A 271,166-nucleotide genomic window follows, 5' to 3' on the forward strand; every position below is an offset into this window, starting at 1 on the left:
AGGGGGGAGATAGTCTTTGTCCCACATGGGAAGAATGTCAATCCGAGTTGTATTATTGAGGTGACTTTTTTTTTTTTTTTTTTGTATCAGGAATTGAACCCAGGGCGCTTAATGACTGAGTGACATCCCCTGCCCTTTTTTTGGCGGCGGAGGGAGGGTACTGGAGATTAAACTCAGGGGCACTTGGCCACTGAGCCACACCCCCAGCCCTACTTTGTATTTTATTTAGAGACAGGGTCTCACTGAGTTGCTTAGGGCCTTGCTAAGTTGCTGAGGTTGGCTTTGAACTTGTGATCCTCCTGCCTCAGCCTCCCCAGTCGCTGGGATTACAGGCATGTGCCACCATGTCCAGCTTTGAAGCAATATTTGAGAAGTGCTGAGAGCTGCCATTAGCTCAGGAAAACATGGCGGTTGTATCTCCTTCTTCTAAGTCTGTCAATCCTCTGCTCTGGGTAGGTAAGGCAGGGAAGGGCCAACTCTCTTTCACAGGGGGCAGCCGCTTAGTCCAGGCATCTCTAGCCCCAGAGAGCTGGGGGTGGAATTTACTAGAAAAACAACATTTGGGAGAGGGACAGGAGAGATGCCCTGCACCACTAAGCCGAGAAAGGACAGGCCAGACTCATGCCAGCCATGACCCCAGCATCTACCTGGGCTTGCCCCTTCTGCCGTCGACTTCTCTGAGGTGGCAACATCCCCAGGGTAAGAGGATGTTTGAGTTACCTAAGGTCCTGGGGGCCTCTGCGGGGTCTTCTGGAGTGGAGCTTCCACCTCCTCCATCCTCCATGATGGGAATGGAGTATATGGCTCCACGGGACTCGCTCTCCATAGCTTCCTGAGGCAGCTGCAGTTCCTCCAGGGTCTCTGTCACTGTGACAATGGCCTCTAGTCCATCAGAGCCTGGGTCAGAGGCTGGGTTGGAGACCTCAGGGATGGCAGAGGGATGGGCAGAGTCTGGCAGGAGGAAAAGTGCCAACAGAAAGTTGAATAGACAGCTGTGCCCTCCAAGGTTATGGTCTGCACGCAAGGGCTCTGGGATAGCCTATCAGAGACCCTGGAATTTTCTCAGTTCTCTCAAAAATTCCCCAAGGAGGGTCCAAGGAGCACCCCAGAACTTTGTCACCAATTTCTCAAGTATTAATGAAGTGCCTACTAGGTGTCATGCTAAGCCTTCTCCTGGGCATGAAGGATACAGTACAGAATCAAATAGCAAACTTTCTGCCCTCAAGGAGTTTTATACTCTAGATACAGATAATAAGCAAACATAATTTATAATTTATACTGATATGATATAAAGAACAATTAAGCAGGATTAGAAGACAATTATGGGAAGTGCTACTCCAGAGGGAACAGGGAAGACTCAGGTGAGAGCTAGTCCCTTGAGTGAGGGAATGGAGTTGGAAGAATGGATAGGATGGTCTCAGCACCTTGAGACCTTGGGCTTCAATCAAGGTGCCAGTCATCCTAAAATGATGATGATGATGATGATTTTTGGTACTGGGGATTTAACCCAGGTGTGCTTTACCACTGAGTCACATTCCCAGCCCTTTCTATTTTTTTTTTTTTTTTTTTTTTTTGTGGTGCTGGGGATTGAACTCAGGACCTTGTACTTGCAAGGCAAGCACTCTACCAACTGAGCTATCTCCCCAGCCCCTCTATTTTTTTTTTTTTTTAATTTTGAGATAGGTTCTCACTAAGTTGCTTAGGGCCTCACTAAGTTTCCAAAGCTGGCCTCAAACTTGCAATCCTCCTGCCTCAGCCTCCTTAGCTTCTGGGATTACAGGTGTGTGCCACCGTGCCTGGCTAGATCTTGAAATGGAAGGGGACAGGCTCCAACCCCCTGGTACAGGAAGAACATTTGAGAGTCACCACCTGAGGATCTGAGCATTGAGAAAAGAGGGCAAAAGAAGAACCATCTCCTTGGGGGATCTGCTGTTTTCAAATATCCAGAGGTGTAGGATATTATCCTCTGGGGCAGGGAACTGAGAGCAAAAAACCAATGAAGCAAAAAGTTAAGAAAAGTCCTGAGGGGTGGTATGTGTCCAGTGAGGTGAAAACAGGACAATGCACCCTCTCCTCATCACCTGCTCCAGTGAGCCTTGTTCCACACCACACCAGAAAACCCAGCCCGTTGGGGTCTGTCCACTTCCCGCTCCCATTGTAGTCTTCATCCCCTTCCTCCCCTGCTCTCCTCCTGCTTGTTCCTGGAGAAAGGTTCTGGCTCATTACCTATACCCAACTGTCCTTGAGGTCCTGCTTCCTGTGGGGGGTGGGGATTGTCTGTCCATCAGTATTTGGTGGTAAAAGATCTGACACCTTTAAGCTGTAGGTTCTAGAAACCTTCCCAGGGCATTTGGTTAATTGGAAGAAAATGAGCAGATTGTTTTCATTGGATTCAGAGAATATCATTCATCTCTGCAGACAGGAAATGAGCATTTATGTAGCAGTCCAGTATGGAGCAGCAACTTTGAAACCGAAAGAGACAGGCATGGACTCCTGGTGGAAAGGCAGGTAAGGCAATACAAAAGGTGACTACTCCCTGAGACCACAAAGCTGAGAGACCCTACCAGGGACATGCCCAGAATTAGAATCCTAACTGACAAGCTAGGCACCACCCAGGACTCCTTCAGGTAAATGATAAAGACCCAAGAGAAACTGTTTTGGCTAAAGGCGAGGCAGGACTTCCAAGGCTAGACCCTGAGGGTGGTCTCACCTGTGCAGGGAGGTGGGCTCACCTCGGAAACAGTAGACGTTGAAGCGGCTGTGCTTGTTGGGGAAGCCAGTCTGGTTGGGGAAGAGGAAGAGGGTCTTGACACCGGGCAGGCCTCCACCACAGCGCTGGCTGGGTGTGACGATGGGGTAGCGCACGCTGCCATCAGCCAGCCAGCCTGGGCTGCAGCGGTCCAGGCCACCATCCCAGGCTGCATATAGCTGGCCCGTGGTAGCAATCTCTGCACCCCTCTCCCGGCAGTATGCCCGTGCCTCCTCTAACGTCAGCTTGTCTGGAGGGGCACCTAGGAACAGTTCTCCTGGGTGGAGAAGAGGAGGCAGGGTCACCAGGCAGTCAGTGGCCAGTTCTACCCTGGGGTCCTACTCCCACGGACCCTGAGCAAGCTTCTCTGGGCTTCAGTCTCCTCATTTGTGGTCAACTACCCTACCTGATAGGATCAAAGTCTGGATAGAACCTCAAGATGGAGATTTGAGCTCAGAGGAACCTGGCTCAATTTCCTCATTCTGCGAAAAGTCATGTGCGAAGTCTGAACAGCAGGTAGCAGAAGTTACAAAGTCAAACTCAGTCTCCTGCCACCTGTCTGAGGTGAACTTGCCTCTACAATGACAGTGTTTACAGAGAAGGACACCCATGCCTGCCTCATGAAATGCATGAGGGACAGTAAGGGCCAGTGGCGGCAACAGGAGGACCTAGGGGCAGTGCTGGAGAAGGGACTCGTCCCCTGGGAACCTCTCACTTCCAATTACCATTTAGGTCTTCAGCATAACAGTAGACATCATAGAGGTCATCTGGGTCCACCACTCCATAGTTCCGGACCCCAGGGAACCCGTCCATGTCTCCATAGCAGGCCTCTCGTGGGGTCTGGATGGGATACCTGGAAAGCAAGGGCAGAGATGCTCCCGGGGCCTTTACCGAGGAGTCATTCGGCATCGGCCCTACTGAACCACGCTGCCCTCTCAATGCAGCCAAGAGTTGATAGCATGGCTGCCACCCCAGCTCTGCAGGGAAGCACGCCCTGGAAGCAGGCTCCTCTACCACCCTCCTCAGACCAGCCTCCTTCCCCAGAGGCCAGGAGCCCCGTGGGCCCAGCCTGATGCAGTAGGTAGTCCCTGGCAGAACTGGAGGCCACAGCCTGGTCCACAGCCCCAGCCCACCTCACGGTCTGGTCCGACAGCCAGCCAGCATCACACTGCTCGTAGCCCCCTAGGTAGGCAGCATAGAGCTGTTCTGGTGTGGCGATGCGAGCTCCAATCCGAGCACAGGCTTCCTGGGCCACCGCAAAGGAGAAAGCATAGCGGGCAGAGCCCTCCCGGTAGAGAAAGACGACCCCTGAGGGCAGAGAGGACTCCTGAGCCAGGTGATCACCTCGTCCACTGACCTCCCCTAGCCTCCTTTTACACAAGGGGTAAAATCCAAATTGCTCTCACTCTACAGCATGAGAGACCTAAGTTAGACTAGGCAGAATTTCCTTCACCTGAAGAGAGAAGGAGGGAACAAAGGTTTGTGTCTTCTGGCTCCTTTTCCAACTCAGGCTGTGCTGCTTCCTGCTCAGACTGCGGGTTCCCCAGAGCAGGGGTCTATTCCCTCCCTCCCTCCCGGAACCTCTACCCCCCTCTTACCTTTGACCTTGACCTCCACAGCATCACTGCTGTCATCGATACCGTGCTGGACCTCGCAGCGGTAGATTCCTGAGTCGTTGGGCCGCAGCTCGCTCAACACCAGGGAGACATCGGTGAGCGACGCGGGGTAGGCAGGCAGCGCCACGCGGAACCGGTAGGCCTCGTTCACCTTGACGCGCAGCCCCCGCGCTACCAGCACCTCCGCCTCCCGGCCCCCGGACAGGAAGGTCCACTTGACCCGCGGAGATCCCAGCACCGCCCTGCGGCTCGGCGGCGGCCGCAGGTAGTGAACGTGGCAAGGGATAGTGAGGTCGCCTCCCAGCACTCCCTGCAGCGGCGCGGCGCCGGCGATACGCACGCGGAAGGCGCGGTCCTCTGTGGGCGGTCGGGACCAGCTGCACCTCCGCTCCGGACCCACCGCGCCCACCGCGGGCTCCCCAGGCCCTGCCCCAAGATCACACCCACACCGCCCCCAGGACCCCAGGCGGCTGGACCAGGATCCTGCAACCCTACCTTTGGGTCCTCCAGGATCCTAGAACCCCCCAATTCCACCCCAGGATTCTCACAGTGCACCCCAGGATCCTCCAGCCTGGACAGCTGGGGCCTCCAGTCTTCCAGACTCCCCCCCTCCCGCCCCCGTCAGGGTCAACTCCAGCTCCTCTTCTTTCTGCCTCCCAGATCCACTCCTCCTAACCCCAGCATCCCTCTCCACCCTCCAACTGGAGGCCCTCAGCCTCACCCCTCCTGCTGCTCCCCAGCCTACCGCCAAGACTTCCCTGCCCGCTGACCAGGGGCCCTTATTTCCAAATGTCCCGACCCACACCCTTCCCCACATGTCTCCCGATTCGATCTCCACCCCAGGTCCCCCAAGACTAAAGCAATGGTTAGGGTTGAAAAAGAAACTATCCTCTACCATAGCAGGAGACAGATAGTGACTCTGAGTTGGGATGCTTACCTGAGCTGTCCCCTTCCAGGACATCAGCGAGGACTGCAGGGACCTGGGTTAGGGCCAGGGCTGTCAGCAGGCCTGCCAGAAGGGGTGAGGCCATGCTGCAGGCTGATGAAGATACTTGAGGAGGAAAGATGAAGTTAGACTTCAGGATGGACTTCCCCTGGCTGCCTGCCACACCCACGTGGGCTCACACATATCCCAGCCTCAGAGGCAGACTGCCACTGCATCACCATTAACTCTGTTTCTGATCCCTGGATCCTTGCCAAGGGATTCCTCCTCAGAGCCAAAGTCTTCCTCCTAGTCAACACACTGTGTGACCTAGGCCAAGTTCCTTACTCTCTCTGGGCTTGTTTTCTTACTTTTAAAAGAGCACTTTTTACTACTACTTCATAAGCTGTAAGGAGTCTACGTACTTTGTAAGAGCTTTATATGAAACGACCAACAACGTTGCCTGTGGTGGTGTGCGCCTATAATCCCAGCAACTTGGGAAGCTGGGGCAGGAGCATCACAAGTTCGAAGCCAGTCTCAGCAATTTAGAGAGGTCCTGTCTCAAAATAATAAATAAACAGGGCTGGGGATGTGACTCAGGGATTAAGTGCCCTTGGGCTCAATCCCCAGTACCAAGAAAAGAAAAGAATCCCTGTACAAATGCACAGCATGAGGCACACAGTAGGAGCTTACTAAATGCTTATAACATGAATGGTGGATGCTAATATACAGTTGGCCTTCCCTATTCAGTTCCACATTCATGTATTCAACCCATTGCGGATCAAAATATTCAGGAAAAAAATTGTGGCTGTACTGAACACATATAGACTTCTTTTTTTTTTTTGTCATTATTTCCTAAACAGTATCGTATAACAACTATTTATACTGTGTTGGGTATTATAAGAAATTTAGAGATGATTTCCAATATACAAGAGGATGTGCACAGGTCATATGCAAACATCGTGCCATTTTACATACGGGACTTGAGCCTCTGCAGAGTGTGGTGGTCATGGGGGGTGGTCCTAGAACCAGTCCTCCATGGATACTGAGCAGCACTGGTACTTAGGACTCCAGCTGCCCTCCCAGTGCCAGATACCTTCCTTGAACCCAGAATCTCCTTTTCCCATGGGACCCTTCCAACCTTTCCTGCCCATTCCTGCCTCCCTGGGTACCATAGCCACCTGGCCTCCTCCAGGAGGGCCTCGTAGGCTGAACCTGGGCAATGCACAAATCCTCCCCCGTCCACTCCCTCCTCTTTGCTGGTGTGCAGTTTTTGTTTTACTTTTTCGGTACTGGGGATTGACTCCAGGGGCACCCTACCACTGAGTTCCATCCTCAGGTCTGTGTAGTTATGTCTGTATACGGGTCTCACTAAGTTGCTGAGGGTCTTGCTAAGCGGTCCAGGCTGGCCTCCAACTTGCAATCCTCTTGCCTCAGCCTCCTTAGCTCCTGGAATTCCAGGTGTGCCCTCGCATGCCCAGCCATCCCTCCTCCAGCGTGCTCGGGAGGAAACTCTTCTCTGTAGGCCCGTCATTCTCTGATCCCCCTTCCTTGGAGACCCCTCCCTTCTTCCTCCTAGCCATTCCTTTCTGCCTGGCACGGGCTTTCCCACCGGATCTCCTGGCTCAGAAACCAGCTGGGACAAAGCCCCTGTCTCTGCCAGTCTGGCCTCCATCCAGCCTCTCCTTCCCCCACCCCACTCAGGCTGGGGGGTAGGTTAAGGGGGAGTGAGAATAAATGGGAGTGATCATCCCTTCCTACCCCTGGCTGTCAGAAGCTCCAGAACTCAGAATATTCTTATAAATATCTCAAATCTCATGAGAGATGGGATGTGACACTGGGAAATGGAGACTGCCTAGCAAGGGACAGGGTTGCCCCTGGGTCCCCAGCAAAGACAAGTCAAGCACCAAACCAATGTGCCCTCAGGAGGGAAGATTGAAGAACTAGTGTCCAATATCAGCTTTAAGGGTCAAGCTAGACTTAGAAGAATATGGGGACCCTGGTTGGCCATGGAATAAGCTGATGATGCAGCAGGAGGGATGAAGGTTAGACTGCTGGCAGGACTTCTAGAGATCAAGCTTATTCCTACTGGCTACTCACTCCAGGTACACTTAATGTTCAACCTCCATCCTCCCTGCACTTTCAGGCTCTGCTTTCATACATGTCCTCTCCTTCCTGAGTCTGAACTGATGGGAAATTTTCCTCTTCTCCTAGATCCTCCCAGACTAGGCTCTCCTGCCTCCCCTCCACTACAACCTCCATTTCCCCAACCTTGCTGGTCAGCATTGGGGCGGGAGTGGCAGGAGCCCCGAGATGCTCAGGGCCTCTGACCTGAGAGGGGGTGAGGTTGCTGATGGGGCCAGACCAGGGGGTGCTGAGACCAGCTCCAAGCAGGGGACTCTTGAGAGGACTGTTGCCTGGACTGGAGTGGGAACGATTCGGCAGGAGCAGCCAGGCCTCATCCAGGGCCAGGAGACCGCCATGCGTCCCAGCTGGGCCGGCCCCTTCCTGGTGCCCTCCTGCCCCTCTTCTCTGGGTTGGAGCTGGAGCTGTCCACAGACCTGGCTCCCAGCTCTCTGACAGTGGCCCAGAAACCCACAGAGTTGAAGCCTTTCTGGGGCCAGCGGCCCGGCCACCCTTTTCACCTCTGTTCCGACAGGCGGATGAGGGAACAGGCTCTGAGGACAGGAGTTCCTGGCTGGTCCTGGAACATGGAGGTCAACACACCCCATCTCTATGAGTGGGAGTCACAGACCAGAGGTCTGGCTCTTAGCCCCATCTCTCCTCTCCCCAAGGTCCCACCGGAGCCTTGGTTCTTCCTGGCAGCAGCCCTGAGGAAACCCAGCTAGTGCAGATTTGCAGATTTGGATGGAGGTGCTCAGGGGCTTGGAGCCACTGGCATCCCTTCCCCCGCCCACGGCATCCCTCTCTGCTCCAGCCTCTGAATCTCTGCCCCTGTCTGAATCTCTCAAGCTGCTCGGGACCTTTCCTCCTGTTACATCATCATCCTGTGGACCATGGACGTCCATCTCCCGCAAAGGCTCCTCGGACCCAGTGCACAGAGAATCAGGAGCAAGCTGCGCACGTGCCAACTTGTGCGTGCGCACGCACACACAGGACACCCACCGGGTGGCAGTCCAAGCTCTGCTCCAGAGGACCTGAGCGCCAGTGCCCATTCAGCAGGGTCAGCGGGAGGCAACAGAGGCCAGAACTTCAGCCTCAGCAGGAGGAAAGCCCTTGGTCACCCCCTTAGTGACTGTGTAAAGAACAATTCGAACCTACACAAAACCAGTGAGGCCTGAGGGCCCGAAGGAATAATTGTACCAATTATAGAACTAGTCCTATTTATTGCAAGAACAACTGATAATAGTATTAGCAACATCCCCAGCTGAGCTGTTGCAGATCCTTATAAAGTCTGAAATGTGAATAATGGGGTTCTCAGAGGCCAAGTGAGCGCTGGGACCCCTGGGGGTGGATCTATTGAGAACACTGCTTCCTCTTCTTTTCTGGGGTGGGGGGTTTACCGGGGATTGAACCCAGGGACTCATAACCCTGAGCCACATCCCCAGCCCTTTTCAGGTTTTATTTAGAGACAGGGTAGGATCTCCCTGAGTTACTTAGGGCCTCACCAAATTGCAGAGGCTGACTTTGAACTTGCGATCCTCCTGCCTCAGCCTCTGGGATTAGGGAACACTGTTTCTTGCCTGGACTGGTATTATCTGCCATCTAAGTGATGCTAACAAAATTAATGTCCATCTCTTGGTGATCCTGTTAGAATCGTGAAGGCTGAGTCCATCTGAGTGGAGGAGGTTGTGGAAACACCTGGGGAGGAAGCTCCCAGCCCCTGGCAGTGTCAGGAAGGGAAGGAGCGGTACCCAATCCCAGCTAACAGCTCCCGAGCATCCACGGGAACCGGCTTCCTACAAGAGCTTCCATGGACACCCTCAACTGTAAGAAAAATACTCTGTGCTTTCTTCCTTAAGTAGACGAGGAGCCCAAGGTTCAGGTCGACTAACTTGCCCAAGGTCACACAGCAAGTAAGTGGCAGAGTCAGGAGTCCAGCTCCAGAGTCGGTGCAGCCACTACCCTGTCCTGCGGGACACTGGGAGGTAGTCCCTGAAGGCTGCGGTTGCTGACCGCTGTTCCTCCAGCGGTGCTGTCCGCCAGGAGGGCACCGAGTCAGGGGCTGAGCCCACCGGCCCGGCCTTGCCCAGGGCAAGGTCAGAAACCTTCACCACCACCCTCGGAGTGCAGCGAGCAACAAGGAAGACTCGGGACTCAAAGGGGTGTTCCCGTTAACTGGCGGACCCAGGGGGCTGCGGACCAGCTGCAAGCAGCAGTGTGCGTGTGTGTGCGTGGCGCACGCCACCAAGGCAGAGCTGAGGATGTAGATCTGAGATGCAGCAGGAGCCAAAAGCGCTCGGGACTGGCCCGCCCCGCACCTCGCCAAGGTGTCCCGGGTCTGCAGCTGGGTGCCTCGGAGGCCAGGGCCACCAGTGCGAGCGTGGGCCACTGGGATGCCGGGGGGCGCTCCCTTCGCTCTCTCCCTCCCAGGACCTGGCGGTCAGGCTCCGGTGGCACTCACCTTCCCAAGGGCTGGGATGAGGGCGGCACTGCCAAGTTTGCCGCCTCTTCCTGGGGTCTCCTCGGGATCCACGGCTTGGTCCTGCTGCTGCAGTTGAGACTGCGGCGGGGACTGCGCGGGCGCGAGGAGAGGCTGGGCCTGCAGGTCGCGCGGAAGAGGGCGCCGGCCCGCCGGGCGCCGCACAAAACCCCCTTTCTTCCGCACCCCCCGCCCGGCCCCGCCCTTCCTTGGGGCCTCCCCCGCCCCCTGTTCGGGAACGCTAGGGGCTCGGGATGGTCACGGGACCGGCTGCCTTCTTTGCGTCGATTCCCCGCGGCAGCGGAGAGGGCAAGGACAAGCGAAGTAGGACATCGTTCCGGGGAAGAGAAGATGAGGACTTGGAGTAGGAAGGGAGGGCAGAAGGGGAGGGGAGGGTGCGCTAAAAGATGATGTTGCAGCTGGAGGGATGGAAGTTAGACAACTGGAGGGACTTCCCATTGGTCCAAGGGGGAAGAGGAGGGACTCAAACTTAGTAGGGAAGAGGGTGGAGGGACAGTAGGAGGCTTTGCTCCTGGAAAGAGTGATACCCCTCCTCCCCACCAAAAAAAATGGATAGCTCTTTTTTGGAGGCAAGGATGAGGTGCAAATGACCGCAGCCACCTCCCTGGAGGAGGTTCTGATTGGATTTTGTCTCCTGCGGTGCTCCCACTCTCTGCACAGGGAGGAGCTGACTTTGCAGTTAGTGGGGATGGAGGTTAGACAGCAGGATCATGGGTTAAGCAAAGCAAGTCGAGAAACCTCTAGGGGTGAGGGGATGCCGGTGGCACTATGGGCAGTGTTACTGGTCATGCAAGCCAATGTGCAAAATTGTCAGCGTTGCTGGGAGCCCAGAGCCTGCTGGCCAGGGCTGGGCTGCTGAACTTGCTGCCAAGGGGTGGGCCTTGAGGGCCGCCCAGCGGTTGTCAGGGACTCCTCAGCGCCCAGCATACCAATGACGCCCGCCACCCCCACCGCCCGCTCCAGGGCCTCTGCTTCCCTCCACTTTCCCAGGCTTTCTCTCTCTTTTTCTCCTCTCTTCCTCCCTCCCTCCCCAGACTTGAGGCACATCCCTGGCACGGACAGTGGGCAAGACAGCCCGATGCCTGGAGTCTCTGCTCTGGTCACAAGTGTCACTTCGTGAGGGTCTTTGATCCCCATAAAATCCAGCAGCATCCTCAAAATGTTGCAAGAAAAGTGGGGTGCCCACACTGCAGACACAGCCTCGGAGCAGGCCCCCGGCTTCATCTGGACAGCACCCCAAGTCCATCCTGGGGATTCCAGACAACTGCCTACCAGGAGCCCCACCCCAGCCCCCATCGCCTGGGCTTAGTTCCAAGAGGCTTCCAGATGTTCCCAAAGGAGCTCCTCCCAAATGCCTGAGGGTCTAAAGAGAAGCTTCTAGCCCTCCCCCAGGCCCATCTGCTGTAGGGACAGAAAGATCTGGGGTGGCGGTGATTAGATTCCCCTTTAGTCTTGCATCTGCGAGTGTCTCACAGTTGCAAGACTAAAGGGGACGGGGCAAGGTGCCTGGGGAAGGAGCCTCGCTCGTTCTTTTCATTAAACAGATAGAAACTGAATGCCAACCATGAACCAGCTGTGCACCAGGCAGTGTTTTAGGCTCCAGGAACACAGTACCTGGTCCATGCTGTACCGGAGAGGTGGCATCTAAGAAGATGGAGAGGTATCTGGGAAGGTTTTAGGGACAGGTCTGAGCAGTGCCTGGGTGTCTGTCTACTCACCTTAGACCTCACATCTTGGAGCTGAAGGAGAGCCCCCTCCCCCAGGACAGTGCCAACCAACATGGGTGCTTACGTCCCTCCTGCCCCCGCGGGCTCAGGACTCACCTCCAGCAGGGCTCCACAGGGCTTCAGGCCAGCCAGGCTGAGCCAGGCCACCATGTGGCTGAAATTCAATCCCAGTGGCTGCTCAGATGTAACCACAATTCTTGCCTCGGGGAAGCCTGAGTGTGACCAGAGAAGGCAGAAGTGACCTTCCTTGCCACCTCCCTACATGACCAGGATGCACACGTCGGTGCCATGGGGGAGTCCAACCGTGACTGAGACCAGCAGCACCTGGGGCGGGGCCAGATTTGGTACCAGACGGTCCGTTCGGAGAAGCAGACTCCTGGCGGGAGAGCAGACACAGGGAGAGGACGCAGCAGCCCTGAAGAGGACGGGCGTCGCAGTTTTGCGGCCGAAATCTCCACCTGCCATCTGCAGTGGCAAAACTCAGCAAGGGTGTCATTCCTCTGAAACGATTGTGTCATCCGTACAACAGTCTGAATGATGCCCCTGTGCCGCTCTGGGGGAGGGACATTCTGGTCCAGGGTTTGGACTCAGCGCATGCCTGTAATCCCAGCCGCTTGGGAGGCTGAGACAGGAGGCTGCCAGCCTCAGCAACTTATTGAGGCACTAAGTAGCTCAGTGAGACCCTGTCTCTGAATAAAATATTAAAAAGGGCTGGGGATGTGGCTCAGTGGTTAAGTGCCCCTGGGTTCAATCCCTAGTACCTCCCCCCAAAAATCTGGATTTCTCTTCTTTTTTCATATTTTCATTGGTGCATTATTTTTCTTAATTTGTTCTTTTTAGTTACACACAACAGTAGAATGTATTTTGACACATCATACATACATGGAGTATACCTTCCCATTCTTGTGGTTGTACATGATGTGGAGTTTCACTGGTCGTGTGTTCATATATGAACATAGGAAAGTTAGTCTCATTCATTCCACTGTCTTTTCTACTCCCATTCCCCCTCCCTGCCCTCATTTCCCTTTGTCTAATCCAAAGAATGTCTATTCTCCCCCCCAATCCCCTACAATTGTGTGCTAGCATCCTCATATCAGAAGAACATTTGACCTTTGATTTTTTTGGATTGGTTTATTTCACTTAGCATGATAGTCTCCAGTTCCATTCATTTACCAGCAAATGCCATCATTTAGTTCTTCTTTATGGCTGAGTACTATTCCATTATGTATATGTACCATATTTTCTTTATCCATTCATCTGTTGAAGGGCACCTAAGTTGGTTCTGGATCTTTTCCTCTGTCAGACAGTGTTCCGCATATGTAACCCTCATCTGCACCAGGTCTCCTGGCCAGGAGCTCAAAGGACCACTTCCCTGTGAATGGAGGGGTGGGCTCTTCATTTGGGAATGGAGTCTTTTCCTAAGGCCTTCTCAAGGAGGCAATAAGCATCTCTCCAAGATTCTTTTCAACCTTTTCTAGCTGGGAAAATTCATACTGAAGTCTACCCTGCACTTTGAGCTGGTAATTCCTGAGCCTTGCATCTTGACCCAAGGCCATAGGACTCTCCCCCATTTCTATTTGCTTTCTGAGGAAAAGCAAGAACAGACCTCCCTCTGGGAAGACCCTCTAGGTCTCAGAAGGTGATCTGCAGGCTCTGGCTGAAAGCAATCCGGACCAATAGAAGCAGGAAGGATGAAAGGCAGATTTCAAGTAGAACTTTCTGTCTCAGAAACAGGGGGAGAAAGTCCTAGGTAACTTTGCCTCAGGGAAACCTGCCTGTGACCAGAAAAGGCAGAGAAAAGTGTCTTTAGTTACCTATCTGGACAAGGAAACTAGGACCTCAGAAAGGTGAAGTGAGGTTCAGGGTCACACAGCATGGAATTGACTGAGACAAGACCAAAAACCCGACTCTTCTGTCTCCCCGGCCAGAGTTCTTGCCAGCTTCCCATCCCCACAACACATCTTTCTCAGAGGAAAGAAAAGGAGGTGGGGAGAAGAGAGAGGGAGAGTGTGGGCAGCTCTTTCTCCTCTTCCACGTGCAGCCCAGCTGGCTGCCTCCCAGCCTCCTGGGCCCTGGGGAGATTTCCAGCCTCTCTGGTTAAGAACAATAAATCTCCTGCCTCCACCCGCAGGCCCCCCCAACATCGCCCAAGCAGGCCAAAGCTGAGGCCATGACCCAAGCTGAAGACACAGACCCTCCCCTCCAAGTTCCTGCCTCCTACTCCCACCCCATCCCCACTGTTAGCCCTGGGCTGTCCTTGCTGGGTTCCCATCCAATGTGGACACTGGGAGAGCCTATCCTTCCAGACTTTTCTATGCTCTCCCACACTAGGAGGTGGAAGCCAGGCAGCTGAGTTCCTCTGAGGTCCTGCATGTCACACAGACACCTGGGTCCTATGCCATGGGGACGTGGGATGCACAGCTAAGAACTGGCACAGCTGTGTTCAGAGAATGGGGGCTTTGATAGCTCCTGAAAGGCGCCAGGAAGCCCCAGCCCAGGCACGCAGCGAGTTAGAGTGCCGGGGTGCAGCCCATAGCGGGTGGGGTGCCAGGGAGAGAGTGGACGGATCTGTGACTGAAGGACAGCATGGGAGACCCCTGCTGCATCTGCAGGAGCTGCCTGTCCCTCTGACCTGTCAGGCTGTCACCAAGGGGGGCAAGTCTATGCGATCAGAGGTGACCCACAGCCTTCTCCTTCCCTAGGGAGCAGCTGAGGAAACCAAATGGAGGGCTGACCCCAAGTCTGTGCCTGTCTACTTCTGGAGCAAAGTCTGTCCCTTCAGCCCCTCTCCCTGCCTGCCCATGGCATGTCTCCATCCTGCTGGGACGGGTGCTGATCTCTTCCAGCTTCAGTATCCTCACCTGTAAGATGGCAAGAACACCTGGTTGAATTTTTTTTTTTGGTATTGGGGATCTAACCTAGGGGTGATTTACCACTGAGTCATGTTCCTAGCCCTTTTTTTAATATTTTTAAAATTTTAAGACAGGCTCTCACTAAGTTGCTGAGGGTCTCACAGAGTGGTCGAGGCTGGCCTTGAACTTGTGATCCTCCTATCTCAGCCTCCCCCAGTACCTGGGACTATAGGCATGTGCCACCACATCCAGCTTCTTGAATGGTTTTGATTTTGGAACCACGTAAATGTTGTATGTAATTAAAATACAAAATTAAATTTAAAATAATTGAAAGAAGAAAAGGGAAGTAATTCCTAAACATGGGAAACGAAGGTACCTACTTCTATGTGAAGTTGAAGAAAAAATTTATTTATTTTTGTTGTCATACTAGGGATTGACCCCAAGGGTGTTCTACCACTGAGCTACCTTCCCAGTCCTTTTTTGGGGTGGGGGGCAGTGCTGGGGATGGAACTCAGGGCCTTGTGCATGTGAGGCAAGCACTCTACCACCTGAGCTATATCCCCAACCCCTCCCAGTCCTTTTAAAATTTTGTTTTGAGACAGGTTCTCACCAAGTTGCTAAGGTTGGCCTCGAATTTGCAATCCTCCTGCCTCAGCCTCCTGAGTAGCTAGAATGATAGGCATGCAGTCACCAAAATCCAATCCAGATAATTTTTTTTTCCAGTGATTAGATGAAGCTTGACATTTTGACTATATACTAAGAACAAAAGGAATCATATAATATATATATATATATATATATATATATGTTTTTTTTTTTAACTGAGGATTGAACCCAGGAGTGCCCTAGGAATCATAAATCTTAATGTTGGCACTATTATCTTGAGCATTGCAATTAAGAGCTACTTATCATGATAAAGAAAATAAGTAATTTCAGTAGTGTTATTAAAACCAAGATTTTCATTGTAGGAGAAGGAAAGTTAGGGGAAATTTTCTAATCTTCTATCCTAATTGGAAACATCGGCATCTACTTGTATTTATATACACAATGTGTACAAATTGGGATATAGATGGTAGACATATTGTCAGTCTACTGAAAAGCCTCAGCAGCAGGGGCTACCAATAACATTAAAAATCCTTTGTAGGGAGTGGGAGAAAATCTTTGCTACTCATACTTCAGATAGAGCACTAATTTCCAGAATATATAAAGAACTCAAAAAACTCTACACCAAGAACACAAATAATCCCATCAACAAATGGGCTAAGGAAATGAACAGACACTTCACAGAAGAAGATGTACAAGCAATCAACAAACATATGAAAAAATGTTCAACATCTGTAGTAATAAGAGAAATGCAAATCAAAACTACCCTAAGATTCCATCTCACCCTAATTAGAATGGCAATTATCAAGAACACAAGCAACAATAGGTGTTGGCGAGGATGTGGGGAAAAAGGTACACTCATACATTGCTGGTGGAGTTGTAAATTAGTGCAGCCACTCTGGAAAGCAGTATGGAGATTCCTCAGAAAGCTTGGAATGGAACCACCATTTGACCCAGCTATCCCACTCCTTGGCCTATACCCAAAGGACTTAAAATCAGCATACTACAGAGATACAGCCACATCAATGTTCATAGCTGCTCAATTCACAATAGCCAGATTGTGGAACCAACCTAGATGTCCTTCAATTGATGAATGGATAAAGAAACTATGGTATATATACACAATGGAATATTACTCAGCCATAAAGAATGATAAAATTATGGCATTTGCAGGCAAATGAATGAAATTGGAGAATATCATGCTAAGTGAGATAAGCCAATCTCAAAAAACCAAAGGACATATGATCTCGCTGATAAGCGGATGATGACACATAATGGGGGGTGGGAGGGGTTGGTGTTAGGGTTAGGGTTAGGGTTAGGGTTAGGGAGGGTAGCAAGAATGGAGGAAGGAAGGACTGTATGGAGGGGAAAGAGGGGTGGGAGGGGTGGGGGCAGGGAAAAAATAGCAATGAATCAAACCACATTACCCTATATAAATTTATGATTACACAAATGGTATGCTTTTACTCCATGTACAAACAGAAAAACAACATGTATCCCATTTGTTTACAATTTTTAAAAAAATCCTTTGTAGGGCTCTGGTTGTGGCTCAGTGGTAGAGCACTTGTCTAGCATGTGTGAGACACTGGGTTTGATTCTCAGCACCACATATAAATAAAATAAAGGTCCATTAATAACTAAAAAAAATATTTAAAAAAACCCAAAACTTTGTAACCAAGTGAGGAGGAGTCACCTACAATCCCAGCGACTGAGGCAGGAGGATCTCAAGTTCAAAGACCGTCTCAGCAACTTAGCGAGACTCTCTGCAACTTGTGAAAGCTTGTCTCAAAATAAAAAGGACTGGGGATGTAGCTCAGTGGTTAAGTGCTCCTGGGTTCAATCCCAGTACTACAATAAATTTTAAAAGTCTTAAAAATATATAAACTGGTGCTGGGGTTGTAGCTCAGTGGTGGAGTGCTTGCCTTGAATGTATGAGGCACTGGGTTCAGTCCTCAGCACCACATAAAAATAAATAAATAAAATAAAGGTATTGTGTTCATCTACAACAAAAAATATTAAAAATAAATAAATAAATAAATAAATAAATAAACAAATAAATAAACCAGGTACGATGGTGCGCGCCTGTAATCCTAGCAGCTCAGGAGGCTGAGGCAGGAGGATTAAGAGTTCAAAGCCAGCCTCAGCAATTCATCAAGGCCCTAAGCAACTCAGGGAGAACCTGTCTCTAAATAAAATATTAAAAAGGGCTGGGGTTGTGGCTCAGTGGCAGAGCACTTACCTAGCATGTGTGAGGCCCAGGGTTTAATCCTTAGCACCACATAAAACATAAACAAATAAAATAAAGGCATACTGTCCATCTACAACTACAAAAATTTTTTTTAAAATAAAATTTTAACAAAAGGGCTAGGGATGTGGCTCAGTGGTTAAGCTCCCCTGGGTTCAATCCCTGGTACCAAATAAACAAACAAACAAACAAACAGGGACTGTCACCAAACTACAGCCCCACCTGTGGAGGGCATGGAAAGACAGGGTGAAGCGACTCCTTCCAGAGAGAGGTTTCTGGCTGCTGTCTCTTTGGTTGCAGGAGAGGCCATTTGAGGGAAGTGGACTTCTGATCTGTGGCAATGACTTGGTAGGTTGATCAGGGACCAGAAAAGAGCAAGATTGGAGGGTTGCAATTAATGAAGTCGGGGACAGAGATATGTGGATGAACTTACAGCAGTGGGCACAAGATATACAGATCTTTGTGTCTTATATCAATGCCATTACAGAACATTCACTACAGAAGAGGCATTGAACAGCTAGGGGGACAGAAGGATTCCAGAGGATGACAGCCAGCCTTTGTCCTCCTCCATGCGAGGGCTTGCATGATAGGACCGTGAATGAGGTAGTTGTGGTGGTGGACATGAGACTACACGAGGACTACCAGCCTGGCTGTGCTCATCAAGGCTGATCTAGCTGCATCCACCCGCCTGTTAGCCGCAGAGACCAATGCCAAGGCCCCAATACCACACCATCCCTGAAGGAGGCCAGGCGGCTGCTCAGTAGTACATTGACTACAGTGTGTCTCTGCAATCTGGAGGGAGCTGCGAGCTGTCCTCGGGGGGATCAGTGCATATTTTGGACATGGATTTGCCTTACCTAACTAAGTGCGTTGGCCAGCACCAATATCCAAGGGCACAAAGTAAATGAGATCCCTTAAGGTATCAAAACTAAGCGAGAGGATCGTCGTTAGCTGCGGGCAGTGGCATACACCTGTAATACGAATAACTCGAGGTTGAGGCAGGAGCATTGCAAGTTTGAGGCCAGTGTGGGCAACTTAGTGAGCCCCTCAGCACCTCAGTGAGACTCTGTCTCAAAAGAAAAAATAGAAAGGACTGGGGATGTGGCTCAGTGGTACAGTGCCCTAGGTCTACTTCCCAGTGCTGTGAAAAAAAAAAAAAAAAAGATTCACTTTATAGTGAAGAAAATGAGACAGTGGGCATGTGACCACTGATCCATTGGCTCTACAGTATACCATATCACCTGTAAATTGCTACATCGATAGTTCATTAGCCTGTTCTTCTTCTTCTTCTTCTTCTTCTTCTTCTTCTTCTTATTATTATTATTATTATTATTATTATTTAAATACCAGGGATTGAACCCAGGGGCACATAACCACTGAGCCACCTCACCAGCCCTTTTTAAATATTTTATTTGGTGACAGGGTCTCACTAAGTTGCTTAGGGCTTCTCTAAGTTGCTGAACCTGGCTTTGAACTTGTGATCCTCCTGCCTCAGCCTCCCAAGCCGCTAGGACCACCATGCCCAGTTTAGCATGCCTCTTTACAGCATATCTAAAACCAGTTTGGGGAAAAGGTCCTCTGGGATTGGGGCACTGCTCCTCAAAATGCAGTATATTATTTTGAACCAATGGTCATTTTATGGTGCTGAATCCTAGATAGCTAGAAATCATGGGTACAGGAATCAAGGTCTGAAAATAGGAACAACCCCCTCACCATCACTCCTAGTGGCCCATTTGGGGAATTAGTGCTTCCAGTTCCTATACAGTCAGGCTCTGCAGAATTAGAAGCCCTGGTTCTGGAGGTGAAGGATGCGTCTACCAGAGGTCGTAGTAGAGGTACTAAACCTAAGGCCATAGCAACCCCTGGGCCAATTTGGACAACTCATGCCAATTGGTCAGTAGGTAAAGAAAGGAATTATACTGGCATAGATATTTGATTTTTTTTTTTTTTTTTTTTTTTTTTTTGGTACTGTGAATTGACCCTAAGGGTGCTCTACCATTGAGCAATCCCACCAGCCCTTTTAATTTTTTATTTTGAGACAGAGTCTTGCTAAGTTGCTGAGGCTGGCCTTGAACTTGCAATCCTCTGGCCTCAGCCTCTTGAGTTGCTGGGGTTATAGGCTGTGCTACCATGCACAGGGAAATATTTGATCTTGATTATCCCATAAACAGGAAGTTGTAGCAACAGTGGCTGGTGAAGGGTTTGGTATTGAAAGCCTAAGGCCTTCAGGGATGAAAGTCTTGGTTTTCCATTGGGAAAGCCCCATAGAAATGGGGAAATATTAAATGTTGATTATAGACTTGGAACTCATGGCAACAGGAGTAACTGTAGTTTGTCCCACTAACCCTTCTGTTGTAAGAATTCCTTTTTAAGAATTAGAAATTGTGAGCTAAGGAGTAGTTCAGTGGCAGAGCACTTGCCTAGCATGCTTGAGGCCCTGGGTTCCGTCCTCAGAACCGAATTAGAAATAGCAATCAGAGGCCGAGGCAGGAGGATCGCTAGTTCAAAGCCAGCCTCAGCAATTCATTGGGGCCCTAAACAAGTCAGTGAGACCCTGTCTTTAAATAAAATACAAAAAAGGGCTGGGGATGCGGCTCAGTGAAAAAGCAATGAAAGAAATCACCTTGAAGCATCAGCATGACAAGACAGGGTGAATCAGTGAATCTAATACAAGGTACAAAGGATCTGAGCAGTGTAAGCGAGTGGATTGCAGCTGTGACCCATTTCTTCCAGCATTCACCTCTACAAGGAGAAGGGATCTCTGTGACATCTGTGACTCTGCCTGAGGGTTTTGTTTTCTTGTTGTGGGAACAGGTTTGGGCTCAGGACAAGCCAGGAATTCTTGAGAGCTAATGCTCTAATGCTCCCAGAGGGGACTCAACCAACAGTCATGGAGGCAACAAATAATGCTAATTTTTTTTTGTCCTGGGGATTGAGCCCAGGGGCATTCTACCACTGAGCTACACCCCGTTCCCCATCCCACTGCTTTTTTTTAAAGAGTCTTGTTAAGTTACAGGGACTGGCCTTAAACTTAGGAGCTTCCTACCTAGGCCTCCAGAATCACTGGTATAACAGATGTGAGCCAAGACGTGTGCCCCCTAGAGTGGAATTTTGATAATGATCAAACTGGATAATGGAGTTCTTCACCATACTATCGTCTCTCCATGTGAGTATTTTTGAAATTCTCTATAATAAAAAAAATTAATGGTAATAGCAACATGCCAGGTAGTGGTATGAATCAATAGTATTGTGTTTCTATGGGCACAGAAATGGAGCACTGCAGCAAATGGAAAGTTCCTCCCATGGCCTTTTTTTGCTTGTTTGGGTGTTTTTTGTTTGTTTTGTGTGCTGGAGATCAAACCCAGGGCCTTGAACGTGGCCCTGGGCCTACCACTAAGTTATACACCCAGCCTGGTGGTCATTTCTCACATGGTCTCTCAACCAACACTGACGGTATTGTACTGAAGAAAAGCCATTTTCCTGCTGCCTAAACTACCGGAGCCCGGGATCTCGGTTTTCTGGGGCTGTAATTTCATCATAGGGTAGAACATAGAAAACCCAGAGAGTGGCAATTATAATCCTGACCTTGTATAGGCTAATGTGTGTGTATCTTAGTTTTTAACAAAAAAAGTTTTAAAAAATGATTAATAGTTAAATGTTCATAGAGTAAGGACATAAAGAAATATTTTTTTGTACAACTGTATAATGTGTTTGTTATCAGCTAAGTGCTATTACAAAAGTAGTGAAAAAGTTTTTAAAGAACTTAAAATCTGGGACTGGCGTTGTGGCTCAGTGGTAGAGGGCTTGCCTCACATGTTGAGGCACTGGGTTCGATTCTCAGCACTGCATATAAGTAAATGAATAAAAATAAGGGTCTATCAACATCTAAAAAAATAGAAAAAATTTAAAAAGATCTCAAAATTTGTGAAATAGAAATGTTACAGTGCCAGGAGTGTGGCTCAGTGGTAGAGAACTCTCTAGCAGGTATGAGGCCTAGGGTTCAATCCCCAGTATCACCCAATCACCCAAAAATAGAACAATCTAACAGAAAAAAAAAAAAAGAAAAGAATGAAAGAAAAGAAAAAGAAGGGAAAAAGTGACAGTAAGCTAAGGTTAATTTATCATTGAAAAAAGAAAAATGTTTTTTATAAATTTGGTGTAGCCTAAGAGTAGAGTGTTTATAAAGTCTACAGTAGTGTACATTAATGCCCTAGGCTTCAGATTCATTCACTACACTTTCACTGACTCACCCAGAGGAACTTCTAGTCCTGCAGACTCCATTCATGGTAAGGGTCCTGTACAAGCATACCATTTTTAAAAATTGTTCATACTACAATTTTTACTGTAACTTTTCTATGTTTAAATACACAAACACCATTGTGTTAAAATTACCTACAGTATTAAGTACAGTAACCTGCTGAACAGTATGGTAGTCTAAAAGCAAGACTCTACCTTACAGCCTAGGTATATAGCAGGATATACCATCTGGCTGTATGTAAGTACACCCTGTGATGTTGGAAAGTTGAGAAAAATCACCTGAGGATCTAAGGATGCAGTTCTTAGAACATTTCCTAGTAGTTAAGCTGTGCATAACTCTGTGTGTGTGTGTGTGTGTGTGTGTGTGTGTGTGTATGTGTGTGTGTGTGTGTGTGTGTGTATGAAATATATACATGAAAAATAAATTAGTAACATTAGTTTGTCTATTCAGTTGGTCATTTTAGCCATATGTTTAGAATGTCATTGTTCTAGTTCCCTTTCGTGGCCTCAAGGTTAGTGTTTGTCTCCTTCTGCAGGATTAATTTCCCATCGATTTTAACAACTGAATAACTTTCTTATCTTTGTAAAAAAATTTTAGCTGTAGATGGACACAATACCTTTCTTTTATTTTATTCACTTTTATGTGGTGCTGAGGGTCAAACCCAGTTCAGTGCCTTACACGTGCCAGGCAAGCGCTCTACCACTGAGCAATAACCCCAGCCCCCTAACTTTCCTGTGTTTCACAGTAGTCCCTGAAAGTGCTTCGGGAGACTGTCAGGATGTAAACACATTTTGAAATATGTTTAAGTCCATCGCGCATTTGTTCTCCAGGGCCCAGAGGGTAGGCCTCGGGTTATGCTGCGCTCCTAACAGATGAGACTACAGTAATTCTAGGTGAGTGTGCGGCGCCCTCGTGTGGCACCTGGTGTAATAACTGTCTGGGTTCTCCGCCTGGGTCAAGCGACTTTCCGGCTCTCTCCCTTGGTCTGTGGGTGCCCTTTTGTCGCAATGCTCTGTCCTCTGATAACGCATCCTATAGAGGCAGTAAATTCCCTCCTCCAACCCTATCTTCTTAGGCGCGCAGTCTGCACGCTGAGTCCAGGGTCATTCCCCTCGCACGCACATACCCCTGCGCTTCCAAGATTTACAGCCTCATCACAGAAGGTTCCCACGTTATTTTATTGCTGTACCAGAGGTCAGTTAATTCCTCCGGGCCTCGAGCGGGGCACCTCTCCCGCCCTCTGTGTGCGTCTGCGTTCTCTGCTAGGGGGATGGGAACCCCGCGGGTCTGCGATTGATGGGTCCAAGGGTCGTATGCATACCCAGCCGCCACCACCTCCGCTCCCCAAAGTTGGGCCAGCCGGAGTCCGTGGCCCGCAGCCCCGAGCTGGGAAGGCAGATCTGGAGAGGCCGCTCCACGTCTGGCATGAGGGGAGGCTCACGGGAAAGGGCGACGATAGACCCTGCCACCACTCCTAAGCTTCGTCACGCGCGCTGATGGGGTGCGATGGGCCCCTACTCCGCGTAGCAATAAGTCCCATAGGCCGCCTGCTGTGGTCTGGGAAACCCAAAGCTGCGCACCCCGGGATCCGGGAGGCCCCCGCAGCGCGGCCGCGGCGTGGTGATGGGGAAGCGCACGCTGCCGTCAGCCAGCCAGCCGCCGTCGCATTGGTCCAGCCCGGAGAATTTCCAGGCGGCGTAGAGGTGCCCGACCTTGGCCACCACCGCTCCACGCCGCCGGCACGCCGCGTGGGCTTCAGACAGCGTCAGTCGCCCAGGCACGAAGAACACCTGGCCTGGGCACCAAAGCAGGGTCACCAACCGCTGGAAGCTGGAAGAGGCGCGGTGGCGCAGGGATACAGGGCAGGGCCAGGACCCAACTCCGGTAGTGGGAGTGAAAGTGTCGCCGCAACCAGACACAGGTGGGTTTCGAGAGTTGGTTTGGAGCCTGAGTGTGCGGGATGGAGGGGCGTTGCCTTGGAAAGGCCAGGACACCCTTCCCTGATCACACACTTTCGGCGTTCCACTTTCCCGCCCCTGTTCCTCAGACCCCGCCCCAAGTCGCGGTTGTGGCCCCGCTCGCTCCAACCCTCACCGGCCAGTGCTGAGGTGAAGCAGAAGGCGTCGTAGCGGTCGCGCTTCCGGTCGCGCGGTCCGTAGCTGCGGATCCCTGGCCGCCCTCGGCCGCCGCACGGAGCGCGCGCGGTAAGCACGGGGTAGCGCACGGAGCCCTCCAGCAGCCAGCCCGCGTTACACCAGTCCAGCCCCTCAGTCCACGCTGGCGGGAGGTGGAGGAGGCGGGGACGAGACGCGTCACCAGCGGGGGCCAGACCCCAAGCTCACCCGGCTTTCTGGTTGGGTCCCCAGGGTGGGGTCTGGACGGTGTCGGGGTTTGGCCGCTCACCCTGGTACAGTTGACCGTAAGTGGCCAGGCGTCCGTCTTGCTCCTCACACGCTTGCTTCGCCTCGTAGTAATTGAACTGGTACCGGCCTCGAATGGGTTGGTACGGAAATACCACACCTGCGGGGTGGCGGAGTCTGGCGAAAGCCGACAGATGGGAGAAGGGGAGAGCAAGGGCGGCGCTGCCTGGGAAAGTGCCTGGGAGGACCCCTCCCGGAGGAAGCGGGGGAGGGATGCTGCGAAGGAGTTCTGGGAGACCCAGACCTTGCGACCCTGTCTAGGGAGGAGCAGGGCTGAAGGGAAGGGCCTCACCCTCCAGGCGCAAGGTCAGCGCCACGCTCTCGTCCTCGATGCCGTTGACGAGCTCGCAGCGGTACCGGCCCTCGTCCTCCAGGCGCACGCCCTCGATGATCAGGGAGGCGTCCAGCCGATGACCCCTACGCATCCTGGCGCGCCCTCCCAGAGGTCCATAGCCCCGGGCGTGCAGTCCGTTGGTGATGAGGATCAGTGTTTCCCGGAGCTCCCCCGGCTCTACTTTGCTCCAGCGTACCTTGTAACTGGGAGGCGAGGCGCCGAGGACGCAGGGTAGCGTGGCCGTGGCCCCACGACGAGAGTGAATGACCTCGTGGATGGGGGGCAGGAGGTAGTGGGGGCCCGGGTGGGATGCTAAGCAGAGGAGGCCACAGTGGCAGGAACCCCCTGATCCTCGCTACCCCAAGTGCCCATCCAGACCCTGACCCCAGAGGCTTTTCCCAGTATCCCTGACCCTCTCCATTGCCTATTGAGCACTGACTCTTGCTCCTGGTACCTCTAACAGCTGCCCTTTTCGCTATCCCCACCTCTGATGCCTCTCCCCCAGTGTGTTTTTTCCAAGTTATGGGCTGGGCTGGGGTCTTACCTGGGTCCCCCAGGGCTTTGTGGAAGATGGCAAAGGCCCAAGGGAGAAGTAATAGGCACAGTGCAGGAAGGGTGAGGCCACCTGGCATGATGGGGACTCAGCACTGTCTGCAGGGCACAAATGGAGCATTCCTTAGGACTGCGGGAATGGGGTGGGGGAAAGAGGAAATCCCTTTGGGAATTCCTGGAGGGAGTTGTCCAGTTGGAAGCAAAGGGGGCAGAAAAAGAAGCTGATGACAAAAGGAAGGTATGAAAGGGGAGGCAGTGACAACCCCACCCACTCTGCCAGAGGTCTGGACCTTCCTTGCTCACATCTCCTCAGTCAGCAGTTCCTGATGTAGCATCTCTCCCTCCCCATCCCAGGTGCTACTTCCTAAACTTGCCTCTTTCAACTGTCATCTTGGTCTGCTCTCCCCACACCCATTCTCCATCCCAAATTCAGAATAAATATAATCTTGACACCTCCTGCTTGAAGCAGTGGCTCCCCGTTGTCCTCAGGAAGAAGTCCAATCTCCTGATCACAGTTTCCAAGGCTCCCTATGATTCAGTCTCCCCTGCATCTCTGAAATCACCCCCACATGCTGTCCCTCACCATCCCCCACTTTTCACTGTACTCCAAACATGTTGGACTTCTGACAGATTCCAAAGCAGTCCAAGTTGAAGGTCACCTCCTTTACATAGGCATCAGTTGGTCTGACCTGTTCTGGGAAACCTTTTCTCACCCCCGCAATTTGCTACACTGTAGTGCACTGTGATCTAATGTACTGGACTGGGGATTGTTTTTTTTTGTCCTTAGAAGTGATTTTTTTTTTTTTTTTTTTTTTTTTTTGCAGTGCTGGGGATTGAACCTGGGGCCTTGTGCCTGTGAGGCAAGCACTTACCAACTGAGCTATCTCCCCAGCTCTAGAAGTAATTTTATTAGCATCTAAAATAGTGGTGTGAATTTAAAAATAATACATATGCATGCGTAGATTATGTGAGTTTTTCCAGAAATTATAAAGTATAAAATTATAAAGCCATAAAAACTATTTCAAATGCAATTGTCTATTTTGTCAGAAGATTCAATTTCTTTATCATACATATTCTAAATTAGACCAGGGACCTCTTGACCTGGTTTTATTTTTCAAATGTGGCTCTTCCACATCCTAACTGCAGGACTTTGCACAAGTTATTTAATCTCTCTCTTCCTCCTGTCTGCATTAGTAAAACATGGATAATAATAGAATACCTACCTCACTGAGTAGTTGTGAGGATTTGACGAATTAATTTTATAAGTGTAAACTGTTTAAAATAGTCCCTGATACAGAATAAGTGATATGTATGTGTGTATGTGTGTGTGTGGGTGTGTATATATATATATATGTATATATATATATATATTCATCTCTATCATCTCCAGTTCTTAGTATAGTTTCTGACACACAGTAGGTGTGATTGTGTGCGGTATGGGGAGACAAAGGAAACTTCCTGAGTAGCCAGAAATCTAAATAACTGAGCTCCATCCTTCTGCAAATAAGGGCCAGACACTAACTTGTAGTAGGTGAAACAGAGGTTAGACACAAGTAATAAGTTCCTAGTGTAAAAGTGAGAGTACCAGGCTGGGGGTGTAGCTTAGAGCACTTGTCTAGTACCTGTGGGGCAACTGGGTTCAATCCTCAGCACTGCATAAAAATAAATAAATAAAATAAAAGTATTGTGTCCATCTATAACTAAAAAAAAAAATTAAAAAAAAATTTTTTTTTAAATCGAGAGTACCTGGGACAGGATCTGAATGAGAGACCTCCCTCCCACTTTTAGGAAAACCTGGTAAATAAGAGCAACCATGAGCAGGTATGGTGGCACACGCCTATAACCCCAGTGGCTTGGAGGCCAAGGCAGGAATATTGCAAGTTCAAAGCTAGCCTCAGCAACTCAGGGAGACACTGTATCTAAATAAAATATTAAAAAGGGCTGGCCACGTGGCTCAGTGATTAAGCGTTCCTGGGTTCAATCCCCAATATCAAAAAACAAAAAAGAGTGACATGAGAATTGACATTGATTCTGTAACCAAAAATAATGACACCTAGCATTAACATGTTGAAAGCTTAAAGTCAAATGTGCCTGACACCATTCCAAGCACTCTATGTATATACTTTTACCTTTCCCCTTCCTAGCAATTCTGTGAGATAGGAACTAATATATACCATGTGACACATGTTGAGACTAAGGTGCACACTGTTTAGGAAACTTCAGTGTGATCACACTGTAAGAGGAAGGATCGGCTAGGGTTTGAATCCAGATCTGACAAGCTCAAGCTCTCTCTTTCTCTCTCTCTTTTTTTCCCCCCGGTGCTGGGGATCAAACCCAGGGCCTTGTGCTTGCAAGGCAAGCACTTTACTGACTGAGCTATTTCCCCAGCCCCAAGCTCAAGCTCTTAATCACCGATCTATATTTCTGTATTTTAAAATGGGTCCACAAAGTGTTTTCATGCACTTACAGAGAATGACACAGTAGCCAGTAGCTCCATTGCCTACCTGTTAGAAGCTGGTCTCTTCCCAGAGATGAAGGGAGCAACACTTAGCCGCTCTCTGTCCTGCTTAAGGAAGTCAAGTAGGTCCTGGTAAAGATGTTTCTGGGTCTCTCTGGAAGTCCAAGCACCTTAAAGCCCCAGGGCTTGAACACTTGATCAATGTGGTTACTCTCTTTATACTTTTGAGAAAGGCTTCTTCCCTGTGCTCAAAGAAGTCAGAGTGCTGGAAGCTTCTCTCAACCATCAGTCCACTAAGCCTGGCTAAGTGTCCTGAATCCCAGCCCTGTCCCTTTATCTGTGGAGCTCACCATCCTGGGACCAGGAGAAGATGATGGGCTTGGGATGAGGGGTGGGAATCCAGGAAGGACGATGGAGTAAAGGGGGCAGCCCAGAAATGGTTACCTGGAGGAGCACAGAAAGCAGGTGCCTTGTTTCTTCTAAAAGCTCTTGAACCAGAAGCGGGTGGATTGACCAATGGGCGTGTGAAGGTGTTGGGCCGATGGGGATGGGAATGAACACCGGATGCAGCTCACAGGTCCATAGCAGTCAAGCTCAGTTGCCTCTGCATGTCCACATGGGTCTCATTTAGGCAGCACCCTCTACCTCCCATCCCCTGCAAGTCCTCACCTCTGCCCGCCGGTGCCTGGGTGTGCATTGCCTTTGGGAAGAGGCTCTCAAGGTGGGCTGCTTCAGGCAAACTGACCCCTTCTGTCCAGCTCTGTCCTCCCCATCTGTCCGTCTGTCTGTCCTTTCCTTCTCTGTTCCCACCCCATCGGAAGCACAATTTCCCATTGTCTCTGTCTTTTCCCCTATTGTTGAATAACAGGGCCCCTTTCTTTATGCCGTGGGTAATGGCAACGAAATGTCAACAGCTGGGGATGTGGGATGCAGGACCGGCTGGCACATACCACCGGAAAAAGAGCCTGGGTGGGGGGCGGGCTCAGGACAGGAATTGACATCAAGGAGAAGAGGATGGGGTGAGGGGGAGAGAACAGGTGGTGGAAAGGTTAAAATGGGGTCTCCCTCAAAATTCCAAGTTGCAAGATTCTGAAGAGATTTTATCTGAGGTCAGGGGAATGGCTTGCTTCCATGGAAGGCACAGGGAATAGCTAGTATTAATGAAGAAATAAATATAGAAGAGATGGAAATTAGATGGAAAGGAGGACTTTTCTCTTTTCTTTTTTTTTTTTTTTTTTTTTTTTTTTTTTTTTTTGGTACCAGGGGTTGTACCCAGGGGCACTTAGTTACAGAGCCACATCCCCTGCACTTTTTACATTTTATTTAGAGACAAGGTCTTGCTAAGTTGCTCAGGGCCTCACTAAATTGCTGAGGCTGGCTATGAATTTGCAATCCTACTGCCTCAGCCTCCTGAGCCACTGGGATTACAGGTGTGTGCCAGTGTGTCTGGCTTAGTCTTTCTATTGAGGGACAATTCACATATTTAAAAAGCACACAGATCTTAAGTGTACAAATCAATTTTTTACCTGTGTACACATCATGTATACAGGTAACCCCCTCCAAATCAAGATATAAAACATTCCCAACCATTCAGAATAAACCCAATTCCTTTTTGTTTGCTATCAAAGCAGGTGAAGGACCTACACTACCAACCCCCATTAATAGTTGTTTAGAAAACTTCAGGGCTTTAAATTGCTTCTTAGCCTTCTTTTTCTCTGCTGTGCAAACCTACAACTGTAGTTTTGGGTTTTTAGGACTATACGGTTCCAGAACTGGAGCCACCTTAGAACAGTGAGCTTCCTCATTTGCCGGATAAAGAAGAGGAGATGTGAAAAAGGGTGACTTGTCCCAGACCACACGGTACATTTGTTGAGTCAAGTCCAGAACTTTCTGCTTTTTTCCACTAATCCCTCTTCCATTACTCTCCAAGTCACAAGAGCTCCAGGTTTTCACTTGGGTTGTACCTAATGACAGGGCAGCCCAGGAGTGGGGGTGGGGTAGGGCACCCTGGTTATACTCTTCAGGGGTCCAATTGGCTTGCTTCTCTCTGCTCACTCCATCCCTGTTCCTAAGCCTTTCCTTCCTCCTCCCTGGACTGTCTGTCATGAAAGAAGACAAATAGCCCCTGTCTCCTCGGACAGGACACCCTGATCCAGTGCATCTGATTGGCTTCTTCCCAATTCAGAGGGGGAGGGAGAGCGAAAGAGAGAGGGAGGAGAGTATAAATGACTCCACAGCCTGGATGGCTGTCTCCTTTCCAGGTTCACCAGATACTGCTCCTCTCCTCCAAGTCACTTCTAACTGTGGTTTGGAAGTCTTTGGTATGTAAACCCTTAAAGGCTGAGCTTGGCCTAAAGGAAGGCCTAGAACTATTTGATAGATGCAAAAGGAACCCTTTGAGGATGTCCAGAAAGAGTCAGTCACTGTTTGAGATCACATAGTTAACTAAGTAACCCAGGTAGTTTATCTCCAAAGCTAGATGAGTTCTTCATTGCCATGAAAAATAATCCCTCCAAATTGTTAAAAATGTTTACTTATTTATTTTGGTGCCAAGGATTGAACCCAGGGCCACTTAACCACTGAGCTACATCCTCAGCCCTTTTTTATTTTATGTTTTGAGATAGGGTCTCACTAAGTTGCTGAGGCTGACCTCCAATTTGTGATCCTCCTGCCTCAGCCTCCCTGGTCTCTGGGATTACAAGTGTGTAATGCCCATCTTTTTTTTTTTTTTTTTTTTTTTTTTTTTTTAATCTTCTTTTAAGATAGGGTCTCACTAAGTTGCCCAGACTGGCCTTGAATCATTAGGGGTAATTTAGTGAGCCAGCCCCCCAAATCTCTGGGATTACAGGTGTGCACAACCCCTCCCAGCTAATTTTAAACAATTTGACAAACATAAAAACATTCGGGCTTGGGTTGGGGATACAGCTCAGTGGTAGAGTGCTTGCATAGCATGAGGGAGGCCCTGTCCCCTGCCCCGCAAAAATTTTTAAAAAGGTTCCAAAAAGTCAGGTGCAGTGCTGGATGCCTAGTAATCCCAACTACTCAAGATACTAGGTAGGAGGACGACAAGTTCCAGACCAGCCTTAGCAACTTAGCAAGAACCTGTCTCGAAATAAAACAAAAAGGGCTGGAGATGTGGCTCAGTGGTAGAGCTCCCTTGGGTTCAATGCCCACAAAAATACATATATAAAATGAAATAAGATAAATTAGGGTTGGGGGTGTAATTTAGTGAAGCCTTAGGTTGGGTTCAATACCAAGAACCGAAATAAAAATTAAAATCCTCCCTTAACATTTTATCTTTGCTTCCAATCCATTTATATATCATACATATACATTTTTATAAATTATACATGTAATTTAAATGGTAACATGCAATACGAAAAAGAGCCAGCAGGTGGGGCAAGAGGGTTGCGTCAGCCGCGCGGAAGGCCTCTGCAGAGTTTTGGGCGCCACACCCAGTTCCTGTCCGATTCACCTTTTTGGAGATCGCCAGATGTTTACCGCACAGGATGCTCAAAGCAAAGACTTCGCATGTCCGGTGGTGTCCTCCAGACTCAGACGCCCTACGGACCCTGTTTTTCTTGTGCTCGGCTAAACTCTAGTTCAGAGAGAGAGAGAGTCCTAATTTCTCAATACTTGGCTTCATGTTTGGGGCAGCTGTGCCAAGAAGAAGTATGAGGCTGGGATTCCTTGGTCTTTCTTGCCATGGTAGTTCCCTTTCCCATCTCTGCTCTCGTTGGTGTTGAGGTCTTTTATACTGCCCCTTTCAGAAAATTTTCACAGCTTTTTTTTCTTCCTTTTTTTTTTTTTTTTTTTTTTTTTTTGTACCTGGGATTGAACGCAGGGGTGCTTAATCACTGAGCCACATCCTCAGCCATTTTTAAAAAATATTTTATCTAGAGACAGGGACTCAGTGAGTTGCTTAGTGCTTTGTTAAATTGCTGAGGCTGACTTTGAACTCGAGATCCTCCTGCCTCAGCCTCCTGAGCCACTGGGATTACAGGTGTGCACCACCATGTCCACAGCATTTTTGCTGTTATTTCTGGAACTATCTTGTTTTGGAGAAAAAAATAAATAAATAAAGCAGGAGGTGCAATGGTGCATGCCTATAATCCCAGCTACTCCAGAAGCTGAGGCAGGAGAATCATAAATTTGACACCAGCCTAGGCAATTTAGCAAGATCCTGTATCAAAATAAAAAGGACTGGGAATGTAGATTCAGTAGCAAAGTACCTCAGGGTTCAATCCCCAATAAGGAGGTGGAGAGAGATAGAAAAAGAAATAAAAGCAACCCAATGGGTGTGTTGAAACCTATAGTCCTCTAGGACAACTCTAGAAGTTTAGCAAGCACTACAAAGGAAGGAGGGCCACCAACGTTTACACACACTGGGAATTCCAAGCCCCTTCAGAGAAGACAGGGTGGCCAGGGAAAGGTGAAACAGAACTAGAGAAACAGGACTGAGGGATCCCAGACAGGTCTTGACTTAGATTGGAGAGAACAATGGCACAGAGGGACAGATAGCAACACTATTTGAAAGAGAATAAATAGTAAGCTGAACCCACACTGATGGCAACAGAGAACAGCAGTACTAATTCTGTTATCCCGTTTTAGCCCACTTCCTTTCTCTGTGCTCTGCCTGGCCCTCAAGTTACTCACCTACTAGAGGCAATTACATAAAATATGGAATAATTATGAGAAACAAATAAATTACCCCACGACATCCACAGGGATTGGTTTCAGGACCACCTGCAGATACCAAAATCTGAATGCCCAAGTCCCTTACATAAAACAGCCTTATATTTGCAAGTAAGCAAGACACATCCTCCCATATACTATATTTATTTTGCTTTTTGTTTTGTTTTTGGTGCTGGGGATTGAACCCAGGGGTACTTTACTGCTGAGCTACATCCCCAACCCTTTTTATTTTTTGACACAGGGTCTCATAAGTAGCTACCAACCTCGATAAGTTGCTGAGGCTGGCCTTAAACTTGCGATTCTTCTGCCTCAGTCTCCTGAGTGGCTGATACTACATGGGCCACCACACCTGGCCCTCCTATATACTTGTTTATTTATTTATTTTAAATTTCACATTTTTTTAGTTGTGAATGGACACAACACATTCATTTTATTTATTTATTGTTATGTGGTGCTGAGAATCGAACCCAGTGTTTCACATGTGCTAGGCAAGTGCTCTACCACTGAGCCACAACCCCAGCCCCCTTCCCATATACTTTAAATCATCCCCAGATAGTTTATAACATAAAATACAATGTAAATATTAAGTAAATAGTTGTTATGCTCTATTTTTAAAAAATTATATTATTTTTAATTGTTGTATTCTTTTAATAAACAATAAGTTTTTTTCCCCAATATTTTTAAAAATATTTTTTTTGTTGGCAATGGACCTTTATTTTCTTTATTTTTATGTGGTGCTGAGAATCGAACCCAGTGCCTTGCATGTGCTAGGCAAGTGCTCTGTCACTAAGCCACAACCCCAGCCCTCCCCAATATTTTTGATCTGTGCTTGGGTTGAATATGTGGTACAGAGGGCCAGCTGTATGTTAATGCTTGTGAAAATGGTATTTTAAACTATAAACCACTATGGAAAAATTTTATTTTATTTATTTAATTTTATTTTCGTATTTGGGATCAAAATCACAGGCACTTTACCACTGAGCCATATCTCAGCCCTTTTTATTTTTTATTTTGACACAGAGTCTTGTTAAGTTGTGCAGGCTGGTCTCAAACTTGCAATCCTCCTGCCTCAGCCTCCCAAATTTCTGGGATTACAGGCATGTGTCACTGTGCCTGGTGAAAATGATTTTTAAATAGCAAAGCACTATATGCTAGGAACTCTAAAATTTTTACTCTCATGAACTCAAATGGTTAATGAGTAGGAAAATTAGAAACTGCTTAGGTTGAGGATTAGGAAAGATCATATGAGATCAGGCACACCTTTTCTTTTCTTCTTTTTTTCTTTTCTGAACAGAAAGAAAAGTAACTAACATTCTCTTAGGTAAATATTACCAGTATTTGTTATATCAGCATTTTAAAAATCTCACACTATATTGCAACCACAGATAGTTTCTTTCTCTGTTTCAGATTTCACTGACAGAAAAAAAATGAGAAGAGGTGGAAGAAAAGAAATGTCCACCCTAGTCCATGAACTATGGAGGTTTTCTGGAATGGAATGGTTTTAATAACATCGTGCATGTAAACTAAGACACAAAAATCATCCAATATCTTAATATTGGATTTATATCTTAATAGGATTTAAGGTGTCCAAAAGTTGGTAGCATCAGAGGTCACACCCATTTTCTCCTAAAGTTCTTCCCCTCTTGCCAACCATATTGTTCCTCACCTTTGGTCCATTTCCCTTGGTACTGAGAAACTCTAATTTGTATCCATTTGCTATTTTGAAATTATTTTTTCGAATGAAAATAATGCATTAATTGAGTTTTTTGATGGTACTGGGATCGAATTCAGGGCCTCCTTCATGTTAGGTAAGTGCTCTAACACTCAGTTAACATTCCCAGCCCTGATGGTTGACATTTTTAATTGCAAGGAAGTCTCTATTAAAGGAAAAATTATTTGTTGACAGCTGTCAAATCACAGTAAAACAGACTTCATTTAGGATCACTGAGACAGGTTTAGAGAGGTCTGCAGTGGGGGAGAGGGATTAGGTCACCTCTGAATACAGTATGGGCGAGTGGAAATTTATAGCCTAGGAGCAGGTTGGGGTTATGAAGAGAGAATATGAGGGGTGAGGGGATTCTGGCTAAACCAGCCTAACAGGATTCAAACTGAAGACAGACAAGGGTGATCAGGCATTACTTGGGGATAGTGAAGGATGAAGAACCTGATCAAATATTGAGAGTAATCAGATATGAAGGGTAGGGGGTTTCTTCCTGAATGGATTTAACAGGGCTCTTTGCTAAAACTGAATTTTATAAAGAAGTGCATAGATTTGCCTATGCGAAGATTCAATAACCTAAGCAATCTTTGTCAATATAAAGAAGGGGAAATGGGGATGGGAGTGTAGCTCAGTGGTGGAGCACATGGTTAGCATGTTCAAGGTCCTGGGTTCAATCCCCAGCACTCTATACCCCCAACCCTCAAAGAAAAGAGGAGGTCAGGTGTGCACATGCCTGTAATTCCAGCAGCTTGGAAGGTTGAGTCAGGAGGATCACAAGTTCAAGGCCAGTCTTAGTAACTTAGCAAGACCCTATGCAACTTAGACTGTTTTAAAATAGAAATGAAAAGGACTTGGGATGTAGCTCAATGGTAAAGATTCCTTTACCTAGGAATTACTATTCATAATACATTACTAATACATTGATGTTCTTCCCTTGTTATTTTTTAGTGTGCTTATTGGGCATGGTGCATGCCTGTGATCCCAACAATTCAGGGGGCTGTGGCAGGAGGATTACAAGTTTGAGGCCAGTTTGGGCAATTTAGTGAGACTGTTTCAAAATAAATAAGCCACACATGTGTGTAATCCCAGTGACTCAAGAGGCTGAAGCAGGAGAATTGCAAATTTCAGGCTGCTTCAGAAATTTAATGAGACCCTGTCTGAAAATAAAAAATAAAAAGGACTGTGGATGTAGCTCAGTGGAAAGCACCCCTGGGTTCAATCCGCAGTACAAGGGGAAAAAAATTCTGTTTGGAAAGGACCCTTCAGGGCTAAATCATTTAGGAGTTTTCAAACCTTTTGATTTTATATATATATAAATGTGTGTGTGTGTGTGTGTGTGTGTGTGTGTGTAATACATACACACATGCACACATGTAATTTTTGTCTTTTTTGTTGGAACTGGGTATCGAACCCAGGGCTTTGCCAATGTGAGGCAAATGCTTTGCCTCTGAGCTACCTACATCCCAGCTCTCACACACATAATATTACACACACACACACACACACACACACACACACACCAGATAAAAGGGGTAGAAATTGGGGGAGGGGTAGAAGAAATTGAAAGCCTGTCTGTGGAATTTTCTGTGATCCCTGAAATACTATAATAAAACTCACTTTGTGAAAATGATTGAACCAGTCCAATACTCAGTACATATCAGGAAAAGGGTGCCCTTGATCCTAAGAAGTGGTTGGTTCAAGGTCACACAGTTAGTAGCAGAGTGCAAAAAGGATTCCCATTCACAGAATGCTCTTCATGGATCCAGCTTGAGGAATGTCTTTGAGGCATTCCAGGTCCCTTCTGGAAGTATCTAAATTTCCAATATCCAAGATCCAAATTACTATATCTATATCTCTATATCTATCTATATATTTTTTTAATTTATTTATTTAGGGGGGTGCTGGTGAATTGAACCCAGGGCCTTTGTGCTTGCAAGGCAAGCACTCTACCAAATGAGCTATATCCCCAGCCCCATAGTTACCATATTTTAAAAGTTAAATTAAAATGGGCACGGTGCTGCATGCCTGTAATCCCAGCAATTTGGGAAGCTGAGGCAGGATGGTCACAAGTTCCAGGCTAGCCTCAGTAATTTAGCGAGATACAGTTTCAAAATAAAACTAAAAAAGGGGCAGAGGATATAGTTCACTGGTAAAGCATCCCTGGGTTCAATCCACAGAATCTCAACCCCAAAAAATTAAATTTTGGAAAAAAATTTTATGGAGGATGAAATGGGTATAGTATACTAAGCATTTGTGATAAGGCCCTACTATGAAATGGCAATTATTAATGTCTGCTTACAAGTTTTTAGGGGGCGTTAAGTGAACGGAAGTACGGATATGTGGAGGTGGGATGAGGGATATTTTTTTCCGCTTTCATTGGGCGGCTTAGGAAACCCAGGAACAACAAAAACAGGCCCAGCTTGTTGAGTGGGGGCACGTGAAGCCCCTTTTGCTGACTCTTTATGGTATCTTCTTTCCCTCTCCTGTTCAACAGAACCTCATAGTCACTAGGAAAGTCCAAACTCCTCAGTCAGGCGTGCATGCGTGCATGCGTGCATTCGGGATCCTGCAGCCCTTCCCATGGACTACCCCCCATCTCCTCCAGTCTCACCCAGTTCGGTCTTTCCCGGGCTCATATTTTATGCATCGTTGTTTCCAGTAACAGGGACACGTCCCAGTACACAGCGGTGGGTCAAAAATGTTTGATGAATCTACCAGAATTTCTAGTCTCATAAATAAATGTTCCCTAAGGCTGTGTATTCATCCCCTAAATTAGAGTAGAGATGCCACCTCCTTCTCCGCCTCTCCACGAACGGCTCAAGCCATCCCGGGTCCTTCCCTGGAGTCTTCCTTCCTGTACTGGTATTAGGGACGGCCTCAGGGTAGGACCCAAAGCTGTACTCGGCATCCTGCGAGGACTCGGTTAAGACTGAGTCCCTTGCCCCTCAGGGGCTGCGAGGAGGAAGCAAATGGAACACCCTTGGCACCCAGGAAAAAGGCACACTCCAGGGCCCAGTTTCTACGGCGACCATGCCTCCAAGTTGGCTTCCACGAGTTTCTCTTGGGAGGACTAGAACTTTAGTTCTCACGGGCGTCTCTATGGTCTTCGCAGCCTAGAAGGACCAGAGCGAAATTTCCGGGAAGATGGCGACGCCCGAGTCAGGGGTGGCACATGTTTCGGCGGAGAACACATCTTAATGACGGTAAGGGGCTCCTTCACCCCGACTGGGAGCAAGTGTGAGGGTAAAGAGTAATTTTGCCTGAGAGACACTGCAGTAGAAGGGCTGAAATCTAGACCTCAACAGGAGGCCTAGGGAAAGGGCAGTCAGCTCTTTAGGACTGCTCTGAGGCCAGTGACCCTGCACCGCCTCTGTAGGCGAGGAGGCAGTGCCGCAAAGTGTGCTTGCAGCCTTCACAAAGATTGCAGCACACAGCCGGACAGACCTAGTTGCTCCTATACACCACTGAAAGTCCGTTTAAAGCTATCCCCATCCATGTCATTCTGTTCAACAAATGACCAAAAGCACTCTCGTTTTCTGGAGAAGCTTTAAGTGTCAGGGAAATAAAACCTGTCTCTGACTTCTAGGACGTGTAGCTTTGAATTACTAAGACTAATTACTGTGGTAAGTCTTATAGCAGAGAGCAGAAAGACCTGTAAGAGACCGAAGAGTGTACAGATTAATAACAACAGTTCTGGAATTGCCCGACTACCGATCCTGAATCCACTACTCGCTATTTGATTTGGGCAATTACTAAACCTCTCAGTGCCTGTTTCCTTTTTTAAAAAATTACTGTTAACACCTCCTAATATTGTTGTCGATAGGATGAAATGAGATAATCCATGCGAAGCAATTAACAACAAGCTGGCACAGAGTAAATGGGCAACATTTGTAAAATAAGATTGTTGAAATCTGAGGATTGACCAGAGATTGCTGGGTTTTGTTTGTTTGTTTGTTTGTTTGTTTGTTTGAACTCTGGATCCTCTCTCCCAGCCCCCGGAGCCGCTGGGATTACAGGTGTGCCGCCACCATGCCCGGCTAGGAGACAGTTTTGAGGTGGCCTAAAAGGCTTCAGCATTTGAATTTTACTTGTCTTAGGGTATTAAGAAGCAAGAGAGAGCAGTTTCTTCACTCAGTACTTTCTTTTGGAGCCCACAAGACAGCAGCTACGGTTTCAGGTTATCATCCTTCACAGTAGAAATGTGGAGCATCCTTCACTTGCACTTCTTTGTACATAAAGACGGCTCACAGTCTTTTTTTTTTTAATGTTTAATGGAAAATACTTAGAGCAATTCATGTTTACATATGGATAAGAAAAAAAATGGCAAAATCCCCAGGGCTCTTCCTGGGGTGGATGTTGGGATAAGAGAGTTCAGGTAAACCCCATTAAATAGAAACTGCCCCTAAAGATTTCCAAGCAAGTGTACAAAACAGGCCAACAGTCCCCTGCCTACCATTCTTAAATCTAATATATAACATTTAGGAGAAGTGACTGTAATGGCGTGTCTCATTTTTTTTTTTTTTTTTAAAGGATACTTACTAGACTTTATTAAACTCAAATGAAAGTTTTCCCTTCAGAGTTGTCACTGTGGGAGTCTATGGATTACCCTGAGTCTATTAGCCTGACAATCATCTGCAATGCCTATAATAAATGAAATGTCAGGCTGGGGTTGTGGAGCGCTTGCTGATCATGTGTGAGGCACTGGGTTTGATCCTCAGCACCACATAAAAAAATAAAGATATTGTGCCCATCTACAGCTAAAAATATTTTTTAAAAAATAGATAAATAAATGAAATGTCTGCAGATCTTAGCACAAGTTAACTGTGAGTCAGCATTGGTAGTCTTAGATTTTAATGTCTTATGTGATAAGCCATTTTAACCATTTCAGAGGCAAATTTGGTGTTTAAGTTGGATAATGCCATTCTGAGTTCAAACGGAAGAACATATGAGTTACTGTAAAGAAATGCTATTAGTTAGTGATATAATAGGGAACCACTTTGGAGTCAGGCAGTTTGGGTTCTTCATTTTCATCAGCTCTGTGTTCTCAGGCAAGAATCCCATTTAAAATAAAATAAGAATAATTTATCTCAGAACTGTCAAGGTTAAATGACAGTATGTGACAATATGGGAAATCTACCCGTTATGCATTAAATGTGTAGTAAGAGTGCCTTTCTAAGCTGGACACAATGGTGCACGCCTGTAATCCCAGCAGCTCAGGAGGCTGAGGCAGGAGGATCACAAATTCAAAGTCAACCTCAGCAATTTAGTGAGGCTGTAAGAAACTCAGTGAGACCCTGTCTTTAAATAAAATATAAGAGCTGCGATATGGCTCAGTGGTTAAGTGCCCCTGGGTTCAATTCCTGTACCAAATAAATAAATAAATAAATAAAGAGGGCCCTTCTACGCTGAACATTTTCAAAGGGGGAGCTCCAACAAGGCAGAAGTACAGCAGCATTGTGGGGAAAGTGTGTGGCCCCACATCAACAGGACTGTTGAAATGCTGAGACATAGGTAGAGAATGTAGGCTTTCTTAACTATTACCTTAAAACTCAGGTTAACAAGCACATTATAGCTTTGTTTTTATAGGGTAATATATTTGGGGAGATGGTATCATACAGTGGTAGAGTATGGACTTGAATTCTATACACATTAGCTATGTGACCTAAAGCAAGTCCCCTAACCTCTTTTAGCCTTAGTTTCCTCACTTGTAAAATAAGATGTTTGTTTTTTGTTTATATTGGTACCAGGATTGAACCCAGGGGTGCTTAACCGCTAAGTCATATCCCCAGCCCATTTTAGTTTTTATTTTGAGACAGGGTCTCACTAAGTTGTTTATGGCCTCACTGAATCACTGAGTCTGGCTTTGAACTTATGATCTTCCCACCTCAGCCTCCTGAGTCACTGGGATTACAAGTGTGAGCCACCATGACCAGCTAAAATAAAGATCATTATAATACATTCCTGAACAGGCTGGGAAGACTGGATGAAATAATCCACATAAAGCCTTAGCATAGCTTTGTGGGGAGCTCTCCATAAATCTAGGCATTAGTGTTAACACCATCCCTCCTTCACTCTGAGATATGTTGGTGTTGACCTGTGTGTAGCCAGACAAGGAACTCCCTAAAGACAAGGCCTCCTTCCTGTCTCTCCTCAGGACTCAGGAAAGAGAATTCTTACAAGAGTAGCCAAGGTGGGATCAGTGGCTACTTTGGGCCCTTTTTTCTTCCATCTTTTTTTTTTTTTTTAGGGGTTGGTACTGGGGATTGAACTCGGGGACACTCGACCAATGAGCCATATCCCCAATCCCCCGCCCTCTCCTTCCCTCTTAAAAGGGTGATGTCATTTCTCCTGTGGTGAAAGCCGAGCCTCTTTGCCCACCATGAGCTTCACCCCAGAGGTCAAGAGTCGTGGGATGAAGTTTGCTGAGGAGCAGCTGCTAAAGCATGGATGGACTCAAGGTTATCCCCATGGAACATCTTCCATAATCCCCAACTCCCTGCCTACCTTCTGCCCTGGGGAGAGGCATCCTGGATTACCCTCAGTAGTCCTTTCAGTCAGAGGAAAAGCTAACTTAAAAATTTTACAGAAGAATAATTTTTCTGACTTGTTCAAAACAGGGAATAATGGGAGAAACTTGACAGTGGATAACAAGGAAGAAGTGGATGGGAGGACTCAGGGAGGGAATTAAAGAACTGGACTCTGTGCCTAAAGAGTCAGGACAGAAAAGAGAGCTCAGGTTCAGACAAAAACAGTGGGACTGCATAGAGTGGCACTAGAAAGAAGGGACTAGAAGGGTTCTAAAAGGGACAAAATATACCCCAATGCTAGGGTGTGCAATGGCATGGAGCGACATGTGTGGAGTGACTGGTGCGGGCTCAAGGCAGATTGCAGAATAAGCCAATTTACTAACTGTTCTCTGCAGGCAAAGGCCTAGGCCGGAAGGAGAATGGCATCACCCAAGCCATCAAGGTGACACTGAAGCAAGACACTCATGGGGTAAGACTGGGCAGGCTGGTCAGGGTGGATAAGAGAGGGGACCCTTGAAGGCTTGAGGGACAGGTACTCAGCGTTCATACTTATTCCCGTGGCAGGTGGGACATGACCCTGCCAAGGAGTTCACAAACAACTGGTGGAATGAACTCTTCAATAAGACTGCAGCCAACTTGGTAGTGGAAACTGGGAAGGTATGAACTCCAATAGGCAGGTATAGGAAACAGAAGGGCCTGGGACATGGTGGGAATGGGGACACATGGTATGTCACCTACTCACTGGTATCTTTCCCTGCAGGACGGAGTTCAGATAAGACGCCTTTCCAAGGAGACCACTCATCATAATCATCCCAAGCCTAACATGCTGTATCAGAAGTTTGTGAAGGTACTAGAGTTGGGTGAGAGAGCCATCCTTTTAGCCTTCTCTGGTCTCCGTTGGAGCCTGAGCAATTGCATTGTGTTCATTACCAGTTCTAAGGACTGTCATAACATAGTATGATCCTGTGTTCAGTCTTGCCCATGCCTGTAATCTCAGCAACTTGGGGGAGTGAGGCAGGAGGATTGCAAGTTGCAGGCTCACTTCAACAACTTAGCAAGACCTGTGTCAGGAATAAAAAGGGCTGAGGATGTAACCTAGAGTACCCCTGAGTACTAACACACACACTAACACACACATACACACACACACGAATACTAGCAATAAAGGTGGTTGGGGGTGTAGCTTGCCTAGAGAGACCCTGGGTTCAATCCCCATTACTGCAAATATACAGATCTTCAGCTCCATGGCTCCCTGCCAGCCAGTGGGGGAGCAGTAACAGGGAATGGGGGATAGGGTGCAGTTCTTTAAGGCAGGAACTGCCTGAGGATGGTGGTGGTGTGGGCTTGATGGGTGGTGATGGTGGCATCTATATCTAATTCAAAGGATTTAGAAGGCAAAGGGGACCTGAGAGATTGTCTGGTCCATCCTTATTTTGCATACGTGACTAAATGAGTGAAGAGTGACTTGCCAAAGAACCCAGGTGGTTAGTAGACAGGACCAAAACCCAGGTGTTTGGTCTATTCTTTTTTTTTTTTTTTTTTTTTTTTTGGTATTGGGGATAGAATCCAGAGGTGCTTTACACTGAGTACACCCCCAGCTCTTTTTCTTTTTTTGAGACAGTGCGTCACTCAGTTGCTTAAGGCCTTGCTAAATTGCTGAGGCTGACCTCAAACTTCTCATTCTCCTGCCGAAGCCTCCTGACTCATTGGGATTAAAGGCACCACTGCACCCAGCTGGTTTGCTTTTACTATACCAATAGAAGGGAGCTAACATTGACTATTATGTGCTGAGGGCTTTATATATCATCTAGCAAATCTTTCTATTTCTCTACATCTCTGTTGTCATACTACTCAAGTTCAGGTCATCATCACTTTTTTTTTTCTTTTTTTGGGTACCAGAGATTGAACCCAGGGGTGCTTAACCACTAAGCCACATCCCCAGCCGTTTTTATATTTTATTTAGAGACAGGGTATCACTAAGTTGCTTAGCGCCTTGCTAAGTTGCTGAGGCTGGCTATGAACTTGTGATCCTCCTGCCTCAGCCTCCCTAGCCGCTGGGATTATAGGATCATCACTTCTTTAACAGCCTCCCTGCCTCTAGTCTCACTCCCCACCCCAATTAATTAACCCTCTACAAAGCATCCAGACTGTTCACTCTGAAACAACTTTCATCATGTTACCAGCTCCTCTTTGACTGGGATGACGCAGTCCAAACTTATCAGACTGCCTTTCTCCAGCCTCATGTCTTGCCAGCTCTTCCCAGGACTATTACACTTTAGCCAAGTAGAATGTTTCTTTTCTTTGAAGGCACTGTGTTCTTCCACCTGCAGCGTTTTTGCACATACTGTTCCCTCTGCCAGGCACATTCTCCTCTTTTTGCCCCTTTACCTGTTGACTTTCTTGTCTTCCAGTCTACATATCAGTTACTTTTAGAAACCACTCCCAAGCCCTGAAGTCTGACTTGGGCCCCCCTCCTCTACCACAGGCAATACTTCCATCATAATTGCCTATGTTAGGCTGTATTTCCTCCCCCTCACCATGTAGTTCCACCTGGGCTGGACCCTTCTCATTTTTATTCAACTTTGTATCCCCAGCTCCTTGGCCCATTGTAGATTCTCAGTTAATCTAGTTTAATGAAGGTGCTGTGAATCGGTGTTGGGTGGGGGTGGGTGGAATGCCTTCTTTATTGTCAGTTATTGGCACCTGTTCTGCTGTGAAGGCTTTATGACCTAGAGCACTCCCTTCCTGTTTGTTCTGCCCACCAGGCAGCTGAGCCAGAGGTTGCTCTACTTCTAGCTGAGTCCACCTTCTGTCCAGGTTGAAATATGCAGGCTCCCACGCCTCTGTGGCTCTGCAAGCAGCAATCTTGGGGGCTGGCAAATTCCTGCCTGGGGCTACGGATTCCTGGGAGGCTTCCACAAAGAAAGAGGGATGGTAGTGGTGTTGAGTGGTCCATGTCCACCCCCTTCGTCCCTCCTAGACAGCCACGCTGACTTCAGGTGAAGAGAAACCAGACAAAAACTTGGAGAACCACAGTGATGATGACAGCCAAGGGCCCATGCCTCCAAAGATGTGAGACTGCATTTCAGCACTGGGGGTGTTGGGGAGATAATGCCCTTGGATCTTAAGAGAAAGGGCAAGAGTCCAATGCTTGACTGGTTTTCTTGGGGGTGGAATTGGGTTATATTAATTGTTATATCCCTAGCACTTCAGAGAGTGCCAAGATTTGAACAAAAAACTCAGTGTTGAAGAAACATTTTAGAGGGAAGGAGAGATCAAGCCTTTACACCAGATCTGTCTGTAACTCCTCATCTACCCCCACAGTCTGACTGATGAGATGCTGCTCCAAGCCTGTGAGGGGCGAACAGCACACAAGTAAGTAGTGGTCATCTCCTGGGCTCCCTTCCTTTCTGCCCACCCTTGAGGATGACCTGTGCTACCTCTTGATTCTTTTCACCCCCAAAGAGATCATTCTTACTGTCTGCCCATCTACTGCTTGAAGATAGGTATTCTCTGTTCCCAGCCCCCAACTTTCCCTGCAGGCCTAAGATTAGGCCCATCTCCCAATACCCTTGCTGACATGGATCCTCTCTATTTCAGGGCTGCACGTCTTGGGATCACAATGAAGGCCAAGCTTGCTCGGCTAGAGGCCCAGGAGCAGGCCTTCCTGGCTCATCTTAAAGGTCAGGACTTAGAGACCTCTCAACCACAGTCTGAAAGTAAGCTCCCCAAAAAAAAGAAAAAGAAAAGGAAACAGAAAGAGGAAGAAGAGTGTAGAGCATCTGAGAGGAATGTGGATGAGGAACACCCAGAACACACTAGGCCCAGCATTAGGAAAAGCAAAAAGAAGAAAAGACAACATCACAAGGAAGAGGTCTCAGATGAGAGAGGGGGAACAACTGTAAGGAGTGAAGAGGAAGAGGCTGCAGGAACAAGTGGACTCGAGGAATTAAAGAGCAGAGAGCAAGCCCATCAGCATCTTAAGAAAAAGAAGAAAAAGAGGAGGCAGCACTGTGAAGGGGAGGAGGTGGAGGAGCAGACCGTGGTGTTGGGTAGAGAAGGAAGCGGTAAGGATCCTGCAAGTGGTGTTGGGAGAAAGGAGGTGGCAAGCAGAGCACACAGTGACCGATGCAGCAGGGACAAGCAAAGGCAGCAGCGTGAGGAGGACTTGAACATGGGTGATGAGGAAGGGGAGGAGGCTGCTCTAGATGGTGAGGCCAGGGAAGCAGAAAGCATAGCACACAGTAAAGGAAGCAGCAGAAGAAAGAAGACAAGACAGCAGTGTAAGGAGGAGGAGGTGGTCTTGGATGTAAGCTGTGAAGACGATGATGGCAGGACCGGGGAAATACGGAGCAGAGGTGAGAAGAGGAGGTGGCAGCAACCAGGGGAGGAAGAAACTAGAGTCAACACTGACAGAAGCACCAAAAAGAAGAAACGGAACAAGAGAGACTGAAGTTGTGTTAAAGGTGGGGCTCAGTTGCTTTTCAGTTGTAGCCTCAGAGACCTGGGGCAAAGTCCTGCATGAGGAGTCCCTCCCAAAGAGGAAACTGAGCTTTCTGGAATAGCAGTCTTCTGCTGGAGACAGCCAAGAGCCATATCTTAGTCAAGGGAGTGGACATAGTCCCCCCTGCAGCCTCTGACCCAGAGATCATGAACTCAAGTGCCTCCAGGAGCCACGCAGCCAAGGAACAAGGTGTATAGGGGGCTATGGGAACAGGAATATAGATAGATGCATCCCTACCAAAAGAAGCCCAAATGTAGACTTTTGAGAAATGTCTTGGTTTTTAAATATCATGAAGGCTAAGAAAATCATAAATTGGGGCCTATGGGCTATATTCAGCTCACAGGTTGCTTGTTTCTAACACTGTACCAATGATTATAAATAAACATGAACTTTAGCCCATTCAGGTAAATCCGAATTGGCATCTCCAATTCCAGCCTTGAAAGGTACTGAATACAGATTAAGAGATTCTCCAGCCAGGAGTGGTTCCTCATCCAATCCCAGTTGAGGTAGAGGATCACAGTTCAAGGCCAGCCTGGGCAACTTAGTCCATCTCAAAAGAAAAAGTGGTGGGGATCTGGCTCAGTAGTAGAACACTGTGTAGCACACTAGAGTCTTTGGGTTCAATTCCCAGTACTGTACAAAAGAAAAAACTTTTTCCTTGAAGTCTTTTGATGAAATTCCTTCTGTTAACGTCCTGGAGTCTTGCCACATTAATGTCAATGAAAGTAGGTTAGAGAGAGCATTCAGCTCACTGTCTCAAATGGATAAGTATTACTTGTGTATGAAAAACAGCACACCTCACTTGACATCAAATACTTAATTTTCATTGTTTCCAAATGCCACAGTGACCTCTCTTGTCGGTTCTATTCACCGAGAGAGGCAATACCACCTCAATGTTGCTGTCTGCCTCCCACCACCCATTAATCTTTATGTTCAGAATAGCTCCCAGGATGACAGTTCTGAGAGAGGCACGGAGTCTTTACTGGGGAGAATGCCCACCCACCTCCCTTACTGCAGACGGTAGATGCAGTCAGTGTCAGGGTAGGATGGCAGGTTCAGCTGATACTTCTTTTCCAGAGCAGGTGGTACAAAACGACCTCCCAAGTAATGGTAGCGACCAGTGAACTGGGTAGCAGACTTTTTAGGTGCTGTCAGAGAGATGAGCAAGTCTGGCTGGATACCTCCAGAATTTCCCTTCTCCACATCCCATCCTGAAAAGAGGATGATACTCAGGACTGTGGAAGAGACCACAGGTCTAGTCCCCTTCTTCACTTTGCTTTACCCTAGTCCTAAAGAAGTGGGAAGCCCCTTCAGTCCCTACTAGAGGAACTGTCACCATAGGAGCTCCATGTACCTTTGGGCTTTGGTTTCCTCATGGGGCCAGCATGTAAAGGAGACTCCTGAATTCTTCCCTAGCCCTAATGCGGGACCTGGAAAACTATGTTCTACCCCGCAGACTCACTGTTTTAGATTGGTCTGAGCCCTGGCTCAATAATTAGAACCCCACGGTACCTACTCTGAAACAGGGTAGGGCTCCAATTCCCCCAACCTTCCGGGTCCCAGCACCTGAGGGAATGTCGATGCTGGCAATTGGCACAGTGAGTCCACTCAGAACACTCAGGATGCTGCGGAATGGCTCCCGAACATCACCCTTGAAGCTGAAGCCAAAGATGGCATCCACCACCAAATCATACAGCTCATCAATCATCATGGGCTGTGGTGGAGCAGGAAAATGCAAAGATGTCAGAGCCAGCAGCTACACAGAGGCCTTAACTGGGAAGGGCTGTCTTCTGTGCCCACATAGCACTCAGAGGTACAGTAACTATATCTCACTCAATTCTGGTTTCAGCTCTGTCATGATCCAATTCTGTAACTTTAGGCAAACCACTTATCTGCAACTCAGTATCCTCATCTGCAAAACGGGTTAAGAATTTTTTTTTTTTTTAATTAAAATCTCATGCATTTGCAGAAAAGGTTTAGAATGAGGCAGTTGCTCCAGCTTCGGAGAGGGGCAGATTATGTTTATAGCATGCTAGGAGAGGAGGACCTGGCTACAGAGTGACTGGGGAAGGAAGTGGTAAAAGTGGTGGCATTGGGGACTCATGAGTACACCTTGTGGAGGAGAGTCTACCACTTCTATTCAAATAGCATCTTCTAGGCACCTTCTGAGCCAAGCACTAGGTAAGTGAGCTCAGCCTGGAAATGGGAAGAAAGCAGAGCCTGGGCAGTGGTTTCTGGTGAGATTGGGCTATTGAATGAAGCCACCTACCTCTGGGGGCATTTCACCAAGGAAAGGGATGTCCATTTTCTGACACTGAGTCACCAGCGCAGTGAAAAGTGGTTTGTTGGGCCTTTTGGGGTAATAGATGGTTGGCTGGTAGCCCTGAATGTAAAGGGAAGTGGTGATTTAACCTCAGATTCCAGAATACTAAGGACCTCCCCCAAGACCCCTCCCCACATACTTACGAAGAGTTTGAGATGTCTAGCGCAGACCAAACCATCTCCTCCGTTATTCCCGGGGCCACAGATGACCAGGACAGTAGGGGTGCTCCTGGCCATGGACGTGGGGGGATATGCCTGAAGTCAGATTCAAAAGGTTTTCAGGCAGTAACAGACTAGGTTGAGCCAGCTTGCATCCTTTATGCTCAGAAACGTACTACTTCCTCGCTCCTCCCAAAGATAGCGACGTGCACCACTGACCTTGGCAATGGCTGTAGCGCAGCTCAGCCCAGCCAGCTCCATAAGTTGGTCCACGCTGAACTGGTACTCGTTAAACAACTCCTCGTCCACGGCCTGGGCCTCCTCCTGGCTGAGGGAAGCCCTAGTCTGAATTCCCGCCCCTCAGGCGTCACGAGGCGCGGGCGGCCAGGATCCAGCCCTGGAGAAGGAGAGGAGTCCACCACGTGCCCGCCCCCGGCCTCGCCTACCTCAGGTATTTCACTGCTGTGCTCGCCATGACCTCTGAGTATGGGCGCCCACCAGAGCTCAGCCGCTCGGTTCCCCACCAGGTGGGTCCGGCGCGGCAAGTGCCGACCTGACTTCTGATTCGGGGCAGGCGCGAACCGGCAACCAGCAGCCCAAACCCCAGCAGCGCCCGCAGACCCGACATCCAGCTCTCAGGGCGCGCCTCCGACCCGGCCCAGTCCCAGCGCATGCGCGGCGCTCGTCCGACCGGGAGAAGCGTAGCCGGCGCGCGCCCGCTCCGGAAGCTGCTCGGCAGCGCGCGGGGGACTCTGCGTCTTGCGGGTGGTGGTGAGATTCCGGTCCGCTGTCTCCCGTGTCCGGCCTCCTGTGCACCTTCTGTCACGGCCTGGATCCCAGCCCTTCCCGGGAGAGTTTATATTGTCTCCTGTTTACACACGTACTGAATCGCTTTGCTCGCAGCCGCCCTTTGGTAATAATCCATCATTTTCTAGCTCTCTGGGGAAGCTGTATAGCAGAGCAGTTATCCTGAGTTCCTGCCTTACCACTTTACTAGCAGAGTGAACTTGGGCCCTCCTGGTCAGCTTCTCAGATGTACACCAGGGGTAGGAGTACATGCGTCATCACAAAGCCATCGCAAAGGGCCCCTCCAGGTTCTACCTGATACATAAATAAGTTAATGTTTATATTTACACAGTTGATGATTTAACATAATTTAGGAACTCTACTACATTAGTTTCTACCTGTTTTTACCAGAATATCATGCTGTACTTCTCTATTATAAATCCTAAGTAGGTTGAGTAAACTATGGTTAAAAACATAATTGAAACCATAGGTTCCCAGTTCACAAAATGTTCCATTAGAAACTTTGATGAGAATAAATTTTATCCAAGTGCTTTTATTTATTTATTTATTTATAATACTGGGGATTGAACCCTGGGCCTTGCACATACTGGGCGAACACTGTATGACTGAGTTACATCCTCAACTCTTTATTTATTTATTTATTTATTGTGGTGCTTGGGATCGAACCCAGGGCCTTGTGCTTGCAAGGCAAGCACTCTACCGACTGAGCTATCTCCCCAGCCCTATTTTTTTCTTAATTTCATTTTGATAGAGTCTTGCTGAATTGCCCAGTCTGGTCTTGAACTTGTGATCCTCCTGTCTCAGTCTGTGGAGTAGCTGGGATTACATATCCAACTACGTGTGCGCTCGCTCCCTGGGGATTGAACCCAGGGGCACTTAGCCACTGAGCCACATTCCCAATTTGGTTTTTGTTGTTGTTTGTTTTGTTTGTTTTAACTTGGAGACAAGATCTTGCTTAGTTGCTCAGGACCTCACTAAATTATTGAGACTGGCTTTGAACTTGTGATCTTCCTGCCTCAGCCTCCTGTGTTGCTGGGATTACAGTCATATGCCACCTAAAATATGCCACTTTGGCATAAGAATTATTTTGAATTGAAGTGTCTTGAAAAACAGTAGGTACAAAAAGGGCACTCTGACCTCCCCTTTTCTTCTTTTAGTACTAGGGATTAAACCTAGTAGTGTTTTACCACCAAGCTACATCCCCAGCCCGTTTTATTTTTTTGAGACAGGGCATTGCTGGGATTACAGGTATGCATCACTGCACACAGTTCTCCTTTCCTTCTTTTTTAAAAATATTTTTAGTTATAGACAAAATACCTTTATTATTTTGTTTATTTTTTATGTGGTGCTGAGGATCAAACCCAGTGCCTCACACCTGGTAGACAAGTGCTCTACCACTGAGCCACAACCCCAGCCCCTCTCCTTTCCTTCTTGAAAGCAAGAAATAAGATTCTAATGTAAAATATGTGCTCCCTGTACTAGGAGGAAAGAAATATTCTTATTACTGAAGACAAGGAGCAGAAGTTAAGAGGAGTCTGTACAAACTATATTAAAATAATTGTTAGTTTCCTTTAGCCTCCATGTATATTTTTTTGGTTGCTTTTCCATAATTGTGTCCCTTTTTCAACCTAAAATATTTAGGTTATGCTGCTTCTTTGGGGTGTTCATTTTGTTATGAGGGGCCCTGTGTCACCAAAACTTGTGTTAAATATATTTGTATGTGTTACTCCTTAGTCTGTTTTATGTCAGTTTAATTCTCAGGCACACTCAGATCCCCTAAGAGAGTAGAGCTTAAATTTTGCCTCCCCTGGACCCTCTTATCTAACATGATCAGGTCTGAATTATCTCATTTCAGCTTAAAACACAAAACATATTCATTGACTCTTGTCAAATCAGGACCAGAGGCTTTTCTCTGAGGTTGGGACCCCTTTTTTCTTGCATAAACCTCACCAGTTACTTATCACCTGCAATTTCCAGTTTTTGTCCTTAAAATGAATCAATTAATGGCATGTCTGAAGCAATCCAATTGCAGAATTCATCTAGAATCTTGTGATTTCCTCCCAATTTGTAATAATCTCCTTGCTCAAGTCTAATTCAACAGCAGCTTTTAAAAGTGACTCACCTTAATCAGGTCTTTTAAAGATCCAACTTAGTTTTTGTAGAAACACCACTTCTTTTCACACTTAGTTCATCAATTTATACAATATTTAACTAAATTATGTATTATAATAACTTAACCATCATGAGAATATTGGAATAAATCACAACAGAGGGCTGGGGATGTAGCTCAGTGATAGAGCACTTACCTAAGATGTACAAACCCAATCCCCAGCACTGCATGCATAAATAAGCAAATAAAATAAATCACACAAGATAGCAAGCACCTAAGTTTGAATCCTGCCTTCTCCACATACTGCTTGTGTGACCTGGCAATTCCCCTCTGAGACCTTTTTCCTTTCCATGAAAGGGGATGATAATAAAAGCACCTCATAAACTTTGTTGTGAGGAGAAATACTTGTAAAACACTTATACTTAATAAATGTTAATAATGTCATTGCTATTGCCCTGGCTGACAGCTGAGTTTGTCCTACAGGCTACTGGCCTGAGAATGCAGTGAGCAGAGGTCTGGGTTGGTTAATGTAATGTCTTCTGTAGCATTACATCTCCATTTCCCATCTGGGAAAAGAAGGTCTGGAGAAAGTCAGTGACTTCAAAACCACCTGACTGGGGCTGGGGAGATAGCTCAGTCGGTAGAGTGCTTGCCTTGTAAGCACAAGGCCCTGGGTTCAATCCCCAGCACCCAAAAAAAAAAAAAAAAACCACCTGACCAAGAAATCATAGTTTTATTTATTTATTTATTTATTTATTTATTTATTTATGGTTCCTGAATTGAATCCATGGGTGCTTTATACTGAGCTATATCCCCAGCCCTTTTATTCTTGTTTTGAGACAGTTTCACCATGTTGCCCAGGCTGGCCTAGAGCTTGTCATCCTCTTGGCTCAGCCTCCTAAGTCTCTGGGATTACAGACGTGTGCTGCTGCACCTAGCAAGAAGTCATAGTTTTTAGAACTGGCAAAGGGCTTTAGCACTCGTGAGGTCTGGACCCAAAAAAAAGGGGGGGTTCACTTCCATTTTCCTTTTTTCTTTTGCCTACTGAGTCCAAAAATTCCAATTAGGAGCAAAGAGAATCTCTTGGAGCTGAGACTACAGAACCCTTAGCCCACCTGTTCAGGAGTCCATTCAGTGACCATGTTGTTTTATTTCCATACAGGGTTGAATGGGAAGAGGCTCAGTCCCAGGAAGTCTATAAAGAATGTGTGTTGGGGAGGTCCTGCAGAGGTGAGGGCTGCAGCTAGCAGGGTGCAAGTCAGATGATTAGGCAGAAACCAGACTGGGTGACTCTCCTCTGAGAGTTCTTGTTGAGGGCTTCCCTGGGCCACCTGGATGACCTGAAGGAGGCAGAGAGGGGCTTGCCAATGGGGTCAGCTAGGGAAAAGAGCAGGAAGCCTGCCCTGGTTCCAGCTCCCTATGCCCTCTCTGGCCCTTACCTCCACTGGTGGGCTCCAGTGCAGGAGGCAGGAGGCTTAAACTTCATGTTCCCTGCTTCTGTAGAATTCTCTCTTTCTTTGATGCCTATAGTCAGGCCATGCAGGAGGCAGGGGATACCCCGAGCCTCCAGAGCTGGGTGAGGGTTGTTCAAATTGCTGAAGTAAGACAAAGATTCAGGGTCCTGTGTCCTAACACCAGAACATATCTTCCCCCAACTTTGACAGTGGTCATGTTCTATTGAAATAATCCCAAGCCACATCTTCTTCCACTTCCTTTGTCCATTCTTCTCCCCTCCTCCAGGACTCACCTGTTGACTTGGGGGCCATTGGGTATCAGGATACCAGGGTACTCTCTAGGGATACCTGAACCTCCAAATGGAAGATGGGTCCTGGGTCCTGGACCTGGAATGGAGAGGGTCAGACATTCATCACGCCAAGGAACATCATTGTGGGAAAGAGAAGCTCTGGGAGAGGAACAAGAAGGGTCGGTGTCAGAAAATGCATTGATCTCTATACAGGTAGGATGCACCAAGGACTGTGCCCTCAGCTGGGCTGGTAGCACATGTCTGTAATCCCAGTGACTTGGGAGGCTGAGGCAAGAGGTTTTGCAAGTTTGAGGCCAGCTTGAGCAACTTAGTACAACCCTGTTTCAAAATAAAAAATAAAAAGGGCTGGGAATAGGGATGTAGCTCGGTGGTAGAGTATCCCTGGGTAATCCCCAGTACAAAAAAAAAAAAAAAAAAAAAAAAACCAGCCAGGTGTGGTGGCATATGCCTGTAATCCCAGTGGCTCCAGAGGCTGGCCAGGAGAATCACAAGTTCAAAGCCAACCTCAGCAATTTAACAAAACCCTCAGAAACTTAGCGAGACCCTGTCTCAAAAAAAAAAAAAAAAAAAAAAAAAAAAAAAAAAAAAGGCTGGGAATGTAGCTTGATAGTTAAGTACTCCTGTGTTCAGTCCACACACACACACAAAGACTGTGCCCTCTACAGGGGCATATGGGTCACCTTAAAGCTGGACAGTCAGTATGATTTGCTATGCTTGAAGGGAAGCACATTGAAAAGAAGACATCAACAAATACACCCCAGCCTAACAAGTAACAAGGATCTCGGCTTCCAGAGTTGGAAGCCTTTGAGGGAGACTAGTGCAGAGTGAGCTGGGATCAGAAAAGCACCCAGCACAGTACCTGGCAGGCAGCAGGCTCTCAACAAACCTTGGTGTTCTAAGAAGCAAACTTCTAGAGGTTAGGAAAGCCAGAAGCATGGTGGGAGAGGAAAATCTGGAAGGGGTTAAGGGTGGGGTGGGGGCATGGAGGAATAGGCCAGGGCCTTGAGAGGGAGGTAGAAGTGTGGGGAGGACTCTTCCAGGGGTTGGCAATCTGGAGAACCAGATCTGGGTGACTCAAGGGCAGATGTAGGGCAGGAGGACCAGGAAGGTGGGAAGAGAGCACCAGTTGAGGGGAGACGGGCACCACCTGCACAACCTACTGGACTCACCCTGTGGTCTCTGAGACCCAGACATGAGAACATCCACCAACCCCTCCTCCTCTTTCTCCTCCTGGCTCTCCTTGAACTCTTCATCTTCCCACCTACTGGAAGATCTGCAGCGGGAGGTAACCAAAGCATGGTGGGGCAGAGAAGAGCCCACCCCCTGCCACACCTCCCAACACCCCAATCTCTGACCCAAGCTCCCTCACCTGCACTGGGCATCCACTGTACTGCTTTGCATCCTGGCTGAGGTCCCCACCACCTGGCCGACCCTGCCTGGAGCCTGGGACCTTCCTGGTGCTGGGGTCTGGAAATAAAGGGGAGTCCAAGGTATCGATTTAAGAAAAACAGCCTCTCCAGCCGCATGTATGTGAGTGTGTCCCTTCATCTGCCTGCAGGGAGACACAATGGCCCCAGAGAGACAGTCTCACCTGATAGAGACAACCCAGGTGTGCCCACATCACTGAGAATAAAATTCCAGGATGAGGTTCTTTATTTCATTAAGTTCCCCACTAATACCTTTCAAGTTAGAACTCGGGCTCCTGGACCTGGCCAGAGCCTGACCACCCCCTCATCTGCTTAGAGCCTCACCCGGCACCACAGACTTGGTGCCTGATTTCAGATGGAGCCCAGGTCTTCTGAGCACCAATCCAATCTCCTTCCTGAACCAGGCTAATTTTTTTTTCAGAATTATTTTTCCCATATTTTCTTATTAGTACACTATTATACAAAATAGTGGGACTCATTGTCACATACCTGCAATACACAATACAACAATATAATTTGGTCAAGTGTTCCCTAGTATTCCCCCCAACATTCCTCTATTCTACTTGTCTTCCCTCTATTTACATGAGATTACCCCCAAACTCTTTTCCCCCCTTTTTTTCTCGATAGCTCATAATACAAGAGAAAACATGACCCTTGACCTTCAGAGTTTGGCTTATTTCACTTAACACAATGCTCTCAAGTTCCTGTATTTTCCTGAAAATGATATGATTTTATTCTTCTTTATGACTGAATAAAACTACACTTTGTATATATTCCACATTTTCTTTATCATTCATCCATTGATGGACACCTAGGCTGGTTCCATAATTTGACTATTGTGAATTGTGCTGCTGTAAGTGTGGATATACATGGATCACTAGAGCATGCTGACTTTAATTCTTTAGGATAAATACCAAGGAATGGTATAGCTGAGTCATTTGGTGCTTCCATTTCTAGTTGAGGAAGCTTCACATTGATTTCCACAGTATTTGTACTAATTTACAATCCCACTAACAGTATAAAAGTGTTCCTTTTCCCCTCACATTGTCTCCAGTATTTATTATTGTATATCCCCCATCTGGAGATGGGCCCATAAGATTTCCTGAGTACAACATCTCCATCCTGTGGCCATTTGGGGAACTGCAGTTAAAGACTAAAACTTTTCATATCTTCACAAATGGCTTAGTATCCTTGCTTGCACCCGTTTACTTGCACCCAATGGGTTTGTTGTGACCACTCAGCCAAAGCCCTGGAGCAGCCCTTGTTTTGCTTTTTCTTTGGTACTGGGGATTGAACCCAGGGGCACTTGACTACTGAGCTACATCCCCAGAACTTTTTATTTTTTATTTTTGATACAGTTTAGTGGCTAAATTAGGGACTTGCTAAATTTGCTGAGGCTGGCCTCGAACTTGCAATCCTCCTGCCTCAGTCTCCCAAGTCACTGGGATTACAGGAGTACACCACCGCTCCTGGCTCCCAGAGCAGCTCTTATGCTGGATGTGTGCCACAATCCCTGCCCACCTCCCAAGCCACGGAGAAAATGATACATATCTCACTTGCAAACCCAGGTGGACACAGATGAGCAGTCAAGCTCAGCATCCCTGAGAACATCAGCCCTACTTACTGCCCCTTCTCCAGGCAACCTCTCCCCCCAACCCCGGCTCCTTGTTTCAGGTGTCATCTCACCGGTGGGTGAACCTGGACCAGCCCCACCTGGGCCAAGTGGGTCCTCATGGCATCTGCCAACTTGGCCACCAGTCGTTCTCGTACAGAATCTGGCTCCTTCTGGGGAGAGAGATAGTGGGGTGGGGTGGGGAGGAAAGCCCTGAACTTTGTAGTCCTCAGGGAACAGGAGGAGAAAGAAATAGGAAAGAGGGGAGGGAAGGGGGCTTTATCTCCCCTCGTCTACCCAAGCCCTCTGTCTTTCTTTCCCAGGATCCTGACACTGACTGACCAGTGGACAGAGACTGCCTCTTCCTCCCAGTAGTATCCAGGACCAAACACTCAGTATATGGAGTGCTTTTTTTTTTTTTTTTTTTTTTTTTTTTTTTTTTTTTTTGGTACTAGGGATTGAGCCCAGGGATGCTTAATCATGGAGCTACATCTCCAGCCCTTTTAATATTTTATTTAGAGACAGGGTCTTGCTAAGTTGCTTAGGGCTCACTAAGTTGCTGAGGCTGGCTTTGAACTCGTGATCACACTGCCTCAGCCTCCTGAGCTGCTGGGATTACAGGTGTGCGCCAAGGCACCCGGCTCCAGTGTATGTCTGATGAGCGAGTGAATAAAGGGAGAAGGAGCAAAGGCTGAAATGTCAGCTGGAGAAGGCTTCTCGGAGGGACAGTAGGGAAGAGGACCTCACCTGACACCGAGCCAGTGCTTCCTTATAGTACTTCAAGGCCTGGTCATATTGCCCCAGTCTGGCTGCAGCAGCCCCAAGACCCTCGCAGGCCTGCCACTGCCCCTTCGTGTCCCCTGGGAAAGAGAGTCTGAAAGGTTCTCTCACCCTGTTCCATCCCACGGACCCTCCACTCCAGAGGGACTCCCCACCCCTATATTCCCCCATTTGCCTCCCCACAGCCTCAAGGATCCTCAATTTTGGGGTACCCCCACCCAAGTCATGTGCTTATCCCCTCAACCCTTACCAGCATCCTGGGCAGCCTGCAGGGCATGCAGGTAGTTGTCTCTGGCAGCCTTGTGGTCCCCCAGCTGGCTCAGTGCAAATGCCAGGCTGCCAAAGCTTCGTCCCTGCTCCCATCGCTGCCCCAAAGAGCCTGATGATAGATTGTACCCCATCCTAAGAGGGGACTTTGGTTGCTGGATCATCAGGACCCTGCCTCCCAGCAAGTAAGGGAGGGTTCCCAGGAGTGCTGGTGCCCAGCCCTGGCACACCTTCAGGTGGACCACAGAGGCCTGAACTCTCTGTGCCAGCTTTCCTGGTCCTGACTTTGGTCCAGTTGCCCTCCCCGCCACCCCCAGCAGCTAGTTTTAGCTATGCAATAACCTTGTGAGATAGGCAAGGAACATGTTTTGTTTTGTTTTGTTGCAGTTGTGGGGATTGAACCCAGGGGCTCTTTACCACTGAGGCACATCACCAGCCCTTTAAACTTAATTGAAATATTTTATTTTTAAGCATTGAGGATTGAACCCAGAGGTGCTTTACCACTGAGCTACATTGCCACTCCTTTCTATTTTTAATTTAAGACAGGTTCTCACTAAGTTGTTCAGGCTGGCCTTGAACTTGCAACCTTCCTGCTTCAGTCACTGGCGTCGCTGGGATTACAGGCATGAACCTCCATACCTGGCAAAGCAGATGTTAATAGCTCCATTTTCAAATGTGTGGAAACTGAAGCCCAGAGAAGGAAAGCATCACACACACAGTCAGAGGAAGGGCTGGGCTCCGCCCCCAGCCTCTTAGCCCAACCAGTGCACTTCCCTGTGTGCATTGCCACCTCCCAACATCCAGGCCCTCTGTCCTATATGGCTATTCTGTTTCCTGCATTCCCAGCCCTCACCCCCTCATTCTGGGCTTCTAGAGTCAATGACCTTCCAAAGGTCCACCTACCTGGAGTCCTGGGGCCCCCACCGAAAACCCCTCTTAGTCCTTTAGACCCAGTCTCCTCCCCCAGCCCCAGGCACTCACCATGGAGATCAGCAGCCTTCTGGTGAAACTGCAGGGCTTCCTGATAGTTGCCAAGTGCATTGTGGGCCATCCCCAGGTTTCTTAGCACAGTGGCCCGCTCTCCTGGCCTCTGGCACAGGGGCAGGGCCTGTAGGAAGGTCTCCACTGCCAGAGGGAACAACTGGAGCTGGGAGTAGCCCAGGCCTAGGTCGTTATAGAGTTGTCCTAGAGGACACAGAGCAGTCATATCTAAAGCTCTATAGGTATAACCTGTCTGTTCCTCTGGAGTTCCCTAGCCCCTTCCCCAATCTCCATAGTATCATCAGCTCAGTGTCTCCCCAGACCCCACATCTTGTCTGCCCAAGGCCTCACCCAGCAGTTCCCACTTGGTGCTCCTCTTGGCAAGCCTCCGGCTCTCCTCCAGCACTTGCACCACCTCGCCCACTCCATGCTGCCCACTCTTCAGCATACACCCAGCCGCAGCCCCCAATGCAAGGGCTGCAGCCCGAGGTTGACCTGCTTCAGCGTAGGCTCGGCTTGCTTCCTTCAAGCAGTGGGCCGCTTCGTCAGGCCATCCCAGGGCTTGGTAGCAGGCTCCCATCTTTGCTTGGGCTTCCCCCTGGTTACCCTGTGGTTGGTAGTGACTCAGGGCCCTGTGGTACCAGTTCAATGCTTGTGGCAGGTCACCAAGGGCATGGTAAGCCAAAGCCACATTGAAACACTGGTCACCATGACACCTGCCCTGTGCCTTCTCTTCAGGTTGAGCTCGAAGGAGCAGCTCAAGGCCTCTGGCTGGGTCCCCGGTCTCCACATAGGCGGCCCCCAGGTTAAAGGCGCAGGCACGAAGCACAGGGGTGTTTCTGGTTCGTGGGGCCTCACGGGCCAGACGGAAAGCCTTCTGGAAGTTGGTCAAGGCCTCGTGGGTCTGACCAGCTTGCAGAGCCCAGTGGCCAGCCCTGGTGAGGGCCTGGATAATGGTCTCTTGCTGTGGCCACTTTCTTTTCTTTTTTTTCTTCTTGCCACTTGAGGGCTCTGGCTCCTGGGGGATATCCTCAGGATCTGGGGAAGACATAGGGCTGACAGTGGGGAACAGAGGGGTCAGTATGTCCACCCTGGCTTCCCCAACAGAAGGATTCCTTCAGGGCAATCCAGCTCTACCCCTGTCCAGGTGCAACCCTCAGGGTTCCAAGGATTTCCCTCTGACATCTCACTTCACTTTGTCCCGTTGTGCAGCAGATTGACACTAATTCTAATGTCCTTATGCTTAGTTCTCCTTCAGCACTCAGGATTCTCATTTTTTTCTTTCAGAAAGCCCCCTTTCCTGCAACCAGTTGGAGACTTCTGTGGTCCTACAGTCCCTTATGCCTATGTCTTTTATGGCATTTATGATACTGGTTTAGAGATGCTAACTTTATCTCCCATTAGTTTTGGAGCAACTTAAAGGCACAGAATAGATTTTTTTCTTTTCTTTTTTTTTTTTTTTTTTTTTTTTTTTTTTTTTTTTTTGGTACCATGGATTGAACCCAGGGGCACTTATACCCCAGCCCTTTTTGTATTTTATTTAGAGACAGGGTCTCACTGAGCTGCTTAGGGCCTCACTAAGTTGCTGAGGCTGGCTTTGAACTCATGATCCTTCTGCCTCAGCCTCCTAAATTACTGGGATTACAGGTGTGCACCTTCTTAATAAAGGTTTATTGAGCTGGGCATGGTGGCGCAATCCTGTAATCCCAGCGGCTCCAGAGGCTGAGAGGGAGGATGGAAACTTCAAAGCCAGCCTCAGCAACTTAGTGAGATCCTGTCTCTAAAAATACACAAAGGACTGGAGATGTGGCTCAGTGGTTAAGTGCCCCTGGGTTTAATCCCTGGTACCAAAAAGTAAAAAGTATTGAATGAGATGAAAAAGTTCTGGAGATGGTTGCTGGTGATAGTTGTATAGTATAAGTGTACTTATTGCCACCAAACTGGACACTTAAAAATGGTGAGAATGCCAGAGCTCACGCCTGTAATCCCAGCAGCTCAGAAGGCTGAGGCAGGATGGTAAGTTCAAGGCCAGACTTAACAATTTAGTGAGACCTTGTCTCAAAGTGAAAAATAAAAAGGACTGGGGCTGAGGATGTGGTTCAGTAGTTAAGTGCCCCTAGGTTTAATCCCTTGTACAAAAAAAAAAGAAAAAAAAAAGGAAAGAAAAGAAAGGAGAAAGAAAAAAAAAAAAAAAAAAAAAAAAAGGAATGCTGAGGCAGGAAGATCACAAGTTTACGGCCAGCCTGGGTGATTTAGTGAGAACCCATCTCAAAATAATAATAAAAAGTGTTAGGGGGCTGGAGTTTGTAGTTCAATGGTAGACTTGCCTAGCATGTGTGAGGCACTGGGTTTGATCCCCAGCACCAAAAAAAATAAAATAAATTTTTTTTTCTTTTCTTTTTTCTTTTTCTTTTTCTTTTTTTTTTTTTTTTTTTTTTTTTTTTAAGAGTTAGGGACATAGCTCAGTGGTAGAGCTCCATTGGGTTCAATCCCCAGTACCGCCACCACTTCCAACCTCAAATATTTCTTTTAATGAAAATGGGGGTGTAGGTCAGTGGTACGGCACTTGCCTAGCATACATAAGGCCCCCGGTTCAATCCCCAACACCAAAATAAGTTTAAAAAGGTTAAAACAAATTTTATGTTGTATCTACTTTACCACAATAAAAAAAAAGCTTATGCAAAAGAAAAAAACTTATGGGATGAACAAAGAAAGAACAACAAACGCAGGCCCCTCCTCAGTCACCTCTATGCCTGCACATACATTAGCCCGGTCATAAGCTAGGCACCCCTGCTGTCTAATCCAAGATGTAGTTCAGGTCAGTGAGCTCCTGTTACGTGTCAGGAACCACACTAGGCATCACAGGCCCAAAACCGAATGTGCTACTGAATTGGCTAGGAGCCAACCTCCAAAAAGAGGCTTCTGTCACTGGATTTACTAAACCTTCCCTACCTCAGGGGGATCTCTGTCTGCTGATCGGCTGCTGTCCCCCAACATCCTGCTCTAGTCTCCAGAGTTCTCTTAAAACCCAATACATTCATCTCATCAGCACGTGTATCCTATTAGTATTTTTCCTGTTGAAAGAAAGGCAAAGCCCATTCCTGAACTCTCTCCCAGTAGACAGGAAAAGGAGTGGAAAAGAGTCAGGCACTGGACTCTTGGCCCCTCCTATCTTCTCCCCAGCCTCCATCTTTTTTAGGAAGGGCTGGCAGAAATGATGCATTCTCTTTTAAATAAAGTCTCTTTGGTCGGTGCACCGTAGTACATGCCTGTAATCCCAGAGACTCAGGAGGCAGAGACAGGAGGATCACAAGTTCAAGGACCAACCTCAGCAACTTAGTGAGACCCTGTCTCAAAATAAAAAGACCTGGGAAAATAGCTCAGTGGTAAAGCATCAACCTCCAGTACCAAAGAGTCCAATTTCCAGTATCAAAAAAACAAACAAAAATATGCCCAGAACTCCTGACTTTTCAAGACCCTGGGGTGTTCCTGACTACCCCCACCCGGTTTTGGGTGCCCCCTGCCGCAGAACACCTTACCTGTTAAGTTTTTCTCTGCAGCTGGCTTTCTGGAATGGTTCCTCGGGCTTGGGTTACTTCCCCTAGCTCTTAGCTCAGAGGCCCCCAGGGTTACCGGACAACGGGGTACCGCCCTAGGGAATTGAGTGACAGCTCAGGTGGCCTATGTTAGTGCTGCGCCCTGATGGTGCTCGGACACAGACACCAAAGGTCTAGTCCCCTTCCTGCCCCCCATCCCTGCAAACACACCCCCTTAAGTCCCTTCCTTCAAGAAATGAATCAAAGCCTTATGGGGCTGGTTACTAATTAAAACTTCAGAGATCATCTGACCCATCCCTTCATTTCATAGAGGACATGACTGAAGCTCAGAAAGCAGATGTGACTTGGAAGAGGTCACGGAGCAGTCATATACCTGGGATTAGACCCCAGGTTTTCTGGTTCAAGATAATTAGCCTAGGGCCCATCCACCATGCTGTGATTACAAGCTTTAATGGGCTTGGGCTGTTCTGGAGGTGAATTCTTTCATAGACACACTCTTACAAACTGTGCCTCTGTGTGGTAGTTTCACATTTGGGAACAGGGTGAAAAAGGTTGATGGTCAGAAAAGGCCTGAAGATCAGAAGAGCTCCCCTGCCCCCGAACTCCTTTTCCTAGCTCCACTGATCTGCAACCTCCAGGTTCTGCTTAATGAGAGGACAGCAGGCCCCAGGACCACAGGGACCTAATGACCCAACTCTCCAAGGGTGGCCTGAATCAGAAAGCAAATGTCCTCATTTACCTTGAGAAAGGTCTCTTTTAAGTAGAGAGGTCTTTGCCAGAAACAAACTTATAAGGAAGTAGCTGGGCTCACCTGCGTTTGCCCTGCAGCCTCTGCTGAGTGTCTGCTGTGGGCAGGCATGGTGCCAGATGTCATAGATGGTGCCCTTGCCCAAGGCAGGCTCCTTGAGGACTTCAGGATCCTACCACAGCCAAGCCCGGGGCTAAATACACAGCTCAGCTGGTCCTTCACTCAGCAGGATTCCCTTAAGGACAGAGGTTGATTTGGGGAGAAGGCAGGGACCCAAACTGCTCTCACCTGGGTTCCTTCCAATGATCCAGTGATCATTTCTGAATTTGATTGATTGATTGATTGTACCAGGGACTGAACCCAGGTGCACTTAACCACTGAGCAACATCCCCAGCCCTTTTTAAATATTTTATTTTGAGACAGGGTCTTGCTAAATTGCTTAGGGCCTTGCTAAGTTGCTGAGGCTGGCTTTGAACTTGAAATCCTCCTGCCTCAGCCTCCTGAGCCACTGGGCTTACAGGCATGTGCCACCGCCCCGGGCTTCTGAATCATTTTTTTGTTTGGTTTAATGCTGTATCTATCACATCTCTCTTCATTTAGTTTCTATGACCCACGTGTCCTGGCTCTGTCTTTCCTTCTCTGACAATTCCTTTTCCATCACCTTTTCTGGGTCCTCTTTCCACCTCCTAAATGCTAATGCTGGTGTTCCCCAACACTTTGCCCTTTGTCCTTTTCTCTTCCAAGAACATTTCGTCCACTCCTTTGATTTTAACATTACTGACAAGCCAATAATTTCTGTAGACTTAACTTGTCCAAATGAAACTCATATTTCTTTATGTTCACATTGTTATTAGTAGATCACTCTACTAGAAACCCAGGAGAAAACCTCAACTCCTTTTTTGGCTCTTAGTCTCAGCCTAATGATTCTACCTTTCTTTTTTGGGGGGGTGGGGTGGGAGTATTGGGGATTGAACCCAGGGGCACTTTACCACTGAGTTACATCCTCAAGCCTTTTTATTCTTTATTTTGAGACAGAAGTGCTTAGAGCCTCACTCAGTTGCTGAGGCTGGCCTCAAACTTGAATTCCTCCTGTCTCAGCCTCCAGAGCTGCTGGAATTACGGGCATGTGCCCAGCTTTTTTTTTTTTTTTTTTCTTTTCTGTTTTTTCACCACTGGAGATTGAACTCAGGGTCTCTACCACTGAGTTACATCTCCAGTCCTTCTTTAAAATTTTGAGACAGGGTCCCACTAAGTTCCTGAGGGTCTCCCTAATTTGCTGAGGCTGGCCTCCAACTTGCAAGCCTCCTGTTTCAGCCTCCCAAGTTGCTGGGTTTACAGGCATGTACCACCTCACCTGGCTAATGATTCTACCTTTGAAATTCCTGTCCAGTGCAGCCTCTTTTCCACAGTCTCATGGCCATGACCTTGGAGGCGAAACCGTATATAGTGGCTAAGAACATAAACTTGGAAGGGGACTATCCAATTTAAATCTTGGTTCTACCGTTTATTAACTATGTAGAGCCTCAGTTTATCATCTATATTGTGAAGATTAAATAAGATGGTTCTTATAAGATGATGCTAAATACAGTATCAAGCATATAAGTGCTCAGTACATATTGCCGTCATGTGTTGGTACGTAACTCTGGTGTGCAAGAAATACATCTCTACTCAGTCCCTGTTTCATGCTGCAGTTCCGCTGGGATTATGCAAACAATGTGAGTCATCAGGGGGTTTGCTATCTTCTTTCTCCCAGGGTGGGGTCCAAAAGGAGATGATATGATGATATGAGCTACCAAGACTTGAGAGGGGAGGCCCATTTAGTCCTCAGCCATTTATTCACAAAGGTGTCCACTGACACCTCCCTTCTTCTTATTCTCCTGACTCTTTTAGGCCCAGAAATTGACCCAAGCAGAAGAGATGGGTAACTCTTTCAGGAACCTCATTTCTTGTTGCTTAGGGAATTTCTGCACAGCTAAGGGTGTATCTGCCTGGCTCATTCTGAAACTCTTCTTCTCAGGATCCTGTACTACAGGAAGCCTTCCCAACCTTTCCAGGAAGTGGGATGTGGAACTCCTATCACCAGGAGCCACCAACATCTGGACTCTTTCTACTTCCCCCAGCTGTTAAGAGACAAGAGGAATGAATCCCTTATGATTTTCAGGGAAATACTATCTTCAAATCTTACTTTTCTGAGTTTTACCTCAGCACTGAATCTTTGTTCCTCTGAAGGCTCTAGGTTTGAATATTTTCTGTTTTCTGCCCATTCACACATCTCCCCTGATGCATAGATGGCCTGGCTGCTGGAGTGGAGTATCAGGGATGGATAAGAGTAAAATGCCAGATGAGGGAACCCCATCAGAAAACATACCAAAAAATATTTCTCAGGATAATTGTTGTTATAATTATCATTTCTTAGTTCAGGTCTTTATTATCTTTCACCAGTACTACTGCCTTAGCCTCTCAGTTGGTCTCTGTGCCTAGCTTCATCTTCCTCCAAGTCCTGTATAAGAGGAATCTTTCTAAAATGTAAATTGGGTCCTGACCTATGTCTAAAGGATTCCCTGACTGATAATTACTCGCCAGACCCCATTCCAACATCTTAGCATGATGCCCATGGTTCTGTGGGACCTGGCTTGACCTCAAAGATCCCATCCTGCCTCTCCCTGACTGAACTGAATTCGGTTTAATTTCTCCAAACCCGCCCCCCCCACACTTTTTTTTTTTTTTTTTTTTTTTTTTTGGTACGGAGGGGAATCGAACCTGGGGTGTTTAACCACTGAGTCACAGCTCCAGCCCTTTTAAAAATTTTTTCTTAATTTTTTATTATGTAGAGACAGGGTCTTACTAAGTTGCTGAGGCTGGCTTCAAACTTGCGATCCTCCTGCGCCAGCCTTCTGAGCTGTTGGAATTACAAGCCTGCGCCACTGCACCGGGCTTTTCCAAATCACCTTTTAAACAAGATGTTTCCACTAACCAGAACGCCTCCCTCCTTCTCTTTTATTTTTCAACCCAGATCGACGGTCAGCTCCAAAAGGAATTCTGCCCTACCCTTCACTGCAAGGACTCCCTCCCTCTTGTGTATCACTGACTTCTAATGTATTTGACTACATGTCTGTTCGTTCTAGAACAGTAGACCTATCTCGAGCATTAACTGCATCCACCCATCTCTGCCTTCACCACCTAGTTTAGCGCATAGCACCTAGTAGGCTCACAAGTTAGCGAGACCCAGGAATACAGTGGAAAACGGGACAGGGGTTAATAGGAACACTAGTGAGGAATGACAGGCAAGACTAGGGGCAGGGCTACCTGAAATAAGACGGTATGGCAACGAAGAAACCCTGGAGGAACAGAAAGCTAAGGGGAGCGCCGCCTCAGGTGGTATGTATCACTCTCCCCTCCTGAATTGCCCGACTCCGCGGCCCAAGACTACAAATCCCACGGTTCCCTGCGGCGTGGGCCGGAAGTGTCCTGTCCCAGAGTGGCAAAGGAGAGGGGCGGTGGCCCAGCGGCGGGAGATTCAAACCTGGAAGGAGGAACATGGAGAGGCGAGGAGCGGCCCGGGGTCGGTTGGCCTGTGAGTGCTGAAGGGGTCGGAGGAGGGTCCAGCAGGGCTGCCGCTCGTGGGGTCTTGGCCATCGCGGGGGAGTTTGGGGCGGGGGCTGGGCGCGGAGCTTGCTAGGCGAGGGGAGTTGGGACTGCTCAGTAGGGAGGACGCACAGTCCCTGCTGCCCGCCGTCCCGAGAACCGTAAGCAGTAGTGAAACGCCCTGACTGCCATGCCGCGCTCCAAAGCTTCCAGAGAACTTTCTGTCTTATTCCCGAATTGTGGGACTCCAGGGTCGGGACAATGTAGGTAATCTAGATGGTTCCTTAACATTTAGCAGTTACTGATGACTGCCATACTTACCAAGCTCTGCCAAGGAACAGGACTCCTAAAGGGGCCTGGGGAACACTTGGATTTTGAGACGGTGTCTTTCAAACTTCAGGGTGCCGAAATTACCTGAGAATCTTGTTTAAACTCAGATTCCTGGCTTCTATCCCAGAGCTTCCGCTCCAGTAGATCTGGATTGGAATCCATAATCAGCATTTATAACAAGCGCCGCAGTGCTTCTTCCCCAAGTGGATTATGCAGATAGTCCTTGGGTTTCACTTTCAAAAATACTGTGTTAGGAACAGAGATGGGTTTGGAAGGATGGAAAGGCAGAAGGTTTCCATCAGATCATCTGAATGAAAAGCAAAACCTGCTAGTTCTTCCTTCACCCCCTCCTTCTCCATTAGGATTCAGAGTAAAGTCCATGTCCACTCATCTCTTGAAGGAAAACTAGTTCCAACCTAAGAAGGGCAGGAAAAATACTTATTTTTTATTAGACACCGTGTGTATGAGAGAGTGTGTGTTGTGCATGCAAAGTCCTTCAGTCCTCATTTCATAACTCTGAGGTGATGTCACTCACTTACTGTTTTATTTTCCATGCTTAACAGCCAACACTTGTTCCTTGTACACCCCCTCAGAGGAACTGATGGATTTCCTGTGGTTGGCCAGTGCTTTCAAATCTGTACTTGGAGATGTGTATGTTTTAACTTTCATAACTGCCAATTCATAACTGCTATTGCCCTGCCCTCTCCTAAATCATATTGGAGACATGCAATATGAGGAAATAGGATAAGGAGTGAGAATGACATTAAATGCTCTGTCTCTGTAAGTCCTCTCTGTTCTTTTCCTGGTGGGTGTGTTTAGCTTTTTCTCACCCTTTGTGTTTGATTTTGTATTATCTTCCCTTAAAAGAATATAGAGTTGGGGGAGAGAAGGAGGAAGAAGCATAAATGGAGGTTGTGGCTAAGGCAAAGTAGGAGTACAGTGTTATTTAAGGGATTCCCACTTCTCAAGTTTAAAGGTCAGAATGTTGTCTACATTTTAAACTTGAAAGTTATTTTGCTCCTTGGTGACCTATAACAAAAGGATAACTAAAGTACCTTTGTGATTTTAAAAAATTCTCTTTGTTCTTCCATTTAATCCCAAGTGAGTGGTGTATTTCCCTCTGTTGGACCACCTTTTACCCCTTTCTGTTTGTTTATTTACTTTTGTAGTACTGGGGATTGAACCCAGGGGGATTCTACCACTGAGCTACATCCCGGCCCTTTATATTTTTTATTTTCAGACAGGGTCTTATTAAGTTGCTGAGGCTGGCCTTGAAATTTTAATCCTCCTGCTTCAACCTTCCACATTGCTGGGATTATAGGCATGTGCTACTATACCTGACATAATCTCCATATTTCTTTAAGAATAAAGTCTGGGGGCTGGGCATATAGCTCAGTGGTAGAGTACTTGCCTAGCATGCATGAGGCCCTAGGTTTGATCCCCAGCACCATTAAAAAAAGAAAAGAAGAAGAAGAATAGAGTCCACTAATGCCCAGGGCCTGGTCAAAAGGAGGTATGAGTGACTGTTGAATGATGAATCCTTGTTGGTTCTGTTAATTGAGCCTTTGAGAAAGCACCTGATGAGGATGACACAGGTCCCTCTCTTAGAGAACTCAGAGTCTAATTAGGAATAAGTTAAGGTGCTAAATTCTCAGCCAGGGAAGGTTCTAGACAGCCCTGCTTGGGCAAGATGGAGGGAAGGCCATGAAGTAGACTTAGGAAGGAGGAGGAGGACAGGAAGATGGCTACAGAGGAAAGGGAAGAAATGCCTCTGGCATATGAGACCCCCCCTGATAAGCAGTGTCCTGGAAGAGAAATGGGGACACATTCAGGACTCTAAGCAGGGCTACCTAGGGAAGTCTGTTAAAGCTTCAATACTGAGGCCTTCACTGATCTTCACCCCTTAGATGAACGTCTCACAGCTGAGGAGATGGATGAGCAGAGGAGGCAGAATGTTGCCTATCAGTACCTGTGTCGGCTGGAAGAAGCCAAGCGGTGAGTGAAGTCCAGAAAGATGGACTCCTCCTGGTCTGCCTTTTTCACTCCCACCCTAGGCACCTGCTCCCAAAGCAGATGCAAGGGGACAAAGTTCTGTTCTGTGGGAAAGGGTGAGTTAAAATAGCATCTTCTGTTTTTTGGGGGGAGTTATTTTGGTACTAGGGGTTGAACTCAGAGGTGCTTTACCACTGATCTACACTCCCAGCCCTTTTTGATTTTTTATTTTGGGATGGAGTCTCGCTAAGTTGCCCAGGCTAGACTTGAGCTTGTGATCCTGTTGCCTTAGTCTCCAAATTGCTGGGATTACTTGCTTGGGTCAGCATGTTCTGTTTTTTTAAGGGAAACCTCAAATATTACATCTTTGTATCCCCCTTCGTGCTTCAATACATATCTCCAAAATCTGTGGACATTTGCTTACATAACCACAGTGCCATTATAATACCCAACTAAATTATCTGTCAGTCCCTGTAAGATCAATGCCCAGGCAATTTTCATATTGTCCTGATTGTCTAAAAAAAAACAACCAGTTTTTTTTCATTCAGTTTATTCAAATATGGTTCTAAAGAAGCTCACATATTACACTTGCCTCTTAAGTCTTCTTTAATCCAGAGCAGCTCACCTCCCCTTTTTCGTTTTTATGTCATTGACTTGTTTAAGAAACTGGATCACTTTTCCTGTAGAACATCCTACATTCTGACTCTATTTGCTTCCTTGTGTCATTCAACTTGTTCCTCTAAATCCCAAATTTCCTATAAATGAATGTTGGCTCTAAAGGCTTGATTAGATTCAGGTTCAACATTTTTGACAAGACTTCATTGGTGGTGGTGTGTGTTTCACATCATACCTCAGGGAAGGAACACAGTGTCTGCTTGTCCCACTTTTAGTGATGGTAAGAGTGATCTGGGGGTTCAGATTATAGCCTTTTCTTTATTTCACAACACTCACCATTAACCTTTCATCTAATGCCTTCCTCCATGGTTGGTCCACCAGAATTTATTAGTTTGTTGGAAATGAAAAATGACTATTTTCTTTTTTTTTTTTTTGAAAAATGACTATTTTCTAATTCTGTTGTTTCTTCTTCATTAATCAGCTGAAAATCTTCTCAGACAAGACCAAACAAAACTTTCCCTCATCATCTTGGGACTGTTTGGTTACTCTACCATCCAGTTTGTCCAGGAAGGACAGGATAAATACTTAATTTTTTCCTTTTAACCAATCTCTTCTTTTTGAATGTGTGTGTGATGGGGGGGGGCCTGCTCAGAAGTGAACCCAGCATGCTTTACTACTAAGCCACACCCCCAGTTCCTTTTATTTTTTATTTTGGGATAGGGTCTCACTGAGTTACTGAGGTTGGCCTTGACTTTGTGGTCCTCCTGCCTCAGCCTCCTGGGACACTGGGTTTATAGGCATGTGCCACTATGCCTGGTTCCAATAGTCTATTTTTTAATGTTCTCCCAATAAGTAGGTAGAATGGAGTTGACAGGAAATCAGGTGTCTGTGATAGGGAGGGCATGAAAAAGAATGTGACTGACTGTCTTTGGAAACATACTCAATACAGAGCAAAATTTGGAGATTTTGGAAATCTGAGGAGCCCTTATTCTCTCTCTCTCTCACAACCACCAATAATAACAATACTTTGCATTCATAGTCAAAGCATTTTCACATTCATTAGCCCATTTGATTCTGGCAGCTGTCCCCTGAATCAGGAAGTACAGGTAGTGTTATCTTCATTTTGCAGATTATGCTCCTGAGGCTCAGAGGTGAAGTGAGGGAGATGGTATGAGAAGTGGGCCTTCTGATTCCAAGATCAATGACCTTTCTGACCACTTCTGCTGCTCCCCTTTCAACAGCCCAGGGTGTCTCCACTCTCCTCCTCATCAAAGCTGGGTTATGAGCCATGTAGATCATTCCAGCCAACATGAACTTTCTGCACCCACGTTCCCAGGGAACAATGCAGTATGAAAGAAGTAGCAGATTCAGTTTGGTTCAATCGCCAGGCCAAATGACAGCTTATGTTATATAACAAGGACAGTCTGTTTAAGCCTCACTGAAGATGGGCAGGTGCAGGATCCCTGAGGGAGGATTTTCTGGGGTCAGTGAGACTGAGGGTTGTTTCGTCCAGGTGTTTGAGACAGCTCTGAAAAAGGTGGGATCAGTCAGGCAATGGGGCAAAATGGGAGGCAGGGGTGGGTGGGGAGGGGGAAGACAGATCCTGCAGTTGGAATAAACCAGTATAGTCCACCAGCGTGGGTGAGAAGGCTGTCTGCTCTCATGCTCATAGCTGGATGGAGGCCTGCCTGAAGGAGGAGCTTCCTTCCCCCGTGCAGCTGGAGGAGAGCCTCCGTAACGGAGTGCTGCTGGCTAAACTGGGCCACTGTTTTGCACCTTCTGTGGTTCCCTTGAAGAAGATCTATGATGTGGAGCAGCTGCGGTACCAGGTGGGTACTTTCTACATTCTTCCTCTCAAGCTACCCGTTCTCCTTGCAGCTGTGAGGGTAGGGTGACCATATAATTTATTATCCAAATCCAGACATGTTGAAGGATGAAAGAGGATGCTATTAATCACTGCACTGTGACAACAGGTATTAATCAGTATCTCCCAGTCAGGTGGGTGTGGATCATTTTTAGCCGCAAGGGCACTTGCTAGGTGTGTTTTAAGATGGCCCTGATGGGCTTGGGGTGTAGCACTTGCGTAGCACGTGCAAGGTCCTGGGTTCCTTCCCCAGCACCACAAAGGGAAAAAAATAATGATGACCCTGAGATTAGAACTGCTTATGGACTTCTCTGCCCACAGGCCACACTCAGTGTCTTGTGGCCTTTGCCACCCTGAGTTCTTCCTGGGCATGTGCCTCTTCTCTATGCTGTAGCCAGCTGAACCCTCCTCTGAGCTCTAGATTCCCCTTTACTGGATTGCTTGTGCTGTCCCTTCCAGATGTCCAACTGGATCATCCATTCCTGGTGGTTTCTCTCTCTCATTTCTATGTTCTGGGAGGGTGGGAAATCTATAGGGCAGGGTCCTCTGGCTTCCACAACCTTTTCCTCTTGACTCTTTGAGTCACTGACTCTTTAACTCTCTGCCCATAAGGAACACTGACAGTTGTGGAAATAAATTCTCCTCTTTCCTTCCCTTTCAGGCAACAGGCTTGCATTTCCGTCACACAGACAACATCAACTTTTGGCTGTCTGCAATAGCCCACATCGGTCTGCCTTCGGTAACACTGGGCCTCAAGATTGTTTTCATGTTGGGCTCTGGGTGTAGCTCAGTGGCAGAGTGCTTGTCTAGCATGTGTGAGACCCTGGGTTCCTTCCAAGTGCTGAAAAAAAAAAAAGATAGTCGTTTTATCTTTACCCTTCATCAGTCCCCAGCCCTATAAGCTTTATCTTCCTGGGCTCTTTAGCCCCCGTCTCCATATAGCTTCTAAATGACTCTAAGAGAACAATTCCTTAGGACTGTGTGTCTTTGAACCAAGTACCTTAGTCTCTGTTCCACTTCCCAATGGACAAAAGGAGGTGAAGGCCCTCTGGCTTGAGTTGCGCTGTTGCCATTATGCAGTGGATCCCCTATGTTAGGCAGGAGATATGACTTGTATCAGCCAGCCGTCTTTCCATAAGAATTTCAATGAAGTAAGGACATCCTTATGGTGGTAGACTTCAAGTTGGAAGCCTAGGCCCAAGATGGATGCACACTGCATGTACTTACTCTGTCAATCTCAATTTGTTTCTCAACTGTACAGTGGATAAAGAACCCTGCCCTGTTTTGTTTTATGATGGTATCACATGCTCTGTGCAAATTCTCTTTGTAAAGAACTCTAAGGCATGATAGGATTCTCTAAGATGTGGTTCCTTTCCATTTTGTTTTCCTTCCCTGTAGAAAGGAATTATAAGATGAGGAAACAGTAGTAAAGAAAGATGTTTTTTTTGTTTGTTTGTATTTGATGGGAGGCAGATGCAATAGAGGGCATGGGCCCTCAGGGGGACTGACACTAAGTCTCTAGATTTGCTCCTTCATCCAAATGTAGCCAAGATGTATTGAGTTTAGGCCTCAATAGTAGGCAGGGAAGACATGCCTGGGGAAGACATGCCATTCTTAGAGGGGCCACTACTGATCAGGGGCCTCTGACATGGAGACAGGGATGATATAACCTGTTGCCTTATAGTCCCTGGCAATGCATGCCTCATTGGGCTCCCTGTGGGAGCATGGCCAGCTCCCCAGCATACCACCTTTCTGGTGAGAGTCCAAGGTGAGGGGCATGGGCTCACTGTGGCTGTGACTGGGGCCTATTTTTCTGGAAGATAGGGCTTGCATCCTATAGCCTCAATGGCATCATCTGAGCTTGAGTTAAACTAGGGTACCCCGTGACTGTGTGGCTATGACTGAGTCTTGGCTTAGTGTGTCCTCAGTGTCTTTCTTTTACACACACACACACACACACACACACACACACACAGGGGATTGAGCCCAGGAACACTTAACCACTGAGCCATATCCCTGGTCCTTTTTTATATTTTATTTAGAGATAGGGTCTTGCTGAGTTGCTTAGGGTCTCACTAAGTTGCTGAGGCTGACTTTGAACTCATGATCCTCCTGCCTTAGCCTGAGCAGCTGGGATTACAGGCGTGCGCGACCATGCCCAGCTGCCTTTCTTTTATATTGAGCTGCCTAGAAATGATTGAGGAGACTAACCTAGAAGCCTCAGGCAACAGGGTAACACACACCTCAGGTTGGAGAGGAAAACCCAATTGCTTGGCTCCTCTGTACATACTTGGTGCTGCTTAGAGGTCCCCAATGGCAATAACTGGCTGGTTTCCCTTCTAGACCTTCTTTCCAGAGACCACAGACATCTATGACAAGAAGAACATGCCCCGGGTGATCTACTGCATTCATGCTCTCAGGTGAGAGATCCCAAATTCTGTCACCCTAGAGATTCCTCTAGGAAGGTGTAACCAACAGTTGTCAAGAAACACGATAGGAAGGAGGGAGGGTAGACAGCAAGCACTTCTCAAGAAAGTTAGACTCGGGGCTGGGGAGATAGCTCAGCTGGTAGGGTGCTTGCCTTGTAAGCACAAGGCCCTGGGTTCGATCCCCAGCACCAAAAAAAAAAAAAAAGAAAGTTAGACTCACATGGGTATGTTTAGATTTATGTGGTGCTTATGTGTGACCCCATGGATGAAGAGAAAGAGCAGTCTTGGAAGATCCTTCAGCTTGTGATGGGTATGAAGGAATCAGAACAGGACCCATGAAGAGTGTCACATGCAAGCCACTTAGTGAGGATGGCAAAAGCCATCATTAGCAATCATTTGACTAAATCATAGACCAGTTCCTGTGGTCACCAGGCTATCTCTTCCTGCCTTCCCATGTCCTTTTGTGCCTCCATTCCTGGGCTCAGCAGGTCTCTGGCTTACTGAGCCCTTCCTGTCCTCTGTCTCCATTCTCTGACCTGCTACTGCAGTGTATCCTTTGTGAAGCCTTCCCAGTCCCCCCAGACCTCCTACAGCATCTTATTGACCTATAGCACTTGCTTTGGGCTGATGTATAACATTTCCCTCTGTGGACTGGGGGTGACTTGAGGGCAGGTACTGAGTGGTCATCTCTGGTCCCCATAGTGTGTCCTACAAACCCGCTGTGGGCAGAGTATTGAAATGAATAGACCCCGATGCCCTCTGTTGTTCCCCAGTCTCTTCCTCTTCCGGCTGGGATTGGCCCCTCAGATACATGATCTATATGGGAAAGTGAAATTCACAGGTAAGTCCAACTCCTTCCCTAAACAACACAAACTGGACAAGGCCTGAGGATTCCTGACCTGATAAAGGGCACCTGTGGTATCATTCCAGCCGAGGAACTCAGCAACATGGCCTCTGAACTGGCCAAATATGGCCTCCATCTGCCTGCCTTCAGCAAGATCGGGGGCATCCTGGCCAATGAACTCTCTGTGGATGAGGCTGCCGGTAGGGTCTAGGCTCTGCCCTGCTAGGAATAGGCCCAGTGAACATGGGAGTTCTCCAAGCCTCACAGTACCTGGCTCTGTCCACCTCTGATGTCCATAGACTTGGGTGATCAGGCTACCTGGTTTGCCTGGCCTTTGGGGATGTAAAGGGGGATGGTGTCAGGGTGGTCCACAACTGGTTGTGCTCTGATCTGGGATTTTTTTCTGGCTTCCTGACCTTGTTTCCATGTCTCCTCCCAGTCCACGCAGCTGTCCTTGCCATCAATGAAGCAGTGGAGCGAGGGGTGGTCCAGGACACCCTGGCTGCCTTGCAGAATCCCAGTGCTCTTCTGGGGAATCTTCGAGAGCCTTTGGCAGCCATCTACCAGGAAATGTTGGCTCTGGCCAAGATGGAGAAGGCTGCCAATGCCAGGAACCAAGTAAGGAGGATACTTTGGGGGCAGAACCAAAATTTGAGAGGCTTGGAGAATATCAAGTGAAACTAGGACTCTTATCTCCTGTCTCTTAAGTCCCAAAGTAGCTTCTTAGAGAAACTGTAACTTGAGTGATCTTAGAGAAATAGGAGAGGAACTTGGGAGAAAGATGTGAATTCACAAGAATCAACTGGAGAAAAGACTCTGGGGGTATGATCTTAAGGGAGGCTCTGGAATGTGGGACAGGATAAGATTAGACTGGTATGTTTGCTTTAATTGCATCAGAGTCAAAGGGTTAGACCCCACACTGTACCCAGAGTCCTGACCTTTGGTCTTCGGAAGGTCTACAGAAGAAGACATCAGTATAGACAGGGAGGGAGGAGAAGGAAAAGACTCCCTTGGTTTCCTCAGACTTTCTACTCAATATGACTTTTGCAGGATGACAGAGAAAGCCAGGATATCTATGACTACTACCTTACCCAGGCCGAAATCCAGGGCAACATCAATCATGTCAATGGTAAGAGACAGGCCTGGAGGGGCTTGAGGGTGCTAACAGGGTAAGCCTCTGTACCACAATGCTTGGGGATGACTTCTCTCAGGCCAGAAAGCCCTTTGGCCTCACTTAGGCCAACTCTTGCCTCAGGGAAAGATCTAGGTTTGAGGAGTGTTGCTCTGCTTTCTTGCCATCAGTTTCTGGAGGAGAAGTCCCTTCCAGAGAGACTTCTGTTTGCTTGGAGGTCCAAGGAGGGGACAGAGGCAAAGGGGCAGGCCTTTCAGGTCTTAGTGCAGGGGGCAATTGGACCTGGAGTCCTTTGGAGAAGGGAATGTGGTGAAGATGAAGGTAGAAGAGATCAGGGTGGGAAGGACAGCTTGAAGGCCCAAGATAGGTGTATTTGCCAGTTAGGGTTAGAATATCCTCCAGGTCCAGGACAGCAAGATGGAAAGGCTGTGAAAACCAAGCCGAAGAATTTGGGCTGGATCAAATGAGCTCAGGGGGCAAAGGTGGAGGTAATTCTGGGTCAGTAGGAAGAGGGCAGATTCCCAGGACTGGGCTGGGCTGGGATGGTGAGAGATGGGCTTTTTTACACTGTCCACATTGGAGTCTTGGTCTTTATCAGTCCGTGGGGCTCTAGAAGTCATTGATGAAGCCCTGGAAAGACAGAGCCCTGAAGCCTTGCTTGAGGCCCTTCAGGACCCTGCTCTGGCCCTGCAAGGGGTAAGAAGAGACTTTGCTGACTGGTACCTGGAACAGCTAAGCTCAGACAGAGAGCAGAAAGCACAGGTGAGGCTCTGTTACCTGCCACTTCTTTCCTGTGAGGTAGGAGAGGGCCTCTTACTCAAGCATCACCACTCTTAGTTCTTTGAATTCAGCAAGTACTGACTACATGCTTAGGATGGTTCAGTCACCCCAAAGCCTAGTGGATGAAACTGACCAGCTTCTGCTCTCTGATGATCCCTCAGACTAACTGGGAGGGACCCAGAAGCTGTCTAGTTGGCAGACTCCTCCATTACTGAATTGAGACCTCAACTTAGCAGTCTTATTTTCAGTGCTCTTGACTTTCTCTCACACTATTGATATTTGTGCGCTCTAGGTTGTTGTTTCAAATTCTTGGATAAGAAAGTTAAAGATGGGTTAATTAGACTGGGCGTCATAGTGCATATCTATAATTCCAGCTCCTTGAGAGATTGAGGCAGGAAGATCATAAGTTCCTGATCATCCTTAGAAACTTAACAAGACCCTGTCTCAAAATAAAATTAAAAGGACTGGGTGTCAGATGCAGTGCATGCCCATCATCCTAATGACTCAGAAGGCTGAGGCAAGAGAATTGCAAGTACGAGACTACTCTGGTTAACTTAGTGAGACCCTGTCTCAAAATTTTAATGATGACTAGGGTTGTGACTCAGTAGTAAAGAACCCATGGGTTCAATCCCCAGTAATGCAGAAAGGAAAAAAAAAAAAAAAAAGGATTTGGCACTTGTAATACAAGCAACTCAAGGCAAAGGCAGGAGGATCGAAAGTTCAAGGCCAACCTAGGCAAGTTAAGGAGACCCTGTCTCAAAAAGAATTTTTTTTAGAGATTGGGGGTGTAACTGAGAGACAGAATGCACCTAGGTTTAATCCCCAATGCCAGAAAAAGCTAATAATAATTAAAAAAAAAAAATAGAAAGGGCTGAGAATGTAGCTTAGTGGTGGAGCACTTATCTAGCATGTGTGAGGTCCTGGGATCATTCCAGTACCAGAAAAGGGGAAAAAAAAAAAAAAAAGATTAATAGGGATGGGTTGACCAGGTTAATTTGCCTAAAGGGGAGAGAGGTAGGATTGAGGGTGGTGGGTGCAACTGGGAGCTCATGCTGGCTGCTCCTGGAGTATGTTCCTGGAGGACTTTTCTTTTACTGGCTCTCTTCCTCTTTCAGGAACTGGGCCTGGTGGAGCTTCTGGAAAAGGAGGAAGTTCAGGCTGCTGTGGCTGCAGCCAATAGCAAGGGTGATCAGGAGCAAGCCAGTAAGTCCTCTCCAGGCCTGAGACCCAGTCTGAGTGGCTCCCAACCTCTTAGAAGAGCATCATCCCTTCACTGGGTTCTGCATTGAGCAAGGCTTACTGCTGCCCAGTTTCCCAGCCCAGCAAGGGATTTCTCCCCTCACATACTCTGCTCCCATTTCTGGCCGGCTGGAGGGACACTACAGATAAGTTAATCAAGGCCTTAGAGATAGTGCCATGTCAGTACTGCACTGGCCTAGACTCCTGGGCAGAGAGTTTCCATCCGGGCAGTTCATCTATAATTTTGACAAGTGTCAACCTGCTTGAATTTCTTTGGTTTATGAAATGTTAGTGATTTCCCAGGTGAGAGCGGAAACTCATATTCTAGCTCAGTTTCCTTTAAAAACATTACTTACAAATATAATTCTTTATTCAAAGAATGTGAATGAGTCATGATTTCCCTCCAAGAGGTCAATTTGTCTAGCAAGAGCGAAGAGAGAGAGAATGTTCAAGGAGGCTACAGTGGCCTGCAGACACTAGATCTATTACGATTGCTTGACTCCGTCTGACTTGCTATCAGGTTGCTTGGTAGCCATTTACCTATGCCTAACAGCTTTCAAACGCCTGCTCACAGTAGCCCCCAGGTCACTCCTGGCTAGCTTGCCTTATCTGCTCCATTGGGACATTCCTGATTGCTGTTGCCAGAGGAATCTCTCAAGCACAGATCAGATCTCATCTCCCTTGTTGAACATCTTCAGATCTTCATGGGTTCTTTCATTATTTATCCTACACTTTGGTCCTATCTCCTTGGCCTGGCAGATAAGACCTTTCCAGAATTCCTCCCCACCTCTTCTGTTCACATTCCATCCAGTTCTGCTGAGCCAGACAACCTGCTCCTTGATTGCCCCCATCCTTTCCCAGCACCAGGCCTCTGGTCTTCTGGCTTACATTTCTCCCACATTTTCACCTGTCAGAAGCAGATGAAAACACCTCCAGAGTTGTCTCAAAGACATGGAGTTTTCCTCCGTGAAATCTTGCTGCTCCCTCCCAGCCAGAATCCCTCCTCCCCTGGGCTGCCATAACTTTTCGCCTGGGGGTAGGGGGAGTATTTCTAACCTGGCGTTGACAGCCATGCATTTTTGTATCCATATTTCTTCCCAGTAGATTGTGTGCTCTTTGATGCCAGTGTCCATATCTGCCCAGGGTTTGTAAACTCAAACAAATGCACCATAGCCCCTTTTGAGTTTATTCCCGCCTGTTAGAGCTGGATTCGTATTCCTCTGCACTGTCACCAAGGTTTGGTCCCTGGAGCCCCTTGACTAAGCTTATCTTAGTTACGCTCCGTAGCCACCTGTCAATCTTGTGCTCAGTACCTTAGGAACTCACCTCTGCCATGACAGCTGCTCCTGTTACTTGCTGAGCTACTCTACTTATAGGCCTGACAAATTGCTTCTTAAGGAGCCTCTTCTTAAAGCAACCCAACCCTTTTTCCTCCTGAACATTTAGAAACACATTTTGAACCTTGAAGAATGGCTTTCTAGAGCTGTTACAAGGCCATTACCCCTCAGAGGTCCCCTGCAGAGCTGAGTTAGCCAGGAAAACAGATCTCAGGGAAGGTTCAGCCTGTGCATCCTCTTGCTTTCCTCCCCTGCAGTGCTCCAGGCTGTGAGGCGGGTCAACAAAGCCATCCAGAGGGGAGTAGCTGCTGACACAGTGAAGGAACTGATGTGCCCTAAAGCCCAGCTGCCTCCAGTGTACCCTTGTGCCGCCACTGTGTACCAGCAGGAGCTGGCAGTGCTCCAGCGACAGCAGCAGGGGGTAAGCCCCAGAAATGCAGCACCAGTGGCTGCAGGCAGAGGGACCAGGGCAGTCAGTCCTCTGAGATGCTGGCAGGAGATTAGGGCCAGGGAAAGTACTGTCATTTTGCTTTACTAAGTGTTACATAGCCAATATCTCTGAGTAAACCCTGCTCTCCGCACTCATTTAGTCCTTAAGGGAACCCCATCGGATAAGTAGTAGTATTTCCATTTTAGAGGTAAAGAAACTGAACTGCAAAGTAACTTGCACAACTGGCAATGCTGGGAGTAAATGCAAAAGGGGATGTGCTAGAAGCATATGCTCTAAACAACTCTGCTGTCCACCTCAGTGCAGTTTGTCCAGTTTCTCAGACAGTGAGATGACAGAGACCTCACTTAGGGACTTTCCCATCTATTGGGGGAGTTACAATACACTTGAGGGTCCAGCCAGAGACAGGGAGAGAAGAATAGATGTTATAATTGGAAGAAGACTTCAGAGCGGGGAAATGAGGGAAGCAGAGCTGGGTGACTCTGGGATGGCTTCCTGGAAGACAGGATGATCGGTAGAGTCCCACCCACAGCAGCATTTACGGAGCAGCTACTCCAGGCACAACCTGCACCTTCGGCAAGAACACAGTCTCCACCTACGACTACCTATAGTAAGGGAGCATAAAATAAGCACTAAGAGGTAAAGCAGGGTGAGTAAGGTTATGGACTTTAGAGGACCCAGTTTAAGTCTGGCTCTGCTAGTTCTTAGCTGAGTGACATTGTGCAACTTGTTTACCTTCTCTGCCCCTCATTTTTTTGTATATAAAAAGGGAACAATCAAGCTGGGCACGGTGGCACACAACTGTAATCCCAACCACGCAGGAGGATCACAAGTTCAAAGCCAGCCTCAGCAACTTTACAAGACTCTGTCTCTTAAAAAAAAAGTACAAAAAAGGGCTAGGGATGTGGATTAGTGGGTAAGCACCCCTGGGTTCAGTCCCCAGTACAAAAAATAAATAAACAAACAAACAAATAAATAAAATAAAAAGGGAACAACCACATATATCTTCATAGGATTGTCATAAGGACTCGATGAGTTAGCATGTGCTTAGAGAAAGAGCCTGGTAAGGAAATTTTAGCTATCATTATTATTTGTTGTTATTTGCACTGTTATATTTATAGAAAGCAGGAAGGGTGCTATAGATAGAGGGAATAGCATAACCAAATTTTTGAAGAGGAGGCGGATGAGAACTGGGCCGAGAAGTGGGTCTGGGGCCTTGTGGTGTGCAGTATAGTGTGAAGGTGACCATTTATTCTCAACTCTGGGTGCCCAGGTCCTACTGCAGTTCTTTTTTTCCCTGGTACTGAAGATTAAAACTAGGGCCTTGCTCAAGCTAGCAGCCTAGTGCAGGGATTGACGTGAGTAAGGAGTAGAAGGTTGCTGGCAGAGATCACTGCTCGAGTGTGCGCTCTGGAATCAGGCAGTTATGTTTACTCTACATTATTGGCCATGGGCTTGGCTGTGAAATGGGACTACAAATGGTGCCCACCTCATTAGCTTGATATGAAAATTAAATGATGCTATGTATGAAGTACTTCAAATTGTACACATAGTAAGCATCCCCAGGTTTTGAGTATGATTGTTGTTAGTGAATGAATCCAAACCCCAGGCTTTGAGGATAGTCTGGGGGATTGTAGAACCCTGGGCAGACCATCAGGATTCCCCCAGGTCCCCAGCTGCCCCTTGGGAACCACCCTCCCTTCTACTGCAGGAACTTTGCCAGGAGGAACTCTTCGTGGCTGTGGAGATGCTGTCAGCCGTGGTCCTGATTAACAGGGCCCTGGAGGCCAGGGATGCCTGTGGCTTTTGGAGCAGCCTGGCGAATCCCGCCACCGGCCTGGCGGAGGTGGAAGGAGAAAATGCTCAGCGGTGAGAAAAGTTCAGCCACATGTTGGGAGCGAGGGGACAGGGAGTGGGGGTAAGACTCAAGATGCCTTCTGCTTGGAGATCAGCCTTTTGCATGATACTCCATTCTTGGGCCCAGGCACCCCTTTGGGTCTGTTCACAGTTCCTGGGACTGTTTCTTCTCCTGTGTGGATGGGTTCAGTCGTTCCCCTTTCTTCCATTGACTCATTCTTTCACAGCAAATGTTTGAGTACCTACAAACATGCCAGGTACTATTCTAGGTGCGAGAAACACAGTGAACAAAACAAATTCCTGCTCTCATCAAACCTACCTGCGAGCGGGAGGGGGCAATTGGAAGAACAGAAGCAAAAGGAAATAGGGCAAAGGGAAACAGGGTGGGCACATGGGAGGGGCAGGTTTTCTGTTCACATTGTTGATTACAGATGACCTTCTGGATAAGGGGGGAGTCACTGAAGAGGGACCTAAAGGGCCTAATGAGGCAAAGGCTTGAGAAAGAAATATTCTGGGTGCATTCAAAGAACACCAGGAAGGACTGGGGCTGTTAGCTCAATGGTAGAGCATGTGCTTAGCCTGTGCAAGGCCCTGGGTTTGATCCCATCCCTAGCACCACAAAAAAGTGAAAACAGAACACCAGGAAGGGGCTGGGGAGATAGCTCAGCTGGTAAAAGTGCTTGCCTCACAAGCACAAGGCCCTGAGTTCGATCCCCAGTACTGCAAAAAAAAAAAGAATACCAGGAAGCCAGGCTAGCAGGGTGGACTGAGGCAGAGATAAGAGTGGGAGGTGAAGATAGAATAGTAGAAACCAGACCATGTGGGCCTCTGGATTTTATTCCAAGTGAGGAAGGAAGCCACAGGTGGTGGGGAGGGTTGAGCAAGGAGGGAGACAGTATGACCTACTTTAACAGGGTCATTCTGGCTGCTGGGCTGAGAAGTGATCACAGGGATGCAAGGGGAGAGACAAGAAGACTTTCGAGGCAGCTATCAGAGTAATGCAGACACTAGTCGACTGGGCTGTGGCCTAGGGCAGTAGCAGTGAAGGGGAAAGAAGGCGGCAGCTTGTGGCTGTGTTCTGAAAACAGAACTGGCAGGGTTTGGTGGTAGATATGGGTGTGACTCCAAGGTTTTTGGCAAGAAGGAGAGACTATGGGACACAAAGTTTAATGGGGAAATTAGGAGTCCAGAAGTGAGCTTTAGGGTTTCAGGTGCTTTTTTTTTTTTCTTTCTTTTTTTGGTACCAGGGATTGAACCTGGGGCACTTAACCACTAAGCCACATCCTCAACCCTTTTTTATATTTTATTTAGAGACAGAGTCTCGCTGAGTTGCTTAGGACCTTGCTAAATTTCTAAGGCTGACAGGGAGGCTCCTGTCTCAGCCTCCCCAGGCGCTGGGATTACAGGTTATGCGCCACCACACCTGGACTCAAGTGCTTGTACATTCACGTGGAGGTTCTGAAGAGGCTGCTGAGACTTTGGCAGCTGAACTTGTGCTTTGGGGAACCATTAGCATATGGCATTTAAAGTCCTGAGTTTAGGTGTGAGTATTCAGGGAGAAGCAGTCTAAAGACAAAAAATTATACTCCTGTTTATAGGTCAGGGAGGAACCTGCAGAGGAGTCTTAGAAAGAACTGCCTATTGGGGGAGGAGCAGACCCAAAGAGTGTGCTGTCCTGGAGGCCACATGAGGAATTGGCTCAAACATTTCCTGACTGGCTGATGATGCACACACCACTCACCTTGCTCCCCATCTCCCTGTTATCAGTTACTTCGATGCCTTGGTGAAGCTGCGACAGGTGCGTGGAGTGGATGGGACCTTCCTGAGCTGGAATGATCTGCAGGCCACTGTGAGCCAGGTCAATGTCCAGGTCCAAGAAGAGACTGATCGTGAGTATAGTCCAGGCCAGTGGGGAGACGTCCCACTGAAGCAGTCCCTTCCCCCAGCTGTAGTTCTGGGACCTCTGCCCATCTAGGTCTCTCTTTCTCAGAAGTCCTTGCGGTCAGCCTTATCAATGAGGCTCTGGACCAGGGCAGCTCTAAGAAGACTCTGTCTGCCCTGCTGCTTCCTGCAGCTGGCCTGGAAGATGTCAGCCTTCCTGTTGCTCCTCGATATCATCTCCTCCTTGTGGCAGCCAAAAGGCAGAAGGCCCAGGTGAGGTTAGGGCTAGCTGGGTTGGTCAGCCCTTGGGTAGAGCTGTGCCCAGCATGCACCCAGGCTGGGCTGCAGCCTGATGGACACACTCTGAGGTGTGGGGCACAGGCAGGGTTCTGATCTCATGGAGGAAAGCATGCTCCTGTTGCCAGCACACTGGACAGCTTGGGAAGAGCACAGGCCTGGGAATCAGAGAACCTAGGTTGAATTTCCCACTCTGATGCCTTGTGACCACCTGGCCTTGAACAAATCCCTTAAAGTCTCTGAGTTCTTATGTATTCATCTGTAAAATTCTGCATACCTCACTCCCACAGAATGTGGGTGAAAATCAAGTGAATTGACAAACAGTGCCCTGAGTATGTGGCTGTAGAGAGAGTGGCTGAGGACTAGGGCTCCTGGGCCAGACTCTTTGAGTTTGTATCCCACAGTGTGACTCTGCAGTGTCACTCAATCTCCCTGTGCCTGTTTCCTCGTCTACATACTTGTGACGATAACGAGCTTAGCTCACAATTGTAGGACTTAGGTGAGGTGATATGACAGTAGTATTGGCTAACACTAAGCTCTCATTTTGTGCCAAGCATTGTTTTGTGTTCCTTATAAACATGCATAAAAGTACTTTAGCAGGACACAGTGGCACTTTCCTATAATCCCAGTGACTTGGAAGATTGAGGCTGGAGTCACAAATTCTAGGCCAGCCTGGGCAACTTAGTGAGACCCTGGGCTGGGAATATAGCTCAGTGGTAGAGCACTCTTGGGTTCAATCCCCAGTACTGATAAATAAGATCTTCCCTTCCCTCCCCTCCCCTTTTCTCTTTCTTCTTCCCTTCCCTTTTCCCTTCTCTCTCTGTGCCTGTCACATATTTGTTAATAAAATGTTAGTTTCCAAAGTTTGTTACTTATGAGGAGAGTTGGGAGGGAGCAGACTCTGAGGTTGGGTGTCAGACTGACCCTGTCACAGGCACAGGCTGTGTTGTCTTGTGGTCTCTAATCTTCCTTCTACATTGTGGGATTTGTGGGATTGAGGAGTGTGGAGCAAGAACAAAAAGGAGAAGGTGAAGGTTAGGGCCATAATCAGCCTGAGAAGGTGTGAATTCAGGCTTTGAGAAGTGGGGAGTGGGGCTGGTAGGTGGAGACTCCAGGGTGGGCTGTCCCTGGATGTAACTGAGACACAAGGGCAGAGAATGGAGCTGTTGAGAAAGTGGTAGATACTGAGATGTTGGGTGCAGTGGTGCACACCTGTAATCCTAGCTACTCAGGAGGTGGAAGCAGAAGGATCACAAGTTCAAGACCAGCCTGAGCAACTTAGCATGACCTTGGCTCAAAATACAAAGGGTTGAGAATGTAGCTCAGTGATAGAGCTCCCGTGAGTTCAGTCCCTAGTACTGAGGGGAAAAAAACCGCAGATATTAAGGGTATGAGAAGATAGGTAGTTAGAGCCTCATGGACAAGCAGAGTCAATGCTTGGGACAGCCTGGATAGAAAAAGAACCTTCTGAAGCTGGGCATGGTGGTGCATGCCTGTAACCCTGGTGGCTTGGGAAGCTGAGGCAGGAGGATCGCAGGTTCAAAACCAGCCTCAGCAATTTAGCAAGGCTGTAAGCAAACTAGTAAGAGACCCTGCCTCAAAATAAAAAACAAAAAGGGCTGCCAATGTGGCTCAGAGGTTAAGCACCCCTGGGTTCAGTCCCTAGTACAAAAAAAAAAAAAAAAAAAAAATGAAAGGAAGAAGAAAAAAAGCCTTCTGTGCCTGGGTGCCTGGTGGCAATCCAAGGGAGCCACAGGCCATGCCTACGCAGGAAAGAAGAGAATGTGTGACTCCCAATGTCTGCCTGCAATTTGATTCTCTGGGCTACTTAGTCTGAGAACCTGGGGAGATCGGCCTCGGGTCTTGTCTTTTTTTGTCCCTCCCAATTTTCCAGGTGACAGGGGATCCTGGAGCTGTGCTGTGGCTGGAGGAGATCCGCCAGGGAGTGGTCAGAGCCAACCAGGACACAAGCACTGCTCAGAGAAGTAAAAGGGCTGGGCGGGGGCACTGGGTGGGCAGAGGAGAAGACACGGACTCAGCACAACCCAGATAGGCAGCCCCCAGCCCCTGTAGCCGCCTCTCCCTGCAACCTCTGAGAAGAGGCAGGCCAAAATCAGAACAGGAGACTTTCTGCCTGGACCATAGGGTGGATTTCCTGGCAAACATCAGGGCAGGAAATTCTTAGGAATGGAGAGCCTAGTCCATTGCTGCTTCCTCCTGTGCCTTCCCATGGGTGCTTTCCCTGCAATATGAGCCTGTGAGATCATGTGGTGGCCAAAAACCCTTCCCATTTCTGCTGGTAGGTTGAATTCGCTTCCAACATTGAGCTCTGGCCTGGCTAGAGAATATTTAGTCTTGGGTAGGAGAAGGGTTGGCTGGAGTTGGAGGGAAATAGGCAGGATCAGTGCAAGCAGCCTCTGGTGTGCTGGTGCTGGTGCTGAGGGTGCCAGTTCGAGACTGGAGGGCAGGTGCACATTAGCCTTCCCCACTTCTTGCACTCTCGTCTAAGAAATTGTCCCAGAGTTCTTTGCCCATATCCTGCCTTTGACCTTTGGAATGAGCCGCCTTTGCTTTTACTGAACCCCTGCCTGCCTAGCCCCAGCCTGCTTCCCTTAGAAACCTTCCACGCTGCCACCTCTTCCTTCAAGTACAGCTGTTTACTATTGCTCTTCATGTATGTCTGTCCATCTTGGGATGTTCTCCATCTCCTTTGTCAGATAGGGTGATCTCGTGTCCTTCTCTTTTGAATTCTGCCCCACTGAATAGGACAGGGCCCATGGGAGGGACTTAGAGGGAAGGACTAACTGCTCTCTCCTGGTGCCTCTGTCAGTGGCCCTTGGTGTGGCTGCCATCAATCAGGCCATCAAGGAGGGAAAGGCAGCCCAGACAGAACGGGTATTGAGAAACCCCGCCGTGGCCCTACGAGGGGTAGTTCCTGACTGTGCTGATGGCTACCAGCGGGCCCTGGAAGGTGCTGTGGCAAAGAAACAGTGTCCAGGTAATGGCCCCACCTGACCCTGACTTGTCTGCTTACCTCAGCCAACTCTGGCCTTCTTAAACCTTCTTTGCTTATTTGGTTTCTGCTCAGGGGACACAGCTTTCTGGGTTCAACATGACATGAGGGATGGCACCGTCTACTCTTTCCATCTGAAAACCTTCCAGGGGACCTGGGAGAAACCCCCCAACTGCCATCTTAACACCTCCCACCTGACTCGTGAAGAGATCCAGGTTGGCAGGGACCCTACCAGGACAAGGGATCGTGGATGGGGTTACCTGACAGGAGAGGCTTCTACCCATCAAAGGACCACAGGCTCTCTCTCCTGCCTCCACAGTCAGCCATCACCAAAGTCACTGCTGCCCATGACCGCCAGCAGCTCTGGAAGGCCAATGTCGGCTTCATCATCCAGTTCCAGGCCCGCCTCCGTGGCTTCCTGGTCCGCCAGAAGTTTGCTGAGCATTCACACTTTCTGAGGACCTGGGTTCCAGCAGTCATCAAGATCCAGGTGGCATCTCAGGCTTTCTAAGTGTTTTGGGCCCAGGCTTACATGAATTCTCCTTTCTCTTGACTGAGGGGGGTTGGGATGATCCTTGGGCTTGCAGATAGTAGTGGTGGAGCTTGGACTCTGGGACAGGCAGCCGAGGTTTGAAGTCCAGCTCTACCCCTATTAACTGTGTGACCTTGAAAGTTACTCTCTCTGCCTGTTTACTCCTCAGAAAAATAAGAGATAATGGCAAGGTTGTTACAAGAGTTTAGTGAGGTAATATTTAGTGTTTATAAGCAGTGCCTGGCAAGCAGGTAAGAACATGATGTAAGCTCTAGTTATTAGCTTCATCGTCACTGTCCAGAGAACGTAAGAGGTGCTTTTTAGCCTTCCCAAAGGAAGAATAAAATAAGATTTAGTCCAACACCAGGACGACATCCTCACAAGAAAAGGAGGTGTGAGGAGGTGCTAGTGGCTAAACAGAAAAGGGTGAACTGTGCCTTGGGGAGAGGAGAGTCTTCTACCTTTCTTCTGAAACCAGCCAGCCCTTCTGTTTCATTCCTCCAGCCTGTGGGTGGTCCAGTGTGGTCTCTGTGGCTGGCCCTCATGTAACTGGGATGTAAGGCCAGCTGGGAAGATAGCCAGGGGCACTGTGCAAGCTGAGAATGATGGGAGAGCTTCCCAGGCAGGTATAGTCTGGAGGACCTTTTGGAGATGTTAGCTGTGTAAAGATGCTTTCTCTAATAAATGCCTCTGAATGCCCAGTATCTGCACAAGGCAAGCATCAGAGATGGGTTTGAGACCCTCAGGTGAGTGTTCACATCTCTCCCCTCACAGGAATTGCAGGTGATGTTAAATGTTGTAATAGTAGGGATACAAAGACAATACCAGAGAATGCCAAGGGAGACAGATGTGTAGCCTGAGACTGGCAGATGGCCCTTGATTATGACCTAGGGCCTGCAGGGTAGTAATTGAGAACTCAGGCTTTGAAGTCAGAGGCTGGAGTTTGCCTCCTGGACCTACCACTTCCAGGCCAGATGACCCTGTGCACCTTACCTGCACCCTTCTGGCGTTGGGTTTTCTCATTCATAATGATGGTACTCACCTCCTATGTTGATTGTGAGGAGTAAGTAGGAAAATTACATGTAACGCTCAGTATGCTCCATTAGTGGTCGCCATTATGAGATGTTGCTAGTAGGGCATTGATCCCAGAACTCAATACAGGGCTTTATAATCTGCAGATAGTGGTCTGGGGATCTAGCTCAGTTGGTAGAGTGCTTGCCTCACAAGTACAAGGCCCTGGGTTCAATCCCCAGCACCACAAAAAAAAAAAAAAAAAAAAAAAATCTGCAGATAGTGTTCTGAATCATGGGGACTCCCCTCCTGAGCCTAGACTGGAATTTCATACTAAGGAGATGAAAAGCCACACGACAGTGGGAGAGGAGATGGTGTTTGTGTGTGTGGCAGTGTATGGGGGGACATCTGTCACTCATTCTAGAACTGTGTGGTTCCTGGGTCAGAGAGGTAGCTGGGACCCTCGAGGCCACCTGCCCTCCAACCTCGAAAATGAGGCTGACTGGGCATGCTGAGACTTTTAATCTTTCCTGAAACTTCCCATCCAGCTGGAACCGCAACCAGGGTTCCAAATTCTGACTAATCCAGATTAGGAGGCTATCGTTTTTTGTGTATTATTGGTTGTTTTGTGATACTGGGAATCAAAGTGGGTCCTGGCATATGAGAAGCAAGTTCTCTGCTACTGAGTTATGCCTCAGCCAGGAGGCATATTTTTAAGGAAGAGCTTTGTGGAAGCTGGGTAGGGACTGAGCAGAGAGAAAGCCCCTTTGATGCCAAGTATGGTGGCTCACACCTGCAATCCCAGCAACTTGGGAGACTGAAGCAGAAAGATCGCAAGTTCGAGGCCAGCCTTGGCAATTTAGTGAGACACTGTCTCCAAATTAAAAAAAAAAAAAAAAATGCCAGTCGCGGTGGCACACGCTTATAATCCCAATGACTCAGGAGGCTAAGGCAGGAGGATTGCAAGTTCAAGACAAGCCTCAGCACTCAGCAACTTAGCAAGACCCTGTCTCAAAAAATAAAAAGGGGTTGGGGGTGTAGCTCCGTGGTTAAGTACCCTGAGTTCAATTTTTAGTACCAAAAAAAAAAAGGTAAGAAGACCCCTTTGCCTTTCCCTACAGTGCTTTCTAGTGGATACGTCAAGCAGTAGCTGAAGTGGGAGGGAAAGGAGTACAGAGGGCAGGCATCAGTTTCCTGGCCTCTAGGCTCCAGCGTGGACAGCTGGTGTATGGGCCAAGCTGCCTCTTTTATATCCTAGCTTAACAGAGGGTCTGTGTAAGCCTGAAGGAGAAACCTAGCCAGAAGTGGCTTTTGGCAGGCTGGGAAGACAACTGGGTGAAGGGATGCTCTTAAATCCCACCCAACCACAGCAGTATCAGTAATAGAGGACCACCCAGGGCTTGCATACTGAGAAACGCTTGGCACTGGCCCTACAAGATGGGAAGGATTTCAGTGAGTGGAGGTAGAGCTGGGGATAAGGGTGGGCACAAACAAAAGGTTTAAGGCCAGAACATCATAAGGCATGTTTAAAACAAAGTCAATTGTCTAATGAGGCTGGCATCCGTAAGATGGTAGAAGACCAGTAGAAAGTCAGATAGGGAGTGTGGGCCAGAGGGTCGACAACTTCTGTCCAAGTACTATCCAAGGGGCACTTTAGAAAGATTAATCTCACACAAGCCTAGGGTGAAAGGGAAGAGGCTCCTCAGAAAGACTGAAACAGAAAGGAGCTATGAGGTTTGCATTTGAGAGAAGAGACGGGGCATGATTTAGGGAGGAGTTGATCAGGTGAACCCTTTGCAGCAGACCAGCCCTTGGAGAGGCCAACAGAATGACAGCTATTCAGAAACCTTGGCAGGAAGATTTGCTGAGTGCTGGGGTCAATTGCTGGATGGTGTCATTATAGAGAAAAGTGTGACTTATCCGAACAATAGGAACCTGCTGCCCAGGTGGCCCCTGGTGGAGCTGGGCACATGGCTCTGCCTGTACCCGCTTCCCATCCGCAGCCGCATGCTGCTCCAGAATGCTCTACCCACTTTCTGTGCATGTGAGGGAGGTGGAGTGTGTGATAGGGTGTGGGAGGCCTGCATATGAGTGTCTTGAGTGTATTTTGGGGGGATATGGTATATGCTTGGGTGAAGTTGGTGAGTAGGTGTATGCTCTATTAATATCTCTTAGGCCTGTTTCTTACAGTTGAGTTTCCATGAGGGGGTGTTAATTTGGGGGGGTGGTGTCTGTGTATCTGTGTCTGTTCTCTCAGGCCAGGGAGTGTGACAGGGGACATGGTTGGCTACATGTAGCCATTCAGTCTTCCCCATAAAGTTGGAAGTTCTTTGAGAACAGGACCAGTTTCCCCTCCTCACTTTCTCCCACCCTCTCTGCGAACCCTAGGACAAGGCTATTCCTGCAGGTCTCTTGAGCCAAAGGAGACCTGCTATGGTTACCTCTTTTTCTCTCCTGCTCCGCAGGCTCATTGGCGGGGTTATAGACAGCGCAAAATTTACCTGGAACAGTTGCAGTACTTTAAAGCAAACCTGGATGCCATAATCAAGGTAGCTATAATGATTTTGGTGGGTTTCTATATTTTAAGGGCCCCTCTGAGAACAACAACCTTATGACCACTGGAGTTGGCCAAATTGGCCTGGATCTGTGGGTGGGTCCCCAGCCTTGTGCTCTGAGTCAGTGTCTCCTCCCAGATCCAGGCCTGGGCCCGGATGTGTGCAGCTCGAAGGCAGTACCTGAGGCGCCTGCGCTACTTCCAGAAGAATGTGAGTGTCACTCTACTCCCCTGGCCCTATGTCCAACCTTTGCCCATGAGACCAGAGCAATGACAGCCAGCCACCTTGTTGCCATTTGTGTTCATGGCAGGTTGACTCCGTTGTGAAGATCCAGGCATTTTTCCGAGCCAGGAAAGCCCGGGATGACTACAGGATGTTAGGTGAGCTGCCTGGCCTACCCTTTCCCCATCTGATGAGGAGACAGGATCCCCAGAACCAGAAAGGTCTAGGTGGTCCCTCTTGGGGATGCACAGTAGGTAAGGGACAAGCATTCACAAATTGCCTGTACTGGAGTGTGGAGCAGGGGTGGTGACATAGTAACAGATAGCCTGTCACAGGCAAAGGTCCTCTCACCAGTTCCTCTCTGCACCCGGCTTATCTACCTTTGCTTCAGAAGACCAAAAAGACAAAAGATCTTTCTCCTCTCCCTAGGGTTCCAACCTTCTCCAACTCTGTCCCCTTGCCTGCTGGCCCCTGACTCTTGCACCACCTCACCTTTGTGGTCCAGCACACACAAGGCCTTGGCAGGCAGGCAGTGTTTCTACCATGCAGGGGAACTTGAAAAGCACTGGAGGGGGCGCCATCTTCCTGTCCCTTATTTAACAAGAACTCCCTTCTAGGCTGCTCTTGGCTCCTGTCCCTCAAATCCAGAAACCTAGCCTCGAGGGTCCCTTTCTTTTTTTCTTTTCTTTTTTTTTTAAGGGTAAATGTTACTTTTATTTAAATCTGAGGCAGCTGAATTAAGTATTCTTGATTTAGTGATTCCTTTAAGAAACACTTGTTTTAAATAACACTGTCCAACTTTTTTTTGGTGGGGTGGGGAGGAGGGGTGGGAAACGGGGATTGAACTCAGGGCCATTCAACCACCGAGCCACATCCTCAGCCCTATTTTGTATTTTATTTAGAGACAGGGTCTCACTGAGTTGCTGAGCACCTTGCCATTCCTGAGGCTGGCTTTGAACTTGCGATCCTCCTGCCTCAGCCTCCCAACCCACTGGCATTACAGGCGTGCGCCACCGCACCTGGTTGAGGGTCCCTTTCTTTTCTGTGGAATTGACTAGTATCCATCTCCATGTTTGCCTCTAGCCCCTGGGTTCCTGAAGCCCCCTTCCTTTCTGGGCTGGAGGTTACTGTACTCTTGGGCTTCAGGTTAAATGTACTGATCCCCAGTCATCTCCTTCACTCCTCAGTTCTTCCCCCGTCCTTCCCCTTCTCCAGCCAGGGACCTCAGGGCATCTTTCAGGGCAGCCAAGTTCCTCCCCTTCCCACCTCTCCCCAGCCTGACCCTTTTTATCTTCTCTCTTGCTGTTGCACTAATGTAAGACCGTCCTTTATCTTTTCAGCTCATGATTTTTCTAGAAAAACTTGTTCTTCCCAGTCCTGTTTCCTAACTTCATCAGCCCCCCAGACTCTCCCCAGAGCTCTGTCACTTACTCATTGTGTGACCCAGGCAAGTTTCCTAACCTCTTTACAAAGTTGGAGATTATGGTACCCATCTCATAGGGTCATCAGTAAGATGGATGGTTATAGTGTCTGGACCTTACAGAATTATTTTAAAACACTTAGAACTGCCAGGCATGGTGGTACATGCCTGTAATCGGGAGGCTGAGGCAGGAGAATCACAAGTCCAAAACCAGCCTTAGCAACTAAGCGAGACCCTAAGCAACTCGGTGAGACCCTGCCTCTAATAAAATATAAAGGACTGGGGATGTAGCTCAGTGGTTAAGTGCCCCTGGGTTCAATCCCCTAGTACCTCCTAAAAATACCCAAAAAACACTTAGCACAGCGTCCATCCTATAGTAAATATTATATGTGTTGGTTTGATGGCTCAGAGGCTGCTGCTACTTCTTCCTCTTCTTTTGCTCCTCCTTTCCTTCTTTTCTCTCAAATACCAAATCATTATCTTTCTCTGACCTCCCCATATTATGAAACCTGTCGACTACCCCATCGCCCTGGGCTCCCCCGCCATGCATGGACACTCCTGACAAGAGCATTGTGCCAAGCTGGCAGGGCTGAGAGGAGGCTGATGGTGAGAGGAGAAGCAGGCTGACCCAGTAGGACAGCGGAGTGGACAGAGAGGAGCAGGGAGGCCTCCAAGGAAACCCAGAGGGAGCAGGGCTCTGGGTCTGGTATGGCAGGTCACCTAGAGAGTAGGGGGACATCAGGGGCAGAAGAACAGCTCCATTTCAACCCCGATTATAAGACAAGGAGCTCGGGGACAGTCCTGACTGGGAGGTTATAAGAAGGTCCAGTTAGAGCAGGTCTGAGGTTGAGGACCTATTGGCCTCAAGCAGTGGTCAACAGAGGGGCCTGAGGGTGGGCAAATTCTGGAGTAGAGGGCTGGAGGAGGCCTAATCTGATGGCCCTTCCCTTCCTGACAGTGCACGCAGCCCACCCTCCCCTCAGTGTAGTGCGCAGGTTTGCCCACCTCCTGAACCAAAGCCAGCAGGACTTCTCGGCCGAGGCCGAGCTACTGAAGCTCCAGGAAGAGGTGGTCCGGAAGATTCGCTCCAATCAGCAGCTGGAGCAGGACCTCAACCTCATGGACATCAAGATTGGCCTGCTGGTGAAGAACCGGATAACCCTGCAGGTGAGGGGCCCACAGGCCAAACCCACCACCACCAAATCCAGCTGCCTCTGAGAGGTCATGTTGGCCATTCATTCTCTGGTTGTTAATGAAATCTTTTTTTTTTGCCGTGCTGGGGATCGAACCCAGGGTCTTATGCATGCAAAGCAAGCACTCTACCAATTGAGCAATATCCCCCGCCCTTGAAATCTTTTTAAAATGTGTGGATTTTAAATGTGTGAATCACCTAGCTTGGGTCCTTGTTCCAGTGGCCCTCTGACCTTTCAGTGAACTGTTGGCTGGGGATATGGGCAATATGATAGAAAGAACCAGGAGGCAGAATTGGAATGCCTGGCTCTGCTGACTGCTAGTGATAGAACTGTGGGGGTTCCTTTAACCTCTAAACCTGTTCCTTATTTAGGAAACTGAAATAATTAGTGTTTACCAGCCCCGCCCCCAGACCAAATTAGAGGTAGATATGGAAGCTCCTTAAATTATAAATGACATATAAACATGCAGTGAGAAGATGGTAGTGACATTGTGATATCACCCTCAAATTTGTATAGTAGTCTAATAAGAAATAATAGCAAGCAGGGCATAGTGGCACACACTTGTAATCCCAACCACTAGGGAAGCTGTAGCAGGAGCCACTAAGTTTGAGGCCAGCCTGGGCAAAAAAGGGAACCACAACCGAGGTTGTGCACATCTATAATCCCAGAGGCTCAGAAGGCTGAGGCAGGAGGTTCTCAAGTTCCAAGTCATCCTAAAACTTAGTGAGACCCTAAGCAACTTAGTGGGGCCCTGTCTCTAAATAAAACATAAAAAGGGTTGAGGATGTGGCTTGGTGGTTGAGAGCCCCTGGGTTCAATCCCTGGTGCCAAAAAATAATAGATAGATAGATAGATAGATAGATAGATAGATAGATAGATAGGACTGGGTTGTAGCTCAGTGGTGGAGTGCTTGCCTAGCATGTGTGAGGCACTGGGTTCTATTCTCAGCACTGCATATAAATAAATAAATAAAAAAGGTCCATCAACAACTAAAAAAATGTTTTTAAATAATAAATAAAATAAAGGTATTGTGTCCAACTACAACTAAACAAAAATATTTAAGTAAACAAATATAAATAAATAAGGGCTGGAAATGTAGTTCAGTAGTAAAGTGTCCCTGGGTTCAATCCCCAGTCCTGAAGTGGGGGTGGGGGGGAGAATAACAAAACACAAGTAGACACAATGCCTCCAGCCTGGCAACCCAGTCCTCTTTGGGGACTCACTCCTGTGAAAGCAGAGGTGCCAGATGGAGTCTCAGGGCAGTGGGAGGGGCCCTCCCTCGCCCCAGAACCGCTGATCTTTCCTGGCTCATGCTTATTCCCTGAACAGCAGAAAGCCCTGGCTCTTCCAGGCGCTGATTCTAGACCATATGTTCCATGCTCGGTGCTGGCCTGGGCTGGTTATATTGCCTCTCTCCTGTGCCTGCAGGAAGTGGTCTCCCACTGCAAGAAGCTGACCAAGAAGAATAAGGAGCAGCTGTCAGATATGATGGTTCTGGACAAGCAGAAGGGATTAAAGTCGCTGAGCAAAGAGAAACGGCAGAAACTAGAAGCTTACCAGCACCTCTTCTACCTGCTCCAGGTGAGCAGAGGACTTTGGAAGGATAAGTCTCTACTATCCCCTGAGGGCCCAAGACCTTTCTGTGCCTTTTCCCCCTTGCAAGGTGTCCTTTCCCATAATCCTAATGCCCCATCCCCAGGGGAAGTGATTCTTGTCTCTTCCACTGTTTAGAATGTTTCCATTTCCCTGAGAAGGTGTGACTGCTTTCTCCAGGAGTTTCCATTATCAGCACTTCCTGTCTCCCTGATTGTTTGCAGACTCAACCCATCTACCTGGCCAAGTTGATCTTTCAAATGCCACAGAATAGAACCACCAGATTCATGGAGGCAGTGATTTTCAGTTTGTACAATTATGCCTCCAACCGCCGGGAGGCCTACCTGCTGCTCCAGCTGTTCAAGACCGCCCTGCAGGAGGAAATTGAGTGGGTTCTCCAGATGCAGAGGAGGGGAGAGGGTGGGCTGAGATGCCCCTGGGAGTCCCTCACAAGGTGATGGCTTAGTTGGGCACAGTGGCACACACCTGTAATCCCAGTGGCTCAGGAAACAGGCAGGAGGATCACAAGTTCAAAGCCAGCCTCAACAATTTAGCAAGGCCCCAAGCAACTCAAGGAGACCCTGTCTGTAAAAAAGGACTGGGGATGTGGCTCAGTGGTTGAGAGCCCCTGGGTTCAATCCCAGTAGCGACTCCCACCACACCCCAAAAAAAAAAAAAAAAAAAAAAAAAACCAAGGTGATGACTTGTAGGGTAGATTGGTAGCAGAAGACCATTCTTCTCTGCCTCCATGGAGAGACTAAGACATTTCTGGGATAGCCCAGTGGAAGGACATGGGCTGACATATTAGCAGAAAGGTTGAAACAGAGATAGCAGGACATTCCTTAAGATGATGAGGACACAATTTGGGCATGGTGGTGCATGCCTGTAACCCCAGTGACACAGGAGGCTGAGGCAGGAAGATTGCAAGTTTGAGACAGCCTCAGCAACTTAGCGAGACCCTATCTGGAAATGAAAAATAAAAAGGGCTGGGAATGTTACTCATGTAGCTCAGTGGTAAAGTACCCCTGGGTTTAATCCCCAGTACCAAAAAAAAAAAGACAGGGACACCAGAGCAGACTTCAAAGAACCAAAATCTCAAAAGGAAAAACAACTGTTCTACACAGAAGCATGAGACCAGCTGCACTGATCTTTTGACCCACAGGTCAAAGGTGGAACAGCCCCAGGACATAGTGACAGGCAACCCAACAGTGGTGAGGTTGGTGGTAAGATTCTACCGTAATGAGCGGGGACAGAGCGCCCTGCAGGAGATCCTGGGCAAGGTTATCCAGGACGTGCTGGAGGACAAGGTGCTTAGCGTTCACACAGACCCTGTCCACATCTATAAGAGCTGGATCAACCAGACTGAGGCCCAGACAGGGCAGCGCAGGTAAGCGATGGGCAGAGGGAGAGCTCTCTTTGATCAGCTTCAGCCCGAACCTCACTGGGGAAGCTTGGGTGTGTTTGAGGGTGACATATGAATTGAATGAGCATGCTGATTTATGCAATATGACACCACCCCTATAGGAGTATATAAGGTAGCCTTTCAGACCCGCTCTGGTCATTAACAAGGAACTGATGTAAATGACTCCAGACCTGGTGGGCTTAACATCAAATGAGCACAGGTGAATATGCAAATGGCCTAATAGCTGTATTAGGACTTGTGCACCATAGGCCAGATTTGTTAGGAGTTGGGATGTAGACTTCTTGATAGGGGTACAGATGAATACTCAGATTACAGATATATAGGCAAATGAGATCATGGCAGTCATAGGTAATCCTTATAGAATGGGGGCATTACTCAGGTTCATAGGTGCTAGGGAAATGGAGCCACTGAGGAGATCTGGCAAGCCTGATGGCTGCTCTGGATGAAATGGGAGGCTTTAAGTGAGAGAAATTCAAGGCCCCAACTTTCCCTATTGTCCCAAGTGCCTAAGACTTTGATGGGGCCAGGTTCAGTGGCACACACGTATAATCCCAGTGACTTGGGAGGCTGAGGCAGGAGGATCACAAATTTAAGGCCAGCCTCAGCAACTTAGCAAGACCCTATCTCACAATAAAAGTAAAAAGAGCTGGGGATGTAGCTCAATGGTAAAGTGCCCTGAGTTTAATACTGACTTGCTAAGTTAAGGGCACCCAATCCTTAGTCAGTGAAACCCTGTTGTTGGAAGAGAGTTTAGGGGAGAGAGGCAACAGGAGGGGGCTCCAGCTTTACCTTATCTCTGCCCACAGCCATCTCCCCTATGACGTCACCCCCGAGCAGGCCTTGAGCCACCCCGAAGTCCAGAGACGGCTGGACATCTCCCTGCGCAACCTCCTTGCCGTGACTGATAAGTTTCTTGTAGCCATCATTTCATCCGTGGACCAAATTCCGTAAGTATGACAGCCATGCTCTGGGCTAGGCACCAGATGTCAAGAGGGCCCGGCTGTCACGAGGAGAGCAGAACTGGATGCTAATCCCAAAGGGAGGAAGGCAGAAAGGGAAGTGAGGCTAGAGGTGCTCAGAGCAGGCTAGGAGCCATGTGGAGGGTGCTTGAAGCTAATGCTAGGGTGGAATACAGCAGGCAGGTCTGGCCTATTAGGATATCACTGCAGCCAGAGCAGGGAACCTGCATTGATGACAGGGACATTATTGTCTGAGAGCAAATGGGGACAAAATGGAACTCTTTGATCTACAAAGTCAAACAGAAGGAATACTTCAAGACAGTAAAGTACCTTACAGTTCTTTCCCTTCTTAAAATTTAGTCATTAAAAGCTTTTTGAAAAGCAACTGACTAGAGCTGGGTGTGGTGGCACACACCTGTAATCCCAGTGGCTCGGAGGCTAAGGCAGGAGGATCACAAGTTCAAACCCAGCATCAGCAATTTAGCAAGACCCTAAGCAACTCAGCAAGACGCTTCTCTAAATAAAATATAAAAAAATGGGCCAGGGATGTGGCTCAGTGGTTAAGTGACCCTGGATTCAATCCCTGGTACCAAAAAATGTAAAAATAAAAAAGTAAAGAAAGAAAGAAAAGTAACAGCTAGGCATAGTAATGCACCCCTGTATCCTAGCCACTTAGGAGGCTGAGAAAGGAGGATCACAAATTTGAGGCCAGCCTGGGCAAGTTAGTGAGACCCAGTCTCAAAATAAAAAGAGCTGGGGATGTAGTTCAGTGTGAAGTTAAGTGTGCTCCTGGATTCAATCCTCAGAACCACCAAAAAAAAAAAAAAAGAAAGAAAGAAACTGAATGAAAATGTTGACCAGGTATGCATCATATAGATCCATCACTCACCTTCTCCAGCATTCCTGGTACTGCCTAGGGAAAAATGGGATATTTGAGGAGGGACCCAGAGTTCATAATCTAGCCCCCAAACTGGAGAACTTGATTAAGGCTTTACAATTAAGAGATAGAAAACATTGTCCTAGGCCTAAGAAAAGGAAGTACAGAGTGAGTTGTAAATTTCAGTCTCAGGCATCCTAGAAGGTGGAAATAGTTTTTAAATGAATTTAATTGACTTTGTAGGTAGCATGTCCATTATAGAACTATAATACCAAAGTCTAGGTATGAGCCCCTGGAATCCCAACAATTTGGAAAGCTGAGGCAGAAGGATCGCAAGTTATGGCTATCCTAGGCAACTTAGCAAAACCCTACCTTAAAATAAAAAATAAAAAGGACTGGGACAAAGCTACATAGCTCAGGGTTAGAGTACCCCTGGGTTCAATTCCCAGTATCACAAAAAATAATAATAATAATGACAAAGTCTAGCACACTTGAATAGCGCTGAACCATTGCATGTTACTTTCACAGACGTTGTACTTGATCCTTACAAAAACCCTGTGAGACAGAAAGGGCAAGGGTAACCATTCCCACTTTCCAAACCAGGGAACAGACCTACAAAGGAGAAGGAAAGAGCCTAACGTCTCTGGTTGTTGAGCAGCCAGGACTGGAGCTTCCACTCCCAGCTCACTGATCTCCTTGGGCAGGCCCTGCCCCAGCCTAGACAGGCCTCGCCGCTGCTAAGATCGCTGACAAGATTGGCTGCCTCAGAGCCTCCTGGGTTGTCTTGGGAGTGTTGTGGTTATGAATGTCTGATACTCCAGGGGTAGGTTAAAGGTCCCTCCCTGGGGGAAGGCAGGAGATATGGTGGCCTAGGGTATTCTGCAAAGGAGACTAGAGTCTCAAAGAAGAGACTCCAGCCAGGTTGGAGGCAGCCTGAGAGCTTTAGTAGATGACCAGGCCCTGACTCTGATATTGACACAGGGCAGGAGGAAGGGACAAGGCTCAGAGATGTTTGGGGCCTGTCTGTAGAAGCGGAGGGACAAGGCTTGGGCTTAACTAACTTTGGTGAGGCTGGGAAAGCAGAAGCAGCAAGGCAGTCATACCCAAGACAGAGAGATTGGCAGAACCACAGCAGACGTCTTGCTTTTTCCCCAGGTATGGGATGCGGTATGTGGCCAAAGTTCTGAAGACAGCCCTGGCAGAGAAGTTCCCTGATGCCACGGAGAGTGAAGTCTATAAGGCAAGTGTTTCCTCCCCTCCCCCACCTCCTGAGCCCTGCCGGTGACTGTGTTCCCCAGAAGGACAAAAGGACAGAAAACCCTATGCTGTAAAAATCTAAGGAGGAAAATATGCTCCGCCCTGTGAACCCAGCTTTGTCCATCAGCAAGGGTTCTCCTGGCAGGCAGAAAGGCGGCTGGGCGTAGCTAACAGTGGACAGTCTTGGGCTTCTTCTTGGGAGATCTGGGTTCTAGTCCCAGCTCCTGCTCAGATTTGATGCATGACCTTGAGCAAATTGCCTACCTGCTCTGGGTGTGTTGGCCCAGGTGGTCCTTTCCAGCTCTGACAGCTGGGAATATAGAGCCATAGCTGTGAAGGTAGCCTCTGGGCATGTCTGGGAAAGTGTCTTCTGCCCTCAGGTGGTGGGGAACCTGCTGTACTACCGCTTCCTGAACCCCGCTGTGGTGGCTCCTGACGCTTTTGACATCGTGGCCCTGGCAGCAGGCGGTGCCCTGGCCGCCCCCCAGCGCCATGCCTTGGGTGCCATAGCCCAGCTCCTGCAGCATGCCGCAGCTGGCAAGGCCTTCTCTGGGGAGAGCCGGCACCTGCGGGTCCTGAATGACTATCTGGAGGAGACACACCTCAAGTTCAGGTCTTGGGTCCTGGCATCTCCCTTCTCTCTGTCCCTTTCCCTCCATTCTCACAGTTCATATCCCACCTCTTCCCCTGGAATCCATGAGGAAGAAAGGCACAGAGGTGTGAGGCATGGTGAGCAGGCTGGGGGACAGGCTGTGGAAGGACTCCTCAGTGGAAAGGAGAGGACTATTAGAGGAGGTTGGTTTGTGTGGGGCATTAGGACAGAGGTAAGGCAGGACAGAAATGGGGCAGGAGCTGAGACTGGAGAGTCAGAACTGGTTTGAGCAGTCACTGTAGAGGGTCAGGGAAGGAATGATGGGAACAGAACATGATGAGGGTGCCAGCCCTCCTCATCTCACTTGCCCTCCCTCTGGGGATAGGAAGTTCATCTGCAGAGCCTGCCAGGTGCCAGAGCCAGAGGAGCGGTTTGCGATGGATGAGTACTCGGACATGGTGGCTGTGGCCAAACCCATGGTGTACATCACAGTGGGGGAGCTGGTCAACACGCACAGGGTGAGGGGCAATGACTTAGAGGACACTGCCCGGGTGGGAAGGGGTTTGGAAGCACATGATGGGGGCAGACTGGTCCCAGAAGGAAGGCCTTATTGATCCCTGCAGCTCCTTTCCTTCCTCCATCCCGCAGCTGCTGCTGGAGCACCAGGACTGGATTGCTCCTGATCACCGGGACCCCCTGCACCAGCTCCTAGAGGACCTTGGGGAGCTGCCCACCATCCCTGACCTCATTGGTGCGTGCCCTCCTTGGCAGCTGGGACCTACAAAGGGAGAGACAGGCAGGGCCATTGGGCAGGGCATCTGACTGGGGCACATGGCCAGCAGCTACTGGTGCTCTCCCTCCTTGCTCACTCCCCCTGTCCTGAGGTGGATACAGGCCTGCAGATTGACATGGAGAGAGTGGACAGATCACAGAGGGACCCGCTACCATCATATCAATGGCCAATTAAGTCATGTGCAAGAGACATGGAGGGATAGGGCCTTTTTGGGGTCTCAATAGGTTTCTCTGATAAGGAGGAATTTCAAGTCTGAGGAGTGAGAGAAAGATGCTTCCAAGGATAGAAGGACAGAATGAAGGGGTTGGGGGAGAGCCAGGAGCACCAGGCTGTGGAAGGCACAGCCCCAACCCCTGCTCCAGCACCCAGGGCTGAGGGTGCTGAGGATGTGGGGAGACCGGCAATGCAAGGTCCTTCCATGGGTTCTCAGGGTTGAGGGTGTGGTGTGGAACCATGGGGCAGCATGGGAAGGGTTCCTGGAAGAGGGGTGTGTGGAGGATCCCTGTGCTGTGACTTCATCTGTGTACTGTCCCTCTCATTCCACCACAGGGGAGAACATAGCTGCAGATGGGCATATGGATCTGAGCAAGCTTGAAGTGTCCCTGACACTCACCAACAAATTCGAAGGGCTTGAAGCAGATGCTGATGATACTAATGCCCAGAGCCTGCTTCTAAGGTGGGTGTGGTGACCTCTGCCCCTGCCTACCTGAGACCCCTCCCTGGCCTTGCATCCCATACCAGGGCCCCATGCTGAGGGGACCACTCCACCTTCTTGTTGGGCGTCCTTAGCCTTCAGGAAGTTCTTCCTGAAGCTTAACTTGAATTCCCCTTGCTTCAGTCTCAGCCATTCTGTTGACCTTAATTTTTTGCTTGGTGTTATAGCTGAAGGCAAAGGAATGGTTAAGATATTGGCAACAGCGGAGCCTGGTGGTGCATACCTGTCATCCCAGCTACTTGAGAGGCTGAGGCAGGAGAATCATAAGTTCAAGGCCAGCCTGAGCAACTTAGCAAGATCTTATCTCAAAAAGAAAATTAAAAGAGAGAAAGAAAAGAAAATATAATAAATCAATCCTTGGTACAGTGCTTGCTTAGCTTACACAAGACCCTGGGTTTGATCTCTAGCATCACAAAAAAAAAAAGAAAGAAAGAAAGAAAGGTTTAAGTAAATCTTATAAATTTAAAGAAGACCCTGCCTTAGCTAGGCACAGTGGCGAATGCCTGTAATCTTAGTGGCTTGGAGGATCAAAAGTTCAAAGCCAGCCTCAGAACTTAGTGAGACTCTAAGCAACTTAGGAGACCCTGTCTCAAAGTAAAAAATAAAAAGGCTGGAGATGTAGCTCAGTGGTTAAGCACTCCTGGGTTCAATCTCTGGTATGAAAAAAACAAAAAAAGTCCCTGTCTTCAAATAAAGCATAAAAAAGGGTTGAAGATATATCTCAATGGTAGAAGACCCCTAGGTTCAATCTCAGTACCCCCGCCAAAAAAAAAGATATTGGAAATAATCAGTGCTTGCATATTGTGGTATATATAAAATTTTTGTAATTAAAAATTTTGTGTGTGTGGTACTGGGGATTAAACCCAGGGATGCTCTACCACTTAGCTATATCCCCAGCCCTTTTTATTTTGAGACAGGGTCTTGATAAGTTGCTGAGGCTGGCCTTGAACTTGTGATCCTCCTGCTTCAGACTGCTGAGTTGCTGGGATCACAGACATGTGCCACTATGCCCAGCCAAATTCTTTTTTATGTAAGCATTTAGAACAAGCTATGCGGCGATGGCGGTTTCCCTCTTCATAGCTAAGGCAAGAAACTCAGTTGTTAGGAGACTCCTTCAAAGTCCCACAGCCCGTGGGTGACAGAGCTCATGTTCCAATTCCCATTCTTATGGGAATCCTGGGGCTTCTCTTCTCCACCCCACTTTTACAAAAGTGAGGCTGGACTGGGCTTGTCATCTGGGCAGAAGAGGAGCCAAGCAACCAGCTCAATCTCTCTGCCAACAAGGCAACCCCTTCCATTCATTCATTTACTCAGTAAATAAGAGGGCAAGGGCCTTTGTCCTGCCATCAAAGGGCTTATGGTAGGATAGGGCTAGGGGTAAACACACAGCCACCAAGAGGAAGGTAGTTCCAGGTACACTGAGAGCTCTGCAGAAGGGACACCAGGGCTGCAAGGAGGAAATGTGTCCTTCAGCTGAAGGACTCAGAGGAAAACAATCTGAGGGGAAGGTGTTCTGGGTGACACTACCTCTCCCCCTCCCCTGAGCCCTGACTCTCATCTCCCGAGTATCCCTAGCAGCCATGACATGGGGCAGGGCACCCACCCTCTGATTTCTGGCAAGCTCATGTCCAGACCCTGCCCTGCCTCTCAACCCGCTTCCATCACTGCCTGTCCCCTGCAGCACCAAGCAGATGTTGGCTGATATCATACAGTTCCACCCTGGCGACTCCCTCAAGGAGATCCTGTCCCTCTCAGCTTCCAGAGAACAGGTGAGTGACCAGGCCAGCCCACAGCTTCTGCCTCATTCATCTGACTTCACTCCCTCTCTGCTTCTGATTCCCAAATAGCTGGCTAAAATAGATACCCAGTTTGCCAATAATGAGGACTCTGGAGGGCCCAGAATCTGCCCTTCACCCCAGAATAGGCTGAGGAACAGCCTCACCTAAGGGTGCCTCAGACTGCAGTCATGGAAGCCTATGTCCTTCCCACTTGCCACACTGAAATGAGTTCCTAAGGGGGTCCACTGTGCTGGGGTTGCAGGGGGATTCCAAGAGGTACTTTGAAGAGTGCAGAAGGGCTTTACTCCCAAAATGGTCTACTTGAAGGATGGAGGCAGAAGGTGAGAAGTGGGTGGGGGGCAGGGACCAGCTGGAATAAAGATGAAGCAAAGGGCTTCCCAGAGGAAAGCTGGAGATGGTCAGTGGAGCCACGTCCTCAAACAGAACAGAGAGGGATATGCCCCCACACCCTGGAGCACCACAAAGCACCATGATTGGAAGTCACAGCCAGTGTCTATCCAGATGTTTTATGCTGCAGCTTCTGTCTGTTTCTCCTTGGGACCCCTCCTTCCTAAGGCAGTCCATGAGGTCCTTCTGTGTCTTATACCAAATGTCAAGATGTTGCACCCTGGGGCTGGGGTTGTGGCTCAGTGGTAGAGAGCTTGCCTAGCATGCCTAAGGCACTGGGTTCAATTTTCAGCACCACATATAAAAAAAGTAAAAGGTTCATTGACAACTGAAAAAAAAAAAAGATGTTTTACCCTGATGTTCTCCACTACTAGACCCTTCCCCCTCCACCATTCCCCCTAAAACCTAGGCTCTGGGGTTACTTTCCTGATGACATCCAGAAAATTGCACAGGACCCCCTTGGTTGCTGGGGTCCTTGGCCTGTCCTGGTTTGGGGGCAGAATGGTGCCCCATCCAGCATCTCTACCCTCCAGGAAACAGCCCACAAGCATCTAATGTGCCGACGCCAGGCCTGTGAAGCCCAGACCCCAGAGCCTCTGCGACGACATCGTTCGTTAATGGTTCATTCCCTCCTGCCCCTGGCAGAGAAGCAACGGCGTGTCCTGCGGAATCTGCGTAGATTAGAGGGCTTGGGATTGGTCAGTGCCAGCAATGGCTATCAGGGACTAGTGGATGAGCTAGCAAAGGTAATGACCTGGGTCTGTGTTCTGTGTGTCTGCATGCATGGACTTGTGTGTGTGCGTGAGTATGCTTGCACATGCCTGTATGTGCACACACCAGAGTACCTACACACCTACATGGATGGATCCATGAGCAGGCCTGTCCCTGGTGAATGCCACCCAAAATTGTCACCTACCAGAGGAAGGACAGTGATTCTTTTCAAAGAAAAGGTCCTAAATTTAGGCAGAGAAGGGAATGTTCTTACAACTCTTTTGCTAACAAAAATGAGGAGCCTGGAAACCAGTCAGAGACATGTCTTAAGGGCCTAGAAAGGCAAGTAAAGACATGCCGTAAGGGCCTGGGAGGGCATCCTTGAGATTGTCCTCCTAGGAAAAACAGCTGGAAATCTGCCTCTTCCTGCTCTTCCTAAACATCCTAAGAGTTGTTCTTAGGCCTATGTCAGGCCCCGAGGCTGTCCAGCCAGGAAGGGCCAACTGATCCCCTCCCTGGTCCGTAACTCCAGGACATCCGCAACCAGCGCAGACACCGGCAGCGGCGGAAGGCAGAGCTGGTGAAGCTTCAGGCCACATTCCAAGCCCTGAGTGCTAAGACTACCTTCTACGAAGAGCAGGGTGACTACTATAACCAGTACATCCGGGCCTGCCTGGACCACCTGGCCCCCAGCAACAAGTAGGCGCGCGCCCCCTTCCTTCACTTAGAAGTTACCTGTGACCTCTAACCCCTGCCCACATCCACCTTTGTCCCCGTCTCCCAGCTTGGAGCTGGGGAGTGCAGCACAACAGTCCACTCCTTTGTGTCCCACCAGTGAGTGAGGCATCTTCCTCGGGGCCTAGTTTCCTTCCTGCCAGCCACAAAGAACAAGTGTCTGGTGGTGAAGAGCTTGTGGGATGAATTCTTTGGGTCCTTCTTTTAATCAGGAGTTGCAGGAAAGGGAAGAAGCAGCCATCTCTTCATTACACTGCCGCCCAGCTCCTGGAGAAGGGCGTCTTGGTGGAAATTGAAGATCTTCCCACTTCTCAGTATGTGTTTGGAAAGCAGGATGTCAAGCCCTTCCTGTCCCCTGTGGGGGACTGCTCTGGGGTGGAGCTCTGGGCAGGGCACGGGGTAGAAGAGAAGGAGGAACATGGTCCCTGCTTTGAAGGAGCTGCTAGAGACAGGGCATCCCCAGAAAGTCAAGGGCCATAAATATGGTACAGCACAGTTCTGGATAGTCCTAGGATGCTGGGAAAGCTTCCTGGAGGTGAGGACAGCCAGGCAGCATCAGGCAGACAAAGGACACCCTGTGAGGGAGAAGCAGAACTGGGAAAAGATAGGCCCCACCCCCACTCCATCCCTCCCCCAACCCTACCCCACCCAGGGAGCAACAGATGGGAAGACTGGGTTCTGGATGTCACACACTGCTACCCAGGATGAGGTCCCTGTTTTGAATCCTGTTCCCAACAGCTTCAGAAATGTCATCTTTGACATCACCCCTGGAGATGAGGCAGGAATGTTTGAAGTAAATGCCAAGTTCCTGGGTGTGGACATGGAACGATTCCAACTTCACTATCAGGTGAGGGGTAACTCCCATGAGCCCTCAGGACACCTACTGGGCTTTAGGTGCTGGCCTCAAGAGGATGGCTGACCATCCGGGCACTCGTGCAGGTGTAATCCCAGCAGCTCAGGAGGCTGAAGCAAAAGGATCTCGAGTTCAAAGCCAGCCTCAGCAATTTAGCCCTAAGAAACTCAGTGAGACCCTGTCTCTAAATACAATACCAAAAAAAAAAAAAAAGGGGGATCCAGGGATGTGGCTCAGTGAGTAAGTGCCCCTGGGTTCAATCCCTGCTACCAAAAAAAAAGTGTCCACCTGACTTTCCCAAGCCTCATGACATCAGCTTGGCTCCTACCTGATCAGCATTGTCTGTTTCTGAAGAGAAGGAGGGGGGCAGTGTCTGTGCAGCCCAAGCCCCCTCCCCGCTGCCTTGACACAGACCCCACCACTATGCTTTGGGGAGAGTTGTGTGGGCTGGTGGTGTCAGAAGCAGGATTAATATTTGAAGCCCTATCACATGTCAGAGGCTTTACATGTTACCTCATTTAATCCCCTCTGCTGCTCTGAAGCATTATCCCTATTTTACAGACTCTGAGGCTCAAAGGTTAAGAAGCCAGCCTAAGTCATAGCCAGTGCTCAGGGAAGCAGTGATTTTTAAATCCAAATCATTTTGCTCTGCTGTTTTGTCTTTTGAGTGAAAAAACTGATTTCAAGCCCTGGCTCTGCTTGAGTTGTCGCTTGGTTGAGTGACTGTACCTCTCTCTCAGCCTTGCTGCCTTGTTTGTGAAGTGGGTTTTCAATGCCCTACTTCAGTGGCTTTCAGCCAGTGCCACCTGTGGCTAGGTAAGGCTCCAAGAAGTTAGTGCTTCAGACACTGCCTGGGCCACAGCTGGAAGCCCTGCAACGCCCTTCCCTACCTGTTCCCTCCTAGGACCTCCTGCAGCTCCAGTATGAGGGTGTGGCTGTCATGAAGCTCTTCAACAAGGCCAAAGTCAATGTCAATCTTCTCATCTTCCTCCTCAACAAGAAGTTCCTGCGGAAGTGACAGAGACAGTGGGTGCTACCGCAGACCCCCTTACCTTGCTTCTTAAACACTAACTTGCTATGGTTCCCCCCCCAGATATACTCAGAGCCCAGGCGAGGCTCAAGGACTCTCACCCTTTCCTCAGTTGCCAGAAGTCTGCCCACCTGGACACACGCAGTATTGCTTCTCATTGGCTGAAGTAGCCTTGCCTCTGAGTCTGACTGTGTGGCTTTTACCACACAGGACCAACCCCATGATTTCCCAGCCAGGCAGTGAGTGATGGACTGAGGGCCTGCATCTTTTCTGGGAAGGCTATTGCTCTTGTGTCCACCACTGCCTCCTGTGGTCACCCCAATATTAGAAGCACTGCCCCAGGGGCCTGATTTCCCTCTACCTTCCTTCTCTCTGGAGACCCCCAAAGCCAGGGCCAGGCTCCATATCCCCACCTCCCACTTCATCAGCAGCGGTGTTCCTGCCCTGGCAAAGCCCAAGCCACACTGCTGCTGCAACACCACAGCACACGTTCCAACCCCTCGCCCTCACGCCCTGGCAGGGATTAGGGATGCAGTGTTTGTGGGTGCCTGTATGGCACTGTTGTCCTCTGTGGCAGGATGGGCAAAGTGGCCTTCCATGAACCTTAAATCTTGTCCCCTTGTTTATGGTCTGTTTTACATGTGGGTCACTAGGGTATTTATTTTCTCTTCCACCCCTATATTCCAAACCACTGTACAGCCTTAATCATGGTTTTAATTCTTTCATCTTTTTGAGCTCAAAGAAAGAGTTCTCATTTGCCCTATTCAAACTAATATCCATACTGGTCTTTTCCACCTTGTGTTAACCGTCACCTTGGGTCAGGGCAGTAGGGTTCCTGCTGGTGTTTAAAAGCTCATTATCTCAGCTTCCTACGGTATAAAGAACTCTTTCTCACTGTCCCCTTCCACCCTCAGGACTCTTATGCCTTAGAGTTGACTCTTCAGGCAGATTCTATAGGTCTGTAGGCCCTCCTCTGCCCCTGTCGCTCTGTCCACCCCACCTCTCCCAACTTCCAATCCCTCTTGCCCTTCTGATTTCTTCTTAATAAAAGCAGCTCTAGCCCCCACATCTGTTAACCCTTTATTTCATTTCCTGCAGTGCAGCCTCAAGTTCTGGGACACAGCTTCCCCAAGAGAACGGGACTCCTTCCTGCAGCTTCTTCCCCCAGCCCCCTGCCTGGTTCGGGTGTGGGCCTACTCTGCCTGCCTGAGCTCGTAAAAGCTTAATGAGATGTGGCATTTATTCCTCTCTTCCCTCTGCCAGGGGACAAAGAAGAGGAAGGAAGGCTTAGTTTTCAATTCTGTTTTTATCCGCCACTCTGAAGACTAAAGCTGAGGAGAAACCAGTCCAGGCTCTTCCATATACATTTTGTACACAGTTCCAGCAGATCTCTTTCCTGAGCCTTGAGTGACAATCCCAAAGGTTCCTGAGCCACAGCTCCTTGGGTACTGCAGGTTCTATGCTCTGACCAAAATCCCCCTTCCATTGGGAAAGCGCCCTTTTTCTCTTCCCTGTATTCAGGAAGCGGGGAGGGCCTGTGGGGGAGGGGCCAGCACACCCGAGACACCTGCCTTGACATCTGAACTCCGGAGCAGCCCCTATTGGGCACCCACGCTTGCCTGGTGCAGCCTGCCTCTCTCCACTTCATTCCGTTCTGTCACTCAGGATCTGTCTTGCTGTCACATTCAATCTCAGTCACAGCCTCTTCCCCCCCTTAACATGTCACAGCAAAGATTTCAAGTACTGCCTTGCTCTGGGTGACAGTGACACATACCAGTGGATCCTAGCTTCTACACATGCTCAGTCATCATTAAAAATCTCACACTCACTAAATGGCTCCAACACCACCCCCACTGAGATACCCCCCACAGTCACATGAGCTCAGTCATATATACCACATATAGAAATGTCACAATAGTTACTGTTATTGAGGGCCTATCATGGGCTGGGATATTTATGTGTTTTTACAACTCAGAACAACCCTACAAAAGTAAGCAGTCACCATCTTTGTGTAGTAGATGATGATACTGAGGTTCAGAGGGCTGGATAACTGCCCACGGCTACTTAGCTAGTAAGGAGCCGAACAGGGCCCTATAGTCAGGCCCATCTTCTCAGAGTTCATATCCCCCTGCTTTTTTCTCTTCTCTGAGAAACATTTTTGTTTTCTTCAATACATCCTCTCCTGCCACTCTGTGTGTGTGTGTGTGTGTGTGTGTGTGTGTGTGTGTGTGTGTGTCTGTGGTACTGGGGATGGAACCTAGGACCTCGCACATGCTAGGTAAGCACTCTACCACAGAGCTACTCCCCCAGCTCTTTTAAAAACTTTATTTTGAGACAAAGTCTCACCAAGTTGCTGATCTTGTGATCTTCCTACCTCAGGCTCTTGAGCAGCTGGAATTACAGGTGTGTGCCACCACCTACTGATGCCACTCTCTCTAGCCCACCCCACACTCTTCCACCCTGGTAATGGTCCCTGATAAACTCAACAGGTTCATCAATGATCTTGCTGACCTTCAATGTCCAGAGATGAGGGTGCCCATAGGGGAGAATATACACCCGGACAACCTCTTTGGAGGACAATTTGGCAATATCAAAAATGTAAGTGCAAAGTGCTGGTACAATTCAATGGAGAAAGAATAATCTTCAACAAATGGTGCTGGAAGAACTGGAAAGCCACAAAGAAAAGAATGAGTTTGGAGCCCTATCTCACACCACATAGTGGATCACAGAACTAAATGTAAGAGATGAAACTATAAAACTCTTTGAAGAAAGCATAGTTATAAATTTTCCTGACTTTGGGTTAGGCAATGGTTTCTTAGCTAGAACACCAAAAGCACAAGTGATGAAAGAAAAAATTAATTGGCATCATTCATGTTAAAAACTGGAGCTACAAAGGACACCTTCAAGATAATAAAAACAACTCTGAATAGGAGAAAATATTTGCAAGTCAAACATCTGATAATGGACCCATGTCTACAAAATATAAAGAACTTTCACAACTCAACAATAAAAAGACAACTAAAGCTGGGTGTGGTGGCACACTCCTGTAATCTCAGTGTTTTGGGAGGCTGAAGCAGGAGGATTACAAGTTTTGAGACACCAGCCTCAGCAATTTAGCAAGGCCCTAAGCAACTTAGCAAAAACCTGTCTCAAAAAATAAAAAGGGGGCTGGGGAAATAGCTCAGCTGGTAGAGTGCTTACCTTGCAAGTACAAGGCCCTGTACCACAAAATAAATAAATAAATAAACAAATAAATAAATAAATAAATAAATAAATAAATAAATAAAATAAAAAGGACTAGGGCCAGGTGCGGTGGTACACACCTGTAATCCCAGCAGCTGGGGAGACTGAGGCAGGAGGATCAGGATTTCAAAGCCAGCCTTAGCAATAGTGAGGTGCTAAGCAACTCAGCAAGACTCACTCTAAATAAAATTCAAAATAGGGCTGGGGATGTGGCTCAGTGGTTAAGCACCCCTGGGTTCCATCCATCACACACACACAAATTTAAGAAATGGGCAAAGGATCTGAACAGACATTTCTCCAAAGAAGATGTACAATGGTCAATAAGCAAATGAAAAGATGCCCAACATCACTATGAAATACCACTTCGCCCCAACTAGAATGGCTAAAATAAAACAGACAAGAATGAATCTTGGTGAGGATGTGGAGAAATTATAACTTAGATTGCTAAGTGGGTTGTGAGCTGGGTGAGTCCCAATTGATAAACAATTTGGCAATTTTTTTAAATATTAAAGTTACCATATGACCCAGAAATTCTACTCCTAGTATGTACACAGGAAAATTAAAACTATATGTCGAGAATCTGCACACAAATGTTCATGGCAGAGCTAGGCATGGTAGTACACACCTGTAATCCCAGTAATTCGGGAGGCTGAGGCAGAAGGATTATAAATTCAAGGTCAGTCTTGGCAACTGAGGCCCTAACCAATTTACTGAGTCCCTGTCTCAAAATAAAAAATTGTCAGGATGAACCCAACTACTATGTATAACTATAAAGCTCTAATAAAAAAATAAATAAAAAACAAAGGTTGGGGATGTAGCAGGAGAAAAAAAAAAGAAGAAATAACTAGGATCTGAGCAATGTGGAGGATGGTTTGTCAATTGTCCCTACCCTCTAGAGTAGTGTAAAACTGCCCTTAGTGGGCTTCACAAGCTGTTACTGGTCTGCAACCAGATAAATGCAGGAACTGAGAGCAAGCATTTAGGAACATAGAGCAAGCCACCAATAATTCCATACCTGATTATAGTAAGAAAAAAATAGAGGGTTGTCTTTTACATTTGTTTTGTATTTCATAAAAGTATGAGTACCTAACAGATTAGAATTTAAAAATTTTTTTGTTTTGTTTTGTTTTGTTTTTGTAGCACTGGGAGTTGAACCCAGGGGCACTCTACCACTGAGCTACATCCCCAACTATTTTTATTTTTTGTTCTGAGACAGAGACTCACTAAGTTGCTGAGGCTGGTCTTGAACTTTCGATCTTCCTGCCCCAGCCTCCCAAATTGCTGGGATTACAAGTGTGTGCCGCAGTGTCTAGCTAAAAAATATTTAAATGCATTCTTCTCTATGGTTTGAGCACTGCTCTAGCAGGCATATTTTAGTAATGTGACATAGGAATGCATTAGCTCTGTTGAATTAAACTAGACAGACATATACAAATTTGTCAGTTTACAATAAAAAATAAGTAAATAACAGCTTGGCATGGTGGCACACAACTGTAATCCCACTGGCTTAGGAGGCTGAGGCAGGAGGATCGTGAGATCAAAACTAGCCTCAGCAATTTAGCAAGGCCTAAGTCTCTAAATAAAATTTAGTGAGACCCTGTCTCTAAATAAAATATAAAAAAGGACTGGGGATGTGGTTCAGTGGGTAAGCACCCCTGGGTTCAATCCCCAGTACCAAAAAAAAAAAAAAAAAAAAGTAAACTGAGTAAAGTAGTAGAGATCATTTTGTAAATGGAATTTTAGATTGTGCTTTAGTCACTTAGCCATTAAAAAAAAAAAACTCTTATGTCTGTCAAAATTCCTTCAAAAACATTATAAATGTCATAGTATATAGTCCATATATTTAATGTTTTTAACATTTCTACAGATTTGGATGGTTGTCTTCCATTTTCACTATTATACATATGTCTGTGGGGATGTGGTTTGCCGGGGCTGGGTCCAGGATCTTGCACATGCTAAGCATCCACTCTACCACCAAGATATACCCCTGGCCCTCAGAATTATTTATAAATTTCTAGTGGTGGCGCATGCCTGTAATCCCAGCAACTCAGGAGACTGAGGCAAGAGGATGGCAAGTTCAAGACCAGCTGCAGCAACTTAAGCCTTAAGCAATTTAGCAAGACCCTATCTCAAAATAAAAAATTAAAAGGGCTGGGGAATGTGGCTCAGTGGTTAAGCACTCTGGGTTTGATTCCCTGGTACCAAAAATTAATTTATCTATTTATTTATTTCTAGAAGGGAAGGTGCTGGGTCAAAGTATATGCAGTTAATAAAGGCTCTTTTTTACAAGAGTTCTGAAGTTTAGAAAACCTGTACCAATTAACAGAAAGAAAGAGGAACAGAAATTCAGGAGATTTTTTTTTGGTGGTGGTGGGTTGTGTGGTTATTTGTGTGTGTGTGTGTGTGGTATTAGGGATTGAACCCAGGGATGCTTTACAACTGAGCTACATCCCCATTTATTTTTATTTTCTATTTTGGGAAAGGGTCTCACTCTCAATAAGTTGCTGAGGCTGACTTTGAACCTGCAATTCTTCTACCTCAGCCTCCCAAATCGCTGGGACTACAGGCATGAGCCACTAAATCAGCTTTTTTTTTTTTTTTTTTTTTTTTTTTAAATCAGTAGAGCAGCCTAAGAATGCAGCAGTTATCGTCTCTCCTTTAAAGATCCACAGAAAGGAACAAATTGTGTGGGTGCAGTGGTGCACACCTGTAAGCAGCTCCGAGGCTGAGGCAGGATTGGGAGGATCGGGAGTTCAAAGCCAGAGTTCAAAACTGGCCTCAGCAATTTAGGAGGCCCTAAGCAACTTAGTGAGACCCTGTCTCTAAGGGTTGGGGATTTAGCTCAGTGGCAGAGTGCTTGCCTAGCATGTGCAAGGCCCTAAGTTCGGTCCTCAGACCTGAAAAAAAAAAGGGGGGGGGATGGGGAGGAAAAAAAGAGACCCTGTCTCTAAATAAAATATATAAAAGGGTTGGGGATGTGATTCAGTGATTAAGCACCCCTCTCCTGGGTTCAATCCCTGGTACCAAAAAAAAAAAAAAAAAAGGAGGAAATTGGAATCCATTAGTGGAGTTAGCAAGAGCTGCTTTTGTTTTCCCCAGTCCCTGTGAATAGGCTTTTGGTGGAAAGCCACTGCTTAATGTCCACTTACTCCCCTCTCTTCAACCTGAGATGGCAGAGCAGTACAGGGGCACCCAAAAGAACACACACAATAACCAGTACTCATCCCTGGAACCAAAGCCAAAGAAGCCCACACATAGAAATATGTATTGGCAAATAAAATGTGGTACCTGGGTTGAATCCTGACACAGGGGAAGAAAAGAACATTAATGGGAAAACCAGTGAAATCAAATACATTTTTGAGTTTAGTTCAAGTAAGATGTTCCTACTGGCTTCTTAGTTGTCACAAATGTACCATAGTGACATGAGATGTTACCCCTACGGAAATTCAACAAGGGACACACAGGAACCCTTTGTGCCATCTTTGCAACTTTTCTGGAAATCTAAAATTATGACAAAGTTTATTTTAAAAAGTGGATTGCTCCAATTTATAATTCCACTAAGAGGGACAGGAGTGTTAGTCTTAACACACCCTTGCCAGCAGCAAGTATTTTTAAAAATTTTAATCCTTCAACAAATATTTATGAAGTGCCCTCTATTTGCATTTGCCAGGCACTATCCCGGGTACTCAGGACATATTGGTGAGCAGAACAGACATAGGTCAATGCCTCGTGAAGCAGAGAAGAGACAGATTTTTGAGTATGTTAGAAGTATTAAGTTCTTTGGAAAAGGGAAGAGCAGGATCAAGGACATCAGGGACAGAGAGAAGTAGGTTGCAGTTTTCAAGAGGGCGCTCAGGTCTGAGGGCATAGCTCAGGGGTAGAGCCTTTGTCTTAGCATGAACGAGGCCCTGGGTTTGATCCCCAGTGCCACAAAAAATAGGAGGGCAATCAGGAGAGACTTCATGGAGAAGGCAGCATCTTAGCCATGACTTGAAGGAGGTGACATGGTGAGGTCTGTGGGCATCTGAAGGAAGGCCTGAGGGGTAGGGTAGAAGGGCAGGTCATGTGTGGCCGAGCCACCAAACTCCAGTTACTCTGCAACCTTCCCAGTCCCTTGCAGTTGGGCAGAACTATGTGACTAATTTGGGACAATGAAATGTGGCAGGAAATATGAATATGTCACTTCCCAGGGTCAGGCAATAAAAATCCTATATATGATTCTCTGATCTTTCCCTGACATGATATTTGTGTGTCCAGATGGTAGAGACTCCAGTCAGCCCTGAGTGACTCTCTGGAACCTCTCCTACTAACCTATGTGTGACATGAATCACGAATTGAGTCATCAACTGAGTAGCACCCTGGAGAGACAGCTATTGCCTGGCTCTGAGACCCTTATTATGTTAAGCTCCTGAGACTTGCAGGGTAACCACCCAAGTAGCACCCTCAGGCCATCTGAGGTGACCTGAGGACTTGGTTTTTACCCTGGGTTACAACTGAGTCTATTGAAAAAAAATGGAAGCATGATTGTTTAGTTTTCATTTCTTTGATAATGAATGTAGCAGACTGTATTTTCCAAGGTGGCCACAACAAAATCTGCCATCCTCCACCCCTCTTGTGGTGGCACTGGAACTCCACCCATTCAGAGGTGACATCTATGTTCCCTTCCCCTGAATCTGGGTGGGCCTCTAACTACAGTGAAGGTGAATTTATGCAACATATAAAGCCAAATGAAAAAGGCAAAATGGCTTCTTCTTCATCCTATGGTGCCATTTGCTCTTGGAATTCTACCACCATGCAATGAGGACACTGTCATCTGCAACTGGAGAAAGGACTCCAAGAGAGTAGGGCATAGTAGTACACTTGTATGATCCCAGCAACTCAGGAGTCTGAGGTAGGAGGATCTCAAGTTCAAAGCCAGTCTCAGGGGCTGGGGAGATAGCTCAGCTGGTAGAATGCTTGCCTCACAAGCACAAGGCCCTGAGTTCGATCCCCAGTACTGCAAAAAAAAAAAAAAAAAAAAAAAAAAAAAAAGGCAAAGCCAGTCTCAGCAACCTAGCAAGGCCCTCAGCAACTTAAGCGAGACCCTGTCTCTAAATAAAATATAAAAAGGGCTAGGGATGGGGCTCAGAGGTTAAGCACCCCTAGGTTCAATCCCCAGTACCAAAAACAAAACAAAAAAACACAAAAGCAGTGTGAACAACTTAGTGAGACCCTGTCTCAAAATAAAAAAAATAAAATAAGAAGGGCTGGGAATGTAGTGTGGTGGTAGAGCACTTGCCCTGGGTTCAATCTGACTGTACCACTAAAAAAGAGGGGGGACATATACAGACATGCAAGCTCCCTGTCACTTGCCATGTGATGCCCTGTGCCACCCTGGGACTCTGCCAGCAATAAAGTCATCATCCAGGGCAGCCCTTCAACCTTGGCCCTCCATAACTGTCAGCAAAAATAAACCTCTGCTGTTGTTATTCATGAATTACCCAGACTTGTGCTATTAGCAGCAGGAAACAGACCAATCAGTCATCAAAACCAATATTGGTCCCCCTTGGTTTTATCTCAGGCAATATGCTTGTTTTGTTTTGTTTTCAGTACAAGGGCACTCTACCACTGAGATATATCCCACCCCACCCAACACCTTTTAAATTTATTTTATGGTTATGGGGACTAAACCTAGGGTCTCATGCATGCTAGGTAAGATCTCTACCCCTGAGCTACACTCCCAACCCTTTTTTAAATTTTTATTTTATTTATTTTTGGGGGGTCTAGGGATTGAACCCAGGGGTGCTTTACCACTGAGCTATATCCTCGGTCCTTTATATTTTTTTTATTTTGAGACAGGGCCTCACTAAGTTGCTTAGAGCTACACTAAGTTGCTGAGTCTGGCCTCAAACTTGTGATCCTCCTGCCTCAGCCTCCCAAATAGCTGGGATAAGAAGTGTTTGGCACCTCACTCAGTCAGGCTATATGCTTTTGGAGCCCTAAACCCCCTGTGAAAAGTGTGGCACCCTTGAAGTCCCCATGCTTCCACAAGAAGAAACTAGAGAGAGAAAGGGATCATATCTGTTCCAGATTCCACTTGCTAGAATTCGCTCCGCCCAGGTGCCAGGTATGCAAAGACACCTTTGGAAGAATTGTTACCCAAACCCCATCAGGCTGCAACAGCATGGAGCCTGAGTGACAATCACTCAGCTAAGTTCAGTCAATCCCCCAAATTATAAGTCATAATAATGATTATTGGGGTTGGGACTGTGGCTCAGTGGTAGAGTGCTTGCCTAGCATGTGTGAGGCACTGGGTTCAATCTTCAGCACTGCATAAAAAATAAATTAATTAATTAAATAAAGGCATTATGTCCATCTACAACCAAAAATTTTAAAAATATATAATGATTGCTGTATCATCACTAAGTGTAGACAGATGATTAATACACATGTGCCCATACATGCTCATTTGCATAAATTGCCTGCTTTTATATGGATGGTTCTGAGATTTGCTTGTTCCACTGAACAGTTTGCCTCCAGCTGTTCTGTGTCAGTGGGCTCAGATCCACTTTGTGCTTTGCATGACTGTGTGGCATTCCACAGCACAGATGTTTCACAACATAGCACAGATGATTTTCAAATGTGTGTGGCTGTAGCCCAATGCTTCAAAGGATAACTTGGAATCCCACTGTGCAAAGTAAGTGAAAGAAGCCACCAGGGCAAAAGGGGCAGACCCTTACCCCACACGGCACCTCTTCTTCACAATCCCCCTGGAAGGAAAGGGTCTCAAAGAAGCCTCTAGCTGTCAGTGGCACCTTTAAAAGCCCTTCTAGGGTCCATGAATAGGTTCCAGCATTGAGTCTCCTTCTCGAATGTACCTTCAGCTACTCTATGACTCTAGTCAGAATGCAAACTGGGACAGGTAGGTACTGATTGAGGTGGTGATTCTCTGCATTTCTGTCAACCTTCCAGGGATCAGCAAACCCCCAACTAGCTCCTAATAATCCTTTCTTCGCCACCCTTCCAAAATAGTTGTGAATATTAGAGCCTGGAGTTCTGAAAATATCACCCCCCAACTTTTTTTTTTTTTTTTTTTTTTTGATACTAGGAATTGAATCCAGGAGCACTTTACCACTCTGCTACATCCCCATCCCTTTTTAATTTTTTAATTTTGAGACAAGGTTCACTAAATTACTGAGGTTGGCCTCAAACTTACAATCCTCCCACCTTGGCCTCCCAAATAGCTGGAACTACAGGAATGTGCCAACACGCCCAGCTTCTTTCCCCCTTCTTAAAGATTGGAATGGCCTGTCTCCATCTCCAGTCTTTTGGCACTTTTGTTCTCCAGAATTCCTCGCTTGCCGGGGACAGTGCCACCTCAACCATCTGTGTGCATCCCCTTGGTGCCTCTGGTGAACTTCACAGGGTGAAGAGAGGAAGTCATTGAACAAATGGGGCTGTGGATTTGATTCTCACCCTTCCAGGACTTCAGTTCTTATTTCTACTCTCAACATCTGTTTTAGGAGAGAAACGGGAAGAAAATAGGAGTTGGGTGTTATTTTCCCTCTGTCATCTGTCACCATTATTCCACCTGCTCCAGGAGCAGCCTGTTTTTTTTAGTCTTTCTTGACACTGTTGCTCCAAACATGACCTTCCCACCGCACCCCTATCCACTGTCCACCACCAAGGGTTGCCGGGAGAGGTCTTTTTGCTGTCTTTCACATGCTCCTCACACCTCTGCCAGCAATTTTTTTTTTTTTTTTTTGGTGGCACTGGGGGTTGAACTCAAGAATACCTTTCCACCTTTCCACTGAGCTACATTCCCATCTCTTTTTATTTTATTTTGAGACAATGTCTTGCTGAATTGCCCAGGCTGGCCTCAAACTTGCAATCCCCTGCCTCAGCCTCCACAGTCGCTGGGATTCCAGGCATGTGCCATGGGGCCTGGCAAGCACCCCTCTTGAACTTGCCCTTGGTTACATATTTTCTCTCTCTGCAGGGGATGGAAGGACAGGGTAATTCATTTTGCAAAGCAACAGAGCGCATTGTACATTGTTTCCATTATCTGTTGTAATCTCTGTAGCATTTTATGAGTAGCTCTCACATTATCACTGAGGAAACAAGGCTCAGAGAGGTTCAGTGACTCACCCAGGGTCATGCCACCACTAGAAATAACTGAGCTGGAACTGGATCTCAGGTCTGTCTGACCCAGGCTTCTTTCCTAGCCTTCTCTAAATCGGACCCATTCAGAGGTCGCTGCATGACCACGTGGGTTTCAGTGCCCTCTTCTTCCTTAGAAGCACTTTCAACATTGAACTCATGAGGGTATTATCCAAACTACTCTTTAGAATTTTCCCTCCAGTTTCTCCTCCATGTTGCATCCTTGGCCCCTCAGTGTCCCTACGAGCATGGAGTCACTTCTTTTTCCACAGCAATGGTGAGACCCAAGCTATTTTCTCCTTTGAAACTTGGCCTGGCACAGACAGTCCTGGGTTAACATCCCATAGCCACTTCTTGGTAGGTGAACATGAATATGCTCCTTAACCTCTCTGACCTGTTTGATCGTCTGTAAAACAAGGAAGATCAGCTGGATATGGTGGCCATGTCTGTAATCCCAATGGCTTGTGAGGCTGAGGCAGGAGAATCATGAGTTCAAAGGCAACCTTGGCAATTTAGTGAGGCCCTAAGCAACTTAGCAAAGCCCAGTCTCAAAATAAAATATAAAAAGGGCTGGGGATGTTGCTCAGTGGTTAAACACACCTGGGTTCAATCCCTGGTACCAAAAACAAAACAAAACAAAAACGATCATTTTGCCAGGTGAGCTAATGTATGATCATAAAATGGTACGTATAATGCCAGAGTGTGTGGCATAGAGCAGGAATGAAAATAAATTCGCACCCCTTTTAGCCTCAACTTTTCCTCTTCCTCATGGGTCATGAACGAGGCCTCTCACTGACTGATCCCTGTTTCCTCAGCAATACAGCCGTGGGCCTGTCTGCAGAATGTGAGACGGACTCTAACTTCCTAGCCCTCACAGAGCTGAAGCACACCCTGTTCCCTGCAGAATTTGGGGAACATGCCAGGATGGTCAGCAAGAAGCTTTTAACCAGTATGCATAACATGTATTCAGTGTCTGATGAGAGAGGGGTGATACCAGTGAGCGGATGTCCACAGAGAAGGGACTGGTGTGGACTGCCACAGCACCCACTTCTCAGAGCTCCCCCAGTAGCTCCTCCAGTACCGTAGCTGGCAGTTCACAAGTGCTCAGTAAATGTGCCTGTTGGATGAAAGGGCTCTCTTCTGGGTAGGGGTTGACACAATGGAGGAAGAGACTGGAAGAGTGGCTGGCAATGGCCCTGCGTCAACACCAAGCAAAGGACTGTGCCGCTCGTTATGTTACAGGTCCACACATCTGCTTTAAAATGCAGTTAGGTGGGTGACAGGGCTCAAAGAAGAGACTTACCTGTTCTTTTTGGACCCCTCAAGATTCCTCCTATTGTCTAGTCAAGTTGATTCCTATTGACCTCTTTCATGCAGCAATTAAAAAATAAATAAATAAAAGCTGGCTGTGGTGGTGCACACCTATGATCCCAGTGATCTCAGAGGCTGAGGCAGGAGGATCACAAATTTGAGGCCAATCTCAGCAACTTGGCAAGACCCTGCCTCAAAATAAAAAAGGCACACAGCAAAGGAAACAATTAGGAATGTGAAGAGAAAACCTACAGAATGGGCGAAAATCTTTGCTAGCTACTCTTCTGAGAGAGGATTAATATCTAGAATTTATAAAGAGCTTTACACCAAAAAAATCAAATAACTCAATTAATAAATGGGCAAATGAACTAAACAGACACTTCTCAAAAGAAGAAATACAAATGGGCAACAAATACATGAAAAAAATGTTCAACATCATTAGCAATCAGGGAAATGCAAATCAAAACTACACTGAGATGATATCTCATACCAGTCAGAATGGCAGTCATCAAGAATACAAATAATGATAAATGCTGGAGAGGATGTGGAGAAAAAGGAACACTTTTACACTATTGGTGGGACTGTAAATCAGTACAACCACTATGGAAATCAGTATGGAGGCTCTTCAGAGACTAGGCATGGAACCACCCTATGACCTAGCTTCTCTGTGTTTATCCTAAAGAACTAATGTCATCTTACTATAGCGACACATGCATAACCATGTTTATAGCAGCACAATTCACAAAGAGCCAAACTATGGAACCAGCCTAGGTGTCCATCAATAGATGAACGGATAAAGAAAATGTGGTATATATACACAATGGAGTTTTATTCAGTCATAAAGAAAAAATGAAATTATGGCATTTATGGGAAAATGGATGGAACTAGATACCACCATGTTAAGTAAAATAAGTCAAACTTAGAAGGTCAAGGGTCCTATGATGTTTTCTCTCATATGCAGAAGCTAGAGAGGAAAAAGGAAAACAAAGGTGGGGTAGATCTCCTAAAAATCAAAGAGAGATCAGTAGAGGAAAGGGACCAAGGGAAGCAGAGAGGGAGCGGGGGAGTGCTGGGGAGTGATATTGGTTAAATCATATTGTTATATTGTGTGCACATACAAATATGTAACAACAAAACCCATCAATATGTACAACTATAATGAAATAAAAAATGAGGATAGCCAGACGCAGTGGCCCACGCCTGTAATCCCAGTGGCTGGGCAGGCTGAGACAGGAGGATTGGAAGTTCAAAGCCAGCCTCAGCAATGGTGAGGTGCTAAGCAACTCAGTGAGACCCTGCCTCTAAATAAAATACAAAATTGGGCTGGGGATGTGGCTCAGTGGTTGAGTGCCCCTGAGTTCAATGCCCAGTACAAAAAAAAAAAAAAGAAAAAATGAGGATAAGGGTTGGGGATATAGCTCAGTTGGTAGAGTGCTTGCAAGCACAAGGCCCTGGGTTCAATCCCCAGTACCACAAAAAAAAAAAAAAAAAAAAAAAAAAAAAAAAAAAAAAAAATCATAAATAAATAAATAAAGACTGGGGATGTAGCTCAGTGGCAGAGCACCTCTGGGTTCAATCCCTGGTACCCCCAAATTAAAAACAGAATAAGCAAATGATAAAAAATAAAATAAAAATAAATGAGGGAATAAAAATAATGAAATGCAGTGGGAAGGCCACTGGGTGGGTGAGTTCCCGGACTGTTACATGGCCTCCCCCTCCCCCGGCTAGGGTCTTCCTAAGCTTCTGTGACTGGGAGGGTGATGCAAATTCCAACCAGCTTTCTTTCCATTCTGTCCCCTTCCAAGTTTCCACCCTTGATCTGTGCATTTCTGCTGAGTTTCCTACCTTTTAGCAGACAGAGCAAGAGAAAATCCTCCCCCTTTTCCTACAAGACTGGTCCTGGGAACGATTCTTAACCTCGAGTTTCCTGCCCCACCTCTGCCCAAAGGGTTCACACACAATCCCAGCATCCTGGAGAAGGATCACACACTTACTCCACATGCTTCCTCAGTAATGGGGTGTACCTCTCCTCTGAGCCTGAGGGAGAGGAAGCCCTGAGCTTTGTCCACTCAGCTCCTTTCCTGTCTCCTGCATCCCCTGGTGCAAATGGTGTCAGGGCCCCTCCTAAGCCTTCCAGGTATGCAGCCTCTTGTTTCTTAGCAACAGCGCACCTATTCCCCATACCTCAGCAAACTTCTGGGTAGCTCAAGTAGCACCACTGAAGGGAGAGCAGGGCTGGACCTTGTGGGAACTGCTACTGCTGCTGCCACTGAGAAGCATGTGGGAACAAGCTCCCAGAGAGGCCCCTGTGTGAAGTCCAAAGTGTTTCTTCACACTTAGGTCCCACACTGACTCTTGGAAACTCCTGCTGTGTCCCTTTCTCAGCTACTGTCATATTGCTTGGCCCCCCTATAATGCAGGGCTCTCAGGTGTCTGCCCTCTCTGTGCCTTGGGTCTCTGGGTTTCTGATTTGGTGATCAAGTGTCACTTGTGCTACCCCTGCCCCTCTGTCCCTTCTGTAACTCTCTTCCATAGATGTGTCTCTGGGGTCTCCGTGGCTGCCCTAGTCTCTTTTGCACTTCTTTGTGTCACACTGTGTAGCTGCCAGTATCTTCACTAACAAGAGTTCCCTGACTGCCCACTCCAAGGGTCAGTCACTGTGGCAGCCCCACATCACCAGTGCAACTACTCACAACTCCCTTTCCCCTCTTTTGTGAAAAGGCCTGACAAGTCACCGAAGATAGTCCCGGGGAGTTCTGCTTTTAGGCTTTTTGCTTCAATGGAAACTAACACTGGACTTTGGGTCAACTAGAAGAGGACTAGGCCCAGAAAAGAATGAATGTGCTGGGGCTAGGGGCATGGCTCAGTTGGTAGAGTGCTTGCCTCACATGCATAAGGCCCTGGGTTCAATCCCAACACCACAAAACAAACAAACCAACAAACAAAAAAGAATGAATGTACCTGACCTCTAATCCTTCAGCTACTATGGATGGTGGAGTTCCCAAGAGAAGCCCCTAAGGGTCTCTGCACCTATGACAGCCAGGAATTGTTGGCGCAGACCAGTAATCTCTACCACCATTGGATAAGACAGCAAGTTCCCTCCAAGGAATGACCTGCATTTCCATGTCTTTGCACCCACCTGACTTATCCTCTGCCATTCCACCTGCTGATGCTTAGGTCTGACAGTGTTATCTGTGGGTTAAGAAGCCAGAACTAGAGACCAGGTCAGCAGAGGGACACTTAAGAAGAAATATTCCAGAGTAAAGGGGGATGGGGTGAAGCCCAGCTCCCAGGCAGGTCAGGAGCTGGAAGGAAGAGGAAATGAGGGCATGAGGGCGCTTTAGTGGGGGAGGGCTGGAAACTGCCTTCTAGCTGAGGAAGCAGGCAAACCAGGCAGAAGAAACTTTCAGGCAGGAGGCTGGACCAAGTGACCTCACCCAAACTCTGTGGTCTGCTGCTGTTGCAACCTGGCGGGTCTCCCAGCTCTCCTGGGTCCCCAAGTAGGAGAGCTTTTTATAGTCCACTCCCCGACTTGGGTTTGAATAATTAAACAAGATGGACAGAAATAGCAGCCGGACAGTGAAGGCGGGTTATTTTGGGGTTTTCTGGAACACAGTGCTCCTGGGCGTCACCCCACCCCTGCAGAGGGCGGAGCCAGCATCAAGGCTGCCGGGAGATTCCTGTGGGGGAAACCCACAGGCACCCCTAAGGTTTCTTGGGTAGATAGAGTTGCTCTCAGTCAGAGGAGGGTCCTGCCACTTCTTCCTCTTAAGGAAGAATGGGCTCAAGCTGCCTTCTGATCCTAGCTACTCCCTGGCAGGAAGTGCCTTCTGTTGTCTGTCAGGCCTTCAACTTCTGAGATGGTGAAAGATATTTACAATCAGATCGATAAGCAGCTGCAAGACAGGCTGAACCAGGAGGATGTGGCCACTGCTCCTACGGCCAAGGAGCTGGAATCAGGTGATAGGAGGTCGTATCCCCTCCCCCCCATTATGTCCACTGGGAAGCTGCAAAGGGAATGGGGTGGGGAGTGGGGGGCAGAGCTAGGGAGAGGGGAGGAATTGGTTGGAGGTGGGGGGAAGGATGGGTAGGTCTGCATAGAAGAAAAGGCCAAAGGTGGGTTAATATCTGGGCAACAGTGTCCTGCCCCTGGCAGAAGCCCAGCAAGGGTTTCCAGGGACAGGGTTTCAGAAGTTATGCTGGGAAAAGGAAGAGGTGAGCACCCCTTGTCCCCCTGGTCTTACTTTCTGCTGCTTCTCAAGTACTTTTTTTTTTTTTTTTTCCTTTTTGGTACTGGGAATTGAATTCAGGTGCGCTTAACCTCTGAGCCACATCTCCAGCCCTTTTTATTTTTTTATTTTAAGACAGGGTATTGCTAAGTTGCCCAGGCTAGCCTTGAACTTGCAATCCTCCTGCCTCAGCCTCCCAAGTAGCTGGGATTATAGGCTTGCACCACTGCTCCCAGCTGTTACTTTTATTAAACTGCAGACATTAATTTTTTTTTTTTTTTTTTTTTTTTTGGGCGGTACTGGGGATCGAACTCAGGGCCAGCTGAGTTATCTCCCCAGCCCAGACATCAATCTTATTTCCACCTTGAAGTTCCTTTAAAACCTGGACACATAGTGGGCATGGGAGAGGAAAGAAAGAAATATGTCATGTTTTCTTCCTTTGGGTAACAATTTCAGGGGTGGGTTTAGAGGTTAGATTTCAGGAAATACTGATATAGTTCACTCATTCGTTTTTATTCATGCAACAAAAGTTTTAGGGGTAATCACATCTGTAATCCCAGCTACTAGGAAGGCTGAGGCAGGGGATCACAAATTTGAGGACAGCCTGGGCAACTTAGCAAAACTTTGTCTCAAATACTTAAAAAGGCTGGGGATGTAGTTCAGTGGTGGAGTGTCTCTAGATTCAATCCCCAACATGAGAAAAAAAAAATGTTTTAGAGCACCAGTTATAAGCCCCACATTGTGCTTGGTGCTGGAATAAATTAGTATGTCAGTGGCCTTGTTCTCAAAAATCTCACAGTTCAGTGGGAGAGATCACCTTCTTTTTTTTTTTTTTTTTTTGGGCGGAGGAGTACTAGGGATTGAACACAGGGATGCTTAAAAGCTGAGCCATAATCCCCAGTCCTCCCCCCCACCTTTAATTTTGAAATAGGGTCTTGCTAAGTCGCTTAAAGCTTCGCTAAATTGCTGAGGCTGGCCTCAAATTTGGGATCCTTCTGCCTCAGCCTCCTGAGTTGCTGGGATTACAGGGGTGCATCACTATCCCTGGTGGGAGATGGCCTCCTTAAAACCTATTCTTACCATTTCTAGTGCTTGCTATGCAATAGGTGCCATAAAGAGCTTCACAGAAAGTGTTCCATTTAATGTTCGTGACAAGTGTATGGGCCCACACATCAAGTATTATAAGATGTGGAGGTGGGTCCAAAGTCACTCAACTAGTAAACAGTATAAATGGAGTTGAAACAAATTAATATGATTCCAAGTTCTGTGCTGTTAACCACTGCCCTTGGTGGTCTCTAAGGCATGAAAAGAAAAAACAGGTTCATTAAATGCACTAAATGTTCAAAACAGTGAGACTGTCGTTAGCTGAGTGTGTGTGTGTTACTCATGCTGGGTGGGCTTTAGGGAAGCCTGCTAAAGGAGGTGGCTTTGCACTGGACTCAAAGGATTAATTAACCCATTCTACAAATACGGTAAAGTGAATACCACTATGTGCTCTGTTCTTGCTGTTGGGGACAGAAGAAAACAAACTTTGCAAACTTTGGGGATGTGCTGAGCTGGATAGGGAAAAACCTGAAATCATGAGTCTCAAAGATGCCAAGCTTCCTTTACCTTCAAAGTTATTCTGCTCCTCCTGCTTCTGGGTTTCTTTTCCAAGCGCAAACACCAATCTTTTGGAGAATCTAAAAGAAAAAGCTGGCTCATAATACACCCTACTGGGGCTATAGGTGTAGCTCAGTGGTAGCATGCAGGAGGCCCAGGTTCAATACCCAACACACACACACACACACACACACACACACACATATACACCACAAACCCCACCCTCCTACTGTGGGAAGTGCTTTCTAAAGTCTACCCTGAATTTCCTCCATACTCCAATATATTGCCCCACATCCCATTTCATTTCTCCTTTGCAAGGCTAAATTTCACAGCTGAACTTCCCAGGCTGGTGGCCCTTTAAGACTACCTTCTTCCCCCACGTGCCGTCTGGTTGGGCTGGCGACGCTGACGCACGCGTGACGTCAATGGCAGCTGGTGGAGTCTGGGCACGAGGAGCGAAGTTAGGATGGGGGTGGGGGGGAGACGAGAGAGAGGGCGGTTCATTTGCATTTAAAGGGGCCACTCCGGGATTAGTGATGGGGGCTCTAAAGAAATGAGTGTTCCGCAAACTTTCGGTCCTGAACTATGAGGCAAGAAAAAGGCATGGTACAGCTGAAGTCGGTGATGATTAGAGTTTGCGATGTCAATTATGTCCTTCCGCGGGAAGAGGGAAATAGTCCGTTGGTGCCCAGGCTGGGAGCACGTGACCAGGAGGGGGCGGATGGGGGGGGGCAAGAGAGAAGGAGGGAGGAGCTGGAGAGTCGACTGTCAGGCTGCGTTTCAGCTGCCCCCACCCCCACATCCTGCCCACCCTCCTGCAGCTGCCACCACATCCTGCCCAGCCGGGGGCAGGGAGCTCATGTGGAGGGGATGCACTGACCGAGGACCCAGCTTTGGCACCCCTTCCCTACCCCCTTCAGCTCCAGGGTGGGGCCTCTGCCCTTTGCCCCAGGTCTGGCCTTAGGCACCCTGGCACTGAGCTTGGGACACTGCTCTGCCAGTGCAGCCTTGGACAGCTCTCCAACTCTGCCTTCCCCTCCCCCATCTGTGACCTGAAGTGGAACTTGTAGGGAGCCCAGACCAGATCTTCATCCCTGGGCTGGCACAGTTATCACTAGACAAATAGAGAAGTTCCCTAAAGTTTTACAATCTTAACTCAGATACAGAGCTACATACTCATCCGTACAGATTCATTTCTCACATTTGCTGAACACATTCTATATTATCCCAGCAAAGCCCTGGACACCCCAAGTTGAGTGTGATTGCTACCTTCAAGGAGCTCAGGATCTGATCAGAAGAGTAAATTGGAAACCAAAAATGTCATCATTCTGTGGTGTGTATTGAAGAGAGATCTACAGAGTAGAGAGGGCTCTACAAGCAGGCATAGGATGATACACAAGTCCACCCAGGGAGTATGTGCGCTGAACTACTTGCTGATAGTCCTTCCCTTTGAAAGCAAGGTGGCACATGTGAGAGATGGAGGGGCCTTTGCTAGGATCAACCTCAAAATGAGGAAGAATATTCAGCCTAACAGAAGGTATGAAGTGGATGGAGATAGGGAGTTGGAGATTGTCCAGAAGGCTATGGGGAAGATAAGACCAGCCAAACAGTCAGATAGATTAGAGGTTGGATGGGCATTAATAACTTCCCTGTGTTACGGAACAAGAGGCAAATAGAGAAACAGCCATGAAGGAAATGAGGATGAGGAAGACGGTTTCCAAATGAAGTCCGATTAGGGAAGCTTGAAAAAGGGTGAATAAAAGGATTGTAGGTTTCTCTTTGCCATATACACTTAAGAAGATGATACTGTATAAAGGAGTTTATACAACATATTCTTTCAAGAACTTTGGGAGCATCTCAGTGTCTGATTTCTAGGAGACTTTACTGAAGTTTTGGGTCCTTAGGTGACTTTTCACTAGAAAAAAATAGGTAGTCAGTCAGAGATGAGAGAGAAAAAGTGAGCCCCCAGCATCTGAGCCTGTTGTCATTTTCCACAAAGAGGATTCTGGGATGGGAAGTCAGGGACCAGAAGAAAAAGATTGAGCAGTCACTTTAAGTCCTTATTTCCATCTAACTTCCAGCAACATTACTTCCTACACCTTTTCTTAGTTCCTCATGGAAATCAAGACTTCATGTTTATTATTTATCCTCTCCCATGAAGTTTTCTCTGTAGTTTAAATGCTGTCCCACTTGTAGCGTCAGCATTTCCTACTGTGTTCTCTTTGAATTATCATGTCAGCATCTCAGGGTGTGGGACACTCCATCTCACTTCAACTCTTCCCTCTCTTCTTTTCTCTCAGGCTTCTGGCCCTTTAATACCCTTCCCAGGTGACTCACCTTCCTTCCTCATTCCTTTGTTAAGAACCCAACATTCCAAGACAGGGAGGACCAGCTAGCCAATCATAGCCTTGGCAGACCTGCCTCAGGCTGGAGATTGGCTGGAGCTGTGGTTGGCGGGAGGCTCACCCACGCAGAGCTACTGGAGGTTGGGCAGGGGGTTTCTGGGAATCGGTCCTGGGAAAGAACTTGTTCTGGAGTTGCTTATGTTTTGGGAGAGAATTCTTCAAGTAGAGCAGGGGCCAGAGGGTTCTCCGGCTTGGAGGGCCTCCAAACTGGAGGCAGGTTGAGAACTTAGCTGTCTTGGTCTCTTGGGGGCCTTGATGCCCCCTGCCCATTCTGGATTTTTTTTTTTTTTTTTTTCCTCCTCTTTGGTACGGGACCCAGTGGTCTGAAGGCTGTGTTCCCATGCCTGTTTCTAAGGAGTCTTTTCCAGCAGCCCTGGATCTCTCCAGTCTCAACATTCTGCTTTCCCGACGTCGGAAACAGCCGGAAAATAAACACCCTGATGACTAAACGGTTTCTCCAGCTAGAGCCTGGGGAAGCACTAAAAATAGAGGCCACAAGTGAGGGGAGGTTCCCTACTTGGGGGGGGGGGGCACTTTCTCATCCTGCTACTGCCACAGCCTCAAGGCGCTGTTCTTCTCCAAGTCCTTGGGGAAGGGGCAGATGGGCTCCTCCTGCTTACCCTGAAGTTTTTTTGGACAAACTAGCGCTGCCTGGCAGGGAGTACTGACATCCTCTGGGGTTGGAGGCCCCATCTTCCATACCAATGGGGACCTGAGAATATCCTCATTTGGGGACAAAGTGGGACACTATATAAATCATGTTTCCTGAAGGAGGGACCAGGTAAAGGGTTGGAAACTGAGGCCAAGGAAATAGGAGTGTGGCTTTCTGTCTGAGAAGGTATAAAATAAGCCTCCAATCTATTTGTAGAACAAACTCTTGGAATTGCCTCCTTTGAGGCTTGTGTGGACTAATGGGGGTCTTTTCAGACTAGTTCTTGGCACAAAAGTCTGAGTTGTTACAATGCAGTGTGAAACACTTGAACTAAGCAATCTACTTACATGAACGAATTTAATCTTCACACCAAACTTGAGTTAGGTACTTATTTATCACCATCTTCTTTTTCCCCATGAGGATCATGAGGTAGAGGAAAATTAAACAATGTGCCTGTGTTCACAGTTAATAAACGGTGGGGTAAGAATTTGAACCAAAGCAGCTTGATTGCAAAGTCAATGTTTCTAACCACCATGACATGCTGCCTCTCCCTGTATATATTGGTCTCTCTAGCACTAACCCAGAATTGAGTCTTTGTCCCATAAATCAGACCCAGCCTGATAGAAATCAGGGTGTGTGAAGAACTGAGTGCCCTTCTGTTCTGCAAGATTCAGTTGAGATCTATGCCAGATTCCATCATTTCCGCAAGCTCCAGGTAGAAAGCAGCAGGACTTGGACATAACAGGAATATTGGACAGCAAGCCCGATGGGCAGGTTGTCCAAAATCATGGTACCACACTCCTGTGGTAGGGCACTTCGAAATTCACCACACCCTGAGGAAACCAGGAATTAAAAAAAAAAAAAAAAAAAAAAAAAAAAAAAAATTTTTTTTTTTTTTTTTTAAAGAGCTACTATTGCTTCTTTAATAAGATGCTCTGGATGTTTCCTGTGAGGCGGGTGGGGTGGTGAGGGGTAGCGGTGGTGGTGGTTAGTGTCCCGCCCCTTTAAATTGCCCCCTCGGCAGTAAGTGCGCTGGGGCCCGCAAGGCACTAAAGATTAGGTCACCCGAGAACTATGAGCTGTCGCTTTAAATTGCTGGGCGTCTGCCGAGCCAGGCCCTGGGAGGGGAGGGGGCCTGTCACAGGTAGAGGGAGCAACTGAGCTCCTCAGGTAACCCCCCGCCCCAAGAAAAGAACGTGGTCCTTTAAGTGGAGCTTTGTCACACATTAAGTGGGGGAGAAGGAATCTTTTCACCACTTACAGTTTCCCCTTAATTTATCTACTTAGACGCCCACCTCCCAACTCTCATGGGGCTTCTGGAGCGTGTGTGCAAGTGAGAGCATGTTGCCCGCAGAGCCTCCCCGAGAAGGACCTCCTTGAGCGCGTGGTGGCAGTAGCGCCAGGTGGCCGTCCGGCGAGCTCCGAGGGGCACCATGGGCGCGAGCCGATCCCTTTAAAGGCCTCTGGGTCTCGCCTCCTACTTTGCCTCGCTGGGTCCCTTCCTCCCTCCCTCCAGGCAGGCGGAGGGATCTACCGCTCCCGGCGCCGCAGCCTAGCTTGGGAGGGCAGAGGGGTGGGGGCCGGCCCAGCCCGGCCGGGCCGGCCCGAGGGAAGCGAGGGGCGGGGACGCGTCCCGGGACCGCCCTCTCGAGCCCCGCCCCCCGCCCCCACGCTTTCTCCTACTGGGCCCCCCGCCTGCCCATCATCTCTGTTGCTCCCACCCCTCAAGCTAGGCTGAGCTGTGCCTACGTCGGCCTCGACTCCCGGGGGCTGGAGGAGTTACCTTTGGAGCCCGAAAGGAGGAAGGAAGCAAAATATCAACAACAGTCGAGGCGGCTCGGGCGCTTGGTCCCGGTCCCTAGCTTGCCCGACGTCCGCCTGCCCGCCCCCGCGCGCACGACGGGGGCCCAGGCCCCCCGGCGCCGCCCAGGGCCCGCGCGGACGCCGGCCTCATTTATTATTCCTCCCGCCCGGAGCTGCGGCTTCCCGGTGTTGAAGATCCCCGGGACCAGGGGCGAGGGTTACCCTCTCCCTGCCGTGACACCCCATTTCCCTCAAGGGACTGGTGAGTAGAGAAAAATAATGCGCCTGCCACTTTAAGAGCCCCCCTCCCCCACCCCGTCTTGGGCTAGGGGTGGAGGGTGGTCCAGACCGTCCCCGAGGGGTGGGATGGGGTAGCCCCCTGGACTGGAAGGAACTCCTCGGAGTGGACAGTGTTTTCGCGTGGCGTTGGCGGGGGATTACATAGGGGACTGTTTATTTGTGTTAGGGAGTCGGCTGTGGGGGACAAGTGAAGTGGGCAGTAATTCCCTTGGGTGTTGGAGGTACGGGGTGGGGACTGGCGTGTTGGGGGCGCGCCGGCCTGGTGGTGTCCGGGGGCTTCGACGGCCTCCCAGTGGTCTGGGAAGGGGCGCCACCCTCAGAGGGGGTCTCCGGTGACAGCCGGGAGCGACTGACATTTTAACAGCCGGCCCTCCCTCCCTCTCCCTCCTCTCGCCGCCTGTTCCCTCCTCCTTGCCCGAAATGGTGCAGAAGGGGGCCTGGGAGGGCTGCGGGAGGGCGGGGGCGGGGGGAGCCGCAGCTGTTTGGGAAGCGGGGGAGGGAGGGGGGATGTTGTTCAGATGACACCCGGGTGGTGGGTTGGGGCGTGAGTGTGTGTGTCTCCGGGGCCCGTGTTTGCCCGGTGCTGGTGGAGTTGGGACGCGAAGTGGCTACGGAGGTGGGCACGCAGAACCCTTTTTGGGACCTCCTAGCTCCTCTTCTGAGACCCCTGATCTGGTTTGTCAGCAACCCCAGCTGCTGAACCCCCTGGTCAGAAGTTTGCAGCTGTTCAACATCTGGGCAAGAGTTCTCCAGTTCCTCTCTCCACCTATGGCAGACTGAAGTAGGCTGGGAGTGGGGTCTGCCTAGGGAGTTTTGGGGGTTTTGGGGAGGGAGAATTAAGGGCACCGAGATACACTTAGTTTCCCACCACAATGCCAGCCCTCTTCTCGTCAGGTTCGGGTTTAACAGGGTTCAGGGAAGGGGCCTGTACCCCTAATGATTCCTGCTGACCTCTTAGCAGCCCTTCGAGGTCTCCTCAAGAAAGGAGAACTCCAGGGTCTGGGCACACTTGGAGCCACTGACTTGGTTATCCCAGGCTTGTCCTTCGAAGTGGGAGGCTCTCTGCTTCCCCTTACCGCGTGCATTGTTGGGGGTTGGGGGAGGGTACAGTGGGCGGATCCTGTATCCCCCCTCCCTGTGACCCCCCCATTTGAGTTTTCCTCAGAGGCTAGTTTCTTTGGGGGTGGATCTTACCCACCCCTCCTCCCATCCTCTCAGTAGGTCTCCCTGCTATTCAGAGGCCAGCCTGGAGTATGGGAAGTTTGCCGTCTGGGGCAGTGACCTTGGGCTGCTCTGGCCTGAAGATAGGAGGGGAGCCCAGGCCAGCATGAGATTGGGTGTATTGGAGTTAGGAAGCTGTCTGCCTCCCACTTTCCTCCAAGCCCCCAACAGGGAGGACTTAGTTGCTGAGAAGGGCATTGAAGAGGCACATGTCAGTGTTCACAGATGTCCACCTGCTTGTGAGCACCAGGTCACACTGGCCTCAGGACTCAGCCTGGCTGTCCCAGCTCCCAGGGCTTGCCTGGGAATGAATTTCCTTCCTGCGGTTTCTCAGTGGTGGGCAGGAGATGAGGGTGGGGTGGGATCAGCCTGGGAGGGGTTGAGGACTTTTTTATATGGGCCAATTGGTGGACCATTGGAGCTTAGGTATAGCTCTTTCCTTGCTTACCCTAGCATGGGCATTTGGACTCTGGGGTCTCAGTGGTCACATTCTCTTTGTTGTAACTCCCCTGCTCCCCTCTCCCCACATACTGTGTATGTCTGCATATGTGTGTGTGTGTATGCGTATGCGTGTACATGTTAAGGGGGTTCTTCTGGGGATGGGAGTAGCTTTTACTTGCTCTACTGTAGCAACCAGAGAGGTTGAGCTTTTTACCTGAGATCACACAGCAAATCTGTGTCAGAACTTTAGTTCTTCCTTTTTTTCAGGCACAGTTTCATAGAGACACTAGGAAGGAAGACATACAAGCCATGCTCTTGGAGACTGTGGTCCCAGGAGAAAAGCAGGACCCAGTCAGAAAGCATCATAACCCTTTTATGCTGGGGGATGGGTGTGGGGGCTGGGCTGGAACTTTTGTCTGCTGTAAACCAGTGCCTAAAACAGAGTGGTGGTGGTCTTGGAAGGGTGACAGGTGCTGCCTATTGTCCATCCCACTTTGCCTGGTGGCCCTGGCTCAAGGGCCTCTGCTTCCCAGCTCTGCCCTCTTAGCTCCTGGCTCTTCTCATAGGCTGGGAGATGTGATAGTCTTTCTGGCTGCTGTTATATAATCTCTCTCCAACAAGGCTTTTTTTTTTTTTTTTTAATAAATCTTTCCTGGGCCTTTCCTGAGAGGTATGATGGGGAGGAGAAGGTGGAGGGAGACATCCCAGGTTGGGGGCTGGAGGAGCAGCGGCAAGGAGTCTAAGGGGGTACCCTTAGCCCCCTGGGGACTGGAGAGAGGAGGCCTTGGAGTTAGTCCCTTGTGAATTGTGTTCCAGCCCTTCCCACCCTCCTCTCTGATCCTGTCCTGGAAAGGTGCCTCTGCCATGGGTGTCCCTGGTCCTCATGCCCTCAGAGAGACCTGGATCTCTGCCCATCCTGTCCACCTTCTCTTCCTGGTCAGCTGCCCTTCCGTCCTCCCTGGCCAGCATTGGGTCCAGTCTGAGCACTTACGCTAGTCTGGTGGGGGTCCTTGTTGGACACTTTGCCATCCACCTGGGTACTCCCGTGCAGGAAGGAGGAATATGGGACAAATGGATGAGTCCAGCATTTCCCTGGTTGTTTTTGAGCCAGTTCCTTGCTTTTCTGCTCTTCTCATCCAGAAAGTGGTGGCCTTCCTGAAGTAATGAGTTAGTGGGGTGGACCATGGAGATCTTCCACGTGGACATGTCATAATTGTGTTTGCCCAGGCTCTGTAAGTGGGTATGAGGATCCCATGCAGGCCTAGAACCCATCATCAAGATTTAGTCTGGGTCTGTGGCACTGTAGTGGCAGGGTCCTCCCCACCCCCTTAAGACCATGGCTGGGACTCTCCAGGCTCTCTCAGGCCAGCTGGCTTGAGCAATTATCTCCCTTTTACAGGGAAGAGGGAAGGAGATCATGGCAGGGCAGCACAGCCTTAGCATCACTGTAATCGCTGGTGGCTTTTATGAGCCAGTCATGGGGCCGGAGTCCGGCCAACCTTCTGTCCTTCTGTCCCAGTTTGGTGACTTACTCATGGGGGGAGAGGGCGGTGTTAGGTCCCAGGAGCTCCATTCTAGAAGTTGAATGTCTGGCTGTGTTGTGGTTCGTGTTGCCCTATCTGCCCACAATTACGCAGGTGGGATAGAGCTTAGACTTCAGGAAGAACTTCCCAGTGAAGCTAGGTTGGGAAGAGAGGAATGGCTTGTGATTTGACCTGGGAAAGGAAGGGATCTCAAAACATTTTCTTTAGTGGCTCTGCTAAAAGGCCTTGACCTTTGTTCTAGTGGGGTTGTGCTCTTTGGCTCCTGGAGTATTTATTTTCTCTTCTCTCCCCCTGCCTAGGACAGAAAGTATTCTGAGAAGAGTCCATCCTGGAGCTGCGGGAGGGCTAGGCTCTGGGCCCTTTCCCTCAGTAGGAGGTGGGAGAGTCTGGTGCAATGCAGACTGGCAGGCCCTGACGCCCCTGGCAGGTCCACAACTTTTGGTGGCACACATGGGTGAAGGTGTGCAGCGCATACTTGGGTGTGTAGACACCCACAGAGCAGCTGCCGCCCTGCGGGGGATGGGGGTAGCGAATGGCAAAGATGATTAAAGGATTGGAGAGCCCGACTAGGGTGAGGGGACCAGAGGCAAGAAGGCGAAGGGCATAGCAAGAGCTCCGGAGAGGGAAGCTGACCGGAGCAGGAGGGATTGAGGTTAGACCACAGATGGGCAGACAAGAGCTCTATCTGCAAAGTAAAGAGCAGGCTGTGAGTCCAGGCGCCCTGACTGGCTTCTGTCCCTCCCCTACCTATCCTCTGTGGCCCTCACCTACTCGTCTCTGCCCCTCACACTAGCCGTGTGTTCTTGGGTAAGTCACCCTCTTGGGGCCTCAGCTTTCCAGATGTACAAGAGTTTCACCTTTTGGTGACCCAGACACCTGGGTGTTTTGGTGGTTTGTTAGAGGTCTCTATCACCCTCCCTACTTACTTACCCTAAAGAGGGAAGCCATTCTAAGGTATCAAGGTTCATCAGAGCCCTCAGGCAGTTGGGGGCAGTTGCCTGGCCTAAGTGATCCCCAAGGCCTTCCATATCTGACTTTTCCAGGCTGTGGCCTGCCCTCCTGGAAGCCAGGCTGGCTGGTGTGGCAGCATGGGAGTGTGTTCTTTGACTCTGCATGGGGACTGACAACTTGTAGGGGTGGGCGGGCTGCTGTCTGTCTGCTGTCTGACTGCCCTCCTTTCTCCTGTAGGCTGGGAGGGGTGGGACTCGTCCAGAGCTCTGGCCTGCCTGCGGCTGGCCACACCCAGGCGGGACCATATTTACTCATTTAAACTTACCCTCCCAGGAGGCCCTGGGCTCAAGGCCTGGTCACCGACCTTGGCTTGGCGCCTCTGGCCTAGCGATCTGGCCACTCCCCTAAGCTGGGCAGGCCACAAACACATAGGGAAGGAGCTTTTTTCCCTCTGTGAAGGGAACTTTTATTTGCCCCTGACAGGGGAGCTGTCCCCACAGCCATTACCCAACTTACCCAGTTTTCTAGTATATGTAGTTCTAGTGTATTCTAAGTATATGAAAACTTTGGAGATCCCTGGCAGTGGGAGGAAGGAAGCTTCCATTTGTTGTGTCACTGTGTGCTGAGCTCTGTGCTGCGATTGTATGGAGACTATTTGTCCTCACATTTTTGTTTTTAGAATTGGGGAAACTGAGTCTCAGAGATCGAAGTGACTTACTCATGCTTTCCCTAGGGTTTGAGGGCTTTGACTGAGGTTAAAGGAAGGATCCTGTCCTGTGGGAGGAGCCATGGAAAGGAGGCTCACACTCTTGAGGAGAAGGTGACCAAGCCCAGCCTGAAAGGCGTCCCTGAGAAAGGGCAGAGAATTAGGATTTGGTAGCACATTGAGGGGGAATGTTGTGTTGATCCCAAGAAGGGATTGTCTTCGGGTTTGAGTGTCATGGGAGAAAGCCCCCAGAGCAAGGGGTCAGGAGCAAATGACACGCAGCCCCATCCTGGGTGCCTATTATTGTCTCCTTGAGCTGCTGCATGGGGTGCAGGAGGAGAGCAGCTAGAGTGGGGAGGCTTGGAAGCCCCAGGAACTGGGCCTGTTCCAAGAGGGAGCCCCCAAGGAATGCTGTCCCTCCCCTCAGTCCCATTGGTGAGGCGCACTGTGCCCTGTAGTCAGCCCACCTGTTCCTCTTATCTTTGGTGCCCTTGGGCAAGTCCCTGCCCATCTCAAGTTGATCTTCATGTGTATGAAAGGGAGGTGGGACTGGGGATGTAGCTCAGTTGGTAGAGTGCTTGCCTTGTAAGCATGAGGCCCTGGGTTCAATTCCCAACACCACCCCCGCAAAAAAAAAAAAAAAAGGTTGAAGGGGAGGTGATGCTGTCTGCCCCCTGTGGGAAAGGAGAGGGGTTCCACAGGAAAGTGTGGCAGGCTGCTTAGAACACGGCATCAGCCTGGCCCAGGGCTTGTCTGTCAAGGCTGCTCCTTGCCAGGGTCTCTGGTGTCCCTGGAAAGGGACTGAGGAAGCTTTTAGGGGACATGCAGGCCCAGGGCTCAGTTTGGCCCTGGCTTCCAAGCCTCCCCACTCTAGCTGCTCTCCTCCTGCCCACCTCCTGGGTGGGCATGGAAGCCCCCTGGGGTCTGCCCTCCCATCAGCTGTCTCTTTGGCTCAGAACCCGCCCCGCTGACTGATGCCTTCTTACTCCTCATGATTTCCTCACCAACAAGGGCCTGGGGTGAGGCTTGTAAGAATGAAGAGTGAGACCAAGTCAGTTCCCAGGCCAGGAGGGGAAACAGGGAAGGAGGGTGGGCAAAGTGGAAGAAGGGAGCTTGGTCTTTTCTGTGGTCTTCCCACTTAATTTGAATCAAGTAATATGGAGGCAAGGAGCTGGAGCAAGGGGTTTAGGGTTGACCTTGAACTTCCAGTTGTTCCCTTTAGGGCAGGAGTGGGCTATGGTGGGAGGGCCTGGAGGAGGGGCTCACCTTGAAGGTTGTGCTTCAGCCCTTTCTTGCACCTTTCTCCTTGACCTCTGTACCCCTTTCCTCCAGCCCCCCCAACTGCCAGCACAGACACTGTGCTGACTCCCCTTAGGTAGACCTCATGTGTGGCAGACCCTTGGGGCCCAGGCTGGCTGGGTCTGGACAGGTGTCCTGGCCCAGCTGCTCCCTCTTGTCTCTCCCACCTGTCAGCCTGAGGGTGGGGAGTTGAGGGCAAGGGAGAGAGAGGAACCCTTCACCTGTTCCCAGGGGTGGGGCCCTGGTTGTAAAGTTTAGCAAAGAGATTGAGAGTAGACAACAGGCAGGACTTCCCCCTCAGAGCAAGGGTAGCTCCAGGTGATAGAAATGGCAGGGAAAGCTTGGTAGGCAGAGGTTCTTACTGATAGAAGTCAGAGGGGTCTTTGCACAGTGTCCTTGTGAAAGTATAGGAGCCAGGTGTTAGAGACAGGCGCAGATCTGGGGACATGTGTTTGCATAGCCTTGTGCAGGTACTGCTCCCCACCCCTTGCCTGCTTGGGCCCCCCTCTATCCAGCTGGGCTTCTTAGCCTCACCTGGCACCTTTCCTGAAAGCAGCAAGCTAATCCTGTAAGAGCTGCCTGGCTGGCTGCCCCAGCAGGCCCACGCGGCCACAGTGCACCCTCCCTCCCTGCCAGGGGCTTAGAGGACTGTCCTTCGAGTGAGAAGGAGACCCAGCCACTGCCCTGAGCGGCCCCTTTAAATCCTTGGTGGCTTCTCGAGGTCATGATGTCTCTAGGAGGATTTGCTTTCCCTGATTGGATTGGCCTCTTTCGGGTCCCTTGTCCCTTGTTGTAGTGTAGGTGAACACTTCACATTCTGACCCTCTACCTCCCTTTCCCTCAGAACTGGTGCTGTCCAGTTTGAGGGCACAGGCCACAGACCCTCCCCTGTGTCTGCTCTGATGTCGCAGCAGTTAGGGCACAGACTCTTCATGTTATTTAGCCAGAACAGCTCTTCCTCTGTCCTGTGGATGAGAAGAGAGGATCTTGCTGCTTTCAATAGGGGAACTGAGCACTGTCCTGGAAGAGTGCCTTTCTGAACCTGTCTGTTGCCATTTTTCCTCTTTAGCCTGCTCTTCCTTTGGCCAGGGACCCATGCTCATCATTACTCCCTGCTCATTTTCATGGAAGTTCCTCCTCTGATCTAACCAGCAGTCTACCCACTCCAGTGGCAGGCAGCCCAAACCCAGCACTGGTGGCATTATACTCATCCCAACGGCTCTCAAGCTGACCTACCCCCAAAGCCCCAGCTGCCACTTTCACTTCTGTCTCTTAAGACCCCAGGGGGAAGTAGGATGGGGAGGTGGAAGGTGACACACTAACCGTCCCAACTGCCCCCACATCTCCTCAACTGAGGCTTCTGATGGCCAGGGGCCTTTGTCCACCATTCTTGTTTAGATGACTGAAATAGGTATCCTAGCCTGGGGAGTCCTTCCTGCTGTCTAACCACCATCTTTCCAAATTGTAGCCAACCCTTCACTGCAACCCAAGCTCATTTCGGTCATCTAAACAAGAGGAAGGACTTCCCCGGCTAGGAGACCTCTGCTGGGCTTCATTGTTTCTGAGAGTATGGCTACAAGTGTAGATACTGTAACTGGACAGATGGAGGTTGGACTTCAAGGTAGGCAGGGGACTGGTTGTCTGCCAGCTCTCATTGGTAGGAGTTCAATGCTGGGGCCTCCTTGCCCTCCCAAATGTCACCAGCTGCCCATGCTTGATTGGGTGCCTTCTGACAAAGCAATTTTGAGTCCCAGAGACTACTTTGAGTCCAGGGACTGTGGTCGGATATCTATCTTACTGTCCTGGGCCATTTCCCTCATTCTGCACTCTTATAGGTGGATCCTAGAAATGGGGATGGAAATAGAAGTAAAGGACAGCTCTCCTCCATCTCGCCCCTGCTGCCCAACCATGGCATTGAGGAGAAGGGGATTCTTGCCCTGGTGAGCCCCCAGGCAACAGGAGAGCAGCTGCACTTCACCTCATGAACCTTGTCAAATCCCCCTGGCTGCAGTGCTAAATTCTTCCTCCTGACCTCACCCCCATCCCTACCTGAACAGGAGCAGAGACAGTTTCGTGGGGGTGTTTATACATTTAGCAGTGCTTTCTGGAGGAAAAAGATGGGACCAGAGACTTGAGGGGGCCAGGACTTCACTTGGGGTCTCCAGGTGCCTTGGGAGTGGCCCTTGTCCTGGAATGGGAAGATGAACCTGAAGGAATAAGGTCAGAGACACTATGCAAATCCTTATGCAAATTAGCAGTAGTGAGTCATTGCTGCTGGGCCTGCTGGGGTGGGGCATGAAGCTAGGTGCACGCTGGAGTTTCAAAACCAGCCCCACCAGTGACATGACAGTGACCTTGGGCCAGACCATGACAGTGACCCTTGGAGGCCCCAAGCCCTGGGTGTGATAGACATTCCAGGTGTGTAAGGGGACTGGGGTGGCTGAGCCTCTGCCACACAAGTCATGTGTTCCCCACTTGCCACTTCCTTGGCCGACTATGAGCCAGTCTTGGCCATCTGTTGGGGGGGGGGGAGCTACTGTTCAGAATGCCCCTCCCTCTTCTTCAGCCCCATCCATTCCCCTGTCTTCTGGCCTCCAGATTGCCTTACTCCCCAGCTGGAGGATGATGGACCCAACTGGGCCATCTCTTTGGTGATTTCTCTGTAGATTGACACAGTCCTGGCCCCCTTCCTCTCCAGAGTGCACAGGAACAGAATGTCCATTCTGGAACAGCACTTGGGTGCCTTATGCTCTGTACCTGCCCAGTCTCCTGGTCAATAGGGTGCAGCTGATTCACTCACTCAAGGTCAAACAGTGAGTTAGGGCCAGAGCAGGAACTAGAATCCCAGCCCAGAGTCCCCATGTTTCCCTACACTGTTCATCATCTTACCTCATTCACCCCTTTTCTGCTAGGACTCCATCTTCTGTTGCCCCCAATTACTTCCTGAGGTCAGTCTGGGTTTATCTAGGAACTTTCTGGGGTGGGGGTAGGGAGGAGTAGATGGGAACCAGCCCAGAGGTCAGGAGGGGAGGCCAGAGTTAGGGTGGGAGGTGCCAGAGCTGCTGTCTCCATAGGGAGCCATATAACCCCACACAGCTACAGGAAGGATGAGAGCTAGACTACAGGAAGGACAGGCTGGGGTGGGGAAGCAGTGGAGGAGGCTCAGGAGACAGACCCTCACTGAAGAGGCATCTCCTGGGCAGAGAACAGGATGACCCCATCCCAGGAGATTTTCCGGGGAGGAGAGGGCGGGAAGCCCAGGGTGGAGCATGGGAGAGTTGTCCAGCGGAAGCTGGGGGGAGGGCTCCTAGCCATGCTCCCCACCCCAGCACTCCTCAAGTCAGTTCCTGTCCCTTCTGCAGAGGCTCAAGTGCCTTCTCCCTGCATGTGTTCCTAGGGTGCCTGGGACCTGAGACTCCCCCTGCCCCAGGCCCAGCTTTCTTGGACTGCCCCCCCTCAGCCCGCCCCCAGGTCCCCTGTCGGTGAGTTAAAATTAGCTCAGTGCCCAGGCTAAAAATAGCCCCTGCCCAGCCCTGAGGCTGCTGGGCTGGGGGAGGGGAGTCCCTGAGGGAAGGGAAGATGGTGGGAACCAGGTCTTTGGGTAGTGAGCCTGTCTGACCGAAGTTTGAAGGGTGGGGCTGGGGCCCTGCCCTCGGGCTCAGATCCTAGAAAAACTGTGGGGAGCGGGGAGAAAAGAGGCTGCCATGGGAGCAGAGGGGCCCGAAAGAATGGAGTGAGAGGGAGAGGGGCCCAGGAGCAGTAGGGTGGGGGGCAGGCTCTGCAGGAGGGGGCGTGAGAATCAGCCTGTGTGGGGGATGAAGGGGGGACAGTGTCAGACCTCAGACTCTGCCTTCCGAGAGGCAGTGTCCCCCGCTTCCTTTGTGAACCATGGGAAAATGCCCCTGGAGCCCCTGGCTTGGGTGTCTAGGGGGAGTCACAGGTTCGCCCTCCCACGTGGCTCCCAGAGTGCTCAGGCAGCAGGCCTGCTTTAGGAAAGGCCCCCGCCCCACCTGCTGAGGCTCAGTGGGAATGACTAGCAAGGTTGTGAGCCTGGGGGGTCAGTTCCCTGGGGGCCTGAGTTGGACAGCCTGGTCCTGGGTGCTCCCCTCTGCCCCCTCTCAGGGCCAGCCTGCCCTTGGGAGACTGGGCAGAGCCCAGATACTCCTTCCCAGGGCTGAATCTGGGCCCCAGCCAGGCCCCCAGAGGCCCCCTTGCCTCTGCCTTCCCTTGGCCAGGCGGGCCCCACCCCGCCCTGGTCTACCTCTTGGCGGGACTGCAAGTTCTCGGAGGGCAGGGAGGGTGCCCAGTGCCTAGGGACCAGAGTCAGAGCTGTGCAAGCCGTGGTTGGCCCTGACTCCTCCCCTCCCTGCCTGGATCTTTGTCTGGCTCCCCGCCTCCTGCTCCCCCGGCCGGCCCTCGCCCAACCCTCCACCTCGGCCCCACTCTGCCTCCTGGCCTGCTGCTTCTTTTTCTCAGTCTCCTTTCCTGTGTCTGTGCGTCTGTCCCCCTGTGTACCCCCCCTGTCTGCCTCACCCACGCCTCCTCCCTCGTTAGTGAGCAGGCTGCTTGAGGCCGCCTGACTGTGGGGGTGACAGGTGGATTGGATTGTCACCCCCTCCCCCAGCCCTGCTGCTTATTTCATGCCCTGCAGCCCAGCCACAGGGAAGGGGCGGGAGGAGGGATGACAGCTGTCTCCAGCGCCTCCTGCCTTCCCCTCCAGTTCACATTCTACAGCCCCAAGCAGCCTGCGAGGGAGGGATGAAGGGCCCGCCTAATGAGAGCTCCCTTCTCACCATGGGGAGCGCAAGTTGAGGCCCAGGGCTCTGTGATACAGGGTGCCCGCCCAGCCTCTCTGGTGTGTGCTCCATTTTGACCTATACTGGTGTTGGAGCTCCCCAGCAATTCCTCTGAGCCCCTGGGACAGAGGGCCAGCAGGTGTGGAGGGTGCAGGGAGAAGAAAAGGCAGGGACTCCCCTGACAAGGAGAAGGAGGAAGGAAGCTAGCCATGGGAAAGTACTCCTCGTGCCTGCCCTCCCTAGCAAGGACAGCCCTGCTGAGCCCTGCTGCAGCTCCAGCTCCAGGGGGGCTGCCCTGACCACTCTCCCACACTGGCCCCCGGCCACCTCACACAGGAACTGAGATAGCATCATTCTGAAACCAGAGAATGGTTTAAATATTGCTCAGGTACCAAGAGGTGTTATACTGGGGAGGCAGGGGCCTGTTCTTCTCCCATGCCCCCTCTAAACCAGTCCTGCTTTAGGGTACATTTTGCATTTCATGTGTAGCTCATTTGCATATAAATGTAACCCACAGTTCCTATTGGTTCTGTAGCCCAGCTTGGAAAAATGGCTGTCTGTGGGGTCCCCCATGCTCTCTGGGCCCCTGTACTGTCCGCCTTGTCAGTGGGCCCCTGCCTTGCCTCCTCCTCTCTCTGTTTGCAGGACTTCTCTGCAGCTATCCTTTCCCCACAGATCCTGGGGTCAGCCCTGCTACCCTCTTCCTCCTACGTTCCTCCTCCGTCTCCATCAGGAAGGGCCACCCTACCCCAGGAGGTCTGCCCTGCCCAGAGTTGCCCTGCCCTGTCCTTGAGTCCGGTGAGTCAGAATCAAGTAGCCAGAGCTTTGAAGGAGCACTTCTCTGACAAGGATGATGCCAGTTGAAGGAGTCACAGCTGTTGCCTGAAGTCAGAATGGAACAGGCCCTGGGGCCATCAGAGCAGGAAGGCCACCCTGCCCAACCTGGCCTCTTTGACAACCCAAGCCCTCCTAAGCCCAGGGCTGCACAGAGTGAAGGAGACTGGATGAGAGCGGAAGCAGCTGAGGGCCGTGGCTTCCTAGAGAAGGAGCAGGCCTGAGGAGAAGAGGAATCGGGCCAGACCAGGCCGGGAGGGGAGCTCACATCTGGAGAACAGATGCCCAGGCCTCTGGCTTCTGGCAGTTGGTTAGGTAATTAGGCAGAGGGCTAATTAAGGAGGTCCAGGTGTTCATTAACATCTTCCTAATAGGGTAGGAGGGAAGCCTGGGCAGGATAGGCCTCCACACCTTAACTGGGGTCAGTTTAGGGTCCTTTGAGCTCATGTAGGTCCCAGGTACCCATCTTCCAAAGTCACAGTTGAGTTCGTGTTCTTGCCCCAGGGCTTTCAGAGAACCTGCAGTGAAGTGGAATGGCCAAAGGGGAACGAGGTTAGTACAGGCTGAGCCTGCTTTGTAGGAGGGCTTGTGGTTAGATAGGAGGAAGGACTGCCCAAGGCAGGGACATCTCCTCCTCTGGCAGTGTTGGCACAGAGGGGGAGCAGCAATGGAAACGGCCCTGGGACGCGTGGAATTATAAAAAGTGCTTTGAGCCACCTTGGAGGGAGTGGGGCTAGATGGGGCCTAAGTCTTTTTAACCCTGACTTCCCTTTATCAGAGGATGCTCCATGGGTCTCTGTGGCTTTTCTGCCTTTTCAGCCCTGATCCCTCTCGCATCCCAGCTCCCCCAGCATGAGGCGGGGGTGGGGGGGGTGTAGGAGATCAGCCAGGGAGCTGGTTGCCAGGCAACAGTTGCCTAAGCAACCCCATCCTCTCCATCTCCATGTGCTCAGGGCTGCTCCTTAGAAGACTTTAGAGTCTCACCCGCTGCACCAGCCAACCCAAGGGTGGGAAGAGTTGAGGACTGAGGTGGCAAGGGTAGCTGGAGGGTGGGTGACAACCAGACAAGCTTCAAGGGCAGCTGGTAGAGGAACAAGTTCTAGCTGCACAGAGTGAGAGGAGCTAGTTCTGCAGCAGGACTAATGGAGGTTAGACTGCAAGAAGGACTTCTCAAAGGGTCATGAGGCAGTCTTTTCTTTTTATAGGTATTTCCTGAGCTCCTTACAGGGGATAGAGTAATGAAAAGGACAGATGTAGTTCCTACCCTCAGGAAGCTTTCAGTCTCATGGGGAACCAGGCATGAAACAGGAGCACAGAATAATAATACTACATTGTGACAAGTGCTAGAGATATTGCAAGAGTGGCTTTTTTTTTTTTTTTTTTTTTTTTTTTTTCGGAGGATCATGAGAACAGAGAGGGTTCTCTCCCGATGTGGAAGAGGAGACAACAGAACTGGCCAGCCTCTGCTGAGAACACAAGGTGATCAGCGGGAGGCAGGAAGGTGGGAGAGAAGGAAGGTAGATGCCACAGCTGGAGGAGTGGAGTAGCGTCCTGCACTTGCCAGGCTAGATTTGGGTTTCCAAAGCTAGACCAGGAATCCCCCTTTGGCCTTCTGTGCCCTCCCCATTCCCTGAAGCCCACTCCACCAAGCTCTAGAAAGCACAGATCGGTTGGACCAAGTTGGGAAGCAGGGGAACCGAAATCCTTGGGCTGGAGTCTCTGCAGTGGGAGTTAGGTGAGGAATAGGGTGTCTGGCCCAATGTGTGCTGGGCCACTCGGGCCTACCTGGGCTTCTAGTGGGGTCCCAGTGTGTGTGTGTGTAGCTCAGTAGATCAGGGCCTATGGAGCTTGGATCTAGACCAGCCATAGCTCGAAAGAGGGGAGTAGGCCAATGCCCCTTCTTATACACAGTTTTGTTGGCTCATGGCCCCGCCCATTTCAGTATCTCCACCAGGTGCTTGCACACAGCAGTGGCAGGGTGGAAGAGTTGTAGTAGACTACATGGCTCACAAAGCCTGAAGTGTTTTGTCTGACCCTTTATAGAAAGATTTGCTGGGGTCATGACCGAGGGTATAAAAAACTCACCACTTGCCTAGAATGTGTAAAGCCTGGGTTTCACCCCCATCCTGCCAGAAAAAAAAAAAAATTTTTTTTAATGCTTTTTCTGCTGACTTCTGATATAGAGGAGTAGTAGTTGGTTGGTTGGTTGGTTGATTGGGTTAAGCAGCAAAACCCTTTCTCCAAACAGAGATTTTAGACCAAGGCCTGCTGAATAAATCAGACTGTCAGCTCTGGTTGAAGGCAGGTGGGGGTTCTGCAGCTCCTGGCCCCATTGTGGGACCCCAGGACCCAGGGTTTCATAAGCTGGTATAAGGACCACTGCTTTACACCTGTTCTAGTATGCTCTTGATCCAGGGGATACCAGAGACACCCCATCCTGGTATGAGGCACACCATGCTTGCTGGCGCAGGCAGTTGTCTCCACACCAGGCTCCAGAATGTGAACTGCTGTTCTAGGTCAGGGGGGCACTGGAGCCAGGGCAGGCTCTGGAGAGAAGGGAACGTTGGTATTCTCTAAGATCCATACCCGAAGAAGCTATGTGCTTCATGTCCTCTGTCTGACCTAGAGCCTCAGGGTAGCAGTGACCATGCAGAAAGAGCCTGGACCAGAGTCCTGGGCCCTGGTGTGAGTCCCAGTCTGTTCCTGGTTTGGCAGGCCATTGCCACAGGTAGCCAGCATTGCCTCATTTTGAGGATGAGGAAGAGATGGTGCCAGCCTCTTGCAGGAGTGCTGTAAACCTGGCTCATGTGCCCAAGGAGTGCATGGATGAGGGTTGCAGGGCCTGACAGTCCTCTTGTGACTCCTCTCCCAGTAGGCCGTGTGGAAGGTGTCCTGCAGACCATGAACTGAGTGCTGGTCCCAGACGTTCATGAGCACAGAGTGAGGTGTGCTGAGACTTACCACCCAGCAGCTCCTCCCCTCCCTAGCACTGAGGACCTCCAGAGAAGATGGGGAGGAAAAAGATTCAGATTCAGCGAATCACCGATGAGCGGAACCGACAGGTGAGGAAGTCCTGGAGCCCCCAGAGTAGGCGAGGGCAGGAAGCTGGCCTCTGTTCCACTTCTTCCTGGTTCTCTGAGGGGACTTCTGGGAGAGGGAGAGCTCTGGAGGCTGTGACAGGACGGGTAGGGCTGAGTCAGAAGAAGCGCAGCCTCACCTCCCTGCAGCTCTGGGAACCTTGTGTCCTAGGATGGGAGCCTCTGCTGTAACCAAATGAACCTGTGCCCCCACGTGGGTGCCATATGCAGGCCTCAGGCCACACCTGGGCACTGCCAAATCCCACAATTAATCCTTTCCCTCTTCTTATCCTAGGATCCCTTCTGCTTTTCTCTGCTGACCTCTCCCTAGTCCTAGCACAGAAGGGTATAGAGTCCTGGCCAGCTAAACCCTCTCCCCTTTGGTGCCTTGACTGTGACTGTGTCTGGTCATGTGCTCACCCGGGTTGCTCACCTGTCCTCCTCAGACTAGAGACTCCTGTCTCATCCTAAGAATGGGGGCTCCCCAAGGAAGTGGCTGTGACCAGCCTCCTACGGGCAGGGACTCCTGGACTGAGTCTGACCTGGCCACTGACTGCCCTCCTACAGGTGACATTCACCAAGCGGAAGTTTGGGCTGATGAAGAAGGCGTATGAGCTGAGCGTCCTGTGCGACTGTGAGATTGCCCTCATCATCTTCAACCACTCCAACAAGCTGTTCCAGTACGCCAGCACTGACATGGACAAGGTGCTGCTCAAGTACACTGAGTACAATGAGCCGCACGAGAGCCGCACCAACGCCGACATCATCGAGGTGGGCCTGGGCGGACGCCACCTGCAGGTTGCGTCTATGTGCTCGTGCACACACACTGCGTACCTCACCCCAGAGCCCCTCATTCTGTGCACACACGCATAAACCCACATCCTCTCACACAAACCCAGGCCCCGAGGAAGAAGGAGGGGCAGTATAGATGTATGGCCAGTGCCCGGGCCCCAAGCTGTCTGGTGGGGCTGCCCACTCGCTCTCTGGGAGTCTGTCTGCCTGTCTGTCGGGCTTGTGAGAACATCCTTCTGCTGTCTTCTCTTGCGTTCTTTTTCTGTCCATGTCCCCTTTTCTCCATCTTTTGGTCTGTTCCTGCATCTGACTCACGTATTTATTTATTTATTTATTTTTTGTCTCCTTCTTTGTTTCTCTCTCTCCTCCTCTATCATTGTCCCTTAGTGGGTCCCTGTGGCTCTATTTTCTGTTTCAAAGAGAGGTGACATTGTGAATTGTTGAAGGATACAAGCTTTAAAATTCAGCTTTGCCCTTTCTTGGTCACGTGGACTTGGGTAGGTGACTTGACCTCTCTGAACCATGGTGTCCTCCTCCACAATATGGGGCCAGAGCCTGCTTTGAAGGGTGCCGTGTGAACAGAATGAAGCAGCCCAGCCCCTTGTCTCACACTGGGTATGCACCTTGGGGTACAGAATTGTGCTGAAGAGAAGGGTGCCCAGGAAGCCATAGACCTCAGAGATTTGGAGGAAATTCCATTATTTTTACATTAGAGAACACAGATTTACTCTAGACTGGAACATAAACTTTACGTTCACTTTAGAAACGAAGCAAGCTGGGGATATGGCTCGGTTGGTAGAGTGCTTGCCTTGCGAGCACAAGGCCCTGGGTTCAATCCCCAGTACCACCAAAAAAAAAAAAAGAAAAAGGCACGTGTCCGCAAAGGCATTTTGAGCATGGAAAGGGCAGCCCTGGGTCATACCAATGTGCTTCCACTTTGTTCGGGTTGCTTTGGTGAATACAATTCATGGGAGAACCTCTGGCCACTTGGCCAGGACAGAGTTGGGGTGAGGTCAATAAGTACTGGCCCCTCTTGGCCTTCCTGCATCTCCTCTCCTTTTCCCTTTCTGTCTCTACCCTGATGGGCAGGGCCCCCTGACTTCCACCCTCCCCTAGGAAGCTCTCAGTGCCCTCTGGCCAGGCCTCACCAACTGGTGATCAGGCAGGGCTGACCCAGGCCACCAGACCCTCAGCCATCTCCCCTGGAGCCCTCCCCACATATCACTTCGGAAGCACAATGCCGACCAAAGGCACTTCCCGGATTAGCTCCTCCCCCTCCGTGGCCACTGTGCCTCCCCAGCGGGGTGAAGGGAGCATTGCATGGAGGGGGATATGGCACTGAGGCAGGGGACTGGAAGACGCTGGGCACCTGAGGAAGGAAGCTGGGATGAGCGGGGCATCTTAGGGAGGGCCTGAAGGATCCTAGGGAGGGCGGAGGTGGGCGGGGAGAACCCTCACCCGCTGACTTAGTGGTGCGGTTACAGACCCTGAGGAAGAAGGGCTTCAACGGCTGCGACAGCCCAGAGCCCGACGGGGAGGACTCGCTGGAACAGAGCCCCCTGCTGGAGGACAAGTACCGGCGCGCCAGCGAGGAGCTGGACGGGCTCTTCCGGCGCTATGGGGTGAGCCCCACTCACACTCTCTCTGTCGGTCCCCCCTTCCGGCCCCTTCCCCCCAGGCGCTGCACAAGAAGCACAGGGAATGTGAGAGCCCTGAGGTGGACGAGGTGTTTGCCCTGACCCCCCAGACGGAGGAGAAATATAAAAAGATAGACGAGGAGTTTGATAAAATGATGCAGAGTTATAGACTGGCCGTGAGTAGTCGCATGGAGGGCCTCCCTGTGGTGCATGGTGTGGCTTTGCGCGGCCCTTGGCTGCCTCTGATGGGTGTTCTGCTCTGAGCCATGCTGGGGATAGTAGTGACCACTGAGGACCCTGCGACCTTGGTCAGGATAACCCTGTGACCTGTGCTGACACTCATCTCAGATGAAGCACGAGCCAGAGAGACACGGAGCGTCCCCCTTGCCAGCAAGAAATGTGTAGATGACATGAGGTCCTTGAGGGACAGGACAGTGTAGGGTACTGTCGTCTTGGTATAAACACCCTTGGGCTGCTCTGATGCCCTGACCAAAGGCACTCACCAGTGTTTAGGGGCAGCAGAACTGCTAAAGGGGCAGGCATTGAGGTGGGTGAACTCCCTCTACAGCAGACTGGGTGGAGGAGTGACTGCAAGAGAAGTAATGTCATGATCCATGGCACAGGCCTGTAACCGCTGTGTGTGTGAACTTGGGTCTGTACTCAGGGCTTCTAACCTACTCCCAGTGTGACCTGCCTGGCTGAGGACTAACCTGCCTCCACTAGGGGGTGTCCCTGGTCCTGTCTGCAGGGAACAGAGTCTTGTTCTCATTCTCTGGGCCAGAGCTGGATCTCAAAGCACTCCAACCACCTCTGCCTTAGTAGGAGTGGCAGGCAGGACCTCAGGAAGGCCAGGGGCAGAGAGCTGGAGTTGCTGATCCAAGGACGCACAGCCCAGAACTCAGAACCCCCCCTTGCCTGCCCTCCCAGGCAGAATGGGTCCCGGAAAAGGGTTGACCTGGCCTGACTCTGCCCCTCCTTTTTCTGTCTAGTCAGCTGTCCCTGCCCCCAACTTTGCCATGCCTGTCACCGTGCCCGTGTCCAATCAGAGCTCACTGCAGTTCAGCAACCCCAGCGGCTCCCTGGTCACCCCTTCCCTGGTGACATCATCCCTCACAGACCCACGGCTCCTGTCCCCCCAGCAGCCAGCACTACAGAGGAACAGTGTGTCTCCAGGCCTGCCCCAGCGGCCAGCCAGTGCAGGTGAGTAGGCTGGTGGGTGGGAAGGGGAGGTGGAAATGAATTACACAAGGGATTCTGGGATCCTGTTTTCCAAAGCGGGTCTTCCCTTTACCTACCACAGCATTCCAGCATTTGGGTGGCTCCTGAGAGAAGGGCCCAGCGCTCCTCCTCCCGGTAGCCCCTCTTCTGCTTAGTCCTGAGACTCCCCGTGGGAGGGGGAGTGCTGCCAACTCATTGTGGTTCTGCTTTATCCCCCAGGGGCCATGCTGGGGGGAGACCTCACCAGTGCTAATGGAGCCTGTCCCAGCCCTGTAGGTGAGTGCCACTGTCCTACCTGGCGCAGGGGAAGCCTACTCACTCGTTCAGTGACCAGGAAAGGCCTAGATTAGAGGAGAGGAAGATCACAGGGAAGTGGAGCACCTGAATGGGACAGGAGTGAGAAGATGTTTCAGCCGCTGGATTTTGGTGTCTGCAGCAGTGGTTGGCATGGATGGGCAGCAGAAACGTAGGCTTGGGGAGTGCTGGGCAGACTATGAGGACCGACATTTCGGTTGGAGTGGAAAATCCAGGTTTTTCCTACTGAGTAGAGGTGTCTGAATGGGATCTGAGGATGAGGTCGCCTGGTCTTCCCTGGATGAGCAGGAGGCAGAGACTTGCACATGCATGTTCTCACTCTCACAGGGAATCTTCATGTTAGGTGTGCACTTGTAGGCAGGCACACATACACAAGTCACAGAAGAAAGGCTGTCCACCTCCCCGCCCCCCACAGCCCATAGTCCCTCCTGTCTTGTGCCGTTGTCCGACTGGGTTACTGACTTCTAATGTCACCATTGACGTCACCCTGACATTCCTGCCATTCCCAGAGTGATCTGGGAATTGGGACAGAGGCAGCCACACACTTTGAGGGCAACATGCTCTTAGGGGACAGAGCAAGGTGGCATTTCTGCCTGCAGTCACTGCTACATCTCCGAACCCCAGAATCCCTGAGCTTGGCGTCAGCTCCCTCCCTGGCAATAATCATGTACTAGGGTCAGGAAATTGGGGGGAATGGATGAGTACCCCTCCCTGTCCAAGGAGAGGACCAGAGAAGTTCCCGTAGACTTTGAGGAGATAGTTGCACACATTAGTCCTGGGGTCCATTGTGTGGGAAGCAGACGAGAACCCTGCTTGACCTCCACCCAACTCTGGGGCCCCAGACAAGTCATGACACCTCTCTCTCCCAGGCTCAAGTTTCTTCTGTAAGTGATACATACCCTGTCTTTCAGGGTTAATGTTAAGATTAAGTGAGATAGTATGTGTGTGAAAGGCCTATATACATTGTGGAGTGTGGAGCAAACGTAAAAGATAGTTATGCCTGTCATTGCCAGTGTAATTATGGTGGTGGCTGTGTCATCAGTCCCTCAGTGCCAGCAACACCATCTCTGCCAGTGAATGGCCTGTTTCCCCCAGGCCCTGGGCACCTTATCCTGTACCAGTTCAAATCATGGAGTCCCCAGCACGTGGCAGAGGGAGCAGCCAGGTGGTTGACGGTTAGCCCTGGTGACCAGGCTCCTCAAGAGACCTGGATTCCAGGTTGCACCCTTTCCCCACCCTGGCCATTGTGGGTCCTGTCAAGGCAGGTTGTGGGAGCTTGGAGATCAAAGAAGAGAGTGGTAGGGAGAAGCCGAGGTGCAGATCTCTTGTCTCAGGGCAGTGGCAGTGGTTGTTTCCAGTTCTGTCCTCGGTACTCCCACCTCCCAGTCCCATCACATGGGACTTGGAGGCAGGGAAGGAACCCAGTGATTCAGGAGCAGGGGCATTCTCTCCTCTAGTTCTGGGAAGGTAGTAGGGAATGTCAGGCATCTTGGCGTGGCTTTAGAGGGTCTGGTGGAGGGGTGCTGGCTTGGGAGATGATGGGACTATGAGGCAGGCCCCACTTTTCCCCTTCATCCTCACCTCCTCTCTTCTCCAGGGAATGGCTATGTCAGCGCTCGGGCTTCCCCTGGCCTCCTCCCTGTAGCCAATGGCAATAGCCTAAACAAGGTCATCCCTGCCAAGTCTCCACCCCCGCCCACCCACAGCACCCAGCTTGGAGCCCCCAGCCGCAAGCCTGACCTGCGGGTCATCACTTCCCAGGGAGGAAAGGGGTTAATGCATCACTTGGTAAGTGGGTGTCTGGGCCATGGGCTGGAAGTGGGAGGGTAGGAAAAAGGGAAAGAGCAGACCTGTTGCAGGAGAGATGAAGGTTAGCCAGCAGTTAGAACTTCCCAGAGAGATCATGTATGCATGGACTTTTGTGAGCTCTTTCTTCCCTGAGGGCCATTTAAGAGGTCGGAACATGGAAATGCCAGGGTAAATAGGCAGTAGAAAGGGACAGGAGGTGGGAAGAAGGTTCTGTGATGGGGAGAGGGTCTGGCATTGTAGCAGGCGGTTGAGGACTAGATGGTGGGGTTGCTAACTGGTGGAGGCTGGGATATGGCATCTTCTGAGAATTAGCATGGAAGAACTCTGTCTTCCTGGGCTGGCAAGCACCTGCTTTTAGGCAGTAAGGTGAATGGATGAAGGGTAGAAGCCAGAGACTGAGCCGTCCCCTTGGTTTTATTTCTGCTCCCAGACTGAGGACCATTTAGATCTGGTAAGTGAGGCCATGAGACGTTCGCAGTGCTTTGAATTCTGGGTCAGCCCACTCTTCTGGGTCCCCAGCATGGAGTGCACGTGCCTCGTCTTTTTGCCTGTATGTTTGGTGTGTGGTGTTTGGTTTTTGTTGGGAGCTGTGCCCAGTGCCAGCTGGGCAGCTGAGGTGAACGGGATGGGATGAGGGACTAGACATGCATGTGCATGAACCTGTGTGTGTGTGGATGTCCTTATGTGATGCTACATTCAAATGGTGCATGCACACACATGTGCATCTGTGCAGAGTGGAGTGAGGCCATCCTCAGGCCTCAGAGGCCCCAACCCTGACACCTGATTTAGGCCTTAGGTCTCACTAGCCCTCCGACTCTGCTTAGGTCCACACAGCATTCTTGGAACCAAGGATAGGGACCTTCGTGGGAGGGATGCCTGCTAGAGAGTAAAGTAGTTTTCCAGGAGAAGCTGAAGCCCAGCAACGGCCAGAGTTGTCCTTGTGTGGGGGGCTTCCCTGTCCCCCAACTCCACCCCAGTCTCCTTATGTGTCCTCCTGCACTCAGCCCTTCTCACAGGTATGCAGGGAGGTACACAGCCACACTCTCTTCCCTCCTCTCTCTTAAACACTTACATACTCACCCGCAGCCAGGAATGGGACAGGGGATCCTCCCTCCCCAACTGCCTGACGGGAGGCCAGAGAGACTGGAAAAGGCAGGCAGGCTTTGGCGGCCAACACGGCAGCAGTTTCGGCCCCAGCGTGGAGTTGGAATAAACAAGTGACTCAGCGGCAGATGGAGCAGACAGCCCCACACGTGTGTGCGTACACGCAGGCACACGCCACGCCAGTCCCCGCGTCCCCTCCCAGATGCCACCACGCCTTTCCCAGGGCAGGTTCTGCAGTGTGATGGCTGCTGTCTTCTGCTTCTCTCACTCTTCCCCAGGAACCTGGGCCAGTATTGGGGTCGTGGCCACAGGGCCAGCATATGGGGCCTTCCTCTTTGCATGTTTTGAAGGTGAGAGTAAATCCACATGTGCACGTTTCTCTCCGTGGGTCTTAGTGTTTCTGTGATTGCACCAACTTATGTTTGGGTATCTCTGGGTCCTCCATGCTGAGGCCTTACCTTGGCCTTGGCCTGCAGGGCCAGCCTATGGCAACCCACCCATCTGGCACTTCCTGACAGACAGTTTTCTTCTGCAGAACAATGCCCAGCGCCTTGGGGTCTCCCAGTCTACCCACTCGCTCACCACCCCGGTGGTTTCCGTGGCAACACCAAGTTTACTCAGCCAGGGACTCCCCTTCTCTTCCATGCCCACCGCCTACAACACAGGTGAGTGTTCATGTGACATGTATGAGTGTGTACTTGGCCTTGGAACAGATGAGTGACCAGAGAAGGAACATTAGGTATGCTGGGAGCCAGTTGTGGTGGCAAATGCCTGCAATTTCTGTCTCTTGAGAAACTGAGAAAAGAAAACCCCGTTTGAGGCCAGCCTCAGCAATTTAGTGAAGCTCTAAGCAACTTAGCAAGACCTTTTCTCAAGACTAAAAAATTTAAAAAAATAAAAATAAAAAAGGGCCAGGAATGTAGCTCAATGGTAAAGCACCCCTGGGTTCAATCTCTAATACCAAAAAAAAGTAACCTAGGGAAGCCACAGTCTGAGGAAAGCTATTGATTTGGGGGAGCCCTCCAGGGGATTCTAAATTCATTGATCAATTTGGTAAGGGGATTGAACCCAGAGGCTCTTAACCACTGAGCCACATCCCCAGCCCTTTTTATATTTTATTTTGCGACAGGGTCTCACTAAGTTGCTTAGGTCCTCACAAGTTGCTGAGGCTGACTTTGAACACGGGATCCACCTGTCTCAGCCTCCCGAGCCACTGTGGTTAAAGGCATGCCCATGGTTGCTAGATTTAGCAAATAAAAATGTAGAATGCTGGCTAGTTGGGGTGTCATACACCTGTATCCCAGCAACTCAGGAGGCTGAGAAAGGAGGATCACAAGTTCAAGGCCCGCCTAGGCAACTTAATGAGACCCTGTCTCAAAATAAAAATTAAAAAGGGCTGGGGGTGGAGTTCAGTGGTAAAGCACCCTTGGATTAATCCCTAGCATGAAGGGATGGGAGTTTACTGCCCAGTTGTCTGTCAACCCTGTCCCTTGCCCATGCAGCCATGTACATGCCCACCCCCAGGTTATTATGTCTTACAGCTCAGGACTGCTTCAAAGTGTCACCCCCTTGGGCCAGTCTCATCTCTAAGAGCAGTGGGTGGGAAACGTCTTTCAGCTATGTGCTAAGAGTTTGAGGCCACCAAGGAGAACTGGCTCCCTGAGGGCAGGGTGGCGTGGGACAGTTGGCAGAGGGAAGCTCAGACCACTTTTTAGAAGACGTTTTTTTATTTAGGAATCCCACCATGGTGGTTTTCTTCAGTCTTCTGGGTCCAGCAGTCTTGAGAAGCAAGAGGGAAGTTAGTTGTTGAGACCTGGGACAGGCATTTAGCAGGCCCAGTCTTAGGAACTTTTGTTTGTCAGTGCCATGAAAAGCAGTTTGAACCCCTGGATCTGCCCTTGGATCCCTGCTGGGAAGTGTGTTGGATTTCCCACATCCTCCCAGAAACCAGGCTTCCACTTCCTCTTGCTACAGGAGTAGCTAAGCAGACCTCAGTTCAGATAACAGGTGTTTTCAGGAGACCCTGGACCTATAAACAAAGACCCAGTGAGCACATTGCTGTTCAGTTGTTCACTGTTTACAATCCTGGCTTTGGTTCAGGTTCTGCCTGGGGGTGTTCTTGCTACGGTAATGTCTTGGGCAAGAGATGGGTCTGGTCCCTTGTTGACACTGGCAGCAGAGGTCTGACTGTGGTGGCTCTGTGAGCAGACCAAAGGCTGCCTGGTGGCCTGAGGGCTACACTCTGGCCCCGAGAAACCAGGCCTCAGAGTAGACAGGGCTGGAGTCTGGGGGTGGCAGGGCTCAGAGCAGCACTGTGTTGGATCTCTTATCATTTACTCACTGAGGAACCTCGGGCAAAGGCTTATAAAACTAAGAATTGGAAATAGTCCTGGAGCCCATTTTTGCCCTCGTTTGCTTTTTAAATATAAGCATCTCAAAAACTGGTCAGCATCAGGGGCAAGCATGGACCACCTCTGGATGAGGTTTAGAGATCACAGGAAGTCCTGGGGTCTTGTCTGAGCTCTGCCACTGGGCCAGTATCTCAAGTCTCAGGCTGCAGTTATCTCATTTGTAAAATAATAGTAGGTAAATCTTTGAAATATTTACCAGGTGCCAGATACGTCTGTGTGCTTTCTGGATAGTAACACTCTGGTCCAGCAGGGCATGGCAGCGCACACCTGTAATCTCAGCAGTTTAGGAGGTTGAGGCAGGGAGATCGCAAGTTCAAAGCCAGCCTCAGTAACCATACAAGACCCTAAGCAATTTAGCAAGATCCTGTCGCTAAATAAAAATATAAAAAGGGCTGGGGATGTGGCTCAGTGGTTAAGTGCCTCTGGGTTAAATTCCCAGTACTAAAAGAAAAAAAAAGGTTACTCTCTGGTCCTCACAGCAGCTGTGATGTGGTAGGTAGATGTACTGCCTTCCATTTGTAGGCAGACAGTAAGTAATTTGCCCAAGGTCACATGGTCTATAAGTGGAGGCAGCCAGGAAGCTTGGCCTCCTAGCAGTGTTGCAGAGGTGACACCATCTTCGCTGCATGAATGTGGCTAGAGCCAGTGACCTAGGACTCCCAGCAGAAGACTATAGTTTGATTTGACTAGGAGGCACGCCCCCCATAGCCTGCCCTCCCACGGTCACAGTGCAGCACCACTGTGGTCCTCAGGGAAGACGTTGTCTAAACGGGATGCGACATGAAACAGCACAGCGCTGTGTAAATCATGAAGCCTTTCATGGTTCTGTTTATTTTGTGGCTGTGTAACATCACAGTGTCTTCATTAAGCTAGATGTTTTAGAAAATGAGTGCCCTCAAGGTGCAGCCTTGGCCTGACCTGGTGCCCATGAAGGCCCCTGCTCCTGGGGTGCACCAGTCCTGGAGGACTGGTGAGAAACCGCATACTCTGTTTATGTGGGCACAGCGCACTGCTCCGAGCCCACTGCTGTTTGTTTAGATCTTGACAATCTGAGACTCTTGGGGCTGTGTAGAAGGGGGAATGGAGGCATATTTGCTTCCTGGGCCCCATGTGTCTAGGGTTCCCTGTGGGTCCCCACTGCCTCAGAACGGCAGCTGGAGAGTCACAGGTGATGACAGACCTTCCCTACTTACCTTTTCTCCCCTTTACTTTTCTTTTTTATAATTGTCATCACAGAAGTGATACCTACACATGATTTTTCTTTAAAAAAGAGTTCAACACTATTTTAACAACCACCCCTCTTTTCATCCTGTTTGAAAAAAAAAAAAGCACCTCACGATTATTATGACTTGCATTTCTCTGAGCGCCATCTCTGCTGAATTTTTATGGGTTTCTCGAACTCTTCACACCTGTCATTGAACACTGCCTGGCCCCTCACCTCTCCAGTCCTGGTGTCAGGCCCCCCTCCAGGATCCTCCTGCCTTCTCTTTGCTGCAGATTACCAGTTGACCAGCGCAGAGCTCTCCTCCCTCCCGGCCTTCAGCTCTCCTGGGGGGCTGTCGCTAGGCAACGTCACCGCCTGGCAACAGCCACAGCAGCCCCCTCAGCCCCCGCAGCCGCAGCCTCCGCAGCCACAGCCACAGCCACAGCCGCAGCAGCCACAGCAGCCACAGCAGCCGCAACCACCTCAGCAGCAGCCCCACCTGGTCCCTGTGTCTCTCAGCAACCTCATGTGAGTCCTCAAGAGATCTGCCATGGGGTGCCTGGGGGTAAGGAGAGGAAGAGGAGGGCCCTTCAGAGAGCCGGTTCCTTCAGGGCTGTCTGTTATCAGTGGGTCCTACTTGTGAAGCTCTGAGGCAGTAAATGACAGCCCTGAGTACACTGTACAGGCCCAGGAAATTCACTCTGGGCCTGAGTCCCGTCCCCTACCAGCCCCAGGCTGCAGGTGACATGAGATTGAATGAGAACTAAAGTGGCTTATTTTATTTCCCTTCTCTCCCTTCGTTTGATCCTTCTGCTCTCTCTTCATCCACCTCTCTCCCTCCTCTCCCCCATTCTCATTCTTTCTTCCTCTTTGTCCGTGATTTCTCACTTTTCCTGTCACCTACCCCTCTGTTTCTGTCCCCTCCACCCTGTGCCCTTTTCCTGCCTCCAGCCCGGGCAGCCCCTTGCCCCATGTGGGTGCTGCCCTCACGGTCACCACCCACCCGCACATCAGCATCAAGTCAGAACCGGTGTCCCCAAGCCGTGAGCGCAGCCCTGCGCCTCCCCCTCCAGCTGTGTTCCCTGCTGCCCGCCCTGAGCCTGGTGATGGTCTTAGTAGCCCAGCAGGGGGATCCTATGAGACCGGGGACCGGGACGACGGACGGGGGGACTTCGGGCCCACACTGGGCCTGCTGCGCCCAGCCCCTGAGCCTGAGGCCGAGGGCTCCGCAGTGAAGAGGATGCGGCTCGACACCTGGGTACTGTAGCATCATCCCTCCTGCCAGTGTCTACTCCGCCCAGGGACTGCCCCACGTGCCCTGACCTGCTTGCTCTCCCACCGGAGAGGCCTTGTGGCCGGCTAACCCTCCACCGGCCCTTCTGGGGCAGCCCTTCTCCTCGCTGAAGGCCCAGTCCTCTTCCCCAGCATCAGACCTCTGCTCGATGACCCCCTCACAGCTGGCCCTGCCCCTAGAGTCCCGCCCCATGGGGAGAGGGGCGTGGGGGTACACACCTGTAACTGGGGCCACCCTCACACCCCCTTCTCCATCTCCTCTCTTCGCAGACATTAAAGTGACGATTCCCACTCCCCTCCTCTCAGCCTCCCCGATGAAGAGTTGACAATCTCACCGCCCACCCCTCCCCGTCCTGGGCTCCTCCCGCTCGACCCCCACTTCCTTTCTTGTGCTCCGTGTCCTGTTGACGGTTACATTTGTGTATAATTATTATTATTATTATATTATTATTATTATATTTTTTTTAATTTGGATTCTCGCTTTCGAGAGAGGGATGCTCTCATCCCTTCTTTCTTTCCCCCACCATTTTCACTGGCAGGGGGCTCTCTTTTTGCGGGAAGGGGGGGACACTTTGCACGTTGTACACATATGCTGCAGGAAGCGGGGGGCCCAGTAGGCCTTTGGGAAAGGACAGGTGCCGAGCCCTGCATGTGGAGCCCCCCACGCCATCCCCCAGACAGAGGGAAAGAACCAAAAACTACCATACAACAAGAACCCATACAGTAGGCTGAAGGCCCGAGGTTGGCCAGGTGGTTCGTGTGTCGGGGTGTGAGGAGGCAGAGGCTCTCTGCTGCTGGCTCTCCACATGGCCGTAGGCACATGAGGCCCAAGCCTGGCCCCTGAATACGCCTGCACACACGGTACCCTCACTGCCTCTTGTGTGCTGCACCTCAAGGTTGTGGGTGCTAGCTGAGCTTCTGGGCTGGGAAGGCTGCTTGGGAACCTGGGACTGGGGACAGGGGTTTGAGGTGGGGGCCTCTCTGGAAGCACATTTGGAGAAAAAGACAGAGAGCCATGAGGAGAGGGCTGAGGAGGATAGAAGGGCTGGGCAAGGGGTGAATGGGGGCCCCTTCCCTCCCCCCAGCTTTCTCTCTAGGATATACAGTGCAATAGCTCCCACCCCTCAGTTGACCCCAGCCCTGTAAAGCTGGCCTCAATCTGCAGGGAGACCTGGGGAGAGGAACTCTAGGGAGGTGGCTCCAGGGCTGGGCCAGAGTGGGGCCCTGGGCTTCCCTGGGGTGCCTGAGGGCAGGTGTGGGGAGGGGACTTCCTCTGCCTTGCACGCATGCTTCCCTGAGGAGTGGACACTGGGCTGGTCTGCGGGGCAGGAGTCCCTACAGATGAGTTCCATCCGTAGCGGGCGCTGCCCTGATCCCGCCCGGGCCCTCCCCAGCCCCTCCCAGCTCCTGCTCCCCTCCTCACCCCCTGCTCTTGGCACCCTCATTGTCTCGCTACCTCCTTGTCCCACCACCTCCAGGCCGCGTCCCACCTTCCCTCTTGGCTACTGTAATTGTAAATAGCAACCTTTGGAAAACGTTAGAGGTGTAACAGTCCAGGAAACTGTTGTTGTTTTTTTTTGTTGTTGTTGTTGTTGTATTGATATGAAATGAGATTCTATTTTTGTCAAAGTATATTGTAATAATAATGACTCAAACGGCCCGTACTGTACAGATGAGATTCTTCTGCTGTTGTTCTTGCTCCCCTCTCCTCCCCACCCCTCCCCACCCCAGTCAGCCCTGCTCTGCTGCCTCCTTGGTGGGGGTGGTGGCAAGGAGCCCAGGGGCACTCAAAGCATGGGGTCCTGAGGCCTAGAGCTGTATCAGAGCTCAGCCTGGAGGGGACAGCCCCAACCTGCTCTCCACCACCACCCACCTTCAGGGGGCACTGGCCCCACTCCTCCACACCAGCCCAGGTCCTGTGGGGTTTCCTCCCAGTTGGAGAGTAGAGTTAGATAAGGCCCAGTTTTGTAGTAGATAACCGTCTTTGCCCACCTGTGACCCAGCCTCTCACAGTATTCTGACACTTGACACAGGAAGGAACCAGAAGCAGAGGGGTGTGTGTGACCACATGTACACCTGAATGTTCGCGAGGGCATCTGGTATTTGTGTCTGAGTGCACCTGTGTATTTACGTGTGTGTGCGGCTGTGCAGATGGACTTTTGTGTGCCTCTGAGCCCAGTTGGTTTATCACAAATCTTCGTGCGACTGGAGTTGAGGGCATCCCTGTGTCTGTGTGCTGGGTGTGTGTTTACAGTGGGACAGGTGGCTGCTTCAGCCCCATAGCCCTGGCTTCTGGCTCTGTGACCCTCGCTCCCTTCTTCCCTGCTGCTGTCCTCAGCTCTGGGGGTTCGGCAGCAGCCCTTTTTGCTTCTCCCTGCAGCCTACCTCTCCAGGGCTTCTCTCCAGGAGCCTTTGCCTCCACACATGGTCGTCCACTTAGTCCTCCACATCTTGACAACACGGTTCCCTTCATGGAGTACCCCCTCTGAGTCCAGCTTTCAGAGCACAACTCAAGTCCTCTTCCTCCCGAAGCTCTTCCCTCAGCCGAGCAGTGATCCTTCCTAACTCAGCTTCACCCCACCTGCTGACAGACACGGATGTGGCATGTCCAGCCTTCCCACCTCCCCCGAAGGTTCCCAGAGGGTGTTCAAGAATCGATGGAACTTGATCAGGGCCTCAAAAGAAGCTAGGGTATAGTTACATGCATATGTGCTCACAGAGCCTTGCCTAGTGCCTGGCACGTAGTAGGCACTCAATAAATGCTGAAAGGGTGAATGGTTGAATGATAGGTGCTCAATAAACGTCGAATGACCTTCTCTTCTCAGGCTATTCCTACCATCATAAGTCTGCCCACCTTTCTAGGTCAAGCTTGGCCACCATTAAATGCGGGGTGGGGTGAGGGCCCCTGCAGTTCACGGTGCAATATTTAACCAGTTTTGCCCTCTGCCTTGGAAAGGCAAACCTGGATTTTGATTACCATGTGCGGATGTGTGTGTGTCTTTTCTTCTCTGTCCTTGGCAGTAGGGGGTGGGCTGTGAGTGAATATGTGACATTTCCACAATTCAGTACCCCAAGGTTTCTCTTGGGGACAGGGGCTCCTGGCAGGCCAGATGTATGGGTCCCTGGGAACCCAGACCTCAAGTGGGGACCTAATTTTTTCTTCCTCTCACAAGCCAAATTTCCCTCCACCCACTCCCTCTGAAGAACTGGGCATTTGCCAAAGTAACCACTGGAGTCATCCAAGGCCCTTCCCCTCCCCAGGTTTCCCACAGTTTTCAGGGACAGTGGGCAAGAGGACCGCCCCCACACACCTCAATGGAACACATCATTTCCCTTCCCCAACAGTGCACTCAATGCAGTGAGACTGAACCCGTCCCCACCCTCCCTCCCCACCTTGGACAGGAAGGAAGTAATGCACCTTCTCTTGCTGATTATTTATTTGTTTGGAGAGACAAATGATGTAAAAGTGTATCTAGAAATATCTATATCTCTATATATTTTTAACTGACTCTTTGGAATCCCCTGGGGTGGGGGGGATAGGCTTTCATGGAGCGGGGAGACAGGGAGCCTGGGAACTCCTCTTCTCCCGCCCTGCCTCTCCCGGCCCCTGAGCAGCTAGTAGAAGGACTGGGATTTGTATGGGGGCAGGAAGCTGGATGTTCTGTGGAGAGTCTGGATTCTCTTCCCCATTCATATCCCAGTTGAGAGGGAGGGGGTGGGAAAGAGGGAGGAAGAGAGGGGTGAAACAGGCCATGGAGATGACCCACCCCCAAACCCGACAATCACCCACACTCCTGGGGCTCCTTCTGGGTCCTGGGGCAGGGCGAGTCCAAGTGTGCGGCTGTTGATTTGTTTTCGATATTTCTTTTCGTGCTGTATGGTGATGCTTTCTTAGTATTCTACACAATAAGAAAAGACAAAAGTCCTTGAGATTCTTATGAGTTTTGTTTGAAAACTCTTTCACTATATTTGTTGTAAAGAGGTTTACTATTAAAAGAAAAAGAATACACGTTTCTGATAACTTCGGCTTGGGCTTTGGTTTCTTTGGTGCGGTCGATGAGGGGAAGGAAGGCCGGGGCGGCCCTGCCAGGGTGAGGCCTGCACTTCACCAGGTGGAAAAGGATGGTCTGGGAGAGAGCACTTCCAGGTGTCTCACGGTGACAGTTTCCTCCAGGTGCTCTGTCAGGAGGAGACAGCCCCAGGACTAAGGACAGGTTATCTAGTTATAAGCTTCAGGAGGGATCCTGAGACAGAAAAGAAACAAATGCACCCAAGGTCAGGTCCATCCCTCTGACTGCTGAATGACTCTGGCAGAAACCTGTCTGGCTGCAGGTTAGGCACAGGGGTAGTCCACCTTCACAGTCCTCAGTCTCCCTCCAGCAGGCACTGTGCTCTTGCCCTGGTGTGTGAAGTACCTTGACAGTACCAGGGAAACTTTCCCTCTTCTCACATGTCCCAAAGGGCCCCCCACCAAGTGCCCTTTGCTGAAATGGGCTGCCCCTGCCCTGCACCCTTACTGCATAGCTGTGCCATAGCCCAGAGGTGGCAGCTAGGAAGACAGGGTGTCGGGCTTGACTTGCTGCACCCGCTACACCTGTGCTAGTGCACAGGCAAAATGAGTATGAGACCCCTGTGTAGATCAACTGAGACAGGCCTATAAATGCCTGAAATCCATACCACATGTGCAGGGTTCTGGGCCCTAAGAATTCAGGCTGCCGCAAGAGCACATGGGAGTCAAACGAGACACAAAATGTCTTCATGGCTTGGGTTTCCTCACCTGCAAAATGCCTCCATCTGTGTGGACCGTGTCATTACAGACTTCACCTAATGGTCTCCATCAGCAGAACAGAGAGGGACCACAAAGACTGAGCAGAATGTGTCCTCTAGGCCAGGCTCCTGGTAGAAGCTTCAAGATGACCTCCAACTCCCTGCCTGGTATTCACACCTCCCTAGCCCCTCTCACACGTACCACGGTTGGCATGTATGACCAAGAAAAGGCAGTGAAGTAAAGGCATGTTACTTCCAATGCCAAATCATGGCTTCTACATGTCTCTCTTTCATCATTTGTCCTGGAAGAAGCCAGATGCCATGTTGTGTGACAGCCTCTGGAGAGACGCATGTGGCAAGGAACCGAGGCCTCCTGCCGGCTGCCATTTGGGTGATGTCATCTTCTCTGCCCTTATAGTCCCCAAGCTTCACCACACATTACCGCAGGAAAGGACTCCGTGGTACGGTGTACACTCCAGCTCACCCATGTCCATGGGACAAAGGATCTTTCTCTAAGGTGACCAGAGCAATCGTAACCTAACATCCAAACCTGAGCAAAACCCTGTGTTCTGTGCATCTCCTCTCTGATCATCAGACACCCTGGCCTGCCATTCTTTTCCCACAGGAATCACTTCATGAGGTATAGGGTCAGACTCACTATTGCCCACAAATATTACCTATTCTCTTCCCCTTCCTGTATTCCCCAGTCCCTGTGTAGTAAAGCAGAGTCAGTGGACTAGTTCTGGGCAGTGAACTGTAATATGATGCATGTGTGTCCCTTCTGAAATGCAGCTGGCAGTTGGGTACAGTGGTGCCTGTAATCCTAGTGACTTGGGAGGCTGAAGCAGGAGAACTGCAAGTTGGAGGCCAGCCTCAGCAATTTAGCAGGACCCTAAGCAACTTAATGAGACCCTGTCTCAAAAATTAAAAAGGGCTTGGGATGTAGCTCAGTGGTAAAGTGACCCTCGGTTAAATCCCCAGTACAAAGAGAAAAAAGAAAAAGAAAAAAGAAAGGAAATGCAGTTGGCACCTGGTTCTCCAAGTGCTTTTTCCCTGTCTCAGAAATTGTGGAAGAACACGACAGTGTGGAATACAACAAGATCAAAGCAGCCTGGATTGCTAAATGGCCTTCGGGTATTGTTGCACACCAGAGAGGACTTTGTGTGAATAGAAAATAAGTGTGTTAAGCCACAAAAATTGTAGAACTGTGTCTGCAAGATAAGCTACCCTTGGGCTGGGGCTGGGGCTCAGTGGTAGAGCACTTGCCTAGCATGTATGAGGCACTGGGTTCAATCCTCAGCACCACATAAAAATAAATTAATAAAACAAAGGTCTATCAACATCTAAAAAATTTTTTTAATTAAAAAAAAAAAAGATAAGCCACCTATCCTGACTGAGGCAGTATCCTTCTGACTCGTGGACAACCTTGAAACCCATCTACTTGTAGATGCCTTGTGGAATGGTACACATATCTCTGGACTTAGCATAGTTCAGTTCCTACTTCTGCCACTCACCAGCTGTGTGGCCTTCACTAGTCACCATCTGCCTGAGCTTCTGTTTCTGTACAACAGAGCTAACAGCTGTCTGCTTCCTCAAACCCCAGCCTGTCCTCCAATACACCCTCCTATCTTTGGCCCAGCCCTGATCATCTAACACCTGGCAGTTCTCAACTGCTCATCATATAGAGTGCAAACTCTCTGGTCTGGTTACCAAGGCTTTCAAAGAGCTAATGCAGAGCGGGGCATGTTGGTGCAAGCCTGTAATCCCAGTTGACCCAGGAGGCTGAGACAGTAGGATCCCAAATTCCAGGCCAGCCTCAGCAACTTAATGAAACCCTGTCTCAAAATAAAAATTTAAAAATGGCTGGGGATGTAGCTCAGTGGTAAAGCACCCAGTGTGCAATCTCCAGTATTCAAACAAAACAAAACAAAACAAAAAACCAACACAAATCGTCTTGCAGCCTTTGTCTATGCCTGTCCTGTGCATTGTTGGACTCTAGGCAGACAAGACAGCCATTCCTTAACAAATCCTTTGTGTCTTTACTTGTGCTATCCTTCTCTCTGGAATGCATCACCAACCCTGTGTGATGCACTGTTAGACACTGTGATATAGAGAACAAGACAGTTCTTACCTCTAGTGGGAACAGGAGACAAGTGAACCAATCATAAGTGGACTTGAGATGAGAGATGAAGCTCACCCAAATGCAAACTAGTGAGATCAGGGAGTCTTCTTACAGGAAATATTTGAGCTGGATCTCGAAGACATGTAGGAATTTCCTGGGCAAATGAAGGCAGAGAAGGCATTCCTTATACTGGGAACAGCAGGTCAGATATGGAGTGAGAATGACAAGTGGGGATACGATGATGAATAGGACATCAAGTGCTGTGATGCAGGTCAAAGCAATAGCATGGGAAGCTGAGGAAGCAGGCAAAGTCTCATAATGGAGGCCTTGATTGCCAAGACTTGGGCTGTATCCTGGAGATGTTTGGTCACCAAAAGATCTTAGGCAGAGAAAATGGAGATGTAGCTTAGTAGTAGAGTGCTTAGTGTGTGTGAGGCCCTGGGTTCCATCTCCAACAACCCCCCAAAATATAGAGACTTTTTGCGTGTGTGGTACTAGGGAGTTAACCCAAGGGTGCTCTACACTGGGCTGTACTCCCAGACCTTTTTAATTTTTCATTTTGAGACAGGGTCTTACTAAGTTGCTGAGGCTGGCCTTGAACTTGTGATCCTCCTGCCTCAGCCTCCTGAGTCTGATTATGGGCATGCCATCATGCCCAGGCTATGTAGAGACTTTGAGTAAAAGAGTGACTTGGTCAGATTTGCATTTCATAAAGCTCCTGCCAGTAAAAGATCCATATGATAGTAATGTTGAGAATCAACCAGAAGGAATGCAACATGGGAGGCAAGTGGCCCAGCCAGGATCCATTACAAGTAGAAATGAGAGCCTAAACAAGGACAGAAGGTGGAGAGAAGAAGAATTTAGTACATATTTAATAGAAGGACACTTAAACTACTACTATTAGTCAAAGACTTGAAGATAGATATAGTTACTTGGGTAAGAGGTCTATGAGCTCTACCACTCCAATTTCTTTTTATCTCTCTATCATTTTCATTCCTCCAATGAGGTGTCTTAGGAATATGCACTCCATCCCTGCTTTTTCTTCTGTAGTACTAGGAATTGAACTCAGGGAAACTCTGCCACTTAGCTATGTCCCCCACCCTTTTTATTTTGACACAAGGTCTCACTAAGTTGCCCAGGCTGGCCTGAAACTGGTGATCCACCTGCCTCACCCTTCCAAGCAGCTGGGATTACAGGCACATACCACCGTTCCTGGCTATCTTACAATATTAATACAACTTTAATATTATGTTCTCTTGATCAACTTGATGGAATAAAGACTGGTACACTGTGCCCCTTCTTTTTTTTTTTTTTTTGTTTTTTGGTACCAGAGCACTCAACCACTGAGCCACATCCCCAATCCTATTTTGTGTTTTATTTAGAGACAGGGTCTCACTGAGTTGCTTAGCACCTCTCTCGCTGAGGCTGACTTTGAAGTTCAGATCTTCCTGTATCAGCCTCCTGAACCTGTGGGACTACCAGCATGCACCACCGCGACTGACTTGAAATTTCCTTTTAAAAATGCACTATTATGGGCTGGGGATATAGCTCAGTTGGTAGAGTGCTTGGATTCAATCCCCAGCACCGAGAGAAAAAAAAAAAAAAAAAAAAAAAAAAAAGCACTATTTCACCCATTTGTCTGGCTCAGTGCCTGGCATAGTATGTGTTCAGCAAGGCTAAAATGAGATAATGCATGTGAAAGTGTACTTTGCATGAAATACTTATAAATCCGAGTAATTCTTTTTTAAAAAATGTGCTCAAAGGTGTGGTAACTTTTTGCAGCTTCTCTACTTTGTAGCTACAGAATCGATCCTTGAAGAAACGCCAGACAGAATACAACAGAATAGCACCCACCGGGCTTGTACCTCTAAAGAGGTGGCTTTTGGGCAGCAGGAAGCAAAGGGTGGTTATCTGACTGTTCCAGCCAAGAAGGCCAGACAAGTTTTTTTGTAGCTTATATTCTGACTCACCCCTCAGTCCCATGGGCTGAGTAACTTTTCCAGCCTTGTGATTGTGGAAACTTGTTTCAGGAACAGCGGAAGTGAAAAGGACATAAGATGACCCCACCCCAGCTTCAAAGTCAATATCCCCCCCTCGTTTGTATCTGTTTGCAGTGAAATCATTGTTTCACTACCCAGCCCAAGAGCACATTCATCCCCCTACTCTATTTCGCAGTTGGTAAACCAGAATCCCAAAAGGCAGGAGGTGGTTCTTGGTAGCTCTTACAGCTCTCCGCCTGCCCCTTTCCACCAAGCCTCGTTCACTTCCTTGCTAGGTCGGTTCAGATAAACCTAGCGGCCCAGGATTTAGTGCTTGCAGTTGGATTGAGTTAGATTTACCCCACCCCCTTTGTGCTTCCAAGCGTTTATGGCTTGGAAGGACCTCGCTCGGGCGGTTCGGGCTAGGGAGGCCGCCCACAATCACTCCTTTTTAGGGTGCATCAGCCGCCACGTGCCCAATAAAAGCTGGTGATGGCGACGCCAGCCCAAGAGTGTGGGGGAGAGGAGGGCCAGCCTAAGGGCAGGTCACGCGCCTGCCAGGCCCCGCCCCCACGTGACCCGCCAGAGTCCCTGTCACTACACTTGGTTGAGAGGAGGCTGGCGCTGATTGTGCCACCCAATCACTGCTCTGCAAGCCAGAGCCGAGTGGGATGATGGAGCGGTTCCGGGTTCGGAATGAGAATCTCCATCTAAGGCGAAAGCGTGGAAAGGAGGTTGAAGGCAGGCAATTCAGTCACTTGTTTCATTAACCTTCTCTATACCGTAAGCATCCCAAAGGGCAGAGATCACTGTTCGCCAAAAGCACCTTGGCACATGAAGTGCTTAATAAATGGCTGGCCACTGGCCTTGGACTTTGTTCGGAGCGCCGCCCTTGCCCTTTAAACCTGTCCCCGTTCTGCTTCCTCGTCTCCCCGCCACGACACGGCAAATGAGGTAGTGGTTCGGCAGCGTGGCCAAACGCTACTCCCCAAAGCCGCCAAGACAAATTACTCCACGAACTACTCCCCAAGTTGGCGTGCTCCTGGACAAAGACCCCAAAACATTCCTGTGTTGGGCGGGAAGTGGCTCTTCAGGCTCTCTCCATTGGCTTTTCCAATGACGGATGGGAGCAATAACCAACCGAAGCCTGGATACGACGCATGCGTACACAAAAGATTTAGTTCCGGAGTGGGAAAACCCCGAGCGGAGCAAATCAATTTTGGCTAGATCACTCCCGGGCTCCAAGGAGGAGGCACGCTTGCGCTGATTTAACTGCCTCCAACTCGCTGCTCAAATCCAGGGGGAGTTAGCGCCCTGGATCTTCAAGTGAGTTTTCCCAGATCCCTTGTCTCTGTCATCAGTGCATTGAAGTGCATCCGGACCAAGCGCTGCCTGGGAGATCTAAAATTAAAAAAAAAAAAAAAAAGGAAGAATTTCGGTCGCTTCCCTCGGACGACAAGACCGTCCCAAGGAGCCATTGGCTTGGGTCTTTGTGCAGAGAGCCAACAGCGTGAGCACTGATTTGGGCAGGAGGTTTCACAGTATACCAAGCGTTATATCCTTTCTCTTTGGAGTGTCTCGCAAAACAACTCCAGAAGGGTTATCAAGTACAAAAGCTGAATGAAGTCCGATGACTCTGCGAATCATGGTGAAGTAGCCTGGAACCTAGGCTGCCCAATTCCCCATTCAGTGCTCTTTTAAGATGATGATCCTGCCTCCCTGCTTGTGTCCAGTGTGGGGGGATGGCACTTAAGATTTTAAACTATTATGTATGTGTGTGTGTGTGTGTGTGTCACACACACCTTATTAAATCCTATGGAACATATATTTGACATTTTAAAGTTTATATTCCCTTAGCACAAAATAGGAGCTCAGGCTCAAGGGCAGTCTCAGCAATTTAGTGAGGTCCTACTGCACCCAGCTTAATTTACTTATCATTTTAGCTCATTATTCTTTAAAGATCTATGGTTTTAACAAAAATTGTAGAAAGTAGTATTTAAGAAAAATGAATTCCCCTGTTGTGTAAAAAATAAGTTTATTTGCATCACTTGTACCCTTCTACCTCCCATGAGCCACCAAACAAAATTTCCGATACAAAAAACAAAACTTTTAAGTTCTTTTGAGTTATAGGATTGTTATCCTGCTGTGTTCTATAAACTGAGAAGATCGAACTATCTGATCTCTAAATCCCCTTCCAACTCCCACATTCAATGATTTTATAATATTGAGTTGGAAGTAATATATGTAAACTCAATAAGAACGTGTAGAAGAGCTGGGTGCCCTGGCACACTCCGGTCATCCCAGCGGGTTGGGAGGCTAAGGCAGGCGGATGTTGAGTTCAGAGCCAGCCTTAGCAACTTGGTGAGGCCTTGTGCAACTCAGTAAGACCCTGTCTCTAAATGAAAAATAAAAAAGGGCTGGGGATGTGGTTCAGTGATTAAGGCCCCTGGGTTCAATCCCTGGTACAAAAAAAAAAAAAAAAAAAAAAAAGTGTAGAAATTGAGAATACAAGTCCAGTTATCCAATACAAGAAGAAAAGACATTTCAAGCAATATAGAAAGATCCCTCTTGAGAGGTAATAACAGGGAGAGTGATAAGTGGGATGTGATGGGTGCACCCCTATAATCCCAGCAACTCCATAGCCTGAGGCAGGAGTATTAACAAGTTCGAGGCCAGCCTGGGCAACTTAGTGAACTCTTATTTCCAAGTAAAAAATTAAAAAAGGCTGGAGATGTAGCTCATTGGTAAATAACCCCTGGGTTCAATTCCCAGGACCCCTCAAAAAAACCAATAGAGACAGAGCCAAATGCCTAGAGGAGTGCACAGATAATATGGTAATATAAATGAGTGAAGTGGTCCAGGATGAACATTGGAGACTAAGTTATGGAGACTGGAGAGGCCATGGCCCATCAAAAGAAGTCAGCTGGTTCACATTACCACTGTGAATGTGGCCACATCTTCAATTTTTAAGAAGCTGGAAATCCAAGGGCTGGGGTTATAGCTCATTGGTAGAGTGCTTTGCAAGCACAAGGCCCTGGGTTCAATCCTTAGCACTGCAAAAAGAAAAAAAAAAAAAAAAAAAGCAACTGGAAATCCAGATTTTTATTTGAAATCTCATGATTTTTGAGTGTTGGCAATCAATTCAGATTATTCTAAAACTCTGTGCAGGTAAACACACACACACACACACACACACATCTCTTGGCCACCTTCTTTTGGCCACTATTCTATAACTTCTGTAGGATCATATGAGCTCTTTTCTACCCTAAAATTGTACATGCTGATGTATGATTGTACTGAAAAATCTTCCTCTTTCAGTTCCTCTTACAGTTCATATTAGTTTTGTGTTTTGTTTTTTTGGTGGTACTGAGGATTGAGAACCCACTGAACTGCACTACACTCCTAGCGTTTTTAAACTAAGCCCTCACTTAGTTGCCCTGGCTGGCCACAAGCTTGCAACCCCTCCTGCTTTGGCCTTCAGAGTCCTGGATTGCAGGTGCATCACCCCACCTGGCTTGTCTTCTACATGTTCGCGTCTCCATCCTCCATCCTCATCTCTCCTCTCTTTTTAGGTCTTCTCATCTACTTCTGTGTCTTTCATGATCTCCTTTATGCTGATGATTCATAGACCTCTCTCCTGAATTCCAGACCCAAATTATATATTGCCTGTCAGACAGCTCAAACTGGATGTGGTTTCTCAAATTCCACAATTCCTAAACTTGCGAATTTGTTAACCAACTGCCCCACCCACATACACACAAAAAGAAAACCAGCTCCTCCCATTATTTCCTATTTCAGTCAATGTCATCACTGTCAACATGTTCAAAACCATAATATTCACACTTTATCTCATAAATGCGTGCAGTTATTATTGTTATTTTTTGTAGTATTGGAGATTGAATCCAGGGATGCTCTACCACTGAGCTTGTGGGTGTGCAGTACAGTGGCTCCATGCCTGTAGTCCCAGCTACTTGGGAGACTAAGGCAGGAGGATGGCAAATCTGAGGCCAATCTGGGCAACTTAGCAACATCCTGTCTCAAAATAACTCAGGGGCACGTCAACCTTTGAGCCACATCCCTAGCCCTATTGCATATTTTATTTAGAGACAGGGTCTCACTGAGTTGCTTAGCACCATGCTTTTGCCGAAGCTGCCTTTGAACTCATGATCCTCCTGCCTCAGCCTCCCAAGCCACTGGAATTATAGGTGTGTGCCTCTGTACCCGGCAACAGAACAGCTTTACATCTCACTAGTGTCCTTTTGTGAACCTTGTATTTTTTCCAGCTGAGAATATGATCTTCAATATGCCCGGTGCTTCCTTTTCTCTGAGTCGTCGTCCTCCCCCTCCCCCTCCCCCTCCTCCTCCTCCTCCCTTTTTTCTTCTTCTTTTCAGTTTTGGGGATTGAACCCAGGGTTTTGCACATGCTAGGCAGGCACTCTACCACTGAGCTACATCCCCAGTCATTTTTATTTTGAGACAGGCACTAAGTTGCCAAGGCTGGTCTTGAACTTGTGATACTCCTGCCTTAACCTTCCAAGTATCTGGAATTACAGGCATGCATGATTGTGGCTGGCAAAACTTACCTACTTTGGGCTGGGGATGTAGCTCAGTTGGTACAGTGCTTGCATCACAAGCAACAAGGTCCTGGGTTCAATCCTCAGCACCACAAAACAACAACAACAACAAAAACTTACCTACTCAATCTGTGTTAGGTAAAGAGAAGTGGTGTTGAGGGATTGTTGTTGTTGTTTTAGTACTGGGGATTGAACTCAGCCTGAGCCACATCCCAGCCCTTTTCATTTTTTATTTTGAGACAGCACTAAGTTGCTTAGGGCCTCACTAAGTTGCTGAGGCTTATCTCAAACCTGCAATCCTCCTGTCTCAGTCTCCCAAGTTGCTGGGATTACAGGTGTGTGCCACTTCGCCTGACAGTGTGCTGGGCTTCACTTAAGGCCTGGCACCACCATTTACTGCTTATGTGACTCGGGACACACTGCTTAACCTCTGAGAGTCTCTGCAGATACTCTGTAAAGTGGTGAGGATTAAATAAAATGCAAGTGAAGCACTTAGAACAGTACCCGATAACAAGAACTTAATAATTTTTAGGTGCTATAGTAATAGTAGGAATAAATAAAACATTTAAACTGTGTTTTGTCTGTTTATACTTCAAGATGAATGTGCACGCTTTTCTGGAAATCCATATCAGTGCAGATTAAATGATGCTGCTTCCCAATATCTTTTCCTAGCCTAGCTCAGCATCCCAACTGTTTCTTCCTTCCTCTTTCCTCAGTCCCCCTCTGAGCCAAGAGGACATTGCCTGGAGTGACCACCAGGAGGAGCATTTGTGCCATAGACAGCACCCGACTCAGGCAGGAAAAAGCCAGCTTCAATCTCCTGGCTACATTTGTCCTCTGGAGTAAACTGCAGTGTTCTGTCTCCTGATGACACTACAGCCATCCTCCTGTCTTCCCCTCCTCCTGGCACAAACATAGAATTTTCTACTTCTGTATTTCCAGTCTCTTCTTTTGGCCAGACAGTGTGTTCGCTCTAAAGGAAGAGACCTCAAATGAGAACCAGAAGATTAGTTCCCCAGCTCTGCCTGTCAATCAACTGCTTGACTTCCTTTAGAAGTTTCTCAGTTTTCTCACCTATGAAATGGGGACTTTAATATCTGTAAGAATGAAATATCATGATGCATACTGACACGCTCTGTTAACTATATAAAAGTGCTGCACGGGCTATACTTTTGTCTATTCTCACACTTCGGCTTCGCAATGAACACTATGCTCCCATCAGCCCCTGCCTCAGGCCGGAAATGCATTGTTGGGAAGGGATTCCACAGTTTCTGCCCACAAAAGAGAACAAGTGTGAACCACGTTAAGAGAGTCTGGAATTAAATTTACCTGGAACATTGAGAGGAGACCAGCTAAAGGCTCTTCTCACAGAGAGAAGACCTCAGCGAGGGAATTGTCTAGAACAGCAGAATCACAAGAACTTCTAGAAACAAGTGGAGCTATGCAGCCATGAGCAACTGTAGCTGACCAGAGGGAGAGCTTAACATATATTTGCTGAAAGATTGAATGAATCTGTGATAAAGGAAGGAATGAATCAATGAGTGCGAATGAATGAAATATGGCTCCTCCCTAGAGTAGGGTGTTTTAAAGTCTTGGGACACTAGGTGGCAGCACAAGGCAAAAAAAAAAAAAAAAAAAAACCCCAAGAGACCAGGACCCGTCCTGGCCTTGTCTAGGGGCTGCCCTAGAAAGGGCACCTCATCTGCATTCCACTGACTTGTAGGAACGGCTTCTCTTTCTACTATGTCTTTCAAATGATGACACTTTTTCCAATGCTAAAACACTGAAGCAGGCAGAAAAGAGAAAAACCGGGGAGGAGAAGGGCAAACACATATGCCTGGGGTTTATTTTCAAATTGTTCCTGGAATTGGAATTCTCCAGCTCTCAAAAGGGTGATAAGAAAGGGAGAAATTGGAAGAATATGTGAGCAATTCGAATTAGGAAGCATTTAAATAGGGATCCTTCCCCAACATAGGCTGATTGGGGAAATCTGGTGACAGAGCTTTCTTTTCTTTTTTAATCAATCTTATCCTCATTCTTACCTGTCTCAGAACATCTCACACCTTGATCAATTTCTTCATAGCCTTTCCAGCAAAACAAAAGCAAAGCAGAACGCTCTATGTTGCTAATGGAACACTTCATCTTATCCTTCCACCATTTATTGTTTTTTTGGTAGAGGAAAGAAGGTTCTACCAAAAGCTAGGGGGCCTTTAGGTAAATCTTCTTTCATTCAGGAAGCCCTTAAAAGTTACTGTGTAGCAAGAAGTTGCAGGGAGTTGATCATGCTATGTCAGCCTTCATAATGCAAGCCTCCTATGTCATGCATACAGTGCCAGTGGACAGATGCTCTCTTAGCCAGGCATGGTAGTACAAGCCTGTAATCCCAGCAGCTCTGGAGACTGAAGCAGGAGGATAGTGAGTTCAAAGCCAGCCTCAGCAACTTAGCGAAGCCCTAAGCAACTCAGGGAGACCCTGTCTTAAAATAAAACATAAAAAGGGTTAGGGATGTGGCTCAGTGGTTAAGTGCCCCTGGGTTCAATTCCAAATACCAAAAATAAAATAGAAGATGCTATCTTCTTCTTAACTTAGCATCTCTATGACAAATATTCCCTTTCCTGTAACATTTTCATTCCACTGTTGCTCTGTTTAGCAGCCATCTGAGGATATGCAGCCCAGGGATGCACTTCCACTTTCCTTCAGCACACACAATAGAATGCAGACCACCACCCTATTCTCTGGCTTCTTTCTCTGCTGTGGATTGTGATTCTTGGTCTTGCTTCCTCCAGACGTCACTATTTCCCATGGTGGGGGACAGAAAATAGTGAGTGTGTGCTTCTTCTTTCACTGAACTCCTGAGGACTTACTGTCTTTATCATAATGCACGTAAAGCTCTTGAAACAAAATGCTCAATAAACATCAGTGATTCTCATTGCCATTGACAACGCTATGCATTATTTTACTGTTTCAGAGAATTTTGACACACAATGCCTCTTTCTATCCATCCATAATTTTTTTGGGGGGGGGATACTGGGGATTGAACTCAGAGGGGCTTTTGCCACTGAGCCACATCCCCAGGTATTTTAATTTTTTTTTTTGAAACAGGGGCTCAGTAAATTGCCAAGGCTGGACTCAAACTTATGATCCTCTTGTCTCAGTATCCCAAGTTGCTGGGATTATTGGTGTGTGCCACTATACCCAGAAAACTTATAGTTTTAAATCACCTATTCCAAACAGAAATTCCTTCTGTATCTTTGAAGGGTGGGAATTCATGACCAAACATTATATTTAGTCTTTTTTGACTGTCTGTTTTTCTTTATGTCCAGCCCTAATCTACCTCCTTTGCATTTCTTTAAAGATGTGTGTTTGAGTGTGTGTGTGGTGCCTTTGTTAGGCAATAGCTCTAAGCTATGTCCCCCAACCCTCCTTCTCACTTCTAGTCACAGATTCTTCTGCACCATTAAATAAATCTGCCCCTTTTACACAAATGGTCTATCAAATACTTAAGGAGAGATACCAGGTCTTCACAATCAGCTTTTTCACAATTCTTCACTTATGAAGACTTTTCTTTTAAGAATCATTTTAGCTGGGTGCTGTCATCCCAGTAACTCAGGAAATGGAGGCAGGAGGATCCCAAGTTCCAGGCCTGCCTGGGCAACTTAGCAAGACTCTGTCTCAAAATTTTAAAAAATCAAAAGGGTGGGGGATGTAGCTCAGTGGTAGAGCACACCTGAGTTCAATCCCTAGTACCACATAAAAAAATTATTTTAAGAATTGACCCACAGGTCAGGCATGTTAGTATATGTATGTATTTTCATGTCATCTCATTTAACCCTCATTGCAAACTCCATACCATAAGTATCATCCTTGTTTTACTGATAAGGAAAATGAAAATGAGAGGCGAAATAACCTGCCAGGGTCACTACAACTCTTACACATGGCAGGACCCCTACAATTCTTACACATGGTTGGTCTTGTCCTCTGCTCTGTGCTCTCTTCGATGTCAGCATCCCACTTCAGATGGGGCCAGCCTGAAGTTCAGCAACATTCATCATCTTTCTTAGTCCGAAAGTGATTCTTCCCCTCACAGAACCAAGGACCACATTAGCTTAGCCAGTCACATCATGTTGATGGCTCCTAGTGAGCTGATGGTTCCTAGATGTTCAGAGCTTTGGAATCTGCATTATCATCAAGTATGGTTCCTCACATTCTTTGCTGTCTCCTGTACTCCTCAAGTTTGGGAATTCTTCGTCCTTCAAAGACCACCCAGTTAAGCCACCTCCTTGATGAAACCTATTCCTGATTCCACATATCCCAACTGAACTTGATCTTTCTTTTCCCAATGAATTTCTATCTGTATTTTCTGAGCAGTAATTTGTGTCCTTGTTTTCCTTCTTTACATAAGGACATATGTCCCTTTCCTTTTAATGCCTCTTACTGCCTTGCACACAGGGAGAGCCAGCCAACATTTGTCAAATGAACAAATCTAGTAACTGGGAAATTTTTGTCTTTTGTCTCTAAATGCAAACCTTCACACATTCCTGTTAAATTTCTTGAACAAATCCTTCCCACCTTCCCTATGATTTTTTTTGGAGGGGTCGGGTACTGGGAACTGAACCTAAGCGTGCTTAACCATTGAGGCACATCCCCAGCCCTTTTTAATTTTTATTTTGAGGTAGGGTCTTGCTAAGTTGCTTAGGGCCTCACTAAGTTCTGAGGCTGTCTCAAACTTGCAATTCTCCTGCCTCAGCCTCCCAAGTTGCTAGGATTACAGGCATGCATCACCATGACTGGCCCTTCTCTATGATTTGAGGGCCAACTCCCTGTCATGTCACACAGTGCTTCTCCAGTACACCAGGAACTGTACACTGTCTCATTCAATAGCATTCCTATGAGGTGGGCATGATTTCTATTTTACAAATGAGGAAATGGACAGTGAGGGAGGCAAGGAGCCATACCCAGATCATACAGTGTGAGGAGCCCAGACTGGGGATGATTCACACTGAGATTGTCCCTCCTGACTCCAATGCCTGTGCTGTTTGTCACCCTATCTAAAGTAAAACATGTGTCCTTTCTGGAGACCAATTGTGTCTGGTGCAGTCACCCCAAACAGGCAGTCGTTTGGCAGAGTTAGAGAGACCTGCCTCTGCAGATTGTCCAGAAAATGATAAGACAGGTTGTCTGGAGCCCCTGCAGGTTCTGGAGCAGGTTGGAAAGCAGCTAAGACAAGATGGTTGAAGGACAGAGAGGAGTGGAAGTACTCTCTGACCTCCTCTAAGTCTTTTGCTTCTCAATGAGGCCCCACCCTCATTTCCTTTCCCTGTTCTTTGTCTTTCTCTTCCTTCCTTCCTTCCTTTCTCTCTCCCTCCCTCCCTCCTTCCTCCCTCTCCCCCTTCCTTCCTTCCTTCCTTCCTTTCTTTCTTTCTTTCTTTCTTTCTTTCTTTCTTTCTTTCTTTCCAATTATGGGGTTTGAACCCAGGGTTACTCTACCACTGAGCCCTTTTTTGTTTCTTGAGACAGAGTCTCTCTAAGTTACCCAGGCTGACCTCAAACTGGCGATCCTCCTGCGTCAGCCTCCTGAGTCACTGGGATTAGACAGCACCCGGCTATATTTCATTTATTTTCCATAGCAGTTGTCACCTTTTAATATATAACATTCATAATCTAATTCCCAAAGCAAAGACCAGTAGGTTTGTGCTGGTCCACATACTCCTGGTTCTAGTCATGGACTTCCCATGACACCTTCGGCTAGAAGGCACTCCCTCCTCCAACAATCTCCCTTCCCCTTTTATGAAATTTCTTTCTCTTGCAATAGAGTAATAACACATAAGAGAACAAGTGTGAAAAGCCCATAGAATAAATGACTTTCAGATGAAATCAAATTAGTGTTTATGTGGATTTTTGTGTCCTTTTTCCCACAGTTCTGCCAAGGGAGGAATGAGAGTTAGATTTCAATGATTATTCCTCAACAGTCACAGGTGGGAGAAACTAAAGACTAGAAAGGGGACCAAAAAAAGCAGGGGGGGGTTTGCCGCTGGGGCCAAGGTGGCCTCAGGGCAGAGACAGCAGGATGGTGGGGCACAGGACAGCCTGTCCCACACCTCCACAGGGGGCTGATCCTGAGAGACCCCCAGAGCCCCGGGCCCGCCCCTCTCCCCGATTCCCATCGTCGCAGGCTCCTGAGAAGAATGCAGGTCAGGAACATAAGTGACCTTTCACACCTCAGACAAGCTAAGTTTGTTTTCTCCCTTTCTGTCCAGCTAGCAGCAGGAGGGAGGGGGAAATGGGATGGGCCTTGTCGAACTTTCTCCTGCTACAATACCCCAGAGGAGCTGAAGTGGAGGGAGTAAAGGATCTATTTATTTTGGCTCAGGAGGGACAATGTAAGCAGATGGTCTTTGATGGGATTAGCGGCGTAATCTCTAAGACCCTGGTAAATTGGAAAATGATCCATTATATTCCAGGAACCTTTGGCGGCTCTGGCTCCTGGGGAGGGAGGGGCAGGGCCCGGGGGCACCTTGTTAGAAAGGACCCCCCTCTGGGAGCAGCCAAATCCCGCACAGAGAATTTGGGAAGAGGTTCGTTAGCTGTGCGAGTCAAGCCCCTCTCCTCTTGAGAGCGCAGAAAGGAAAATTCCCCCTGGGCCATGTCGGGGCCCATTTTCCTCCTTTTCCCTTGCCCCACTTTGGGATGTGCTGGGGTGTACCCTGGTAGTCAGCCCTTTCCATTCCCAGGGTGTTCAGCCACTCCAGGGAGAGAATGTTGTTGAGTCTCTTGCTTGGAAGGTCAGAAAGTTCTTAGAATCCAAATTCTGTCTGTCCCTCTGCAATCTCCGTCCAGTTCCCGTCCCTCACCTCCAGCAGTCAAGCCCAGGTGACCTCCTTAGTCTCCACGTACTTCAAGGACTGGGGGAGCCAGCCAGGAGAGGGCAAACTGCTCCTGGGAGAAGGGATTGGGGTGGAGGAAGAAATGTGAAAGGGTAGGTGAAAGTCTCCACTCTGAACTCACCTCCATCCCCCAGAGTCCAAGCGCCTCCAGGCCTAGGATCCTCACCAAGGAGAGACCGCTAGCCGCTGAGCTGGGGCACAGGGAGACCCCTTCAGTAGCAGGTGCGATGCAGTTGGAGGCACTGATGTAGTTTGGCTCATAGAAGTTATTTGAAGTACGCCTCATACAGCACCCTGTAGTTTAAAAAGAAACTTTGATGGGCAGAATTTCATTTGGATTTGGCAACAACTGAGTGAGAACATTCCAAAGATTGGAAGACAGGTTTAGCAAGGGTTGGTGATTTGCCTAAAGTCAACCAGTTTGGTAAGTGACAGAGTTAGGGCTGAAATTTTTTTTTTTTTTTTTTTGACTCTGAGTCCGCGTCTTTTCCCCCTTCTCCATTGTGCCATCTTTCTCCTGCCTGTGCATCCTTTGGTCACGTGTAAGTACACACACACACACACACACACACACACACATACACACACACACTTTCCTTGCTTTGACTCTACCTGTCTTTTTCCCCAAACACGCAAACATATGAAATTATACATATTTTATATAATCTGAATAAATGGGGTAGCGTTATTTATCTCATTCAACTTTAACTTTTTCACCTAACATTATATTGTGAGATCTAGTCATGTTGATAAACACAAGTCTAAATTTCCTTTATTGCATAACATTTTCTTTATTCATTTCAACATTTAAGTCACTTCTCAAACTTTATTGTTACAGTCACTCCTGAACAGGTATCTTATTGGAATTGTGTCACATTTATAGGTTTACCTTGAGGTATTAAAAACCAAAACAGGGGCTGGGGAGATAGCTCAGTCGGTAGAGTGCTTGCCTCGCAAGCACAAGGCCCTGAGTTCGATCCCCAGCACCGCAAAAAAAAAAAAAAAAAAAAAAAAAAAAAAAAAAAAAAAAAAAAAAAAAAAAAAAAAAAAAAAAAAAACATTGAAAATGTGCATTTTTCCATACATAGAATCGCCATAAGTCTCTGAAAACAAATCCACAGGTAAGGAAAGTGGAGTGCGGATAGACAGAAAGGCAATGCAAACAAATTATTCAATTCCAAATAGAAATTCCAATGCTTTGGGACTAGGGTTGTAATTCAGTGGTAGAGCACTTGCTTAGCATGCAGGAAGCCCTGGAAAAAAAGGAAAAGAAATAAAGAAAAATTTCAACACTTTTGAATGTATTAACTTTAACTGTAAAAAATATAACTGATTATTGGTGGAGGGTCCAGGAGGAATTTGACTCAAAAGGTAAGAGTGCAGAGGCAGCAAGCAGCAGTTATTCACCCCACCCTTCATAAGCCCCACCACAAACAGGAAAACCCAAACATCCACACAACATTCCTGAATTGGAAAAAAAGCTACTATTTCCAGAGTGTCTATGAAGAGCCATGAAAGCAGGCACTGGGTGCATTAATTCATTGAGTTCTTATTATCCCCCAGGGAGGTATGTTTCCTTTCCCCCATTATACCTGTTCTGAAGAAGTTTCAGAGAGGTTAGGTAACTGACTTAGAGTCACACAGGCAGTGAAGGTGTGGTAGTGTCCTCTCAGATTGTGCACATTCCAACACCTGCACCCGCCCTCAAGATGTCTGGTCATTAAGTGGTCCTCTTCTGCCAAAGCGCCAGGTAGGTTATTCATTTCATGGCGGAGGCCCTCGAGGGAAGCCTTCCTCGGCAGGAGCAGCCCACTCCTCAGCCGATGACCCACACCCAGACACAAACTAATACCCAGTTATGTGTACTGATGAGGTTCAAATGTTCTGGGATGAGATTGACTGACCTCCAATTCCAGGTTGTTCTCATTTGGAATCCAATTCATTATTAGTTCTGATTTTTTTTTTTTTTTTTTTTTTTTCTGAAAGAACTTTGGGGACTCCAGTCCCAGACCCGCCTTACATGAAGGAGAAAAGGGGTGGGGAAGTGACTTGGTCACAGCGGCAAAGTCGGTCTTAGCTGCATTTTAATCCACCAGTCCATGGATGGGAGAGGGGCAGGAGGTATCTGTTCAGGAGTAAAACTCTTGATCTGATTCCCCGACACTAAAGTCAGCCCGGGCTTATTAAGATTGGGGAGCTCTGGACCAGGCCAGAATCTGTGCGTGAATCTGGAGGAGCTGGGCTTGCTGGGCGGATCCCCGAGGCACTTTCTCTGTGCCCCACAATGTTGCAGTTTCCCATTGCCTCACAGTCCCTCAGTCCCCTTTGCCTGCCGACTGCTAGGGGTCGGTGGGGTCTACACGTTCCTAAATCTTTCTATCTTGATCCTACCGGGTGCTGGGAACGTAGCGTCTAAGGGCAGCGTTTGGCAGCTTGGGAAGAAAAGGGAACGCAGGCGGATCCCAGCGGCAGCGCGGGGGAGGGGAGATGTTGGCGTCTCTGGGCAAACTCCCGAAGGGGACCGACTGCTTCTTCCACCCTTCGCCCTCTCCTTTTTCATTTATCGGTATTTTCCCTCTCTCTAGCCTCTCTTCCTCGCTTGCCTGCCTTACTCTTAGCCCCCTCGATTTCTTATCCCCAACCCCATATCTACCTCCTGCCCGCGTGCCAGGCTTCCCCTCTCACCCCAGCTTCTCCCGGTTATTAATTATTCAGCCCCTGGCCCCCCACCACCGCTGGCACTTGCCGGGTGCTGTTTGAGCGCAGAGAGAAGCCGTCCCTTCCCGCCGGGCTGGGGTCCCGCGCTGTGACCCGGCAGTGGGGACGCGTTTTGCAGCCCCCCACGCTTTCCACCCGCCCCCGCTGACCCGAGCCTCCGCTTGGCGCCACCAACCCAGTCACAGCGTCTACACGGGCCTACCGGCCAAGAATTCGAACCCTAGGGAGAACTGACCCTGAAAGGTGGCGGGTCGGAGGATCGCTCTTGGTTTCATTTTCCCGGGGTGGGTTCGGCGGCCGAGCGGCGCGCGGGGGTGGCGAAGGTGGCTCTCTAGGTCCAGACCTTTCGTCCCCCGCTGCTGGAGGCGGGTGCGGGCTAGCAGGTAGGCAGGCGGGACTCTTCGTTCGAGCCGGGTCCGGAGAGCGGGCAGCGAGCGAAGAGGCCCTGCGCCCGAGCTTGGGCCACCCAGCGGCGACACCGAGACCCAAGCTCTCAAAGCCCAGTCGCCCCGTCTAGAACCCTCTTCCCCACCGGCGCCTCTGAGCCCTTTCTTTCCCATTTTGTCTCCTCGCCTTTTCTATCATTTAGTTTAACACCTTTAACGTCTTTGGTCTATTTCCTTTTTATTTCATTCGGCGTTATTTTGTCCCTTTTGATTTAACGTTTTCTGTCTTTTCAAGTGAATTTTGTTTTTCTTTCTTTCTTTAAAAAATCTGTTTTCTTTTTCTGATTACTTCTCGCCCGGTTCTGGCTCTTTCCCTGCTTTCATTTCCTCTCCACTGCGCCGGCGGCCGCGCACTTCTCCAGGCGGGCAGCATCCGCAGTGGACGACCGGGGAGAGAGCAAGTGAGCCAGTGTCCCACACACCTCACTCTTCCACCCCGAGCCCCCTCGGGCCTCCCAGATGGTCCACACCGGGTGCCGCGGCGGAGCGTGGACTTTGCCGAAAGCGGGAGCCCGCGGAAGTCGCTGCCGCGGAGGAGAGAGCGGAGACCAGGCAGGGACGCGGGCAGGGGGACCTACTGGCGTGGCTCAGGGGCAGGCAGAGGGCCAGACCCTCACTTTGCACAAAGAAACCCCAGGCTGATTCACACTAGGACTCAGGGGCCTGCAGACCATAGTCCACAAGCCCCTCAACAGACTGAGTTATCTGGGAGCCTCACAGCTAACTCAAGCATGTACACACAACACTCACTGACAAACACACAGAGACCAGCAAATGTAACACACAAAGCCCCAAACTACACATACAGAATGTGGACATACACATGATGGTGGTGCACATACAACAACTGGCACACACGTGATTGCACACTGCTGATAGACTTTGCACAGAGACACATGAACCTACTTGCACACACTCAGCAGCCCAGGGATATTTCAACTGCTAACTCATCATATCGCAGTGATCCTTGGGAGGAAATCCCCACAGTGGGAAGGGGCCCTGCCTGTTCTCACCAGCAAAGACAGCAGTAGCCTTGAGCCCATACACACCCACTCAGATTCGCTATCCATGTATCTGAGGACCCGGCTTACAAGGGCTCCAACGCTGGCTGCTTGGTTAGCTCAGGGATGCAACCAAAATCCCAGAGCCAGATCCCCAGAAATGAGCATCAGGCCTAGGGAACCCTATGTGAAGCAGACAGAAAACAGTTACGGTACCAAGAAATGGCACCGTGTTGCAACAGCACCAAGCAGGAAGCCATTCCCGTGCCAGTATGGATTCCGTCCCACATGTATCACGCACAGTGCTAGTGTTTGGCCAGGTGCCTATGTAAAGGCTGTTATCTGAAAACAAACGGAGACGATGTATATGATTCTAGGAATAAAAGTAAAGTGTGTACAAATTTATGTACCAATGTACACCCAGAGAGATGTAAAGTAGAAAATCTCTTTCCAGCTCATAGGCATTATCAAGCTGGAGTGATAGCCATGCCGTTGTGACCAGGTTTGTTCACCTTTTCAGGGAACAGGTGACTGGAGCCATGGCAGCACTGCAGTGAGGTTGGTTTGGTTTTTGGGAGAACCATATGTATGGCCACCAAAGTGGGGGAGCGGGATTCAGGCTGCTTTAGCCAGGTAAAAGGGTAAAGGGCTGTGGGAACTGCATCTCCAGAAAGTCTGAAAGGTATCTTCCGTAGCAGCAGTGAAAGTGGTAGCCAGATATTCCTGACCAAAGACAGAGCCTGTCTATAGGAAATTGTCAGTGCACCCAGACCCACTGGATAAAATTACAAAGCTGTTCACAGGCATATGCGGACCTGCTCCACACACAGAGAGGTCCCAACAACCAAGCCTGGCAAAAGACAGGCAGTGGGTGTTTACTGATGTCTGACTGGATTGCTAGAGAGATGAATTTTGTAGGAGAGAAGATGAGGTTAAGAGATACTGTGTGCACACAGAGTCCCATAGACTTGGAACTTACTTATTGTACAGTAAAACTTCAAAAGTAGAAAATGCAAAGATCAAAAAAGAAATGCTGGTGACTCCTACCTCAGAATGTCAGGCTGCAAGGAGCCAGGGGCAGAAACCCGCAGGAGCGCAGGAGCGAGGGCCATATTCCAGGTATCTAACTTGGAATGGAAAACAGAAAGCTTGGCCCCCGAGGCTAGCTGTCTGTCTCTGTGTCTGCTTTATCCATGACCGGGTTTGTGGTGCCTCTCAGCACCTTTTGTAGAGGGGTCTCTCTGTCTCTGTCCTCTTAGTTTCTTTCTGCTCAGTTTGTCTGTTTTTCTCTGCCTCTTCAGCTCTTGTACTACTCTATCATACAGCCACAAAGAATGAGAAACAACTGGATCCAGGAGCAAATATAAATACAAATGCATATCATAGATTCAGAGATCATTGACTGTAAAGCCCATCCAGTATGCTGGTGTGTGTGTACATATAAACTTGACAGAGATGCAGGTATCTCTAGGAATATAAAAAAGGCTTTGGGGTCAGCCAAACAAATACTCCCTCCCTTAATATACATATATATATTATACATATATATATTATACATATATATAATATATCTATATGTACACACACACACCAGCAAGCTGAAATGAAAATATACATATCACATTTTCAGTTTTGTGTACAAATCTAAATACAGCTTGGAGTTTTGTTTCCTCCCAGTCTTTTGGCTCTGCCTCATTGGTTATCTGTTTCTGTAATTCATTTCCTTCAGGAACAGTTCTTCTTTCCTTTTCCTTTTTTTTTTTTTTTTTTTTTTTTTTTTTTTTCCTTTTGGTACTAGGAATTGAACCCAAGGATGCTTTACCACTGAGTTGCACCCCCAGCCCTTTTTTGGGGGATGGGTGGGTACCGGGAATTGAACTCAGGGGCACTCATTAGCCACATCCCCAGCCCTGTTTTGCATTTTATTTAGAGACAGGGTCTCAATGAGTTGCTTAGCACCTTGCTTTTGCTGAGACTGGTTTTGAACTTATGATCCTCCTGTCTCAGCCTCCCTAGCCGCTGGGATTACAGGTGTGTGCCACTGCGCCGGCCCCCAGCCTTTTTTTTTTTTTTTTTTTTTTCGGTACTGGGGATGGAACTCAGGGCCTTGTGCTTGCGAGGCAAGCACTCTACCAACTGAGCTATCTCCCCAACCCCCCCAGCCTTTTTTATTTTGTATTTTCAGACAGTGTCTTCTTAAGTTGCTTAGAGCCTCACTTAGTTGCTGAGGCTGACTTGTGATCCTCCTACCTCAGCCTCCAGAGTCACTGGGGTTACAGGTGTGCACCACCACATCCAGCACATTTCTTCTTCATTGTAACACATCACTCAAGGCCCTTGGATCTCCCCTAGTTTAAAAAATCCTTCTTCCCAATAGCACCTTCTTTGGCAATTGCCTCATGTGGACAAAAGCCCTTTTTTTTTTTTTTTTTTTTTTTTTTTTTTTTTGAGACAGAAATAGCAACATTGCAAACAGGAACTTGGAGACAGACATTTGAAATTCGACAGAAATGCAGGTATCTCTAGGAACATAAAAAGGGATTTGGGGTCAGCCAAAGAGAAATACTCCCTTAATCCATTCGGGAGCTGGAGACCTCTTTTGAGCAGGGTGGAGGCGAGATTAGAATGGAGCTCTGGAATCCCAGTTGCCCCTCTGAGGCCATCAATGGCCAGCAGAATTCTGCCCAGCGAGGCAGAGGCAGGGGGAACACAGCTCAGTAGAACAAGTCCTGAGAAGGAAAGGTGGGGGACCAATAAAACCTGCTAAGTTTCCAGCTTCCCACCCATGGATCTGGTATAATTCCTGAGTTATGGAAGAGTGAGACAGGACAAGGGTGGCGGTTATATGGTTCCTTAGAGACTGAGGTGTCCAAAGAGATCTCGCTGGAGAGTCAAGGACTGACTGGTACCAACCCCTGGGGAAGAGAAGGGACTCTAGATCTTGCCCAGGGAGTTTGTGCTCTTGTACTACTTGGAATTAAAGAATTCACCAAAAGCCACTGCTTGGGGTTTCCTGACCATTTAACAAGGTGGTGGAACAAGGGAGAAGGGTTTGCTAACATGGGATGTGCTCTGGATTTGACTCAGCCTCAGTCTCCAGGTCCAGGGACTAAGGAGGTCTGGGTCCCCACGTTGGCCCCCAGCCTAGTGAACCTGATCAGCTCATCCCTCCACCCCCACATCAACAGATCCTTGTTTTCACGCCAGATCTGGATTCTTTGTGCCTCACTCTGTGTGAATTTGCAACTCCTCTGTCTCTGGCTCCCCCACTCCCTGTGAACCTGTGGTTCTGTCTCTCTGGTCTCTGTCTTTGCTTCGCAGCTTTTCTGGCTTCATCTGTCTCTGTTTTCAGGTCTCTGTCTCTCCATAACACCCCCTCCCCCTTTGTTAATTCAAAGGCTTCTCATTGAGCCCCTCCCCGCTCTTCTCAGAATAACATTGAGTAAAATGAGATAAAACCCCCGCCACCCGCCCGTAGGGTTTTTTTTTCCTGTCCTACTCCCCTCAGCCCCCTCCTCCAGGGCTACAACCCCCTCTTATAATGTCAGATAATTGCTGGTGTGCAGCTCTGAGGAGCCAGAGCTGATACCAGGGAAGGAGAAAGGGGGAGAGAAATAAATAATAATCTGACTCCATTCAGCGTATATAGGTTACCTGATTTGCATATATGCTAATAATGCTATAATTATCCTGCTGTTCTGGCCTATGATCAAGTTCTATAAATACATAGGATAGAGAAGCTAGGCCCAGCAACACCACCCCCCAAATTATCAAGCATATGTATGTATATGTGTGCATTATATGTAGCTTCTTTGTTACCACACACACTCCCTTATGGATCTCAGCTCTTCTCTTTCAGCTGTCCTCCTGTGTTTGGAGGCAATTCCAAGGGAGGAGGAATGTGAAAACATTCCAGTTATATTGAATTCTTAGTGTTCATTTCATTGTGAACATTATGGCTATTTTAAAGAAAACCGAAGATTTTTCAAAATTATTGAATAAGTTGTTACCGACTGAATGCCCCCACCTCCCACCGGCCCTCACTGTGGGGTACGGGTTGGGGGATAGGGAAGAGGAAGCCCCCATATCTTTGGCCTATTGAGATGTTTCAGAAAGTGCTGTCAGGAAGAGGAAGTGGATTTGCCTTGCCTAAATCTATCTTAGCCCCCTAGCATACTCCCCACTCCGGCAGGAAACCAGGGCAAGATGCACAGCGGGTGTGCAGTTTTTTGGGTGATGGTGGCAGAAGCAGGGAGGAGGCTTGGAGGAACATAAAAGATGCAATCCACAGCTGTCTGCTTTTAATTATAATTATCCCCTTTTGCTTCCTTTCTGGCTAATGAGGGGGGAATTTAAATTTCCCCCCTTTTCTCCCTCACCCTCCTTTCCCTGGAATTGAGGGGTGGGGTGAGTTCAGGGTCCTCCTCCCCTTCCTCCCCTAGCCCCTGGTTACTGGGAGAAAGGCAGACTCCAGAGGGTAGTGACAGTATGAAGAGATTTGTAGGAACAAAAGAAGGACAGGTTTGGATTGCTGGACACGTCCCAGAGTTGGAGAGACCCCCCCCCATTCCACTGGCACCCCCTCCCATCAACCCCCCAGCTCCCTAGACAAGGAACTCAATGTCTTCCAGCCGGTGAGAAAGGAGCTAACGGGAGCCCTGGTCTAGAGGGAAGGGGGAGGGAAGGGGTGGGGAGCTGGGGGGGTGCAAAATTAGTCTCAAAGGATCTTTATTTCTGAGCTAGTGAAGCAGATGTAATCAAGGGGAGAGCAAAATAATCATAATGGGAAGAATGGGGGGAGGGGGAAGCAGGGCTGGAATGGGGGGACTGGGCCAGGACAGAGCTGAGAATTGGGGGGCAGGGAACTTTCAGTGGGAGACTCTGTCGCCTTCTCTCACCCCTCTAGAGCCTCCTTACTTTGAGTTGGGGAGAGAAGGAGCAGGTCTGTAGACTCTGACCTCAGCCCTCAGAATCCCTCAACTGGAGCTTAGGGATAGCTGGGCCAGAAGGTGCCTCCGAAGGCACTGGGGAGAAGAGAGGGTGCCCCCCCCAATCCCGCCCCCAGTTGAGGGAGGTAGTGAGGAGAGGGGAGACTGAAAGCAGTGGGGGAGGGTGAGAGAGGGGAGCCGGCAGAGACTCAAGTGGCCTCCAGGTCTGTGGGACAAAAGTTGGAGGGAGATTTGTGTATGAGAGAGAAGGGGAGGGGGCTGTGGGGAAGGGGGGGCTTTGACAATGAACTTGAGACAAACTTCATTAGCATGCAGGCCTGCTGTCTGTCACGTCGAGCTCAGACCGAGTTCCCATGCAGACCAGGAAGAGTGGGAGGGAGGAAAAGGGAGGGGTTGAGGGTGGGGGTGAAAGAGAGAAAAGAGACCCGACCATTGTACCATTCTGAGCCCCCAGCTTCCACCAAATATCGGGACCCCAGCCCTGGAAACCAACCCCCAAATCACTCTCCCTCCTCTGAGAGCAAGATAATTTATCTCTCACTTGAAGTCTGTGGTCCCACCCCTCCTCTTCTGTCTAGACTTCCAAGTGCTGGCCGTCCCCCCCTCCAGCTCTCAGACTTCATCTTCCAATTGTCAGTTTCTCCTTCACAACTAAGATCTGGATTTTCCATTAATTCAGCTGACAATGTTAGGAGCCTGGGGGAAGTTTGGAAAGGGGGCGCTGGAACACCCCGAACCTTCAAATGGCTAACTGTGCCCTCTTTCTATGACTTCTTATCAACTCGGCTCCCCACCCTACAGGCTCACACCATGGAATCACTCTCTCAAGTTCAAAAGCAAATGTAAACTTGGAGGAACCCAGGGAAGGGGTACTTCTGTCACACCCTTTCTCTTGTTTCCTTTGGGGACAAGGGTGGCCTGGAGGAACAATAGCATCCCTTAGCTCCTTCCTTCTTCAGGTTAGAAAAGGCACTAGAGGGAGGTGGGGAACACAGTGCAGATGACAAAGACCCCCTTCTCACCCAGGCATGAAAAGGAAGAAGGAGGGGGGCTTCATGAGAGTGGGCTGTTATTTTGGTGGTGATGGTGTCTCCAGCTAGGGGCAGCACCCCCTTTTTGCTGCCTTTCCAGGGAGAACAGCAAGAGAAAGAAAGAGAGAGGCAAGCGAAATTCCTGAATGGATAGACAGATGCTACGTCACCGGAGCCGCATCCTCCACTCCACAAGAGGCTAGGAGCAGGGGGGAGACGGGCAGTCCAGCCGCAGGGGCCACCCGTGCAGTCTGTCCTCTTCACAGAAGCAGGGTAAGTGTCCACTGGGGTCCAGAGAGGATCCTAGCTCCCTTAGACATCTGAACTGGGGGTGGGAAGGGAACCCCTAAGCTGAGTCAAGGCACCCTAACCTTTCTACTTTGCCTACTGGCTAATGGAGTCTGGTGCAACAATCACAGAAAGAAAAGGCTGATAAAAGACTCAGGGGGGGTCCCCAAAAGGGATGAGGCATGTGTGTGGAGGAGGAATTGGCCGAGCAGGTTTTACCTCCCGCTTCCTTGGCATCCATCACTGAGCTGGAGGCAGTGGCCCTGCCCAACCGCCCAGAGCGCCTCTAGGTCCCCCTCCTTCCTCCAGCCCCTGCCAGCCCAGACAGCTCACTAAGTTTGTCAATGGGATTGGGGGGGACTTTAGGGTCACGGTGCTACTGATCCTATTAATCCGCCCCTCCCTTTTCTCCACCAGACAAGGCCAACATCTTAATGCTTGCAGCAGAGCAGAGGCAGGAAGGAAGATTGTAGTGCAGATGGGAGGGAAGAGAAAAAATGGTTCTGTATTTGGACTCCTGACCTTCTTTCCTTGCCTCTGGCTCTTATTCTTCTCTGCCCCAGAGACTGCAGGTTTTAGGGGAAGAAAAAGTCTGAGGGATTTTGGGGTGGGGGAAGGAAAAGGAGCCACATTTCCAGGAAGGTAGAAACCAGCATTGGGAAAAACCCAAAAATATTTTTAGATTTAGATTCATTTCATTTGCCTTTTCCACCTGCTCCCATTCCTATGAGCTGGCAGGTAGGAAAGGGGCTGAGAGGAGCTTGAAGGCAAGCAAGGTTTGGGGACAGATGTTTGGGTCTCAGAAGTGGGGAGAACCCACTCCAACCCCCTCCAGATCAATTTAATGGAGGGGTTTTTTTCTTTTTGGTGTTATTAAAAGGAGGTCCAGGAATATAGAAAAATGGCACTATCATGACCCTAGTCTCCCAACCACTCTGTTCTTTCTGGGACACAGGCTGGGATCATTGTGGGCAATGAAAGTCAGAACAGAGCCAACCAGTCCTGGTGCCCCAGAGGCCAGATTGCTGGAAGAGGCTGAGGCTGCCAGCCGTTATACAAGCCGTGCGTGCTGAGCTGTTCTTATCATCACGTTCCCCTGGGCATTGTGTGTGCCTGGTGGCCACACGGGAGGGCAGAGTTCAGTGAGGAGAGAGCCAATGACCCCAGGGACCCCAGAACTCTCATTGAGAGTGGAAGAGGGAGCCAGAGGTTCCCCGTTTGTCCTTGTGCCTGTTTTTTGGCATGTCAGCAAATTGGCATGGGGTAGGGTGGTCCCTCTTTGGTATGAAGCTAACAGTTTCAGTCTGAGACATTCCTTTATGAAATGGATGGGCTGGCGGCTCTGAGACACGGGGTGGGGGATCAAATGAGGATTGGTGGGTATGAGAACTGGAGAGGAGGCATTCGAAGCACCCCTTTTAGAAATCAGGCTTGGACTTAAGCTTATTCCTGCTCCCTAGTACCATTTTTTAAAATCCAATTTCCTCTGCATGCAGGCAGGTTATCTTCCGGACTTTTTTAAAAAAAAAAGGAATTAATTAAGGAATTGAATTTGAGGTAGAAGAATTCATCAGCTTACCCCAACACACCCAGGTACACAGAAATACACTCTAGTACTTTAGGAGCTGGGCCAGCTATGCTATACATGTGATTACCCAAACTCTACTTTAACCTAAAAACAAAATGCTGGGAAGATAAAATTATAAAGGAAGGAGTGAGTTTCATACCCAACATTAAAATAATAATCAATAACTGCACTCTATTCACACCTTTTGTGTGTGTATAAAAGAGAGGAAGGAAATTGATAGCTATAGGATGTCTTTATGGATCCTGAGAGATATACATGGATAGGTGACAGGTAGATAAGTCATGATGGAGATTGGTAGAGAAAGCTAGAGAGATAATATGATTGAGAATATCTTAAATATGCCTAGTACTTTATAGTATCATTAGATCTAGACAGACACAAATACATCTCTAACCCCAGATCCTTTATTTTATCCTAAGTGTGCTCTCTGGTAGACTTTGAACATCAGGGATCTGTGAGGAGATATGTCCTTTGGGCAGAGGATTACTTAGAAGTTAGAGATCTCCAGGGGCTCACTTCAAACCCATGGGCCTGAAGGTTTTCCATGGAGGCACAGGAGGTTGTGAGGAGGAGGCAGGGTTAGAGTCACCCAGGCAAGATGGAGTTGGAGCGCCCTCCTCCCATTGCTAGGCTTTTCTCTTTCTGCCATCTCCCAGAGCAGCCTAGGGCTCTGGTGATTGAAAAGGGGCACCTAGAATGCCTAGGTGCTGGAAGCAGAGTGCTAGGGGAGCTCTTAGGGGGCTATTAGGGAAAGAGGACTGGAGCCACCCAGTGGACTTTAACCTTTGTGTTCTCTCCTTCAACAGGAGCTGGGCACCCAAGAAGAAGCAGCCTCATTTGTTTCTGGTGGTCACCTTTGGCTTTTGGGGTATTTATTTTCTTCCTTGTTGTTTGTTGGTATGGTGGGGTAGGGAAGCTTGTCCTGTATCACGTGTTTTCTCCTGCTCTTTACACCTCTTCACCCCACTCTTGAACTCTTTGAGCTTCTCCATAGTAAGATCTATATACTTAATGATAATAGAAATGGAACAAGGTAGCTGGATTCCATCTTGCAATCAGTTCTGTGACTGAAAGGAAAGGCACTGGAGACACAGAAAACTCTTTTCCCCTTCTCCCATAGGCTCCAGAGGGTGGAGATGGAGGCCAGTGGGCCTTGGGAGAGGTGGTTGGTTGAGGAGGGGAACAGAACTCTCTGTTCATAGGTGGCAATAAGAAATGAAGAATGAAGTAAGAATGAAGTTAGAATGAAGTAAGAAAGGAGAGGAATGTGAGCTGGGGTGAATGGGGCAATGGGAGCCTAAGCGACAGGGAGTGGTTGTATGTTCCTGGCATGCACCTGTGAGCATTAGGAGGTGATGCTGCTGGGAGTCTTTGCATTGCACTGGGTTTGAGTGTGTATAATGCACAGCACCCTTGCACATACATGCTTGTGCCCCTTGTGGAGGCCATTTGCTGATGGCTGAGTGTCTTGTAGAAAGAGCCCCACGTGGATGAACCAGTCAATCCTCCACCATCTCTGCCATCTTTTTCTCCAACAGCCCCAACAGTATAGGGCTCTCAGGCAAGTGAGCCAGTGTGTGGGCTCAAGGACAGAACTGGAGCCAGTCAGGGAGGCAGTGCTGAAACAGGCCTGAGGAATTTTCAGGCTGGTCTTTCCAGGGGTGGAGGGGAGAAAAACACTCTGTGTAGAGGAAGGGTGGTATTCCCCAGGCAAAATTCTTCACATTTTGTCTCCGTGAATTCTAACCTTATATGTTCGTATGCATAGACACATACATGTATATATATATAGATAGATTTTTTTTTAACACAGCCTCAGCATTTTTTAATTGCCAATTCTATTTGGTATGATTCCATAATCCCACAATGTAAATATTCTATAGCAAAAGAATAACACATGATAATGTTGATAATAATGATGCTCTTAATAGACAGAAATAAATATCTGTACACACCTTCCCTCAAATGCAGCCTTCATCTTTATCTTCAAGGCAAATTAACCTGGTAATTGAAACAAAGAAAAATATGCTTTTTATTTAGTCGCCTGAATATTTCAAGAGAGTTATTTACTGCCAAATGTATTTTGGGACCTGGATTATAAAGATCTCTCCAAAAGCTGCATCCAGAGAGCACAATTCAGGCCATGTTTTTCTCTACATGGGCCTCTTCAGGCACACAGACAATAGGTGGGCAGCTATGGGGATGGGGGTGGGGATAGGCACTAGCAAAGAATGCAGGCTCCTGGGCTGATTGAGACACTCACAGATTCACATCAGCAGAGGAATTCGGGGTGCGCTCTCCAGAGTCCCCAGAATTTCCCTGGAAGGACTCAGGGTGTGGTCCACAGACCGTTGTTCTACAGAACACTCCAGCAGACTGTGCTGTGTGCTGAAAGGAGAGGGCTCTGCTCCAGCTGAGGCCTTCCTAGGGAGACCCAGACTGGTGGACCAACCCAAAATGGCACCTAATGCACCTATTTTGCTCCAGCTGTTAGCCTCTTACAGGTCTGCCATGCCATATCCCATTAGTAGAAGGGTCTTCTCTGGTCAAAAGAACTGTGGAATAGTCACGAACACACAGCATGATGGACACAATGCCTCCTCCCTGACACCTATACACAAATTCCATAAAACACAACTGATTAATACCCTCACTAATACACCAACATCCACTATAATGCACATGACCACATGATGGCAAACCCAGACTTGGAGACACAGGGACCACATACCTTTACTAATTTATCAATTACTGGTCCTCTACTATGTATTCCCCCCCGACTTTGGTACTATGGATTGAACCCAGGGGTACTTACCACTGAGCCACATCCCCAGCCCTTTTTTACATTTTATTTAGAGACAGAGTCTCACTGAGTTGCTCAGTGCCTCACTAATCTGCTGAGGCTAGGTTTGAACTCCAGATCCTCCTGCCTCAGCCTCCAGAGCTTCTGGGATTACTGATGTGCAACACCAAGTCCAGTTCTCCACTAAGTTTTTTGGCATACCCTGCTGAAAGTTTGCCTGCTTTGTCTACTCCGATACTATGCATAAGTGAGAAATTATACCTGTACTGAAGGAGGCTATTTCCTTTGCCATCCTCAAAAGTAGTTTCTTTTTTGAAATGGGTACATGACCCAGGGTAAATCCAATCCCAGTTAACATGACAGTGGTGAGTTTTCTGCTTCTTTCATGGCTTATAGCCTTGTCCCCACTGGAATAAAGACAGTTGATGCTCCACCAGTTTGCGTCCCTGAGCAGGAGCGGTGGGAGATGGGGCTGTCCAGCACACCTAGATAAAATCAAACAAAAATTTACTTTATCTGGAATCTGGAAAGAGATGGGGTTCCAAGTGGATAATGTCAGGGCAATTTAAACTAAGCTCCATTTTCTTTTGTGTGTGGGGGTGTCTCTTCCTTAATTTGGACACTGAACTGAACTACCTCTGTAGAACTCAGAGCCACAGTAAGTAAGAGGTAGGAGGATATTGCTACTTGGGGGAAATTTCAATGTACATATTTTAGGAGTCAGCTAAATGTACCCCTTCTCTTTTGATGTTGGTTTTGAGGAAGTCCGATTGAGAATGAATTTGGCCAGTAGGGATGAATGTGGGGGAGTCTCCACTGGTTAAAGAAACCTTTGTTGTTCTCTCCCATTTCCAACAAAAATACAGGGGTGACTGACAGAGAAGCGAGATTTAACTAATCCTGGCTGAGTCTTTCCATACAATCTGTAAGGTCCAAGCCAGGGCAAGAGGTTGTAGAAATTAGCTTGACCCTACAGATGGCGGGTTACATTGGTGGAAATTGGTGGGCAAGGAAAAAGGGACAATATTAGTTAGCAGGACACCTGGCTCTTCCTCCACAAGCTGGCCTCAACCTCCCAGTGCTGGAGAAATGGAGGAAGGAAGGGAGAAAGGTTTGCTTACCTGCCTTTAAGGAATTTTATGGGAGGGCAAATGGGGGAATACTTGGGGAAGTTGGTGGAGGGTGTGGAGAAGTGCAGGGCCTATTTAGAATGGTTGGAATGTCTGGAGAGGAGGGGGCATCCTAGGAAGGGGTGTTAGGTGGCATTCTGAGAAATCTTTGAGGGAGTTGTGGGCTTGGAGAGGAAAGGCCAGAAGGCCTGTTGCTTCTCTGGAGCCCTAATGGGATGCATTTGGGGAATGTATTGGCAGCATGCTTGTAGACAGTTCTATCTGAAAACATTTGGAAAGTGTTTCCTTTTTCTGCAATTGTGCTGCAGCCACAGGAACCCAAAGTGCCCCTGTGTACCCCATTCTGAGTTGCAAGGATACCTGAGAGGGGGAAGAAGGAAACAATGTAAGGAATGGACACTTTGTCTCACCCCCCCCCCCCAACTACCACTATCAGCTTTTGTGTTCCCAGTTCTGGAATGATGACGCATTGCTATTCTGGAAGCTTCTAGAAAGGCTTTCCCTTGGGCTGGGATGTAGCTCAGTGCCAAAGCGTCTGCCTTGCATTCGCAAAGCCCTGGGTTGGACCCCAGTTCCAAAAACAAAACAAAACAAAACAAAAAAAAAAAAAATAAAAAGAAAGAAAAAAAAGAAAGAAAGGCTTTCCCTTGGGTAAGGGCCTTGAGACCATGGGGGGAAAATGTTGTGCCAGCCCATCCCTGAGAATGCCTGGGGAAATCAGGCCATTTGCTTCAGCTTCATACTACCATTCTGGGTTGCAGGACTCCATCCCATTTCAATCTGCCACCGTCCCTACAGTCTTGCTGCCAACATCAATGGCAGTGATTATTATTTAGACATGCACCATTCTTTGAAGGAAGCACCAAGTTCAACCCATTGTCCATCAGTTTGCATCTAACCAAGGAGAATAGGGTTCAGGTTTGGCTTTGTCCCGATCTGTACAATCCCTCAGATAAAACAATCTGAGCAGGACTGACCCACAATCGGTGGTGCTTGGTGTGCTCCCCTGGTGACCTAGTGCTCAAGGATCCATGGTTATAGAAACTAGTCCATGTTAATCAGACCAATAGGCTCCAGGTGTCTGAGCCAGTCTCTTAGCAGAGCTCCCCAGAGGAAGGTGAGTGGAAGGGTGGGGTGCACAGCAGGGATTCAAACCGCTTCCTGCCAGGCAGCACGGTTCTTAGAGGCCTACTGGTTCAGAGAGCTTTTTGCCGCTGCAGGCAGCCGCAGGAATCAGGGTCTTGCCGGCTGGCTGGTCGCTGTATATCATCTAAGGATTTGGTTCTGATTCTCGATAGGCCGGTTGAACCTGGAATGTCCCGCTGGTTCATATGCGAGCTAGGTGGAAAAGTTGGGAACTGAGCCTTGCTGGAGGGCGTTCTTCCTCCTCAAGTCCCAGAGCTGGTAGGTGGAAGGCCTGCGCAGAACTTGAGGTTAGAGTGCACGGGTGGCAAAAAGGAGCGATGGCCTAACTAGGGCCTCCACGGCTAGGCCTAATTCTGCGGGGTTTGCCCAGGCTAATGCCAACTGGGATCTTCACCCCTAGACTCCCTTACCTGGAACTTTGGTGCTGTGAACAGGTTCAAGAGATAGTCCCTTTTCCGCAAGGCGGAAAGATTTGGCCTCGTTTAGAGGCCAGTGTCTTCCAGCAGGAGTCCCTAAGTCCCAGAATCTTTCCCTCACAGTTTTGAGTTGAAAACCAAGGACAGAGGTTCCTGTCCATACTGAATATTAGAATCACAGTTTGAGAAGGATCAGAACCTGTGGAGCACAAAGAATACTCTGATGGGAGAAGGCAGGGAAGGGTAGTCTTAAGTCATTTGGTTCTTTTCAAGGGGATTTCACCCGATCTCTTTTCTATCTTTGCGCGTTCGTCCTAGTGCATCATACCTAGGACCAAAATGGAAAGTGTAGGACCCACAAAAAGAGTGAGGCTGGAGATCAAAACCACAAGTGGCAATGGATTAGACATGGCAGGCGGGTCTCGGGGGTGAGTGAGGCACCAAGAAGCTCAGAATCAGCACACAGATGTAGTACTCCCCCGCAACAAACCATTCTCCCGGGGAGGGACGCCCCAATTGCGCTCTGTGGCCCGACCTGGTAAGGAGGAGGGGCGGGGCCGACAGGGGAACGAGGCGGTGACGTCAGACTAGATAGAACCAATCAGAGACTGGTCTCGGGAGGGAGTGTGAAAGGATGAATGAAAAGTCCGGAGCCGGAGCGCGCCCGGGCCAGAGCAGCAGCAGAGGCTGAGGAAGGAGCGGGGAAGTGAGACCGGCTGTACCCTTCTCGACTTGGCACTGCTGAGGCTAAGAGCCGAATGGGCTCCTCCGCTCTGGCATCCGTTGAGCCCTGGCACTCCGGACCCAGGTCCAAGGCGCTCCTTGGATGGGGACACGCCGGCAGGACCGCGGAGAGCACGTATGGGCACCCTGGGCTCCATGTAAGTGGCCTGGCGGGTGTGGGGCAGGAGGTGGGCGAGCGCCTGGGAATAGAGCGTGCTGTGCGTCCGCCACGAGGGGCCGGCGGAGCTCCACACCCTCTACCCGGCTTCCAGACCCTCCTTGTCGATTCCGGTTCCCGAGACTACCCCCTGCCAGCCCCTGGGGCATCCCTCGCCTCAGACCCCCGGCCATTTTCACAGCCCCGGGTGATTTCTGATCCTCTTTGTACAAAGCCGTTTCTACGAGGCTTTCTGCGGGGCCTGGGACTCGGCTCACCTGCCTGGCCGCCCAGCGCTTTCCTCCCCCAACGCCGTCACATGGGTGATCTCTTCCTGGATGGTGGCTTTGCCCTTTCCTTCTTCCTTTGCAAGACTCGCCTCTGGGTCGCCTTCCACCCTCACTCACAGCCTTCCCCCTCTTTGAGTCGCGGGAATTTCCCCGTGCCTCCGGGATTTTACCCCCAGGATTTCGCTGCCCGCTCACGCTTTCAGTCGGCAGCTCGGATCCAGATGTTTTCTCTGCACGGGCTGAGCTTCGCTTCCACCGCCCTTGCGAGTTGGAGACCTGGCTGGGCTGGCTCTGCGGCTCCGGGCTTTCACCCCACGCGGAGGCTCGGGCTCCGTTGAAGGCTAAGGCTCTAGTTATCCGATGCTCTCTCGATCTTCCAGAGAAGGGCAATGGAAACCCGGTGAGGTTGGGGAGGCCTCTACCTCGGTCCCTGCGGTCTTCCCGGGTGGCACGAAAACCCGTAAGTCCCTTCTCTCCGGGACCAGGGACCCGAGGTACTGCCGCTTCTGGATCGAAAGAGGAAGAGGGAAATGGGGCATCAGAAGCTTTTGAGGTCAATCCCTGGACCTCGACGCCATAGGTCATCGCATCCTTCCTACGCTTTTTTTTCCGCTGTCTAGTCTGTATCACTGTGTCTTATATTTTTTGGTCTCCGACTCCATTTCTCTCTCTCTCTCTCTCTCCCCCTCCCTCCCTCTCCCCCTTTCCACCTCCTTGCGTGTATCCTCCCCAACCCCCACCAGCGGGCGACGCGAAGCTGCGGAGGTACAGGCGGCAGCGGCGGCGGCAGCCTGGAGGCTGCGTGGAAGAGGCGGCGGCGGCAGCAGCCAGGAGGCGGGGTTGGTTGTTATCTTTGGTTATCTAGCTGTATGAGTGGTGTGGAGTCTTCATAAAGCTAGATAACCGAAAGTAAAAATAACCCCATACACTGCGCAGAGGGGCCCCGGGAAAGCTGGCCTCATGGGCGGGTGGGGGATACCTGAGCGAAGGGCTAGAGCCTCGAGGAATGACGGCCGTGGGAGGCTGCAAGAGGATCCAGCAGCCCAACGGCCTCCAGATCACACTGGTCGCTGCGACTTCCAACCCCCCAAACCCGGTCTGCTCAGGTAGGAGTCACCGTCGTATTTTACTTTAGCCAGGAGCAATATTCTCTCCTCTCTCCCCGCGCCCCGCTGCCCCGCTGAGTTCGGAGGGAGTAAAGAAGCGACATGTGGTCCCCTCTGGCGGTCCCTGCTTGGGACGGGATGGTATAGTTCATTGGCCAGGAAGCTGCTCCAGGAGAGACAGAGATGTGTTGAAATCTAGGTGCAGGGTCATGCGGGATATGCCTGGGGCTTCTGGACCAGGTTTCTTCTGGGAGCAGGACCTACTGAGCAGTTTCCCCCTGGGCTGTAAGTAACTACTGGAGTGGGAGAGTCTTAGGATGTCACCTGAGAACCCTGGTCTTTGGTTGAGTTCCTGAAGCAATATAGGGCTATCCAGCTTTGTTGGAAGCTGAGAATGTCAAAGTGGAATAGGTGGGGATAAGACTGCAACGACTTAAAAAGAAGAAGCAAAAATCAAAAACACCCAGGACAGAGTGGCTAGAAACTCTTGCTCAGCCTGAGTTCTAGGGCAATGGAGTGAAGACTCCCTCTGCTCCATTTCCGTGTTCTTTTCTCCTTGGGACTCAGATCTGAGTGATGTCTTCAAAAGATTCTCACGATGACCAAAGGGCTTGAGTCTGGGTCTTTCAGGGCATTCTAGGACTTCCTCCCACCCCAGCCTTACTTTGGAAAGTCACATCCAAGAAGAACAAATGGTCTTAAGGAGCTCTGAGGAGCTCAAACACAAAGGAATGTGTAGCTTAGTATCTATGCTGCCCAGAGAAAGCAAAGAATTAGATTAATCAGGGCCTTTCCTAAAAGAATTCATTTATCTGGCCTGACCTAAATATTTTAAGCAAGAGTATTTAGGTGAGAGGAGGAGGAGGAGGATCTAAAGTCACCCTGTAGAATAAAAGTAACTGTGACCAAAGCTAGAAGTTGCCCCTCTGCAATTATTACTGATCCCCATTCCAACACCCAAGACCTGGCATTCCAGGACACAAGGCAGTAAAGTGTAATCAGGGAGCAGGAAAAATTGGGTAAAATCGCCTTGTTCAGACTCCAGTTTCCAGGGTGAATTTAAAATTTCCTCCCAGGACCTGATTTTTCATAGCTAGAAGAGAATGATTCAATTATATTTTATGTGGTAGAAATATTGGAGAATCCAAATTCAAAAAATTGGGCTTCTGGGAGCCTGAAGTACATGTCTCCTCCCCTTAGAGATTTGGAAATGGAGATATTATCAACCTCTTGCTTTTCAGCCACTTGGAATTTGGGTTTTCTGGAGGAGGGGTAAGTGGAGACTGGATTAGGGAGAAAGAGCAGGTTTTAGGCAGGGACTAATAATCACTAATACTAGCTCTATCTGTACACCTTTTTTTGATCTTCCAACACCGGTGAGGGAACTGTTATTAATCCCATTTGACAGATGAAGAACCACAGACCCAAATGGGTTGCTAATGTCACCCAGTGACTTCCAACCCAAAGCTCTTTCCCCTGAACTCACTGGGAAAAATTGGGGAGTATGAGGAACTGGGATGGGGTTGGGTTGAGGAGGGAAAGAGCATCAGGAGAGAGGGAAGAAGAGTCAAGGCTGGGAGCTGGGAAGGGAGGAGAAGAAGCACCAAGAAAGATAGGCTTCCTGTTTTGGGGGTTCTAGTTGTTGGGGTCTTGAGGGGGCAGTTTTGTTTTTGTGATGCCAGGGATTGAACTCAGGACCTTGAGCACGTGAGGCAAGTGCTCTACCACTCAGCTACATACCTGCCCACTCCCTTTTTTAAACTTTCGTGTAGCTTGTTGGAAATGCGTGTTTGGGATCCACGAAGGCTCATCCACAATAGGTTTATATTATTAATGTTGTCTCTTAAGGGCACATTTAACTACAGGATCTCAAAAGGAGAATAGAGGACCTGAGGGAACTGAAGGGTTGTACCCTACAAGTCAAGCATATCTATAGAAAGAAATAGAGGCCACAAGGGAGGTGAGGGTGAGAGTTTGTGTCCCCCTTGTGTGTGCATATGGTGTATATGTGTGGTGTTTCCAGGAAAGTGATGTGTGACTATGAGCCATGAGTATCTTTTTGTGAGGGTGAGGACTAAGTGGTGCATGAGCTGGTGTGAGGTTGGATATGTGCAGTTCCTTAGTCCCTGGCCATGTATAGGTAAATTCACTATGGGAACAGACACTCTGGGACTTAGGACTTTTTTTTTTTTTTTTTCCTGCAGTGCTGGGGATTGAACCCAGGTCCTCCTGCATGCTAGGCAAGCATTCTACCATTGAGCCATTCCGCAAACCTGAACCTTCATTTCTTTATACCAGATAGCACCTTCTTCCTCCAATTATACCCAGTGGGATACCTGGTAGAACTGGGAGACTTTCTTAACAGAGACTCAGAAGAGCCTCACCAGCTACCTGTTAGGAAAATTCCCCCATTGTATCATCATGTCTCTATCTGTGTCCTAGAATTTTCAGTTTTATTTTTCAGATCTAACCTGGCACAGTGGTGCACACCTATAATCCCCGTGACCTGAGAGGCTGGCAGGAGAATTGCAAGTTCAATGCCAGCCTGAGCAACTTAGGGAGACACTGTCTTAAAATTTAAAAAATGAATAAAAAGGGCTGAGGGTGTGACTCAGTGCTAGAGTGCTTGCTAGGTTCAATCCCTAGGACCCCCTTTCCCCCCGAAAAACCCCAGATGTTTCAGATCTCACTACATCCACTAATTTACTGGAAACCAAATTCTAAGCTGGTTTCTTCATCTGTTTTTTCTCCTCCCCATCCTTCATCCTAATGCCTCCTGTCGAATTCTCAGTCCAAGCAGTTAAAGACAACTTTCTCTAAAACATTTGATTCAAATTTTACATGATCACCCACTCCCTCACCCTGGGACACATTATTTTTTTCAGTTCCAGGCATCAAAAGGTCCTTGGAGTCATGAGAATCACCATAATCAGCAAGCCTAGGGAAGAGAAAACAGAGGGAGCAAATGTGACTGAACTAAGGGCCATGCTCAGGTGCCGTCATTTACCAACGATGCACATCTCTGAGTGTTGATTCAGATATTGTACAATGGGCCTAACAAAGGGGTTTTCATCTGTAATCTCAGCAACTCAGGAGGCTGGGGCAGGAAGATTGCAAGTTCAAGGTCAGCCTAAGCGACTTAGCAGGACTGCGTCTTAAAATAAGAAATAAATAAAAAGGACTGGGGATATAACTCAGTGGTAGAGCACTGCTAGGTTCAATCCACAACACTGAAAAAAAAAAGATTTATATAATAGAGATAAGAATGATACCCTTAAACTTTGTGTGTCAGGGGACTGGTGCTCAAACCCAGGAACTCACAACAATCTAAGCAAGCACTCTACCACTGAGCTACACCCAAGGTTGTTACATGCAGCACATGAAGAATTCTGGATAACTCACCCCATAATATGTACTGACACTCATGGGTAAAGGGCAATCCTTAGATTGCAGAAAAGTCAAAGGCTACCATTTGGCAAGACTAGGATGTGATTGATTTCAGAATGTAAAAAGAACATGCTTTCTGACATGTTTGTGACTAAGGATCTTTAAACATTTAAAGGTAAGGACCTTCCTCCTCCTTTTCTAGCTTTGAGAGTCCTGGACACTTGGGTGGGAAGTGTTGGAAACCTAGAGAGAAGAGGCATAGACTTTGGGAAGCCTGTTAATGGGAAGAGGCTGGGTCCACATGCAGAATGGCCATTGACTGTGCTCTTTCTTCTCAATGTATCTTATATTTATTTGTAAAAGTACTGATGATTGATAAATCAATTTATGTGGTTTGATAAATATGGCATGTGTTAATTCTGTTTGTATCATTAAGAATCTAGATTCCAGAGTTACTAAATTTGATTTTTTTAAATTAAAAGACCAGTTAGGTAGTGGGTATAATTAATAAACCAAATAGAGCCCTGCCTATTGGCGTGCAGACTTTCTACTTTATCCCCAAAGTTGTCTTGGGCTGGGAATTCAGCTCAGTGGTAAAGTGCTTGCATGTGTGAAGCTCTGGGTTCCATCACCCCTGCACTCCAAAAAGAAGCAGGAGGAGGACGAGGAGGACAAGGAGGATAAGAAGGACGAGGACAAGGAGGAGGAGGAGGACAAGGAGGAGGAGGAGGAGGAGGAGGAGGAGAAGGAGAAGGAGAAGGAATCTTCTCTCACCTTGCCTCCCAGATCCCCACTCACCAACATGATTCCCAAGGTTTGGAACCCACCAGAGAATCACAGGCCCCTCTGTACTCTTCTACATCTGGAAGTCCTTCTTGAAGTCTGCACTCCCAAGGTTTAGGAGTTAAAACTCTGGTATTTATTTTTTCACATCCCTTCCACCCCAGTGTTCTGGGGACAGACCGACCTTCCTACCTCCTTCCTTGCTATCTGGACCTCAGAGATTGGGGTCTTGTCCTGAGGCTAACCTTCCTAGGAGAAGTGAGAGTTTAGGTTAATGCTTTAAAATCACTGGAGGGGAGGAGGAGACAAAACTATAAAAACATTCTCAGGCTTTTGAGGAGAGAAGAGCATGGTTATGGGAGGAAGGACAGATGGGTGCATATTTAGTTAGGAAGAGGTGAGAGGAAAGGGGAACCCCCTCCTTGCCACCCAGGCTCTGCCAGGGCTAGAGTGACACCCCCCTCCTACTGCCCTAATCCCCCCATTAAGGCAGCTCTGAGTTTGTTATGACAGCGGCTGAAGGCAGCTGAATTGCTGTTTGCTGTGTCTGCTAATTGGACTGAAGGGTTGGAGTCTGGACACTGAAAGGGACCATTGTTGCTGTTTACCTTCCACAGCCGCCTCCCTGGGGACCCTCTGGGTGAAGGGGAGCTGCCAGCCCTCAGGTCACTGCACCCATTCCCTGTTTGCATGAAGGACTATGATGGGGAGACAGTTCATCTCACCACCTTGGGGTGGTTGGAGCTTCCATAGCATGGAAGAGACAAGTCCAACACCTGAGTGGGTCTTTAGGCCAGCCTGGGACCATCCATGAGCCCTTAGGAACAGAATTTACATGCTTGGGTCTCTCTCTTTCTTATTCTTTCCCTTTTTCTTTAGGCAGTGTCTTCCTCCAGCTGATCAGGCTTAACCCCTATACCTTTTCTTATCTGCCTCTTTCTACACCAGTGATTTCTCAATTTGGTTATGCACTTAAATCACCTCAAGGTGATTTTGTATATATCTTCAGCTCCAGACCCCCAGACCAATGAAATCAGAGTATCAGAATAAGACCTGGGCATTGGTATTATTTAATGTGCAACTTTGGGTTAAGAATTTCTGATATAGACTCATCTCTCTGCCTGGGAAACACACACACACACACACACACACACACACACACACGCACATCTTTCCCCTCCATTCCAAGCTCCTGATATCTAAAATGCTATCAGGCAAGTTGTATCTCTTTCTCATCTTTGTTTCTAGATTCCTTGTTGGAGCCTTAGAATTTAGGATGGAATTTAGAGATCTGCACTCTGTTTCTCACATCAACCTGAGCTCTTTCCCAAAGGCAAATACACGGTCTCCATCTCCCTGTGGATTTCACAATAGAATCCAGAGAAGGATCAATCTATTCTGGGGCACTTAAATCATCAGGGGAGAAGGGGGTGGGAAGCTCAGATATTTATTGACTCTTGTGCTCTTATTACTCAAAGCAGTATTGGCGATTTGGAGGTCTCCAGAGAGGAGACTTTCCTCAGGATTACGTTTTCCATTTCCTTACTGTATCCAAATATTTCTGCTTTTCTTCCCTTTAGCTTCTCACCTGGGGCGGGTGGGTGCTTCACCACCCTCCCGCCCTCTTTCCTCCACGGGGACAACAGAATTGCATCCAGCACCACGGACAGCTCCCGGGCGGTGAGTGAGACACTGTGCAGACCCCCTTTGGGAGGGTGGGGAGGGGGGGTCTCCTTTTCTTGTACCTTCAGATATCAGATTTTTGAATCTGAGGATTTGTTTGCAGTCACATGTGGAGTCTTAGGGAGAGGCAAAGGCTGAGAGAAGTGGACTTTCCTGTCTCCAGGACTTTGGGTTTGTCCTCACAGGAGTAGTCTAAAGGAGCTAGTCCAGTGGTAGGAAAGATGAAGGTTAAGGGGCTGGTGATATAGCTCAGTTGGTAGAGTGCTTGCCTCACAAGGACAAAGCCCTGGGTTCAAATCCCCAGCACTGCAACAAAAAAAAAAAAAAAAAAATGAAGGTTAGATTTCAGGAAGGTTCAGGTTCACTAAGATCATGGAAGATGTGATAATGCTAAAATGGGCCTTAGTTCTCACCAGCACTATGTCATTTTACAGATCCCAAGGGAGTGGAAGAGGTGTGATAACAGGTCACCCAGCTGACTAGTGAAAAGTCAAGATCTGGGCTCCTGAATTCAACCTGGCCCTTTTTATGTACCTGGTAGATATCTTCTTTAGGAGTCTCCCAGCTTGGGTTGGGCAGAGCAGAACTAATGCTAGTAGGGGGAGTTCACAGGTTGCTCCCATGCAAAAAAGGACAGTATGCATGCCTGGGCTTGTGAGGTATTTGCAAAAGCCAGGAAGAGGTAGAACTGCCTGCTCTCCATGTCTGAAGAGATCTGGAGGGAAGGCCTCAGGGAGAAGGACAGAGGAAGCCATACCTAGCAGTAGCTGGCAAACCATGAGAGAAAAGGCAAGAGGCCACCATCTGCCAGGGCACAGAGGCCAGTGGATGACCACAAGGAGTCTCCAGAGGCCAGCAGGAGTCATGCAAACTGGAACGGGGCCTGGGAAAGGCCCTTCTGTGTGCCCATGCCTGCTCTCCCAACACCGTGAGCCTAGAAACAAAGGGGCCATTCTCTCAGATTTGATGCCGCCATCTCCGGCTGGCAGTGCCAGGTGGCGGGGGCATCAGGGGGTGTCAATCCATTATCCACCCCCCAACTCCTAAGTCCTCTGGGGCTGGATGTTGGGGAGGTGGGTGTTCCATGCTACGTTGCCATGGCAACCCCCGACTCCCCATCCCCCCCCAAAGCACAAAGAGAGACAGATTTCACCCCCACCTCCAGGAAGAACCTGGGTCTGGCTGGGAATCTTCCCTTGGGAATCCTCCTTTCTGATGCACAAGCCATGGCATGCATAAGCATCATCCTCTTTTTAGCACTCGGAGCTGAAGTTTCTGGCATCAGTAGGCCATACAGACAGGGAGGCTGGCACATCCAGTGTCTGGGCAAGGTTGTGCAAGGGAGCACCCATCCCAGTACTTAACCCTCTCTCTCCCCAAACTCTTCTGTCATTCACCTATACCAAGGCCATCCTAAGCCTTCTCAGCTGAAGCAACAAAGCCATGACCTTCTACTCTTTCCCAGGAATGAGGAATACCCTGCTACCCCCAGCAAACCTCCAGGCTGTGGGAATGGAGAAGATGAGGGGGCCATTCCTGACACCCTCCATCTGCACCCTCCGCCATTACTCATTAGGCATTCTGCCCCCTCCTTCCGCTCGTTAAGCCTGATTTGCATATATTTGCATAATACAGTTCATTTGCATTCCAGGAGGCTCATGGTAGAAGCCAGGGAGAAAGGGGGGGGGGCGATTGGAGAAGAGAGAAAAGGGGAGAGGTTTTGTTTTCATCAAAGTGTGGGGGAGGGGTGGGGGAGGTGGCAGGAAGAGGACAGAAATAAAAACTCACACTACTTTCTTTCTTCCCTTCTGCCCGCCCTCTCAGGGCTGGACTCAAATGCCAAAGAGAGATGCCAAAGGGACGGCTTTTCTGTCCTTTTTTGTCTTGTTTCCTCCGGCCTTGGCTCCCCAGCTTGGCCCCCCACCTTGTTGGGTTCAGGCTTCAGAAAGAAGGAGGCAGGGATAGGAGGAAGGCTGTGGGAACGGAAGCAGAGGGAGGGAGGTGGCCGCCATCTTAGGTAGCTGGTGCCTATAAAATGGCCGCCCCTGACAGGTGTGAGCTGAGAGCCAGCCCTGGTTGATGGACATGAAGGAAATTGAAAGATTTCTTGACTGACCAAGAATATAGTTGAATCTTTCTACTAGTGGAATTAGGGAAGAGAGGACAAGGAGAAAAGAGAGAGGGGAGAGAACAGGAAGGGCAACTCCCCGAACAGATGTGAGGTTTGGCACTGAAACACCAGGTATAGCTCCCATGGAGGGTTGTGAGTAACATCAAAGTTACTGAAGGATTCAGAACTGGAAATACCAACAGGGAGAGGGAGACAGTGAGGTGTGGGCAGGTGGGATCGTCTGCCAGTTGGAGGGTCTCTCAGGCCTGTGAAAAGCCACTGTCTATCTCCTCTCCTCAGCCCAGCAGTCCAGCTTCCATCTTCATAACTGGTGAAAGTGTGCCCTCTCAAAAGCCACTCACAGCTGCCTCAACAGGGTCTATGGGCCTTCCTCAGAATGGAATTCTTTGACCTCTATAGAAAACTTCATGCCAGTACCCTTCCAGTCTTCCCCTTTGGCCTTTGGTTCTTCTGTGTCATCCATGATTATTCATTCTTGGTTCCATTCATTCAGCCCTCTATGTCAACCAGTTCCCCAACCAGAAGGGCTACCCAAGGTTCTACTATTAGCACTCTGTTTTCTTCCTTCTTCCTCTTACTCACTTTTATCATTTCAACCATCCTCTGAAGTTATAAATGCTCACCCATTTTCTTAATCTTGACCTATCCAGAACTCTAGATTCATATCCTAACTATTACCTGGGCTCCCACCATTAGCTCCCAGGTCAGAGACTGGAAAGGCCACATGCCCAGACCTTAGCTGCAAGGAATGCTGGGAAATTCCTATGTTCTTAGCTTCTCTAGGGGCATGCAAGTGCTTCCTCCCCCAACACTCAGGAGGGGCCATTCCCAGGGGGCTTGGCCACTCATTAGCATTATGCCTGAGTCCTGCCCCAAGCTCCTGCTTCCTTATGTCTGTCAGTTATGGACATTGTTCAACTCCTAGGCCCTCAGGTTCAAATCCTGAGCACTTTCCTGGACTTGCCCCAGTTCCATCTCAGTCCCACTAAAACCCATTGCTTCCTCCTTTGTCAGCTCCACATTAACTCATTCATTCAGGTACTTATTGAGTGCCTACTGTGTGCTGTAGGGGAAGGTAGAATACAAAGCTGCTTTGAGGAACAAGCAGTCTGGTAGGGACACAAGACCAATGAGGAGCATTGTCCTGAAGACCTGCCAAGTGCTGTGGAGACATGGAGGAGGGTGCTGCTGGCCACCTCTGGAGAGCTAAGGAAGGCTTCCCTTGGATGTCGGAAGATAAGTGACATAAGGCATGCAGCAGTTTGTCACTCCAAGGAGCCTGAGGAGGTAGGTAATGGAGAGTAGGCTGCACATGTGAAGGCCGGAGGGTACGAAGGAGCATGGTGTGTTTGGGAATTAGCCTGTCCCTGGCAGGGAGTCCATGCCTGAAGGGTGTTGAAGTGGGGGCAGAAGTTCCATTGTCCAGAGCCTTATGTGCTACACCAGGGAGGCTAGATTTAATGATGGGGTGCTGGAGAAGGCAGCCAACATCATTGGATATCCTGGGCAGAGGGTACGACTGGGGAGCAAAGCAGCTAAGGAGGGATGGGGACTCCCACATCTAGCTGCCCACTGAGCACAGCGCGCATCCAGATATTTAACTCTCAGCTGGTTCCAAATAAATGAATGAAGATGTAAAAGTCTTGGGAGCCACTTGAGACAGGGATGTATCAATATGCTTCCCACTTGGAGAATTCCATCTCTCTCCTCCTTCTCCTTTTATTTTTTGTTTTTGTTTTTTCTTTTTTGGTACCAGGGAACCCAGGGGCCTTAACCACTGACCTTTTTAATATTTTATTTAGAGACAGGGCCTTGCTACATTGCTGAGACTGGCTTTGAACCCTTGATCCTCCTGCCTCAGCCTCCAGAGCCACTGGGATTATGGGCATGTGCCACCTTGCCCAGCCCCCACCCCCTCATTCTTCTTCTCTCTCACGCAGACAGACGGACACACACACATAAACACACACATACGTGGTGGATGGGGAGGACAGCTAGGCTTATGCGAGCTCTTTGGGGAGAAATGTGGAGAAGCCAAATTTGGGAACTTCCAGCACAATGAACACGTTAAGGTCAGGGCAGGAGAGGGGCTTGGAGAGGGGCAGGGACACTGGACCTAAATTTATGTTTTTAAGCTCTCTATTTTATTTATTTATTTACACTGAAGATTGAACCCAGGAACTATATCCCCAGCCCTTTTTATTTTGGGGGACAGGATCTTGCTAAGCTGCCCAGGCTGATCTCAAATTTGCGATCCTCCTGCCTCAGCCTCCGGGGTCCCTGGGATTATAGGCCTGCTCCAACCTCTCTTACTTAAAAAACAAACAAACAAACAAACAAACAAAAAAAAAATAATAATAATAAGGTTCCAGAGGTCAAGAGCTACAAGGACAAGAGGCTAGAATGAAGAAGTGGAGAAGGGAGATCAGTCCTGGAAACTTCCTGGAGGAAGGAAGGGACCAGAAGAGGTATCCAGGGCCAAGGCTGGGAGGGGGTTCAATGAGGCTGCCAAAGGGCTGGAATGTAAGTGGGGGGTGCCAGCTGCCACCCAGCCCCCTGTCCAGCCTTTGCACAAAGACCTCTCTGTAGTGGCTATGGAAGTGGCCCTGTCAGGTGCAAAGGCTTAGTTCCCAGGGGCCTCTCAGGGGCTGGTGTGGAATGGGGCTGGAAGAAGGGAGGGCCAAGCGGGGGCCTCAGGCTTAAACCAGTCTGAGCAGAAAGAGAGAAGCTGAGGCCCCACTGGGATCTCATTGTGAGGCTGTGTAGGGCCATTCCTGGATAGGCTCCTGACCACCATCATCAGGGCCCCTGGCGTTACATAGCACCAACGCCTTCTCTTCCCCAGCCCGCTCCCTCTTTTTTTTTTTTTTAATGTGGTTCTGGAATTGAATTCAGGGGTCGTTTGCCACTGAGCCACACCTCCAGTCTTTTTTTTTTTTTTTGAGACAGTCTCCCTAAGTTGTCCAGATTGGCCTCTAACTTGAGATCCTCCCGACTCAGCCTCTTGAGTCACTGCGATTACAGGCGTGCATGCACCACTTAGTCCAGCCAGCTCCCCATTTCTTCCCAACTGTACTTCCCCATCCTTCCAGGTCTTTCCATCTCCAGCCTTCCTCTGTGACTTTTACAGGCCCTCTTAGGCCACTTTTGGACTTTACCCCTTCTAGCCTCCTCTCTTCTTCCTAGTAGGGGGACTGTCAGAGTCACCTTCTGTCGGGGTTGCGTACGGACCCCTGGCCCTAGGTGGAGCCTGGCCAAGATGGCGCCTGGCAAGCTGCCAGTGCAGTTGAAAAACTGCTATTCTGCACGTATACAACTAACTTCACCTTGAGGAAGTCTCAGTAATTGGTCAAGGCCTCTGCATGATTCTTGCGTGATTCTTAGGTGCTTCAAGTTATACCCATATACGTCTATCTTTTCCCCACATATCGTGAATATTCTAATTAGTTGATATAACCTATATAAGTGACAATAACTTCCCAGAAAAAAAAGAAAAATAAGAAGAAATAAAAAGAAGAATCAGCTGTTAATAGGGAAGTTTGCCACCCATCACGTCTCCGGGTCATTCTTGCTGGCGGGAGCGACAAGTGGTGCTGAACCCCGGGAATCTTACGTGCCGCGGAGAGGTGAATGAGGTGAGCAACGGATCGGTGAAAGTGTGCACCCAGATCTGTCAGTGGACAGGGAGGTTTCCTAGAGACGATAATATTGTGATTGTGATAAAGTTCCTAGGAACGAGAGGTGAAAGTTTCCTCAAAAAATGGGGAACGAGGTTGCTAGATGTAGAATGGAAGGTCCCTTGAAAGAAATTCTTAAAGCTAACGGCACTTCCTTAAAGACAAACTGCTTGGGCATTTTTAAAGCAGGTAGAGGAGATTTCACCTTGGTTTCTGGAAGAAGGATTGTTAACTATCCCACAGTGGGAACACCCGGGGGAAGATTTAAAGCGCTGTCCGGTAACGCTCCCAGGGACGTTAGCAGTTTGGTCATTAGTCAGAACTTGTTTGCGTTCCCCTCGGGAGGCTTTACAAAAGGCAGTTGCGCAGGGAGAGGAAGTGTTAGAAAAGGTAAAAGAAGAGTCACAAAAGGGCTCTGTTAGCGCTCAGTCAGATTCTGATGAGAGCGAAGAGGGACTCTCAGAGATGGAGTTAAATAAAATTAGTAAAGAAACAAAGTGTTCTCAAGCTGGTTCAATTAGTCAACAGGCATTAAGGGAATTGGAGGGCATAGGGCAGCAGCTAGAAGACAAAAAAAAGGCGTTACAAAAAAAAAAAAAAAAGAGTTACTCAAAAGAGTTGAGCTTACAAAAATATGCAGTGGCGCAGTGGAAAAAAAAAAAAAAAAAAAAAAAAAAAAAAAAGGGAGAAAGTACAAATAAAACCACAAACAGAGCACAAAGAGAAAAATCAGTTTAGGGGAGGGTCCCCCTAGGCAGAGAGCTCAGCAGCTCCATTCCTTAAAAGTAGTAAAAAATAATGTTTTCTGATTTTCTGCATTCAAACCTAACCTGATTTCTCAACCAGGCAAAAAAGGGGTTAAAAAGTCCTGGGTGATCCTCCCTCCCCCTGCCACATTGGAATGTAACTACAGCGTCTCAAGGAGAAAAGGGGGGTAACCTAAAGATAAGAAGAAAAAAAAAAAAAAAAAAAAAAAAAAAAAAAAAAAAAAAAAAAAAAAAAAAAAAGTGTCCGTTTTAACTCCTGGGCCGCTACAAAAAACTAACTTATTCTTCAGGATTCTTGTTTTGTTTTTTCTTTAATGCTGTATTTTTGAGCTCATAATTTTGATCCTACATACCTAGGTTAATGATTTTATTTTTGATCAGTTCTATTTTTTATTCAACTGAAGTTTTTTAAACAGCTGTTTCATTGCAATGAACATTTACCTATAAATTACAAGGCCTTTGATTTTGTGTTATTTGTATGTCGTACTGTCTGGTGTTATGTCTTATCTGCATCAAAACTGAGAGCTCTTAAAATTAAAATTTAAAAATGGATCCAAATACTTTTATTCACGTGATTTAAAAGGGTTCAATTTAAATTGGGTAAACTAATAAAAGTAAAATATTTTTAAAAATAACTTGCAAGTTTCCAGGTGGTCAAACTAATGAAATGTTAATGTTAAACAATGTCTAATATCAATTGCTTCTAGGACTTTTCTTCAACAGGAAAGAGGCAGCAGATCCTGTTCAGGACACTTGTCTGATATCTTGGTTTTTATAAAATAAATAAATTGGAGTTAACATGTATGGGATTACTCAAATGTGTTTGTAGAGACGTCTGGTTAATTTACAAAGTTAAAATGCTAATTGTTAAATAACATCAAGTACTTTTAACTCCTCAAATTCCATGGGGTATCATACTTAAACATTATTGGTGTTTTCATAGGATGGTAAATAAAAGGGTTTAAAATTGCTTTGTGTCATCACTAAACTAAAAACAAGGTTATTAGAAGTTATGTCCTAACAAGTGGAATTCTATATATAAAGGGTCCCAAAAGTTTCAACTGTGTTTCAATTAAGGGTACTATAAACAACAAAATATTTAATCTTATTAAAATAGGGTGATTTATCTAAATTCAGAAATTTCATAAGAGTTGTTTCAAAATGTGAACAAAAAGGTGTCAACAGATAAAAATAAATAAATAAATAAATAAAAGGTTCTGGGTATAAAAATATATTTAGTAAAAGGTAAAAGAAAATGTTTCTGGATAAAAAAGTCTGTGTGTAACAAAGGGCAAGTTTCAACAAGTCTGTGTGTAACTAAGTTGGTTGTGTGTATGTAAAACAGCTAAAGCTATTTAAGGTTTTTCCTAAGGTAAAATACTAATGTTCTGATATAAGCCAAAGTTCAATCTATAGGGTAAAATGACATGGTAAAATGACAAGGATTTCTTAGAAACACTAATTTACTCTTAACTTTGTGTCTCTTAAGTTTTATTCTTTAGAACAATTGTCTTAAAAATAGGGGTTTATACAATTATGGTTAAACAACTGTTAAAGATTGTACTACGTTATAAAGTCTAAATTTTTCTTTAAAAACTAAAATTGGTAAGAACCAATTCCTCACTAAAATTAAAATAACTCTAACCACAGATGTACCTTATAACCCACAAAAACAAGGTATTGTTGAACATACACATCTCACCCTCAAAAATGCTCTTTATAAACAAAAAGGGGGAATAGAGGAGACCTTCAGGTCCCCTAAAGATAAACTTTCTCTTTGTCTCTTTGTTTGGGGTTTTTTAACTCTGGGTAATAAGGGTAACTCGGTGCTTTACTGGAGCTGCGGCTCAGTTTGTGTGTTTCCATGGAATAAACTAACTTACTACCTCTTTTTAGTCTCTTAGGAGGAACAGTTCAACTATGTAACAAAACAACTGCTTCTTTCAATTGTACTTTAGATTTGTGCTAAAATGCTTCTAGGTTCCTGCTGGCAGACTTAATGTGTGTTCCTACCTTCCTACCAGTCCCAGTCTCTGTTACAGATGCAAAATTGCCAGTGTTACTATCAAGAAACAGGAGAGAATTTGACATCACAGCGGCTATGGTCACTGCAATAGTGTGGTTTCTGCAACAGCAGCACTAGCAACTGCCATACCTACAGCAACAGCAGTCAATCACTTGGCCGAAAATATAGCTGCAGCCTTACAGACTAAAGAGACCCTAAACCAACATCTAACAGCAGGCATACTCCTTATGAACCAGCGAGTGGACTTACTTCAAGAACAAATGGACATTTTACAGGAACTGTTAAACGTGGGATGTATTTATCATCTGGCGGGACTGTGCGTTACACCTGTAGCTTACCATAACCTTAGCTATGCAGCAAACTTGTCTAGAATCTTGTCTGTTCAGCTACGTACCAACTGGTCTTATGAATTTGATAATCTTACTGCTATTCTTAGATCTCAAATTGTTAGCCTTAATGCTACTAGAGTTGATGTAGCTCCAATGTCTGAAGTGTTAAATTGGTTATCCTCCTCTTTCAGTTTTATTAAGCAGTGGGCTGGTATGGGAGCATTATGCATGCTTATGATCATTGCTGTTATCTTCCTCTCACGCACTATCATGCGTGTGCGTCAGAGTCAAGCGAGAGATCGTATCATCTTCCATCAGGCCATGGCTGCCCTAGAGGCCGGCAGCTCCCCACAAGTGTGGCTCGCGAGGCTGGACCATTGACCAGACGGGTAAGGTAGTAGGTAACGCCGTACCAACCTAAGACAGGAGCTGTAGCATGCTCTGCAGTTATCCGATGACGGGTAAGGACGGTAGTTGACCACTCCGCCTAAGACAGGCTTGGTCCCGAGCTTTTCTTTTAAAAGAAAAAAGGGGGAGCTGTCGGGGTTGCGTACGGACCCCTGGCCCTAGGTGGAGCCTGGCCAAGATGGCGCCTGGCAAGCTGCCAGTGCAGTTGAAAAACTGCTATTCTGCACGTATACAACTAACTTCACCTTGAGGAAGTCTCAGTAATTGGTCAAGGCCTCTGCATGATTCTTGCGTGATTCTTAGGTGCTTCAAGTTATACCCATATACGTCTATCTTTTCCCCACATATCGTGAATATTCTAATTAGTTGATATAACCTATATAAGTGACAATAACTTCCCAGAAAAAAAAGAAAAATAAGAAGAAATAAAAAGAAGAATCAGCTGTTAATAGGGAAGTTTGCCACCCATCACGTCTCCGGGTCGTTCTTGCTGGCGGGAGCGACAACCTTCTGGCTCCTGCTCAGGGAGAGCTGTGTTGACAGTGGAAAGACAGGATTGATCAGAGCCTAAAAGGAGGCCCAAGGTCACTTCAGCCTCCAAATACACTCTTATCTTCCCCAGGGGAAGTTAGTTCTGTGCTGGTCCCGTCCCAGGGTCTCTTCCTGATAATCAGCAGTGTGGAGAGACATCTCCCCCACTGTCAAGGCCTTTTTTTATCCATCCTGGCCCTTCAAAAGCTGTTTGGATTCAGGGCACTTAAAGCTGTAGAATGATGGCAGACACAACCTCAGTCTGCTGCTGCTCACAGACTTATTAGGTAGAGGCTCTGTCTACAGGGAGGACAACAAAAGAAGGAGGTTTGGAGCTGTTTTATTTTTGTTTCTGTGATCTGCGGATCGAACCCAGGATCTCACACATGCTAGACAAGCACTCTACCACTGAGCTGCAACCCCAGCCTGAGGTTTCGCTTTTTGTCTCCGGAGTTGGACAGGTTGGTCAGAATACAAATTCTGGCTTCCTTCACCTCCTAACTAGGTTACCTTAGGCAAGTCACTTAATACATTTGAACTTGAACTTCCAATGTTATCAAATGGGAGGCTGTGGATGGGAGTGTTTTATAGGGCTGTGTGTAGTTGTCAGGTGTTAAATACTAAATGCTGAGGGACACTTATACAGGCCATTATAGAGGCCATTGGAAGAAGGTGGGGGCAATCAGGAGTGCTTCCCCGGGTTGGAGGCATGGGATGTAGGTTGAAGGGTTGGGGTCTTGAGCAGATGAGCATCATGCTGAGACTCAAGAGGGGCTCACTTTTAACAATTAGGCGGTGAATCCCGTTACCACAGCTTCTTTCATCCTTCTTAGGAAAAACGTGCTACTGGCCACGTGTGAATACCATGGAGCAATATTGGGAGGAGGATAGAGGTAGGCAGAGCGATCGCCTCAGATTGCCCATAACCCACGCTGCCCCTTCCTGGCAGCCCCAGCCTCCATGTTCTCTGGAGGGACCACAAGCTAGCCATTGTGGAGCTGTATGAATGCACACAGAATGGTACCTTCAAGCCTCGCCACCTGGGACCCTCTCAAGTCCCCAATTCTCTTCCTCCTCAGCATGGCCAGGAGTGAGTTAAATTTGGGTCTATTTAGATCCCTGGGTCCATGGGCCAGAGAGATCGAGCAAGAGGGTCTTTTGTCTCTAAGCAGTCATTCCTTGTTGTACAAGCAAGAGTCAGGAGGAGGAATGGTTTTGGCATCATCCCCCACAGATAGCAGTGGGGCCTTTGGGCCTGGAGGGAAGGACCAGGTTGAGGCTGGCATATGGAGGGAGAGCCCTGGGCATGGGGCACGAGCTTCACCCGGCTGGGGCTGCCTTCTGCTGGGTTTGTCCATCTGGCACCAGCTGGCTTCCTAGCACCGCCCCCACAGCCAACCAGACTCCTTCTGCTGTTGCCATGACAATTGGCTGCCATCTTGTACTTCGGGTGTTACTTCATCTCTGGATTTTCCCATGGGGCTCCTGGAGGATAGGAGTTGGGTCTCCAGGGATTTATCCTTTTTCTCTGATATTCACCCAATAAAAGTTCAAGTTAATATATGATTTTTTGTTGTTGGTTTTGGTACTGGGAATTGAACCCAGGGGCACTTTACCACTGAGCTATATTCCCAGCCCTTTTTGTTTGTTATTTTGGGACAGGGTCTCACTAAGTTGCTCAGACTGGCCTTGAACTTGCAATCCTTCTGCCTTAGCCTCCCCAGTTGCTGGGATTACAGGTGTAGGCCACCATGCCTGGATTAATATACGATTTTTAATGGTCAAAATGGAGGTTTATCATGTGTCAGGCTCTGTGCTAAACACTTCCTATGTGTTATTCAATGTGCTAAGAAAAGCTTAATGGGATAGACATCAAGAGGTTCAGGTTCTATAACAGACTTTTCTTCTCTCCAACCAGAAAATTCCACAATCTTACAGATTCCTCTCTTGGGAAGTTCCACCTAATGTCTAATCAAGATCTGTACTGCTTTAACACCAGTTCTTTGACCCTTGGCTTAATATGAGGTAAGGAAGGAACTGTCACCTAGCTTTAGTCATTTTATGGTTATTTCTGGACCCCAATTATTGGAAAAAGGACCCTGAGGCAGCTAGTTTGATGAGAGGTCAGAGTGCCTCCTCAAAATTTGAGGGCCCCTTACTCAAATTTTTTGTGTTGAGGAGTCAGTGCCCTAAAATGTTTTGAAATCCCCCCTCCATGGTTAGGACCCTAAAAAGAGGCAAGAGTCAGAGACCGTTGGACAGGGATAGCCTCCCAGGCTTTCCAGTGGGGGCCCCCTTGGAAACCAATCTCTCTACTCCCCTCATTGGGGAGATACCTAGAAGGACCCTGAGAATCCGGGGATGGCGAGAATTCCTTCCTCTGGAGTCCAACCAGAAAGTAGAGAACAGTCACCTTGACCTCGAGGGACATCTATATGGGGCACAGATCAGGGGCTAGCTTTGCAAAGGGGAATCCTGAATGGGGAGCAGGTGGAGAGAGAAAGGAGGCCATTCTCCACTGAGGAAGGGTGGGCTGCAAGGGAGGGGCCGGGGATAATTTATGATGTCATTGTTCCCCCGCCCCACTTTCCCAGCCACCACCCCCTCTTCCCAGCCCCTTTCTACAGTACGTTGCTAGGAGATCCTGGCTGGCTCTGTCTGGGGCTGGGAGGGTGTGTCAGGCAGGAGGCTGTTCCCAGGGACTCCTCCTCCTCCCTGCTTCATTCAGGGAAGCCCCCCCGCCACATCCACCACTCTTCAAGGCCCTGACAGGGAAAGCCCTGTTGTCCCCCCAAATCTAGCCAGCCTGGGGAGTGGGATTCCGTAATGTGCTGAGGATCCAGAGCCAGAAATGGAAGGCTGACAGGGGTGCTTTGCCCCTGTCGCTGAGGGGACTCAGAGGAACAGCTGACCCAGCTGGGTCCTGGGAGTCAGCCAGAAGAAGTCAGAGACTCCTCCCTCCTCAAGGAACTCTGGTCGAGAGGACTCTTTACCTTTTCCACAATAAGTGTCTCCCAAAATGATGAGCTAGGCCGACTTCTCATTCCCACTCCTCCCTAGGGTCAAGGGCCAGGTTAGGGACCTGGCGGAAGTGGGAGAAGGAGGAGGAGGAGGAGCCAGGGCAGGGAGGATGGAGGAGGGAGGTGAGCCTGGAAAAGCTGAGAAGTGAACTGGGCACATTGGCACAGGCCTGTGATCTCAGCCACTCTAGACACTAAGACAGAAGGATCACAAGTTCAAGGCCAGCCTGGGCAATTTAGCAAGGCCCTTGGAAAGGAAGAAAGAAAAGCTGAGGGTTGTCCAAGTGGCAGGAGGGTTACAATGACCTGAGTGGAGTGGGGCAAATTCAGGGGTGTGGTTGAGAGCCCTGCCTCTTCCTGAAATTCTCTTCTCAGATTTTTTATTTTTATTTCTTATGCCTGGGATTGAACCAGGGGACTTAACCACTGAGCCACATCCCCAGCCCTTTTTATTTTTTTATTTTCTATTTTGAGACAGGGTCTCGCTAAGTTGCTTAGGGCCTTGCTACATTGCTGAGGCTGACTTTGAACTTGTGATCCTCCTGCCTGCCGCTGGGATTACAGCCACCATGGCCTTCAGCAGGCTCTCTTCTCAGATTTCAAGGTTCTCGGCAGGCCGAGGGTGGGGCTCAGTGTTAGAGCCCTTGCCTGTCAGGTGTGGCCCTGGGTTCAGTCCCCAACACGAAAGTCAGGCAAGGTGAACTTTAGGGGCTTCTAAAGCTGCTGGCTTAAAAGGAGCACTTGTGCTCAGGAGACTCCAGGCAGGAGGGGGATGACCTTGACTTTGCACCCGCTTGGCTCTGCAAGTTCCTTCATCTCAATTCACCTTCCGGACAGTCCTGAAAACTGAGCAGTCCTATCCTCACTTTCCAAATGAGAAATCAAATCTGTAGGAAGGGTGTCATTGTCCCAGAGTCACAGGACTAGTACATTGGATTGGGCTTCAAATAGGGCTTCCTGGGTCCCAAAGTATGTGCTCCCTCCCTCCCTCCCTCCTCCACCACCCCTGAAGAATATGTTCTGAACAGAGTCAAAGGAAGAGAGGAGAGGATCAGACAGGCAGGCAGAATTCTGGGCTTATTCTCAGATGCTAGGACAGTCCTTACATGTTCACCAAAATCCTCTCGAGTTGGTCTGGAGTCCAAAAAAAGCATGCCCCCTGCCTTCCTTTCTCAAGAAAGGGTCCTGGGATCCAAGCCTAATTTGTGGAATTATTGCAAGCTGAGCTTCCACCCTGGGCATCCTCTGCCCGCATTGCTCTGAGTGGAGACCCTGGAAAAGATGCCTAGACTCAAGCCACTGTCAAGGTGACCCTCCCAGCTCTTCATCTTTCCTGATGGAGGGGGGAGCATCCTTCCAAGGTCATGCACAGGAAGTGTTTCCTCTGCCTTCTCCTAAAGTCTTCATCCTTTGTTTAATTATTTTTCATTTATTTACTTATTTATTATTCTTGTCAATTTTTCTTTTCAGATCAAAAAGAACCTGCTTTGTCCAGGTGGTCTGGGTTCCCTCTGAGAAGCCTTCCTGGACTGGCTGAAGGCTCAGCTCCAGCAAAGTGAAGTTCACAAAGGCAGAATGGAAATGGGGAGGACCCATCCTCCAGCCTCCGCAGCCCATTCTACCTGGAACCTTCTAGAAGTAGACTTTGCTAGACTTTGCTCCCATGTCCACAAGCTGTCCATCCAGGCCCATCCCTTTTATCCTGTGTCAGTTCAGCTGAGATTCCCATGCCCTCTGTGACGAAGTCCTATCTCATGCCTAATAAAGAGTCTTGAATATTGATTAACAGTAATAGTGGAGTGGACGCGCCTGGGTGGGGATGGAAGGGGAGGGATTGAAGAAGAGGGGGTGACACTGGGCTCCGTCTAACAAAGACCAAAGCTATAGAAGAAACATTGCAACAGAAGGTGGCGACCCTCCCTGAAGCCTGAGCTCCCACCTTCTGGGGAATGGGGTGGGGATGATGACTGGCAACATGGTCCTCACACCCTCTCAACCACCCTGAGGCTCCTGAGGGCTCCATCCATGATCTGACCCATTCTAACTCAGAGCAATGGGCTGGTGCTGCCTTGGCTGGGAGCACCAAGGCACTGTCTGAAGGACCAAGAGAATGGGGGTGGGGGACCCTGCATGGGAGGTCACTGGGCAAGCCTGTGTCCTCCATGGAAGGATCCTTCCTCGGACATGTCCTCCTAGTCTGCACAATGCACAGGAGGCAGCACCCCTCTCCCATGGTGCCACCTGCTCCTGCTTCCCCTCTGTCTTTACTCCTCAGAAATAGAAGGGAATGAATGTGAATGGTAAGAAGAATTCAGGTTAGACAGCAGGCAGTACTTCTCTGCAATAACAAGACCTGAGGTGGGCACGGGAGCCACAGCAAAAAATTGGGAATGTGACCTTGATGTTATTGCCCCCATAACACATTGTATCTAGTGTACTCCTCCAAAAGATACCCCCTCTCTCCCCTAGAAAGCCCCTGCTGGAGAGTGTCAGCAGAGAGCAGACTGCCAGTTCCTTTTAAGCTCTCCATCACCCTTCAGGAAGTTCTTCTTCCTATCTAACCACATTCCCTCCATGGAACTAGTTTGAATCCTGGAATTTTTCTAAATAATAATAATTTAAAAAGCTTATGATAATACACATGGCACAATTCTAACAGCACTAAATGAAAAGTATTAGTAAGGCAGGGTGGCCCACGCCTGTAATTGAACAACACAAGAGGCTAAGGCAGGAGGATTGCTAGTTGAGGACAGCCTTGGCAATTTAGTGAGGCCCTAAGCAACTAAGAGAGACCCTGTCTCAAAATGAAAAAATAAAAAGGGCTGGGAATGTAACTTGGTGGTAAAGCACCCCTGGCTTCAATCCCCAGTACCAACCAACAAACAGAAAACAAAAACAAACAAGAAAGTCTATCTTCTTCCCACCTCTGTTCCTGGCCATACAACTCCTCTCCCAAGAAGTAACCACGGGTACCTAAAGCCTCCCCGAAATACTCCACGTACCCAAGCGATACTCGTATCCCCCTCCTTCCATTTAAACTCCACCACACAGCGCACAGCTTCTCCAGACCAGGACTCCCAGCCTGGGGCAAGATGTATGTGCTGAGGTTCACAGGAATGCTGGAGAGACTCCTAGGCACGATTTCCAGGAAGCCACCAAGAGCTACCTGATCTAGGCCGGTTCCTCATTTTACAGAGAAAACTGAGGTATGGTGGAGGTTCAGTGTGGTGGAGGTTGTGGGGAAAAGAATCTCAGACTCCCCCATTTACATGCCCAGAAACCCCAGGGTCCCCCATAAAGAGGGGCAAGTGGGGCAGATGAGGCTCTGGCTGTTTCTGGGAGGAGGCCATTCGTTTCATCAAAATTTGGGCTCCTTAAGGGACTGAGCCCACACTCACGAGGCCAGGATAATGCTTTTGAGGTTCCCAGCCCTCACTGGGTGGCAGGGGTGGGGTGGGGGTGGGGAGGATAGGGGGTTCTTGCAGGAGCCACTGTAGCTCCTGGGGGTAGGTCCCTAGGGAAGCAGGGCAAATGGAGGAGTGGAGGCAGGATCTGGCTGGGGTGGGTCATCATGGGGAAAGCTTCCCGCCCCCTTCTGTGCTTTTGTTTGGACCCCAGAGCTGGAGCATCAATCTTCTTGGCCATTTGCCCTCTGGGTGTTGGGAGTGGTAGGGGTGCTAGGCAGGGAGTGGCAGCAGTCTCTAGGATCAAACCTCTGCCACCACTAGTGACCTCCTGCTTGGAAGTGAGGCTCCTGGGCAAAGGGGCCGGGCGTCAGAAGGGGTGGGGAGAAGTCCTCCTGTGAGCACAGGAAAGGAAAGGAAAGGAAAGGGAGCAGCAGCAGCGGAGAACAGCGACAGAGTGTGGACTGCCTCCTGGAACAGAAAGACCCAGACCCAGACAGGGGCAGGAGGGGCGGGGTGGGGTCCCTTGACATCCCTCCACAGGGATGCCAGGACTGGGGTGGGAGGAACCAGGCGGGACACTTTGGAATGTGCTCTGAGCCCCACTGAGTATATGCAGATGAAGTCTGTCTGTATGCAAATGAGCCCGTCTGTATGCAGATGAGGAGAGAGGGCATTCTCTTCTCAGGGTTACCATAGAGCCTTACCCCCTCCCCTTCACTCAGGGCTCCAGCTGCAGGGCAGCCTGGGAAGAGGCCAGATCTGGGGATGGGCAACCTGCAACAGAAAGTTAGACTTCAGGAAGGACTGACCAATGAAAAAAGATCAGTTCTGGGAAGGGAACTGGTGATGAAATAGGGAATATAGAGGTGTTGCTGAGAGGAGCAGGTGAAAATGATGGACATCCCAGGCGCAGGACAGCATGGGCAAACTGGCAGAACACTGTGAGAGGGAGGCTGGGGAAGAAAGAAGGAAAAGAATCTCAACTGAGCATCCTGGTCTGGCCTCAAGCGTGGCTTCCTCACAGCATCACTGGGTTCTGGTGATGACCCTGTGAGGTCTCTTGAAGACAAGGCCTGGGGAAGCTGAGAGGCTGGTCCTAGACCACACAGTCTGCAAGAAGCAGGATCCAGGCCCATCTGACTCTATGGCAGACGGTCACAGCTTCTCCTCCACCCTCCTGGCAAGCAGAGACTGAAAAAGTCCTTCATTTATTTTATTTTATTTTTCATTTTGTTTTGTTTTGGTACTGGGGATTTTACCTAGAGGTGTGTTACCACTGAGCTACATCCTTAGTCCTTTTTTATTTTGATACAGGGTCTGAATAAGTTGCTGAGGATCTCTCTAAGTTGCCCAGGTTGGCCTTGACCTTGTGATCCTTCAGCCTCAGTCTCCCAATTTGCTGGCATTGCAGGTGTGCGCCTCTGAACCTGGCTGGAAAAGACTTTTTTTTTTTTTTGAACTGAGGGGTACTTCACCACTGAGCTACATCCCAGTCCTTTATTTTGAGACAAAGTCTCACTAAGTTACCGAAGCTGGCCTTGAACTTGGGATCCTCCTGTCTCAGCCTCCTGAGTGGCTGAGATTACAGGCATGTCCACCATGCCTGGCCCTGGAACAATCCTTGATCTGCTGATAGGTGAAGGGCTCAGGCAGAGTTGGAGAGCTGTGCCTGGAGGAAGGCCCGATGCCTGAGGGGGGCTTTGGATGGTGACTGGGTCTCAGGCTTACAGGAGGCTAGGAATTGTCAACAGAGTGGGAGTGAGTCTACTGAGGCAGCTGGTTGAGCAGAAACCAAGAGCAGGACATCAAGGTTGGGTAGGAGGTCACAGATAATCCAGTGGGGGAAAGTAGGATTCAGAGAGTCTGGGAAAGTTGCCTTTCCAGTCAGGAGATCCAAGCCCTAGTTGGGCCTGAATCCGGGCCCTTTCCTAGGAGTACAGAGGCAAGGGGTGGGGGGTCTTTGAAAATAGACTTCCCCCTTCCTCCGGTGGCCCCCAGCCCCCCATATCCAATGGTGCAGCCAAGGCCTTTGTGGGGAGGCTGTGGGGAAGAGAGGCCCCTTGTTGGTCCATTCATCGTGCCGGAGGCTTGGCCCATGCCAGCCCCCAGCACCGGCTGGATTCTCCTTCCTGGGGGTGCCAGCCAGCCCCCACCCGCTATCATAGCCCGCTCCCCAGCTCTGTCATTTCCTGGAGCCTTGGGGCTTTGGCCGTGGTCCCGGCTGAAGGATGGCGGGGAGCCCCGGCCCCCACAGCCCCCGCACCTCGCCATTCACACTCTGGCACCGGAGCCGTGGGAACGCTGGACGGCAGCTGGGCATCGGTGCCCAGCTCTGCCCACCCCCAGCCCTGCCGACCTCAAAGAGGGGAGAGGAACAGGCTGCCCCCCAAAAAAGCCCCTCCAGGATGGGGCCCTAGAAATCCTTAGTACTAATTATGAATCTGGGGACAAACAAGGCATTTGCAAGTCAATTAGTGACAGAACTTTCCCAGGAAAGAGTTTCATCCAGGCTCAGCTTCAGACAGGGCCACATGCTGGGTCATCTTGTCCCTCCCCTGCCTCTATCCTGCTTACAGCTCCAGGGAGAGAGGTGGGCCTGATATTCTGCCAGTCTCAATGTGTCTGAGGGCTCTGGGGCCCTCTGTGGGCATGAGGGGTCGGAGGCGAGAATGGGCTCGGCTAAGGTCAGCTGGAGGTCAACACAGGGTTGCCACCAGAAGGCACCCCAGCAGGGCTCAGACCTTGGCTCCACCTGGGACAGAACCTCACGGCTCCCTGAAGGACATGCCAGGGAGACAGTTGACCCAGACGAGGTGGGCGGGTTGAACAGAAATTAGAAATCATTGCCAAAGAGCCTGGGGAGATGGTCCCAGAGAACTCCCAAGACCAGAGGAGACCAAGGGGGAAGACAGGTGATCTTCAAGCATCTCAGCAATTGTACCCAGGCCAGGAGGGACAGGACCCATGGGATTGCAACTCCACCTGCAGAGAAATTTCCAGGTGAACCAACACAGCCACTTAGGGCCACTCCCATAGACTAGGGGACAGAGCACAGGATCTCTCGCTCCTCCTCCGGGGTAGAGACCTTTAGCTGGGAAAGGGGCTAAGAGAGGACCCCTTAATTGGGGGACAAGGGGGAGGGAAAGGGACTGTGCAGGGCAAAAGCCCTAGAGCCGGCCCCACCCTCTGAGGGAGATTAAGGGATTATAATTAAGACACATTTGATGGCTCTGAGCAGGTGGGTAGGGGCTGGTGCTAATGATCTAATTGCTGCCTTTACCCAGGGCTTTAGCCAGGGCCTGGCTGCCGGGCTCTGTAATGAGTGGGTCTGTTGTTGGCTTTTTTTTTTTTTTTTTTTTTGAGGGAGATGGGTGAGAAGAGGTGGGGTTGAGGAGCCAGGAGGGGGAGTCTCTTTATCCCCATGGAACACCCCAGTTCACGTGCTCATGTGCTTTGGCAGTTCTAATCCCCTCCCATAGAAACCCAGGTGAATATTGAAGGTCTTAGCCCAGGAGAGGTTTTCATTGTTTGTTTGTTTGTTTGTGGTGCAGGGCATTGAACCCAGGGGTGCCTTAACACTGAGCTATATCTCCAGTTCTTTTTATTTTTTATTTTGAGAAAGGGTCTTGCTAAATTGCTGAGGCTGACCTCCAACCTGTGCTCCTCCTGCTTCAGCCTCCCAAATCACTGGGATTACAGGTGTGAGCCACCCCTCCTGACCTAATGGGGATTATGAGTGACCTGAAAAAGAATTCTGGGAGCTAGGAATGTTGCAGAGGGTGCTTAGGTCCCCATAGAGAGGGGAACACTAAGACAGGAGTTAAAGGGAGAAAAGATTGTCCTTGGAATAACTGTAATTAATTAATTTAAAATGTGCCAAACTTTGTACTAAGGCTTTATCAACTTATTTAATCCTCATAATCACACAGTGAAGACTGAGGAGGGCAAAGTCTGTGCCCAGAGACCACCCAGCCCCCAGCTAAGTGCACACCAGGAGTCCTGCTGAGGGATGGCCCGTCTCAGAACCTTTCTTCCCCCTAGGAAGGGACAGATGGGCAAACCCTTCTCTAGACCCAGAGATACCTCAGGCTCGGGGTCAAGTGCATTCAGGCTGCTGGGAAAGACCTCTCGCTACAGAAATCCAGCCTCACCCAGTTTGTATAGCCTCCTCTTTCCCTCTAATGCAAAAAGTCAAGTGGCAGGGCATGGCGGCATACACCTATAATCCCAGGGACTTGGGAGGCTAAGGCAGGAGGATGGCAAGTTTGAGGTTAGCCTCAGCAATTTAGGAAGACCCTGACACATAATAAAAAATGAAAAGGGTCAGGGATGTAGCTCAGTGGTAGAGTGCTCCTGGGTTCAATCCCCAGTACAAGAAAGAAAGAGAGAGAGAGAGAGAGAGAGAGAGAGAGAGAGAGAGAGAGAGAGAGAGAGAGAGAGAGAGAGAGAAAGAAAGAAAAAAGAAAGAAAGAAAAAAACTCCTCTGTGAACCTCTGTGACACATTGGTGCCACACCTCTGTACCTTTGCATATGCTGTTCCCCATGTTGTGTTGGAAAGCCGTCCTTTCTGCTCACTGGCTAACTTCTCATTCACATGACCCTTCCTCTTTTCTCGGTCCCTTGGGGTCCCCTGAGAGTTGAGGGTCAGTTGCCTGGTGGCTGAGAGCATGCCAGCCATGTGTTCAGGAAGGAAATGAATGGCCTGGTGAGGGGAGGGTATTTATTTTTATAAACAAAAGCCCTAAGACAGAGTAGTTCTGGAAGGAACCATGAGAAAACAGGAACATGTGTCGTCTCTGGGATGGAAACTGGACTGCACAAACCCAGGCAGGAGGGAGGCTCCTCACTATATGGTGCACTCTTTTGTGCTTTCACTGGCTTTCTCTTTTTTCCGGACTGCAGACTGAACCCAGGGATGCTCCACCACTTCCCCGCCCTTTTTATTTTTTATTGTGAGACAAGGTGTCCCTAAATTGTTCAGGCTGATCTTAAACTTGTGATCCTTTTGCCTCAGCCTCCCAGGTTCACCCCATCTGGCTTCTCTTGTGTCCTTAAAGTTTATTCCATGTGAAATTACTTACTCAATAATAAATTTAAATTTTTAATACTAATTATTTTTAAAATTTTTAAATTTTAATTAATTAATTTTTGTGGTGCTGGGGATTGAATCCAGCAGAGTGCTAGGCAAGCACTCTTCCACTGAGCCACAGCCCCAGTGCTTTTTAAAAACATTTGATTTAGAGACAGGATCTCACTAAGTTGCTTAGGGCCTCGATAAGTGGCTGAGGCTGGCTTCGAACTCTCTATCCTCCTGCTGCAGCCTCCAGAACCACTGGGATTACAGGCATGCTCCATGGCGCCTGGCCCATTCCCAGTCTTTTTAACTATTATTTTATTTTGAGACAGGGTCTCTCTAAGTTTCTGAGGTTTGCAGTTCTCCTGCCTCAACCTCCTGAGTCGATAGGATTACAGGCATGTGCCACTGCACCTGGCCAGGTTCCCTTCTTTTCTCTGTACCCCATATCAAACTTTTCCAGCTGGGCCTGGTCACTGTGTCTGCTCATATCCTCCAAGGACCTTTCAGGATCAGCTTCTCTCCACCTGCCAGGCATTAGAGTGTCCAGATTCTCAATAACAGTGTGTACACGGGTGAGTCACCCAAGCACCCTGTGAGGGGGACAGTGCTGGTCACTCCTTACTATAGCTAGGGGGTTGTGTGATCCCTTGCCTGGAGAGTAAGGAGCTGACATGTGTTCCTCTCTCCATGCCAGAGGGAATCCTGCTGCTGGGTTGCTAATCTGCTGTGTGCCCTTCTTCAGGCCACTTCCCCTCTCTGAACCTTGAGCCTCCCATCTGGGACACGGTTGCATTTCTGCCCTCACCCTGCCTGTACAGCTGAGATGGAACAGACAAGCCCAGTCTTAGCTTTCTCGTCTGGAAAATGGGGATACCAACAGTAGCTATTTCCCAGATCTTTCAGGGGGAATTAAATGAGGTAATGTATGTAAAGTGCTTGGTGCAGCATGAAGACTCATAAATGGTGATCATTATTATAGTTATTAAATGGGAGGGGCCCTGCAAAATGTGCTAGTCCAAGGAAGGGACACCTCATTATTGCTCTGGCTGGAATAATGAGGCCTGGTGGTAATAGCCCCTCGCACTCCCAGGCCCTTCTGACAAAGGGACCCAGTGGCTGTGGATGGGCCCCGACAAAGTGAGAAGTGAATGGTGCATAATGGGACATTTAGGGGCTTAGCCTGGGATGGGGGTGGTGCTGGGAAGAACCCTCCGGCTGTGGCTCCAGGTGCTGAAGGACCCCGGAGGCCAGGAACACAAGCCTGCAGCCTGCCCCTTCTGCTCCCGGTCAGCTCCTCCAAGAGCCTTCAGCCACCAAGGCCTTCGCTAATCCCTACTGAGTGCTTTTGAGGTGCCAGGCACTGCTCTGCCTGCTGGGGCATCGGCCTGCACAAATAGTCCCCACGACCTCTGACCTCACGCTCTCTGACCTATGTGGGAGATTGACAAGGATCACAACAAGTAAGTTCAACACACAGAATGTCAGATGGCGATGAACGATCTGAAGAGAAACAGCACAGGGAAGGAGAACAGGCAGGGCCGGGCCGGGTGGTGAATGACGTTTTAAAAGGAGGTGCTTGGGAAATGCTGGATTTTGTTCGGCTTGTGTGTGTGGAAATTTTTAAATAGTTACAAAGTAAACAGGATAGTATAATGAACCGCCACCCATCCATCATCTAGCTTCTACAATGGCTGATCTTGTTTCATCCATACTCCCACCTCTCCCCACCACCCATGTCATTTGAAGCAAATCACACGTGTCGCCTTTCTTAGAGAGCATGATTTGAGCAAAGACCAGAGGAGGCAAGGAAGACAACCATGTGGCCATTTAGGAGGTGAGCATTTCAGGCAGAGCAATGATGGCAGGGTATAATCCTGATTGGGCACAGTGCTGCAGGCCCACAGTCCCAGCTACTCAGGAAACTGAGGCAGGAGGATTGCCAAGTTCAAGGCCAGCCTGTTTAACTTAGTGAGATCCTGTTTCAAGATTGAAAAATAAAATTAAAAGGGCTAAGAATATAAGTCAGTGGTCAAGTGCCCCTGGATCCAATCCAGTACCAAAACAAAATAAAATCCCAGAAACCTTGTTTGGTGTTTGGGAAATTAGCCTCCAATCTCAGCTCTGGGCCTAACTGGTGTGTCCTCTTCCAGAAATCACTTACCTGTCCAGTTTCTCATCTGCAAAATGGGGTTAACAACCTTATGCCATTGGGAGTTTGTAGGCACAGAATCCCTGAGAGGGTTTTCTTAAAACAGAGCAAGGCCACAGGGTCAAGGGTCAAGGTGTTCCCAGGCAGGTCTGGTCCCAGAGGAACTTCATTTCTGGAGAGGTGAGATAAGGCTTCTGGGTACCAGAGATTAAGTGGGGATAGGAAATGTGGTCTCGGGTAGGGGTTTCCTGGAGAAGACCACCCCTGAACTCAGTCCAGCAGGCCACACTGAAGGGAAGGGGGCCTGAGTGCCCTGAGCGTGGCCATATTTGTTGGCCACCCCTCACCCCTACTTCCCATGGATGGCCCACTGGATCCTAGACTAGTGGAGACAAGAGAAGGGCAGAGGCCTGAATGGGCAACTGTTCTCTGAGGAGGCTTGGCCCCCTTTAAAGACCCTCATCACCCTCTCCTCCTCCCTCCCAGGGTGATTATCACCCGGAGGGGCCTTTTGGTAGGGGCGGGGGACACAAAGAGACCCTCAACTCCCATCCTCTAGGCAGGATAATGGGCCATTCACACTGAGGGGACCCCAGCCCCACACCTGGCCCTCTCAGGCAGCCCCCAACCGCCCCATTGTCCCAGGCCCCTTTGGGCCTTGCACCGGGGTGTCAGTGGTGGGGAAGTCCAAGCCCCCAGCTGGGGCACTCCTGGCCCTTCCCCCACCTCTCCAGTCGCCTGGACTCTGGGCCCTTTTTGGGGGGGAGGTAACCCTGCCATTCATCCCACACCAGCTCACTCAGAATTTTGCTCCTCTCCAAAGTCCTTATAGAGTGATGGGAAAATGGGAGGGAATAATTAGGAAAATCATTAGCGTCTCAAGGCCCATCTGAGAGGGATTAAGGGATTAAAAGCCTTCCAACTGATCTCTCCTACTTTAAGGTTGTTGTAGGGGTTTTGTTTCCAAGACTTTTTTTTTTTCTTTTCTTTTCTTCTTTTCTTTTCCCTGAGTCGGGGAAGACTAAAGTCTTGGTGGACTCTCCCCTCAAATACTGCAGGAAAAGTCAAGACATGGACATGGTAGGGGGTGGAGAGGGTGGAAAAGAATGGGGAGAACCGGTGGTGGGGGAGGGTCTCTTTCCAAGCTCTCCTGGGTTGACCTGGATCACTCCGGGGCAGAAATGGATGGTGCAAGGGGGTGCGGAGGCTGGAATGGACCTGAGGGGAAGCTCAGGTGAGCAGCCAGCTCCTCAAAAGAACCCCGGAGGCTCAATCCTGCCAGGCAGCACATCCTACCTCCTTACAGTCCTAAAGTTCCCTTGCTCTTCCCCTGAGGCCAGCTGAGTCAGAGGCTCCTTGCTACCCATCCTGTTTTGGTAGCCTGGGGCTGGAGGTCAGGGAGGGGAGAATGGAGCAGGGAAGGGAATGGAAGATGGGATCACCAGAAGGCAGGCAGGAAAGGCCCCATGGACAAAGCCAGCCTGGACTTCTGCTGTTTGCAGGAAGTGGCACACAGCCACTGTCCTTGAGCAGAGCACAGTCCAGTGGGGTGAACAGATACATGCACAGCTTAATCCAACAAAAATTGTTACATAAATGGGAGTGAGAGGTGTTTGAAGGAGATGGACCTCATCCAGTTTACAGAGAGCAGAGACGGTTCCCTGGAAGAGATGTCTGTGGTTCATTTATGACAGTGTCCTTTCAGTCAGGCAAGGTAGTGCACACCTGTAATCCCAGTGGCCCAGGAGGCTGAGGCAGGAGGATCGAAAGTTCAAAGCCAGTCTCAGCAAATTAGCAAGGCCCTAAGAAACTTAGAGAGACCCTGTCTCTAAATCAAAAAAAAAAAGAAAAGAAAAAGGGCTGCGGATGTGGCTCAGTAATTAAGTGTCCCTGGGTTCAATCCCTGGTACCAAAAAAAGCAAAGAGAGACAGAGACAGAGTCTCCTTCCCACATGGCACAAAGTGGGTGCTCAGTAACTGTTCTGGTTAGATGTAGTTCCAAGCCCTATTACAGAGAGTGACTCATTGTCTCACTGAGATGATCCCCTAGCCCATAGGGTAAGAAAATCCACTAGGAAAGTTCAAGTATTACCTGGTGGAGCACAGCAGGCCAGGAGGGCACAGAGAGCTGTGGTTGGTGGGAGCAGAGGGGCACATTAGGGTCCACACAGCTATCCCTGGTCTTTTTTTCCCCCCAGTACTGGGGACTGAACCCAGGGGTCCTCTACCACTGAGCCACATCCCCAGCCCTTTCTATTTTTTTTTTTTTATTTTGAGACAGGGTCTTGCTAAGTTGCCCAGGCTGACCTAGAACTTGCAGTCCTCCTGCCACGGCCTCCTGAATCACTGGGATTACAAGTGTGCGCCACTGCACTAGGTTTCCCTAGAGTCTTTGTACACTGCTCCCTGACCCACCTGCCATTCTAGGGAAGAAAGATACTAGCATCAGATGCAATCCCTCTCACACACATGCTGGCCTCCCTTGTTCCAGTTTTGGGGCTCCCCGGAGGGTAGGTTATGACTCCATTCCTCTGGAAAGTTCAGGCAAACACTCTCCAAACCTCTGTATCCACCAACCCTCACCTGGCAGGGCCTGCAGCAAAGGGAACAGGAGGTGAAATGGAGCACTCCAAGATGGAGGTGGGCAGAAGCCATCCTGGGCCCAGCACCTTGCCAACGGTGCTGGTGATAGATGCTGGCAGCTGCCGCCTGGTATAGCATTAATAATTGCGTTTATTAATGGTCTTAATTAGCAACTGCCAACAAGAAGCCCGGTGCTAATTCCACCAATAATCGAGGCTTGTGGGGCATGGACAGGAAAGGCGGGAGAGGGGATGGATGGTTTGCAGCTTGGGTAATAATGAGAATGCCGTGGATTGCGCTGGGTCCACAGAGCAGCAGAGGCCGGCCTGGGTGACTGGAGAGCTAGGAGAAAGGGAACACCCGCCCCCACGGGCTCCCACACCAGGGTTCCTCGACCCCCCACAGTGCGGCCTCCTCTATGGTGTTGGGACAAAATGAAGCGTGAGGAATTGCGGGGAGGAGGGGGGCTTCTGTCTATGCCTTTAGAGCCAGAACCCAGACAGCAGCCTGGGAGATGGAGGCGAGTCTGTAAAAGCCTGAGTGAAATGAGCTAGAAGGGGATTGGGAACAAGCCCCACAGTGTCCTGGAGTCACATTCCTTGCTCTGGGGAGACGGAGATGGATGGTGCTGAACAGGGAAGGAGGGGACACTAGGGTGGGGTGGGGGGCTTCTCCAGCTGAGGGCTCTCCTGCCAAGAAGAGCAGGGTGGGAAAATGGAGCTTAAGAATCCAGAGGAGGCCTACATGACAAAGCCCACTTCCTCTCTCAGCCTCTGAGCCAAGTGGAGCCTGCCCGGGTCCTGCCTGGAGTCCCAAAGACAGGCAGGCCCAGAGCGGGCCCAGAGCAGTCCCAGAGAGTCCTGGAACTGCCACCCAAAGGGAGAGGGTCACTGTGAGGGCAGAGAGCTCTGGTCAATCCTCTTCTCAGGGATGCCCAAAGCAAGCTTGATTCTGTAAGTGCTTCGGAAAGGGAGGGCCACTGGAGGGAGGAGTGTATTCCGGGGGCTCAGGAAAACCCAAGGAGAGGCGACTGGTTCAGCTTCATTCAAAAATGGCTTTTGGGGTCCCTGGAGAAATTTCCATGAAGCTAGGCAGCCCCAGGTCAGAATGTTTTGGAGGGATTCCAGGTTGATCCTGTGACTGGGTGAGGAGAACTCTGCCTGCTTCTTTGGCACCTGAAATGCCCCAGCTCCCACTGTGGTCCCCTGTCCTCCAATTCCCTTTCATCTAATAGTCTCCCAAAGGCTGCTTCCACCTCTGGATGGGGCTGACATGCACTTTGCTCCTGGATTTGCACAGGTCAAGAAGACAGGGAGAAGGGGAGAGCTCCATCTCATGTGGAAGGCTAGGCCAAAGCACAAAGGAACAGGCCCTAGTTGGGTGCAATAGTGCATATCTGCAATCCCAGTTGCTCCAGAGGCTGGAGCAGGAGGATAACAAGTTCCACACCAGCCTGAGCAACTTCAGGAAACTCTGTCTCAAAATAAAAAGTAAAAAGGGCTGGCTCAGTGGTAGAGTGCCCCTGGGTTCAGGCCCCAGTGTGTGTGTATGGAGGGGGCGGAGAACAAGCCCCTGAGGCTACTACTGAGCCCCACTTAGCAGAAGACCACATGCCCTACCAGAACCTTCTCCTTCCTCCCCTCATCCAGACTCTCCTGATTTACCGTGACTGAAACCCTGGACAGTTCTCATTTGGCCCTGATTGATTTTATGTCACTGCTTCAAAAGTCCCAAAAATCTCCAAAATGGCTCCTCATAAGAGTAGCATGCACCCTTATCCGTGAGTCTTTTTTGTTGGTGGTGGTGTTGCAGTGCTGAGAATGGAACCCACTGCCTTGTAGATTGCTAGATAAGGGCTCTACTGCTGAGCTACACCCCCAATCTCATGAATTTTGGTGGCAGCTTAGAAAAGGTGGGTTCCTGTCCTGCATTCTTTTTTTTTAGGTACCAGGGATTGAACCCAGGAGCACTCGGTCCCTTAGCCACATCTGCAGCCCTTTTTTCTTTTTTCTTTAGAGACAGGATCTTGTTGAGTTGCTTAGGGCCTCGCTAAATTGCTGAGGCTGACTTTGAACTCTCAATTCTCCTGCCTTGGTCTCCCAAACTGCTGGGATTACAAGAGTGGGCCACCTGGCCTACCCGACCTGCCCTGCATTCTTGCTGACTCTCAAGCACATACCCTGGAGCTCAGCTTGTAAATGTTCAGATACAGAGGCCAAGTTCCCAGTCAGAATGGGCTCTGCTCTTAGCATAGAGCTCCTGCCTCACTACCCCCAGGTATCCTCCAGTGTGGACCACTGCCCTCTATTAGATGGACACAGGCTCGTGAGTTGCAGGTAGAGGGACACCCTCTTTCACTTGTGGGAAGGGCCTTTATGTAGTAACCCCTGCCTTCATATCATGGAGAATTTTATTTTAGTCCTGCTGTGGCTGGCTTTTCTCCCACTTGAAGTGGCTCCTGAACAGGTAATGGATGGCAGAGGGAGGCAAGGACAAAGTCCTGGACCTGGCTTGGGTCTCACAAGTCAGAAAGGACCCCATGAGGGCATCTCTGCCTAGTAACTTGCTCTGCTTTCAGGGCGCCAAGACTTTTTCTCAGGAAAACAATTGGCCCCAGAGACACTTGTCAGAGTCCCCTGTGTCAACATGATATGGGAAAGAATAAAAATGGATGGAGGATGGGAGGGGGAAGCTCATCAGATACCAGCCACGTTTAAACCCCAAGCCACGAAGGCTGCGAGAAGAAAACTAACTTGTTAAGGCCGCGGGTGAATGAGTAGGAGAGCCCACCGCGGTCTGAGCCCTAAGTCAAAGCTAGCTGGAATGAGGAATAGGTATGAAGGGGACAGGTGACCACTTCTCCTGGCCCTAGTGCCTGTTCCGGTTACCCTCGCCTTCCTCCGTGAGCTGGCAGACTCCACTGGCGATCAGACGGCGGGGACACAGACAATGGTGCTCTGTCCCGGGCGCTCCAGGACGACAGCTCATCCCTAATGCAGTGACCGCCTCCCCCACCCAGGCCGGGCCGCCAGCCTCTTTCAGGCGGTGGAAGCCCGGGCGGCGACGGAGAGGGATTCTCACAGGCCGTTGGGCATTTGCATAGCCGGCTCGCCCTCCCGCCCGCCCGGAGACATTGGCCGGCATTGTTCCCGGCCGCGGCGGTGGTGGAGGGTGCCCGGCCGGGGCGCGCTGGCCGGCGCGGTGGACCGGCTGGGAGCGGCGGGCGGGCCAGACAAAGGGGACCGGGCGCGCAGAGCCGGGAGGCGGCGGGCGGGGAGATCCCGACGGCGAGAGAGCAATATCGGGGTGAGGTGGGGGGCCGCGGCTGCGGAGTTTGTCTGCCCCGGGACGGCCACCGCCCTGCACTTTGGACACCCACGCCGTGTCTAATTCCTGCTGGAGCTGGGGCTGCTACGCGCCGTGATGTGAATCCCAATAGGGGGGATCTCAGGCCTTTCCCAGGCTATGCGGGTTCGGAGCGCAGGGTCCTCCACAGGTCAGAGGGGCAGCTCCCAACTCCCGGCCCGGGAGGCTCTGGTTGCACAAGCACAGAAGCACCCTGAAGCCCCTGGGCCTCCTACCCAGATGTCATTGGACAGGAGACCCTGTTGTCAGCCCATACACACTTGTTCCAGGCGAGAACAGTGTCTGCTTCCAGAGAGCCTTCCTGCCATGGCTCTCATCCTGACCCCAGCACAGCCCATCTCTCCCCGGCCCTGGAGTGTCCTCGTCCATCATTATCCCCAGAGCTCAGGCATTGGGGCCGGACAGACAGAGTTCATGAGCGGGCAAGTGTGCGATTGTCCTGCATTGAGACTAATAATGGTGGTGATCAGAGGGGCTGTCCTTGAGGGGCAATGCCTCATTGTCCCGAATGGATGAAGAAGGAGCTCCCTTGGCCCCTGCCCCCCGTATCCCCTTGACCTGCTTATTGTCACCCTGTTGACCCAGCCTGAATGGATGGGCCACTGTGTGGGGGACCAATAGTGCTGAAGCAAGAGCTACAGGCAAGAGCCAGGAGGGACTAGCTCCTGTACATCAAGGGAATCTAAGCATACCTGTCTTTCCTGCCCTCTGAATTCCCTGACTGAATTAGGGAAGGGATGATGACCCCCTCACCTAGACCTCAGATAATGACTCAAGTAGATGAAATGGAACAATCTACCCACCATGTACCCCCAGATTTAAGGCAAGTGGGGGAAGGAAAGGAGGAAATAAAGTGAAAAACCAAGGGTGTGGCTTAGGAGAGTTTGACCTGTGGCAGAGTACCCTGAACAATGGGAACATGGTACAGGGGCTTGTGGTGGCACTTAGTTCATTGCTGGAACCATGGGGGACTTCATGGAAGTGATGGAGCTTGGAACTTGAGAGGGTCACCTCTCATGGGACAGCTCTCACACTTTCCCTCCTATCTTGGACCTCTTGGCAGGCCATCCTGGTACTTTTAGCCTTTTGTCCCTTGAAAACTCGTTTGGCAATTGCTTTCTCCTAGAGGGCTCAGTTGTCCCTTCTCCAGGAAGACTTCCTGGATTGAGATGGGTGGTTCACCCAAACCAGGGTCATCCTTGGTTGGAGGTGCCTGAAAGAAAAGACTTGGTTATAATCAAGGAGAAACCATCAGGGATGGGGTTGTGGCTCAGGGGTAGAGCACTTGCCTAGCATATGTGAGGCACTGGGTTTGATACTCAGCACCACATAAAAATAAATAAATAAAATATTTTTTAAAAAAAGAAGGAACCATCAGTTAAGGGAGAAGATAAGGCTATAAAATATTGATGCCACAAATGAATACATATTCATCTCTTTCCCTTCACAGAAACTGCTGGGCAAAGGAGGGCCTCATCCTACACTTAAATCACCCTGGAAAGTCTTCTTTTAAATCTCTGTTGGAGTTTTGGGGCCAGGATGGGTGAACACGCTGGTCTATGCAGATTCAGGAGCTGAGATCAGGGTGGAATCAATGAGGCCTCAGCGGTCCCAAACTTCTTCCTTCTCTCCCAGCGACAGGAGACCTTTTTGCAATCTCAGTTGCCAGTCTTCTGCCTTAACACAGGGATCTTCACCCCCAACATACCTATCTCAGCCATCAAGGGTCAGGGGAGGTTGTGGAAAAAGAGCCTGCCTTCCGTGTTGGGAAGGGGATGTCAGTGTACTGGAAGGATGGATTCTCTGTGGGATGAGAGATCTGAAATCCCTGGCATCTGCCTGACATGTTGTGGGGAGAGGGTAGGAACTCAAAAAAGGCTGCGGTATGAATTTCTGGTATGAAGACCAGAACTGAAGCAGACAGGAAGAGGGTTAGGCTGTAGAAAGGACTTCCATTCTTGAGAGAGAATCAAGATAGAACCATGAAGACTGCTTCTTCCTCTGCTGGATCTGGAGCGCCCTCTGGTGGTCACATAACTTCAGGCTAACAGAGGCCCTGGCCCACCTTTCTAGATCAGTGCCACAGACCTGTGCTACTCAAGGCCGTTCCTATCCTCACTACTCAGTTTCAGGACAGAGACATAAAGTGGCACCTAGGTGATGACAGCCTCAGGCTTCTGAGGGTTGGTATCAGACAGCTCCTAATGTTCCTCTTAGGCCCTGTGGGGGCCCTCTTCCTGTTCTGCTCAGAGGCCACCCCAGTTGAGGGTCAAAGAGGCAGTAATTGGGAACTAAGAAGAACTCTGGCAGCAGAGTGTGCTGGAACAGGCACAGGCTCTCCTGTCTCTGGATACAGCAAGTCCAGGTGGGGTCCCTGTCTCAGAAGATGTGACCTCCTAGAAAGAGATCAATGGACCCAGGGAGGAAGAATTTTTTTTTTTTTTTTTTACCCCAAGGATCCTTTCCTTCTTCCAGGTTTTAATGCTGTGAGTTAGAGGGAAGAGGAACTTTCCATGTTCCCAGGACACAAATAAAAGGAGTCAGAATCTTTGATGAGGGTGGTATTTATTACCCCAGGGAACTGAGCCTGGACTAGGCTTCACTGTAACTGTGTAACATTGGCCCAAAGGATCGGCAGGCACTTGGGTGCCTCACTTTGGACCTTCTACCCCATGTGTAAGCTGGTAGGGCAGTGGGTGGGGCAGCTGGCCAGGCTTCCTCCCCCCTTTCCAGGCCTTCTATTGGACAGGAGCTAAAAGAGAGCCAGTTATCATCATCTTGTGTGTGTGTACGTGGCACTGGGGACTGAACCCAGGGTTTTGCACATGCTAAGCAAGTGCTTTACCACTGAGATACATCCCCAGTCCGGCCCATCTTCTAAAAGGAGAATATCCTCTCAGGCTGGCAACTGGTTAGGCCCGAGTATCTGGTTCCTCCACACTCAGAGGTCCCTGGACTTCATTCTCATACTCCCCAGGCACCTGGAAGGCAGGAAAGGGACCAAGGGGAAGCTCTAGGGAGCTGTAGGCCACAGCTCAGGGCTGTTGGCCAGTAAGAAAGGCAGGTAAAGGAGTAAGGAGACAGATTGGGGCACAGAAGTTGAGGCAGGGAAGGGAGGGTCAAAGGGCATGAAGGCCCCAGGTATGAGGGATATAACTGCCTCACCTCCCAGTAAATCTGGTCCTCATAGCACTGGGAGTCTGGGGGGGCATCCAGGCAGGGCAGTTTCAGCAGGAGCCCTGGTGGTGGTAGAGAAGACATGTGAGGTTTCTCTACCCCCTACCCCTCAGCAGAGGTTGCCACTCAGTGCTCCAAGGGTACAAAGGGGCTGTGAGGCATGGGATCAACTTGGCACCTGGCACAGGCAAACCACAGTTGCATTTTTGAGCACCTGCTATGTGCCAAGTGCTTAACAAGTGTTGCCTTCCTGAGAAACCACCACAACCCTGTGAGGTGGGTATTATCCCTATATTTCAGACAAAGTGACCAAGGCTCAGGGAAGTTAAATAATATGCTCAAGTTTGCAGTTGATAAGGGACTGACAAAATTGTTATTCTGTCATGAGCCACTGAGTTTTTTTTGGCCTCCCACAAAGGTGGAGCACAGAAAAGTTGTATTATGTAAATAAGTTACTAAATGAATGAACTGAACCATAGAGAGTGAAAATCTTGGGGTGAGAGCAGGAGGATAGGGATCCTTAATCAGGATTTATTTTTAAGGCCATACATCAGGAAGGACTGCCTGACCTGGGACCAAGGGCAGCATGCCTCTATCCAAAGGTTTTTGTGAAAACTGTCTAATGGTGAGCTAGGTCTTCCCTTTAGGTCTCTGCCTGGGGATAGATGAGCCTGCCCCTTTTAAGCCTCAGCCTGAGGTTGGGCTGCCCTCTCGTGGTTCCATGGAGCAGCACAGGGGAACCAGCTATGAGAAAAGGTACCAACTCAGCCCACCCCAGCTCCCCAGCCTCCCAGGCACCAGGAGGAAACAAGACCATTTGTACCTCCCTCCCCAAGGAGGTTACCCTGACCCCTCCACCTGACCCCTGGCATAAGTTAGGCACTCAATAAGTATTTGTGAGCAAATGAATCAAATGCCAGGGACATAGGACTCAATGGCCCTTCCTCCAGAGACTCCCTCTCCTTTGTGTTCTCCCCTCCCTGGAGTGCCTGCCAATCCCCCATTGCCATCCAAAGTCACTCACCTCCAAGGCTCCCGCCCACGGTGGCCAACACCAGTGTGACAAACAGCCCAAAGAGCTGATGTATGGCCTGAGACGTGGCACTGCGCTGGCCCTTGGCTATGAGTGGAAACACACTCTCCAGGCTGCAGGGAGACCAGGTTGTGAAGAGGCAGGGGTGGGGTACAAGGATGGATCATGGATACAGGGCTGGTCACACCAGTGAACAACCAAGCAGCCAAAGGGCTTGCAGGAAGCCCACCAGGCAGACATTGCTTAAGCCAGGCCACAGCCTGGAACACCCTCCCCTACACATGCCAGCAGACAGACACACACCTTTCAAGACTCAGTTCAAGGGTCATTTTTTCCCACCTCTCCTTTGAGTCCTGATGTGCAAAAATAGATCCCAAAGGTCATTATGTCTTACTGATCCTTTAATAACAATCCATACTCTTGAAATCATTTGCTTAATGACTTCCTGTTGCACTTGACCAGAAGGACAGTGCCTGGATTGGTCTTGTTCATTCCAGTTTCCTTGGTTCCCATAATGTGAATGGATGGGAGGGTGGATGGTTGGATGGGTGGGTGGAGGAATGGGTGGATGGGTGGGTGGACGAGTGGCTGGATAGGTGGATGGGTAGATGTATAGGCGGATGGGTGGATGGGTGGGTGGGTGGATGACTGGCTGGCTGGATAGATGAATGGATGTGTGGATGGGTGGGTGGATGGTTTGAATGGATGGTTGGGTGGATGAGTAGATGGGTGGATAGATGGTTGGATAGGTGGGTAGATGACTGAATGGGTGGGTAGATGGAGGATGGAAGGATGAAAATAGACACAGAGAGGAGAGTAACAGAGGGCATTCCAGAGGGATAATGACAGCTGTGTGGATTGGGGAAAACTCACCCATCTCCATAAGCATCATGGGTGGACAGTCCAGCCACAAGGACCCCCAGGAGGGCCCCCAGGACCCCTGGCATTCCATGGAGGTTGTGAATACCACATGTGTCTTGGATTTTGAATTTGGATTCAAGTATGGGCTGGAAGAAGGACAGGATGAATAATCAGACTCCTGTTCCCTCCCACCTCCACTCTGGGCCTATTGGGGAGGTGAGAGGAAATTAACTCCCTGCTCTGCCCAGGAACAGAGAGGCAGTTGTACCGTTAAAAACTTGTACCCCAGCGTGGAGACGGTCCCTGCCAAGAAGCCAGCTGCTAGAGCCCCAAAGGGGGTCAGCATCATTTCACCAGATGTCCCTACCACAACCCCTCCGGCCAGTGCTGCATTCTGAATGTGGACCTAAGGGAACAGAGAAGGGCAAGACATTGGAGACCCTTTCAAATCATCCACCCACACTCAACACAACCCCATCCACAAGGCATTTACTGGAAGTCCTTCTGGAAGTCCCTGTGCCATCTAAGCTCTAACTCTCCTGCTTTTATATTGTCTCCTTCCATTCTGACTCCCCCCCGCCCCCGCCACCAGGGTGGATAGAGCCCCCCTCATGCTTATTTCCATGGAGATGTCCCTGCGGGGTCTCTCCTTCCCTTGCTAGGTTATCCCTTTGCCTCCTCCAAGGCCTCCTCCCCATACCATGTCCAGTCGCCCATCCCCACTGACGAGGGCAGACAAGGCAAAAGTGCTGAGGGTGCTCGCCGTTAGGGAGTAGTATGTATTCAGGGCTGTCCGATGCTGCGTGTCCCCCAGCGAAGTGGGTGCAGAGTTGAAGCTAGGCCAGAAGATCCACAGGAAGATGGTTCCTAAATGATGGGCAGCCAGGCAGAGTGAGAGGAAATCAGTGGCTCCCTCACATGGTTGGAGATGGTAACTGCAGACAAGTCATCTACTCTGCAGCCTGTTTCATCTGCAATTTGGGATTGAGCACACCATCACACAAAGTGAGGATTCAAGGAGATTATGCAGAGAAGTGCATAGGCAGCGTCCTAGCAGGTACTAAGTGCTTGACAAGGGCTGGGAGTGAAGTACACTGGTAGAGCTCTTGCCTAGCATGTACAAGGTCCCTGGGCTCAATCTCTCATACCACCTGCACCCCAACCCTAAAAAAAAGAACTAAAAAAATGACATCTATTGAAGGGTACTGGTAGAAAGGGAACTACCTGATTGAAAGCCATAGAGCATTGAGTTTTTGTGGTTGTGTTGTGTTTTGTTTTGTTTTGCCTTGTTGGTACTGAGGTTTGAACCCAGGGGCACTCTATCACTGAGCTACATTCCCAGACCTTTAGATTTTAATTTTGAGACAACTGTCCAGGCTGGACTTGAACTTGCGATTCTTCTTCCTCAGCCTCCTGAGTAGTAGCTGGGATTACAGCTGTACCCATCCAAGTGTTTTGTTTTTTTAAGTAACAGAAAAGGAGAGGAACTGGGCATGGTGGTGCACACTTGTAATCCTAGTGACTGTCCCCGCTGAGGCAGGGGGATCATAAGCTCAAAGCCAGCCTCAGAAACTTAGTGAGGCCTTGTTTCTAAATAAAATATTTAAAAGGCTGGGGATGGGGCTGGGGTTATAGTTCAGAGGTAGAGTGCTTGCCTAGCATGTGTGAGGCACTGGGTTCAATTTTCAGCACCACATAAAAATAAAAAAACAAAATAAAGGTATCATATTGATCTACAACAACAATGAAAAACTTAAAAAAAAAAAAAGGCTGGGGAATGTGGCTTAGTGGTTAAACGCCCCTAGGTTTAATCACTGGTACAAAAAAAAAAAAAAAAAAGAGAGAGAGAGAGAGAGAAAAAAAAGAAAAAAGACAAAGGTTACTGCATATTAGGCATTGTTCTGGGTAGTTGATATCAGGAAACAATTTGTTTTATAACCTCAACCACCTCCTAGAGAGGGTGGACCCAGCATGGACTGTTTGCTCAGTAATGGATGTCCTGGACCTGCACATTTTGGGATAAGAATCCTGCATGTGTGTGTCCTGCAGTCCTGTAGGGAGAGGAAGGAAAAGCCAAGGGATGAGGTGAGACAGAATGCAGAGGTCCCTGCAGGGTGGGCCAGCCAGGTGGGAGGCTTCTGGACTGTCCCTTAGTTTTGAGTAGCCTGCTAGGTGGAACTTCTCCCTGCAACCCACAGTCTGGAGTAAAACTGACCACACTCACATAAGCTGTCTCTAATGGAGAGTAGGGGGACGGTGGAGGAACAGGTCATGTTCCTGCCTCAGTGGTCTACAACTAAAACAGGAGCTGGGAAGCGGAGATCTGAGAATGCATGAAAATCTTGGGGCAAGTCCAATCTTTGGACTTCAAGTCAAGCTTATTTGGGTCTCAGAGGTCAAGGAGACTGCACCTATCTATTTCACAACAAAATAAGAGGTAGGACTAGGGATATAGCTCAGTTGGTAGAGTGTTTGCCTCCCATGCACAAGGCCCTGGGTTCAATCCCTAGCACCACATACACACACACAGAACAAACAAACAAACAAAAACCTGGGAGGTGGGCAAGAAATGCAAAATAAATCTTTATTTTTTTCAGTACTAGGGATTGAACCCAGGGGCACTTTACCACTGAGCTACATCTTCAGCCCTTCTTTTTAATTTTGAGATAGGGTCTTGTTAAGGATTTCCCAGGCTATCCTTGAACTTTCGATCCTTCTACCTGTTACCTAAATCACTGGGATTACAGGCATGTGCCACTCAAAATCAGTCTGGTTTTGCTTTTTATTTATTTATTTTTGTTTGTTTGTTTGGTTTTTGTTTTGTTTTGTTTTGTTTTTGTACCGGGGATTGAACCCAGGAAGCTTATCCACTGAACCACATCCTGAGCCTGGCTTTGAACTAGCAATCCTCCTGTCTCAGCCTCCTGAGCTGCTGGGATTACAGCATGTGCCACCCTGCTCAGTGCAAAAATAGGCACTGCAGTCCCTGTTCAATACCTACTATGAAAAATAACATGGATGTTCTTTGCTGACTGCAGTTTGTAAATGCAGAGAGAGGAGCAGGGGCCACCATGAACGCACAAGGTTCCCAGGCCAGCCCTACTTCTCCCTGAGATGCCTCCTACCCCTCCTGAGAGTGCAGGGGCTTTCAGAGATCCTAGGAGGGTCCTTAGCCAGAGGCTGGAGGTTTGTAGGAAACCAAACATCCTAAGATGTAGTCTGACTGGAGCCAAGTACAGGGCAGGGTGAGTGAGCAGGGATGGGGGCTGCATCCCAGGATGAGGGTTCTGTTGCTAATGTGTGGTTGTGGGGGCCCTGGAAGATTTGAAGCAAAATGGAGGTAGATTAAGAAAGACCCCTGGAATACTGGGCATGGTGGTGCATGTCTGCAATCTCAGCAACTCAGAGGCTGGGGAAGAAGGATCCCAAATTCTAGACCAGCCTCAGCAATTTAGTGAGATCCTGTCTTAAAATTTAAAAAAATTTAAAAGACTGGGGATGTAACTCAGTGGTAAAGCATGCCTGAGTTCAATCCCCAATATAAATAATTAAATGGGACTGGGGGGTATAACTCAGTGGTAGAACACCCCTGGGTTCAATCTCCAGTACTGGAAAAAAAAAGACATACAAGGGAGACCCTTGGGAATGGATCTGGGCCATATGGGTACCCCATGATTGAGTTCTAAGAATATGTCATAAAACATGCCTGTAATTCCAGCAACTCCAGAGGCTGAGGCAGGAGGATCGCAATTTGGAGGTCAGCCTCAGCAATGTAGTAAGGGCCTAAGGAACTAAGTGAGACCATGCTCAAAATTAAAAAATAATAATAAAAAGGACTAGGGATGTGACTCAGTGGTTAAGCATACCTGGGTTCAATCCCTGGTATGAAGAAGAAGAAAAAGGAGGAGGAGGAGGAGAGAAGGAGAAAAGAAGAGGAGGAGGAGGAGGAGGAGGAGGAGGAGGAGGAGGAGGAGGAGGGAAAGGAGGAGGAAGGAGGAGGAGGATAAGCAAAACCAGGCACAGTGGTGCATGCCTGTAATCCCAGCTACTTGGGAAGTTGAGGTAGGAGGATTACAAGTTCAAAGTCAGCAACTTAGAGAAACCCTGTCTCAAAATAAAACATAAAAAGGGTTGGGGATGTAGCTCAGTGGTAGGGCAGCCCTGGGTTCAATCTCCAGTATTGAAATAAAAAGATGAAACTCTCAGAGCAGATTCCCAGCTAGAAACCAAGGACTGTAGGCAGCGCCCTAAGACTTTGCCTGGAGGTGGTCCCCTTCATCCCAGATCAGAGGGATCTGGAACCAGCTCCCCATGTCAACCTGTCACAGGAGGCCTCACCAATCATGGCGAAGAGGTCCGAATGGTAGATGGAGCTCTGGCGGTGCTTGCTCTTCTCCAGCTGAGGCCTGTAAAGGATCCTTGATAGGAACAGCCCAAAGTAGGCACCAAATGTGTGGATAGTCATGGAGCCGCCAGCATCCCTCACCTGGGAAGGTAGAACGGAGGTTGGAAGGCAGCCTGCCGTCCCTACCCAGAAGTTCTCCCAGCTCAGAGCCTGGCCTTGACCATCCCCTCATCCCATCCCTGTCCAGACTCTCACCCCCAGGAGATTGAGGAGCACAAACTCATTGATTCCAAACAGCGCCACCTCCAGCAGAGTCATGAGCAGCAGCTGTGGGGGCCCAGTCTTGCCCAGAATGGCACCAAAGGAGATGAGCACAGCCCCCGCGCAGAAGTCAGCGTTGATCATGCTGGGTGAGCGTGGAATGGGAGAGGGGCAGGGAAGAGGGGCTTCCGGGCTTCTGCCAGGCACAAATGAAGGCAGCACAACGCAGGCAGGGGAGGGCAAAGGGGGGAAGAGGCAACTCTTCCATGGGGGTCAAGGGATTACCTTGCTCCTTCTTGTAGATGAGGAAACTGAGTGGAGGACTTGGCAGACAAAGCCCACAGTAGGTGGAAGAACCAGAACATGCGCCAAGAGCGCCTCTATGCCCCGCCCCCTTCTATGCCATCTCTCCTCCTAAGAGCACTTGGGAAATAGCGGCCCCCAGAAGTGAGGTGGGACGGGTAGGGGGGTCAAGGATGGGAAGGAAATCAGGCAGGGCACCTAGGGAAATCAACTGATGGGTCATAAACAGGGATCAGGGAACAAACTTCAAGGACAAGGGCTTAAGCTGGGTCTCTCAAGCAGGAGCCTCCCAGCGTGGCCTCAAGAGAGCTGGGGAGGTCACTGCTGCCCACCTCTCAATGCCAATGTGGATGTGGCCACTGTAGAAGGAATGGAGAAAGCCCTGGACCAGCGTGGACCACTGCAGGGCAAAGGCGGCCAGGAGGAAGGTGAAGCCCACGCTGCTGAAGCCGTACCGCTGCAGGAAGACCATGAGGAAGCCGAAGCCCACGAAGACCATGGCATGCACGTCCTGGAAGCCTGCAATGGGCAGGGGCACATGGAGCACTGGCCACGACCCATAAACCAATCAACCACCTGCCAGAGCCCCTGGCTCTCACCAACCAAGGCTGCCCTGAAGTAGGCCATGTCTATAAAACTCACCAGGCGTGGCAGGGCCACCCAGCCCTGAGCTACCTGCCCAGAGCGGGCCAGCTTGGAGCAGTCGGACCCAGACCATCCCTGCTGTCCCCATGTCAGAGCAAGGGACTAGAACCTGCTGCTCTAATAATTTTCTCATTCTCTGCCCCTACTCACTTGAGCTTCTATAGCTAACTAGAGCAAGTCCAGTCCGTTCTCTGCTCTTCCTGCAGCAGCCCCTGCCCCTCCAATGCTCACAGTTCTCTTCCCCTTTAGGTTTCTTTTCAACTCTGTTGGTAAGTCCTTCTTTTTTTTTTTGAAAGATGTTGATGGACCTTTATTTTATTTTATTTGTTTATTTATTTATTTATTTATATGCGGGGCTGAGAATTGAACCCAGTACCTCACATATGCTAGGGAAGCGCTCTACCACGGAGCCACACCCCCAGCCCCAGTAAGTCCTTCTTGATGTCCAATTTCCATCCCTATTTCCTCAGAGTCTACAACTAAAAAAATAATTTCGTGAATAGCTTTAAATTGTTAACAAATTACCTCAGGGAATAGGCATTGAGGGAGGGGCGGGGGCTGCTGTATTGTACAACTTCAATGAAAATTATTCTCCTGGAGCTGTGCGATATAGAAGCCCAAGGAAGGGAGATCTTACCTTTTTTTCTTTTCTTTTTTTTTTTTTTTTTTTTGTGTGTGGTGCACTCTACCAACTGAGCTATATCCCCAACCCCCCCCCTTTTTTTTAAAACTAGGGATTGAACCCAGAGGTGCTCTACCACTGAGCTACATCTTCATGCCTTTTCCTTTTCTCTTTTGAGACAAGATCTCACTAAACTTCCCAGGCCAGTCTCAATCTTGTGATCCTCCTGCCTCAGCCTCCCAGGAGACCGAGATTACAGGTATTTGACACTGTGCCCAGACAAACAGTGGTTTTACTTTTTTGGTAGTTTCTTTGTATAGTTTAACTTTATAGATGAATGAATTGAACTTTAAGAGTACCAATGGGGTGCTGGGGTTGTGGCTCCGTAGTAAAATGCTTGCCTGGTATGTGTGAGGCACTGGGTTTGATCCTTAGCACCATGTAAAAATAAATACAGGCATTCTGTCTACCTACAAGTACAAAAAACATTTTAAAAAACACTAAAGAAAGAGCACCATAAGCTGTCATTGCATTTGCTTTAAATATGCTTTTGGAAAATTCCACAATGACTTCATCTGATGGGTTGCAGTCAAAATACAGGCACAAGTTGGGCTTGGGGGCACATACCTACAATCCCAGCGGCTCAGGCAGGAGTCTGAGCTCCTGAGGCAGGAGGATTGCAAGTTGAAAGCCAGTCTCAGTAATTTAGCAAGACCCTAAGCAACTTAGGGACTTAGCAAGAACCTGTCTCAAAATAAAAAATAAAAAGGGCTGGGGATGGGGCTCAGTGGTTAAGCACCCTTGGTTAAAAAAAATGCAGGTACACTAAATATATAGTACAAATATACTATATGAAATTACTTTAAGGCTATGGGTATAAGGTATATATGAAACAAAGGAATTTCATTAACCTTGAGTCCCATCCCCAAGCTATCTCCCCTGCTCCATATATATAATAAAGTCCAAAACATTTCAGATAAGTGATGTTCAGCTTGTACAATTTTTGTTGTAAGTGACCTCAAATCTCTTATTGAAAAAGCAGATTATAAAGAAAAAAAAAAAAAAACCATGGTCACTTTTTGTTGTTGTTTAATCTGAAGAGGCATTCATGAGCTAGAAAATTATTATCAAATTTTGGAATGCAATCAATAACTTTAAAAGAAGTAAACTTTTATGCTTTTTAAATTTTTTCTTCTGCAGTCCTGGGATAGAACTCAGGGCCTTGTGCGTTCAAAGCAGGGGCTCTACCACTGAGCTCTACCATCTTCAGCCTTTTTAAAATCTTATTTTGAGACAGGGTCTTGCTAAGTTGACCAGGCTGGCCTGGTACCTGTACTCCTCCTGCCTCAGCTTCCCTACTAGCTGGGGAGGGGTAGCCACCACACCTGGTTTTTATGCTTTGTTTTTTTAAGTGCTGGATTTAATGTTGCATAAGAAATAGGTCTGTAAACAGAGGGTTGAGTGGGAGCTGGAATTGGAATCTGCAGCTTAGCTGCCAGTGCCAGTAGACAAGGAGAATGTGGGGTTGGAGGCCTCTTGGCCTCACTAAGTCCCCAAACCTGCACTGCTTCTCCAGCCCCTGAAATCACCCAGATCTTATAACCCAACAGAAAGGAAGAGGCAACACTTAGATCTCAGCCTTTCAGCTCAAGTTTTCCTAAGATTCACTGCCTGATTTCTTTTCTCCTTGTACAAACAGTACAGAGGATGCCACGTCTGTTTTGTTCTTGTGCCCAAGGACAACAAGATAATGAGGGGGCTGGGTGGCAGGGCTCCAGCACATTTATATACAGAAACCACTCCAGAACTTGTCTTGATGGTGGCAATGTTTAGAACTCCTTACCCAGGCTTGTTTGGAATCAAAACTCAATCCTTGGTCTTTCAACTGTAGTCTAAACATCTAGCAATCTCCCTCCCTGGGGGCCATTCCACACAGAGAGTTTCTCCTTGGGCTTTGATGGGTGAAGGGCTATTGCAGTTGATGGCAGGAAGATGGATAAGGCCTCTCAACATTCACTTCCGTGTAGGGTGGGATGGAGCTTACTCCTCCCTAACCCAAGCAACATTTTTTTTTTTTTTTTTTTTTGCACCAGGAATTGAACCCAGGGGCACTCAACAACTGAGCCACATCCCCAGGTTCCTTTGTTTTCTATTTTTGGCAGGGTCTTGCTAAGTTGCTTAGGGCCTCCCTAAGTTGCTGAGGCTGGCCTCAAACCTGAGATCCTCCTGCCTCAGCCTCCCAAGTCACTGCGATTACAGGCATGCACCACCATTCCCGAGTCCCAAGCAATCTTTGATTGGAAAAGGTAAGAGCCCTCTAGAGTCACTTGTTCCTTTCCATCCTTCCCTTACTGCCTGTTCCCAACCCAGTTAGGTGACTCCTGACATGATGATCAGACAAGGTGACAGTTAAAGCTGGGCCTTCAGCATCTGACAAAGTCAGACTTAAATTCCATCACCCTCCCCCCACTTCTACCTTCTGACCTCATGACTTTGGACAAACTATTCAGCCTCTCTTAAGTCTCCCTTACCTCATCTATAAAGTGTGGATTTAAAAAAATATGTAAAAAAAAATATGTGAGGGGTGGGGAGAAGGAGGGAGGACCCAGGAGGCCGACTTCTCCCACTTCCACTCCACCACACCTTCCTCCAGCAGGACAAGGAGCTGTATTCTTCCAGAAGAGGTCTCAAGGCTCCGGTCCTCATCTCATTACCCTATTCCCACCTCCTTTTTTGGGGGGCGGTTACTGCTGGAACCCAGTGGTGCTCCACCTCTGAGCCACATTCCCAGCCCTTTTTATTCTTTATTTCGACACATGGTCTTGCTAAGTTGCTGAAGGTCTTTCCACATTGCCCAGGTTGACCTTGAACTTGAAATTCTCCTGCCTCAGCCTCCCTAGTAGCTTGGATTATAGGCCCTGCTTGCTTCCACCTATCCTAAATGCCTCTCTCCACATATAGGATCTCTGATGTGTCTTAAGTAGTACTGTCTAAAATTTAAAAATAATAAAGTTATAAAACAGATCATCCATATTGTTTTCTTTCTTATGTTTGCTCTGTGGCCCATGCCATCCTGGGCTCCTTTCTTATTTTCTATCATTTGCCTTGTGGACTAAGAGGCTTGCAGTGTTGGGGAAAGGCTCTAGGTGGGGAATCCAGACAATTGGTTCCAGACTGGCTCCTTTTGTAGCTTGCTGTCTGACCTTATGCAGGTCACATGAGCTCTCTGGCTCTCTTCCCACATCTGAGAGGGGTGGACCAGATAGGCTCTGAGGGCCCAGAATACAGAAAACAAAGAGACCCCTCAGTGTGGCCATGCCTTTGACATTGGCAGTCCTGGAACTTACCAACAACTTAGGATTCCCTTTCATCTCCTTTCATCAAAGCACAGTGGCTATACCTCCCCCTGTCCCTGACCCCTTCTCCTGGACACAGGGATAGCTGAGAACCGGCTCATCAAAGCCCCAGGCTCTGGGGATTTCACACATCCCTCCTGCCCAACCTTCCCCCACAGCAGGGTCGAAGTCCACTGGGATGGAAACCTAGGTCAGAAAAAGAGATAGGAATCCCACTGCTGTCTCTCTGCAGCAGCAGGGGGCAAGGATGGATTCTAGGCAGAACTTTGGAACAGGCATAGCTTTGGGGCTTTATGTGACATCTATGGGAGAAGCAAGTGGAGGGTCTGTGGCAGACAGCCGGGCAGCCCCTTGGGCGAGAGCTTACTTCTCCCTGCCTCTGAGCTGCTCCCTCCCAACTCCCTGTCTTTCTGGACAAATGAATGGCCCAACAATCTACCTTGTTTTCTTTATTGCTCCCCCGTTCCCTCAGTATTGAGGATTGAACCCAGGGGTGCTCTACCTCTGAACTACATCCCAGTCTTTTTATTTTATCTTGAGACAGGATCTCAGTTCTCCAGCTTCCATGGCTCATCTTTTCCAGCAGGGTTGGGGACAAAAACATGGAGAGTAAGGAGCTGTAGGCCCTTCTGCCTAGGATGACTGGGGGCTTGGTGCTTCATGCCAAGTCTCCACCTCACTCTCTCTATCCTCAGCATTGTGAACTTCATTTTACGGGGACTGGATCAGGGTGAGGTGGGGACAGCCTGCCAGCAGCACTGCATAAAGAAAGCAGGGTAATAACAGCCTGGGATGTTTTTATAGGAGATTCTCACACCCCAGGCCTTGTTCGAATGTATATCCTTCAAAACTAAGGTATCCTTCTTCCCATTGCTCAAAAGGGAAAAACTGAGACTTAAAGAACTGCTCAAGCATTTGTGATGAAGTATGGCAGGCCTAGCGTTCTTAGTTCCAAGTGATTGAGGGCCTGAGATAAGGCAGGGCCCTCAACCTTAAGGGAAAGGCTCTGTCCCCATCCAGGCAGTTGGGGGAATTAACCTACCCCTTCTGAACCTTGTCAGTAGGCAAGTGACCTGTGGTACGAGGAGCTTAGGATGCCTAAGTCCTAGTACCAGCTCTGCCACTCACATGATGGGTGATGTGCTAATGCCCTTCCAAGTCTTCAGCTGATGTCTGGGGGCTACTGCTCTGTGTGGTTAGCTGGTAGATGCTGATGTCATTTTCTCCCTGGCTCTAGAAGGGCCAGTCTGGGAATCCTGGGAGAGAAGCACCTGAGTCCAAACCACTCTTAGATGCCTACAGGTGGGAAGGTTTCTTACAAAATACCTGCCATTACTGCCCTCTAGCACTCCCCCCTACCCCAACACACACCGCCAACACACCTCCTGCCCAGCAAGGTTCTCTTTCCTGTAGGCAGGGCACAGCGCCTAGAAAAGCAAAATCTCTGGAACAGCCTAGCAAAGCCCAATTAGGTCAAGTGGGAGGCGGGGCAAGAGAATGGTTAAAACTGGGGACTTCAGATCTGGATTCAAATTCTAGCTCCCCTACTTCTTCCTGTGTGACTGTGAATCAGTCACTTAACCTCTCTGAACCTCACTTTTGTCTATCTCATAGACTAAGAAGGCATGTGCCATCCTCAGCACAGTACCCAGAATCTGGAAGGCACTAGAGAAAGGATGTTATTTCAAATTCGGGGCTCCTTCATCTGAGCGAGAGGGTTGTCTACCTAGCGACAGATCTGAGCACCCAAGAGCTCCCTCCCAAGAAACCTAGGAGAGTGGAGGGTCTTCATTTCCCGCGCGCCCTCACCCGCACTCACTTGGGTAGCGAAAGTAAAATTCATTGTTCGCGTTACTGTGGTTGCCCCAGTGCCAGAGGGCAGCGTCGGTTTCATGGTTGTAGCGGACAAAGATGGCAAAGAGGATGGTGGTGGCACCCTGGAAGAGGAGGCACAGCAGGGGTAGTTGCAGTCGCCGGCTCGCGGCGCGGCGGGGAGACCCGGCCATGGGACAGGGACTGTGAAGTCGCCGGCTCTGGTTAGGACTCGCAGCGCACCAAGCAGGGCTGACACTCCCCGGGCAAGCCTGGCCGGTTTCACCCGGCAGAAGCCCCGCCCCCGGAGGCCCCGCCCTTTGGAGTCTGGCCCTCAGCTACTCCGGGTGGGATCCCCGAACGTGAGGATCCTGCAGCAGGGCCCGGGGCCCACCGCTTGAGGTGGGCAAGGACTCGAAGAGATCTGTGTTCGGACCTCCAGGTCCTGTCTCCCTTGGTCCAGTTGACCCTGCCGTTATCCTGGCTAGAACAGGTCCTTGGAAGTGACCCTGTAAAGGCACCCCGTGTTCTGCCCTGTTGGGGCACAGCTGTGTTGACCTCGTGGTGGTCAGTCTTTTCCCTACTGAAAAAAATAAAGATCGAGAATGGAGATAAACAGGCTCTCCGGGCAGAACGATTTACCAGCAATAGAGACCCAGCAATAGAGTCCCTTACCCTATTCCAAGCTTCCCTGCCTCCCTATCCCCAAGCTGAACACCGCCCAGGGCAGCAGGCTGAGATTGGGGGTGGCACACCGACACCTGACTCCCCGCTCCACCCAGCATGATGGGAGAGTTCCTGGGCTGCCTCTGCAGGAGAGGAGGGAGGCTAGATGGAAGGAGGGTCTTCTCCGAGGGTCTTCTCCGTTAGGAGTTGGGTCTCTCATTACACAAGCAAGATTTGCATCCAAGGGGTCTTAATAGGCAGACAGTGAGGTGACAGAAAGTGCTTACTGTGACAGGCTGTGGTGATGAACCAGAAGGCACCTCCCTCCAGGAGCCACTGTCCAGCCCGGACACAGACACTTAGGAAGGTGTGTATGTGGGTACAGTTACTGGGGATTGAACCCAGGGTGCTCTACCATTAAGCTACACCCCGAGCGCTTTTATTTTTTATTTTGAGACAGGGTCTTGCTAAGCTGCCCAGGCTGACCTTGAACTTTGATTCTCTTGCCTCAGCCTCCGGAGTTTCTGGGGACTCTAGGCCACCACCATGCCTAGCTAGGAGGGACTTTAATTAGCATCAGGGTATGTGTGTGACCCAGAGAAGTGCAAAGGCTGCAGGGGTCTAGGAGGAAGGCTGCAGAGCCCATAGGCATGGGAGTAACAGAAGACATGGAGATGGAGAATTGCTTGCTGGAGAGGTGATGTTTGAAGGCAGTCTGGAAGGACAACCTAGGACTTGGGAAAGGGAAGAAGGAAGAGGAGACACTTCAAGAAGAGGGAGCAGCTCATACAGAAGTCTGGCAGTGTAAGTGCCCAGTGTGTTCAGGAACTGAGGCTGGGGTGAGGGAGTCTAGAAAGGCCTCAAAGGCCCTGCTTTATAAAGCACATGACTTCTAGCCAGTGGGTGCTGGGCTACTAAATCGGTCTAAGTAGGTGGGGGACCCTGACACCTGCACTCCATGAGAGGCTTGCCCCTTCTCAGAAATGTCCTCATCCCCTCTTATGAGTGGGCAGGGATAGTGGCACAGTGGAGTTCTGGACACACTTCCTTTTCTCCTTTGTGCCTTCCCCCAGTTTTCCTCCTCCCTCTCTCCTCCTCCCTTCAGGGACTGAAGCCTCCAGTCTAGCTTGGACTTTGGGGGAGAATTGGAGTCTTGATTTCCTGTGTTCTTCCCCTAAGTGCCCAACCAGGGGACATGAAGAAGCAGGGGTCAACCTTGGTAGCTTGACTTCCAGCTGGCTCAACAGTCTCTCTAGTCCTCAGTGGCCCCTGTCCAGAGACTTTCTATCACTACTTGGTCAGCAGGAAGGCTGTTTCCAGCCCGCTTGGGGAATCAGGGGAGATGCCTGATCATCAGCCTTTGGAGCATGATTCAGCATTTGGGGGCTCCTCCCAGTCTTAACCTTCTGCCCCAGATATGTCCTGAGCCCTGTGTGGAAGCAGGCTTGCCCTGGGCTGTCCCAGCAGGTTCTAGACAGGACCTAGGAGGGGAGGAGTCTTGAAAGCCTGCAGAACCAGAGAACAAGGAGAAGTGGGCTGGACCTTTCCAGCACTCGCTGCCTCTCTGATTCTAGCCTCCTCCATTTCTGTCACACCTGCTGTCTCCCTTTGTCCCCCCACCCCCACCTCTGAACTGGGGATTGAACCCAGGACATCCTACCCATGAAATGCCCTTTTTATTTTATTTGAGACAGGGTCTCACTAAGTTGCTGAGGCTGGCCTCAAACTTGCCATCCTCCTGCCTCAGTCTCCCAATCACTGGGATTATGCCTAGCTTGATCTTGCTATTTTAACATTCCATCGGTACCAACGAGTATCAGCCCTAGTCCAGCAAAGAGCAAGAAGCAATTCTGAGGATATCAATGACCCACTTACCCCCTACCCCTACCCCCACCACCACCTGGGAGGGCTACCCTGGACCACCTACCACTAAATGCTGTGGAGAGGTTCAATCCACATTTTCTTTTGGATCACCAACTTATGTCAGATACTTGGTCCTCCCTTCCTGCCTTCTATGGCCTTGGTAGCTCTGACGTTATGGTGACGGGCTTCTCTCTTCACTTCTCCCTCTATGCCAGGCTTTAGAGGGGCTGTCGACTGTACTGCCAGCTCCCACACTGACTGATCTGTGGTCTGCCCAATCTTTGACCTTCTATCTCTGGTTTCCAGCTGTGTCCAGCCCAGTGCCTGAAGGGTAACCAAAGGGAACCTGTGTTTGCTGCCCAACCTGGCCAGGCTGCCCCTGGGACCACGTAGCTGAGGTTACTGAGTAACTTGAGGTGACTCAGAGCTGCTTCTACCAGGGTCACCTCTTTCCTCTTCCCGGCTGTCTTAGCTCAGGGAGTCCCCAAAGCCTTAGCCCCTTTAGTTTCACTGACCCACTCCCAGGATTTATGGGAGGAGAAAAGAGAAATAGCAGAGCACCTGAGTCACTAAAACATTTGCTATTGCTTCGTTGATTCGGTCCTTCCTCCTTTCTTCCCCATCCCTCCCTTCCTCCATGGTATCTTACTGTATGAACTTAGGCAAGTTACTGAGCCTCAGTTTCCTTATCCGTGGGGGCAGTACTATTTCCTATGAGGATTCCAAATAAAGTATGTCCATTGCTGGCATTTTTGCAAACATTCAACAGATGTGGTGATTATTATTATTCTGATTGGCTGAGCAGGGTGAGCAAATGGGTCACTGACTTCTACACACTCTGGGACACATAGTGTCTCTGAGGAAAGGAACAGATGGAGGGAGTGGGCACAGTCCTGATGCATTCTTCTATCATTGGCTGGAGGGGAATGGACAGCAGGGGCTGGGGACCTAGGATGGGCACATTTGGGAAGGGCCATCAGACAAAGCTCCAGTGACTTAACTCTTAAACAGAGAAGATTTGGGGACAGGTAGAGCTTTCTTTCATTTGACAAATCTATACTGAGCACCTGCCATGCGCCAGACACCATGCTAGGCACTGGGGATTCAATGGAACGAGATATAGCTCCTACCTTGGGTTGGGGCTCTGTCTGCGGGAGGATAAAAATGAGTAGGCAGATCAGGCTGCAGAGGGTTGTTACAGCACAGACAGGCTCATGGGGACACTAGGGAGAAGTTTCTAACCCGTGATGGGGGTGGTCAGCAGGTTTTCCAAGGGAAGAGATGCTGTGTTGATACCCAGCCTAATGTCACAACTAGAGTAGATGAGGTGGATTCCTTTTTATCTGAACACTCTGATATGAAAATAGAAAAAAGGCTATACTAGAGTGTTCACCACTTTTTGGGGGTGAACAAACCCTAGACCTCAATTCCCCCACAAAACAACTGCCACTGTAGCACTGTGAAAAATACGGTTGCATGTACATACATGGCACCTTTTTTTTTTTTGGTGGTGGTGGAGATTGAACCCAGTGCCTTATGCATGTGAGGCAAGCACTCTACCAACTGAGCTAAATCCCCAGCCCCCGATACATGGCACCTTAAAAATTAAATATGGCCTTTTCTCTCCAGAGGGTCTCCATATTAGCCTCCATGTAAAGTTTCTCAGAATCGGATTACTTATGTTTGTTAAATTTTCCTTCATCTGTCCAGGCACAGTGGTGCACACCTGTAATCAGCGACCCAGGAGGCTGAGGCAAGTTTGAGGGTCAGCCTGGGCAACTTAGTGACACCATAGCAACTTAATGAGACACTGTCTCAAAATAAAAAAATGAAAAGGACTGGGGATGTAACTCAGAAGTAGAGCACCCCTGTGTTCAATCTCCAGTTCAAAAAAGAAAAAGTTTTCCTTCACCTGTAAAATCAAAATGACAGTACCTTAGGAAGAAAGTCTGTAAGAAGGCAATTATTGCAAACCAAATTTTTTTCCATTCATTTATTCATTTAGCACATTCCATCTGAATTCTTGTTATGTGCCAGGTGTGGTGCTACATTCCAGGGTAATGTTTCTCCACTCAGTCACCACCAAACAGCACAACCATTCTCTCTCTCTCTCTCTCTTTCTCCTCTCTCTCTCCATATATATTTTTTAGTTGTAGGTGGACACAATACCTTTATTTTATTTGTTTATTTTTATGTGGTGCTGAGAATCAAACCCAGTGCCTCACATGTGCTAGGCAAGTGCTCTACCACTGAGCTACAACCCCAGCCCGTCCTTAGTTTTGAACATGAAAGGAAGCATGTTCAATTAGCTCTCAAGTGCCTAACCGGGGCCCCCATCAGAGGAACAGCAGCAGGGGGAGATTTCTAGGAATGGACTGCTTGGATGTAACTGCAGCCCAAGGGGAACCAGGCATGAGAAGACCCCACCCCCCACCCCCAGTTCTCCCAGGGATTCTACCATCATCACCACACTCCACCCTGAACAAACAAGGAAGTACAGCTCCCATCTTACCCCTTCTATCTGCTAGACATTGCTGTGCCCAGTCATCCTGTGGTTAGACCTCCGCTCCCTCTCCTAGGCCAACTTCATCCTCCCTTTCCTCCCTTCCCCAAACATGAGTGGCACTTTTTCGTGAACACCTCTCCTGTCTAGAAAGGGAGATGTTGACTAAAACTGTTCTTCACAGATGGTAAGGAAGAGAAAAATTGTAAAGTTTGTTTTAGTCAGCGTTATCACCACCGAGACCAAAACGACTTACGAGAAAAATTAGAGGAGGAAAAGTTTATTTCGGAGTTCATAGTTTCAGAGGTCTCAGTCCATAGATGACTGACTCCATTCCTAGGAGCCTGAGATGATGCAGAACGTCATGGAGGAAGTGTGTGGTGGAGGAAAGCAGCTGTGCACATGGCACCAGGAAGCAGAGAGAGAGTTCCACTCTCCTAGGACAAAATATATACCCCAAAGGCACACCCCTGATAACCCATCTCCTCCAGCCACACCCCACTTGCTTGCCTACAGTTACCACCCAGGTAATCCCTATGAGGTATTAGTGCTTCATTCTAAATTTTCTTGCAATATATTGCACACAGCTTTTGGGGGACACCATAACAGTTGCAAAACTTCTCTGTCCCAGATCTGGTGAGGGACCCTGGCCCAGCAGGACAGAAGGAGCCAGGATGGTGTGGGTGAGATGATTTCCTGAAGTGTGTGTGTATATTACTAGGGATTGATTCCAAGGATGCGTGTATCCCCATGCTCCTTTTTTATTTTTCATTTTAAAAAAGGGTCTTGCCAAGTTGCTCAGGTTGACCTTCAACTTGTCATTCTCCTGCCTCAGCCTCCAGAGTTGCTATGATTATAGGCTTGCACCACTATGCCTGGCTGTTCCTTAAGATCTGCCAAGAGCTGCTCAGCTCTTGTGACTGCCAAAGAGGGATCAGAATGAACCAGGTACATAGGAGAACTTAGCCCCCTCTAGTGCACATCCAGGGACAGGGCTGGCTGCTCTGGGGCTTTCCTTCTACAGCCCTGGTACCTGGGTACCAAGAGGCAGGTGAATATGAGAGCTGTAGATCTTAAGGCCACTCGGCAAAACCGTAACCTTTCAGTTTTCCCTTTAGTAGCTTTTTAAAAAACTTTTTTACTTGTAGATGGACACAATACCTTTATTTTATTTATTTATTTTCATATGGTGCTGAGGATGGAACTCAGTGCCTCACACATGCTAAATAAGTGCTCTACCACTGAGCCACAATCCCAGCCCCCCTTTAATAGCTTTTGAGCTCCATGTGCAAGGCTAGGCAGGCCCTGAGGGCATAGCAATGGACAATCGACATTGTCTTTGCTTTCACGGAGCTGATATTTTATCAGGGGAACCACATGACAAACACCAATAGATATAGAAGACGAAGGAAATAACCTGGGCCAGAGGATGGAGTGGCCACAGTGCCATCAGATGCATTAAAGGGAAGGAGAGACAGGAAGAAGTGAGAGAGGGGATCCTGTGGACTTATGGGATAGGGCATCCCAGGCAGAGGGGACAGCAGATGTGCAACTCCTGACTTGAGGTATGCAACCTCGACTCCACCCAGGCAAAGCAGCCCCAGGTGCTGAGGAGAGCGCTATCTAGATCTGGGGAATTTAACACCCTCCTGCAGTATCCACCCCAACCCACCTCCCTATTCTCATTGCCCATCCCAGTTGTGGTGCTGCTGATTGAACCCAGAGTTCTGGGTGTGTTTAGAGCTGGAAGGTCTCATCTGCCCTTTCTGGTGGGTTCCATTTCCTCCTGTTTTCTCTTCCAGGTCCAACCACACTGAGGCAATCTACCACCTGGCAGTGAGCAAAGTCACTTCTCCCTTCTTTCCCCTGCCACCTTCAGCCTAGGCTTGAGGTCCAGCAACTGCAGCCCAGACCACAGCAGGTGAGTGTGGGACAGGGATGGGGGCTGAAGGGAATTAGTGCATCTCACACCCTTGGCTGTGTAGTGCTCTCTGGCTAACTGTCTTGCCTTTATCTTCTTTTGTTCTCAGATAAGTTTGTAGATAATATCCTTTCCACTTTAAATATTTACCTTATTAGTCATTTAAATATGCAGCAAATATTTATTGAGCACCAGCTATGTGCCAGGTACTGTTCGATGCACCAGTTATACAGCAATGGAAAAACTATCAAGAACAGGAGAAAAGAGCTACTTGAGAGGCTGAGGCAAGATGAGCACAAGTTCAAGGTCAGCCTGGGCAACTTAGTGAGACTCTGTCTCAAAAAATAAAAAGGGCAGCTGGATACAGTGGCACATGACTGTAATTTACAGTGGATCAGAAAGCTGAGCAGGAGGATTGCAAGTTTAAAGCCAGCCTCCGCAACTTAGCAAGAACCTGAGCAACTTAGTGAGATCCTATCTTGATGTAAAAAATAAAAGGACTCAGTAGTGGCTCAGTAGTTAAGTGCCCCTGGGTTCAATCCCTGGTACAATAAATAAATAAACAGGGCTAGGGATGTACGTCCAGTGGTAGAGCACCATAGGGTTCAATCCCCAGTACTGCCCCCAACCAAAAAAAGAAAATGCTAATGTGAAACTTATTACAATTTTTTAAAATAGTATTGTTTGAAAATGTGTCAGTACTGGAAACTGGTGATCTGACTATGCACCAAACTCCTGCCAACTTGTTTGCAAATGTCAGACAATGAAAAATCCCAGAAAATCCTGCTTTGGGAAATGGAGAAGATGGACGGAACAGGCAGGACACAAGACAGAATATCTTGGGGAACAAGCATGTTTGTTCCCTTGGGTGTGCCCAGAAAGCCCCTCCAGGTTCTGACTCTCCCTTTCCAAATTCCATTTCTTCTCAGCTCTGAACGCACCCAGAGCTCTGAGTTCAGCTAGCAGCACCACAACTGAAATGGGCAATGAACGAGGAGGCGAGTTGGGGTGGAAACTGCAGGAGGATATTAAAGGAACCTGGGCGAGGGAGGCCTTGGCTGGGAAGCAGGGTTACAACAGCCCTGACTTTAGCATGGAATCTGCTTATTAAGGACTTGGAGAAGGCTGTGGGAGTCAGACCTGGGGCCGGGTCCAGGAAGAGTCTTTTGACTCAAACCTATTTCTTGGAGGGGCTAACCCTCCTACGTTGGGTGCTAAGTGAATCCTGGCAAGGAGAGTCATGGACCCAAAGGGGTGAGGGGACTAAACCACTCTTGCCACCAGGGCAATGTTGAAAAGACTTAGCAGATGATTCCAATGGACCCCATACCCGCCCCCAGTGAACTACCCAGTGTGGTGGACTGTATATTAGTGTCCCGACTGTACATCAGAATCACCTGAGCTGGAGGAAAGGAACCTCGAAAAAATTCCAATGCTTGGCCCTACCCCCAGAGATTTGGATTTCATAGGTTTCATCAGTATGTTTTTAAAGCTGTCCAGATAATTTCAGTGTGTAGCCAGAGTTGTGGCTCATGAATTTAAAAAAGCAGTAGCAGTAGTAGCCCTCATACTTGGGAGCTTGTGAGTAAAGAAAGATCTCAGGTTCTGCCCCAGTTCTATTGAATCTGAAACTCTGGGAATGAGCCCAGTAGTCTGCTTTTTAACAAGACCTCTGAGTCATTCTGATAAACACCAAAGTTGGAGTTCCATGGATCTAGTGGAACTCTGGGGCCTTTATAGTACTGAGTCTTGGGATCTCTTCGAAATGAACGTCTGACCTTTCCTACCCCCTTAGCCAAGGATGTGGGTTCATGGCTCAACCTGCCAATAGGACAAACCTGTCAAACTTGAGATCACAGAATGGTTTCACTTCTTTATTATAGTGTCACACATCTTTTTTTTTTTTTTTTCATACTGGAGATTGAACCTAGAGGGGCTTTACCACTGAGTTACGTCCCCAGTTCTTTTTATTTTTTATTTTTAGACAGGGTCTCAATAAGTTGCTAGGGTCGTACTAAGTTGTTGAGTACAGGCCTTGAACTTGTGATTCTCCTGTCTCTGTCTCCTGAGTTACTGGAATTACAGGCATGCCCTGCCACGCCTAGCATCACACATCACTTTTAGAAAGCAAAAGAAAACTACCTATCTTCAGACTTTTAGTAGGTGTTTGGCTTGGCAGTTTAGCAGCCTTGAGTTGGTCTAACCCCTCACCTGGCTGTCTCAGAAAATCTACTGCTTAGTTCCTTTGATTCCTATTGTCTGGTTTATGAGGACCTCACTTTTGATGCCTTGATTACCCCTTGGTTCTCATCCAATCATGAAGATTTGAGTTTCAGTGTAAGGAGGGAAGGACCTGCCCAAGAGGATACTTGGCTTGGCTCACCCAGGGAAGAAAATAGTGGCAGAGTAAGCTTTGTGTCAGAGAAAGCCCAAAGTAAAGGACTCATCTGGGAGGGCGATATTGTAGAACGTGACTCTGAGGGTTCTGGCTGAAACTAAAAGGCTGGGAGGATCCTAGGGTTTCCAATAGTCAGTTCCAGGAGACAGAGTAGAGAAGCAGGGACCCAGGATTCTCTTAGAGTTTTCTCTGGGTCTTTCTCTCAGCCTCAGAGTAACTAGCCCTTAGAACTAAAAAAAGAGTCAGGATCTGGAGAGAAAGAAGTGGCAAAACCTGTAGCCTTGAGGGCAACTTATTCACATAAGAAGGAAGAGAAACAGTAATTATTGCAGTCTCAGTCTCATTGAGGAGAAGTCCAGGAAGAGAGCACAGCCAGGAATCCTGCCTCAGCACTCCTTTGTCGTGAATCCTCTTTACGATTCCCTCTGAGACATTGTCATGAGGCTGTTCCAAAGGTACTCTTTTTTTTTTTTTTTTTTTTTTTTTCCGAACCCTTAAATCCATGGATCTCCAACTTTGGTGTTCATCAGAATTACCTCAGAGGGCTTGTTAAAAAGGAGATTGCTAGCCAGGTGCAGTGGCGCACACCTGTAATCTCAGCAGTTTGGGAGGCTGAGACAGGAGAATTGTGTGTTCAAAGCCAGCCTCAGCAATAGCAAGGTGCTAAGCAACTCAATGAGACCCTGTCTCTAAAAAAAAATACAAAACAATAGGACTGGGGATGTGACTCAGTGGTCAATCCCCGGTCCCAAAGAGAGAGAGAGAGAGAGAGAGAGAGAGAGAGAGAGAGAGAGAGAGAGAGAGAGAGAGAGATTGCTAGGTCCCATTGCCAGGTCAGCAGAAGCAAACCTCCTCCCTTGCTGGAGGAAAACAGCCTCCCCTTGCATGGAGAACCTGCAAAGATCTCACAGAGAAAGATGTCTCAGAACATCTTTATCAAGTACCACTCTGCCATCTTTTTATTCTCTAAAGGGAGATAACTAGGATTAGACCTCATCAAAATCCAGTGTGTTATTAGAGATTGAATCCAAGGACGCCCTGCCACTGAGCTACATCCTCAACCCATTTTAAACTTTATTTTGAGACAGGATCTCACTAAGTTGGCCAGGCTGATCTTGAACTTTAGATCCTCCTTCCTCAGCCTCCTGAGTAGCTGGGATTACAGGCATGTGCCACCATGCCCAGCCAACCATCATTATATTTATAACAGACACCTAATTCTATAAATTCTCTGAACTCTACCTCTTCCTTTGTGCTGTGGTGACAGTTTAATACAGACTTCAACCAGCCCAACCTGACAGTGTCTCCCCTTAGAATCTGCATTATGTACTATTTCCTACCTTGGAACTTTGCAAAAATATACAAAAATTCATGTATTTGCAATGTGGAAGCACAGAGGAATTAACAATTGTGGGGCCACTCTTGACCAATGGAGGTCAGAAGCCAAAAATTTATTCCCCCTGGTTTGTGTTCCTGGGACATATTGACTCCCCCAAAGTTTCTGTGGGACAGAGCACTAGTCACCTACAGTGGTGGCCAACTCACTGACATATCTTTGCATCGCCTTTTCCTTAGTCTCTGTTCCACTCCCCTTGTTCTGCATATGTGCTTTCTGGATCACATTCTTAAATAGGCTACTGTGTGTGCAAACCTTTGATTCAGTTTTTGCTTTTGGAAGGATCTGGCTAAAATAATTAGTTACAAACTACAAGGTAGACTCTCAAGATGGGATTTTGAAACTGATTCACTCTTTAGTTAGATGCCAAAGAATGGGAGTGGGGATTTTGATAATTCTTCATATATGATAACATCAAATAACTTAAGTCACCTGTGGTGGATTGGAATGAGGCAGAAGGTGAAGTATAGGGATATATAATAGCTATGACCCTTAAATGATGTGGAGGCAATAACAAGGATTGACTGACTTTTGTTAATTGCTTTGGAGGCCTTGAAAAAAATTGTAAGATCATGTCAGCCAACTCTAAACTCAAGGAATGCTATGAAAACCAAAGCGTCTCTAAAGCAATGTTTAAGAATCTTCTCTTCAGGCATGGTGGTACACAACTATTATCCCAGCAACTGGGGAGGCAGGAGGATTGCAAGTTCAAGACCAGTCTCAGTAACTTAGTAAAACCCTCAGCAACTTAGTGAGATCATGTCTCAAAAAAAAAACAAAAGTGGGGGTCTGGTGATGTGACTAATGCACCCCTGAGTTCAATCCCCAATACCAAAAAATAAAGAAGATTCATTGCAGTAGCAATGAGATCATGCTGAAAATCAAAGATGGGATCTATTTAATGGGTGGCAGACCTACAAAGGAAACTGAATGAACAGTTTCAATAGTTCTCCTATATCAACATCAAGATCTTCAGAAAGAGTAAGAGTCAAAGACCTGGATTGGAAAATTTGAGTGCATGAGCCCAATCTTGAAATTTTATCTTCTTCTTAAGACTCCAGGTCAGCAAAAGCAACCCCTTTCCTTGCTAGAGAAAAGCAGCCTCCCCTTACATAGAGGCCCTGCAAAGATCTCACATGAGAAAGATGTCTCAGAAAATATTAGTGGGCTGGGGAGATAGCTCAGTTGGTAGAGTGCTTGCCTTGTAATCACAAGGCCCTGAGTTCGATCCCCAGCACTGCAAAAAAAAAAAAAAAAAAAAAATATATATATATATATATATATATATATATATATATATATATATATTACTTGTCTTTATCAAATACCACCCTGCCACCCCTTTTTCTCCAGGGTTAGTCTTCATTAAATTCAAGTAGAGATATAAAGTTCCTAGAGTTCCTGCTCTAGGAAGAAATAGGTATGTATCAAAAGAATTGCATGAGCGGCCTAATGTGAACCAGTTAGGACTGGGAGAACACATGGAGTGAATCTGGAATGGGAGGAAGCTATAGGAGATAAGGATGGATAGAGGAGACTTTATTGACTGGAATTACTCATCTATGTTTTGGGGTTCAATGTCCTGGAAAGGACATTTAGAACTAGTACTCATCAAGAAGATGGGTCTTTGAAACCTGAACTCAATAATAGACTAGTGGTGAGGTAGAAATACCCAAACTGTCTTGATGGGGTATTGAAGAGCAAAGCAAAAGATTTGTGAATTTTAGAATGGATTTATTATGTGAGACCCAGAGGACTCACCACCTGACTATTCTCCTAAGGGCCCAGTGTGCCCTTTGCTAATGCAATAAGAAATGTACTAGTTAAGGGGACATCAGCATTTCTGAGAAATTCAATGACTGCTATTATCCATATGCCGCGGTTGACAGTAGGATATACTTACATGAAACAGGGATTCTTAGTATCAGTTGGGATGATGAAATTGCAAAACATCAGAATCCAGGCAGGGTCCTTAACCATCAGAGGCAAAAGAAACAGAATTATCATAATAGACAACTAAGCCAGAAAAATATACAGGGTGCCTTAGTGTACAGGGATCTGTGATGAAGGCTAATATTTAAGAATGTTTAAAGGGACAAGATCAATAAACAGATGTTACTTGTAGAATTTTTTTAAAATCACAAACCGTAAGCAGAAGTCTGTATGATGGAATATTATGATCCCTCACCTTATCTCTATATCTAAGTCACTTTATAGATCAAGTCCATCAAATGAAAGGGAGACAAAATTCCCTGAGAAAAAAAAACAGCAATACCTTCATAAGTATTTCTTTTTTTATTTTATTTTTTGTAGCAGGAATTGAACCCAGGGGGGCTTAATCACTGAGCAACATCCCAAGCCCTTTTTAAAAATATATATTTTATTTGGAGACAGGGTCTCACTAAGTTGCTGAGGCTGGTTTTGAACTCATGACCCTCCTGCCTCAGACTCCTCAGCCACTGGGATTAGGCACCGCCATGCCCAGCTCCATCCCCAGTCCTTTTTATTATTCATTTAGAGACAGGGTCTCAATAAGTTGCTGAGGATGGTCTTAAATTTGGCATCCTCTTGCCTCAGCCTCCCAATAGATGATAGGCATGCACCACTGTGCTGGACCCTCACAAGTATTTCTGACAAATTTTCCTTGATCCTTCCCAAAGGGACATTTATTCATTTACTAGGATAACTGGAAAGGAGGAAATGCCCAAACCTTTTGAGGTTTATTACATATGAAGTCTGAGCTAACACTGATACCATAGGATATAAAATATCTTTTTGGTTGTCTGATTCAAATGGTAACATATGGATTCCAGGTGATAAGTGAAAGTGAAATTTCAAACAATTCTGTTTTACAGTGGGCCTGATGGACTCATGGATCCACCCTGTGGTTTTTCACCCATTGCTGAGGGCTTACTTGGGAAAAATATACTTATTAATTACACTAAGAACCATTATGGGGGAAGGGCCAACAAGTCCATCTTTAATATATCAAAAACAGTATCTGTCCTGGTAAAAGTTGCAGAGATTAGCACCACCATCGAATCAAGGATGGTAGTTTTGTTGGTTCTCAGCGATGGATATATAATGTTTTGTACACTATTAAATTTACATGTCTAACTCGAACAGAAGCCAATTGTAATAGATGATAATGGATTATCACAAATTTAACCACATAGTAGTCCCAATAATAAATGTGGAATCTTTTTTTCCATTTTTTTTATCGGTTCATTATAGTTGCACATAATAGTGGGATTCGTTGTTATATAGTCATACATGCACATAATATGACAATATAATTGGTCTAACTGTGGCATCTTTATTGGCCATCTTCTGGTATTTACTACATGACCCCCAACTTAGTAGTAAGTGAAACCTCCATCATTCCAGGTGTTCTGGTCATCCTTGATTTCTTATTCTCTCATATATTATATCCGGTCATCACCAAATCTTCAGAGCTATACCTTCTAAATATAATTAGACCATATATTTTGTACTACACTGAAGCTACCAGATGTTCCAAGCCGCCATCATCTTTTGCCTAGATAAATGAAATAGCCACCCCACAGCTAGTGGTGCACACCAGTAACTTGGGAGGCTGAGGCAGGAGGATCACAAGATTGAGACCAGTCAGCAGCAGGAACTTAACGAGACTCGTTCTCAAGATGAAAAATAAAAAAGGACTGTGGATACAGCTCAGTGGTGAAGCATCCCTGAGTTCAAGTCCCAGGACCCAAAAAAAAAAAAAAAAAGTCACCCCACTAGTTTCCTCCTCCTTCCTTTGCCTCTGTGCAATCTATTTGCAGCACAGCAGCTAGAATCATACTAGTAAAAGTCATTTCTGATAACAACACTCTTCCTTATAATCTTCCAACCTTCCAGTATCTTCCCACTTCACTCAGTAAAAGCCAAAGTTCTTAAAATATCCTACAGTACCTACACACGATCTGATGTCCCCACCACTTCTCTGATCTTATCTCCTTCTACTCTTTCTCACAGTCACATCCTTGCAAATGTATTGACCTCTTTTTCTTGCAGAATTCCAGGTACTTTTCTACCTTCTGGCTTTTGTACTCACTATTCCTTTGGTTTAGAATGTTCTACACCCAGAAATTTATATGGCCTAGTCCTTGTCTTCTTTCAGGTGTCTGCCTAAATGTTACCTCATCAGTAAGACTTTCCTCCTCCCACAATCTCTTCCCTCCTCTCACTATACTACACCAATCCTTCTCAAGGTTTTGGTCTTTTTACAAACTTAAAAATTATTGAAGAGTTGGGCACAGTGGTGTGCACCTATAATCCCAGCAGCTGGGGAGACTGAGGCGGGAGGATCATGAGTTCAAAGCCAGCCTCATCAATTCAGCAAGACCCTAAGCAACTCAGCAAGACCCTGTCTCTAAATAAAATACAAAATAGGGCTGGGGATGTGACTCAGTGGTTAAGTGTCCCTGGGTTCAATCCCCATACCAAAAAAAAACTTAAAATTAAAATAAAAAAAAATGTATATACACACACTTACATAAATGTCTTATATATATACATATATATATAAATATATATATGTCTTATTAGAAATTGGAACATTAAATGAATTTATATTGAGTATAAGTAATAAATATGTTAATATAAATATATTGAATAATACATAGTATGAATATACATTATTCTATATTATGTATAATAATAATTATGCATTATATATCATTTAGTTATATTATATTTTGTTTAATATATTATTTTGATATAGTTATTTAATATATTATATTTCATTAATTATTTCTATTGAATATAAATAATAAATATATTTACATATTAATTTTAAAACAATAATATAAAATTTTAAAAATAAACCCATGACATGTTAATGCAAAATAGTTTTAATAAAATTAACTATATTATCTAAAACTAAATGCAATTTGTGAGAACACAACTTTACATTTTTAAAAATCTTTTTAATGTCTGGCTTATTAAAAAATACTGGATTTTTGCATCTACTTCCAATTTCTTGTGATCACATGCCATGCAGTCTCTGGTAACTCTACCATATATTTGTGACACAATGATAATGAAAGCAAATAATGTCTTAGTATTATATAAATTGTTTTAATATCATGAATCTTAACAAACATATGGAAAAATGTTCAACATCTCTAGTAATAAGAGAAATGCAAATCAAAACCACCCTAAGATTCCATCTCACCCCAATTAGAATGGCGATTATCAAGAATACAAGCAACAACAGGTGTTGGCGAGGATGTGGGGAGAAAGGTACACTCATACATTGCTGGTAGGGCTGCAAATTAGTGCAGCCACTCTGGAAAGCAGTGTGGAGATTCCTTAGAAAACTTGGAATGGAACCACCATTTGACCCAGCTATCCCACTCCTTGGCCTATACCCAAAGGACTTAAAATCAGCATATTACAGAGATACAGCCACATCAATGTTCATAGCAGCTCAGTTCACAGTAGCCAGATTGTGGAACCAACCTAGATGTCCTTCAATTGATGAATGGATAAAGAAACTGTAGTATATATATACAATGGAATATTACTCAGCCATAAAGAATGATAAAATTATGGTATTTGCAGGCAAATGGATGAAATTGGAGAACATCATGCTAAGTGAGATAAGCCAATCTCAAAAAACCAAAGGACGAATGATATCGCTAATACGTGGATGATGACACATAATGGGGGGTGGGAGGGGTTAGTGTTAGGGTTAGAGTTAGGGTTAGGGAGGGGGGCAAGAATGGAGGAAGGAAGGACTGTATAGAGGGAAAAGAGGGGTGTGAGGGGTGGGGGGAAGGGGAAAAATAACAGAATGAATCACACAGCATTACCCTATGTAAATTTATGATTACACAAATGGTATGCCTTTACGCCATGTACAAACAGAGAAACAACATGTATCCCATTTGTTTACAATTAAAAAAAATATCATGAATCTTCTAAAAAGATTTTTAGGAACATTCGAGAAGCCTTGGCACAATTTTGAGAACTAATGTATGGCACTGCTTTCTAAATAGTTATTTTTTGCTTTTGTTTTTAAGATACTGGGGATTGAGCCCAGGTGTGCTCTACCATGGAGCTACATCCTCAGCCCTTCCTATTTTACTTTTTAAAAATTTTGAGACAGGAACTCACTAAATTTTCCAGGCTGGCCTCAAACTTGTGCTCTTCCTGCTTCAGCCTTTCAGTGTCTGGGATTATAGACTGTGCCAGGGTACCTGACTTTAATTGTTCTTACTGCCACCTGCTATACTTATATGTTTACTGGTTTCCTTATGATCAGTTTTCTTGCACTAAAATGAAAACTCCACGCTACAGAGAATTTGTTTTGTCCTCTGCTCCATTGCCAGTTCCAATCTCAATGTCTGGCACCTAAGAGGCCCCTAATAAATATAAGTTGAATGAATGAAGAAGAAGGAACAACAAATATTAATTTTAAAGATTAATCATAAAGAATGCACTGATGCTTTAAAAATCTCATTTATATTTTATTTTTTCAAGAAATTATTATTGACATAGTAATTGTACATATCTATGGAATACAGTGTGATAATTTGATACATGTATACACTGTGTAACAAGCAAGTCAGGATAGTTAACATTTTCACACTGATCATTTCTTTGTATCACGAAACTGAATTCCTCTCTTCTAGTTCTTTTTTTTTTTTTAAATACCTTTCTTTTATTTATCTATTTATATGTGGTAGTAAGGATCGAACCCAGTGCCTCTGAGTCACAACCCCAGCCCTCTTCTAGTTCTTTATAAAATATATAATAAATTGATGGAAATTATAGTCTCCCTACTACGCTATAGAACACTAGGACTTATTCCTTCTATATAACTACTTGGGTACCCATTATCCAAACTTCGTTTCCCCTCCCTCCTTCATTTCTAGTGATCACTATTCAACTATTTCTATGAGGTCAACCGTTTTAGCTTCCACATGAGTGAAAATATGTGATATTTGTCTTTCTGTGTCTGGCTTTTTTCGCCTAATGTGCTCTGGTTCCGTCCATGTTACTTCAAATGACAGAATTTCATTCTTTCTTATGGTTGAATTATATTTCTTTGTGGCATATGTACCACATTTTCTTTTTCTTTTTCTTTTTACTTTTATAATCTTGAACCTTTGCTTAGTTATACATTGTATCCCCTGTTTGAGATCACAGTGTCCTTTACAACAAATAACAGTCTTTTGAACAAGACTTTAAATGAGCTGAAGTCTAGCCTATTTTGGAGCCATTTTAACATGGAGTTAAGGTGGGAGGCAAAGCTTTATCTCAGGTAAGATGGAGCTCTTTACAAATAACACCATGCAACATTACATCTGAAACTTGAACCAAAGAAAGGCTAAGAGAGCCTTTAACTTTTCTTTTTGTGGAAAAAGTGGCAGAACGTTTCCATGCTTTACAATGTCACCTTTAAACAGATCAGGCTCTCATTATCTTCCAAAAAATGCATTTAAATTCCAATTCTAGTGTGAAGAGTAACACAAAATTGTATATATAACTTATTGACAATGGGTTACTTACCCAACTATAAAACATGAAATGACATGAATAAATACCAACCAAATTTGTTATTTCTATACAAATCCAAGATTTTTGCTACAGATTATTTTACTTTGGATAACCAATTTAGCAAAGTGCTCTCCTAAGCTCTACATTTAACCAAGTTTAACTTTTAAAGTACAATTTAGAATCCAAGGATATGATAACAATAAGAACAGGTCTGCATGGGTTAACAAAAATCAAAGGATAGTCTGAAATCTTGTACACATTTAGGAAACAGTGTTAATCATCAGATGTTGACTTAGTTGAAGCAAACAGATATAAGACAGGCCTTCTAATAATAGTGTGGCCCTTCTATGTCAGATACAATGTATAAAAGAGAGCACTTGGGGAGATAGCTCAGTCAGTAGAGTACTTGCCTTGCAAGCACAAGGCCCTGGTTTCGATCCCCAGCACCACAAAAAAAAAAAAAAAAAAAAAAAAAAAGAGAGAGAGAGAGAGAGAGCACTTACTGGTTATCTGGCCAGTAAACTTACATGAGCTTTCATTTTAAACTGTTACATAACACTTAGACAAGACTTAGATATAGTTCTCAGATGCATACGTATACCTAGTCACATTTATTTAGGGTGTTAAAAATATTGTTTTAACCTAACAGCTCTTTGTTCAACCAGTTACGAAGTAATCATTTAAGACTTTAAAACAGGTATGAACCCTAATGCCTTTAAGACTTAGTTTCCCCAAGTAATAAAACGGAACAAACACAAGAAAATTATCAATAGATAAGAGCAGATCAATGTTTCAGGTTTTGCTTCATATCAGTACATTAAAGTTCAAATAATTTTACTGACTGATAATTACAGCTAATTTAATTGCAAACCCAAACTTTTTGAGGTTTACCTTCCACAAACCTTCTGTGACTTACTTAGATATTCACACCTTTAGGGGTAAGTTTTGTCCTCTCATCTTGGACTTTAGCTCAAGAATATTACTTTACCAGACAAAATATTTTCTCATCCAGAAACATTTCTTTTACTTTCTAATATTTCATACTAAAATATTTCCATACTTGTAACTTTATTTTATCTTTTCTAATTTTGAACCCTTTCTTAAATTTATATTCTGAAACAGACCTTATGAATGTTTTCTGTGCATTTAATTTACACAACAAATTTCATCCCAAGAAAGGGTTGGATAATCTAGCATATAAAAACAAAAACAAAAACTGTGCCTTAATCTTTTTTCTCCCAGGTTGCATTCAAGGGGTTGGAGCACAGGATAATTTTGAGCCTGACCTGTCTCCATTATCATTATCACAATGCCATCAACTTTAAGTGAGTTCCCCATTGTCAATTGTACCCAGAGTCTCCTTTTGGACCTTTTTCATATACTAAGGATATTGATATACAATGGAGGAGAGCTTTTCCATCCTTTTTTTTTGGGGGGGGGGGATAATCAGGAATCAGGGATTGAACTAAGTGGCACTTGGCCTCTGAGCCACATCCCTTGACCTATTTTGTATTTTATTTAGAGACAGAGTCTCACCGAGTTGCTTAGCACTTCTCTCTTGCTGAGGCTGGCTTTGAATTTGCAATCCTCCTGTCTCAGCCTCCTGAGCCCCTGGGATTACAGGCATGCATCACCATGCCTAGCTTCCCTCCTTTTCTTTAAGCTTCCTTGGAAGATTCATTTGCAGAAGCTGCCATAAGCATTGCCTCTTGGTACCTTCAACTTAGTTCCTGATGGAATAATGGGGTTCATGTGTGGCTTTGAAACAGATGTTTTTTTTTCTTTTTCCCAAACTTCTTCTCCCTGATCTTCTTTTCCTTGATCTTCTCCTTCCTGATCTCTCTTCACTAATTTCATTTTCTCTCATTTTCTCTGAATCACCTCTATAAAAGCCCCCTGTTCCTGCTGATGGGCAGAGTCACAGACTTTGGGACAGGAGACTCCTGTGCTTAAAGAAGCAATAAACCTTCTTTTTCCTTTTTCACAAAACCATGTACTCTTATTGGATTGGCATCAGGGACAAGGACCAAGCTTTTGGCAACAGTGGTTCAGACCCCTTATCATGCATGCAATTGCATAAATGCCTGCACATACAGAATATCTTTCATATACTTTATCCCTGACAGACCAACTTCAATGTCAGGATTGTATAATAATCTAGAAAAAAAAAAAACATTTAAAGGAAAGATGGTGTTACAATAAACCCTCTTTCTCTTAGACAGGCTTATCCCTATAGGTGGCCCATGCAACGAAGATCTCTCTACTCAAGAGACTATTGGTGGGGCTGGGGAGATAGCTCAGTCAGTAGAGTGCTTGCCTTGTAAGCACGAGGCCCGTAACCACGAGGCCCTGGGATCGATCCCCAGCATCCAAAAAAAAAAAAAAAAAAAAAAAAAAAGAGACTATTGGTAAGATCAATGCAGCATGGCCCATGTCTTATAGGACCAGTAACAGACAAAAAAGACAGACAAGATCACCAAAACCAGGGCTGATAGACAGGAACCTTTAAAACATAGCTGCACATACAAATTTCTTCCACTTGCATTACCTTTGACAGACCAATTCCAAAGGCAAGATTGTACAGTAATCTAGAAAGCTATTTAAAAGCCAGATCGTTACAGTAAAACATTATCTTAGACTTACAGGTGGCCCTTTATTCAACTCACTTTACCTCTTACAGACCAACTCCAATTGCAAGATTGTACAAAAAAGAAACACTGAGACAACCAGAGAGGAGCCCCTAAACCATGACTGAGAGATGGGGAACATTTAAATTGACCAGCCAAGATTTTTTTTTTTTAATATTTTTAGTTGTTGATGGACCTTCATTTTTTATTAATTTCTTTATATATGGTGCTGAGAATCAAACCCAGTGCCTCACACATGCAAGGCAATTGCTCTACCACTGAGCCACAACCCCAGTCCCCAGCCAAGACCTTTTCCAAGAGACTGCCCGTAGAATTAATGCAGTACTGGGCATGTCTTAAAAGGGGCACTAGTAGATACATGCAAAAGAGACAACCAGAGGGAGCTCCTAAGCCCAAGGCCAACAAACAGATGAGAACCTAAAAAAGATCAGACGGGACTACATATCCCTAAGTTCTCAAGTCCCACTTAACTGTGACTCCTACACCAGTGGCACCACAGATGTCTCCAGAAAGAGGGCCAGATGTTCCCACAAAGAGGAATCAGGTATGTGGAATCAAGGGCCTCAGCGGGGGACTTACCAAATGGCCAAAGTTGTCACGACTTTCCCGAGTTCAATTTCCTTTTTCTCAGGCTGGACCATGATGGAGCAAGCTGTACTCTCCAAGGAGAGAAAGAGGGAGTTTCCCAAGGCAAAAGGAGCTCCGGCAGCTGCTGGGATGGTCTCACAGGAACAGCTCCTCTGGTTCAACTGAAGGCAAACTCACCCATCTCCTAACTCTCCTGCAGTTGGCTCTTAACAAGTTCACCAGCACCATGAATCCTCAGCATGGAAGTGGGGTTCCTTGGAGAGTCAAGCCTGACCAATAAAGCTGGAGCGGGGCTGCTCTCATGTCCCATCTGGGTCACCAAATTTGTTGCCAAAAACTCAGTCCTTGTCCCTGATGCCAATCCAATAACAAGGACATGGTTTTGAGAAAAAGGAAAAAGAAGGTTTATTGCTTTGCTAGTAAAGGAGAAACACAGGGGAGTCCTGTCCCAAAGGCTGTGATTCTCCCACATTTTCTTTATCCATTCATCTGTTGGTAGACACCTCAGTTGATTCTGTATTTTGGCTATTGGGAATAGTACTGCAATAATCATGGAGTGTAGGTATCTGTTTGATACAATTATTTCATTTCCTTGGGATATATAACCAGTAGTGAGATAACTGGATGATATGGTAGTTCTATTTTTATTTTTTTGGAGGAAACTGTAGTGTTTTCCAAAACAGCTACACTAATGTACATTCCCATTAACAGTTCTACATTCCCATAAAGAGTTCTCCTTTCTCTGTATCTTTGCCAGCATTTGCTATTTTCTCTTTTTCATAATAGTCATCCTAACTGGGGTGGATTTTTTAGAGAAAATATATTGTGGTCTTGATTTGCATTTCCCAGATGATTAGCGATGTTGAGCATGTCTTTATATAGTTTTTGACCATTTGTATGTCTTCCTGTGAGAAATATCCAATCAGATCATTTGCCCAATTTTAATTTGATTATTTGGGGGTTTTTGTTTGTGATTTTTAAAAAATTTCCTGTATGTTCTGGATATTATGTTCAGATGCATAGTTTGAGACTATTTCTTTCCTTTTGTGGGTTGTTTTATCACTCCATTTCCTTTGCTGTGGAGAAGCTTCTTGGTTTGAAGTAATCACATTTGTCAGTTTTTCCTTTGTTGCTTATACTTTTGGGGTCTTGTTCAAAATATCATTGCAGTGATGTCTTGAAGTGTTCCCCCTATGTTTTCTTCTAGTAGTTTTCATAGTTTCAAGTCTCACAAATTAGACTCTTGATCCATTTTGAGTTTATTTTTGTATATGGTAAGAGACAGAGATCTGCTTTCATTATTCCATGGATATAGTTTTACCAACACCACTCACTAAAGAGACTATTCTTTTTCTAAAATCTGATTCAGGGGTCTTTGTCAATGATCACTTGATTGTAGATGCACAAATTTATTTCTAGGTTCTCTATTCTGTTCACTTGGTCTATGTATTGATTTTTACACCAATGCTATGCTGTTTTGGTTACTATAACTTTGTAGGACTTTTTTTTTTAGAGTTAGTCTTTATTTTTTTATTGGTTCTTCTTAGTTACATATGACAGTAGAATCCATTTTGATAAAATTACAAGGATGTGATATATCTTATTCTAATTAGACTCCCATTCTTGTGGGTGGGCATGATAGTGGAATTCACTTTATCTAAGTGAATATGTGTACATAGGAAAGTTACATTCAATTTATTCTACACTCTTTCCTATTCCTATCCCTCCTTCCTTCCTTTCATTCTCCTTTGTCTAATCTACTGAACTCCCCCTTCCCTTATTGTGGTTTAGTTTCCACATATCAGCAAAAACAAAAACCTT

At 48.4% G+C, this 271,166-nt stretch overlaps 9 protein-coding genes across 33 annotated transcripts in view; 3 read left to right on the forward strand and 6 right to left on the reverse strand.

Annotated features, from left to right (window-relative positions):
- The window catches only part of Bcan (brevican), a 17,511-nt gene extending 7,448 nt beyond the window's left edge, over positions 1 to 10,063 (reverse strand). For both annotated transcript variants that reach the window (XM_047529313.1, XM_047529304.1), the window contains exons 1-7: positions 9,873 to 10,063; positions 5,303 to 5,416; positions 4,348 to 4,722; positions 3,883 to 4,057; positions 3,475 to 3,602; positions 2,733 to 3,026; positions 721 to 951 (exon numbers count right to left, since the gene is read on the reverse strand). In XM_047529313.1, the coding sequence (XP_047385269.1) occupies positions 721 to 951; positions 2,733 to 3,026; positions 3,475 to 3,602; positions 3,883 to 4,057; positions 4,348 to 4,722; positions 5,303 to 5,396 (1,297 nt within the window). In that variant the 5' untranslated portion in view covers positions 5,397 to 5,416; positions 9,873 to 10,063. The remainder of the gene's footprint in view (positions 1 to 720; positions 952 to 2,732; positions 3,027 to 3,474; positions 3,603 to 3,882; positions 4,058 to 4,347; positions 4,723 to 5,302; positions 5,417 to 9,872) is intronic.
- Positions 10,064 to 22,270: 12,207 nt separating this feature from the next.
- On the reverse strand, positions 22,271 to 28,202 carry Hapln2 (hyaluronan and proteoglycan link protein 2). Of its 5 annotated transcripts, none has more exons than XM_047537336.1 (7): positions 28,106 to 28,202; positions 27,407 to 27,964; positions 24,895 to 25,001; positions 24,309 to 24,662; positions 24,000 to 24,116; positions 23,691 to 23,873; positions 22,271 to 23,391 (listed from the first exon to the last, which is right to left on the reverse strand). In XM_047537336.1, the coding sequence occupies exons 3-7, from the start codon at positions 24,980 to 24,982 to the stop codon at positions 23,111 to 23,113; spliced, it is 1,023 nt and encodes a 340-aa protein (XP_047393292.1). In that variant the 5' UTR covers positions 24,983 to 25,001; positions 27,407 to 27,964; positions 28,106 to 28,202; the 3' UTR covers positions 22,271 to 23,110. The 5 variants fall into 5 exon arrangements, with proteins under 5 accessions (XP_047393292.1, XP_047393261.1, XP_047393338.1 ...); XM_047537305.1 differs by lacking the exon at positions 28,106 to 28,202 and having other exon boundaries at positions 27,407 to 27,465; positions 27,805 to 28,099; XM_047537382.1 differs by lacking the exon at positions 28,106 to 28,202 and having other exon boundaries at positions 27,407 to 27,602; positions 27,805 to 28,099.
- An 8,663-nt stretch (positions 28,203 to 36,865) lies between these two features.
- LOC124985890 (G patch domain-containing protein 4) lies at positions 36,866 to 45,427 on the forward strand. Its single transcript, XM_047554525.1, has 8 exons — positions 36,866 to 36,978; positions 40,108 to 40,233; positions 40,698 to 40,771; positions 40,867 to 40,959; positions 41,063 to 41,149; positions 43,283 to 43,374; positions 43,627 to 43,677; positions 43,903 to 45,427. The coding sequence occupies exons 2-8, from the start codon at positions 40,155 to 40,157 to the stop codon at positions 44,753 to 44,755; spliced, it is 1,329 nt and encodes a 442-aa protein (XP_047410481.1). The 5' UTR covers positions 36,866 to 36,978; positions 40,108 to 40,154; the 3' UTR covers positions 44,756 to 45,427.
- Positions 45,428 to 45,608: 181 nt separating this feature from the next.
- On the reverse strand, positions 45,609 to 48,103 carry Naxe (NAD(P)HX epimerase). Of its 2 annotated transcripts, XM_047554534.1 has the most exons (6): positions 47,734 to 48,066; positions 47,507 to 47,615; positions 47,273 to 47,383; positions 47,076 to 47,189; positions 46,373 to 46,520; positions 45,609 to 46,017 (listed from the first exon to the last, which is right to left on the reverse strand). In XM_047554534.1, exons 1-6 carry the CDS (start codon positions 47,958 to 47,960, stop codon positions 45,815 to 45,817), a joined length of 912 nt encoding a protein of 303 aa, XP_047410490.1. In that variant the 5' UTR covers positions 47,961 to 48,066; the 3' UTR covers positions 45,609 to 45,814. The 2 variants fall into 2 exon arrangements, with proteins under 2 accessions (XP_047410490.1, XP_047410498.1); XM_047554542.1 differs by lacking the exon at positions 47,076 to 47,189 and having other exon boundaries at positions 47,734 to 48,103.
- Ttc24 (tetratricopeptide repeat domain 24) lies at positions 48,033 to 60,769 on the reverse strand. Of its 5 annotated transcripts, XM_047554504.1 has the most exons (13): positions 60,576 to 60,769; positions 57,388 to 58,091; positions 57,037 to 57,240; positions 56,039 to 56,167; positions 55,756 to 55,868; positions 55,083 to 55,181; positions 53,339 to 53,436; positions 53,139 to 53,242; positions 51,952 to 52,045; positions 51,644 to 51,799; positions 51,320 to 51,544; positions 48,274 to 48,388; positions 48,033 to 48,129 (listed from the first exon to the last, which is right to left on the reverse strand). In XM_047554504.1, the coding sequence occupies exons 2-11, from the start codon at positions 58,085 to 58,087 to the stop codon at positions 51,463 to 51,465; spliced, it is 1,779 nt and encodes a 592-aa protein (XP_047410460.1). In that variant the 5' UTR covers positions 58,088 to 58,091; positions 60,576 to 60,769; the 3' UTR covers positions 48,033 to 48,129; positions 48,274 to 48,388; positions 51,320 to 51,462. The 5 variants fall into 5 exon arrangements, with proteins under 5 accessions (XP_047410460.1, XP_047410468.1, XP_047410475.1 ...); XM_047554512.1 differs by lacking the exon at positions 48,033 to 48,129 and having other exon boundaries at positions 48,277 to 48,388; positions 55,083 to 55,178; XM_047554519.1 differs by lacking the exon at positions 48,033 to 48,129 and having other exon boundaries at positions 48,277 to 48,388; positions 57,388 to 58,074; positions 60,576 to 60,688.
- Positions 60,770 to 64,865: 4,096 nt separating this feature from the next.
- Iqgap3 (IQ motif containing GTPase activating protein 3) lies at positions 64,866 to 106,700 on the forward strand. Of its 2 annotated transcripts, XM_047527870.1 has the most exons (38): positions 64,866 to 64,915; positions 67,164 to 67,251; positions 69,536 to 69,692; positions 70,389 to 70,466; positions 72,071 to 72,147; positions 72,930 to 72,997; positions 73,087 to 73,200; positions 73,440 to 73,618; positions 74,051 to 74,129; positions 74,731 to 74,894; positions 76,028 to 76,115; positions 77,746 to 77,909; positions 79,648 to 79,805; positions 81,561 to 81,682; positions 81,784 to 81,947; positions 83,866 to 83,956; positions 84,802 to 84,969; positions 85,060 to 85,199; positions 85,304 to 85,474; positions 88,993 to 89,076; positions 89,221 to 89,292; positions 89,393 to 89,462; positions 91,683 to 91,891; positions 93,346 to 93,498; positions 93,735 to 93,898; positions 94,673 to 94,897; positions 95,740 to 95,880; positions 97,925 to 98,009; positions 98,407 to 98,639; positions 99,004 to 99,136; positions 99,267 to 99,369; positions 99,961 to 100,087; positions 101,808 to 101,895; positions 102,846 to 103,058; positions 103,556 to 103,722; positions 103,971 to 104,072; positions 104,497 to 104,605; positions 105,516 to 106,700. In XM_047527870.1, the coding sequence occupies exons 1-38, from the start codon at positions 64,879 to 64,881 to the stop codon at positions 105,627 to 105,629; spliced, it is 4,899 nt and encodes a 1,632-aa protein (XP_047383826.1). In that variant the 5' UTR covers positions 64,866 to 64,878; the 3' UTR covers positions 105,630 to 106,700. The 2 variants fall into 2 exon arrangements, with proteins under 2 accessions (XP_047383826.1, XP_047383834.1); XM_047527878.1 differs by lacking the exon at positions 70,389 to 70,466.
- Positions 106,701 to 122,091: 15,391 nt separating this feature from the next.
- Positions 122,092 to 157,653, forward strand: Mef2d (myocyte enhancer factor 2D). Of its 12 annotated transcripts, XM_047527913.1 has the most exons (15): positions 128,935 to 129,287; positions 140,959 to 141,081; positions 141,622 to 141,669; positions 142,517 to 142,596; positions 143,990 to 144,179; positions 144,762 to 144,965; positions 146,471 to 146,608; positions 147,613 to 147,823; positions 148,061 to 148,117; positions 149,754 to 149,944; positions 151,348 to 151,419; positions 151,605 to 151,734; positions 154,978 to 155,212; positions 155,636 to 155,942; positions 156,248 to 157,653. In XM_047527913.1, the coding sequence occupies exons 5-15, from the start codon at positions 144,126 to 144,128 to the stop codon at positions 156,257 to 156,259; spliced, it is 1,611 nt and encodes a 536-aa protein (XP_047383869.1). In that variant the 5' UTR covers positions 128,935 to 129,287; positions 140,959 to 141,081; positions 141,622 to 141,669; positions 142,517 to 142,596; positions 143,990 to 144,125; the 3' UTR covers positions 156,260 to 157,653. The 12 variants fall into 12 exon arrangements, with proteins under 12 accessions (XP_047383894.1, XP_047383903.1, XP_047383869.1 ...); XM_047527901.1 differs by lacking the exons at positions 141,622 to 141,669; positions 142,517 to 142,596; XM_047527906.1 differs by lacking the exons at positions 128,935 to 129,287; positions 141,622 to 141,669; positions 142,517 to 142,596 and adding an exon at positions 129,897 to 130,106.
- A 33,074-nt stretch (positions 157,654 to 190,727) lies between these two features.
- LOC124994147 (uncharacterized) lies at positions 190,728 to 195,644 on the reverse strand. 2 transcript variants are annotated; one of them, XR_007110459.1, is made up of 3 exons: positions 194,978 to 195,644; positions 191,389 to 191,612; positions 190,728 to 190,935 (listed from the first exon to the last, which is right to left on the reverse strand). XR_007110459.1 is itself a non-coding variant. In XM_047565985.1 (2 exons), the coding sequence occupies exons 1-2, from the start codon at positions 195,572 to 195,574 to the stop codon at positions 191,511 to 191,513; spliced, it is 699 nt and encodes a 232-aa protein (XP_047421941.1). In that variant the 5' UTR covers positions 195,575 to 195,644; the 3' UTR covers positions 191,305 to 191,510. The 2 variants fall into 2 exon arrangements, 1 of the variants encoding a protein (XP_047421941.1); XM_047565985.1 differs by lacking the exon at positions 190,728 to 190,935 and having other exon boundaries at positions 191,305 to 191,612.
- Positions 195,645 to 233,978: 38,334 nt separating this feature from the next.
- On the reverse strand, positions 233,979 to 248,100 carry Rhbg (Rh family B glycoprotein). 2 transcript variants are annotated; one of them, XM_047558852.1, is made up of 10 exons: positions 247,843 to 248,099; positions 241,733 to 241,919; positions 241,092 to 241,242; positions 240,830 to 240,977; positions 237,192 to 237,358; positions 236,760 to 236,897; positions 236,504 to 236,637; positions 235,622 to 235,743; positions 234,586 to 234,659; positions 233,979 to 234,401 (listed from the first exon to the last, which is right to left on the reverse strand). In XM_047558852.1, the coding sequence occupies exons 1-10, from the start codon at positions 248,027 to 248,029 to the stop codon at positions 234,333 to 234,335; spliced, it is 1,377 nt and encodes a 458-aa protein (XP_047414808.1). In that variant the 5' UTR covers positions 248,030 to 248,099; the 3' UTR covers positions 233,979 to 234,332. The 2 variants fall into 2 exon arrangements, with proteins under 2 accessions (XP_047414808.1, XP_047414814.1); XM_047558858.1 differs by lacking the exon at positions 236,760 to 236,897 and having other exon boundaries at positions 247,843 to 248,100.
- Between the last annotated feature and the right edge of the window lie 23,066 nt (positions 248,101 to 271,166).

The sequence above is a fragment of the Sciurus carolinensis genome, chromosome 1 (assembly GCF_902686445.1).
Source record: "Sciurus carolinensis chromosome 1, mSciCar1.2, whole genome shotgun sequence".
Classification (NCBI taxonomy): Eukaryota; Metazoa; Chordata; class Mammalia; order Rodentia; family Sciuridae; genus Sciurus; species Sciurus carolinensis.

Coding starts and splice junctions, on each gene's coding strand:
- Hapln2 (XM_047537336.1), bottom strand. CDS start 24,982: ATGCCAGGTGGCCTCACCCTTCCTGCACTGTGCCTATTACTTCTCCCT. Junction 24,117..24,308: donor GCTGACCTTGCGCCTGGAGG/GTGAGGCCCTTC, acceptor GCCACCCCGCAG/GTGTGGTATTTCCGTACCAA. Junction 23,874..23,999: donor TTACGGTCAACTGTACCAGG/GTGAGCGGCCAA, acceptor ACCTCCCGCCAG/CGTGGACTGAGGGGCTGGAC.
- LOC124985890 (XM_047554525.1), top strand. CDS start 40,155: ATGAGCTTCACCCCAGAGGTCAAGAGTCGTGGGATGAAGTTTGCTGAG. Junction 40,772..40,866: donor TGAAGCAAGACACTCATGGG/GTAAGACTGGGC, acceptor TTCCCGTGGCAG/GTGGGACATGACCCTGCCAA. Junction 43,678..43,902: donor GAGGGGCGAACAGCACACAA/GTAAGTAGTGGT, acceptor TCTCTATTTCAG/GGCTGCACGTCTTGGGATCA.
- Naxe (XM_047554534.1), bottom strand. CDS start 47,960: ATGCGCTGGGACTGGGCCGGGTCGGAGGCGCGCCCTGAGAGCTGGATG. Junction 47,616..47,733: donor ACAGCAGTGAAATACCTGAG/GTAGGCGAGGCC, acceptor GGCTTCCCTCAG/CCAGGAGGAGGCCCAGGCCG. Junction 46,018..46,372: donor CAGCATCGACATTCCCTCAG/GTGCTGGGACCC, acceptor TCCTCTTTTCAG/GATGGGATGTGGAGAAGGGA.
- Ttc24 (XM_047554504.1), bottom strand. CDS start 58,087: ATGTCTTCCCCAGATCCTGAGGATATCCCCCAGGAGCCAGAGCCCTCA. Junction 57,241..57,387: donor CACCAAGTGGGAACTGCTGG/GTGAGGCCTTGG, acceptor TGTGTCCTCTAG/GACAACTCTATAACGACCTA. Junction 51,800..51,951: donor AATGGCCCCCAAGTCAACAG/GTGAGTCCTGGA, acceptor GTCTTACTTCAG/CAATTTGAACAACCCTCACC.
- Iqgap3 (XM_047527870.1), top strand. CDS start 64,879: ATGGAGAGGCGAGGAGCGGCCCGGGGTCGGTTGGCCT. Junction 70,467..72,070: donor CCCACATCGGTCTGCCTTCG/GTAACACTGGGC, acceptor TTTCCCTTCTAG/ACCTTCTTTCCAGAGACCAC. Junction 104,606..105,515: donor GATTCCAACTTCACTATCAG/GTGAGGGGTAAC, acceptor GTTCCCTCCTAG/GACCTCCTGCAGCTCCAGTA.
- Mef2d (XM_047527938.1), top strand. CDS start 144,126: ATGGGGAGGAAAAAGATTCAGATTCAGCGAATCACCGATGAGCGGAAC. Junction 151,735..154,977: donor GCCCACCGCCTACAACACAG/GTGAGTGTTCAT, acceptor TCTTTGCTGCAG/ATTACCAGTTGACCAGCGCA. Junction 155,213..155,635: donor GTGTCTCTCAGCAACCTCAT/GTGAGTCCTCAA, acceptor TCCTGCCTCCAG/CCCGGGCAGCCCCTTGCCCC.
- LOC124994147 (XM_047565985.1), bottom strand. CDS start 195,574: ATGACCTATGGCGTCGAGGTCCAGGGATTGACCTCAAAAGCTTCTGAT. Junction 191,613..194,977: donor AGCGCTGGGCGGCCAGGCAG/GTGAGCCGAGTC, acceptor GATTTTATCTAG/GTGTGCTGGACAGCCCCATC.
- Rhbg (XM_047558852.1), bottom strand. CDS start 248,029: ATGGCCGGGTCTCCCCGCCGCGCCGCGAGCCGGCGACTGCAACTACCC. Junction 241,920..247,842: donor ATTTTACTTTCGCTACCCAA/GTGAGTGCGGGT, acceptor TGCCCATTGCAG/GCTTCCAGGACGTGCATGCC. Junction 237,359..240,829: donor GGACCTCTTCGCCATGATTG/GTGAGGCCTCCT, acceptor CCCATCATTTAG/GAACCATCTTCCTGTGGATC.